The 288,358-nt window shown below is 48.5% G+C and overlaps 9 protein-coding genes across 12 annotated transcripts; 4 read left to right on the forward strand and 5 right to left on the reverse strand.

The window, feature by feature from the left end:
* Positions 1–18,531: 18,531 nt before the first annotated feature.
* On the reverse strand, positions 18,532–27,640 carry LOC142255223 (uncharacterized). The gene is made up of 2 exons (XM_075326737.1): positions 27,401–27,640; positions 18,532–24,668 (listed from the first exon to the last, which is right to left on the reverse strand). The coding sequence occupies exon 2, from the start codon at positions 24,656–24,658 to the stop codon at positions 21,104–21,106; it is 3,555 nt and encodes a 1,184-aa protein (XP_075182852.1). The 5' UTR covers positions 24,659–24,668; positions 27,401–27,640; the 3' UTR covers positions 18,532–21,103.
* Positions 27,641–36,932: 9,292 nt separating this feature from the next.
* LOC142255224 (uncharacterized) lies at positions 36,933–57,510 on the reverse strand. Its single transcript, XM_075326738.1, has 2 exons — positions 57,417–57,510; positions 36,933–40,549 (listed from the first exon to the last, which is right to left on the reverse strand). The coding sequence occupies exon 2, from the start codon at positions 40,537–40,539 to the stop codon at positions 36,997–36,999; it is 3,543 nt and encodes a 1,180-aa protein (XP_075182853.1). The 5' UTR covers positions 40,540–40,549; positions 57,417–57,510; the 3' UTR covers positions 36,933–36,996.
* On the forward strand, positions 57,466–142,754 carry LOC142255225 (pre-mRNA-processing factor 39-like). Its single transcript, XM_075326739.1, has 14 exons — positions 57,466–57,570; positions 69,912–70,117; positions 74,102–74,227; positions 85,702–85,820; positions 98,647–98,814; positions 98,916–99,060; positions 103,041–103,145; positions 106,165–106,329; positions 107,988–108,114; positions 108,249–108,517; positions 121,936–122,111; positions 123,588–123,659; positions 141,119–141,647; positions 141,743–142,754. The coding sequence occupies exons 1-14, from the start codon at positions 57,528–57,530 to the stop codon at positions 141,803–141,805; spliced, it is 2,313 nt and encodes a 770-aa protein (XP_075182854.1). The 5' UTR covers positions 57,466–57,527; the 3' UTR covers positions 141,806–142,754.
* LOC142255029 (uncharacterized) lies at positions 113,704–119,323 on the forward strand. The gene is made up of 4 exons (XM_075326454.1): positions 113,704–113,772; positions 113,862–115,662; positions 118,610–118,777; positions 119,256–119,323. The coding sequence occupies exons 2-4, from the start codon at positions 114,486–114,488 to the stop codon at positions 119,321–119,323; spliced, it is 1,413 nt and encodes a 470-aa protein (XP_075182569.1). The 5' UTR covers positions 113,704–113,772; positions 113,862–114,485.
* Positions 142,755–156,901: 14,147 nt separating the features above from the next.
* MRPL49 (mitochondrial ribosomal protein L49) lies at positions 156,902–192,140 on the reverse strand. The gene is given in 6 exon segments (XM_075326244.1): positions 156,902–157,229; positions 173,101–173,244; positions 179,037–179,075; positions 179,077–179,106; positions 179,109–179,210; positions 192,029–192,140. Coding segments are annotated over 6 exon segments (525 nt in total). The 5' UTR covers positions 192,092–192,140; the 3' UTR covers positions 156,902–157,082.
* Positions 192,141–192,200: 60 nt separating this feature from the next.
* FAU (FAU ubiquitin like and ribosomal protein S30 fusion) lies at positions 192,201–203,868 on the forward strand. The gene is made up of 5 exons (XM_075326246.1): positions 192,201–192,301; positions 195,146–195,228; positions 203,156–203,300; positions 203,445–203,500; positions 203,708–203,868. Exons 2-5 carry the CDS (start codon positions 195,154–195,156, stop codon positions 203,831–203,833), a joined length of 402 nt encoding a protein of 133 aa, XP_075182361.1. The 5' UTR covers positions 192,201–192,301; positions 195,146–195,153; the 3' UTR covers positions 203,834–203,868.
* Positions 203,869–214,019: 10,151 nt separating this feature from the next.
* Positions 214,020–215,903, forward strand: ZNHIT2 (zinc finger HIT-type containing 2). The gene has a single exon (XM_075326247.1). The coding sequence runs from the start codon at positions 214,028–214,030 to the stop codon at positions 215,429–215,431; it is 1,404 nt and encodes a 467-aa protein (XP_075182362.1). The 5' UTR covers positions 214,020–214,027; the 3' UTR covers positions 215,432–215,903.
* A 5,930-nt stretch (positions 215,904–221,833) lies between these two features.
* Positions 221,834–249,706, reverse strand: TM7SF2 (transmembrane 7 superfamily member 2). Of its 4 annotated transcripts, none has more exons than XM_075326748.1 (11): positions 249,502–249,706; positions 242,125–242,211; positions 241,850–242,046; positions 238,192–238,246; positions 235,992–236,186; positions 233,756–233,859; positions 231,755–231,874; positions 231,469–231,637; positions 229,644–229,724; positions 227,876–227,998; positions 221,834–224,761 (listed from the first exon to the last, which is right to left on the reverse strand). In XM_075326748.1, exons 1-11 carry the CDS (start codon positions 249,704–249,706, stop codon positions 224,601–224,603), a joined length of 1,497 nt encoding a protein of 498 aa, XP_075182863.1. In that variant the 3' UTR covers positions 221,834–224,600. The 4 variants fall into 4 exon arrangements, with proteins under 4 accessions (XP_075182863.1, XP_075182865.1, XP_075182864.1 ...); XM_075326750.1 differs by lacking the exon at positions 249,502–249,706 and adding an exon at positions 249,238–249,459; XM_075326749.1 differs by lacking the exon at positions 249,502–249,706 and adding an exon at positions 245,672–245,754.
* Positions 249,707–250,137: 431 nt separating this feature from the next.
* LOC142255230 (toll-like receptor 5) lies at positions 250,138–255,798 on the reverse strand. Its single transcript, XM_075326743.1, has 2 exons — positions 255,712–255,798; positions 250,138–252,067 (listed from the first exon to the last, which is right to left on the reverse strand). Exon 2 carries the CDS (start codon positions 252,060–252,062, stop codon positions 250,149–250,151), a length of 1,914 nt encoding a protein of 637 aa, XP_075182858.1. The 5' UTR covers positions 252,063–252,067; positions 255,712–255,798; the 3' UTR covers positions 250,138–250,148.
* Positions 255,799–288,358: the final 32,560 nt, after the last annotated feature.

Here is a 288,358-nt window from a genome sequence, read left to right on the forward strand (position 1 = left end):
ACTCTCAAGGTCACTCTGTGATCCCGTATTTGGACGATCTACTGGTCAAGGCACCCTCTCAAGAGGCATGCCAACACAGCCTGAACGTTGCGCTGGAGACTCTCCAGAGTTTCGGGTGGATCATCAACTTTTCAAAGTCAAATCTAACTCCGACCCAATCGCTAACATATCTTGGCATGGAGTTTCATACTCTCTCAGCGATAGTGAAGCTTCCGCTGGACAAACAGCATTCACTACAGACAGGGGTGCAATCTCTCCTTCAGGGCCAGTCGCACCCCTTGAGACGCCTCATGCACTTCTTGGGGAAGATGGTAGCTGCAATGGAGGCAGTCCCTTTCACGCAGTTTCATCTCCGTCCACTACAATGGGACATTCTCCGCCAATGGGACGGGAAGTCGACGTCCCTCGACAGGAACGTCTCCCTTTCTCAGGCGGCCAAGGAATCTCTTCGGTGGTGGCTTCTTCCCACCGCTTTGTCGAAAGGAAAGTCCTTTCTACCCCCATCCTGGGAGGTAGTCACGACAGACGCGAGTCTCTCAGGGTGGGGAGCAGTGTTTCGCCACCACAGGGCTCAAGGGACGTGGACTCAGGAAGAGTCCACCCTTCAGATCAATGTTCTAGAAATCAGAGCAGTGTATCTTGCCCTACAAGCCTTCCAACAGTGGCTGGAAGGCAAGCAGATCCGAATTCAGTCGGACAACTCCACAGCGGTAGCGTACATCAACCACCAGGGTGGAACACGCAGTCGGCAAGCCTTCCAGGAAGTCCGACGGATTCTGACGTGGGTGGAAGACACGGCTTCCACCATATCCGCAGTTCACATCCCAGGCGTGGAAAACTGGGAAGCAGACTTCCTCAGTCGCCAGGGTATGGACGCAGGGGAATGGTCCCTTCACCCGGACGTGTTTCAGGAGATCTGTCGCCGCTGGGGGATGCCGGACGTCGACCTGATGGCGTCACGGCACAACAACAAGGTCCCGGCTTTCATGGCACGGTCTCACGATCACCGAGCTTTGGCGGCAGACGCCTTAGTTCAAGATTGGTCGCAATTCCGGCTACCTTACGTGTTCCCGCCTCTGGCATTGTTGCCCAGAGTGCTGCGCAAGATCAGGGCCGACTGCCGTCGCGCCATCCTCGTCGCTCCAGACTGGCCGAGGAGATCGTGGTACCCAGATCTGTGGCACCTCACGGTAGGCCAACCATGGGCACTACCAGAACGACCAGACTTGCTATCTCAAGGGCCGTTTTTCCACCTGAATTCTGCGGCCCTGAACCTGACTGTGTGGCCATTGAGTCCTGGATCCTAGCATCTTCAGGATTATCTCGAGGGGTTATTACCACCATGAGACAGGCCAGAAAACCATCCTCCGCCAAGATCTACCACAGGACGTGGAAGATATTCTTATCTTGGTGCGCTGCTCAGGGAGTTTCTCCCTGGCCTTTTGCATTGCCTACTTTTCTTTCCTTTCTGCAATCCGGATTGGAAAAAGGTTTGTCGCTCAGCTCCCTTAAAGGACAAGTCTCAGCGCTATCTGTATTTTTTCAGAAACGCCTAGCACGACTTGCTCAGGTACGCACGTTCCTGCAAGGAGTTTGTCATATCGTCCCTCCTTACAAGCGGCCGTTAGAGCCCTGGGATCTGAACAAGGTTCTAATTGCTCTCCAGAAGCCGCCTTTCGAGCCTATGAAGGATGTTTCACTTTCCCGTCTTTCACAGAAAGTGGCCTTTCTAGTAGCGGTCACGTCTCTTCGGAGAGTGTCCGAGCTAGCTGCGCTCTCATGTAAATCTCCCTTCCTGGTGTTTCACCAGGACAAGGTGGTTCTACGTCCGATTCCTGAGTTTCTCCCTAAGGTGGTATCCCCCTTTCATCTCAATCAGGATGTCACATTACCTTCCTTGTGTCCTCATCCAGTTCATCAATTTGAGAAAGGTTTGCATTTGTTGGATCTGGTCAGAGCACTCAGGATCTACATTTCCCGCACGGCGCCCTTTCGCCGCTCGGATGCACTCTTTGTCCTTGTCGCTGGTCAGCGTAAAGGGTCGCAAGCTTCCAAATCCACTCTGGCTCGGTGGATCAAGGAACCAATTCTTGAAACCTACCGTTCTGCGGGGCTTCCGGTTCCTTCAGGGCTGAAGGCCCATTCTACCAGAGCCGTGGGTGCGTCCTGGGCATTACGGCACCAGGCTACGGCTCAGCAGGTGTGCCAGGCGGCTACCTGGTCGAGTCTGCACACCTTTACCAAGCATTATCAGGTGCATACCTACGCTTCGGCGGACGCCAGCCTAGGTAGACAAGTCCTTCAGGCGGCGATTGCCCACCTGTAGGACAGGGCTGTTTGACGGCCCTATCACGAGGTATTCTTTTACCCACCCAGGGACTGCTTTTGGACGTCCCAATTGTCTGGGTCTCCCAATGGAGCGACAAAGAAGAAGGGAATTTTGTTTACTTACCGTAAATTCCTTTTCTTCTAGCTCCAATTGGGAGACCCAGCACCCGCCCCGTTTTCTTAGAGATTTTTGGTTTTTTCGGGTACACATGTTGTTCATGTTGAACGGTTTCAGTTCTCCGATGTTCTTCGGATTGAATTTGTCTTTAAAACTGTTATTGGCTTTCCTCCTTCTTGCTTTTGCACTAAAACTGAGGAGCCCGTGATCCCACGGGAGGGTGTATAGCCAGAAGGGGAGGGGCCTTACACTTTTAAGTGTAATACTTTGTGTGGCCTCCGGAGGCAGTAGCTATACACCCAATTGTCTGGGTCTCCCAATTGGGCCTAGAAGAAAAGGAATTTACGGTAAGTAAACAAAATTCCCTTCTTTTCTAGGATAATCTTGTATGCGGCTTAATTCATACATTCTTCGCAAAGTTTAATCTGCCCAATTTTTAGAGTAAGGTAATCTCTGATGAGTCTAATTTTCAGCTTTGCCCAACACCTGGTCGTCTAATGGTTAGACGGAGATCTGGAGAGGCGTACAAGCCACAGTGCCTTGCACCCATAGTGAAATTTGGTGGAGGATCGGTGATGATCTGGGGATGGTTCAGAAAGGCTGGAATTGGTCAGATTAAACTTTGCAAAAGACATATGAATAAAGCCACATACAAGGTTATCATAAAAAAACAGTTGCTTCCTTCTGCTCAGGCAATGTTCCCCAACTCCGAGGACTGTTTTATGTCACACAGCTAGGTCAATCAATCTGTAGATGAAGGACCATCAGATCAAAACCCTGTCATGGCCAGCCCAATCTCCAGACCTCAACCCCACTCTGGAATGTAATCAAGAGGAAGATGGATAGTCACAAGCCATGAAACAAAGAAGAACTGCTTACATTTTTGCACCAGGTGTGGCATAAGGTCACCCAAAAGCAGTGTGAAAGACTGGTGGAAAGCATGCCAAGACGCATGAAAGCGGTGATTAAACATCATGGTTACTCCACAAAATATTGATTTCTGAACTCTTCCTGAGGTCAAATATTATTATAAAACATTTATTGCTTGGAAATTCGGAGACGTTGTCTGTAGTTTATAGAATAAAAAAACAATTTACATTTTACTCAAAAATATACCTATAAAGAGATAAATCTGAAAAACTGACAATTTTGCAGTGGCCTCTTAATTTTTGCCAGAGCTGTATATGTGTGTCTATATAAATGTCTGTGTATGTATATATATATATATATATATATATATATATATATGTGTGTGTATGTGTGTTTTAGTATATGTATCTATATACTGTATTTCCCCAGAAATGAAACACTCATTTTTTTGCTCTGAAAAATGCGCTAGTGCTTATTTTCGGGGTAGGGCTAGTTCCCAGGGAATGATCGGTTGTGTTACCTCCTAAAAAAAGGCAGAATTCCCCCCTCCAGGAGAGTCATACTTAACAGACCTCGAACGTCTGTGTATCGCTCCCAGATCCTCCTGCGATCCTCGGCGGGCGCTACCAGCAGATGTGTTCCACAGCGGTCCTACCCAGCTTCCAGCCGGAACTCACACTCACACACACACACACACACACACACACACACACACACACACACACACACACACACACGGATGCACACCCACCATCTGGTAATACCGTATTACTTCCAGCTGACAGGGGGACCTGGGACATAGTGCACTGGAGCATGAGGACCTCTAGTGGAAAACATAGAGGCAGTCCACCACAGGTCTTCATGTTCCACCGTGCCTATGGTCTCCGAAACAGTACCTTGTGTGTGTGTGTGTATGTGTGTGTGTCTTTGTGTGCCTGTGCGAGTGTCCACAACAGGTCCTCCTGTTCGGGGTCTGGTGAAGATGATTGTGTGGTCTTCTCTCTTCTTTCTTTTGTGGGTGTCTGGTGTCCCGCAGTATCTTTAACTTCTTTAGCTCCTTGGGACACTTCATTATTGAACCGTGGCTAGGGCTTATTTTTGGGGTAGAGCTTATATTTAATCTTAAGCCTTTATTCCGAAAAGGCTGAAAATTCCTGCTAGGGCTTAATTTCGAGGAAATACTGTTATTATCTATATACTGTGTGTATATACAGTGAAGGAAATCATTATTTGATCCCTTGCTGATTTTGTGGTGGGTTTGCGGGCCAGCGGGAGGGTAGACAGACATACAAACACATACCTGAGCGATCTTGAAGGCAGGAAATCGGGAGGACAACTTAGTACAGCACACCGATAGCAGAAGTGGAGCGGACTCACCTGCGCATGCGCAGTAGATTCAATAGGGAGTGAATGAACGCAGACTGAAGAACACTGTACTGTGCACATGCGAGATTTGCCAGCTGTGACTGTCACGCTGAGAGGAGGTGACAGGAAGGATAATGCAGCATGGAGGTGGGCATTTCTTACCTGGAAGCAAAACCCAGTAGCCGAAGCACAACGCCCAGTAGCCTGGTAGGCTAATTTGCCTATAGCGATCTAAGGTAATATTTGTGGAACAAGGCATGTACTATGAGGCATACAGGTAAGATTACTTTCACCACCCTATTACCTGTATGCTTATAGTAAGAGCTTAAACTGGTCAAAGGGGGTGACAGGTTCCCTTTAACAGTGTAAATTTGGTGTGCCCTTTAAATAACTCAACACACAGCCATTAATGTCAAAACTGCTAGCAATAAAAGTGAGTACACCCCAAAGTGAAAATGGCCAAATAGTGCCCAATTAGCCATTTTCCCTCCCTGGTGTCATGTGACTCATTAGTATTATAAGGTCTCAGGTGTGAATGGGGAGCAGGTGTAGTAAACATGGCCGGTGTCAGCACCCGGGCAAGCGCAGGTGCCCTGGACAGCCGGGGGGTGGTCCCCACTTACAGTCGAGAGGTCTCCTTCTTTTCAGCAGCCCCAGTGAAGATTATTATTTGACTGTAAATATATCACTGACAAGCCCCCTATTAGGCCCTGACTATGGCTGTGTTTTTTGGGTGTACAAAGTTGGTTGACCCGAGTCCTTCATTAGGCTCCTGGCTCCCATAATAATCTATTCACACCCAACCTTTACGTTGCAAGGTCTATAAGGGCTCTTTCACACGTTTGTGCAATTCGGTCCAATGTCAGATGGCAATGAATGGACAGATCACGGCTCTCTTTACCCGAGCATCCAACGGGGAACCAAAAGAACAATGTGGTTATCTTTGTGCTGCTGGAGAATGATGAAATAACCGAAATACTCAGTACATCATTTTTCTGGTTCCGGTTTGGTTTATCTCCAGCCTTAGGGCTTGTAGCTTCTACAGAGAGAAAAAAAGAGCAAAAGAGAAAACGCAAAAGAGAAAAAGCAAGAGAGAGAGCAAGAGAGAAAAAGCAAGAGAGATAAAGAGCACAGGAGAAAGAAAGAGCAAGAGAGAGAGAGCAAGAGAGAGAGAGAAAGGAGAGCAAGAGAGAAAAAGCAAGCGAGAGAGAGCACAAGAGAAAGAAAGAGCAAGAGAGAGAAAAAGCAAGAGAGAGAGCATGAGAGAAAAAGTAAGAGAGAAAGAGCAAAAGATAAAAAAAGCAAGAGAAAGAGAGTAAGAGAGAGAAAAAGAGCAAGAGAGAGAGCAAGAGAAAGAAAGCAAGAAACAGAGAGCGAGAGGAAGAGAGAGCAAGAGACGGCGATAAATAGCAAGCGAGAGAGCAAGAAAGAGAAAAGAAAACCCAAAAGAGAAAAAGAAAGAAAAAGAAGGAGGAAGGAAGGATGACAGCTGATGCAAGACATCTCTCGCAGCTGCTTAACTCAGAAAACAGGATTTGTAATCTCAGTGTATGCTGGAAGTTGTAGATTTACAACAGCAAGAGTGTCGAAGGATGGCGAACCCTGGTGAAAACCGTTCAATAATGATGGGATTATATAGTAGTAGTGATGGGCGATCCAAAACTGTACAGATCGGGGATCGTACCGATCACAGTGATCGTGTACAGGATCCCGATCACAAGCTTTCCTGGGAAGCTCATGTTACAGATCGGTTCCAGGAACTGTTAAATAAAAAAAAAAAGAAAAAAAAAGGCCATTATTAAAAAACACTATGATCATACTTACAGGTTCCGCGACACGTCCTGCAGACCCGCTATCTCCCAGTTGCTGCTTCCGATCATTGCTGTGCCTCCAGTAAACACCACTGCCTAAAGGACCTTGCATGACATCATAGCATTGTGACCAATCTGATGTGAATGTTGTACAGACTTTGGCTTACAGGCTGGTCACATGACTATGACATCATCGAAGGTCCTGGAATCAGGAAGGTGGAATCATCCCCTCTCTGTCGGCCTGCTTCTTGCTCTGTACAGAGCGATGTATCAGAGCTGACAATGCTTTCTCTGCTTCTCTCTCTCTAGAAACGCTTGTCTTTACAGAGTGAAGAAGCAGACTTGACATGGTTCTCCTTGTGGATTACGTTGGACTAAGAATTTAAGATGGAGTCTCTAAATTTTTTTTTTTCTATTGCTAATAAAAACATTTTCTGTGTTGTGTTTTTAGACATGGCCACCATGAATTTCTAGTAAACAGTAAAAAAACAAAACAAAACACAGAGGAGAAAATTTATTTTTATAAGAAATAAAACAAAAAATTTTTTAGAGATTCCATCTTAATTATAAAAAAAAAAAAAATCCTTAGTCAGACGTAATCCACAGGGACAGCAATGTCAACTCTGCTTCATCACTCTGTACAGACACCGTCTATACAAAGTGAGAAGCAGAGGAGCCATGTCAGCTCTGCTACATCGCTCTATACAGAGCAAGAAGCAGGCTGACAGTGAGGGTATGACTGCACTTGCGTCTCGCATTGCATCACCCCGCAAAGCCTGACGCTCTCAGGGCAGGAGCGGTCAGCTGCATGGAAATACATGCAGCTGACCGCTCCTGTCGTGTGATTGTGCGCTGTGTTGCGATGCGACACTCGCACAGTGACAATCAAGGTTCAGTTAACAGGACAGGACCTTTGATGACATCATAGTCATTTGACCAGTCTGTAAGCAACGAGGTAATACAACATTCACACCAGACTGGTCACATGGTCATGACATCACAGAAGGAAGGTCCTTTAGTCAGTGCTGGTTACCGGGAAGGCGCAGCAATGATCGGACTCAGAAGCAGCAGGAGACAGAGTCTGCAGGATGCGTCGCTGGACCTGTAAGTATAATGACAATGTTTATTATTAACTATATTCTTTATTTTACAGCCCCCCTGCCCCATCTCATAACTGTAAAGCCTGAGATCGGTGATCGGATGCAAGATCGTGTTATCCCGATTTTTAAAATCGCGCGGACGCGTCACACTACTTAGCTGCCTAGTGACGTCGCTGTGACCGGTTAACCGCCTCCTTTCTAAGGGGGAGGTTCATTCGGCGTCACAGCGTCGTCGCTAAGCGGCCGCCCAATAGAAGCGGAGGGGCGGAGATGAGCGGTACGTAACATCCCGCCCACCTCCTTCCTTCCTCATTGCCGGCGGCCGCAGGTAAGGTGAGGTTCCTCGTTCCTGCGGTGTCACACATAGCGATGTGTGCTGCCACAGGAACGATGAACAACATCGGACCTGCAGCAACAACGATAATTGGGAATAGGGGGGCATGTCACCGATTAGCGATTATGAACGTTTTTGCGACGATTCAAAATCGCTCATAGGTGTCACACACAACGACATCGCTAACGCGGCCGAATGTGCGTCACAAATTCCGTGACCCCAACGAGATCGCTTTAGCGATGTCGTAGCGTGTAAAGGGGCCTTAAGTTATACTCCATGGTGTTCATCAATCACACAAATATCTCTGTACATGCAATATCTTACTGCACTTATTAATGTCATCAGGAAGCATTTCTTAAAAAGTGCTTGATTTCTTTTTTATGATTCTTAAATTGTGGAATTTCAAGAGAAATAGTTAAAAAAGCAGTTTCCATTGAGATGATCTCATCAGGTTCACCTGCAGAAACTCCCACTTGTGATACACCCTCAGCTGTCCCCAGTATCTCCCGATTATTCTTCTCTCATAGAGTATTCTATTGAATATAAAATACAGTCATATGAAAAAGTTTGGGCACCCCTATTAATGTTAACCTTTTTTCTTTATAACGAATTGGGTTTTTGCAACAGCTATTTCAGTTTCATATATCTAATAACTGATGGACTGAGTAATATTTCTGGATTGAAATGAGGTTTATTGTACTAACGGAAAATGTGCAATCCGCATTTAAACAAAATTTGACCAGTGCAAAAGTATGGGCACCCTTATCAATTTCTTGATTTGAACACTCCTAACTACTTTTTACTGACTTACTGAAGCACTAAATTGGTTTTGTAACCTCATTGAGCTTTGACCTTCATAGCCATCCCAGTCCCCAGACCTGAATATCATTGAAAATCTGTGGGATGATGTGAAGCGGCTGTCCATGCTCGGTGACCATCAAACTTAACTGAACTGGAATTGTTTTGTAAACAGGAATGGACAAATATACCTTCATCCAGGATCCAAAAACTTATTAAAAGCTACAGTAAGCGACTAGAGGCTGTTATTTTTGCAAAAGGAGGATCTACAAAATATTAATGTCACTTTTATGTTGAGGTGCCCATACTTATGCACCTGTCAAATTTTGTTTAAATGCGGATTGCACATTTTCTGTTAGTACAATAAACCTCATTTCAATCCAGAAATATTACTCAGTCCATCAGTTATTAGATATATGAAACTGAAATAGCTGTTGCAAAAACCCAAATTGTTATAAAGAAAAAAGGTTAACATTAATAGGGGTGCCCAAACTTTTTCATATGACTGTATTAACTTTCTCTCGCATTTCCAGAGGAATCCAGCAGTGGAGAGATTATCAAGGATTACAGCTAGCACTTCAACAGAAGGTGTGCAAATCTTCAAAGACATAATAAGTAGAGTAAAAAATAAAGTCTATATATGAATTCTAATTGCACCCCTTTTCATCCAATAAAGAAATTTAAAAAAAAAATGTGGTACTGAGACGTCTATAAAATATAATATACGCTACTTTGTATCTCACATGACTTATATAGGTTCCCCAATATTACTACTTTGGGGTGTTTTCCTTTATGTCACAGGCAAACTTTACCACTGGTACATAGGTCAAGACCTAAAAGGTGAGACTTTACATGAAAGTCACTACTGAAGATAGAAAACATAAATAGTCAGAATTTTCTCTAGATTTTAGGACAGGTACGGGCCTCCAGAGGCAGATCTGTTTGCCTCCAATTAAAACTCAGGTATTAAAGGGAATCTGTCAGCAGGTTTTTGCTACCTAATGTGAGAGCAACATGATGCAGGCAAACAGATTCTGAATCCAACGATGTATCACTTAGATTACTGGCTGCATCATGAATTTTTAGATTTACCTTGTAGCAGAGCTGAGTGAGCGGTCCTGTCCACACAAAGCTCTTAACAGAGATTGACAGTGAGATGTCAATTAGAGCTGAGCGAGTAGTTAACTATTCGTACTCGCTATACTCATAAAGAGTACTGTCTAATACTCGCGTATTCGTTCCGCAGAGTGTGTGCAATGCAAGTCAATGGGGAATACTCACAATGTAACGAGTAACCTGAATTCCCCACTATTCGCTACTCACACAAATAGTACGGCCTTCGGGTTACTCGTTACATTGTGAGTATTCCCCATTAACTTGCATTGCACACGCTATTCAGAATGAATACGCAAGTATTAGACAGTGCTCGTTATGAGTATAGCAAGTACGGATAGTTAGGTACTCGCTCAACTCTAGTGTTAATCAAAAGAGGGGGCTACCGGACTGCCATGCGTGTGACATTACAGTCCAAGCAATGATAAGGGTCCTGCTGCTGAAACAAACATAGCAAGTAAAACAACAGATTGGACCTTGACAAGACAGGCATCCCTGAATTTTCTGTGTTAACCCTTGCAGCATGCTGGCTTCAGCTTACATAACAAAAACGTACAGACAGGATCCCTACGAAAAAGGATCCCTTTCTGTTGATTGATCCCTTCTTTCATCCCTGGAAGATGGGTCTTCTGCATGACTCTTAGGGGTACTTTGCACACTACGACATTGCAAGCTGGTGCTGCGATGCCGAGCGCGATAGTCCCCGCCCCTGTCGCAGCAGCGATATCTTGTGATTGCTGCCGTAGCGAGCATTATCGCTACGGCAGCTTCACATGCACTTACCTGCCACTGGTCGGCGACCCGCCTCCTTCCTAAGGGGGCGGGTCGTGCGGCGTCACAGCGACGTCACACGGCAGGCGGCCAATCGAAGAGGAGGGGCGGAGATGAGCAGGACGTAAACATCCCGCCCACCTCCTTCCTTCCTCATTGCAAGCAGGACGCAGGTAAGGAGATGTTCCTCGCTCCTGCGGCTTCACACACAGCGATGTATGCTGCCTGCTGGAACGAGGAACAACATCGTACCGTTGGTGCTGCAAAATTATGGAAATGTCGGACACTACACCGATCATACAATAACGACGCTTTTGCGTTCGTTAATCGTATGTAAAAGGATTCACATACTGCGATGTCGACAGTGACGCCGGATGTGCGTCACTTTCGATTTGACCCCACCAACATCGCACCTGCGAAGTCGCAACGTGCAAAGTGCCCCTTAAGATTCAAGAAGATATGAAGGAAATACCTCACTGAAGCCGGGAAGCTTACACCCAGCATCAATTTAGTGCGCATGATCGGAAGTCAAGGGGACTCCGGATCATGCGCATCCATCCTCCGCCGGCCGCCATGAAGAGTGAGGTATGTGCGCGTTCATTAACATGTTACTACGCCCACAGGGGCGTGCTAACATGCTATGTGGGCCGACTAACCAAGGGAACTCATGCCTTTGCGACTAGTCCCTGGCCTCATTAGCATATAATAAATGATCTTTAGAAACACTTTTTCTAAAGATCTCTTTATCTATACTAGTGTATACAGGGACTGCTAGGAAGGGATTAGAAATACAGTGGAACCTTGGATTAAGAGTAACTTGGTTTGAAAGCATTTTACAAGACAAGCAAAGCCTTTTACAAATTTGTAACTTGGTTTAAGAGCAATGCTTTGCAAGAAGAGCAAATACTCACCGTGCACACGTCCGGTTCTGTCCTTTCACCGCGCTCTGACCTGCTCTGGAGGTAACTTTCTGTACATATGTACTGTATACAGTATACCATTGCACAGTACAGTATATGCTATACAGCATGTCTATCAATTTGCATTTATGGATATAGTATTGTACTTTTTTCTAAGGCTATGTTCACACTTACGGACACTTGTGCCACTATCTGCAACGGATGCGTTGCAGATAGTGGCACAACTGATGTGACTGATGTTGCAAAACGACGATCAGTTATTTTTTTGTTTTTTTACTGTTTAACCGGCAGCCGGCTATTATGAATGATCAGCTGATCGCTCACAGTAGCCGGCCGCCGAGAGAGAGGCAATTATTTGAATAATTAAACACAAGAGCTGAGCATGCGCAGTGAAATCCAAAGGATTCCGCTGCTCAAAAAACGTTACAAGCTACATTCCTGCCGCCCGACGGTTAGTTATTCCACGACTGATCAGTCGCGCGGAGGATGCAACGCAAGGGCATCAGTCACAATCCGCCACTCATACAAGTCTATCCGCTAAACGGATTGTGTTGTTTATCAGAGCGGCGGATTGTGACTGATCCTAAACAACAGAAATGTGAACAATAGCCTAACCAGTGCAGAACATTGTTTATACTGTACCTCTCGCACACCAACAATTCTATTGTAAGCTAAAGTGCAGTTTCATTTGTTTTATGTTTTTTATTGTACTGTACAGTATTTTGCATTAAAAATACAACGCGCCTGACGCCGCTCGCATTTGCTAGTGAGATTGGTGCGGACTGCGCATGCGCCGCACAAACCATCACTGACTGGCCATTCTCATCCATGTGACACAGCATACGATGTATACATAAGGTCCTGGAGTAAAGGAGTCGTTAACCCCTCCTTGGTCGGATGAAGCGTTAGATACTAAACATGTGAAACGCGCGTTACCTTGCTTCTGGTCTCTTTGTCTTGCAGTATTGGCACTTTATGTAATCGCTGGTGATTCCTTTTGCCTTGTACAGCCACTGGTATGTAACATCACTGTGATATGCTGATCAGCTTAGGTGTGCTGTGTAATACTGTTATTTTATAACCAGCTATTACTCTCTGTTTTCACTTGGCTCGTAATTCTATTCATATGGGCTGACTGCCTTCTACATTGTATTTTTATGACTCCATTTGCCATGTGATCTCTTTTTATTGTGCCAATACACTCTATCTTTATATATACATGTACATCTATGTGCTATATGAATTCTTGGATTCTGTAATACGTTTTGATATATATTCTTTGCATCTTAACCACATTTTGTTCTCCTGTTTTTTTTGCATTTTCCTGAGTGGTTTGCATTTTTTTTGTGTATGGATGCCCATACAGGTCTTGCCATGCTTTATTAGCTAAGTTTTTTAGCATGATGTACCCTTGAATTGATCTTCCTACCTTTCTCATGGATATTTCTGCATATCTAGTATTTTGTATTAGTGCACTGTAATAATTGTATATGAATACAGTACATTATGTATTACTGTAATAAGTTTGTATAAATACAGTAAATATTTTCGGGTTGTGGAACGAATTGTCTGCGTTTCAATTATTTCTTATGAGAAAATTCGCTTTCATATAAGAGTAACTTGGTTTAACCCCTTCACGACCATGGACGGATATATCCGTCATGGAGCGTGTCCCGTTAAGCCCCGCCTCCTGCCGCGGGCAGGCGGCGGCGGTCGGCACACATATCAGCTGTTTTCAACAGCTTGACATGTGTGCCTGCTATCCGCGGGTAGAATCGCTTCCACCCGCGGCCATTAACCCCTTAAATCTTGCTGCCAAAGTCTGGCAGCAAGCTCTAAATGCGCGCGGCCATGTTTTTTACTTACCACCGCCCCCACCGGAAGTCACGTGCGTGATCACGTGACTATCGGTGGTTGCCATCGTAGCACAGGGTCATGTGATGACGCCTGCAGCTATGATGTTTCACTTTCGTTTTCCCTCGGCACGGAGCAGAGGGAAACAAAGTGACTGTATCTGCTGTTTACAGCTGTATAGCTGTGATCAGCAGATAGATAATAGCGATCGGATTGCTGATCGCTATAGCCCCCTAGGGGCACTAGTAAAATAAAAAAGTAAAAAAAAAAAGTTTTAAAAAATAAAAAAAAAACCTAAAAAGTTCAAATCACCCCCCTTTCCCCCCATTGAAAATTAAAGGGTTAAAAAATAAATAAATATACACATATTTGGTATCGCCGCGTTCAGAAATGCCCGATCTATCAAAATATAAAATTAATCTGATTGGTAAACGGCGTAGTGGCAAAAAAATTACAAATGCCAAAATTACGTTTTTTGGTCGCTGCAAGTTTTACGCAAAATGCAATAACAGGCGATCAAAATGTAGCATCAGCGCAAAAATGGTACCATTAGAAATGTCAGCTCGAGACGCAAAAAATAAGCCGTCACTGAGCCATAGATCCCAAAAAATAAGAACGCTACGTGTTTCAGAAAATGGCGCAAAACGTGCGCCACTTTTATTGGACAAACTTGTGAATTTTTTTTAACCCCTTAGATACAAGTAAACCTATACGTTTGGTGTCTACAAACTCGCACCGACCTCAGGCATCATACCCACACATCAGTTTTACCATATAGTGAACACCGTGAATAAAACATCCCAAAAACTATTGTGCCATCACACTTTTTTTGCAATTTTTCCGCATTTGGAATTTGTTTGCTGTTTTCCAGTACACCATATGGTAAAACTTATGGTTTCGTTTAAAAGTACAACTTGTCCCGCAAAAAACAAGCCCTCATATGGCAAGATTGACGGAAAAATAAAAAAGTTACGGCTCTCGGAAGAAGGGGAGCAAAAAACAAAAACGGAAAGTGCCCCGGGGCTGAAGGGGTTAAGAGCAGACTCCCGGAACCAATTATGCTCATAATCCAAGGTCCCACTGTATGCACCTAGAACTGCTTGTGGGTATGGGTGCATATTGCACCTGACTGGTTCACTTTAAAAAGCCCCTCATTTGCATTTAAAATTACAATTTCTCAAGCACTGTACCATAACAGGTAGCGTGATTGTATTATTTTTATAAGGGCTAAATCCCTTATATCAGACTATAGTGTAATATGCATTCTAATATCCAGAAAAACATGGAGTCAAAATCCATAATGTTAGAATATAAGTAGATTTTATTTAAACAAAAAATAAACACAGTGCAATACTCATACGGACATATATTAAATATATACCTCATTTGATCCATGCATATATACTGGTTCCTTACCATGTCCTTCGGGTCTTTGTGATCCACCCTTTTTCTGCACTTTAATCTTCGCTTTGTTATACATTGATCATATTTTATATGTGTGTTTCTTATTTGTTTAAATAAAATTTACTTATATTCTAACATTATGGATTTTGACTCCATGTTTTTCTGGATATCAATTGTTTAGGGGTTTTCCTATCAAATTGTCTTTTGTTATTATGCTTTCTCAGATGATATTCATTCTTTTAATATGCATTTTGCTGGCAATGAAGACTCCCTTTGAGGTCGGTTTCAGACGTCCGTGTTTCAGGTACGTGTGACATCAGTTTTTCACACGGATGCCTCATGTACCCATGTTATTCTGTGCAGTTATATGAAGTTGTTGAGGATAACAATTGAGTAACCAAAAATACTTAATTCAGCCATTTCATAGACTCAGGTATATAGTTTAGTAGATGTAAACTAACACATATTTATGCATGCTTTTGTTTCTTACTAACATGTATATTGCATATTTAGTAATTTTCCTTAACACAGTATATACCAGTATATGTAACTTGAAGATGGCTGCCACATCCTGTCTACACCCAAGATGATGAACAAAGGAGAAATTCCTAAAGCTTGGACTGACCAATCCAGAAGAGATTATGCTAATTTCTATACGTCTTGAAGCCCCGACCTGCGATACTTGATTGGACCATACTTTTGTATACACCCTTACTATAAAGGCTTTGTCTAAGATTAAAGTTTCAACAGTTGGCTTGCCAGTCGTGAGAGAGAGAGTCATAATTAATTTAATTAATTGTTATTTTCTCGCCGTGCACACACGACAATATAATTTGAAACAGCAGTCAGATCCCAAGAGACCGCTTGTGTCTAATCATCATCATTTTAACAAAGTGAAAGCTGCAAACCAAATTCAGAGAAATATGTACAAGCATAACTGCTTTCTAATACATCTCCCCTTCGATAGGGATGAGGACCGAAGCCACCAGCGGAGTGCGTACCTGACTGAAGGCGTCAGGTGAAGATGTCTGTCCAAGGAGAAGGGGCTCTTGTCCCAGGCCGCTAGAAGGGCTAGCTGTAGTGGGCAGAGGTGCAGTTGAGCAAAGGGTACTGCTTCCATAGCCGCCACCATCCTGCCGAGCACTTTCATGCTGAATCGAATGGAGCGAGACGGAGGACGTAGAAGGCAACGTACCGCTCGTTGAAGAGCGATCGCCTTGTCCTGAGGGAGAAGGATCAAGCTCCGACGGGTGTCCAGGGACATGCCCAGCAAGGTGATGGATCGTGATGGGACCGGGGATGATTGATTCTCTAGCCACCCCCTCCCCCCTGCCATGGTCCTGTGTCCCCCAATGAGGCGTCAGAGAAAAACACATGTCTGTGAAATAAAAAATCTATATTCACCTGTATCCAGCGCTGCTTTCTTCGGCTCTGCTGTCTCCCGCTCCTGACCGCTGCTCATTATGCTCACTGAATATTCACTGCACCTGGGACCTGGAAGAAGGAGCATCGCCGGTGACAGGTGAGTATCCAGCAAGCAGTGTGTGTGCAGTGACGTCCAGGAGGTCAAAGTTCCCAATGAATTCTGATGAACCCGTGAAGTCACCGTCGTGACACCCGCTGTAGCAAGGGTGTTGCGGGGGTGTCATCCGGAGGTCATCAGAGATCATTGGGAACTTTGATGACCTCCTGGACATCAGTGAACACACACTGCTTGCTGCATACTCACCTGTCACCGGCGATACTGTCCCGGTGATGCTGTGCTCGGCAATGCTGTCCCCGGCAATGCTCCTGCTTCCAGCCGAGGTGCAGTGAATATTCAATGAGTATAATTAGCGGGGGTCAGAAGCAGGAGGTAGCAGAGCCGGAGACAACAGCGCTGGATACAGGTGAATATAGAAAATTGTTTTGTTACAAAGACGCGTTTTCTCCGGTACCTGTCACACTGATGTCACACATATGTAAACACAGATGTCACATGTATAACACACGCATGACCATACCAATGCATGTGGCTTGTACCAGATTAAACACGGACGTCTGAAATCGGCCTTAAACTGTTTTGGCCTAAGCAGCAACAACTATTGATTGTATTTACCCAACCCATTCATCACATATGATTAGATGGAACCTTTACTAAACCAAAGAGAAAGATCTCATTTTGTGACTTCCAAATTTTCTATTTACCAAAAGGGAAAGTGATCTTAGAGCTGCATTCCCCTATCCGGTACAAACAGTGGGGACACAATCTTAGAATATCTATTTTAATATAAAATAGCAATTTACAAAATTAAAAAAAGTTTAACCAAAAATAATATTATTTAATACATTTTTAGGTACAAAAATTGCGAATAGTGATATGAAGAACTTTCTAACATAAATCATTGTGAATGTGCAGTGGAAATACACATTAGGCCGGTGTCACACTTGCGATTGCATCGCGTGTATCCCGCGGTGCATCACCCGGCACGGACTCACATTCTCCTCACAGGAGCGGGTCGGTGGCATGCATCTCTATGCAGCCGACCGGCTCCTGTGAGCAGAGTATGAGTCCGTGCTGGGTGATGCACCGCGAGACTCGCGCGAGATACACGTGAGGCAATCACAAGTGTGAAACCGGCCTTAAGGGTAGGATTCCACTTGCAAGAGACTCGTGCGAGTCTCGCATCACATCACCTAGCACGGCCACACGCTCTCCCGACGGGAGTATCTGAGCTGCATAGAAATACATGTAGCTGACCCCCTCCTGTCGGGAGAGAGGCAGGACGTTCCGGGTGATGCCATGTGAGACTCGCACGAGTCTCTCGCAAGTGGAATCCTATCCTAAAGGAAATGTCAGGTTAGGATCCATGCGCATGCTGCATTTTTTTGGTGCAGTTTATTGCCAAAATCTCCATGTCTTTCCTTCCCCCAGCAAAGTCTATGAGAAATCTAAAATTCTGTGAGCACGTTGCGTTTTTTTTTTTTGTCTGCAGTTTGGGGGTTGACAAAAAAAACCTGCAGCATGTCAATTCTTTGTGTGTTTTTGTCCAGTATTTTTTAGCTCTTCCATAAATTGATTTCACGCATGGAAAAAAACCACACTAAAAATGCATGCATTTTTCTGGCCCAATGTGCATTTTTCGTCCCCAAGGTGCAGTTTTGTTGTTAAAGGGAACCTGTCACCAGATTGGGGCCCTAGAAGCTCCGGCAACCACCAGTGGGTTCTTATATATGACATTCTAACATGGTGTATATAAGAGCCCAGGCCTCTGTGTAGAACATAACAATCACTTTATAATACTCACCTAGGGGGTCGGTGCGATGCAAACTAGTCAGATGGGTGCCGCCGTTCTCCAGGATCGGCACCTCCTCTTTCAGCCATCTTAGTCCTCCTTCTTCTGAAATCGGCTTGCATGACGCGTCCTACGTCATACACCCTTGCCGGCATTGAAGTCCCGCGCAGGCGCACTTTGATATGCCCTGAGCAGGGCAGATAAAAGTATTGTAGTGCGCCTGCGCAGAACCTCAATGCCGGCGCATGTACAAGACGTTGAACGTGGCATGCACATTGGCTTCAGAAGAAGGAGGACTAAAATGGCCGAAAGAGGAGGCGCCGGTCCCGGAGAACAGAGACACCCATCTGACCAGTTTGCACCACACCGACCCCCTAGGCGAGTATTATAAAGTGATTTTTATGTTCTACACAGCGGCCTGGGCTCTTATATACAGCATGATAGAATGCTGTATATAAGAGCTCACTGGTGGTGGCCGCAGCTTATAGTCACCAAATCTGGTGACAGGTTCCCTTTAACAAATATACTACAGAGTGTGGACACGGCCTTACGCTTTTCTCTGAGATATCAGCAGTCTGTCACTTATTTATATTTGCTCAGCAGTATTATTCCCATCGTGATGCAGCCAATTTTTGTTTTTGGTATTCGTTTATTTTCTCCCCTTCTTCCTAGGGACATAACTCTTTTATTTTTCAGTTGACAAATGAAAGAGGGCTTGTATTTATTTTTTTAGGGTAAGTTGTGGTTTTTAGTGATACCTTTAACCACTGGAAAATCCCCCAATTATTTTTTTCAGCATTCAGTGTGTAGGTAAATTGGCCTGATAATATAATTTACCATGTCAGTATGATAACGACCGTAGTAAACCTGTCAAATTTATTTTTTTTTATAATTTCAGTGAAATTTTTATTATTTTTATTTTGAAATTTGTAAAAAATAATTGTTTTGTCGCCATAATGTTTTCATTTTTCCATCTGCTGAAAGGCTTATTTTTTTGTGTGACGAGCTAACATTGGTATGAATGCCATTTTGGGGTTGATACAATGTTTTTTATCACTTCTTTACTAGAGATGGGAGAATCGATTGACAGGACGGACTACAGTCCACAGCCTGGCTAATAAAGAGGATCCAGGAATGCCAGGTGATAAGGAGATTTGCAGGCCTCATGTCCAGTAGTCACAGAGAACTGACCTAGCCAATGGACTTAAAGGGAATCTGTCACCAGGTTTTTGCCATCTAATCTGAGAGCAGCATAATTTAGAGTCAGAGACCCTGATTCCAGCAATGTGTCACTTACTGGGCTGCTTAGTGTAGGTTTGATAAAATCACTGTTTAATCAGCAGTAGATTATCATTAGAGGACTATTTGTTGTGCAGCAGGTAGTCCAGCATATTAATGAGCTCTGTATAACTGCTAGATCTGCAGCAAACAGCTCAGTAAAGTGACACATCACTGGAACCAGGGTCTCAGTCTCTACATTATGCTGCTCTCAGATGGAAGAGCAAAAACCTGGTGACATATTCCCTTTAAGGGCTGCAAGTCGATTCTACCATCTCGAATTCTTGACGCTTTTTTTTTTTTTTTTTTTGAGACGTTGCGGTGACTGAAAAAAAACCCTAAATTCTGACATTTTTATTTTCTGCCTTTACCGATCAGATTAATTAATATCATATTTTAAGAGTTCACACTTCTACAGACACAACGATCCTACCAATGTGTATTATTGAAATATATTTATTATCTAGGGAAAATTGGGATGATTACATTTTTCTTTTTACTTTTGTTACTCTCTTTGCAGGACTTGAACTTGCGATTGTCTGGGGGTTGTCCTATATAATGCAATACAACTGCATTGAAGTATATTGAAAAAGTCATAGTCTCCTTTGTAGCCGAGTCACAGGCTGGGTTTCGAAGAAGCACAGCCTAAAGAGGGCCGAGGGTCTTTAGCAGATTGTGTCTTGTGGGCAAACGAGGGGTGATGGGGGCGTAGAGCCCCTTAAATCCAGTTCACAAGCTTTCAATACCGCTGTTACAGATTGAGAGCGGCATTTAGGCCGGGGCCACACAGGGACTAATGCGATCCTCGCATGACACTCGGCTCGCGCTGGAAGCACAGCAGGAGCAGAGTGTCACTACGACTGAGGTCCGATCATGCGATTGGACCTCAGCTGCGGGGAGCGGGCCGACACTGTGGAGGGGAAGGAGGGATTTATCTCCCTCTCTCCTCCGTAGCCGGCTATTGCCATTCTCGCCCTGCACTTGCATTACACCAGTGTACCACGAGTGCAGTGCGATCTTTCTCTCACCCCATAGACTTGAATGGGTGCGAGAGAAAGAGCCTCGCATTACAATCGCAGCATGCTGCAATTGTTTTCTTGGTCCGATTGGGGCCGAGAAAATAATCACTCATGGGTACTGACACAGAGGAATATTGGTCTGAGTGGAATGCGATTTTTTATCGCACTCCACTCCGATTTTCATGCCGTGTGTCATAGGCCTTAGGAAATCATCAGCAATGGGTGGACCTCAGTTCTAATTGCTGTTAGAGGCAGATCATGTATTGTATAGCAGCCATTATCTTCTGGGAAAGGGGTGGGCTCAGCTCTTGAGCCTGCTCTATATACCCACTCCCAACTTGTGCTGTACATGTATAGATATAGGGTTAAAGTACTTATATCCTGAACTATGCAGTGCGTGCCCATCAAGGAGTATGCTGTGCAGGAAGGGAACAAGGATAGTCATGACATCTGGGCTCCAACTGTTGTCCAATCACCAAATGACGTATTGTAAAAATTGTGAAATCTGTTAATCAGCATGGTAGAAGAAGCCCACACATCATGAAGATCATCGCATTCTTATTGCACAGTGGATGTCTTGGTGGAGTAACACTGCTGCATAGATACACATTAGTGACAGACTGCTGACATCAGAGAGCCCGGCACTGCTTCATTCTGCGCTCCAGTCCTGACTACCTCACTTTAAAGAGCCACCAATCACCAATGACATTATGTTTGTGAGGCGCTGCTTTTCCACAGGTTGAGGTCACTGAAATGTTTTCTGCTCTCTGACAAGTGCTATAACATCATTCATAATGTCAAGAAGAATGTTTTGGCAAGTTGGCTCATACATTGCCTTAACAATCCAGGACTTTTGACCTTTGGAGACCTCTAATCTCTGTGTCCCAGACCCTAATGCATCTTCATGTGACGCATTTTTCACCACTTCCTTCACCCTATGGACATTCCTGTTATGGTCGAGGGCAGCAAGTTGTGTTCGTGCCACCATAGAGTCCATGAAGAAGTGTAATGTCTTTGGCCGATATTTCAGACAAGCGCTGTGGTAGATCTCTAACTCTCCCAGGTGACAGAGGAAGGAAAGTTGCTTTAAGTCTTTTAGTAGAGATTTATTCTCCACTATGTTTTTGAGTTGTTTGTAGGCGGGTGAATCTTTCTCCAGCCAGTTTGTGTTGCTCACCACTTCTTCTGGGAGAGGCGGATGATGACAGGCTTTGCAGTCACTATCACCTCCCCACTCATGGACATTGGTGACATGATGAAGGACAGATTTCCATTTTTTGATTAACATATCAGGGTTTTTACAACATGTGCAAGAGCTCCACCAAATATGGTTCCTGATGGCCTCCACCCATTCATAGAGGACTTCACAGTCTTTCTGCTTCGCTGCCAATAAAACCTCATTGCCTATGGATTTGGATAAATGCCACAGATCTATCTGATGTACGATACTCGGATAATTGTCCTTTAGGATTTCTTGTACAGCGACACTTCTGTCAGTAACAATCATTTTCACATCAGCATTCATAGTCTGGAGATCACCCATTGTCTTCTGGAATCCGATTTTTTCTGGGGTTTCCGATGTCACTTCTGGAGTAACCGGCTCCACTGAAAATGAACATATTTTTTTGCTTGCCACGTCCATCAGTGAGTACACAGAATACTTGGGAGAAAATCCAGGATTGTCTAATTGTTGGTCTCCTGCCAAGCAAAGTGCTCTTTCCCGGATACTTCGTATGACGGTTTTTTGCTCCTCCTTCCAGTGATGGTTAATGGCCGGGAACAGGAACATGGATTGGTTTTTGTAATAATTAGTTTTGTCTATTGATTTCACATTGAGTAATTTGAACATATGTTGGGATTTCAGGAAACTTGATCCGCTGAGCAGCACTGCTGCCGATAACAGGACATTCCCCAGTGGCTGATATCCATGTCTTGGCTGGCTTTCCCACAGTAATCTTGTATGACCGGACCGGCACCGAACCTCTACTGACAAATATGATCCAATCGTTTCCTTCCTGTAATGTGTAAGAGGCGACGTACATTTACTTTCGGACATACACGGTATCATCATGATCAGTTTTTTGAGACAGGACTCAAATACAAGATACTTTTCTTCTTCAACGGGATTTTCCACTGGTGAATCCAAGTCCTGGAAGACTCGTTTTACATCATCTTCATCATCACTTGGAGCCAAGAATAATTCATCTTCATCCTCACTCAATTCATTGATATGAAAGGAATAGTCGCTTGGGTCTACTTGCTCATCATCGGTTTGTAGGGCAGACGTTCCCCATAAGGTTGCATTTGTGGAAACAGGAGCGAGTGGTTCACTTGGAATGGGGGAAAGCCTTTCAATTTTCGGATTTTGAGATATAAAATTAGAGATATTTTGTGTAGGGATAGAAATTGGAAAGTGATCCTCTTCGGTTTTTATACCTGGTTCTATTTTCAGAGTAGGGTTATCATAATCTGGTATTGTAAAGTTAATTTTATGAGACTTTAAGGACAGAACTTCTTGCCTTGTTGAGGAATCATCTTCTTCTTTAATATGAATTGTATGTTTCTTACCTGAAGACGTAGGTACAGATGGGTCAACTTCCAAATCAGATAAGATTTCTACTTTAACAAGATCTAAATTAACAGTTTCCAAATCTTCACAAGCATCATTGTCACTTGAGCTGGAAGATCCGCAGTCACTAAACCCTATATCGTCTGGGCTGGCAAGAGATACGGTTGAGTCCGATTCGGAGTCTTGAATTTCTTTCTTTTTTTTGCTTTCACGTAATAAGGTGCACATAATTTTACGATGCTTTTTATATATTTTAGTTTGTGTGTGTATAGTTCTTCTCCTGTGGAATGGGTCAGTAGCAACACAGCAACTTCTTCTATTTGTGAAGGAATCAGTGTTGACACCTTTGTCGACCATTAAAGGCTTCTGAATCAGACAAGATGGTTGAACAAACGGTGCGCTGTGTGGTACGAAAATAAGTTTACCTGTGTTAACAGCTGCTTGGCTCATGTTTGACAGAACACTTGGACCTGAAGACGATACGGCTATAGGTTCCAATAAAACAACATTTTCATCCAGTTTTCTTTTCTTTGATGGCTGCACACAACCAGGGCTTACAGTTTGTGCAGTAGGAGGAGTATGTGCAATAGGTATAGAGGGCGGTTTCTGTGTCAAACTGGATGTTGGTGGTCTCTGCGTCACAGTGGACAATTTTCCAGAAACTGGAGGAATTGTCAAAGAGCATGGCTTTGTTTCACTAACAGTCATCAAAGGAACATTGATTGGTGGAGACGTCAGCGTTTTGCTGGAAGACTTGTCAAAACGTGAATCAGAGATGACGGGACTTGGTGAGGGAGATGAAGATATAATGGGGGAGGAAGATGTGGTGGATGACGAGGTATCACTGCTTAAAGACGTAATTTCACGACTGACCTTAGTATCCGAAGGCAAGCTTGTCTTTGTGAGAACAGAAGGGGAAATGTTTTGTAGAAATGTAACGGGGGCCAAAGTACTTTGCTGGAAGTTGACAGCTGTTATCTGTTCCAGTTGCTCACCATGGGATGACGCTTTAAATTGTGAAATTGCAGATGTAGTCAATTGAACGTACGATGATGACGCTGATACTTCCATAATGGATGAGGTAGAAGGTGTCGATACAGATGTCTGCTGATTTACACTAAACAATTCAGGAGGCATTTGTGTGGCCGTAGTGGTTGCAGATGATTGCATAGTTAATGGTAATGATTTGTCACTAACTACAGGATTCAAATTTTGACTAATTCCGCATGGTTGAAAAAAAACATGTTGCGGAACAACAGGAACTAAAGTCATGTTCTGAATGGTTGGTAGTGATGGCGTTTTTGGATGAATAACTGGAAGATCTCCCTGATATGTACGTACTATGTTAATGGCCTCTAGTTTTTGGCTATTGGCATCAAACTCCTTCTTTGTTACCTGCTGACCAGAAAAGCTTGGTAGCTCTGATATTGATAGAACTCTACGTGGTGCCAATACATTAAAGACAGTAGGAATGGCGTCCTTTTTTAAAATCCTTCGATAACCATCATAGTGGTAACAGTCATGTGTGAAGTGTAAGGAACACATTCGATGCGAGTCATGTACTTTTCCTAGATAAACTTTTATAACCATTTGGTCAATTTCGTCCCCATACTGTCCTGTCTGTAGCAGCCAGAGCTTCATTTTTTCTGGTTCTTTTGGAAAACTATGAAGAATTCGAGAAGGATCACGATTCTTCTTCGTGCGACAACCATGCACAATACAGGAGGGCATGATGAGATACCTAGATGAAAAAAGACAATCGAAAATTGAGATATATTGAATTATCTTTTGGGCCCTGTTAACACAATTTTTTGGTGCAATTTTTCTAAGGCATCTGCTTGTTCAAAAACCACAAGTGGTGTATAGGGAGGACATGTATTAAAGACATTCAAAATCCAAAGCTTAGCTGAAAAATTCACGTCCTGGCGTTTCTCTACACTAACCTAGGGGCTACGGTTACCCAAGTCAGTCAAACTGTGCAATATATCTTCAGCACTTATTTAGGCTGCACACTCTGCCTGGTAGGACCTGTGGACTCAGATCATGCAACCTGATGACATCACAAATTCCTTCAGCACTTCTATGTTGCTGCTGCCACCTGCGACCATATTTTTTGTTCCGAATGCTGTACATAAAAAATGGAACGTGCTCGGATCAATGTTGTTCAAAGGCGCAGTGCAGAATATATTTATTATGTTTTCCTCTTAGCCATTCTTGGGTGCTTTTAGCTGTGTGTTTTGGGTCATTATCATGTTGCAAGACCCATGACCTGCGACTGAGACCAAGCTTTCTGACACTGGGCAGCACATGTCTCTCTAGAATCCCTTGATAGTCTTGAGATTTCATTGTACCCTGCACAGATTCAAGACACCCGCCCACGGCAGCCTCTTCTGTCACCCTGGTGTCTGTTCCTCCCGTCGGCGATCACAGCACAGAGCAGTGAGGAGCTGCTAGGAGCGGAGGTCTGAGGTGAGCACACGCAGGGGAGGGTGGGTGAGAGGTGGAGTGTTTCGTGGTGGCGGGGTGGGGAGCAGCACACCAGGATCAGTTAGGGTGCAATCACTGCTGCACGGCACCACCGGTACTCACCTCATCCCGAGCGGGTGACAGAATAAAAGTGAAGTACACAGCATATGCTGTGGGCTCCACAAAGATGGTGGCAGTCTCCTCCCAGAGCTGTGATCTGGGCATGTCCAGCACACATTAGTAAGCAGTCTCAGTGTTAGGGTACTGTTCTACTTGCGCGTAGTTTTTGATGCGACAGCATCGGAAGTGATATGCTAATGACCCTCTGCTGCGAGTGTCAGACGTGGGACATGCAACTGTTAAGCGATCGTATCACAGGTGCGGAGAAGATGGAGCACTTTCTCCCCATCTCCTCCGCTTCCTGTCTCCGTGTACGTCGCACAGCAGTCGGATGTTACACGTGAGTGCAGTTCGAGGTTTCACATGCTCCCATAGACTTGTATGGGGATGCGTGAGCTAAAAATCACTGCTAAATGCAGCATGCTGCGATGCATTCCGCATGCTGATATGGCATGAGAAATCAATCGCAGATGGACACTGCCCCATAGTTCTGCACTGGAGAGGGTGCTGCACGATGTTTTATCACATTGCACTCGTCCGTGCAAAACGCAAGTGGAACCGTACTCTAAAATATAGGGTTGGACACTGACTATCAAACCCAATGCAGAGGGAGCTGCCGTATTTGGGGTAACTGTCGTTACTCCAAGATGGCAACCCCCAGTCTTTCAGTAAAAATAGAATAAAAACTAAATAAACAATGAATTTATTAATGTATTAGTAATAATTAATTCCATAATCACTATTAATACAAAAATTAAAAACGCAACACCTTCCCTTTAAAGGGAATCTGTCACCAGATTTGGGGCCTATAAGCTGCGGCCACCACCACCAGTGGGCTCTTATATACAGCATCCTAACATATGTTTGCGCTGTAGAACATAAAAAACATTTTATAATACTCACCTAGAAGGTCGCTCCGGTGCACAATATTGGGTGGCGCCATTCTCCGGTGCCTCCTCTTTCGGCCATCTTGCGCTTCCTTCTTCTGAAGCCTGTGTGCATGACGCGTCCTACGACATGCACACGCGCCGGCTTTGAGGTCCTGAGCAGGCACACTTTTATCTGCCCTGAGCGGGGCAGATCTAAGCATTGTAGTGCGTCTGCGTGGCACCGGCGAGTGTGTGACGTAGACGCGTCATGCACACAGGCTTCAGAAGGAAAACGAAGATGGCCGAAAGAGGAGGCGCCGGCATCGGAGAACAGAGACGCCCATCTGACTAGAATCCACCGCGGCGCGACTGTTAGGGGAGTATTATAAAGTGTTTTATGTTTTACACAGCGGCCTGGGCTCTTATATACTGCATTCTAACATGCTGTATATAAGAGCCCGGTGGTGGTGACCGCAGCTTATACGCCGAAAAAGTGGTGCCAGGTTCCCTTTAAGGATACAGCGCCTCTGGAGCTTAAACACAGGCACATGATACAGAATCCATTAGTAGAATTGGCGCGAATTGATTCGCAGGACCTGGTCCACAAATTTGTGGCTGCTGGACAAGAGCCCTGAGAATGGCCTCCTACCTCCCAGCATCTGCGGATCTTCTTGTGATGCGACGTCACACACGCGTAATGTGGCGTCAGGCCGGCAAATCAAAATCAGCTCCGCGGATGGTGGCAGGTGAGAGGCGGTTTTCGGGGCTCCTGCCCAGTGGCCACAGATTACTGCGGCGGCCTGTGGACTGAGTCCTGTGACGGACACCTAGGCCGACCATGACACTTGCTGGAGGTCTGTCAGACGCTAATGGTGACAGATCCTTCATTCCCACCTATGACAGAAACTGGGGAAAGTTTCCAGAAGTTTCTACAATACTAATATAACCATATAAAACATTAAACAAGACATGAGTCGCGCTGTGTTTGCCATAAACCAGGCCCCCACCCCATCATTACCTGTCTCTACCTTAGAAACACTTTTTGTTATCTGACGTCATCAACTTGAGACGCAGTGGCGCCGAGTCGGTGACGTCACGCAGTGGAAAAATGGGTATTTCTCGAACGTCGGCAGCTAGACTCGTGCACTGCCGGGGAGGGAACGCATGTCACACGGTTTCCCGCCTCCTGACGTCTCCTCCCGGGGCTTCTGTTTACAGGGCTGCGGTGATCATCTGCCGTACACAGCTCCCCACACGTCACGTGGCCACCCGCTGACGTCATGAGGGACAGGTCACGTGTCAGGACGGCCCCTCCTTACTGCGGCGATGTAAACTGAGGTCGGGAGATCAGTCTGCACAGTCCCTGGAGGCTGCACCGTGCATGACACTGTATCACTCATGTCAGGACGGAGGGAAACGTTCAATAGCAAAATGTTTTATTTTAATTTTTTTATTAAATTTTCATTTATTTTTTTTCCCACTGATCACAGCAATAAATACATTGCAATACTTCTGTATACCTGTGTGATATGCCTGGCAGGGGTTAATAAATGGACAGAGATCTGCCCAGATGAGGTCCCACCAATGCCCTGTCTCTATGGGGGGCGCTGCTGAGAGTGCAGGCCTCAAGACTTGCCCTGCTGTCTCTATGGGGGCGCTGATGAGGGTGCAATCCTCAAGACTTGCCCTGCTGTCTCTATGGGGGCGCTGATGAGGGTGCAGTCCTCAAGAATTGCCCTGCTGTCTCTATGGGGGCGCTGATGAGGGTGCAGGCCTCAAGACTTGCCCTGCTGTCTCTATGGGGGCGCTGATGAGGGTGCAGTCCTCAAGAATTGCCCTGCTGTCTCTATGGGGGGCTCTGATGAGGGTGCAGTCCTCAAGACTTGCCCTGCTGTCTCTATGGGGGCGCTGATGAGGGTGCAGGCCTCAAGACTTGCCCTGCTGTCTCTATGGGGGCGCTGATGAGGGTGCAGGCCTCAAGACTTGCCCTGCTGTCTCTATGGGGGCGCTGATGAGGGTGCAATCCTCAAGACTTGCCCTGCTGTCTCTATGGGGGCGCTGCTGAGGGTGCAATCCTCAAGACTTGCCCTGCTGTCTCTATGGGGGCGCTGATGAGGGTGCAATCCTCAAGACTTGCCCTGCTGTCTCTATGGGGGCGCTGATGAGGGTGCAGTCCTCAAGACTTGCCCTGCTGTCTCTATGGGGCACTGATGAGGGTGCAATCCTCAAGACTTGCCCTGCTGTCTCTATGGGGGCGCTGATGAGGGTGCAGGCCTCAAGACTTGCCCTGCTGTCTCTATGGGGGCGCTGATGAGGGTGCAATCCTCAAGACTTGCCCTGCTGTCTCTATGGGGGCGCTGATGAGGGTGCAATCCTCAAGACTTGCCCTGCTGTCTCTATGGGGGCGCTGATGAGGGTGCAGTCCTCAAGACTTGCCCTGCTGTGTCTATGGGGGCGCTGCTGAGGGTGCAATCCTCAAGACTTGCCCTGCTGTCTCTATGGGGGCGCTGATGAGGGTGCAGGCCTCAAGACTTGCCCTGCTGTCTCTATGGGGCGCTGATGAGGGTGCAGTCCTCAAGACTTGGCCTGCTGTCTCTATGGGGGGCGCTGATGAGGGTGCAGTCCTCAAGACTTGGTCTGCTGTCTCTATGGGGGCGCTGATGAGGGTGCAGTCCTCAAGACTTTCCCTGCTGTCTCTATGGGGGGGCGCTGATGAGGGGGCAGTCCTCAAGACATCCCCTGCTGTCTCTATGGGGGCGCTGATGAGGGTGCAGTCCTCAAGACATGCCCTGCTGTCTCTATGGGGGCGCTGATGAGGGTGCAGTCCTCAAGACTTGCCCTGTTGTCTCTATGGGGGCGCTTATGAGGGTGCAGTCCTCAAGAATTGCCCTGCTGTCTCTATGGGGGCGCTGATGAGGGTGCAGTCCTCAAGACTTGGCCTGCTGTGTCTATGGGGCGCTGATGAAGGTGCAGTCCTCAAGAATTGCCCTGCTGTCTATATGGGGGCTCTGATGAGGGTGCAGTCCTCAAGACTTGCCCTGCTGTCTCTATGGGGGCGCTGATGAGGGTGCAGTCCTCAAGACTTGCCCTGCTGTCTCTATGGGGGCGCTTATGAGGGTGCAGTCCTCAAGAATTGCCCTGCTGTCTCTATGGGGGCGCTGATGAGGGTGCAGTCCTCAAGACTTGGCCTGCTGTGTCTATGGGGCGCTGATGAAGGTGCAGTCCTCAAGAATTGCCCTGCTGTCTATATGGGGGCTCTGATGAGGGTGCAGTCCTCAAGACTTGCCCTCCTGTCTCTATGGGGGCGCTGATGAGGGTGCAGTCCTCAAGACTTGCCCTGCTGTCTCTATGGGGCGCTGATGAGGGTGCAGTCCTCAAGACTTACCCTGCTGTCTCTATGGGGGCGCTGATGAGGGTGCAGTCCTCAAGACTTGGCCTGCTGTGTCTATGGGGGCGCTGATGAAGGTGCAGTCCTCAAGACTTGCCCTGCTGTCTCTATGGGGGCGCTGATGAGGGTGCAGTCCTCAAGACATGGTCTGCTGTCTCTATGGGGGCGCTGATGAGGGTGCAGTCCTCAAGACTTTCCCTGCTGTCTCTATGGGGGGGCGCTGATGAGGGGGCAGTCCTCAAGACATCCCCTGCTGTCTCTATGAGGGCGCTGATGAGGGTGCAGTCCTCAAGACTTGCCCTGCTGTCTCTATGGGGGGGCGCTGATGAGGGGGCAGTCCTCAAGACATCCCCTGCTGTCTCTATGAGGGCGCTGATGAGGGTGCAGTCCTCAAGACTTGCCCTGCTGTCTCTATGGGGGGGCGCTGATGAGGGGGCAGTCCTCAAGACATCCCCTGCTGGCTCTATGAGGGCGCTGATGAGGGTGCAGTCCTCAAGACTTGCCCTGCTGTCTCTATGGGGGGGCGCTGATGAGGGGGCAGTCCTCAAGACATCCCCTGCTGTCTCTATGGGGGCGCTGATGAGGGTGCAGTTCTCAAGACATGCCCTGCTGTCTCTATGGGGCGCTGATGAGGGTGCAGTCCTCAAGACTTACCCTGCTGTCTCTATGGGGGCGCTGATGAGGGTGCAGTCAAGACTTGCCCTGCTGTCTCTATGGGGGGCGCTGATGAGGGTGCAGTCCTCAAGACTTGCCCTGCTGTCTCTATGGGGGCGCTGATGAGGGTGCAGTCCTCAAGACTTGCCCTGCTGTCTCTATGGGGGCGCTGATGGGGGTCCAGTCCTCAAGACATGCCTTGCTGTCTCTATGGGGGCGCTGATGGGGGTGCAGTCCTCAAAACTTGCCCTGCTGTCTCTATGGGGGCTCTGATGAGGGTGCAGTCCTCAAGACATGCCCTGCTGTCTCTATGGGGGCGCTGATGAGGGTGCAGTCCTCAAGAATTTCCCTGCTGTCTCTATGGGGGCGCTGATGAGGGTGCAGTCCTCAAGACTTGGCCTGCTGTGTCTATGGGGCGCTGATGAAGGTGCAGTCCTCAAGACTTGCCCTGCTGTCTCTATGGGGGGGCGCTGATGAGGGTGCAGTCCTCAAGACTTGCCCTGCTGTCTCTATGGGGGCTCTGATGAAGGTGCAATCCTCAAGACTTTCCCTGCTGTGTGTATGGGGGCGCTGATGAGGGTGCAGTCCTCAAGACTTGCCCTGCTGTCTCTATGGGGGCGCTGATGAGGGTGCAGACCTCAAGACTTGCCCTGCTGTCTTTATGGGGGGGCGCTGATGAGGGTGCAGTCAAGACTTGCGCTGCTGTCTCTATGGGGGGGCGCTGATGAGGGTGCAGTCCTCATACCTTAACCCCTAGATGACCATAACTGTAACGGGTACACGGCCATGATCTGCATAGTCCGTGGCTCCCCGTAGGAGCGTGGGGAGACTGAAAATGGCTGGATACATCAATCCCTGCTGCTTCAGATCAGCTCTAGCAAAGATCTTGAAGGTGCTGTACTCACTGGCCGCCAATGAAAGAATTGAGCAGTAAACAAAAATCTCTCCAGTCTTGAGAACAGAGATTTTTTTAATAACAGGTCAATTGCATGAGTAAGGACACTGAAAAACACGATGATGTTCTTTAAAACAACCACAAGATGTTCTAGTAGTACACTAATAATGTTGAAGATTTTTAAAGGGGTTGTCTACTACTCAGACGCCCCTTCTCAGTCCCCATGTTTGCCCACATTACAATAATACATACCCATCTCCAGTGCCGGCGCTGTTGGCTCTTGCTCTACAGGGGCTCATATAATGTTACATCACATGAGCCTGCGTTAAATCACCGCCATCTTCACTCTCGCCTTTGGAAGTATCAAATATCAATCAGCCGGAGTTCAGACTTCCTCTTGATGTTTGATTCATCTGAAGGCGAGGAGAGTGAAGACAGCGGTGATTGTTATGTCACAAGAGCCTCATGAGTCAGTGCCGAAACAGCTGGAACAGCGCCGCCACCGGAGGCAAGTGTAGGTATTGTTATTTTACTGGGGCCAAACATGGTGATTGAAAAGGAGTTGTCAGAGAAGTGGAAAACGCCTTTAAAGGGAACCTGTCACCTAGAATATGCGATCTGACATATTATCAGACACATATTTGCCATAATAGCAGCTCCCTACCCATCCCTGTGCTGTAAAATTGTGAAATATGAAAGTAATAAAAAAAAGTTTTATTACTTTCATATTTCCTATGTAAATTATAGAGCCGCTGGCCCCATGGGCGGCGCCTTACCCTGTGGGCGTCTGCATACTTTCCGTGGTACCACGCCCCTGTGGCCGTGATACCATGGAGTCACATGAGCGACGTCCCCGTTGCTCATTCTATCTTGCGCACGTTTATACTTACTATTGGGCAGGCTTCTTTTCCAAGTGTTCACTCACCGACTTCAGACGCGCACTGCGCATGCGCAGTGCGCGTCTGAAACTGACAAGGAGGACCAGGAAGAGAAGCCTGCCGCAATAGTAAGTGTAAACGTGTAGACCTCGGGGAGATCAACATCCAACACCGTGGAGACACCATCACGTATTTCTCAACGCAGTGACACTAGAACAAGGCCCCCTGGGAAAATATGCAAAAGAATAGGCGGTCTCCTTGACTGGAGGCTGCCCTTCCCGTGGTTGTTCCTTCCCGGTGAAAGACCTGGCTAGTTTCCTGCCAGCGTTGAGAAACATGTGATGGTGTCTCCGCGGTATTCTTGTTTTGCATATTTTCCCAGGGGGCGTTGTTCTATTGTCACTGCGTTGAGAAACACGTGATGGTGTCTCCGCGGTGTTGGATGTTGATCCCCCGAGGTCAACCATCCTTACCTATGTAGTCTTCTACTAGGCATTGCTCCCTCTAGCCAGTTTCCTACTCGACACTGATGAGGGGCAAATACCCTGAAACAGCTGTCTGTGGATGGATACCATGTTTTGGTATAGGCGGTTTCCTTGACTAGAGACTGCCCTTCCCGTGGTTTTTCCTTCCCGGTGAAAGACCTGGCTAGTTTCCTGCCAGCGTTGAGAAACGTGATGGTGTCTCCGCAGCATTCCTGTTTTGTCTCCTGCTATGTCTGGCTTTCTCCCTGGCTGGCTGTCTCTCTCTCTATCTCTGACTCACTCTATCCATCTCTCTCTGTGTCTGTCCGTCTTCCTCTCTGTCTGATTCTATGTCTGTCTCTCTCCCTGCCCGCCTGTCTCTCTAGCTCTCTCTGTCCATCTTTCTCTATGTCTGTCTGTTTCTCTGTCTCTCTATGGCTCTTTCAATCCATCTGTCTCTTTCCCTGTCTCTCTCTGTCTCTTTCCCTGTCTGTCTCTGTCTCTTTCTCTCTCTCTCTGTCTCCCCACCGACATCATATTACCTCACACATAAACTGATTTATACCAAGAGTGTCCTTCGTTGCCAGCTCCTATTAATGACCTGTAGCTTCCAGCTCCATTGACTTTAATGTAAGCAGGTTTTTTGGCAAATAACTGTAAAGCGCGGGGTTAAATTTTCTCCTTAAAACATAGTCTATGACATTCCCTGAGTCAAATGAGGTGTCTGTGCAAAATTTTGTGATTGTAAATTTGACGGTGCATAGTCCTTTAGTGGACAAAGATATATACACACACACACACACACCTTTAGATATTAGATTGGCTATAAATTAAAAAATTGGACTGCCAATTATCAACAGCAATATATACTATTTTCTCAAAAATTCATCACTTACCATTAGATGAAAGTGTCACTGATCCAGTTTCTAAGTTTTCAATGTAATATATTAGAGTCATCAAAAATATACAGCTTGCTCTCCAATGCAAACAGTGGGTACAATATTTTGTTATCTCTAATTAAGAAAAACATAGTATTACCAATTTGAAACCACAATTACTTAAAAAAAAGCAAGCATGAATTATAGACCAGCTTTATTATTGCAGAAAGGCAAGTTTTTCCTCTTAAAGGGAATCTGTCACCAGGTTTTTGCCACCTAATCTGAGAGTAGCATAAAGTAGATACAGAGACCCTGATTCCAGGGATGTATCACTTACTGGGCTGCTTAGTGTAGTTTTGATAAAATCACTGTTTAATCAGCAGGAGATTATTATTACAGGACTACTTGGCGTGCTGCAGGTAGTGCAGCATATTCATGAGCTCTGTATAAGGCCGGAGTCACAGTTGCTAGTGACTCGCGCGAGTCTCGCATCGCATCACCCGGCACGGCCTCACACTCTCCGGAGAGGAGCATCTCAGGTGCATAGAGATACATGCAACCGACCCGTTCCAGTCAGGAGAATGTGCGACCGTGCCGGGTGATGTGATGCGAGACTCGCGCGAGTTACTAGCAAGTGTGACTCTGGCCTAACTGCTACATCTGCAGCAGAGAAAACATTGATTTTATCAAAATGACAGCAAACAGCTCAGTAAGTGACACATGGCTGGAATCAGGGTCTCTGCCCCTATGTTATGCTGCTCTCAGATGGGGGAGCAAAAACTTGGTGAAAGATTCCCTTTAATCACGGCAGAGATTCAGAGAAGATATGCTTTTGAAATCTGTCTGGGGATAGTGTGGCATGAATGACTGGTCCAAGAGACAGGTTCCTGGTGGCTTTTCCTTGCTCTCCTTGAATGACAGGTCTCTATACACACAGAGAGACACCTGTCTGTATAGCATGGCAAAGTCATCGGGGTCCTGCATGAATCAGAGACCAGCTCTGTTATTGTAGCCATTTATGTTTTACTCTGAATCGCTGCAATGTTTCAAAGAAAATATACGGTACTTTCTAAAATGTTACCACTTATCTCAATTGACAAGTCACTCCTCAAATGTATATAGGAAGAGATCTATCAGTCAGATGGCAATATATCCCGGTGAAAAAACTCACATCCTAGTCATTGGACGCTAAGATATTTGTTATTATTAGGCTATGTGCGCACGTTGCGTTTTTTTTTTCGTTTCTGCAGCGTTTTAAGCTGCAGCGTCACATTGTCAAAATGCATGTGTTCTGCTTCCCCAGCAAAGTCTATGAGAATCTTGCAAAATCTGTGCGCACGATGCTTTTTTAAACGCGTTTTGATTGTCAAAAATTTGAAAAAATCTCTGCGTTTAAAAAAGCAGCATGTCAATTCTTTTGAGCGTTTTGGCAGCGTTCTACACCCATTGAAATCAATGATTTGTAGAAAAACGCTACCAAAATGCTAAGCAGTGCGTTTGCACTGCATTTTTATTGCGATCCGCATGTTTGACATAACAAACGCAGATCTTTTCTCTCTCTCTGTCGGTCTCTCCCTCCCACCCCCTCTCTCATACTCACCGATCCCCGATTACCGGCGCGGCGCTGCACGACGTTCACACTGTGGAGGCTTCTCCTCTTTTGAAAATGCCGACCGCTCATTATTCCATCACGTATTCCCTGTTTCCCCCACCCACCGATGCATATGATTGGTTGCAGTCAGACACGCCCCCACGCTGAGTGACAGCTGTCTCACTTCAGCCAATCACAGCCGCCAGTGGGCGTGTCTATATCGTGCAGTACAATAAATAATTAAAAAAAAAGGACGAGCGGTCCCCCCCAATTTGGATACCAGCCAGGGTAAAGCCACACGGCTGAAGGCTGGTATTCTCAGGATGGGGAGCTCCACGTTATGGGGAGCCCCCCAGCCTAACAATATTAGCTAGCAGCCGCCCGGAATTGCCGCATGCATTAGATACGACAGTCCCGGGACTCTACCCGGCTGATCCCGAATTGCCCTGGTGCGGTGGCAATCAGGGTAATAAGGTGTTAATGGCAGCAGCCCATAGCTGCCATTAAGTCCTAGGTTAATATTGACAGGCGTCTCCCCCAAGATACTTTCCATAATTAACCTGTAAGTTAAAGAAAATAAACACACACATCCAAAAAATCCTTTATTTGGAATAAATGACAAAAAAACACCCTCTTACACCACTTTATTAATCCCTCAAAAACACCTCCAGGTCCGCCGTAATCCACGCAAGGTCCCACAACGCTATCAGCTCTGCTACATCGGAAGCTGACAGGAGCGGCAGTAGAACACCGCCGCTCCTGTGAGCTTCATGCAGAAACTGAAGTTAGTTGCGCGATCAGCTGTGCTGTCACTGAGGTTACTCGCGGCCACCGCTCTCAGGTGGAGGACTCCAGCTGTGGCCGTGAGTAACCTGAGTGACAGCACAGCTGATCGCGCGGCTCACTGCAGTCACTCAGGGGATTTGCGATTACAGGTGAGTCCTTCATGTGTGACCGCAAATCAGGCTGCGACACAGACAGAGAGCAGCGCAATGTCAGTGAAATCAAGTGAAGCTCTGACGTCACTGCTGCGGACTCCTGTGTCCTGGCACTGACCTCAGAGGTTCATCTGAGTTCATGACAGCACACAGAGACAGAGCTGCGGGATGACAATGAAGTCGGGTGCAGTTCATCCGAGTTCATTCTTATTGCCTGGCTCTCTCTGTGTCTGCTGTCAGCGGGCATGTAGCAGAGCTGAATTGCCGGGGGACCGCACTGACAAAAATGCATCCAAAACGCACGTAAAATGCATCCAAAATACATGCGTTTTGGATGCATTCTTTTTGTCAAAACGCAGTGTCAAGTCTGCCAGCGGGTGCGCTTGTTTCTGCACTTATCTTGACGCAACGTGTGCGCACATAGCCTTGATATGCATTGCTTATATAATCATATTCTGCAGCACTTTACATACATTATCACTGTCCCCATTAGGGCTCATAGACTAAATTCCCTATCAGTATGTCTTTGGAGTGTAGGAGGAAACCGGAAAACCCGGAGGAAACCCACGCAAACATGAGGAGAACAGTCAAACTCCTTGCAGATATTGTCCTTAGTGGGATTTGAACTAGGGTCCCCGGTGCTACAAAGCAACCATGCTGCCCAATATAAAAGTATGTTTTCTGTGAAATATTGCAGCAGATCTGAGTAAAGTAAACAGGGCTGCAATAACCGACTCAGACTGCTAATGGTTCTGACAGATTCTCTTTAAGAAATATGTTGACACAAGAACAGGAAATAGAAATATTAACCACTTTATAACATTCAAAATGTAAACTTTTTATAGTTGTATAAATATAACTCAATATACACATAATATATCATATACATCACTATACAAAGGAAATGATTGTTTCCAGAAGTCTATGGTTATTGAAATGTTTTCTCCTCTCTGACAAGTGCTATAACATCATTCATAATGTCAAGAAGAAAGTTTTGGCAAGTTGGCTCATACATTGCCTTAACAATCCAGGACTTTTGACCTTTGGAGGCCTCTAATCTCTGTGTCCCAGACCCTAATGCATCTTCATGTGACGCATTTTTCACCACTTCCTTCACCCTATGGACATTTCTGTTATGGTCGAGGGCAGCAAGTTGTGTTCGCGCCACCATAGAGTCCATGAAGAAGTGGAACGTCTTTGGCCGATATTTCAGACAAGCGCTGTGGTAGATCTCTAACTCTCCCATGTGACAGAGGAAGGAAAGTTGCTTTAAGTCTTTTAGTAGTGATTTATTCTCCACTATGTTTTTCAGTTGTTCATAGGCGGGTGAATCTTTCTCCAGCCAGTTTGTGTTGTTCACCACTTCTTCTGGGAGAGGCGGATGATGACAGGCTTTGCAGTCACTATCACCTCCCCACTCATGGACATTGGTGACATGATGAAGGACAGATTTCCATTTTTGGATTAACATATCAGGGTTTTTACAACATGTGCAAGAGCTCCACCAAATATGGTTCCTGATGGCCTCCACCCATTCATAGAGGACTTCACAGTCTTTCTGCTTCGCTGCCAATAAAACCTCATTGCCTATGGATTTAGATAAATGCCACAGATCTATCTGATGTACGATACTCGGATAATTGTCCTTTAGGATTTCTTGTACAGCGACACTTCTGTCAGTAACAATCATTTTCACATCAGCATTCATAGTCTGGAGATCACCCATTGTCTTCTGGAATCCGATTTTTTCTGGGGTTTCTGATGTCACTTCTGGAGTAACCGGCTCCACAGAAAATGAACATATTTTTTTGCTTCGCACGTCCATCAGTGAGTACACAGAATACTTGGGAGAAAACCCAGGATTGTCTAATTGTTGGTCTCCTGCCAAGCAAAGTGCTCTTTCCCGGATACTTCGTATGACGGCTTTTTGCTCCTCCTTCCAGTGATGGTTAATGGCCGGGAACAGGTACATGGATTGGTTTTTATAATAAGTCGTTTTGTCTATTGATTTCACATTGAGCAATTTGAACATGTGTTGGGTTTTTAGAAAACTTGATCCGCTGAGCAGCACTGCTGCCGATAACAGGACATTCCCCAGTGGCTGATATCCATGTCTTGGCTGGCTTTCCCACAGTAATCTTGTATGACCGGACCGGCACCGAACCTCTACTGACAAATATGATCCAATCGTTTCCTTCCTGTAATGTGTAAGAGGCGACGTACATTTACTTTCGGACATACACGGTATCATCATGATCAGTTTTTTGAGGCAGGATTCAAATACAAGATACTTTTCTTCTTCAACGGGATTTTCCACTGGTGAATCCAAGTCCTGGAAGACTCGTTTTACGTCATCTTCATCATCACTTGGAGCCAAGAATAATTCATCTTCATCCTCACTCAATTCATTGATATGAAAGGAGGAGTTGCTCAGGTCTTTTTGTTCGTCATTGGTCTGTAGATCAGATGTTTCCCATAAAATAGAGTTTTTGCAAATTGGAGGGAACGTTTCACATGGAATGGTGGAAAGCCGTTCACTTTTGGGTTTTTGTAATCCAGAGTTAGTGATGTTCTGTGTAGGGATAGAAATTGGAAAATTATCTTCTTCTGTTTTAATATTGGGTTCTACTTTTAGTGTATTCATGTCAAAATCTGGTATTGTAAAGGTACTCTTAAAAGTTATTGCTGATAGAACTTCTTGCCCTGATGATGAATCATCTTCTTGTTTGATACTGATTGCTTGTTTTTCCTCTAAATTAGCACCAGATACATCGACTTCCGAATCCGATAACATTTCAACCTTAACAAGATCTAAATTAATGTTTTCCAAATCTTCACTCTGATCATTGTCACTGTCACTTGTGCTGGATGGACTGCAGCCATTAAATCCTATGTCTTCTGGGCTGGAAAGAGATGTGGTTGATTTTAACTTATTAGCAGTTTGGCTTTCACGTAATAAAGTGCACATAATTTTACGATGTTTTTTATATATCTTAGTTTGTGTGTGTATACTTCTTCTCCTATGGAATGAGCCTGTAGCAAAACAGCAACTTTTTGTATTTGTGCAGAAATCAGTGTTGACACCTTTGTCGACCATTAAAGGCTTCTGGATCAGGCAAGATGGCTGAATGATTGATGCGCTGTGTGGCAGGAAGATAAGCTTTCCTGTATTATCAGATATCATAGTGGACAGGACGGTTGGAGCACCAGATGATACATTTATAGGTTCCAAATAAACAATATTTTCCTCCAGTTTTCTTTTCTTTGATGGCGGCACACAGTCGGGGGTTGCAGATTGGGAAGAAGGTTGTTTTTGTACAACAGAAGGTGGTTTATTTGCCGAAGCAGATGCTGGTGGTGTCTGTGTCACAGAGGATGCATTCACAGAGACTGGAAGAACTGTCATGGGGGACGGCTTTGTTTCACTAACAATAGTTAAAGGATTATTATCTGATGGAGCTGTGAGAGTTTGGTAGGTAACTTGAGATGTAGAGATTGCCGGACTGGATGCTGTCGATAAGGATACTTTCGGAGAGGAAGAAGAGATAGATGATGAGGTTTCGGAGTTTGAAGACGTTGTTTCTGATCTAAGTTGGTTATCCAAAAGCAAGTTAGAATTTGTGGAAACAGAAAAAGGTGCCTCCAGAAATGTGATGGGGGCCATTGTACTTTGCTGCAAGTTAACTGGTGTTAACTGTTCCTGTTGACCACTTTGGGATGATACTTTCAATTGTGAAATTGTAGGTGTATTCTGATGAACAATTAATGGTGATGATGGTACTTCCGCAATGGATAAGGTAGATGGTTTTGCTATAGATAACTGGTCATTTACACAAGACACGGTAGAATTTTTTTTCGTGGTGGTTGCACTTAGTTGAATAGTTACTGTTGATGTTTTGTTGCCAACTACTCTTTTAGGCTTTTTATCAGTTCCACTTGATTGAAAAAAAACATGTTGAGGAACCACAGGAATTAAAGTCACGTTCTTAACGGTGGGTTGTGAGGATGCCTTAGGGGTAACAACAGGAACCTCAACTCGATACATACGTAGTGTCTCAGAACAAGTTGTTTTTTGGCCCTGAGCCGGTGGAGCAGAAGATGTGAGTGGTTCACAAGAAGAACCTGATGATCCCAATGCTGGTGGATTAGTTCCAGATACTAAAGATGGACCTTTGGATGGTCTTATTGTATTAAAAATGGTAGGAATGGCGTTCTTCTTCAATATTCTCCGACATCCGTCATAGCGGTAAGAGTCATGTGAGAAGTGTAAGGAACATAATCTATATGAGTCATTTACTTTTCCTAGATACACTTTTATAACCATTTGGTCAACAACGTCGGCATCATATTGTCCTGTCTGCATCAGCCATAGCTTGATTCTATCGGGTTCTCTTGGAAAACTATGAAGACTTATAGAACGATCATATTTCTTTCTTGTTGGAGTACAACCACGTACAACACAATTTGGCATGATGAAATACCTACATAGAAAAAAGTAAAAGATAGAAGTAAACCTTCAGAAAGCATTAGATATTAAAAGTGGAACGTTTGAAAAAGCAGAAACATTTTACCTTTCCATAAATGAAGGTAACAGTACATTCAGATTACAGGTGGTTTCCAGCAATTATGTGTACAGTTACATCTGATGGATGGTACGGGCACAGGAGTTCTGCTTATATTCCTTCCGAATAGGGATCAAGTTGTTATATACAGCTGAGCTCTTGTTGCTTGTGCTAGACCAAAACCCAGGTCCGATCTCAGCACTATAACCCAGCACTATAACGTGCTGGCTGCTTGGGGGTAACTCTACACTCTGCTCTCTATTTCAAGCCACACATCCAATCACCTACTGCCGCTTCCAACTCAAAAATAATTCCCAGATTCGTACATTCCTTCCCAAGAAGCTGCAAAAACACTAGTGCATGCCCTTATTATCTCCCACCTGGACTATTGCAACCTCCTGCTCTGTGGCCTCCCTTCTAAAAGTCTAGCACCCCTACAATCTATTCTAAACTATACTGCCTGACTAATCCACCTGTCTCCCCGCTACACCCTGGACTCTCCTCTCTGACAATCCCTTCACTGGCTTCCCACTGCCCAACGACTCCAGTTCAAAACCCCAACCATGACATACAAAGCCATCCACAACCTGTCTCCTTCATACATCTGTGACCTAGTCTCCCGGTACCTACCTGCACGCAACCTCAGATCCTCACAAGATCTCCTTCTCTACTCCCCTCTCATCTCCTCTTCCCACCATCGCATGCAAGATTTCCCCCGTTCATCCCCCATACTCTGGAACACTCTGCCCCAACACATCAGACTCTCATCTAGCTTGAAAAGCTTCAAAAGGAATATAAAGACCCACCTCTTCCGACAAACCTACAACCTGCCGTAGCCCTCAGTCCGCTATAGCACCGCACGACCATTTCCATCCTCACCTACTGTATCCTCACCCATCCCTTGTAGACTGTGAGCCCTCGTGGGAAGGGTCCTCTTTTATCCTGTACCTGTCTGTACCGTGTATTGTTTATGATTATTGTACTTGTCCCTATTATGTGCACCTCTTTTCACATGTTAATCGCCATGGAAGAAATGGCACTATAGTAATAAAAAATAATAATAATAACAACCCCTCAGAGGCCACTGTCAATAGTGAAAGCGGCATGTGAGGAGTTAGACAAAACGGACATTCATCAGTCAGTCCATTGGCAACTCTGCAGCATGACTGGTGCAGCACAGTGCAGGAGACACACAATGTAGTAGTGCATCTGCAGGAAACACAACGTCATCCTCCTGAGTGCTGAAAGGATACTAAATATCTTGTAGGGGAGTGAACACAGACCTAAGGAGTCTCCTCCTCGAACGACACATTTGATACTTAAAGTGCACATTATCAGAGTAGAGAAAAGCCAAGTAGACTAAGCAGTAAGCAGAGGTTCAAAAGCCACTTAATTAAACCAAATTATCCCAATAAAGCTATAGATTAATAAAAAGTTTCTTTATTGATGGCATATTAAAAACATAGACACAAACATTATTTAAAAATTACCATAATTAAAGGCAGGGGGAGCACGTACTATACCCACAATAACCAAGCATATACAGTAAATTTACTAAATCCTAGCAAGCCAAATAACAAGCTCAATGTATATACTGAAGTTTAAAAAGAGCATTTCAAAATATATATATATATGCAGTTTACAACATCCCTATATTGGTAAAATACCAGCAAAAACCTGCATTAGTGGCTGCCCATTATAACACTTTGCTCATATAAAATACCAGACCTGCTGCCATATTAATGGTATAATACTGCTCCCCTGCCAGCCACTCCAACACGTGTTTCACACCGCTTCCTCATGGAGTGATGTGGAGGTAGGCAGTAAGCATTCTTATATAGGACCGGCACATGTGTATAGTTAATCAACCTCCCCATACCTTCATATGTGGCGCCACCATGTCAGCGCCCCGACCGGAAGTCCAGGAGCGCGTCACTGTCGACCACGTCACACGCATGCGCAGAGGGCATAAATTATAAACCAATAAATGAATTGATATGAAGTGGTTTATAATTTATTGTTATATGGAGTGAGCTTATTTATCTAATAAAATTGATGGCGGGCGTCAGGTGTATTAACGTATGGGTATAATATGGTTTTATTATAAGGGGCTTGGTATGGATGGGTTGCTATTAATTTTAGTATAAATAAATTGGCTAATTTTTATGGTAGGTATATACTTGGTAGTAATGTGGTATAGTATTTATTGATATAATATAATGAATTGTATATTAAATGGTATATATTTTTTGTACAATTTTATTGTATTTAATTTTTACAATATATTTCATTTTTTCACTTTATTATTTTTTACCTTATTTTTTCACTTTATTATTTATTTATTTTATTTTTTCACCATTAAAATTTTTTTTTATGGATAAATTTTATCCTCGTTTTTTCACTTTTATATATAATATATATATTTTCACACTTTTTTCATGTGTTTTATCACTGGTCACTTGATTGTATATTATTAATTATCTCACGTAAATTTTTTCGTATCAATGATAATAATTTTGACACAATAATTAATTAAATTGCTCACGTGCACTTTTTAATTTTCTATATATAAATTTTTATTAATAGTTAAATTTATTTATTATTGTATATATATATATATGTAATTATACAATCATGTATCATTTTTATTATGTGAGCTTGTTATGATTGTGTGGATATATGGTGTGTTATGGCTGACTGTTTGGTTTATGAGTAATGTATGGTTCATGGTTTGCCCTTTTGAATATGTTATCTGCCCTATGTTATGTGCCTTTCATCTGACGTCCTGGGGTTTTGCTGGGGGACGTATACTTCCCCCATCCGCGTCATCATATGCCTGTGCATTGGTGGCGTGGGTTGGGGCGTTGCGCCCCTGGGCTTCCTGTTAGGGCGGTTTCACAATGCGGTCATGTGACCTGATTAAAACATGTGACATTCCTCATGCCGTGCGCCGCTTGTTTGCGTCCCGGCGGTTGCTAGGGGATGCGTCTCCCTCGCCCACGTCATCGCATGCCCTCTGCGCATGCGTGTGACGTGGTCGACAGTGACGCGCTCCTGGACTTCCGGTCGGGGCGCTGACATTGTGGCGCCACATATGAAGGTATGGGGAGGTTGATTTACTATACACATGTGCCGGTCCTATATAAGAATGCTCACTGCCTACCTCCACATCACTCCCTGAGGAAGCGGTGTGAAACACGTGTTGGAGTGGCTGGCAGGGGAGCAGTATTATACCATTAATATGGCAGCAGGTCTGGTATTTTATATGAGCAAAGTGTTATAATGGGCAGCCACTAATGCAGGTTTTTGCTGGTATTTTACCAATATAGGGATGTTGTAAACAGCACACATATATATATATATATATATATATATATATATATATATATATTTTGAAATGCTCGTTAAACTTCTGTATATACATTGAGTTTGTTATTTGGCCTGCTAGGATTTAGTAAATTTACTGTATATGCTTGGTTATTGTGGGTATAGTACGTGCTCCCCCTACCTTTAATTATGGTAATTTTTAAATAATGTTTGTGTCTATGTTTTTAATATGCCATCAATAAAGAAACTTTTTATTAATCTATAGCTTTATTGGGATAATTTGGTTTAATCAAGTTGTTGGTTTATCCCGGTAGGATATATATAATTTTGGTGATCTATGGTCAACTCTTCTAATTTTGGGTTTATTTATCAAAAGCCACTTAAGCTGCTTTCACACTACGTTTTATTAACATGCGTGCTGAACGTTTTTTTGCTGCAAAAGCGGATCCCGGGACCGGATCAGTGGGTAAGGAGCGGCGCCGGGGCCCCAGGAGCGTGACAGTAGACCCCCTCCCCACAACCTGGCCAGGAAACTGCGCAGAAGAGGAGCAGCGACATTCTCCTGAGGTTCCCAGGATCGTTCCTCAGGACCGAAACCCTCCCAATCAATGAGAAAGTACGACCTACCTCTCACCCTCTTCATGGCCAAGATGTCTCTTACCTCGTACACATCATCATCAGAAGCAAGCGGAGGACGAGAACTACCGGTATCAGGGAAGTAGGGCGAGAGGACCATCGGTTTGAGCAGGGATACGTGGAAGGAATTCGGAATGCGCATCGTGGCTGGAAGCTGCAGTTTGTACGAAACTTCGTTGATCCTTTTGAGACTCTTAAAAGGACCGATGTATCGAGGACCCAACTTGTACGATGGGATCTTCAGCCGGACGTATTTGGAGGACAGCCACACCTTATCTCCCAGGGAGAAGTGAGGAGGATCGAGGCGTCGTTTGTCGGCATGTTTCTTCATCCGAAGGGAGGCACATTCCAGGGATGTCTTGACGGCACTCCATATGTTGGAGAAGTCTGTGGAGAGTGCATCAGCAGCAGGAACACCAGAACTAGAGGTCACCGGCAGCGGCACAGTGTCAGGCTTCCGGGATTTCCAGTTCTCTTTTGAAAGAGCTTGCCCTCGGTTAACATGGAGTTTGCTGTTCTGTTGCCCTACTTCCTGTCCAGCTGCTTAAAAGGCCGCCTCTAAGCTTAGTCCAGTGCCTGAGTATACTGCTTGCTGTGTGCTCCTGCTTTGCTGCTCTTAGTTCCTGATTGACATTTGGATCCTCCTGAAAAACAACCGACACCGACTCTGGACTTTACCCGGTCTCATCAAGCTGTGCCCGGACTCCGTCTGCCGTCTTTGGTCAGCACTTCTGCCCGGTTCCTTCCGGTTCGTAACCACTCTGGACTCTCATCCCGTGTGGACATTTTTGGACTTTACCTATTGCCCCTTGTGTCCCGGCTGCTGCGCATTTAGGCCTTCTGGGGTGATTGCCAGACAGTCCCTGTATAGGGGTTCGCTCTTGGTGGTCTCCCTGGGGGAGTCCGGTGCGTGGCCCCGGGAATTCCCTTCGCTCCGATCCTGGAAGGTATTTCTTGTGTTTATTGTTCTACTGTGTTTTGTTCAGTTTGTGTACCTATCGTTGGTTACATATTATAAACATCTCTGCACCAAGAACTCGTCTCTGGTTGTCATTGCCCTAACGCTATCGAAATCCTCAGTACATACAATAGTATTACATTATACTCAGGCCATAAAAGGATTTCGCTGGGGCAATGACTGAGACACGAGTAGATCAGCTTTTTTCCATGATTAACTCCTTGCAGCAGGAGATGGAGGCGGTGCAGACTAAACTTAGAGATGTGGAGGCACAGCTGGGCCATGATCACCAGGTACTGGGTCCGGCTATTCAGGATTTGCAAGTCAGAGTGGAGGCTCAGGAAGCCGTCCCCACTACGTCCGTATCAGCTGCCGGTATGCCTAGGTTACCCCCATTTCGTTTCAGTGGTGATCGTAGTCAGTTTCGTGGATTTGTTAACCAGTGTATACTGTTTTTTGATGTACATGCCGATTATTACCGTTCTGACCGGTCAAAAGTGTTATGTATAATCATGTTGTTAACCTCACGAGCACTGGCTTGGGCTAATCCTATGATAGAGAATCGGGATATCCGTTTAAATCACCTGGATGACTTTCTAACCGCAATGGCGCAAATGTTTGATGATCCGAATCGCCGTGCTACCGCTGAATCGGCTCTCCTTTCCTTACGTCAGGGAAAGCGGTCTGTCGTTGAATACGCCACTGAGTTCAAGAGGTTAGTGGTAGACACCGACTGGGGAAACAATGCGTTATTGTCAGTTTTCAGAAAAGGTTTGTCCGGTACCATCAAGGACGAGTTAGCTCGTTCCGAATCTCCAGGGGATTTTGAACTGTTTCTCCAACACTGTGTGCGTATTGATACCCGCTTGACGGAACGTAGACAGGAAAAATGGGCAGCTGTAAACCGGGTAACCAACTTTGCGTTTCCTTCCAGAGAACCCGCTCTCAGGACGCCACGGGAGGCCGAGGACGTTCCTATGCAAGTGGACTCTCTGCAAAAGCGAGAGACCAACGAACGTCGTGAACACCGGCTCCGTGAGCGTTTGTGTTTCTATTGCGGTCAATCGGACCATTTCTTGATTGACTGCCCGAGACGTCCAAATCGCCCAAATAAGGTATTGGCAGCCATGGCAGAGTGTGACAACACGGACGCAGAGTCCGATATCTCTGAGGCAAGTGGACACCTGGATGCGGTATTTCCCTTGACTGTAATGTCAACATCACCTAAGGACTCAGAAGGGAAATACACCCATTGCTCGCTTCCCATTCAGATCCGGTGGGAGGGACAGTTAATACCTACATCTGCTATGATAGACTCTGGGGCAGGGGGTAATTTCATGGACTCTTCTTTTGCCAGGAAACACGGTATCCGGACTCAACAAAGATCCTCACCGGTTACCATGGAGACGGTAGACGGATCTCCGTTAGTTTCTGGACCAGTCGATCGGGAAACAGTACCCCTAGAATGTGTGATGAAGCCAGGTCAGCAGGAGACCCTTGTTTTCATGTTGATTTCTTCTCCCCATTTTCCGATTATTTTAGGAATTCCGTGGCTACGGTCTACAAATCCAGTCATCGATTGGGAGACTAAGGAAATATCCTTCCCACCGCAGAGTGGTCCGACCATTAGTCCAACTGTACCGGTTCCAGTAACACCGAATGCGGAGGGCACTGTACAGGTACCTGTTCTACCCCCGGTTTATCATGACTTCGCTGATATATGCGACAAAAGAAAAGCAGATCGGCTTCCCCCGCATAGACCGTATGATTGTCCCATAGACTTACTCCCAGGGGCGGAGATCCCGTTTGGTCATGTCTACCCGTTGGCGGCACCTGAGCTAGAAGCACTTAAGGAGTACATCGATGAAAGTCTAGCCAAGGGATTTATTCGCCCTTCTACCTCACCAGCAGGGGCACCCATCTTTTTCGTGAAAAAGAAAGAGGGGACTCTGAGACCTTGTATTGACTACCGGGAACTAAATAAGATAACCATCCGGAACCGGTATCCGTTACCGTTGATTCCTGAGCTATTGGAGAGAGTCCAACAGGCAAAGATATTCACTAAATTTGATCTCCGAGGGGCATATAATCTACTCCGCATACGTCCCGGAGATGAGTGGAAGACAGCGTTCAGATGTCGGTATGGACATTATGAGTACCTAGTGATGCCTTTTGGACTTTGTAACGCTTCTGCGGCTTTCCAACACCTAGTCAACGATATTTTTAGGGATATAATGGACCAATTCATGGTGATTTATCTGGATGATATCCTGATCTTTTCTTATTCCCTACAGGAACACCAGGAGCACGTCAAGACAGTACTTACCCGTCTGAGGGATAACCACCTGTACATTAAACTGGAGAAGTGCGAATTCCATTGCTCGCAAATACAATTTTTAGGATATGTCATCTCTCCTCAGGGACTGAACATGGAGTCTGGCAAGATACAAGCCATTCTAGACTGGCCGGAACCGGGAAACATCAAGGAGGTACAACGCTTTGTCGGTTTTGCCAACTTTTACCGACGCTTTATCCGTAACTTTTCAGAGATCGTCCGTCCCATCACTCTGTTAACCAAGAAAGGACAGAAGTTTGTGTGGTCCGCCCAGGCCCAGGAAGCTTTCAATCGTCTCAAGGTTTGTTTTACCTCAGCGCCAATACTAGTACACCCGAATCCCGCACTCCCCTTTATTGTGGAAGTCGACGCTTCCGATTATGCATTAGGGGCAATCCTTTCTCAAAGGACTGGGGACAAGAGTCTCTTGCATCCGTGTGCTTTCTTTTCTCGCCGGTTGTCCCCTGCAGAAAGGAACTATGACATTGCGGACAAGGAATTGTTGGCGATTATTTCAGCTTTTAAGGAATGGAGACACCACTTACAGGGAGCTGCGCAGCAAGTGATAGTACTCACAGATCATCGTAACCTGGAATTTCTTAAGTCTGCCAGGTGCCTGTCTCCACGGCAAGCCCGTTGGAGCTTATTCCTTAACCAGTTCAATTTTATCGTTACATACCGTCCAGGTTCACGTAATGGGAAAGCCGATGCCTTGTCCCGAATCCACGCCATGGACTCCGTGCCTGGAACCCCGTCTCAGACCGTGTTATCAGATGCCAATTTCGTTGGAGTAATCCAGGACCAGGACTTGTGGAAGGACATCAAGCTGGCCTATGATGGTGACGTATTTCTTGCTGCCCCCCCGAATGATGTGACTCTTGTTCTTCGGAATGGTGTGTGGTTGAGAGAGCGACGTATTTATGTCCCGGAGGCCGTAAGACTTCGGGTTCTCAAGTTGGTCCATGACTCCGTGTTGGCTGGTCATAGGGGGGTACAGAAGACGCAGGAATTTCTGAGCCGTTTTTTCTGGTGGCCTACCTGTTTAAAGGATGTAAAAGACTATGTCCACTCATGTGTGGTTTGTGCCCGGTGCAAGGTCCCTCGTGTGGCTCCTACGGGACTCCTCCAACCGTTACCCGTTCCATCTCGCCCTTGGGGATCCATCTCAATGGATTTTATTGTGGAGTTGCCAGTCTCAGGCGGTCACAATACCATTTTAGTGGTGGTGGATCGGTTGACAAAAGCTGCTCACTTTATTCCGTGTACCGGTCTTCCCTCAGCCGCAGAGACAGTGGATTTGGTTATCCAGAACATATTCCGTTTGCATGGGGTACCAGATGAGATCATCTCTGACCGGGGCGTGCAGTTCACGTCTAAGTTCTGGAAGGGGTTTTGTTCGGCACTCCAGATTGATGTCTGTTTATCTTCTGCATACCATCCTCAGACAAATGGGCAAACCGAACGGACTAATCAAACCCTGGAACAGTACCTCCGATGTTATGTCAGCCATCTGCAGGACGATTGGTTGAAGATGCTTCCTTTGGCGGAGTTCTCGTATAACAACACTCAGAGCAGCTCCACTAAGGTAACGCCCTTTTTCGCTAACTTGGGTTACCATCCGAATGTTTTGCCTAGGTCACCGGTTGCGGTTTCGGTGCCAGCGGTGGAGGACAGATTGACGGAGCTACGACAGAATCTGGAGGTTCTAAAGGACACTGTGGCTTCGGCTCAGGAGCGTTACAAGAGGTCGGCAGACACTCACCGGAAACAGGCACCCATGTATAAGGTAGGGGACTCGGTGTGGTTATCCACCAAAAACCTGAGATTGGGTGTTCCTTCGCAGAAGCTGGGACAGAAATTCATCGGTCCGTTTAAGATCACCAGGATCGTGAGCCCTGTGGCCTGTCGGCTGCGGTTGCCGCACCATTTAAAGGTACACCCGGTCTTTCATGTTTCTCTCCTCAAACCAGTTTCCCCTAATACGTTTCATGGTCGTGTCGTGCCTCCTCCTCCACCTGTGATGGTTGACGGCGAGGAGCAGTTCGTGGTTGAGGACATTATTGACTCCCGGCTCCATCGTCATCGGCTTCAGTATCTGGTGCGTTGGCAGGGGTACTCCCCCGAGGACGATTCCTGGGAACCGGTGGGTAACATTCGGGCGCCCCGGAAGATTGCTCAGTTTCATCGGCGGTACCCGGACAAGCCAGGCCCTGATCCGTCCTGAGGCCGTTTCTGGGGGGGGGGGAGTACTGTCAGGCTTCCGGGATTTCCAGTTCTCTTTTGAAAGAGCTTGCCCTCGGTTAACATGGAGTTTGCTGTTCTGTTGCCCTACTTCCTGTCCAGCTGCTTAAAAGGCCGCCTCTAAGCTTAGTCCAGTGCCTGAGTATACTGCTTGCTGTGTGCTCCTGCTTTGCTGCTCTTAGTTCCTGATTGACATTTGGATCCTCCTGAAAAACAACCGACACCGACTCTGGACTTTACCCGGTCTCATCAAGCTGTGCCCGGACTCCGTCTGCCGTCTTTGGTCAGCACTTCTGCCCGGTTCCTTCCGGTTCGTAACCACTATGGACTCTCATCCCGTGCGGACATTTTTGGACTTTACCTATTGCCCCTTGTGTCCCGGCTGCTGCGCATTTAGGCCTTCTGGGGTGATTGCCAGACAGTCCCTGTATAGGGGTTCGCTCTTGGTGGTCTCCCTGGGGGAGTCCGGTGCGTGGCCCCGGGAATTCCCTTCGCTCCGATCCTGGAAGGTATTTCTTGTGTTTATTGTTCTACTGTGTTTTGTTCAGTTTGTGTACCTATCGTTGGTTACATATTATAAACATCTCTGCACCAAGAACTCGTCTCTGGTTGTCATTGCCCTAACGCTATCGAAATCCTCAGTACATACAATAGTATTACACACAGAAGGCTGCAGACCATAAACAATACGGAAGGGAGAACTGGCGTAAAATTCACTGACATGATTGTAGGAGAACTCAGCCCACGGGAGCAGCTTGGACCAGTCGTCATGATGGGAATTGACGAAGTGCCGGAGAAAGGATGTCAGAACTTGGTTGACTCGTTCAACTTGGCCTTTTGACTGAAAATGGTATGCAGACGAGAAGTCCAGAGACACTCCTAGTTGTTTGCAGAGCGCCCTCCAGAAGCGCGAGGTGAATTGAGTTCCCCTGTCGGACACTATGTGCAGAGGAAAGCCGTGAAGTCAGAAAATGTGTTGAATGAAGTTCTCTGCAAGTTCCGGAGCAGAGGGCAGTCCAGGCAAGGGGACGAAATGAGCCGTTTTGGAGAAACGGTCCACCACGACCCAGATGGCTGAATAGCCAGAAGACGATGGCAAGTGCGTGATAAAATCCATAGCAATATGCTGCCATGGTATGGAAGGAATGGGCAGAGGCAAGAGACGACCAGAGGGCAGCTGCCTGGGAGTCTTGTTGCGGGCACAGGACGGACATGCCGACACAATAGAGATGACATCCTTGCGGAGAGACGGCCACCAGTAGTGACAGGCGATCAGGCACCAAGTCTTCTTATGGCCCGCATGTCCAGCCACCTTCGAGGAATGGCCCCATAGAAAAACTTTCCGTCTGTCGTTCTCTGCAACAAAGGTCTTCCCCGGGGGAATGTGTGACAAGGTGATCGGAGACACCGAGATGACCTTACTAGGACAAATGATGGACTGGTCCTTCTCGTCCTCTTGCTCTGCAGGTACAAAGGACCGGGTCAGGGCATCCGCCTGCACGTTCTTGTCAGCGGGCCGGAAATGGAGTTGAAAGTCAAACCGGGCAAAAAACAAGGACCACCGGGCTTGTCGCGGATTGAGTCTTCGGGGCGAGTGCAGGTATGCCAGGTTTTTATGGTCGGTGTAGATTATGACCGGATATACAGCCCCCTCCAGCAGGTATCGCCACTCCTCCAAGGCCAGATTTATAGCCAGGAGCTCCCGATCGCCGATGGTATAGTTGCGTTCCGGGACGGAGAAGACCTTAGGGAAGAAGCCGCAGGTAACCATTCTTCCGGAGGACGATTTCTGCATGAGTACGGCACCGGCACCCGAAGAGGAGGCATCCACTTCCAACGTGAACTGTCTATTCAGCTCGGGTCTATGGAGAACTGGAGCGGAAGCAAACGCCTGTTTCAAGGAATGGAAGGCGCCTACGGCCTCAGGAGACCATTCCTGTGGATTCACTCCTTTCCTAGTCATGGCGGAGAGGAGGGCCGTCCGGGCTGAGAAGTGGGGAATACATTGACGATAATAGTTCGCAAATCCGAGGAAGTGTTGAATGGCTTTCAGTCCGGAGGGAAGAGGCCATTTAAGGATGGAGAACGCTTTCTCCGGATCTATCTGTAGGTCTGTATCAGAAATAACGTATCCAAAAAAAGGAAGGGATGTCTGTTCAAACACGCACTTCTCATACTTGGCGTACAGGCGATTCTCTCTAAGCCTCTGCAGGACGAGACACATATGCCTCCTGTGGGTCGATATGTCCGAAGAAAAAAACAGGATGTCGTCCAGATAGACGACCACACAGACGTACAGCAGGTACCGAAAGCTTGGTGAAGATGCGGGCCCCTCTAAGCTGATCGAAGAGCTCTGGGATGAGAGGAAGAGTGTATTTGTTTTTCACGGTTATCTGGTTTAGACCCCTGTAGTCAATGCATGGCCGGAGGGATCCATCCTTCTTGTTCACAAAGAAAAAACCCGGCCCCTGCAGGGGATGCAGATCTCCAGATAAACCCCCTCGCCAGGTTCTCAGCAATGTATTCCGACATGGCCTGTGTCTCTGCTGGCGACAAGAGATACACGTGACCTCGGGGAGGAGTAGACCCTGGCTGCAGGTCTATGGCACAGTCATAGGGTCTATGCGGTGGCAATATCTCGGCTTCTTTTTTGTCAAAGATGTCCGCAAAGGACCAATAGGCGGACGGCAGTCTTGGTAGGGAGTCTGGTGTCGGAGGCTGATGGAGTGGACGAACTGGTTGCAGACAAGTCTCTTGGCAGGCCTGGCCCCATCTAGTGATCTCCCCGGAATGCCAACTGACGACAGGTTCATGTGCTCGAAACCAAGGTAGCCCCAGCAGGATTGGGTGAGCCAGCTTCGGCAGGACGTAGAAGGCGATCTGTTCAGTGTGCAATGCACCTATACGGAGTTCTATGGGTGTTGTGACGAAGAGCACGGCCTCGGAGAGGGGTCTCCCGTCCATAGAAGCGAACACCAGGGGTTCCGAGAGTGGCGTGACAGGAATGCGATATTTGTCCACCGTGGCCTGTTGTATGAAGTTGCCCGCTGAACCGGAGTCCAGATATGCCTCCGCAGTGAACCGGGAGCCCTCCACTGTCACTTGGACGGTCAGTGTGACCGGGGACGAGAGGGCCTTGGCGCCTAGGGTGGCCTCTCCTACCAACCCTAGGCTTTGGAGTTTCCCGGCCTTTCAGGACAAAAATGGATCAGGTGTGTGTTGTCTCCACAATAGAGGCATAGGCCCTTGGTGAGCCGCTCCGCCCGGCGTTGTGCCGCTTGACCCAGACGATCCACTTGCATAGGTTCGGAGGTAGAAGAACCGGACGACAGCAACTGTGGGGGAACGGACGTCTTCAGAGTAGGAACATGACGCACCGGTCTCCTCTCACGGATTGCTTCCTTGGTCCGTTCCTGGAAGCGGAGGTCAATCCGGGAGGCCAGAGAGATTAGACCATCCAAGGTAGTTGGTACTTCACGTCCCAGAAGGTGGCGGACAACGCTTCGTTGTTCCATCCTAATTCAGAGGCAAGCGTGCGAAAACGGATGGCGTACTGGCCAACCGTTAGAGCTCCTTGGCGTAACCGAAGGAGTGAAGAAGCCGCTGAGGTGGTGCGTCCGGGCTCGTCAAAGGTTCTGTGAAAGATCTCCAGAAAGTCCCGAATGTTGTGGGTCACCGGATCTTCTCACTCCCACAGGGGATTCATCCAGGCCAATGCCTCCCCCTCTAGATGAGACATCAGGAAGGACACCTTAGCTTGATCCGAGACAAAAAGATGTGGGAGTAACTTGAAATGCAGGGAGCATTGGTTCGGGAAGCCTCGGCAGGTCTTGGGGTCCCCAGCATAGCGAGGTGGAGCAGCGAGGCGGAGTTGCGAAGCTAAGGAGGAAACCGGTGCGGACGCTGCCGCTGTTTGTTGCGCCGACAGAGACGTGGCTGTTGCCTGTAGAGTGTTCAGACGGTTGTCCACTGACGACATGAAAGTCAGCATGCGGGTTTGGGTCTCACGCTGTCGTACCAATTCCTGTTGTAAACAAGCCAGCTGGGACGCCTGTATCTCGGCGGGATCCATGGCTTGTTCAAACTGAAGCGTTCAGTCCAAAAGTGGATCCACGGGACCATGCACCGGACTCCCCCAGGGAGGCCACCAAAAGTGAACCCCTATACAGGGACTGTCTGGGGACCACCCCAGAGGGCCTAGATGCACAGCAGCCGGAACACAGGCGGGATACGGGGAGTGTCCTTGGAAAGTCCGGGCATAATATGGGGACCGATCCCGCGGTGGCTTCGGACCGGAAGGAATTTAGACGGATGACCGAAGCCGGGCGAAGACAGCAGGCGAAGTCCGGAACCAGTATTAAATGAAGGCTGGAGACGTCGGATGTAATCCAGAGCCGGTGGCGGAGTGAAGCAGTGGGAAGATGGTGAGATCCACTGCTAACGGACACCGTGGAATCTCCAGGGAGCCGGAAGAGCTGAGGCATACACCGGGTGTCAGGTTCTGAGTGTAGAGACAGGGTTAATCCAGGAACAGAACACAGAGGGCTTGAACACTAGTACAAGAGACTAAACTGCAAGAACTCATTGAACAAGCACCGCCCATATGCAAAAGGAAGTCTATTATACCCTGCACCTGTAATCAACCATATCCTGTTCCAGGGATGCTGGCCCTTTAAGAAGAGGTGAATGAGGGTGCCCGCGCCCTAATGCGCATGCGCAAAGCCCGGGAGCCGGCGGAGACAAGCACAGGAGGCCGGGGACAGGACGCAGGGGGCAGAATCCCGAACTGCAGCAAGCCGGCGGGACCGCCGAGCAGGGAGCACGGGAGACGCAGGGGAACAGGAGCGGGAGCAGCGCCCGCGGTCGGTACGCACGTGGACTGTGTTAGGGTTAGTGGATAAGGAGCAGCGCCGTGATCCTGGGACCGGATCAGTGGGTAAGGAGCGACGCCGGGGCCCCGGGAGCGTGACAGCCAGAAATGACTGCGCAGACACGCGATTTAGCCCAGCTCCGTGGATGATGACGGAGGCATCAGACACGTCAATCACCAAAGGAGTACGGTAAACAGCGGCAGGAGGGGAGACAGGAGCCTAAAAAGAGCATGCCCATCCGACTATAACAGGTCATTTGCATATGTGGTGGCAGATTTTATATAGTTATTTCTGGTGTCTGCAAGGGGAGTCAGGGAACAAGGTGCACCTTCACAGAATGCAGCCCAGGAGCAGCAGATGGTGATACTTTTGGTTCAATACTGAAAAAACTGGTGACAGGTTCCCTTTAATAAAATGATTTGCAAAGTCAAATAACTTTCAATACTGCAAAGATTAGCAAACAAAAAATGGCAATGTACTCTTTAAAGGGGTTGTCAGATTGTTTTTGCCTCACTTTATGTAATTTCAGACTTATGAATCCTCACTGCATGCGTGTGGACTATTTGTCCACCTTTCAATGAAATGAAATGCTATGGAGGAGACCCAGGAGGACTTCAGTGCTGACATAGACATAAAAAAATCTAGAATGCAGTTTGCCAAAATGTACGTGAGTAAAGGGGGCTTTACACGCTACGACATCGCTAATGCGAACTCGTTGGGGTCACGAAATTGGTGACGCACATCCGGCCGCATTAGCGATGCCGTTGCGTGTGACACCGATGAGCGATTTTGCATCGTTGCAAAAACGTGCAAAATCGCTCATCGGTGACATGGGGTCCACTCTCAAAAATCGTTACTGCAGCAGTAACGAGGTAGTTTGTCGTTCCTGCGGCAGCACACATCGCTTTGTGTGACACCGCAGGAACGAGGAAGCTCTCCTTACCTGCCTCCCGGCCGCTATGCGGAAGGAAGGAGGTGGGCGGGATGTTACGTCCCGCTCATCTCCGGCCCTCCGCTGCTATTGGGCGGCCGCTCAGTGATGTCGCTGTGACGCTGCACGGACCGCCCCCTTAGAAAGGAGGTGTTTCGCCGGTCACAGCGACGTCGCCGGGCAGGTAAGTATGTGTGACGGGTCTGGGCGATGTTGTGCGGCACGGGCAGCGATTTGCCCGTGTCGTACAACAGATGGGGCGGGTACGCACACTAGCGATATCGGGACCGATATCGCAGTGTGTAAAGCCCGCTTTAGCCAAAATCCTACTGGGAAAGTAACTTGTGGACAGATGAGTCCAAAAGAGAGCTTTTTAGTAAAGCAAATGATTCTACTGTTTACCAAAAACGGAATGAGGCCTACAAAGACAAGAACATAGTACCTACAGTCAGATATGATGGAGGTTCAATAATGTTTTGATGTTGTTTTCCTGCCTCTGGCACTGGAGGCCTTGACTGTGTACAAGGCATCATGAAATCTGCATTGTAATGCCAAGTGTCAGAAAGCTGTGCTTGTATTCTAGGTCATGGGTCTTGCAGTAGGACAATTACCCCAAACATACTTCAAGAAGCCCCCAGAAATGGATGGAAACAAAGAGCTAGAAAGTTCTGAAGTGGCAGCAATGAGTCCAGATCTAAATTGCATTGAACAACTTTGGAGAGATCTTAAAATTGCTGCTGGGAAAAGACGTTTTCAAATATGAGAGACCTGGAAGTGTCCATAATTCCATTTGAGAGGTGTAAGAAGCTTGCTGATGGTTATAGGAAGCGATTGCAGCTATTTATACCAAAGAGTAAAGGGTGTGCAACCAAATATTAAGTTGAGTGTGCCAACAATGTTGTCCAGATCATCAATAATTTCAAGGGTGCTAACACTTTTGGCCATGACTATCACTTGGCCTTGACCTCCTCTAACTTTATAATAGTTGTTTTTGTTATAGTCTCTTCCAATTGCTCTTTACCGTAATTTGCTGCCAATTTCACGTGAAAATAAATTTTATATATATATAGTGTGTGTGTGTATATATATATATATATATATATATATATATATGCACAGTTTGTATATATATAGTGTGTGTGTGTGTGTGTGTGTATATATATATATATATATGCACAGTTTGTATATATATAGTGTGTGTGTGTGTGTGTGTATATATATGCACAGTTTGTATATATATAGTGTGTGTGTGTGTGTGTATATATATGCACAGCTTGTATATACAAAATATGTAATTATCCATATAGTGTATCTGCAATATATATATTCACACACAAGAGGCCAATACATTATTACTACTACAGACTGTAATTTACAAAATAAAATCCCCTTCATGCTCTCATAATACTGCACAGCCGCATGAATAGATGCTGATACGTGACAGATGTAGTTCAGACGATCACGTCACACCTTCTCCCGCCAGTTACCTCAGCACACTGCGCCGTCTCGACTTCTGCTAATCATGTCGTATTGTCTCTGACGTCATCAACTAGCGACCTAACGGCGCGGCGCTGTGACAGTGACATCAGGTACCGAAGATGGCGGAAACGAGTAGGCTTCAGTCGGGGGCCTGTACCGCAGGTGATTACAACATGAATTGCTGTTGAAAGAGGGTAACGCTGTGCAACCCCCGGAAGTCAGGAATGATGTGTATTACAGCGGCGTGTGTGAACTGAGAGGAGAGGAGGGGGAGGGTGCAGGGGGACTATTAGGATACGTGTGGATATGCAAACACTAAATATATGATGTACATATGTGTGGGTATGTATACAATATATACATATATGTGTGTGGGGGGTGTATTATATATATGTGTGTGTGTTGTATTATGTATATATATGTAAGTGGGTGTATGTGTGTCTGTATATATATATATATATATATATATATATATATATTACACACACTGTTATATATATATATATATATATATATATATATATATATTACCATATTACACACAGTGTGTGTCTGTATATAATGTGTTTATATATATATATATATATATATATAATTGTGTGTGTGTGTATATATTATTATTATTATTATTATTTATTTATGGAGCACCATTAATTCCATGGTGCTGTACATGAGAAGGGGGTTACATACAAAATACGTATACAAGTTACAGTAGACAGACTAGTACAGAGGGAAGAGGGCCCTACCCTTGCGGGCTTACATTCTATAGGATTATGGGGAGGAGACAATAGGTGGGGTGTAGGTCAGGCGGCAGCTCCGCACGGTGGTCGGGCGGCAGCTCCGCACGGTGGTCGGGCGGCAGCTCCGCACGGTGGTCGGGCGGCAGCTCCGCACGGTGGTCGGGCGGCAGCTCCGCACGGTGGTCGGGCGGCAGCGAGTTCATTGTAGATTGTAGGCATTTCGGAACAGGTGCGTTTTCAGGTTCCGTTTGAAGTTTGCAAGGGTAGGGGATAGTCTGACGTGTTGAGGCAGCGAGTTCCAGGAGACTGGGGATATATATATGTGTATGTGTGTATATATATATATATATATATATATATATACACACACATATATATGTACATACACATTATATATTATATATGTATATATAATACATAATGTGTGTATATATATATATATATATATATATATATATATATATATATATATATATATATATATATATATAATGTGTGTATGTATATATGTGTATATGTGTGTATGTATATATATCTGTGTGTGTGTGTGTGTGTATATATATACGGCACGGGGGCTCAGTGGTTAGCACTGCAGTCTTGCAGCGCTGAGGTCCTGGGTTCGAATCCCACCAAGGACAACATCTGCAAGGAGTTTGTATGTTCTCCCCGTGTTTGCGTGGGTTTCCTCCAGTTTCCTCCCACACTCCAAAGACATACAGATAGGGAATTTAGATTGTGAGCCCCAATGGGGACAGCGTTCTTGATGTATGTGAAACGCTGCGGAATATGTTAGCGCTATATAAAAAAAAATAAAGAAGAAGTATATACACATATTGCTGTTTTGCTGGAAGGAATCCTGCAGTGTTTGGGTCTTGTAGGCTGTGCACACATGGTGTATTTTTGCTGCATTTTTTTTCTTGCAGATTTTTAGAAATCTGCAAGGATATCTGGATCCAATAAAGTCTATGGGAATTCTGAAGAGCTGTGCACACATTCAGCATTTTTTCCTTGCAGGATATCAATTCTCTGCAGGATATCAATTCTATCTGCGTTTTCACCATTGAAAGCAATGGAAAAAAGTGCATAAAAAACCAAGGCAAATCACGGCAAAAAACATGGGGTTTTTTTTCTCAGCGGTTTTCCCTCCAGAATACGCAGATTTGGGTGCAGATTGTCTGCACTGTGTGCACATAGATCTTATCAGATTATTTGTTTTGCTTTGCTTCATTTTGCAGTTATCTTTTGGCCATCGTAACAATTAAGGACATGGGGATGAGATTACACACAGAATCCACACAGGTTCTACCGCAGTTTTGTGAAGCCTTTATTTACCGTGATGTTTTTATAGGTGAAAGAATTTTTCTTTATCACGTTTTACCTGTAACTACATCTATGTCCATTGATCACACATCATAGTGCTTTCATTTATGGTAAATAGTGCACAGTATTCCTGCACAGAAGTTATGCAGCCATAATTCCAACATGAAAATCCAGTCTTGCGTAGATCAGTTGGTTGTGCCATACCCCCTTGCTGAGTCCACTCCATGCCCAGTGGATGCCAGCTGTTTCACACAGAAGACACCGGCCAGTAACTCCTGTAGTCAGAGACGGCTTATGCCTTGTGCGCACAGTGCGTTTTTTTATGCATTTGTGGCCCAAATCTGCATGTCTATTCTTATGCCAGCAGTCAATGACAATTCTCAAATGCTGTGTGCACGTTGCTTATTTTTTACTTGCAGATTTGGTGTAGAAAATAATCTGCAGCGTGTCAATTGTTGGTGCTTTTTGCTTGCAGTTTTTAGCCCTTCCACCCATTGACTTCAGAAAAAAAAACACACGGCGCAAAAATGCAGTGGTGCGTTTTTCTGCCAGAAGCTGCAGATTTTATGCAGAAAATGTCTGCACCATATCTGCAGCATTTGCACATAGCCTTAGATTGCAGTAGTAGAAACCATTAGATGAGATTATGAGTGGCAAACATTACATCCAAGTGATTAGATTGACGGGATCCCTTCATCAACCCCATTAAGTACCATGATAGGATCGTAAGTACCTGATCGGTTGTTTAATGGCAGCTTGGGGCTCCAATTCAGACCTCAGCTACAGGCCCCCAAATAAGTATGTATGCCCTTGCCCCAAAATAACCCTAAATTATCACTATTTTTACTATTAAATGGACATTTGGCATTATAATACACTAGCTGTATTTTTATTGCCACTGTTGACAGTGGACACTGTTGTTGATTTCCAAGGTCCTGAGGAAGGGGACTTTATCCCAGAAACGCGTCGACCTATAAAATAAATTACTAATATTAATCAACACTTCTTCGCATTGGTGGTAGCGCGGTAATACATCCATTCTCTCTCCAGTACCTTCCACACCTTACTCGAGAGATCTCCTGTACATTATCCTTTACTGAAAAGCAGAATCTGATTACAGCCCAAATAAAGACATATTCTTAAAGAGAATCTGGCAGCTCTTCCGTTGATCCTGTTTTAGGCCATGTGTGCACTAGAAAATGAGTTTTTCTTAAGGAAAAACCGGACCCTGTGAAAAAATACCGCACCTGCGGTAAAAAAAAGCACCAAAACCGCAACGAAATCCGCATGCGGCATTGGTGCGGAATTTCTGCGGTTTTGCCGCAGGTTGGTCCCTGCAGGTTTTTACCAATGATTAATGGCAAAACCGCAGGGACCTGCAGAAAAGAAGTGACATGCACATTAATTCCGCAGCGGAAATTCCGCGGGTAAATCCGCAGGGACAAAAAAACGCAATGTGCGCATAGCATTTTTAAATCCCCATAGATTTTGCTGGAGAAGGACTGCAAAAATGTTATAAACATTTTCTTTGTCGCTCCATTGGGAGACCCAGACAATTGGGTGTATAGGCTATGCCTCCGGAGGCCGCACAAAGTACTACACTAAAAGTGTAAAGCCCCTCCCCTTCTGCCTATACACCCCCCGTGCTCCCACGGGCTCCTCAGTTTTTTTGCTTTGTGCGAAGGAGGCAGACATGCACGCACAGCTCCACAGATTAGTCAGCAGCAGCTGCTGACTATGTCGGATGGAAGAAAAGTGGGCCCATAGAGGGCCCCCAGCATGCTCCCTTCTCACCCCACTCTTGTCGGCGGTGTTGTTAAGGTTGAGGTATCCATTGCGGGTACGGAGGCTGGAGCCCACATGCTGTTTTCCTTCCCCATCCCCATTGGGGCTCTGGGTGAAGTGGGATCCTAACGGTCTTCAGGCACTGAGACCGTGCTCCATCCACAGCTCCTGAGGACTCTGCTGGATAGGAGCCGAGTATCGTTCAGGGACATGGCCCTGCTACTTGGAGGTACTCTGTGTCCCAGTGGGGACCGCGCACAGCAACACTCCAGCATTGCTGGGTGTGCTAGTGCACCGGGGACCGCGGCGCTGACCGGGTTAAATGTGCCATTACACACTGCAGCGTCGCTGAGTGTGTTTGTTTATGGGGGCTACCGCGCTGACCGCCGCTGCCATGGTTAACACTGCGGCGCGGCTGGGACTTGTAGTGCGCCGGGGACTTCCGCGCCGGCCGCGCTTTTACGGCGGCCGCGCTTATTACTCGAGTCCCCGGCTTTTGCGGCCTAGTCTCTTTTCCTCCCGCCCCCAGCCCTGACAGGCAGGGGAAGGGCGGGACGCTGTACAGGACGAGCAGCAATGAGGGCTGGAGCATGCTTTGCATACTCCACCCCCCTCACTGTGCACAGTGGGGCACCAGTTCCCGCACTTTCTAGGTCACGCCCACGGCTCCCTCCTCTCCTCAGGACGCCGACAGCCATTCCTGTCAGCTCCTCGGACGCTGCAGAGGGGGACAAATTCTGGGAGACCCAGGCAGGGATTCTGGTGGCCTCACAACCGCTTTAAGCGGGTGGTAAGCAGCACCTGTGGTGCTAGCCCCATTGTGCAGAAGTGTAATTATAAATTATATGTTTATGGTATATACTTTACACTGTATGGTGCACAGTTGATTTCTGGCTATATACCCTATTGTGTTACTCAGGGAAGACAATAGCATGGCGCCCACAAAAGGCAGGGGTGCCAAAACACAGGCTTACTATGCTGCCTGCGCCGCATGTACGACCCCGCTACCGGCAGGTTCCACTGACCCTCATTGTGTGCACTGCTCGGCCCCTGCAGCATTTACTCAGCCGGAGCCTCTGCTAAGGGGAGCCCAGGGGGAACCACCTGCTGACACTGTCCAGGTGACGGGGACGGAGTTTGCAGTCTTTACGGATAAACTCTCTGAGACTATGACTAAGATACTAGAAGCTTTGCAGTCCAGACCGGTATCTCAGCACAGGGACACTGTTGAATCATTGCTCCCTGGCCCCCCTCAGTTGGACCAACAATGTCCCCCCGGGGTGTCTCATAGATCCCAGGCTGAGGGCTCTGACACAGACCCCAGCCCCAGACCGACTAAGCGAGCTCGCTGGGAAATTCCCTCGACATCATATTGTTCAGGGTCTCAGCGGGGGGAATCTCTGGTTGATGAAGCGGAGACAGCTGATCAGGATTCTGATCCTGAGGCCGCTCTCAATCTTGATACTCCTGACGGGGACGCCATAGTGAACGATCTTATTGCGTCCATCAATCAAATGTTGGATATTTCTCCCTCAGCTCCTCCGGTGGAGGACTCAGCTTCTCAGCAGGAGAAATTCCGTTTCAGGTTTCCCAAGCGTACAACGAGTATGTTTCTGGACCACTCTGATTTCAGAGAGGCAGTCCAGAATCACCATGCTTGTCCAGATAAGCGTTTTTCTAAGCGCCTTAAGGATACACGTTATCCCTTCCCCCCTGACGTGGTCAAGGGTTGGACTCAGTGTCCCAAGGTGGATCCTCCAATCTCCAGACTGGCGGCTAGATCCATACTTGCAGTGGAAGATGGGGCTTCACTCAAAGATGCCACTGACAGGCAGATGGAGCTCTGGTTGAAATCCATCTATGAAGCGATCGGCGCTTCTTTTGCCCCAGCATTCGCAGCCGTATGGGCGCTACAAGCTATCTCAGCAGGTCAAGCGCAAATTGACGCAGCCACACGCACGTCCGCGCCACAGGTGGCGTCCATAACCTCTCAGACGGCGGCATTTGCGTCTTACGCTATTAATGCTATCCTGGACTCTGCGAGCCGTACGGCGGTTGCATCCGCCAATTCGGTGGTACTCCGCAGGGCCTTGTGGCTACGGGAATGGAAGGCAGATTCTGCTTCCAAAAAGCGCTTAACCAGTTTGCCAATTTCTGGCGACCGATTGTTTGGAGAGCGTTTGGATGAAATCATCAAACAATCCAAGGGAAAGGATACATCCTTACCCCAGCCCAAACCGAACATACCCCAACAGAGGAGGGGGCAGTCGAGGTTTCGGTCCTTTCGGGGCGCGGGCAGGTCCCAATTCTCCTCGTCCAAAAGGCCTCAGAAAGATCAAAGGAACTCTGATTCATGGCGGTCTAAGTCACGTCCTAAAAAGACCACCGGAGGTGTCGCTACCAAAGCGGCTTCCTCATGACTTTCGGCCTCCTCAATCCGCATCCTCAGTCGGTGGCAGGCTCTCCCGCTTTTGCGACACCTGGCTGCCACGGGTAAAAGACCGTTGGGTGAGAGACATTCTGTCTCACGGTTACAGGATAGAGTTCACCTCTCGTCCCCCGTCTCGATTCTTCAGGTCATCCCCGCCTCCCGAGCGAGCCGAGGCTCTTCTGCAGGCGCTGGGCACTCTGAAGGCAGAAGGAGTGGTGGTCCCGGTTCCTCTTCAGCAACAGGGTCACGGTTTTTACTCCAACCTGTTTGTGGTCCCAAAGAAGGACGGGTCTTTCCGTCCGGTCCTGGACCTGAAACTGCTCAACAAACACGTAAAGACCAGGCGGTTCCGGATGGAATCCCTCCGCTCCGTCATCGCCTCAATGTCCCAAGGAGATTTCCTTGCATCGATCGATATCAAAGATGCTTATCTCCACGTACCGATTGCTCCCGAGCACCAGCGCTTCTTGCGCTTCGCCATAGGAGACGATCACCTGCAGTTCGTGGCACTGCCGTTCGGCCTGGCAACAGCCCCACGGGTTTTCACCAAGGTTATGGCTACTGTAGTAGCGGTCCTCCACTCTCAGGGTCACTCGGTGATCCCTTACTTGGACGATCTGCTGATCAAGGCACCCTCTCAAGAGGCATGCCAACACAGCCTCGACGCTACTCTGGAGACTCTCCAGAGTTTCGGGTGGATCATCAATTTTCCAAAGTCAAGTCTGACACCGGCCCAATCGCTGACATATCTTGGCATGGAGTTTCATACCCTCTCAGCGATAGTAAAGCTTCCGCTGATCAAGCAGCGTTCACTACAGAAAGGGGTGCAATCTCTCCTTCAAGGTCAGGCACACCCCTTGAGGCGCCTCATGCACTTCCTGGGGAAGATGGTGGCAGCAATGGAGGCAGTCCCTTTCGCGCAGTTCCACCTGCGTCCTCTTCAATGGGACATCCTACGCAAATGGGACAGGAAGCCGACGTCCCTCGACAGGAACGTCTCCCTCTCTCAGGCGACCAAAGCTTCCCTTCGGTGGTGGCTTCTTCCCACTTCATTATCGAAGGGGAAATCCTTCCTACCCCCATCATGGGAGGTGGTCACGACGGACGCGAGTCTGTCAGGGTGGGGAGCGGTTTTTCTCCACCACAGGGCTCAGGGTACGTGGACCCAGCAAGAGTCCTCACTTCAGATCAATGTTCTGGAAATACGGGCAGTGTATCTGGCCCTGAAAGCGTTCCAGCAGTGGCTGGAAGGCAAGCAGATCCGAATTCAGTCGGACAATTCCACAGCGGTGGCATACATCAACCACCAAGGCGGCACACGCAGTCGGCAAGCCTTCCAGGAAGTCCGGCGAATTTTGATGTGGGTGGAAGCCACGGCCTCCACCATCTCTGCAGTTCACATCCCAGGCGTGGAAAACTGGGAAGCAGATTATCTCAGTCGCCAGGGCATGGACGCAGGGGAATGGTCCCTTCACCCGGACGTGTTTCAGGAGATCTGTTGCCGCTGGGGGGTGCCGGACGTGGACCTCATGGCGTCCCGGCACAACAACAAGGTACCGACGTTCATGGCACGGTCTCAAGATCCCAGAGCTATGGCGGCAGACGCCTTAGTTCAGGACTGGTCGCAGTTTCAGCTCCCTTATGTGTTTCCTCCGCTGGCGCTGTTGCCCAGAGTGTTACGCAAGATCAGGGCCGACTGCCGCCGCGTCATCCTCGGACTGGCCGAGGAGGTCGTGGTACCCGGATCTGTGGCATCTCACGGTCGGCCAACCGTGGGCACTACCAGACCGACCAGACTTGCTGTCTCAAGGGCCGTTTTTCCATCTGAATTCTGCGGCCCTCAACCTGACTGTGTGGCCATTGAGTCCTGGATCCTAGCGTCTTCAGGATTATCTCAAGAGGTCATTGCCACTATGAGACAGGCTAGGAAACCAACGTCCGCCAAGATCTACCACAGGACGTGGAAAATTTTCCTGTCGTGGTGCTCTGTTCAGGGTTTTTCTCCCTGGCCTTTTGCCTTGCCCACTTTTCTGTCCTTCCTTCAATCTGGACTGGAAAAGGGTTTGTCGCTCGGCTCCCTTAAGGGACAAGTCTCAGCGCTCTCTGTGTTTTTCCAGAAGCGCCTAGCCAGACTTCCACAGGTACGCACGTTCCTGCAGGGGGTTTGTCACATCGTTCCTCCTTACAAGCGGCCGTTAGAACCCTGGGATCTGAACAGGGTGCTGATGGTTCTTCAGAAACCACCATTCGAGCCAATGAGGGATATTTCTCTCTCACGCCTTTCGCAGAAAGTGGTTTTCCTAGTAGCAGTCACTTCTCTTCGGAGAGTGTCTGAGCTAGCAGCGTTGTCGTGCAAAGCCCCTTTCCTGGTGTTTCACCAGGACAAGGTGGTTCTGCGTCCGGTTCCGGAATTTCTCCCTAAGGTGGTATCCCCCTTTCATCTCAATCAGGATATCTCCTTACCCTCTTTTTGTCCTCATCCAGTTCACCAATGTGAAAAGGATTTGCACTTGTTAGATCTGGTGAGAGCACTCAGACTCTACATTTCTCGTACGGCGCCCCTGCGCCGCTCGGATGCACTCTTTGTCCTTGTCGCTGGCCAGCGTAAAGGGTCACAGGCTTCCAAATCAACCCTGGCTCGGTGGATCAAGGAGCCAATTCTTGAAGCCTACCGTTCTGCTGGGCTTCCGGTTCCCTCAGGGCTGAAGGCCCATTCTACCAGAGCCGTGGGCGCGTCCTGGGCTTTGAGGCACCAGGCTACGGCTCAGCAGGTGTGTCAGGCGGCTACCTGGTCGAGCCTGCACACTTTCACGAAACACTATCAGGTGCATACCTATGCTTCGGCGGATGCCAGCCTAGGTAGACGAGTCCTTCAGGCGGCGGTTGCCCACCTGTAGGAAGGGGCCGTTTTACGGCTCTATTATGAGGTATTATTTTACCCACCCAGGGACTGCTTTTGGACGTCCCAATTGTCTGGGTCTCCCAATGGAGCGACAAAGAAGAAGGGAATTTTGTTTACTTACCGTAAATTCCTTTTCTTCTAGCTCCAATTGGGAGACCCAGCACCCGCCCCTGTTTTTTTGTGTACACATGTTGTTCAGGTTGAATGGTTTCAGTTCTCCGATGTTCCTCCGGATTGAATTTACTTTAAACCAGTTTATAATTTTTTTCCTCCTTCTTGCTTTTGCACCAAAACTGAGGAGCCCGTGGGAGCACGGGGGGTGTATAGGCAGAAGGGGAGGGGCTTTACACTTTTAGTGTAGTACTTTGTGCGGCCTCCGGAGGCATAGCCTATACACCCAATTGTCTGGGTCTCCCAATTGGAGCTAGAAGAAAAGGAATTTACGGTAAGTAAACAAAATTCCCTTCTTCTGCAGCGAAATCTGCGGTAAATCCGCAGCGTGCGCACATGGCCGTAAGAAATATTTGTACGTCTCATAAAATATTTCTGGAACGTTTTTTCTTATAGCTGTGTGTGGTGTAATTTATCCTTTTATTCCCCTTGGATATGTATTTAAAAAAACCAAACAAACCCATAAGTGTGTGTTATCATCCCCTCTGGCACTAAGGTCTGTTCATTGCTGATAGTGTCAAATTGTGTAGGGACAGACCTCAAAATGTTGTTGGATAATGGATCACAGTCAATATCAGGTGTCTAAAACATTTGACCCATGAAGCAATGTCTAGCGGCTGCCACCAGGGGCAGGCTGGACCGGGAAGTGGGGATTACACAGAGGCATATACCCCCCTCACCCCCCCCCCCCATCCCGGACCGCTCCCACAGTAGCTATTCAGGGCAGCCTGAGAACTTTCTGCTTTATTGACTGGGCTGGCATTGCGTCTGCTATTCTGATTACATAAAATTTGATATATAATATAATATATTGGAAACTGGATTGTTCATCTCACTTGGACATGTCTGCTACTCTGTGCGTGGCCGCGACTGCTGAGTGATGTCATGCTGTCCATCTGGCGCTACCTGCACCCGTATGAGGTTATCTGCTAAGCAGTAGGGTCGGACAGGAGACAAGCTGCATGGGAAGAGGAGATGAGCACTGTGTATCTGCCTATATGGCCATGATACTGTATATAGGGAACTGTTGACCATCATGCTGTCTATATGAACCTTTGGGGCCTTCTTACTATGTATAGGGGGCTTTGGGGCAATGATACTGTACAGTCATGGTCGAAAGTGTTTGTACCGTTGATATTGTTCCAGAAAATGAAGTATTTCTCCCAGCAAATTATTGCAATTACACATTTTTTGTAATACATATGTTTATTTCCTTTTTGTGTATTGGAACAACACAAAAAAAACACAGGGAAAAAGGCAAATTGGACATAATTTCACACAAATCCCCAAAAATGGTCTCTACAAAATTGTTGGCACCTTGCTAAAATTGTGGGTAAACAACATTGTTTCAAGCATATGATGTTCGTTCAAACTCGCCTGTGGCAAGTAACAGGTGTGGGCAATAAGAAAATCACACCTGAAACCAGATAAAAAGGGGAGAAGTTGCCTCAATCTTGGCATAGTGTGTCTGTGTGTGTCACATTAAGGCTATGTGTCCACGGTAGAATGTACCTGCGGATTTTTCTGCCTGAAAATCCGCGACTTTCGCGGCAAATCCGCCGCGGATTTTGATGCGGATTTTTTTTTTCCCCATTCAAAACCAAAAATCCGCACCAAATCTGCACCAAACAATTGACATGCTGCAGATTTTTCCGGATCAAAATCCGCGGCAAATCCGCAGCGGAAAAATCCGCAGCATGGACACAGCATTTCCAAAATGCCATTGAAATGGCTTGGAAGTGCCGCTGCTGCAGATTTTCGGGAAATCCGCGGCAAAATCCGCAGCGTGGGCACATAGCCTAAGCATGGAGAACTGTCTGAGTACTTTAGAACCAAAATTGTTGCAAAATATCAAGTGATGAGGTTTCAAGTGCTTCTCCAGAGATCTTGATGTTCCTTTGTCCATGGTGCCCAACATGATCAAGAAGATTACAACCCATGGCACTGTAGCTAATCTCCCTGGACATGGACAGCAAAGAAAAATTGATGAAAGTTTGCAATGCAGGATAGTCCGGATAGTGGATAAGCAACCCCAATAAAAGTTCCAAAAAAAATCAAGCTGTCCTGCAGGCTCTGGGTGCATAAGTGTTAGTGCAAACTATCCGTCCACACTTGAATAAAATGAAACACTATGGCGGGAGACCCAGGAGAACCTCACTGCTGACACATAGACATTAAAAAGCTAGACTGCAGTTTGCTAAAATATATGTGAGTAAGCCAAAATCCTCCCGGAAAGCGTCTTGTGGACAGATGAGACCAAGGTAGAGCTTTTTGGGAAAGTACATCATTCTACTGTTTACCAAAAACTTAATGAGACCTACAAAGGAAAGAACACAGGGCCTACTGTCAAATATGGTGGAGGCTCAAAGATATTTTGGGGTTGTTTGGCTGCCTCTGACACTGGGGGCCTTGACTGTGTAGAAGGCATCATGAAATCCGAAGATTACCAAAGGATTTTGGGTGCAGTGTTGTGCCCAGTGTCCGAAAGCTGGGTTTGAAGCCATTTTGTTGCGTAATAAGGGTGTGGATCCATCATACTGTGTATAGGAGGGTGGCGAGGACATTATACTATATAAGGTGAACTGGCTATGGGGCCAACCAGCTGTGTATAAGGGCCTATGAGGCTATCATATTTCATACTTTAGCTAGCTATTGGGCCATCATACTGCATGTAGGGTTTTTACTTGTATGACACCATGATATAGACGCTACTCAAGCTCTGTTGCAATCAAAGTCACCGTGTAGCTACCGTGTACATTTTTTAATGTACGCAATGCACGAACAGGATTTTTCGAAGTGATCGAAACCCCCCGTTTTAGTTTGAGACCCTTGGTATACATTATCTTGTGATGACTGATGTGTTGATACTCTGAATCACTCTTGGGTTATGTTCCAATTGCTGCGGATTTGACATTCATTTGACCATTTGTTTTGCAAAATATAAAATAGTGAAATCTTTATAAATCTGCAGTACTGTGTAATTATGACTTATTAGGAGCGGCATGTGAATGAGAAAAATCAAATTTACAAAATGGGTACTGTAATTACACAGCATAATTCCATCCAGAAAATATGTATTGCAAAATCTGCTTATATGACCCATGTGCACACCAGTACTCCGCAGTTTGATATACATGCTCTACTTCTGTTATAGGGTCTCTGCCGAGCACTAGCCAGTCTTCCCAAGATTGTGATGTCCTCACCACCGAGGATTGCTCGGGCAGTGAGGATGAGGAGGACTCCAAAGGTCCAGATACAGTTGTAATGTCCCCAGACTTGAGCACTTACTGGAAAGCAGCTGTGAACAAACCCAATGATTTTAATGCATGGGGTAAGCTTATCGCGTTTGCAGAAAAAGAGGTAAGACTCCTTTTAAACTCACCCTCAATCCTCTGTTATTTAAAGGGGTTGTCCAGTCTTCTGATACGTCTGCAGTCACTTTATTTTCTCATGTTTTAAGATTCCCTGCTATTATTGTGTGAGAGTGAACGGTCATATAACGGCAAGTATACAGTTTGCATAAATGCGGTCACATGCCAACTAGACGTGCTATTCCTTTCTCAATTCACTTGTATTGAGAGAAACCAGGCACGTCTAGTCAGAATGTGGCCAGAAGTATGCTAACTTGCCTTCATGTGATTGCCCACTCCCATTGGTAATACCGGGAAATCCTGACAGTGTGCGCATGCTGTCAAGTTTGAGAAGCCTGCAGTCACTATATGTGACTGCAGACTATTATCCTGGGACTGGACAACCCCTTTAACACTAGAACTACTGAACTCGTGACACCTATATAGAAATACATGGTGCAAAGTAGTCAAAATGACTACCTCAGTAGTTCTAGTGTTAAATCATATCTTTCATTTCAGGTGAATTTTAAAGGGAACCTTTCACCACTTTTTCGGCCTATAAGCTGCGGCCACCACCACTACCGGGCTCTTATATACAGTATTCTAACATGCTGTATATAGGAAACCAGGCCGAGGGTATAACATAAAAAACACTTTATAATACTTGCCTAACGGTCGCCCGGTGGGCCTAATGGGCCTCTCCGTTGTCACCTCTTTTTGCCATCTTTGTTCTCCTTCTTTAGCCGCGGTGCATGACGGGTCTGACGTCATACACACTCACCGGCATTCCGGTCCTGAGCAGGGCAGATGAAAGTATTATAATGCGCCTGCGCAGGACCAGCGACTGTGTATGATGTAGACGCGCATGCACCCAGGCTTCAGAAAAAGGACGAAGATGGCCGAAAGACGAGGCGCCCATTAGGCCGACCGCGCGACCGTTAGGTAAGTATTAAAAAGTGTTTTTTATGTTATACCCCCAGCCTGGGCTCTTGTATACAGCATGTTAGAATGCTGTATATAAGAGCCCGGTGGTGGTGGCCGCAGCTTCTAGGTCAAAAAAGCGGTGACAGGTTCCCTTTAAGAATAACCCATCATGTGTGTGTATGTAAGGATTGACAACACTACTGTCCTTTATTTTAGTAGGTTCAGACTTGTTATTGTGGTGTCTCCAAAACACAGAGATACAAGCAATTTCTGCTCTCCTGTGTTTATATAGTAGCACGTGTTTATAAGAAGCAGAAACATGGAGGACATTATACAGCAGTACTGAGCAGTGTGGCAGAGAATCCACCTCTTGACAATTCCACCAAGAGAGAACTGCCGCACCAACCTCCTCACTTGTGCAAGCGTGAATCACTAATGCAGGATCAGGGCAGTGATCCTCCACCAAGCTGGCTGAGAGGTGCTCATCCAAAATACTTTAGAGTTCAATAATAGAGTCCATGTCAGAAAGAGGACGGCACTCACCAAAATCCAGTAGATTCTTTATTAGAAAAGGTGCAGTAAAAGCGGCAGGAGTAGAGCTGTCAGCAGGCCCCCTCACGGCTGACGCCCGTTTCGCATATGAATAGTCTTCCTTGGGTTCATGGACCCGAGGAAGACTATTCATACGCGAAACGGCCGTCAGCCGTGAGGGGGCCTGCTGACAGCTCTACTCCTGCCGCTTTTACTGCACCTTTTCTAATAAAGAATCTACTGGATTTTGGTGAGTGCCGTCCTCTTTCTGACATGAACTCTATTAGAGAATCCACCTCTAATGAACACTTATAGAAAGCGGCACAATCTGTCTCTCACTCTTAGGCGGGGTTTGCACACTACGACATCGCAGGCCGATGCTGCGATGCCGAGTGTGATAGTCCCCGCCCCCGTCGCAGCAGCGATATGTGGTGATAGCTGGCGTAGCGAAAATTATCGCTACGCCAGCTTCACACACACACTCACCTGCCGTGCGACGTCCCTGTGGCCGGCGACCCGCCTCCTTGTTAAGGGGGCGGGTCGTGCGGCGTCATTGTGACGTCACACGGCAGGCGGCCAATCAGAGCGGAGGGGCGGAGATGAGCAGGATGTAAACATCCTGCCCACCTCCTTCCTTCCGCATATCCTACGGAAGCCGCAGTGAGGCCGGTAGGAGACGTTCCTCGCTCCTGCGACTTCACACACAGCGATGTGTGCTGCCGCAGGAGCGAGGAACAACATCGGACCATTGCGTCAGCGTAATTATGGATTACGCCGACGCTGTACCGATGATACGATTACGACGCTTTTGCGCTCGTTAATCGTATCATCCAGCCTTTACACACTGCGATGTCGCATGCGATGCCGGAAGTGCGTCATTTTCAATTTGACCCCACCGACATCGCACCTGCGATGTCGCAGTGTGCAAAGTGCCCCTTAGGCCTCTTTTACACGTTTGGGAAAATCATGCACGTTTTTCACAGACGTGTCAAAGGTGCGTATTGCCCTCCGTGTGCCGTGTTTATTACACACGTGTGTTCTCTGTTTGCTGTCCGTGATAAGACTCGGAGAACGGGAACTTTCTACTCACCTGTCCCTGGTGTTGCTGTCCGTGGTGCTGATCTACCGTCTCCGGTCCTGCCGACTCCCCGCTGCTGCTGCTTCCGGCCCGCAGTAGAGTGAATATGCAGTGAGCATAATGAGCGGGGGTCGGAAGCAAGTGACAGCAGTAGCAGAGACAGCAGGGCTGGAGAAGAGAGTATATAAATTCCTTTTAATTCACACACGTGTGTTTTATTTGGTGCGTGTCACACGGATCACATCCGTGCGGTCCATGTGACACCCGTGATGCCAGAGAAAAATGGACATATCTACGTGTGGAGCACACGGGCACACATATGCTCCACATGGTCCATGGCAAAACACGCACATGCGTGCAGACCCATTGATTTTAATGAGTCTACGTGTGCCCGTGTCTCCGGCACGTGAGAAAACTGACCAAACACATACCGTAGACACGGACGTGTGAAGGAGGCCTTATGCCTCGGACACACGGAGAGTAAAACGGGCCAAGTGGAATGCGATAAAAAATTGCATTCCACCTGGACCCATGTTACTCTATGCGGCCGAAAACAGTTGCAACGTGCTGCAGGTGGAATCCAATCTGTATTCACTTTCCTTGCTTTTATAGATTAAAATAAGCAAGGAAAAACACAAAAATGCCACGTAGGCATATAGGCTAATGCGGACGTCACACGAGACGATCTATCGTGTGATCGCACCCGCCCCTGTCGTTTGTGCGTCACGGGCAAATAGTTGCCCGTGGCGCACAAAGTCGTTAAACCGCCGTCACACGTACTTACCCCCTGAGCGACCTCGCTGTGGGCGGCGAACATCCTCTTCCTGAAGGGGGTGGGACATTCGGCGTCACAGCGACGTCACACAGCGGCCGGCCAATAGGGGCGGAGGGGCGGAGATGAGCGGGACGTAAACATCCCGCCCACCTCCTTCCTTCCGCATTGCTGGCGGGACGCAGGTAAGCTGTGTTCGTTGTTCCCAGGGTGTCACACGGAGCGATGTGTGCTGCCCCGGGTACGATGAACAACCGGCGCAAAGAAGAAGAAATGACTTTTTGAAAATGAGCGACGTATCAACGAGCAACGATAAGGTAAGTATTTTTTGCTCGTTCACCGTCGCTCGTAGCTGTCACACACTACGATATATCAAACTATGCTGGATGTGCGTCACTTATGACGTGACCCTGCCGACATATCGCCCGATATATCGTACCGTGTGACGCCAGCATTATTGTTGCAGCAAAACCTCAGTGCTTCAGTATTCTGAACCTTTGTTGGCTCCTGTAAACTTTGCATCCTTGCTCTCACTTATTTGCAATCCTTCCCTTGATTGACTGATGATCCTGCTGTTCTTTTTCACTTGTTTTTTTTAGTTTGTTTTGATACAACATTATTACTTCTCAGTATTTTTGTGTTTTTATTTTTGCATTGTTTTACATAACCTTTCTCATTAACCTCCTCAGAAAAACCTGGAATCTTGTAGGAAATCCTATGACGCCTTCCTTACGTGTTTCCCACTTTCTCATATCTTTTGGAAGAAGTATGCAGACCTAGAGCAGAATCATGGCAACACAGAAGAGGCCGAAAAGGTACGTGTGTCTCCATTCGAGGAGCGGTTTGGGACTCAGGTAACACCCTACCATGACACAGATTGTTTAGAAAGGTCTCTGTGAATGTAGTAATTTCACAGAATTGTGCCTATTGGCAACTTTATTAGGTACACACTTAAATTTCTTCCATCGTTTCCTTCAGAAGAGGAGACATTTTTCAAGAGGTTGATTCAGGGAGATGTTTCATATTGACTTGATGAGGTGATGCAGTGGACATGGATTTCGGGCTGTGCATGTTCAGGATGATACTCATCACTTGAGCAGGTGTAATATGTACCAAACCAATGTTCTCCATGTCCGAACTACTTCTACGAGTGTGAACAGTTGACTCAAAGTACGATGGATCCATCATTTCTATCCATGGATCCATCATTTCTATCCATGCCCCCTGCATGGGTCAGAAATCGAAATTTTCACACAGTTTGAGGGTTTATTACATTTTTATTTTTTGCAATATGGAAAAATAAAAGCAAAAATGACAGTGCAAACCCAACAAATAAAGGGTCAAAGAAGCATAGAAAGTGGAGGGTCATTCTCCTCAAGTTACCCATATATTGGACAAGCAGAACAGAGACCTTATATTAAAGATAGTGGAAGATGGCTTGTGCAATCTAGATCAGCAGGGCAACTGAGGTCAATGATTGACTGCAGCGCCGTGGACATGACGTCATCAGTTTAGCCAATCAGTAAAGGCCAAAGCAATGGGAGCAATGCTGGACATCCGCAGGGTAAGTAAAAGCTTGTTTTTATTTACTCATTTATTTATTTTTTCCCCTTTTTCATGCTTTTGATCAATAATCTTTAAAAGAAGGACATTCCCTTGAAGCATTTCCATGTCACAATCCAGTTTTGCAAAATTCTGAATCTCAGGTGTAGTCAGCCCTATTTCAGATTTAAAGGGAACCTGTCAGCTGATTCATGTCATCCATTAACTAGTAATTACTGGTCCAAATTAATCTTAAGGTACGTGCCCATGACCAGGGTTCACAGCGTTTTGGATGTAGCATGTTTCAGCTGTGTCCAAAACGCTGTGATGTACAGTACAAGCACAGTGGATGGAATTTCTAGAAATCCCACACTCCCTGTGCGAGAAGTGTACACAGCGTAAACTGACCTGCGCTGCGGCTTTCCGAGCCGCAGCATGTCAATTCTTTGCCTCATAGAGATGCAAGTGTTTTCCGCAGGGAGAACACAGCGAGAAACCGCAACTACCCGAGCCCGGATTGTGGGTACGAGCAGCTGCGGTCTCCTGCGGAGGAGACTGCCGGCACAACATGTCAGGACCCTCCACATCCAGGACGCAGCGGGTCCTGATTGTGGGGACATACCTTACACTCTAAAGGACCTTATACATAGAGTTTTTCCTGTGGCTGCATTTTTGTGCTTTTTTTTGGGGCCATAAACGCTGCATCTTTGTGGTCAGAAAAAAAACCGCAGCGTGCACACATAGCTTAAGAAGTAATAAGGGTGAAAGCATGTGATTTGGAAAATTGTCCAGCCATCTTTTGTACAAAATAGGTCAAGCCAAAGTGATACGTCAGCCACCCTGCAAGTATTAAGGGCACTTTACACGCTGTGATATCGGTACCGATATCGCTAGCGAGCGTACTCGCCCCTGTCGGATGTGCGTCACGGGCAAATTGCTGCCCGTGGCGCACAACACCGCTTACACCCGTCACACGGACTTGCCTTCCCTGCGACGTCGCTAGGGCCGGCGATCCGCCTCCTTTCTAAGGGGGCGGTTTGTGCGGCGTCACAGCGACGTGACACGGCAGCCGTTCAATAGCAGAGGAGGGGCGGAGATGAGCGGCCGTAACATGCCGCCCACCTCCTTTCTTCCTCATTGCCGGTGGACGCAGGTAAGGAGATGTTCGTCTTTCCTGCGGTGTCACACATAGCGACGTGTGATGCCGCAGAAACGAGGAACAACCAGCGGCATGCACCACCAACGATATTATGAATAGGAGCGACGTGTCAACGTTCAACGATTTTTGACGTTTTTGCGATCGTTGATCGTCGCTCCTTGGTGTCACAAACTGCGATGTCGCTAACGGCGCCGGATGTGCGTCACTAACGACGTGACCCCGACGATATATCGTTAGCGATGTCGCAGCGTGTAAAGCACCCTTAAGAGGTAATAAGGGTGAAAGTATGTGATTTGGACAATTGTCCAGCCATCTTTTATATAAAATAGGTCAAGCCGTAGCGATACATCAGCCACCCTGCAAGTATTAGGCGGGCTTTGCACACTGCGACATCGCAGGTGCGATGTCGGTGGGGTCAAATTGAAAATGACGCACTTCCGGCATCGCATGCGACATCGCAGTGTGTAAAGCCTAGATGATACGATTAACGAGCGCAAAAGCGTCGTTATCGTATCATCGGTGCAGCGTAGGTGTAATCCATGATTACGCTGACGCGACGGTCCGATGTTGTTCCTCGCTCCTGCGGCAGCACACATCGCTGTGTGTGAAGTCGCAGGAGCGAGGAACGTCTCCTACCGGCCTCACTGCGGCTTCCGTAGGATATGCGGAAGGAAAGAGATGGGCAGGATGTTTACATCCTGCTCATCTCCGCCCCTCCGCTCCGATTGGCCGCCTGCCGTGTGACGTCACAGTGACGCCGCACGACCCGCCCCCTTAACAAGGAGGCGGGCCGCCGGCCACAGGGACGTCGCACGGCAGGTGAGTGTGTGTGTGAAGCTGGCGTAGCGATACTTTTCGCTACGCCAGCTATCACCACATATCGCTGCTGCGACGGGGGCGGGCACTATCGCACTCGGCATCGCAGCATCGGGCTGCGATGTCGCAGTGTGCAAAGCCCGCCTTAGTCTAAACACAGATAAGCGATGCACTAGGGTACATGAAGTGTAAGACATATTATTTAATTTAAGATTTGTCGATTAGGAAAATTGGAAAAGGAGTTAAATTCGGATATAAAATAGGCAACACTAAAAATGTGTGCACTGTAGATGTTGGGAATACATTTGATTTTCTCGGGTAGCGCATTCCAGAGAACTGGTGCAGCGCAAGAGAAATCCTGGAAACAGAAGTTCAGATCTATGTTAATGTTGAATTGGCAGCAGAACGAGGACTTCTGAATAATCATCCGCTTCTGGATGGGAAATCCAGTAAGTGTATTAAACATATTTATTATGGCAGAAGTTAGATGAAGATAAACTGAGAGGCTGTATCCACAGCAAGATTTTCTGCATCAAGATTGCTGCTGATGGCGAGATGTTAAAAGAAAATAATCTTTGCCTATATTAACCAAGTCACGTCTGTTACAGTCTGGAGCAATATGCCTAGAGAGGAAGAGCTGATATCTGGAAATCAGATCACTGCTATTCTCTCCCTGTAGCCTAAAATGGGGCCAAGATGGTTCCCTTCATTCGTTAACTTTGCTTCTTCATCTTATAGAGGCAGCAATTTGTCTAAAAATGCTAAAAACCACTTCCTTTCCTTTGAGCGGCCACAAGAAAATCGGCATTCATAAGATATCGGCACTCATCACCGGGTTATGTGTGAGCGAAAACTGCCGTGATACATTGTGTGATCATCACATAGATTCAGTCCTTGTATAGTTACTGTCTTATTGTAATTCCCCATTGTGTCTCACTTTTCAGAATCCTTAACAAAAAAAGAAATAAAAAGCCTCAAGACCATTATGTTTTCACTATATTGTTCAGGCTGAGAATATTCTCTCATAGATAGCAGTGCAGCCTGTGGTTGACACTTATTGTTTCTCCCTTCCATACTGCAGAAGTCCAAAGTTCAAAGCACTGACAAGTTTCAAGTATTAATTATTTACTTGGAGACATTCACTGTGCACAAAGGATCCCCTGTCTTCCCCTTCTGTCCTGTGTTAAGACAGGATTTGTCAATACAGGAGTTTCCCCTCTGCTTTAGATGCATATATATGGCTACAGGAAAGATGTTCCCCTGCCGGTGTTGGTTAGTGCACTTGCTGGAATGGTGAAATGAAAGGAGTGAGCTCAGAAGCCGCCCACCCACGCCACGTATTGGGGGCACTGGTTCAGATGACGTATTCGAAGAAGAGTTCATCAGTTTCATTGTAGTGGAAAACCCAATCAAGTGTCATCTGCCTCTGGATACTCACCTTTTTAACTATGGGATTCTCAAAGATTTCCTCCTGGAGCCTCGCCATCTGTGATCACACGCCACGCCAAAATTAATGTTACTGCTCAATTGTTATTTTGTATCATAACCTAAAAATAAGTAGAGAGTGGGTGGGAGGGGGAGGGGGAGATATGTGGGAGGGAAGGGAAGGAGGTATACGGAGGGGGAAGAAAGGAGGGGAAAAGTGGGAGAGAGGGGGAGGAAAGGTAGTGGGGGGAAGGAGGGGAAAAGTGGGTGGGGGAAAAGTGGGTGGGGGGGCAAGGTGGGGAAAAGTGGGTGAGAGGGGGAGGAAAGGGAGAGGGGGGAAGGTGGGGAAAAGTGGGTGAGAAGGGGCATGGTGGGGAAAAGGGGACAAGAGGGGGAGGAAAGGGAGTGGGGGGAAGGAGGGGAAAAGTGGGTGAGAGGGGGCAAGGTGGGGAAAAAGTGGGTGAGAGGGGAAGGAAAGGGAGATGGGGAAGTAGGGGGAAAGGGAGGGAAAAAGTGTGGGGGTGAGGGATGGTAAGGAAGAGAGCTGGGAGAGGGAGGGAAAGGGAGAGGGGGCTGGGGGTAGGGATGGAGAAAAACAAAAAAAGAATCAATTATGTTTCCAAACCCAAATTTGGAGAACTTTTGCAATTTGCAATCACCACTGTAATAACTGCCTCCTCATCTGTGCCCCACCCAACAACTAGAGGAGCCCCCCACAGTTTGAGAATCACTCCTCTAAACCATATGCATTTCGAGTCCCAGGGGATGCAGCTAGAAGAGGGTGCAATGCTTTCCCCAAGGTAATAAACAAGCAGCAGCACTTATGCTGAGTGACGTCTTAGCGGACACAAGAGCGGTCATCTGAATTTCCTGCGAGCACTGTACCGTCTTTCCCATTATTAAATGTTATAAGCTGTGTTTATACATATAGGGTCCGATTCATTATTTGCATTTTTTTAGGTTAATTCTCTTTTTTTTTGTAATTTTTTTATGTTTTATTTTTTGCCTTAATCGATCTTTCCTGCAAATTAAAAAATGCTCTTGTTTTTTTACCCTTTTTGTGCCATCTTCGTGCAAATGTTTGCATGTTTCATTAACCTATTATCTACCATTGATCTTTTTTTGGGACGCCTAATCTTTTGCTTAAAATTCATTAAATTAATCATTAATTCATTTAATTTATACATTAAATTCATTAATTTTACTTAAATTTCATTTTAATTTTAATTTTTTTTCCATTAAAAATCTGTCATTTAATAAAAAAAAATGAAAACTTCTAATTTGGCAAGTAATGGGTTAACAATTACACAACATTTCATGCACACATCACATTTGTACCAAAAAAAAATAAGCGACTTTTTAAAAGGTCCGCAACTGATCAATCAGGCGTAAAAGTTGGGAAGCCCGAATCCTCGCCCACAAAACGTCTAAAAGGCGCAGATGAAAAGAAGAATATGGCACAAAAAATAAACAAAAACCTGCTCAAGACAAACAAAAAGCTATATATATAAACCAGGCGCAAACACAGTAATGAATCAGGCCCGTAGTGTATACGTATATGTTTGTATGCTTTCATATCTCTTAAAAGTGATTTGTATATACAGCTGTATTTGCAATATATATATATTCATTGCTTATGTATTGGGAGATCAGTTTGCAAGATTGTTTGTTTTTTTTGCGTAAAAGAATATCGGAGAATGTATTCACCACGAGGGACTGGGTGAGCGAGTTGTATGTGTATGCGCTCATAGATTTCTCATGTGATGGGCGGCTTCTTAGCAGGAAATTGCCCACCCATAGATGTAGCCCTTGGGTATGGATTAGTAGTCTAGTCGTTGCCTATTTTTCCTGTACAGCCCACTACTAGGCACTGAATGTTGTTGTGTGGAATGTATGGGGTAGGTGGAGGGGGCGATCGGACCTGAAAGCTGAAATTGTTAATACTTGTACAAGGAGTGCATGGGGTGACTCCATCTTACGGGAGAGATCATTATTTTACTCCGACAACTACATTTGTCCAAAACTCTGCAAATTCTTTACGTGGACATGGAAGATGGCGTTTCAAAAGGACTCCGACAACTGGAATTGAAAAGGCAAGTTTCAAATGATATTTTTTAATCTAAAACCTAAAGCCCAAGACCACCCCAAGATAAGACCTTTCAGGTTTACCTCTTCTTGTCTATATCTTTGACGATGAGGTCCAGGGTACTTACATTTGGGAGTGGCTGAATGGTGATTTTTGCAAGGTTCATGGGGCAAAAGTAGTTATTTCACCTGAATAGAACTGCTGTTCTACTAAACAGGGAAAGACTCACACTAACTATCCTCCATATAATTTCTGCAGGCTTAGGGCCAACAGTTTATCGGTAGAGATGAGTGGACCTGTTGAAGTTTGGTTCGGTGGGTTCAATCGGACTTTATCTAAAGTTCTCTTCTGTACCCTAACCTCATTGGAAGTCACTGATTGGTCAATTTGACCCTCTGTCCACATGCAGCCAGCCATAAGTAGAACACTTCTAGGGCAGGGTGGTCCGGGTTTTATTTTGTATACAATACATCCAATAACACTGTTACCCCCCAATGCGAGCCGTTCAAACACCACAAGCGGCTCGCACTGTGCCGAGCAACGAGTGAACCAGAACACAGTGCTGCTCGTGTGAGTGGTTAGAAATAGAGATGAGTGGACCCGTGGACGTTCAATTCGGCAGGTGTCACGCTGTACTAAGCATTGTAGCTTCAGAGTGCAGTTAGCAGGCAAACCACCAGAGGGCAGTAGAGTAGTCAGTAAACCAGGTCAGCAGCAGGAGGTCTCGTCAATAGCATAGGGATAATCAAATCGTGGTCAGGTGATAGCCGAGGGTCGGAAGCTGGGAAGTCACGTATCCAACAGAAAGAAGAGATGGAGACGAATTTAGGAACGAGGATACAGGTCAGATTTTCGGAAGGGTACACAGTAGACAGGAGCGAGTAGTCAGGGATCGGGACAGACGGACGAACGAGGAGAGTACAGGTCAGAACAAGGTAGCTGGGAGGCAGGACAGATCAGGTAACTCACCAGAGCCATTAACACACGCTGTAGAGCATAAACTATCACTGGCACTGAACCAGAGGTGCAGAACCAGGATATAATGTCCCGGAAACAAGAGCGAGACAGGGAGGAGTTAACTCCTTCCATGATCAGTCCGGAGCTGGGTGAAATAATCAAACCACAGTGGCTAATACAGACCTGGATCATGACAGCAGGTACAACCAAACTTTAAATTAAGATCGGTTTGGAACCCAAACTTGACCTGAACCCCAATGGAAGTCAGTAATTAGCAGTTGGGGTCTCTGCCCACATATAGCCAGCCATAAACAGATCATTTCTTGGGGAAGGGAGGCAGGGTTTTTCAATTTTTTTTTTCTTTTTGTAAAGTCTGTGTTTCATACAAACATCAAACCTCGGGTTCGCTCATCTCTAGTTTGCATCTGTATACCACCCGAACTCCAAATTCGAACACTGATTTTTTTTCTTTTTGTAAAGTCTGATTTCGCTATGAACACTGAAGCTAAAAGTTTGGGTCCACTCATCTCTACTTTTTGGGTCAAGGAGTCCAGCTCCTTCTAGATCACTCATATGCCCGACCAGCACTAAAGGTCTCCATTCACATTGGGCTAAAGTTGGCTGAATGCAACATTTTAAGCTTCATTGGCAACAAAGGAAAATTCAGAATTTACATTGTGAAAAATCCTATTGCCCAAACTTGTTAGTGTCCGATCACTCTGTGTGTGACCCCACTAAATCTCTCGCACCCGATGTGAAGGCGACTATACACAGAGGCTACTGCACTCTGGGTGGTACATTTTCTATTGCTACCATACAATGCCTACAAATAATAGTGAGTGGGCACCATAGGATTACCCATAGGATAGTACTGGTCAGTGGGCAGGAACGTCTCTCCAGGCTTGTTAGATCTGAGAAATTTAGTGGAGGTAGACTTTAAAAATGACTTGTCAAAAGTCTTAAATGATGGGGGTCTGGGGGTTGAGTCCAATTGCTTAACCCAATCTTCCAAGTCATTCGCTTTCCAGGTTACGGACTCTGCGCCTCAACATTTTGGATCCCATTGCTTTATTTAATGTATTTATTTTTTAACGGGAAGCTAAATTATTGCAAGTCACATTTAAATATTTGTGTTTGGTTTTTTAATATAAAATGTTTCAGTTGTTTTGTTATTTTTAATCTAGGATGTTGTCTAAGATTTTTTTTTTTAACTTATTACTAATGTATATGTGTAACTGTCACCTCCATGTTATCCACAGTCTTTGAGCCATATAAAGAGATATGGACTTACTGTAGTATGCGACCATTAGGTTAAAGTAGTAGAAATTTTGTTAGACTATATCCAAAATCTTGCTATGTGTATACCGTATATACATTGTGTGTGTGTATATGTATTTGTGTGTGTGTATACAGTGTCACAAAAGTACGTACACCCCTTACGTTTTGTAAATATTTTAGATCTGGTCATAGGACAGCACTGTAGATCTGACTGTGTCATACAGTGTACAGTGTCAGTGTGCAGCTTGTATAACAGGGTAAAGTTGGTGTCCTCTAAATAACTCAGCACACAGCCATTAATGTATAAATCGCTGGCAACAAAGGTGAGTACACCCCTAAGTGAAAATGGCCAGATTGTGTCCAATTAGCCATTTTCCCTCCCCGGTTTCATGTGACTCATAAGTGTTACAAGGTCTCAGGTGTGAATGGGGAGCAGATGTGTTACATTTGGTGTTATCTCTCACACACACTCTCATACTGGTCACTGGAAGTTCAGCATGGCTCCTCATGGCAAAGAATTCACTGAGGAACTGAAAAAAAGAATTGTTCTACATAACGATGGCCGAGGCTATAAGAAGATTGCCAGCACCCTGACACTGAGCTTCAGCACGGTGGCCAAGACCATCCCACAGTTTAACAAGACAGGATCCACTCAGAACAGACCTCCCCACGGTCGACCACAGAAGTTGAGTGCATGAATGCCAACATGTATTGTGACATACTGAAGCAGAGCACAATCCCCTCCCTTCAGAAACTGGGCTGCAGGGCAGTATTCCAACATAACGACCCAAAACACCTCCAAGACGACGACTGCCTTGCTAAAGAACTGAGGGTAAAGGTCCTGGACTGGCCAGGCGTCCAAGACGATGACTGCCTTGCTAAATAACTGAGGGTAAATGTCCTGCACTGGCCAGGCGTCTCCACACCTAAACCCTATTGAGCATCTGTGGTGCTTCCTCCAACAGAAGGTCCCTAACATCCTCCATCTCCGTGATGTCGCCATGGAGGATGGAAGAGGATCCAGCGACTCTTGTCAAGCTCTAGTGAATTCCATGCCCAAGAGAGTTAATGGTGGCCACACAAAATATTCACAGTTTGGGAACAATTTGGACATATTCACCCAGGGGTGTATTCACGTTTGTTGACAGCAGTTTAGACGTTTAAGGGTTATTCCCATCTCCAAGGTCCTATCCCAATATTTAGTGTTAAGGAGAATTCCACAGTTTCAGGAAAGAGATCTCCTTAAAGCCTGCTTTACACGTTGCAATTTCGCATACAATATCGTATGCGATTTGCAACACCCCCATCGTATGTGCAGCACGTTCAATTTGTTGAACGTGCCGCACAGACGATTCACCCCCGTCACACGTACTTACCTACCATACAACCTCGATGTGGGCGGCGAACGTCCACTTCCTGGAGTGGGAGGGACTTTCGGCGTCACATCGACGTCACGCGGCAGCCGGCCAATAGAAGCGGAGGGGCGGAGATGAGCGGGACGTAAACATCCCGCCCACCTCCTTCCTTCCGCATTGTCGGCAGGAGCCGCAGACGGAGGTAAGCTGTCGTTCAATGTTCCCAGGGTGTCACACACTGTGATGTGTGCTGCCTCGGGAACATTGCACAACCTGACGTTCATTGTTTGAGGAATGAACGACGTGCATGCGGTGAACGGATTTTCGTTCAATCGTAATTGCACGAAGGTTTTACACGCTACAATCATACTTACGATGCCGGATGTGCGTCACTTACGACGTGACCCCGCCGACACATCGTAAGATTTATTGTAGCATGTGAAGCGGGCTTTACAGTGAATGTCTGCTAAATCTCAGTTTGAAGGTCACTGAATGCCAGCAAAGGAATTCAGACCACACGAGAATGTCTGGTATAAACTCCTCTCAGTAAGAGCAGGTGCACATGTGCCTTGCTTTATTTTTACAAGCATTTTTATAGAACCATAATAGGTTAATCTATTAGTAAAATTCCTAAGTATACCATTGGCTATATTAAAAGCATATGCAGAAAGCCTGTGCTTGTTATCCATTTAGCACTTCCTGTTTAGCCCCTCCTGTTTTCCGACTCCATAGCTTGCAAAGTCTTTGTTACGTAACTTACAGTAATAATTTTGGACTTGCGCAGATACAGCCGCTATTGTAATCACTATTTTCATTCTGTTCCCTTGTTTCACGATATCAGCTGCTGACCTTGGTGTAGACTATTTTACAGTCTCCAACTTCCTATAGAAAAGAAAACTTGGTTATAGAAAAAGCATGTAGAAAAATGAATTGTATTCTCACAGTAGAAAAGCACATAGAAAAATATATTATATTCTCACAGTAGCAGGTGTAATAATATTAGCAAATACCTCTCCCATTAGACATGTAGTATAGTTTTCCTAATATAGCCATGTCTCTTACCTCATGTGCAGGGCATTGCAGCTTAGATATCCATGGCTGCAACCACTCATATAGTGACAGTAAGTTAGTTGCTTGTGGCCGTAGCCATAGGTACCTAAGGTCCTGCAATGCCCTGCATATGAGGTAAGAGACATGGCTGTATCGGGAGATCTATACTACATTTCTAATGGGAGGTATTTACTAATATTATCATTACACCTACTACTTATTGGGATAGGATCTTGGAGATGGGAATAACCCTTTAATGGCTGTGTGTTGAGTTATTTAGAGGGCACCAAATTGAATCTGTTATACAAACTGCACACTGACACTGTACATTGTATCACAGGGGCAGATCTTCAGTGTTATCCCATAAATAGATATAATAAAATATTCAGAAAAATGTGATGAGTGTACTCACTTTTTTATATATAGGGTTTTTTGTATTTTTATTATTTTTATTTTTTTTTTTGATTTGCTTTTTGCATTTCTGACCTAAACTGCTCTTTCTTTTGCTATTTATAAGCATGAAGAAAAATGTGTTTTAAAGAAACCCTGGATATGACTGAACTTGTGAACTCACATTAGGTAATTCCAGTGCAGGATTACTGACGTTTCTGGTTTATGCAGATCTTTATTCGTGCTGTGAAGGCAAACCCCCTGAATGTGACTCTATGGACCAGCTACATCTTGTTTTTATTAAAGAACGTGAACGAGAATCTGCCAAATTCTGCTGAGGGGATACGACGGTAAGAGTGAAATTATTTTATTATTATTATTATTATTATATAATTATTTTTTCTCTTTTTAGCATGAATATTTTAATGTATTTTTATTCGGCATGGATGGTTGAATGACGATGACTGGATTATGGTTTTATATATCCGTGTGGGTGATTAAACTTTTTTTATTTAAAAGGGAGACTGTCGGAACAAAATCACTGTTCAAACCAAGCACAGGCGCTCGGTGCACCCTTGATGTGACCAACCAGGTCTGTGCATCTTTCCACCTACTTGTTTTTGTTTTTTTCCATCTATTTCCATCCCCTTATTCCTTTGACAACTCTGACTTTATAGGAGCCAAAGAATGCCATAGATACAAGTGCGTCTCAATAAATTAAAATATCATCAAAAAGTGAATTTATTTTAGTAATTCAATACAAAAAGTGAAACGCACATATTATATAGAGTCATTACACACAGAGGGATCTATTCCTATATATTATATAGAGTCATTACACACAGAGGGATCTATTCCTATATATTATATAGAGTCATTACACACAGAGGGATCTATTTCTATATATTATATAGAGTCATTACACACAGAGGAATCTATTCCTATATATTATATAGTCATTACACACAGAGGGATCTATTCCTATATATTATATAGAGTCATTACACACAGAGGGATCTATTTCTATATATTATATAGAGTCATTACACACAGAGGGATCTATTCCTATATATTATATAGTCATTACACACAGAGGGATCTATTCCTATATATTATATTGAGTCATTACACACAGAGGGATCTCTTCCTATATATTATATAGTCATTACACACAGAGGGATCTATTTCTATATATTATATAGAGTCATTACACACAGAGGGATCTATTCCTATATATTATATAGTCATTACACACAGAGGGATCTATTCCTATATATTATATTGAGTCATTACACACAGAGGGATCTATTCCTATATATTATATAGTCATTACACACAGAGGGATCTATTCCTATATATTATATTGAGTCATTACACACAGAGGGATCTATTCCTATATATTATATAGTCATTACACACAGAGGGATCTATTTCTATATATTATATAGAGTCATTACACACAGAGGGATCTATTCCTATATATTATATAGAGTCATTACACACAGAGGAATCTATTCCTATATATTATATAGTCATTACACACAGAGGGATCTATTTCTATATATTATATAGAGTCATTACACACAGAGGGATCTATTCCTATATATTATATAGTCATTACACACAGAGGGATCTATTTCTATATATTATATAGTTATTACACACAGAGGGATCTATTTCTATATATTATATAGAGTCATTACACACAGAGGGATCTATTTTAAGTCATTTCTGTTAATGTTGATGATTATGGCTTGCAGCCAATGAAAACCCAAAAGTCATTATCTCAGAAAATTAGAATATTATATAAGACCAACTAAAAAAATGATTTTAAACTCAAATGTTGGCGCCTACTGAAAAGTCTGTACAGTAAATGCCTCAATACTTGGTCAGGGCTCCTTTTGCATGAATTACTGCATCAATGTGGCGTGGCATGGTGACGATCAGCCTGTGGCACTGCTGAGGTGTTATGGAAGGTTGCTTTGATAGCAGCCTTCAGCTCGTCTGCATTATTGGCTCCGGTGTCTCTCATCCTCCTCTTGGCAATAACCCATAGATTCTCTATGGAGTTTAGGTCAGGCGAGTTTGCTGGCCAATCAAGCACAGTGATAATGTGGTTATTACACCAGGTATTGGTACTCTTGGCAGTGTGGACAGGTGCCAAGTCCTGCTGGAAAATGAAATTTCTTTGTCGCTCCATTGGGAGACCCAGACAATTGGGTGTATAGCTTCTGCCTCTGGAGGCCACACAAAGTATTACACTTTAAAAAGTGTAACCCCTCCCCTCTGCCTATACACCCTCCCGTGGACCACGGGCTCCTCAGTTTTATGCTTTGTGCGTTCCTGCAGGGGGTCTGCCACATAGTCCCACCTTACAAACGTCCGTTGGAACCTTGGGACCTTAACAGGGTCCTGATGGCTCTTCAAAAGCCGCCTTTTGAGCCGCTGCGGGATGTCTCTCTCTCCCGTCTTTCGCAGAAGGTGGCCTTCCTAGTGGCAGTCACGTCTCTTCGGAGAGTGTCTGAGCTTGCAGCGCTGTCATGCAAAGCTCCCTTCCTGGTTTTTCACCAGGATAAGGTGGTTCTGCGTCCTGTCCCGGAATTTCTCCCTAAGGTGGTATCTCCTTTTCATCTCAATCAGGATATCTCCTTGCCTTCCTTTTGCCCTAATCCAATTCACCAGTGTGAAAAGGATTTGCACTCTTTGGATCTAGTGAGAGCACTCCGGTTCTACGTGTCTCGCACGGCGCCCCTGCGCCGTTCAGATGCGCTCTTTGTCCTTGTCGCTGGCCAGCGTAAGGGCTCTCAGGCCTCCAAGTCAACCTTGGCTCGGTGGATCAAGGAACTGATTCTCGAGGCCTACCGTTCTTCTGGGCTTCCACTTCCTTCAGGGTTGAAAGCCCATTCTACCAGAGCGGTAGGTGCGTCCTGGGCTTTGCGGCACCGGGCGACGGCTCAGCAGGTGTGTCAGGCAGCTACGTGGTCTAGTCTGCACACTTTCACGAAGCACTATCAAGTGCATACCTATGCGTCGGCTGACGCCAGTCTAGGTAGGCGAGTCCTTCAGGCGGCGGTTGCCCACCTGTAAGAGGGGGCCGGTTTTCGGCTCTTTCGATTGAGGTATTCTTTTACCCACCCAGGGACTGCTCTTGGACGTCCCAATTGTCTGGGTCTCCCAATGGAGCGACAAAGAAGAAGGGAATTTTGTTTACTTACCGTAAATTCCTTTTCTTCTAGCTCCTATTGGGAGACCCAGCACCCGCCCCTGTTCCCTTCGGGCTGGTTGTTCTTTTGTGTACACATGTTGTTCATGTTGAATTGTTCTTATGGTTCATGGTCTTCAGTTCTAAGAACATCCTTTGGATTGAATTTACCCTAGACCAATTTATAAGTTTTCTCCTTCCTGCTTTTGCACCAAAACTGAGGAACCCGTGGTCCACGGGAGGGTGTATAGGCAGAGGGGAGGGGTTACACTTTTTAAAGTGTAATACTTTGTGTGGCCTCCAGAGGCAGAAGCTATACACCCAATTGTCTGGGTCTCCCAATAGGAGCTAGAAGAAAAGGAATTTACGGTAAGTAAACAAAATTCCCTTTTTCCATCTCCAAAAAGCTTGTCGGCAGAGGAAAGCATGAAGTGCTCTAAAATTTCCTGGTAGACGGCTGCACTGACTTTGGTCTTGATAAAACACAGTGTCTACACCAGCAGATGACATGGCTCCCCAAACCATCACTGATTGTGGAGACTTCACACTAGACCTCAGCAGCTTGGATTGTGGCCTCTCCACTCTTCCTCCAGACTCTGGGGCCGCGATTTCCAAATGAAATGCAAAACTTAATTTAATCTGAAAACACCTTGGACCACTGAGAACAGTCCAGTTCTTCTTCTCCTTGGCCCAGATAAGACGTTCTGGCGTTGTCTATTGGTTATGAGTGGTTTGACACAAGGAATGCGACACTTGTAGCCCATGTTCTGGATACTTCTGTGTGTGGTGACTCTTGAAGCACTGACTCCAGCAGCGTCCACTCCTTGTGACTCTCCCCCAAATTTTTGAATGGTCTTTTCTTAACAATCCTATCAAAGCTGCGGTTATCCCGGTTGCTTGTGCACCTTTTTCTACCACACTTTTTCCTTCCACTCAACTTTCCATTACTATGCTTGGATACAGCACTCTGTAAACAGCCAGCTTCTTTAGCAATGACCTTCTACAGCTTACCCTCCTTGTGGAGTGTGTCAATGACTGCCTTGTGGACATATGTCAAGTCAGCAGTCTTCCTCAGAATTGTCTAGCCTACTGAACCAGACTAAGGGACCATTTTAAGTGCTTAGGAGGCCTTTGCAGGTGTTTTGTGGCAATTATTCTAATTTTCTGAGATGTCCTTTTGGGTTTTGATGGATTGTAAGTCATAATCATCAACATTAACAGAAATAAACCCTTGAAATAGATCCCTTTGTGTGTAATGACTCTATATAATATATAGGAATAGAGCCCTCTGTGTGTAATGACTCTATATATAATATATAGGAATAGATCCCTCTGTGTGTAATGACTCTATATAATATATAGGAATAGATCCCTCTGTGTGTAATGACTATATAATATATATAGGAATAGATCCCTCTGTGTGTAATGACTATATAATATATAGGAATAGAGCCCTGTGTGTGTAATGACTCTATATAATTTACAGGAATAGATCCCTCTGTGTGTAATTGTGCCGCCCCCCACGTCGGCAGCCAAGCTGCTCGGATCCGCAGTGGCTCGAGGGGTCTCCGGACCCGGGGGTCGCGCGGACACTTAAATAAAAGGGGATGTAATGTGTACACGGGATTGTTCTAACAGTTCGTGACGCCACCCACGGTGTGTGGTAAGGTGGATTACCACCGCTGCTGTTGGGGAGCACCCGGGGGCGATGGAGCTGCAGCTGGGTGTTAACCCCTTTGTGGGTAGGGGTGGATGCCCCGGGGCTCAGTGTCCAGAACACGGGAGGCGATGATTGCCGGAGGTGGCGCGCCGGGCCGGAACGGTGGGTGTTGGTGTACTCATTAAATGATTGCACACAACTGTGCTGGTAAACCAAGGTGTCAGTGGCCGGCTGCCGCTTCTGGGTATATTCGGTTCCCACACCCTGCTGGTGTACCAATGTCCCTTCCTCGGGCACTATGTACTTTTCTTCTATTTTGGACAACCTCGTGTGGAACGGGGAAGTCCTCTCCCGGTTCTGTTTTTGGTTGGGAGATGTGCCCGCGAAAACTGACCCTTGGGATCTCAGTGGGTGTTTGCGGATACCCTATTCCCCGCCATGGGCTGCCGTTTCGCTCTCTCTGGGCTAACACACTGGAACAAAGTCTGGAACCTTGCTCCCGGCCTGGTTAATTAGAGAAGGGGCTTGCAACCGTCTTCTAACTAGGGTCCAAGTACCCCGCCTGTGCATGGTTTCCGGACCGGATCTCCGCTGTCGGTACCGGTGGGCTCCAACCCTATCCCGGTCCACTTTGGATTTCCCGCGACCAGACTCCCGTCGCCTTTGGACACTGTCCACTGCTTGCCTCCTAGCCAGTACACCAGGGCCACTACCCTGGCTACCCGTCACTAGGCTCAGCCTTGACTCTCTCCTCCTCATTTCGCTTCTCTTCCTCTACTTCACTTTCTCTCTTTGTTCCCGCCCACGGATCCTCAAGACCCCTAGATGGGCGCTCCCAATCCGCCTGGTCCTGCCCACTGTTGTGTCCTTCCTACCCTGAGGGGGGTGGCTAGGGTTTTGTGGCAGATGGTACCTGGTGTGGATGGTGTTGTGTGGGGTGTATTGTTTTTCTGTGACCACCTGGCGGCGCCAGGGCGTCACATTCTCCCTTGGTTGAATACAGCCCGTCCGCAGGCTGTCCGACCACTGACCTTTTTTTTTCTTCTTATTTTTCTAAAATAAACAGGAAAGAAAAGGTAAAACATTTTAAGAACATTTCTTCCCTGACGGGAGGCACATTAACGTTGCAAACATGATAACATTACTTTCCCCTCCTCCATTCGCCACCCAAACAACCTGGTTCCTTGGTGCCACCTCTAATCATGGTGGGCACCCCTTTTCCCCAGTCCTCAGCTGTACCGGGTGACGCCTGCACGGTCCGGGTAAAAAGTTCCTTACCCGGCAGTCCATCTCAAGGGTCCCAAAGTCCGGGAGCCCTCGGCCTGGAGGTTAGCTACCGGTTTTATTAGTGACTGGGCCTCGGCCTACTCCACCGCAGGCCTTTCCTCCAATCGACCTCTCCAGAGGCAGTGCAGTAGGTGAGGAGTAACAACAAATTAGTTAGGGGTATTTACAGCACCCAACAAGTTTTTGGGGTGACCTCACCAGTCCTGAGGTCTTGGTCCATTTTTTTAAACTGAAAACGGGGTAAACTTTAACAGGTTAACGGGTAGCCGAAAACCACTACCATTTACTTCTTATTCTCTTGCAGGGGTCTGTGAGGGGTTTTGGAGACATGGCTGCCCATCGACCACCATCCACTTTTTAACGTCCAGGGCGAACCACCCCCTTTCTCCACGTTGTCGTGTGTAACTCACTAGGTCCCCAGGTTTCCGATCTCGGTCTGGGTGGTCTGTTGGCAGATGCGGGGCCGCATCCCTCTGGGACACAAAAATTTCGGAGTCCAGTCCCGGCTCATAGATGAACCCCCATCCCTTTTGGGGGTTAAAGTGGCGGACCTGCCCTCGGTAGGTCGGGCCCCGCACCCGAAAGGTAGCCTGCCGCAGGTGGTCCTTTTCTTGGTAGGTGCGTGCCAGCACCTCGGCTTTACGCTTTTCTCGGGCAGTGATTTCCTGTTTCAGCTGCCGTTGCTGTCGCTCCCAGTACGGGGCACGGATTCTGTGCTCCTTCCCCGGCTCGCAAGCTTGGCCCACACGGATGCCCTCGGTGCTGGCTACGAGCAGCCTCTCTATCTACCGAGGGCCCCATCTTTCACTGGCCTTCTCTGCTTCCCGGCAGGTACATCCCGGCTGTACTACAGCCGGGACCAGGTACTGGGTAGCAACACACGCGGCCGCCGCGGGTGGCTTCTGGTTGGGTACAGCCTCCATTTCAGCCGTGCGTACTGCCGGAGCCGATGTCATCATTGTTGCGGCCGGAGCCGACGTCATCATTGTTGCGGCCGGGCTGACTGCCGGAGCCGATGTCATCATTGTTGCGGCTGGGCGGACTGCCGAAGACGGGGATGACGTCATTGGGGTTGCGGCCTGGTTCGGGGCCGGATGGGATGTTGTCAGGGTTGCGGCCTGGCTCGGGGCCGAGACTGGTGATGGTTCGGTGGTGCAGGTCAGGCCTGAGGTCCCCACTGCTGGGTCCTCTTCTTCAGACAAGACGGGTTCCGCCGATCGTGGCGTTGGCTGCGGACATAGGTGGCGAGGGAGGCGATGTGGCGGACGGTGGCATACCGGGCCCCTCAGCCGGGACGGCCAGTTCCTGGGGAACATAAAGGCGTGGGTCATTGCTTACCTGCTCCTCCGAGGCCATCTCCATCTCGCGCGCCCGGACAGCTGCAGCCAGACCCTTCATCTCGGTGGTCCACCGCATTATGATGAAATGTGCCTGGGCCTATATTCTCTAGCACATCTTCTCCGTCTGTACTTCAGTCCAGTCGGCGGTGCCGGGAACGTGCCTCTCCACTTGCTGGTTGTCGGACCCCTGAGACATCCTGCCGCTTGCTTGTCCAGGAACGGGATTCGGCAAAGTCCTGGTGTCCCTGCCTTTTTATCTTCTTGTGTCACATGCCGCTGTTTCTGCCCTCCCCCTTGGTTTTTCGACAGTGGTCTCGTGGGACCCACTGACCTTTGTGCTTCCTGTCTTGGGAGTCACCAGCTTCCACCCGCGTTCCCAGGGGGCGGGGCCTCAACTTCGCGCTTCGTGTAATGACTATATAATAATAATTAATTTTATTCATTTATATAGCGCTATTAATTGCACAGCGCTTTACATACATTGGCAACACTGTCCCCATTGGGGCTCACAATCCAGAGTCCCTATCTGTATGGCTTTGGAGTGTGGGAGGATACCAGAGAACCCGGAGGAAACCCACACAAACACGGGGAGAACATACAAACGTCTTGCAGATGGTGTTCTTGGTGGGATTTGAACCCAGGACCCCAGCGCTGCAAGACTGCAGTGCTCACCACTGATCCCTCTGTGTGTAATGACTATATAATATATAGGTATAGATCCCTCTGTGTGTAATGACTATATAATATATAGGAATAGATCCCTCTGTGTGTAATGACTATATAATATATAGGAATAGATCCCTCTGTGGGTAATGACTATATAATATATAGGAATAGATCCCTCTGTGTGTAATGCCTATAATGACTATATAATATATAGGAATAGATACATCTGTGTTTAATGACTATATAATATATAGGAATAGAGCCCTCTGTATTTAATGACTCTATATAATATATAGGAATAGATCCCTCTGTGTTTAATGACTCTATATAATATATAGGAATAGAGCCCTCTGTATTTAATGACTCTATATAATATATAGGAATAGATTCCTCTGTGTGTAATGACTCTATATAATATATAGGAATAGATCCCTCTGTGTGGAATGACTCTATATAATATATAGGAATAGATCCCTCTGTGTGTAATGACTCTATATAATATATAGGAATAGATCCCTCTGTGTGGAATGACTCTATATAATATATAGGAATAGATCCCTCTGTGTGTAATGACTCTATATAATATATAGGAATAGATCCCTCTGTGTTTAATGACTCTATATAATATATAGGAATAGAGCCCTCTGTATTTAATGACTCTATAATATATAGGAATAGATCCCTCTGTGTGTAATGACTCTATATAATATATAGGAATAGATCCCTCTGTGTGTAATGACTCTATATAATATATAGGAATAGATCCCTCTGTGTGTAATGACTCTATATAATATATAGGAAAAGATCACTCTGTGTGTAATGACGCTATATAATATATAGGAATAGAGCCCTCTGTGTGTAATGACTCTATATAATATATAGGAATAGATCCCTCTGTGTTTAATGACTCTATATAATATATAGGAATAGAGCCCTCTGTATTTAATGACTCTATAATATATAGGAATAGATCCCTCTGTGTGTAATGACTCTATATAATATATAGGAATAGATCCCTCTGTGTGTAATGACTCTATATAATATATAGGAATAGATCTCTCTGTGTGTAATGACTCTATATAATATATGCGTTTCCCTCTTTGTATTGAATTACTGAAATAAATTAACTTTTTGAAGGTATTCTAATTTATTGAGATGCACCTGTAGATAGAAAACAAAGTAAGCGGGAAGTTGCACAGAATTGTTTCGCCACACCAAGGGTGCACCAATCGTCTGTGCTTGGTTTGTACAGTAATTCTGTAATGACTGACTCCTTTTCAAAGGAATAACAATATTTAGACATGAACTAAACTTGCTGGGGGTTTAGTCCTATAAATATCAGTAAGGGTAGCCCCTACTCCTGCTCACCTTTTGCTTCTTGGTTAGCAGCAATAACTTGACCCAAAGTTGTATAAACTCCGTTTCATTACCATCTACTATTGCGGCAGCCTTGCCCTTACCTGGATTCTTCCTTCCTCTGATTTTGGGATATTCATGTACAATTCTCATTTGCATCCTGCTGAATTCTTTTTTTTAACAGGTAGCCCAGCAATAACCTTTTTTACACATTTAAAGAAGAGCTGAAGACCTTTTTTATCCCATCGCTCACTTGTACCCTGCGTCCATTTTTATTCCTATTGTTAAGTCATTATTGTAAATGAAATGCTCTGTTCGATATTGATGTATCCATTCTAATAAATGATATTTAGTGTAATCTTTTGCATTATTTATATACTCGAGTGCTGTATTTCATTTGACTCTTGAAAACATCAGACGGAAAGCCGTACGAAGTTTATAAGAAAATACCGCCGCTTTTTTCCCCTAAGAAAAGTGCAATTGAGTTACAATAGATGAGACTATTTGACTATTGTGCGGGACAGAATTGCACTTTATTTAGGGGTTGTTTACTATGTTTTTAGTTGCCATATAAGACCGTGAAATCATACACATATGTTGTGAATAGTTGATGCTGAAATCCGGACCTCAGCGGTGCAACAGCGATCAAAAGGATTGTCAATGAGTCGTTGAGTAAGAGTGCACTAAAAAAATGTAGCGGCTCCACAGATACATTGTCTGTCTAAAGATCACACTCTAGTAGAGATGAGCGAACCTAAGTTTCGGTGTTCGTACCCAGACTTACAAACCCCCACCACCCCCCAAATTCAAGTTTGGCTGCTTTACATATGCAAACCACTCGTGCAAGCATCGCTGTACTCTGGTACGCTCGGTGCTCGGCCCAGTGCGAGCCGCTTGCAGCTTTTGATCAGCTCGCACTGGGGGTAACAATGGTGTGATCACTTGTATTGTGCAACCAAACAAAACAATGGAAAAATCTTTGTTTATCGCTGGCTGGATGTGGGTCGAGACCCGGCGTGCCCAATTAGTGACTTCCACTAAGGTTCAGGTCAGGTCCGGAACCCAAACTGAATTTTTTCAGTAGTCCGGCTGCACCACCCAAACCAAACTTCCACGGGTCCGCTCATCTCTACTCTCTACCATTCTGTGACAGCGTGCAAGGAAAAGTTGCATACCCCGATATGGCATTGTCCACTTTTATTTTCCAGTAATGTCCTGGTGGTAATTCAGCTCCATATGATCTACAGCCATGGATCCATCTAAAGACCCTTGGTTCTTCTTCTTCTTCCGAGCATGTCCAGTATTTCATATTCACAAGATTTATATACATCCATTTCATGTCGTCAGGAACATATTGTACATCCCATATTGTAAACTGTCCAATTCGAGAAAAACTCCCTTGAAAAAGACTTTAGCCATTGAATAACAACAATGCATGACTTATAGAGGGGTCATAAAGCGTAAAAAACTTCATTATCCAGACACATCTGTAAGACGTATTTTAGGTTACTCTTTCGATAGCAGACATGCTTCTAGTTATATATTCGTAACTTTACATATCCATACATCATTCATCCAACACAGCATTGAGTTACCGGAGGATTGACTTGATGATGGAAAGATTGCCAATTTTGGGTATGCAATTCTTTCTTCGCGCACCAAAGCCCGGTGTGGAGGCGTTGGATGTTTTAAAAGGTTATTCGCAAAATCTTAAGTAAGAAATAAGTTATTGATCGCTGATATCTTCAAGGATCTCGCAAACAGGGCTCTAGATCTGGAAAGGAACGGAGGAGATCACGCTCCACTTTTCTTCCATTCATTGTCTATGGCACTGACGGTAAGCAGCCGAGCAATCTGCTCAATGTTCTCCAGCGGTCTCCTATACAAGGAATAGAGCGGAGGTCGAGCGTGAATACCTCTGCTCCTTTCAAGATGGATAGGTTATAACTTATGATTTTGGGGAATATCCCGTTAATGTACAATCCAAGAATTTGTTTTTCTTAAGAGTCTAATTTCTAATAAAAAAGAACATGATAAATTGATCAGTTTCCATAATATTTTTTCTAGTCATTATCTATTGACGTCAGAGACAATAAAAAAAAAAAAGTCAAAATGTATACAAAACACTAACGTAACAATACCTGTAAATACCGATGTCGTGACCATTTGATTTGAACAGTAATATGCTGAAAAAGAAACTCCGTTCAGAATTGTATTGATATGGATGTGTGCACATTTATGCATCTGTATATTTGTGGGTATACATATTGTGTGTACATGTTTTCTTAGGTGTCTATATTTGCATTGTATATCCAGATTTTTGTATGTGCGTGAAGTTTATTTTTTATTTTTCCCTACATTTGTGTGCAAATAATTGTAATAATACAGTTGTGTGCATATGTATGTGTCGAGTCTACAAAATTGCGTTAATATAATTGCGTACATAAGTGTGCATGTATGTATATCCATATTTTGTGTGTGTGCTGTTTGTTCATGTCTGTGCACTACAGTAGTTTTGTCTTGACCTATGGCCTCTGTGCGAGAGGACGGCAGCGGGGCCGGCCTCTGTGCGAGAGGACGGCAGCGGGGCCGGCCTCTGTGCGAGAGGACGGCAGCGGGGCCGGCCTCTGTGCGAGAGGACTGCAGCGGGGCCGGCCTCTGTGCGAGAGGACTGCAGCGGGGCCGGCCTCTGTGCGAGAGGACTGCAGCGGGGCCGGCCTCTGTGTGAGAGGACTGCAGCGGGGCCGGCCTCTGTGTGAGAGGACTGCAGCGGGGCCGGCCTCTGTGCGAGAGGACTGCAGCGGGGCCGGCCTCTGTGCGAGAGGACTGCAGCGGGGCCGGCCTCTGTGCGAGAGGACTGCAGCGGGGCCGGCCTCTGTGCGAGAGGACTGCAGCGGGGCCGGCCTCTGTGCGAGAGGACTTCCGCGGGGCCGGCCTCTGTGCGAGAGGACTTCCGCGGGGCCGGCCTCTGTGCGAGAGGACTTCCGCGGGGCCGGCCTCTGTGCGAGAGGACTGCAGCGGGGCCGGCCTCTGTGCGATAGGACTGCAGCGGGACCGGCCTCTGTGCGAGAGGAATGTATCGCTTTTATGTCTTTGTCTGGCCAAGAACTTTTAGGGTTTCTTTGGTAAGATATTGGACTATTTTAAACCGTATACAATCGGGTGACGGGTTGACAAGTTCTGTCCAGAAGAAGCAGATGTCGTTGTCCTCAAATTACATAAGTGTGAGCGGTAAGTAAATCGGTGGAAAACTGGGACCAGAATTGCTCTTATTAACATAATAAAGAGAATCGGCCACCAGGTTTATACTAACCAACAGGAGCATAAAGTAGTGACAAGAAGCCTGATTCTGCAGTGACACTTGTTTTCTTGCAGTAGTTGCATATCACTGCTGTTCTTGTGCAGCGCTGGGGTCTTCTTGATGATGGAGTCTCCAGTTCCCAGTGCTCACCTCGCACTGATTGGCTACTTTCCTCCTATGCAGGGCATGAGGGGGGAGGGACTGTCTGTTGCAAGGCCAGGAGATGAGGGCAGATCATTTATGAGGACTTGAAAAGAATACTTTACATTTTGCAAGTCCCAATTTATGCAGATTAATACATCACCTCCATCGCTGGGCATTAAATTCACGTAAGATGATGACTTTTTACGATACACTTTTGCAGGGTGTTTAATGAAGCTATCGAGTTGTGCGGCATGGAATACTACTCTGATGATCTCTGGAACCTGTACATAGACCATGAAGTAAAACACAATAACTTTAGAGAAGCCATGCAGCTCCTTAATCGAATCCTGAAGATCCCCACGCAGAGGTATCAGGTCCATTTTGAGAGGTGAGGACGCAGATGCAGAGTTTTGGGCAGTATTGCAAATGTTACTGTGATGCGGTTTATTGGGATAGTTCCTAAATTATTTTCTTGCCTTTGCTGTACAGGTTGAAATTGCTGATAACTTCGCACTCTCCTGTTGAACTCCTAAGTCTGGAAGAGCTCAGCGTGATGTGCTCAAAAGTACAGGTGGAAAATGATCAGGTTGCTGTGGAGGACTCGCCTCTAGAGGAGGTCGCAGTATCGCTATCGGTATGTGCGGTTTTCAGTCTCTTAATACCATGTTTCCCTGCAGGAATTTTCAGTATTTTTGGCGTAAGGCTTAAATATAAGCCCTGCCCTGAAAGTAAATCCTAGGTGCGGTGCAATAATGAAGTGTCCCTGCAGCTAAAAAGGTTAATGATACTGCAGGACACTTCATTATAGAAAGCAGACACCCCCAAAAGAGAGAAGTCATACTCACCAGACGCCAAATGGGAGGACCTGCAGCGATCCGCACACTCACACACCGGATCACACACCAACACACATCAGATTGCACACCAACACACATCAGATTGCACACCCACACACATCAGATTGCACACCCACACACATCAGATTGCACACCCACACACATCAGATTGCACACCCACACACATCAGATTGCACACCCACACACATCAGATTGCACACCCACACACATCAGATTGCACACCCACACACATCAGATTGCACACCCACACACATCAGATTGCACACCCACACACATCAGATTGCACACCCACACACATCAGATCGCACACCCACACACATCAGATCGCACACCCACACACATCAGATTGCACACACATCAGATTGCACACACATCAGATTGCACACACATCAGATTGCACACACATCAGATTGCATACACATCAGATTGCACACACACATCAGATTGCACACACACATCAGATTGCACACACACATCAGATTGCACACACACATCAGATTGCACACACACATCAGATTGCACACACACATCAGATTGCACACACACATCAGATTGCACACACACATCAGATTGCACACACACATCAGATTGCACACACACATCAGATTGCACACACACATCAGATTGCACACACACATCAGATTGCACACACACATCAGATTGCACACACACATCAGATTGCACACACACATCAGATTGCACACACACATCAGATTGCACACACACATCAGATTGCACACACACATCAGATTGCACACACACATCAGATTGCACACACACATCAGATTGCACACACACATCAGATTGCACACACACATCAGATTGCACACACACATCAGATTGCACACACACATCAGATTGCACACACACATCAGATCGCACACACACATCAGATCGCACACACACATCAGATCGCACACACACATCAGATCGCACACACACATCAGATCGCACACACACATCAGATCACACTCACACACATCAGATCACACTCACATACATCAGATCGCACACTCACACACAACAGATCGCACACTCACATCAGATTGCACACTCAAACACATGACATCATACACACACACTTCTGTTCCCACATCCACACAGATCATACACACACACACACACATCAGATCGCACAACCACACACATCATATCTCACACAAATTAGATTGCACACCCACACACATGACATCATACATATACACACACACACACACATCAGATCCCACATACACACACACACACACACACACACACACACACACATCAGATCTCTCACCCACACACATCAGATCACACACACATACTCACCACATCCGGCGATACCGATTGCTTCTGTCCGCAGACTATCTTGGGATGCAGTGCAGTGGCGTACTAGGACCTGCAGTGGAATGCATGGAGGACCCGGCGGTGGAAAGCATTGATGCATTCCACCACAGGTCCTCTGTGCGTTCCAACACAGGTCCTCTGTATGCGTTCCAACACAGGTCCTCTGTATGCGTTCCAACACAGGTCCTCTGTATGCGTTCCAACACAGGTCCTCTGTATGCGTTCCAACACAGGTCCTCTGTATGCGTTCCAACACAGGTCCTCTGTCATTCCCCACACTGCGTCCCAGAATTCTCTTCCAGCTGGAAGCAATCGGTATCACCAAATTTCCTGGGTCTGCATTTTATGGGGGCTAAACTTTCCCCCAACCATGTTTCCCCGAGAATAAGACCTACCCCGAAAATAAGCCCTAGCTTATAAGACAGTGTCTTATTTTCGGGGAAACACAGTACTTACATCTGCTGTTTTCCTTGGATTGTAGCACTGCATTAATGTGTTGAGGATTTGTATCTAAAAATACAATTACAATGCAAATTAAGCAAATCCAAGAATGGATAAATGAGTAGCTGATACTCAACTTGTGAAAAAATATAAGCAAAATTTTCAACACATCTTGATTTATTGAGCATGGAGTATGAGCGTCACATGAAAATGTCCACGCACTAATAGCCTTGGCTGCTATCAATGAGGTTATTAATGGTTGTCTGAGGAAGGATCTGCCGCACTGGATGCACTTGGGAAAATCATCAAGATCCACTGTTGGCAGCTTCCTGTGTAATTGCCGACCAATGATGTTTCAGATGTGTTCGATGGGAGACAAGTCTAGAGATTCTGCAGACAATGGTAGCACATTTAGATTATCCAGGGTGCTCACTGCCGTGAATGTCGTCTGTGTGGGTGCTGTTTTGGGGCTCCCTCTGGTGGCCAGGAATGGTAGTGGAGCTGAGCTTGTGACTCAGACAGGTGTCGGCGTTAATTGGGAATTAAGTCCTATTGCAGAAAAGCCTGGTGTATATAGGAGAGCACTTTTTGCCTTACTAGTGCCTTACTAGTGTTATAATTGAATTTTCCTCAGTCTCTTGTCCTGGCTTGGGTTCTGTCCTTCCCTGTTTCCCTGTGCAAGACTTCTGCAGATAAGTTTTAGATTTGTCTTTGCTTCCTGGTTTACACCTTTGGGTGTTTGTTTTTCTTGGTTTTGTTTTGTATCTGTTTGCTTGCAGGTGAAGATTTGCCTTTCTAATTTGGTGAGCATGGGGGTTCCCCCTTTGCTAGCTCTTCTGCAAGAAAAGGGAGTTTCTCCCTGTCTAACTTGATTATTTGCACTTTGTATTCTTTTTGTATTTTGTCTCTCCCATTATTTACAAGAGTACCTGATATAGTGGGGGTGAGGTCGTTCAACCTCAAGGGCCATTTTACTATCAGGAGATTGGTATTTTTTCTGCAGAATTTTTGTACTGACCACAATCAGTTTCCTTTCCTTTCCTTTGTATCTAGTTAGTTGGGCCTTGCCTTTGCTAAATCTATTTTTCTATCTGTGTATTGTGTTTTCCTATATCACCGTAATCTTTATATGTCGGGGGCTATCCACTCTTTTGAGGACTTCTATGAGGCAAGGTAGATTTCCTCATTTCTATCTGTGAGGCATAGCTAGTTTCTCAGGCTGTGACAAGGTGTCTAGGTGTTTAGGAATGCTCCACGGCTACTTCTAGTGTGGTCTGATAGTTAGGGGATTGCGGTCAGACCAGGTTCCAACTACTCTTGTTGTTCTTGGTGTTTTTCCACTAATGGGAGTTTTTTTGTAATCTTCCACAGTTACCATATCAGCTCACCATAGCAAGAGCAACAGTGGCTGGCGTTATCGCATTGACACATTGGTGAAATGGCCACACTACTGGTTCCGTGACCAAATCAATATAACGCAAAGCTGTTATTGTACCTATAATGAAGACTATAGGGTCCGGCTACAGTACATTATCCAACCCCCCGACATAATCTTGTGAGTAGGACCAGTTTGAAGATCCATCTGGATACCATAGGTAGAGATGTGATGACTCGGGTGCCGCCCCGTCTACCTTCTTTCTGCTACGCTCTAGTTCATTTGACAGGTCTTTCCCATGTATGTACATATGTAGAAACCAGTCAATCAGCTGGAGTGGAGCGGGAAAAAGTCGGCCAAGGACAGAGCCCGCGACATGATGTCTTCCAATAATGGTATTCAGCAGGCTGTTCACACTGTTTTCTCCAAAACCGGTCTTGCCCCCAGGGTTTATGGAGCATTTTAGAGATAACCATACCGGGCTGCAGTCGTACAGCCACGCTCTGATTCATGTTGTACTTAGCTTGGACGGCATAAATTGAGATACAGGTTCCCTTTAAAAGAAACTTGTGAGCTTCTAATTTTATTTATTTATTTTTGCCTTTTTGAAAGGAATCAGATGTTCAGAAGATTCGGCAACTTATGCTATATACAATGGAACAGACGCATCTCCTAAATAAAGTGCAAGTTCAGGAACGTTATGCATTTGAAGAGAACGTAAGTGTCCTTTACAAAAAAATCTCACAAAGAAATGATTGAACCTGACATTTGTTCACATCTAGATTTGCACGGTTAGAGGGAGTTGGCCACTTTCTGAATATATCTCTTCTGTAACCTCATAACCTGGTGCTCCTCGCCACCCACTGTGCAGGGGAAGAGAAAGTGAGGGCACAGCAGCTCTGCAGCCCCTTCATTCTTAGGAATAGTGGTGGTCCTAGAGCCTGGAATCCAATCACTTCTAAAGTGATGGTCTATCTAACCAGTAAAATGCACAACTTGACTCGAGCCCTCATACTGTCACGCTAGGTACAGGAAAGTAGCAAGTTAGCGGCGAAAGGTAGGGTAAGGTGACCCCTGTGTCTAGGGAAGGGGGAGATGGTGACCCCTGACTGAACCTACTGCTGGTCGCTGGGGTCCCTCACCACCCTAGATAGGTTCCACATCTATGTGCCAAGCTGGATACCTGACCCTAGCTATCCCTAGTGCTGGGCCCTAAATAGGGAACGGGTGGGATGAGCTCTTCTTAAACCCCACTAAACACTATAGATGACACAAAGGAGGACACATACGGGGAAAAAAGCATGAACTACTTATCCACAGATGACAGTGGAAGGAGTTCAGCAACGATACCACAGAGGAGCACAAGCGACATGCTTGCAACCAGAGGTACAGTGAACTGAATAATAGCACAAGTCCAGGGAAGGGAGCATTTAAGCACAGAGAGAATACTGATGATCAGCAGCTGGGTGGAAGGCGAGCTCCTGCGGGGCCCAAAAGGGGGAGAGATGAAAATCCAGCAGGAAAGCTACCTATACTAATGAATACTGACAGCAGGAACAATGGAAAGTCAGGGAGCATTTAGTGCAGCCAAACGCTGTGACCTTCTTTTGCCGGAAACCACAGGACTGTTTCTCACCCGTGACACACATGGCTTTGTCAACAGAAAAATTAAAAAAAAAAAAAAATTCTCTGTCTCTCCGAATGCCATGATGCAAAAGCAAGAAAATCGCTGTTACTTCAATGCCCCTCCATAAAATGGCATCTTTAAAGGCTTTGCCTGGACTAGATTATTAGATCATTGTCAATCTGACATCAAGCACTTTCACTGATCAGCTGTTACCTAGACCTGTAACCACTGGACATATACAGTATATATACACCGTATTTTCCGGCATATAAGACAACTGGGTGTAAGACGACCCCCAACTTTTCCAGTTAAAATATAGAGTTTGGGATATATCGTATATACTGGAGTGTAAGCCGACCTGAGTAATGTGCCCATTGTTTAGTGATGTCCCCTGCTGTAATGTTCCCATTGTATAGTAATGTCCCCTGCTGTAATGTCCCGTGCAGTAATGTCTCCATTGTTTATTAACATCCTCCTGCTGGTTCCATTCTGTCCCCTATGTGCCGTTGTTTACACACAATAAAAGATATTATCACCTCTCCTTCGTGCCCGCGGTGCCTCCAGCTGTTTCTTGCAGTCCGCACACAGACCCAGCGGCCGCTGCAGAATGTCGTCATGGCTTTACTACAGTTGAATGCTTTACGGCGCCACAAAGCATTCAACTGCAGTAAAGCATGTTCAATACACAGGGCCGCCGCTACTATCAGCGCTTTAATGCAGTTGAATGCTTTGTGGTGCCATAAAGCATTCAACTGTAGTAAAGCCATGACGACATCCTGCAGCGGCCGCTCCGTACACCGGACACTATCATGGAGGGGTCTATGTGCATGCAGACTGCAAGAAACAGCTGGAGGCACCGCGGGCACGGAGGAGAGGCGAGAATATCTTTTATTGTGTGTAAAGCCATGACGGCACCGTGCAGCGGCGTATAAGAAGACCTCCGACTTTTGAGAAGATTTTCAGGAGTTAAAAAATCGTCTTATACGCCGGAAAATACGGTAGATGAAAAAAACATTCCCGTGTACTGCTTTGTAGTGAATATTCTTTGGCACTAACTAAAGAATGTATGCCTGGAACACTAATGGTGTGAACATGGTGCAAGACTCAAAAACATAACTATACAATAGGATAAAGAGTTGCACACAAGTCACAATGTATATGGGAATGATGAAAAGCAGAACTGCTACGGGAATACTAGACTGAAAAATACAATGAACTATCTGATAAAGTGAAAAAACATGAAAAATGGAATATGCATAACTGCTATGAATAATAGAGATGAGACGTTTAGCCATTGTATTGATCAATGCAAAAGAGCCCCAAAACCAACGCCAAGGTAATTTTCAGTCTAGTATTCCTATAGCTGTTTTGCTTTTCATCATTCCCATATACGTTGTGACTTGTGTGCAACTCTTTATCCTATTGTATAGTTATGTTTTTTGAGTCTTGCACCATGTTCACACCATTGGTGTTCCAGACATACATTCTTTAGTTAGTATGCACTTTCTGTCTGAGAACCCTGCCCCACCTACAGCCATTTGTTTCACTTCACATATATAGCTTGGTCCTTTGCTTCCCATACAGAGCAAGTTTCTTAACTGCAGGTGAGGTTACATATAGGCTAGGGACCCCAAAAATAGAGATTACCTTGGCGTTGGTTTTGGGGCTCTTTTGCATTGATCAATAATAAACGTCTCTTATATTTCTATTATTCATAGCAGTTATGCATATTCCATTTTTCATGTTTTTCACTTTTTCAGATAGTTCATTGTATTTTTCAGTCTAGTATTCCCATATCAGTTTTGCTTTTCATCATTCCCCTATACATTGTGACTTGTGTGCAACTCTTTATCCTATTGTATTCTTGGACACTACCGCTCAGTTCCCATTCACTTCAATACAAGCTGAGCTGCAGTACCAAAAATGTGTTAACTTCAATAGGAGATGAGCTATGTACGTCCAGTGGTTGCAGGAGGAGGTCGGCGTCCTAGTCATTGACTTCTAGGATAGTTGTGACAATACTGCTGAATCTCCCTGGATGTGTGTCTTCCAAAAAAGATCTAAAGTAAAATAATGTATGAATAACTTTTGTATTTTTATTTCTTTTAGATCAAACGGTTATATTTCGTTCCCTTGCCGCTAAATGTTAAACAGCTGCAAAACTGGAAGAAATATCTGATGTTTGAGATGTCTCGGGGTCAGCACGATCGCATAGTTGTGCTGTTTGAGCGCTGTCTGATGCCATGTGTAATGTATGAAGAATTCTGGTTAATGGTGAGAATCAGTGTAACTATTGCTTGTGCTGGGCCTAGTCTTCACTAATGATCATATTAGACACTCAGAAGCAGGTGCTCCTGAGCCGTATATACGTACAAGTGGGAGATTAAAGCCATTTATTGCACAGAAAAGGAGAGTTCTCTTCTGACACCTCTTAAAATAGGCTCAAATTTACAAAAAAATTGTGTCCATAAACTGGTTATTACTTCACTTAATAAAATTTCACCAATTAGGCATAACATTAAATCCACTCACAGGTCAAGCAAATGACATTGGTTATCACAACGACACCTGTACGTGGATAGGAGATAGTAGGAAGCTTGTAAGTCTGTGTTCAGACTGCAGCAGGTCTGCACCACTGCGGTCTTTCCACTGTACAGTCACTTAATCAGCTGTTTCACCTGCAAAACTGTGGACCTGATTATAATGGTTCCACAGCTTTTTAGCTTAATGAAGTGATGACGTGATTGTGCAGAGAAGCAGTGGAAAGACCTCAGCAGCACAGGACTGCTTCGGTTTTCAGCCACCTCTGCATCTGAACGGTAAAAAGTCAGTAGTTGAGATTGTAGTGCAGAAAGCAGGGAAAATCTTGCAAGGTTCTGAAGGATTTTGATAACTTATGTTGTTAAAGGAGTTTTCCACTACTACTGTGACCCCCTTTTATTTGTCCTAACTCTTCCTAACTAACACTTTTGCACTACTGTCTGTGACCAGGAATCTGCATTTTGATGCTGATCAGTCAGGGGCCACACAGCCCCAGGCCAGGCAGGATGCACTATGACTCCTTAAAGAGATTTTCCACTACTAATGTGACCCCTTTCATTTGTCCTAACTCTTCCTAACTAACACTTTCCCATTATACTTCTACCTACCCTGCTTCTGTAAGCTTATCTCTCTGCGGCACCTATATTCCTATGTTGATGTTTTAGCTTTGATCCTTCCTGTCTGTAGACCGGAATCGGACCAACTGAGCAGGGCACGACATTAGTGGAGGCGGGGATGCCTGTCTCTGAGTGACAGCAGTCTGAGCGTGCATGCCCAGATCACACTGCACTCTCCTCTCAGCCTGCTTTACGGCACTTGTCACATCAAAGCACAGCACTGTAATGTGAAAATCATTAGACAGTATATTACAGTGCACCATCCGCACATTGCAGTACTTGTCATTTGAAAACACCACACTCTAAAGCAGGCTGAGAGGAGAGTAAAGTGTGATCTGGGCATGCGTACCCACCCTATTGTCACTCACAGAGAGGCAGCCCTATTCCCACCAGTGTCGGGCCGTGCTCAGTTTGTCCGATTCCGGTCTCCAAACAGGAAGGATCAAAGCCAAAACATCAACATAGGAATATACATGCCGCAGAGAGATAAGCTTAAGGAACAGGGTACGTAGCAGAAGTATATTGAGAAAGTGTTAGTTAGAAAGAGTTAGGACAAATGAAAGGGGGTCACATTAGTAGTTGAAAACCTCTTTAAGGAGTCATAGTGCATCCTACCTGGCCTGGGGCTGTGTGGCCCCTGACTGATCAGCATCAAAATGCAGATTCCTGTTCACAGACAGTAGTGCGTATAATGGACTTGTGAGTAGAGATGAGCGGACATTTGTATGTGGCTAGTATACAGTTTGGAATTATTTACCCTGTGCATCTCTGCAGTATACTCAGTATATGGAAGGACAGTCAGTGGAAGCCGCCCGTACAGTATTCGAGAGAGCTTGTCGGACCCATTTGCCGCTGAAATTCACTCTTCACCTCCAATGGGCTTTTTTCGAAGAAAAGCACGGTATGTCTCATAGTTTAGCTAGTAGACAGTTTTTTTGCATTGTCCTTCCATGTTCTGCAGTGGGTTTTTTTTCCCATCCAATAAATAAATACACAACTTTTGTTTCTATATGGTTTCTTTTTTTTGGTCCCTAGGAGAACTAGACTCTGCTCGGGCTATCTTGCGTAACCTAGAAAAGGTGTTACCTGGAGTTGTCCTGGTACGTCTGAGGCTCGTCAACTTTGAGCGACGCAATGGAAATCTGGACGAGGCAGAGAGATTGCTCCGAGAATCTGCACAAAACAGCAGTAGCCCAGATATGGCAGCATTTTATACTATCAAGCTTGCACGACTTCTGCTAAAGCTGAAAAATGATCCAGAAAAGGCCAGAGACCTATTGATGGAAGCTATCAAGAAGGAACCGGTGAGAAAGCATTAAGAGTTAAAGGAGTTCTTCAGCGCTGCTTGCTTCCTACCACAGCAGTAAGTGGGGAGATAGACAGATGCCTGCCAGGGACATGTGCATTATCTGCAGGCCTCATGCAACTCTCCTTTTCATTCGATTAGGATGTGTATCTGCCAGTACGTGGGCCGAACCATGCGTGTATGCTGGAAGTCATCTGTCTACCACAACGTCCACAGCTCTGTTCTCCTCCCATGGGCGGCACAGTGGCTCAGTGGTTAGCACTGCAGTCTTGCAGCGCTGGGGTCCTGGGTTCAAATCCCACCAAGGACACCATCTGCAAGGAGTTTGTATGTTCTCCCCGTGTTTGCGTGGGTTTCCTCCGGGTTCTCCGGTTTCCTCCCACACTCCAAAGACATACATGTATCTATCATACAGATAGGGACTCTAGATTGTGAGCCCCAATGTGGACAGTGTTGCAAATGTATGTAAAGTGCTGTGGAATTAATAGCGCTATATAAATGAATAAAATTATTAATAATTATAATTATTACAGAAGTGGGCAAAGCTAAAGAACACTTTTTAGTTATGGCTCTCGGAATGTGGTGCTAGAAAATTAAGCACTGCCTCCTTAGACCATATTCATACACCGAAATGTTTGGACAGTATTTGTAAGCCAAAATAAGAAGTGATTCTAAAGTACAGGACAGGTGTGCATCTTTAATAGTTCTACAGTTTAGAAGGACGGCGGGAAAGACCAGGAGATCAAAATGTGGTCTTGTCTTGTGAACTATCAAGGGAGTAGCCTATATATACATACAGTCATGGACGAAAGTGTTGGCAGCCTTGAAATTGTACCAGAAAGTGAAGTATTTCTGCCAGAAAATTATTTTAATTACATATATTTTGTTATACCCATGTTTTATTCCTCTCTGTGTATTGGAGCAGCACAAAAAAAGAAAAGAAAAAAAGTCAAATTGGACATAATTTCATACAAATCTCCAAAAATTGTTGGCACCTTTACAAAATTGTGAGTACACAACCTTGTTTAAAGCATTTGATGCTCATCCAAACCCACCTGTGGCAAGTAACAGATGTGGGCAATATGAAAATCACACTTAAAATCAGATAAAAAGGGGAGAAGTTGAACTAATCTTTGCATTGTGTGTCTGTGTGTGCCACACTAAGCATGGAGAACAGAAAGAGGAGAAAAAGAGAATTTTGTTTACTTACCGTAAATTCTTTTTCTTATAGTTCCGACATGGGAGACCCAAACCATGGGTGTATAGCTTCTGCCTCCGGAGGACACACAAAGTACTACACTCAAACGTGTAGCTCCTCCCTCCGGGCTATATACACCCCCTGGATGACAATCTAACCAGTTCAGTGCAAAAGCTGAAGGAGGACATCCACCCATAAGTAGAGATAGAGTAAAACTCGGAAAGACCGGAACTCTGTCTACTAACAGCCGGTGAAACACACGGAACAAAAAACTGCCAACAGGCAACAGGGAGGGTGCTGGGTCTCCCATGTCGGAACTATAAGAAAAAGAATTTACGGTAAGTAAACAAAATTCTCTTTTTCTTCATCGTTCCTTATGGGAGACCCAAACCATGGGACGTTCCAAAGCAGTCCATGGGTGGGAAATAAACCAAACTGAGAAGTAGGCAAAACCTAACTTCACAAATGGGCGACAGCCGCCTGAAGAATGCGTCTGCCCAAGCTCGCATCTGCCGAAGCATGAGCATGCACTTGGTAGTGCTTCGAAAAGGTGTGCAGACTGGACCACGTGGCAGCCTGACAAACCTGCTGAGCCGTAGCCTGGTGCCTGAAAGCCCAGGAGGCACCGACAGCTCTGGTCGAGTGCGCCTTAATCCCTGGCGGAGGAGGCACCTGAGAACACTGGTAGGCATCGGTGATAGCCGACCTGATCCAACGAGCTAGGGTCGGTTTAGAAGCAGCGAGACCCTTGCGCTGACCAGTGGTTAGCACAAAAAGTGAGGTGCACCGCCTAAAAACGGCGGTGCGTGACACATAGATTCGGAGCGCCCGCACCAAATCTAAGGAATGCAACGCCTTCTCAAAGCGATGCACAGGGGCCGGACAAAGAGAAGGCAATGAAATGTCCTGGTTAAGGTGGAAAGGAGACACCACCTTAGGGAGAAAGTCCGGAGTCGGACGAAGAACCACCTTGTCTTGGTGAAACACCAAAAAGGGGGATTCCGAAGAAAGCGCAGCCAAATCAGAAACTCTCCTGAGAGAAGTTATGGCTACTAGAAAAACAACTTTCTGTGAAAGTCTAAACAAAGGAACCTCCCTGAGAGGCTCAAAGGGGGGTTTCTGTAAGGCCGTGAGGACCAGATTAAGGTCCCAGGGATCCAAGGGCCGCCGGTAAGGAGGAATGATGTGAGATGCGCCCTGCATGAAGGTGCGCACCTGAGCCAGTCGGGCGATACGCCGCTGGAACAATACCGACAGAGCCGACACCTGTCCCTTGAGGGAATTGAGGGACAGTCCTAGCTGTAGACCGGACTGTAGAAAAGACAGGATGGTCGGCAAGGAGAACGGCCAAGGAGCATGGTCGGAAGAGCGACACCAGGACAGGAAAATCCTCCAAGTCCTGTGGTAAATCTTGGCCGAGGAAGACTTCCGAGCCTGAGTCATAGTGGAGATGACCTCAGAGGGAATGCCTGAAGCCGTCAGGATCCAGGACTCAAGAGCCACGCCGTCAATCTGAGAGCCGCAGAATTCTGGCGGAAGAACGGACCTTGAGAGAGAAGGTCTGGGCGGTCCGGGAGGTGCCACGGCACCCCTACGGACAGACGGAGCAGGTCTGGGTACCAAGCTCGCCTGGGCCAGTCCGGAGCAATGATTATGACTCGACGGCCCTCCATTCCGATCTTGCGCAGAACCCTGGGCAAGAGAGCTAGAGGGGGAAACACATAGGCCAGACGGAACTGAGACCAATCTTGAACCAGTGCGTCCGCTGCGAAGGCTTGAGGATCGTGGGAGCGAGCCACGTAAACCGGAACCTTGTTGTTGTGCCGGGAAGCCATTAGATCCACTTCCGGAGTGCCCCACTTGCGGCAGATTGATCTGAACACTGACGGATGCAGGGCCCACTCGCCGCTGTCCACGGTTTGACGGCTGAGATAATCGGCCTCCCAGTTTTCCACGCCTGGGATGTGGACTGCAGATATGGTGGACTTGGAGTCCTCCGTCCACTGGAGGATTCGTTGAACCTCCAACATCGCCAGACGGCTGTGAGTCCCGCCCTGGTGATTGATGTAGGCAACCGCTGTCGCGTTGTCCGACTGAACTCGAATGTGCCTGCCCGCCAACAGGTGGTGAAAGGCTTGGAGAGCTAGAAACACAGCTCTGATCTCCAGCACATTGATCGAGAGGGCTGATTCGGACGGAGTCCAAGTGCCCTGTGCTCGGTGATGGAGAAATACTGCTCCCCAACCGGAGAGGCTGGCATCCGTGGTGAGGATCACCCAGGACGGAGTCAGGAAGGAGCGTCCCTGTGACAGAGAGAGGGGCCGAAGCCACCACTGAAGGGAGCTCCTGGTCTGTGACGACAGAGCCACCAGCCTGTGCAAGGAAGAGATCCGCGTGTCCCAACAGCGGAGAATGTCCAGCTGCAGGGGACGCAGATGGAACTGGGCAAAGGGAACCGCTTCCATTGACGCCACCATCTGACCTAGCACCTGCATGAGGTGTCTGATGGAATGACGGCGGTGCCTCAGCAGAGAGCGCACCGCCAGACGAAGGGACTGCTGTTTGACTAAGGGCAACTTGACAAGTGCCGGCAGAGTCTCGAATTGCATCCCCAGGTAAAGAAGCACCTGGGTCGGGGTCAGAGTGGACTTGGGCAGGTTGACAAGCCACCCGAACTGAACGAGCGTGGCGAGAGTGAGTGAGACACTCCGCTGGCAGTCTGCACTGGATGAGGCCTTGACTAGAAGGTCGTCCAGGTAAGGAATCACTGCCAACCCCTGGAGGTGCAGAACCGCAACCACTGCTGCCATGACCTTGGTGAATACTCGAGGGGCCGTGGCTAAGCCGAAGGGGAGAGCCACGAATTGGAAATGTTCCTCTCCGATTGCAAAGCGTAGCCAACACTGGTGTGAAACCGCAATAGGCACATGCAGATAGGCATCTCTGATGTCGATGGATGCCAGAAAATCTCCTTGGGTCATTGAGGCAATGACCGATCTCAGAGATTCCATGCGAAAGTGCCGCACCTGAACATGCTTGTTGAGAAGCTTGAGATCCAGGATGGGCCGGAAGGAACCGTCCTTCTTGGGGACTAGAAAGAGGTTTGAGTAAAAACCGCTGAACCGTTCCCGGGCGGGAACCGGAACAATTACACCGTTGGCCTGCAGGGATGCCACGGCCTGAGAGAAGGCGGCGGCTTTGGAGCAGGGGGGGGTAGACAGAAAAAATCTGTTTGGCGGGCTGGAAGAAAATTCTATTCTGTAGCCGTGGGAGATGATATCTCGCACCCACTGATCGGAGACGTGTTGAAACCACACGTCGCCAAAGTGGGAGAGCCTGCCACCGACCAAGGACGTTGCTGGCGCAGCCAGACAGTCAAGAGGAGGCTGCCTTAGTGGCAGCGGCTCCTCCGGTCTTTTGAGGATGCGGCTTCGCGCGCCAGTTGGGTTTACGATCCTTGGCTGCGGTAGTGGACGAGGTCGAGGGCTTAGAGGATGACCAGTTAGAGGAACGAAAGGAACGAAACCTCGATTGGTTCCTGCCCTGGACAAGTTTCCTGGTTTTAGTCAGGGCTGTGGAGTCGGAGTCGGAGTCGTGGAGTCGGAGTCGGAGCTAGTTTTGGGTGGAGTCGGAGTCGGTAGAAATGTACCGACTCCGACTCCAGCTTTAAAGAAAATGTATTAATATTTCATAATTGAACTTTCATATGAATTTTATAAATGTTACTCAATTATTTATGTTCTATCAAACTATGAACAACAGTGATAAGCAGTTCTGCTGGAGATAGAGACATTTCTTATTTCTTGTGTGTCACTGTTCACTGCCCTTATCTATTCTTATACTTGGTTAACTTCATGCTGCCCCAACCCCCCTACTTACAATGTATGAAACTGAAAGTGAAAATGTGTTGCTAATTCTTAGTAGTAAAGCTCCTCCTCTAGACTAGATCATACTAGGTGTGCATCTTCTTCCAAGCATCTCACAGCTGCCTGCTACTCAGAAGAGGAAGACTGTAAGAAGTATTATCCTTTCAACAAACTTTGCATCAGTTAACTGTGAGTACATGAGGAATAATAATAACAGTATTACTGACCAGTATATCAGTTGTACGACCTGGCAATAATTTTGTATAATTGTTTTTTAGGAAAAACAATTGTCATTTGGATTGTGAATGCAGAATTAAAAACCTGAGAATGTCAAAGAAGCATCACATTAAATCAGCTGTATTTGAACATTTCACCATCACTCAAGATAGAAAACATTATGTCTGTCAGTGTATGACAAATGATCCAGACGAAAACAAATGCTGTGAAGCCAAGATAAGTGCATATTCAGGCAAAGATAAAAATGCTCCTACCAGAGCTTCTAATCTAAAGAGACATTTACAGCGCTTCCATCCAGAAGTACTGAAAGCAGTGGATGAGAAAGACTGCACCCAAACCAAAGAACCAGTGCCCAGCTCTTCCAGCCAAACAGAGGAGCAGAGAACTTTGCAGCCATCAGTTGCAAGATATTTTGTCAGTGACAAAGTTACTGTGACAATGACAGTAGATACATTTAAAAAACAGATCATAGAGCTTGTTGTAAAGGATAGTGTGCCTATTTCATTATTTTCACGACCAGCTTTTATGTGTTTGAATGGGGAAATGGCCGCAAGCTTGGTGTTTCTCTGGAGAGAGAGAGTATTAGAAAATTAGTAATCGAAGAAGCTTTTAAACAAAAGGAAGAACTTAAAAAAACTCTCAAGGGACGCTTTGTGTTTCTTAAAATGGATGCCTGCACACGTCACAGAGTGAACTATTTTGCCATCAATGTCCGGTTTGTTTGTGACAAAAATGAAATAATTACCAAAACATTGGCAGTAAAAGACACCAAAGCTCATCACACCAGTGAGTTTCTCCAGGTCTTGGTGGAAAAGGTTCTGCAAGACTATGAACTTAAAAAAGAGCAAGTTCTTTCTGTCGTAACTGACAATGCTTCAAATATGATAAGTGCTATTAAGCTAATGAATGAGAGTAATGATGGTGACCAGCAGCTAGAAGAACATTCTGGGTCCACTGACACAGAAATGTTTGAAATAGAGGAACACAGTATTGTAACTGAGGAGCAAACTGAAGTTGCTTCAGATGAACTGCAACATGATAGTTTAGATAATCTTGTTGAAACTGTGTCAATGCGATCTTTCATTCATCACATGCGCTGTGTTGTGCATACGCTACAGCTGGCTATAAGAGACAGTCTGCAAGAAGGACATGCTGCTGCACTGATTGGCAAGGTGAGAAAATTGGCTACTGTTGCCAGAACCCCTAAAGTTGACTCAATTTTGAAGAGACGTGCTGGAAAAGGGGCAATTATTGATCAAGCCACACGATGGGGCAGTACTTACTTAATGATTCAGCGCTTGGTTGAACTGAAAACCTTTCTTGTAGACATGGCTAATCCTCAACTGACGCTAAATGAAAGTCAGTGGAATCAGGTGACTGAGCTGGAAAAATTGCTAGAGCACCCATTTACAGTGACTAAAAAATTACAAGCAGAGGACTTAACTCCAGGTATTTTCTTAAAGGAGTGGAGGAACCTGATGTTTCGCCTGTCCCAAAGAGGAGGGTTAATTGCAAGTGGCATTGCTACATCAATGAAACGGAGAGAGGAGCTACTATTACAAAATAACATTCTTTTGGCAGCTGTTTATGTAGACCCAATGCATCGGATTCTTCTAGATGATCAACAGCTAAGTAAAGGGAAAGAAGCTCTGTTTGAAATAGCAGTAAGGATGAAAGGGTTGCAGAACAGTCAGGAGGAACAAGAAGAATTTGGTCGTCCTGCCACATCTTCAGCCTCATCATCAATTGATGAAGAATTTAATATCGAAAAATATTTGGATCACAAGGACCGTGCAAAGCGTTCCCGCATGGAAGAGTCATCCCCATCAAAGAACACAGCCAGTACATTTCAGCAGCATTTTTCATGTGCACTAAAAGAGATTGAGAAATTTGATCGTTCATCAAAAATAACAGTGCAACAAGCGATTCCCCTGTATCCTGACATTGTCAGAGATGTTGCCCGAGTGGTCACTGCTTTGCCACCAACCCAAGTTAGTGTAGAGAGGTTGTTCTCTGCTCTCAAAATAATTAGATCAGACTTGAGGGCATCCATGAAGGAGGATCTGACAGAGGCTATACTTTTTCTGAGGACAAATGTATAGATTTCTTATTAACAGCATAACAGTGTTTATTGAAATTTACTTACAGTTTTGAAAAGTTTATAACAGTTATTTGCTATATTCTAATTGTGTTCTAATAAATATAGTGTTTGCTCTAAGTGGTCTGATTATTTATCTGATGGTGAGAAACTGAATAAGCTCCATGTTAATATTTTACAACAGTAAATTTATTGTTACGAAGTGGCCATTTATGAAGGAGTCGGAGTCGGAGTCGGAGCCGGAGCCGGAGTCGGAACCTGATAAAATCCAGGAGTCGGAGTCGGAGTCGGAGTCGCAACTGTGTCTTACCGACTCCACAGCCCTGGTTTTAGTTTGTGGCAAGGAAGTACTCTTCCCGCCAGTAGCATCCTTAATTATTTCGTCCAGTTGTTCACCAAACAGCCGGGACCCAGTAAAAGGGAGACTCGCAAGGAACTTCTTAGAGGAAGCGTCTGCTTTCCACTCTCGAAGCCACAAGATCCTACGGATCGCGAGGGAGTTAGTGGAGGCCACCGCTGTGCGGTGAGAAGCCGCCAGGATGGCAGACATGGCGTAGGATGAAAAAGCCGAAGCTTGAGAAGTTAAGGCATCCATCTCAGGTATAGAGTTGGTGAGGGAATGCATCTCCGCCAGAGAGGCCGAGACTGCCTTAAGAGCCCACACTGCCGCAAAAGACGGGGAGAACGAGACTCCTGCCGCCTCATATACAGACTTGGCCAGAAGGTCAACCTGGCGGTCAGTGGGATCCTTAAGAGAAGTGCCATCAGCCACAGCTACGACTGTGCGGGCTGAGATTCTGGACACCGGAGGATCTACCTTTGGAGACTCGGCCCATTCCTTAACCACCTCTGGTGGAAAAGGAAAACGGTCATCAGAACTACGCTTGGGAAAACGTTTGTCAGGACAGGCCCTGGGCTTGGTAACAGTGGTCTGAAAACTGGAGTGGTTAAAAAACATACTCCTTGCTCTCTTAGGTGAGGTAAACTGGTGTATCTCTACCAGAGAGGCTTGTTCCTCTGACTCTGGTGGGTTGAGGTTCAGTACGGAGTTAATGGACGCAATCAAGTCACTAACATCCGCATCACCCTCAGACAAGTCAATGGGGTACATAGAGGTAGCGTCTGAGCCCACAGTAAACGAATCCTCCTCGCCCTGCACCTCGGCTCGTGAATCAGAGCCGTGGGACGAGGAAGGAGAAGGGTCCCTGCGTCTCCGTTTAGGGGGACGGGGTCCTAGAACATGCTCTGAGGGCTCTGCAGAGCTCGGAGCAGCAGAGGCACCCTGAGAAGAGGGCTGATGCATGGTCAGCAGTGTTCGGGACAGCTGCCCCATGGAGTCGGCAAAAGACTGGGAAATAGCTTTGGAAAAAGATGCTACCCAAGCCGGGGGTTCAGCCACCGGGGCCGGAGCAGCCGGAGGGACCCCTGAGGAGGCTCCAGGCTGAGACACAACCATGTTAGCACAGGCATCACAATGTGGGTATGTGCTTGGCTCTGGCAGAATGAGCTTACATGCAGTGCATATAGCGTACAGCTTAGCAGTCTTCTTGCTCCGGGTGACAGACATGCTGCTGAGGTGGAAGCTCTGCAGTAAGAATACACTCGTATAGAATGTCCTGAGAGTGTATAATAAAGCCCACAACCAGAGGTTGTGGCTTACCAGACCGCTCTCTGTGTGCCCTCCGGATTCCACAGCTCGGACCCCCAGTAAAGCGTCAGCCTTCCTAGAAAGCAGCAGGTTCTGCAGCCAGCGCCGATCAGTGTGATAAACGCTGAGAAAATGGCGCTGGGAGGAGGAGGGGGGGCGGAGATTAGCCCAGGAGCGGGAAACCGGAGGGCCAAGGAGAGATGCAGGGGAGGGAAACATCTCCTCAGAGAGGAGTGTCCTCCCCTCTGCTGGATGGCCGGTGGGCGGCGCCACTCTATTCCCCTGCATGAATGACATGCAGAGGAAGATGAAACCGAAACTAGGCCCAAACAGAAGCCGGGGCCTAGATTTTAACATGCGGCCGACGAGCAGGCACCCTCGGCGCGGTTCTCAGGGGAAACCCCCAGAACCGGCCGGAATTTACAGTAAAGATAAAAAACATACTTTCCCCCTATTAAAAGTACCCGGGACCCCTGAAAAACGTCTCAATACTTAGCTTTTGAGACGCAGGGCCAGTCCCTGAGGGGGGGTTAAACGCTCCTTCCAGCAGGAACCAGACAGGGCTGCGGATGGAGACCGGTCTCCTACAAGCAGAGAGAACCGTGATGGCTCCCACTTCAACCCAGAGCCTCTCAGAGGATGTGAAGGAGCGCGGCATGTGAAGGCTCCAGCCTTGTAAAGTCAACCTTAACAGCACCGCCGACACAGTGGGGTGAGAAGGGACATGCCGGGAGTCCAGACTGGACCCGCTTTTCTTCCAAATCTTTAAAATCAAAATAAAAATGAAAAAAATCAGAGAATGCATGTGTGTGTGACCTCCTGAACACAAAGCATTGAACTGGTTAGATTGTCATCCAGGGGGTGTATATAGCCCGGAGGGAGGAGCTACACGTTTGAGTGTAGTACTTTGTGTGTCCTCCGGAGGCAGAAGCTATACACCCATGGTTTGGGTCTCCCATAAGGAACGATGAAGAAAAGAAAATATCTACAATTTCAAGGCTACAAGTCCATCTCGTATGATGTTAATGTTCCTTTGTCTACAGTACGCAACATATTCAGGAAGTTTACAACCCATGGCACTGTAGCTAATCTCCTAGGACATGAACAGCAGAAAAAACTTGATGAAAGGTTACAACGAAGGATAGTCTGGGTGGTAGATAAACCGCCACAATCAAGTTCCACAGAAATTCAAGCTGTCCTGCAGGAACAGGGTACATCAGTGTCAACGCAAACTATCTGTCCATATTTGAATGAAATTAAATGCTATGGCAAGAGACCCAGGAGGACCCCACTGCTGTTACAGAGACATAAAAAGCTGGACTGCAACTTGTCAAAATGTACAGGAGTAAGGCAAAATCCCTCTGGGAAAGCGTCCCAGAGACCAAGATAGAGCTTATTGGTAAACCACATCATTCTACTGTTTACCGAAAAAGAATGAGGCCTACAAAGAAAAGAACATAGTACCTATAGTCACATATAGTAGTGGGGGGGGGGGAGGGGGTCACAGATTTTTTTTTTTTGGGTTGTCTTTCTTCCTCTGACTTTGTGCAAGGCATCATGAAATCTGAAGATTACCAAAGAATTTTGGGTGGCAATGTAGTACCCAGTGTCAGAAAGCTGGGTTTGTGTCCTAGGTCATTGGTCTTCCAGCAGGACAATGACCTCAAACATAATTCAAGAATTCCCCAGAAATGGATGGAAACAGCTCTGGAGAGTTCTGGAGTGGCAGCAATGAGTCCGGATCTAAAATCCATTGAACACCTGAGGAGAGAGCTTAAAATTCCTGTTGGGAGACGTCTTCAAATATGGGAGACCTGGAGCAGTTTGCAAAAGAAGAGTCCAAAATTCCAGCTGAGCGGTGGAAGAAGCTTGCTGATGGTTATAGGAAACGATTGATTGCACATATTTATTAAAAAGGGTGGGCAACAATCTTGCCCGGCTCATTTTTGTAGTTGTGTGAAATTATGTCCAATTTGCCTTTTTTTTTGTCATTTTTTTGTGTGTTCTTACAAACGAAATAAACGTGTATAACAAAACGTGTAATTTCAGGGGTTTTAACACTTTCATCCATGAGCGTGTTTAATATATGGATAGCCTTATATCTGATTGTATTGTGGACTATTGGGGGGGGGGGGCAGAAGGGACCCAATGATGGGTTGTCAGAGTGGAGACGCAAGGGGAGAGGTGGATTAATTGGACTGGTCCTATAAAGAAGGAAGTTGCAGTTGTCTAGGTGGGAGATGTCCTTCGAGAACACTGGATTGCCGAGGTCACATCTGGGCCAGACATGTAAACTTGAATTCCATCATCATGGAAGTGGTATTGAATGGTCGTGAAATTCTTTGAACTGTCTCAGGCCAAAGATTAGACACAATGCAAAAGGGGCCATACCAATGGAAATGATACTAAATAGTGGCCCCTAAGTGGGTATGTTCTTCAAAGTACATGTTATAAAAGGAAGAACAAAACCAAGAAAATGAAGGTGAAATATTAAATATTTTATTGAAGTGAAAAAAAAGTAAACTATAAAATACTTAGGATCAGATACAAGAACAATGAGAGCAAAGATGTAGATTGAGAAGAGTAGGGTTCTCAGGACAAAGCCATGGTGGACAACAAGAGATGAATCAAAATGAAGATGTGATGTGTGAGAGACACTAAATATACGGTTAAAGAGGTAAAAAGGGGTCTAGTCTCCAGAGGGGGGTCCAGTCTCCAGAGGGGGGTCCAGTCTCCAGAGGGGGTCCAGTCTCCAGAGGGGGGGTACAGTCTCCAGAGGTGGGGTCCAGTCTCCAGAGGGGGGTCCAGTCTCCAGAAGAGGGTCAAGTCTCCAGAAGAGGGTCAAGTCTATGATGCCAAAAAGGGTTTGGAATAGGAGGACGTGGTGATCTGTGTTGAACAAAGAGGACAAGTTTGGAAGGAAGAATACAGAATAATGTCTTGAGGCTTTGACAGTTATCAGATCAAGTGGTTTAGGCTAAGTTCACATTTCCGTTGTTTTGCATCAGTCACATGCGTCGCTTGACGGATGTGACTGAAGCGCTGTACAACGGATGACAAAGAACTGAATTCTTTGTCGGACTTCGTTGTGTGCGGGGGGCGGAGCGCGAGGGGGCGGAGTTCGGGGGGGGGGGTGAAGCCGAGCGGGGCCGTGGCACTGAGGACGTCAGTACCGCGGGGACTGCAGGGCTGGGGACAAGTGAGTGAGTGTGTGAGTACATGCTGAGTGCGGGAGGGGGCGGAGCCGAGCAGGGAAGTGTCAGGCTCCCTGCACAGCCAGGGTAAATATCGGGTATAAGCAAAACACTTTTTGCTTGGTTACCCGATATTTATCTTGATTACCAGCATACACCACTTAGCGCTGGCTCCCTGCACACATAAGCAGTGTAAATATCGGGTAACTAACCAAAGCGCATTGCTTGGTAACCTGATGTGTATCCTGGTTACGTGTGCAGGGAGCCAGAGAGCGCATGCACAGCAAAATCCTACGGATCGTGCTGCTCAAAAAACGGTACATGCTGCGTTTCACGACTGATCAGTCGGGCGGAGGGTGCAACGCAGCATCATCAGTCACAACCCGCCGCCGATACAAGTCTATGGGAACAACGGAATCCGTCAAACGGATTCCGTTGTTTACCAGAGCAGCGGATTGTGACTGATACAATTTAACGGAAGTGTAAACCTAGCCCTTAGTAAAGTGGAGGGGTCAGAAGCCAGAATGTAGCTGGTTTTTAAAAGATTTGGAATATATTTCCCTAAGGTGGATATGTTCCCTAAGAAGCTTACCTGTGGCCAATGGAATAGCCAAATAAAATGGATGAGCAATTGATGGCTTTCTAAAAATGGGTATGATGGTTGCATGTAAAACTTCACACAGACGTCCATGAAATATGGTGTATGCACAGACTGTTCCCGGGTCTCATGACTTGCACTTGACAGCTTTATAGGCTTAAGTCCTCAGTTTGCATTTGTAGACCCGCTGCCGGTCCGTACATAGACGTCTGAATTAGGCTTTAGGGACAGTGAAGATGCCCGTGGTAAGTGATGGGTTTAGGGGGTGGGATTGGCACAGTAGCATGGTTCTTCCATCCATGTCTTTTCTGTACTCTTCACTGGAAACTGTGCACATTAGATAAGATGCAGAACCCACAAACAGAAAACTGACGCACTTGGTCATCTGATTGCTTTAGTGGCCAAGTATGGTAGTGTCACCGCGTCCATTTGAGCCAAATGATTTGTGAGCTGTTTTCCTTATCCAGAAGTATATTATCTGTCTGCTATGAGATTATAACAGATGTAAATATTCATCATTTTCACTGTTATCTTAGGTAAAACTTTAAGTATATATAATTGTTACCTTTCCTTCCAGACTAGTCCTTACCTGCACCAGTGTCTGCTGGAAATTGAGATTTCCAGAGATTGTGTGGATGATGTGATAAAGTGTGTGCAAAGAGCGATGAATAGCAACATCGAGGATACTATAAAGGGAACCTTATCCTTGAAACGTCTTGAGTACCTGGAAGACAACGGCACCTGTGTTAAAAGGTACCGAGACCTCCTTTTTTTTTTTTTTTTTTTTTTTTTTTTATATAGTAACAAGTCTGAGATGAGCAAATGATTTTATCTACCAGATATTGAGGGGTCATGGTTCTGCTTTAGGGGAGATAATTCCTCTTCGTGATTCAGGATAAGTTTATGGGCCAGTTTGTGAAAAATCTTATTAAATAGAATCTATCAGAAAGTTTTTGCTACTCCATCTGAGAGTAGCATAATGTAGGAAAAGAGACCCTGATTCCAGCAATATATCACTTAGATAACTTGGTGAAACTGTTGTAACACAAGCAGAGTTCTTAGATTTAACATGAAGCAGAGCTGAGAAAGCTAACCCCGCCCTCACCACAGCTCCCTGTACATTGTCTATTGACAGTGAGCTGCTTATCACAGGATGTAGGAAAAGAGATCCTAATTTCAACAATGTATCACTTTGATTGTGCCCCAACTGCTGCACCCAGTAATCTGAGTTCTTAGATGTAACATGAAGCAGAGTTGATAAAACTAACCCAACCCTCACCACAGTTTTCTGTACATTATCTATTGACAGTGGGCTGCTGATCATAGGAGAGGGCATGGCAGACTACGTCTCACATGATGTAGTCCAAACGATGATAAGCTCCTGATGCTAAAACAATCAATGCTAGTAAACCACACACAGTCTGATGAAAGAAACATCACTGAATTCTCTGTATTAACCTCTACATCATGCTGTCTTCAGATTACATAGCAAAAACCTGCTGACAAATCCCCTTTAAAAGTGATGCTCAGTTGGATCTGGTGGCTTTTAACAATGCAAAGCTTGTTGGAAAGGTCACAGTGTATCATTTCATGTTTCCTAAACTTGAAAAAAAAAAAAATAAAAATATATATGTGGCAGGGATGAAAAAACTAAAAAGGCCACTTTCGGCAAGTTTAGGGCTGCACTTCAGGACGTAAACTGGGAGCAGGTATTGTCCAATAAATCTAAAATAGGAGAGCATTAAATCATTTGTACTAGGGATACTAATAACAGTAATAAAGAATGTCCAATAATTAAATTTACCCTTCAGCCAACTGGGTGTATAGGTTCTGTGGGCATTTGCATTTTCTCATCTATGACACCAGCCAATCAAAACACAGTTGTGACATTAGGGGAGAAAAAGTAAATGCCCCCATAAAAGGCCATGGCTGCAGCTCAGAACAGAAGTGAAGTCTAGATAGCACATAACTACATGTATGCAAATTGCAATTTCCTTGACCGATACTCATATGGGGAACAGCTAAAATTCAGCAAAATTCGGCTGTCATTTTATAGCTCTTCAAGTGATAAATGCTATAGGTTGCCTTTTTTTTCCCACTCGCTCTCTCATTTTGTTCCCTGTGTAATTGGGGCTTAGAAAAGAAAAATCTAAATTATATGCACAAATATGATTTAATGTTATCCATTATGTTGCAATGCAAATGTACTAGTTTTATTTTTACTTGCAGTTTACTTAATGCATACGATGAGCACCGAACTCTACTAAAACAGAAAGAACTGAAGAGAAAAGAAAATGCTGGGTAAGGGTTATCATTTATACACGATTAGCTAAATTGCTGCACAATGTTTGCTGCTAAAGACACCATTTATAAAACAAAGCCTTAAGGGTGCTTTACACACTGCGACATCGCTAACGATATATCGTCGGAGTCACGTTGTTAGCGACATTGCAGCATGTGACACCAAGGAGCGACAATCAACGATCGCAAAAACGTCAAAAATCGTTGATCGTTGACACGTCGCTCCTTTTCATAATATCGTTGGTGGTGCATGCCGCTGGTTGTTCGTCGTTCCTGCAGTATCACACATCGCTATGTGTGACACCGCAGGAACGACGAACATCTCCTTACCTGCGTCCACCGGCAATGAGGAAGGAAGGAGGTGGGCGGCATGTTCCGGCCGCTCATCTCTGCTCCTCCTTTGCTATTGGGCGGCCGCTTAGTGACGCCGAACGAATCGCCCCCTTAGAAAGGAGGCGGTTCGCCGGTCACAGCGACGTCGTTAGGCAAGTAAGTCCGTGTGACGGGTGTTAGCAATGTTGTGCGCCACGGGCAGCGATTTGCCCGTGACGCACAACCGACGGTTGCGGGTACGCTCGATATCGATAGTGATATTGCAGCGTGTAAAGTGCCCTTTAGGCTCTATTCACACCTCCATGTAATGCCCTACTTTTTTCTTTTGTACTAGACAGCACACAGACCCATTAAAGAGTTTATCCTCTACTTTTACATTGATGGCCTATCCATAGGATAGGTCATCAATGTCTGATTGGCCGGGTCCGACACCCGGGCCCTCCAGCTGATCAACTGTTCTTGGTGTCAATGATGGTAGTAGGCAGCCGGAAATGCTCAGTTCCGGAGCTGCCCCGTCTTCTGATAGCTGCCGCTGCTAGGTACTGCATGTCCGGCTCCTATTGATTTAAATAAGAGGAGGATGTGCAGTACCCGGCTGTGGATGCTATCTCAAGACTGGGCAGCTCCAGAACTGAGCATTGCCTTTTGCCGCCACTGGCACTGAGAACAGCTGATCGGTGGGGGTGCTGGGTATCGGACCCTGGCCGATCAGACATTGATGACTTATCCTAAGGATAGGTCATCAGTGTAAAAGTAGTGGACAACCCCTTTAAGATAAATAGATTTGAGAAATTCAGCAGTTCCAGTTCTTATCCCATTTTAAGGATCAGGATAGAATATATGGGACTGTGCGGACATGGTGGGTAGGTGGTGGCCCCGTGGTTTCTTCCTCTTTGCTCTCCCTTTCTTCCTCTCACTCTTTGATACTTTCTCTATTAGAAGCTTTTCTTTTGTAATAAGTTTCCTTTGTGCAGGGGGAGGGGTCTTCTTGCATAAGGATTTTTTGTGTTGGATACATTTGATAATTGTCCTAACGAAGTACAGTGGAACCTTGGATTACGAGCATAATTGGTTCCGGGACTCTGCTCTTAAACCAAGTTAATCTTATATCAAAGCGAATTTTCCCATAGGAAATAATTGAAACGCACAAAATGTGTTCCACAACCCAAAAATATTTACTGTATTTATACAAACTTATTGCATTAATACAAAATAATGCACTGTATTCATATAAAATTATTACAGTACAATAATACAACATTGTACAGTAAAAAACATAAAGCAAATTAACCTGCATGTTAGCTTAGAATAGAATTGTTGGTGTGCGGGAGGTACAATATGGAGAAAAATGATGTATAAATATGACAACCTTTATTCTAGCACAATACACAAAAAAACAAACCCCAAATCTATTCTCCCCAAAATAAGAGCAGAACTAAGCCAAATGTGGGGTAGGAATACTGCACAATCAATTACAGTACAAGCAATGTGCTGCACTGGTTAGCAGAAAGAGAGTACAGTACTGTATCCATAAAAGCAAATTGATAGACATGCTGTATATTATATACTGTATACAGTACATATGTACAGAAAGTTACCTCCAGAGCGGGTCAGAACGCGGTGAAAGGTTAGAACCAGAAATGTGCACGGTGAGTATTTGCTCTTCTTGCAAAAGCATTGCTCTTAAACCAAGTTACAAATTTTTTTAAAAAAAGTTGCTTGTCCTGCAAAACGCTCTCAAACCAAGTTACTCTTAAACCAAGGTTCTACTGTACAAGAGAAACATCCTTTTTCTTTGTCGCTCCATTGGGAGACCCAGACAATTGGGTGTATAGCTTCTGCCTCTGGAGGCCACACAAAGTATTACACTTTTAAAAAAGTGTAACCCCTCCCCTCTGCCTATACACCCTCCCGTGGACCACGGGCTCCTCAGTTTTATGCTTTGTGTGGAAGGAGGCACACATCCACTCATGCATTCTCATACATAGTTATGTCGGATGGAAGAAAAGAGGACCCCAATGGGGCCGCCGGCATGTTCCCTTCTCACCCCACTATGTCGGCGGTGTTGTTAAGGTTGAGGTACCCATTGCGGGTACGGAGGCTGGAGCCACATGCCGTCTCCTTCACCATCCCTTATGCGGCTCTGGGAGAAGTGGGATCCTACACGGTCATCCATGTGCTGGGACCGTGCTCCATCCGCAGCCCCTGGTGGAACCTGCCGGACCGTAGCTTCTTCACCCCCAGGGACCGGGCCCTGCATCTGGAAGGTACTCTGTGTCCCCATGTGGGGACTGTACAGTGAGGGAGGTCGCACCTTCTCCCCGGAAGCCGCGGTAGTTCCGTCCGTTGTTTTTTCGGCGGACTTCGGCGCCGACCATGCCTGCTTGTCGGGCGCGGCCTTAAATTTAGTCCCCGGCTTCGCCGCGGCCTAGTCGCGAAAAATCCCGCCCCCGAGCCTGCCTGTCAGGGGTAAGGGCGGGATTACTGACACATGACGTCGGCTGTGAGGGCTGGAGCATACTTGCATGTTTCCCCCCCCACCCCTCATTGACCACTTGGGGACTCCAGATTCCCGCTCTTTGCTAGCGCCGCCCCCGGCTCCACACCCCCCCTGAGAGCTCCGGCGGCCATTTTTAGCATTCTGCCGGTGGATGCTACTCAGCGGTGCAGCTCCGGGGGATCCACGACAGGGAATCTGGAGGACACACTCCGCTCGTTAGCGGTCGGTAAGCCACACCGGTCACCCGGTGCTGGTTCCCCTAGGGTGCCGGGATATATATATATATATATATATATATATAGATATAGATATAGATATAGATATAGATATATATATATATATATATATATATATATATATATATAGATATAGATATAGATATAGATATATATATATATATATATATATATATATATATATAGATATAGATATATATATATATATATATATAGATATATATATATATATAGATATAGATATATATATAGATATATATATAGATATATATATAGATAGATAGATAGATAGATATAGATATATAGATATAGATATATATCGGTTCGGAAACGCTGTATACCCTTTTCCCATATACCCTCAGTGGTCACTCTCCTAAGAGACAACAGCATGTCGTCCATAAGGAGCAAAGCTACTAAGGCACAGATTTTTTTCGCGGCCTGTACCTCTTGTGGGGCTATGTTGCCTGCGGGATCCACCTACCCTCACTGTGATCAATGCTCGACTCCTGCCACGCTTGCTCAGCCGGAGCCTCGGGCACTTGTGGACCCCTCGGCTCATGTAGATCCCCCTGCTCCCCCTGAGCAGTCTGCAGGGACAGAGTCACCGTCGTTGGCATCTTTTGCTGATAAACTCTCCCAGTCACTTTCTCAATCCATTGCACAGTCTATGGACAAATGGTCATCTAAGCTCCTTGAGGCATTGCAGTCCAGACCGGGCCCTTCACAGGCCCCGGCCCCTGTTAGTTTATCTCCTCCAGGCCCTTCTAGGTCCGCGCCGCAGCACGCTCCCAGGATAGTCCCTAGGTCACAGGCGGAGGATTCCTGCCCGGATCGCAGCCCCAGGCCGGCTAAACGGCCTCGCTGGGACTCTTCCCCGGCCTCCTCACGCTGCTCTAGATCCCAGCTTGAGGACTCTCAGGAAGACGAGGCGGACGTGGGAGCTCAGGGCTCTGACCCTGACTTCACCCTTAACCTTGATGTCCCTGAGGGGGACACCTTAGTAAATGATCTTATCTCGTCCATCAACCAGGTGTTGGATCTCTCACCCACACCTCCTCCTGCAGAGGAGCCGGCTTCTCAGCAGGAGAAACACCAATTTCGATTCCCCAAACGTACGCGCAATACGTTTTTTGATCACTCTAACTTCAGGGACGCTGTCCAGAAGCCCAGAGCGGTTCCGGACAAGCGCTTTGCTAAGCGGCTCACTGACACGTGTTACCCCTTTCCACCTGAAGTCGTTAGGGCTGGGCACACTCTCCCAAGGTGGATCCTCCAGTCTCTAGATTGGCTGCTAGGTCCGTTGTGTCTGTTGCCGATGGCTCATCCCTGAAGGATGCCACTGACAGACAGAGCTCTTGGTGAAGTCTATTTATGAGGCCACGGGCGCGTCTTTCGCCCCGGCCTTTGCGGCCGTGTGGGCTCTCCAAGCAATCTCGGCATGTCTGACTGAGATTAATGCCGTCACGCGGAATTCTGCTCCGCATGTTTCTTCATTGACCTCTCAGGCATCAGCATTTTCGTCCTACGCCATGAACGCCGTCCTGGACTCCGCTAGCCGTACGGCTGTGGCATCCGCTAACTCCGTGGCAGTCCGCAGGGCCATGTGGCTGCGCGAATGGAAAGCAGACTCTGCTTCCAAAAGGTTCTTAACTGGTTTGCCTTTTTCTGGCAACCGTTTGTTTGGCGAACGGTTGGATGAGATTATTAAGGAATCCTCGGGAAAGGACTCCTCCTTACCCCAGTCCAAACCTAAGAGACCTCAGCAGAGGAAAATCCAATCGAGGTTTCGGTCCTTTCGTCCCTCCGCCAAGAACCAATCCTCTTCGTCCAATCGGCCGGAGAAAGGCCAGAGGAACTCCTATGCGTGGCGGTCCAAGTCACGCCCCCAAAAGGCCGCGGGAGGCACTGCCTCCAAGACGGCCTCCACATGACTCTCGGCCTCCTCTAGCCACATCCTCGGTCGGTGGCAGGCTCTCCCGCTTTGGCGACGCCTGGTGGCCACATGTTCAAGACCGACGGGTGAGAGACATTCTGTCTCATGGTTACAGGATAGAGTTCAGCTCTCGACCTACGGCTCGTTTCTTCAGAACCTCCCCACCCCCCGCACAGGCCGACGCACTTTTTCAGGCAGTGGACGCTCTAAAGATAGAAGGTGTTGTGATTCCCGTTCCCCTTCAGGAACGTGGTCGTGGATTTTACTCCAACTTGTTCGTGGTGCCAAAAAAGGACGGGTCATTCCGTCCCGTTCTGGACCTCAAGCTGCTCAACAGACATGTGAGAACCAGACGGTTTCGGATGGAATCTGTCCGCTCGGTCATCGCCTCGATGTCACAAGGAGACTTCCTAGCTTCGATCGACATCAAAGATGCTTATCTCCATGTGCCGATCGCACCCGAACATCAACGTTTCCTGCGTTTCGCCATCGGGGACGAACACCTCCAGTTCGTGGCATTGCCTTTCGGCCTGGCGACAGCCCCACGGGTTTTCACCAAAGTCATGGCATCCGTCGTGGCGGTCCTGCACTCTCAGGGCCACTCGGTGATCCCTTACTTGGACGATCTCCTAGTCAGGGCCCCTTCTCGGGTGGCATGTCAACGAAGTCTTACCGTCACTCTGGAGACTCTCCAGCAGTTCGGGTGGATCATCAATTTCCCGAAATCCAACTTGACGCCGTCCCAATCACTGACTTACCTCGGGATGGAGTTTCATACCCAGCCAGCGTTAGTCAAGCTACCACGGGACAAACAGCTTTCTCTGCAGGCGGGGGTGCAGTCACTTCTTCGGAGTCAGTCACACCCCTTAAGGCGCCTCATGCAGTTCCTGGGGAAGATGGTTGCAGCCATGGAGGCAGTGCCGTTCGCGCAATTCCATCTACGGCCACTCCAATGGGACATTCTTCGCAAATGGGACAAGAGTTCGGCTTCCCTCGACAAGAACATCTCTCTTTCCCTCGCAACCAAAACATCACTTCAGTGGTGGCTCCTACCCACATCTCTGTCCCGGGGAAAATCCTTCCTACCCCCAACCTGGGCTGTGGTCACCACGGACGCGAGCCTATCAGGTTGGGGAGCGGTCTTTCTCCACCACAGGGCTCAAGGAACCTGGACTCCAATAGAATCGTCCCTTCAGATCAATATCCTGGAGATAAGGGCAGTATATCTAGCCCTATTGGCTTTCCATCGGTGGCTGGAGGGCAGGCAGATCCGAATCCAGTCAGACAACGCCACTGCCGTCGCCTACATCAACCACCAAGGCGGCACTCGCAGTCGTCAAGCCTTCCAGGAAGTCCGGCGGATTCTGCAGTGGGTGGAAGCCACAGACTCCACCATCTCCGCAGTTCACATCCCGGGCGTAGAAAACTGGGAAGCAGATTTTCTCAGTCGTCAGGGCATGGACGCGGGGGAATGGTCTCTACACCCAGACGTGTTTCGAGAGATCTGTCGCCGCTGGGGAACGCCGGACGTCGATCTCATGGCGCCACGACACAACAACAAGGTTCCGGCCTTCAAGACACGGTCTCAGGATCACAGAGCTCTGGCAGCGGACGCTTTGGTCCAGGATTGGTCGCAGTTTCGACTGCCATATGTGTTTCCCCCTCTGGCGATGCTGCCCAGGGTACTACGCAAGATCCGGTCCGACTGCCGTCGCGCCATTCTCGTCGCTCCAGACTGGCCGAGGCGGTCGTGGTATCCGGATCTGTGGCATCTCACGGTGGGTCAACCGTGGGCACTTCCAGACCGCCCAGACTTGCTGTCACAAGGCCCGTTTTTCCATCTGAATTCTGTGGCCCTCAACCTGACTGTGTGGCCATTGAGTCCTGGCTCCTAGCGTCTTCAGGGTTATCTCAGGATGTCATTGCCACCATGAGACAAGCCAGGAAGCCAACGTCCGCCAAGATCTATCACAGGTCTTGGCAAATCTTCTTGTCCTGGTGCTCTGATAACGGTTTTCCTCCATGGCCGTTTGCCTTACCCACATTTCTTTCATTCCTACAATCTGGAATGGACAAGGGTTTGTCCCTCGGCTCTCTCAAGGGCCAAGTGTCGGCGCTCTCCGTATTTTTTCAAACGCGTCTAGCCAGACTTCCGCAGGTCCGCACGTTCCTGCAGGGGGTTTGCCACATGGTTCCACCTTACAAACGTCCGTTGGAACCTTGGGATCTTAACAGGGTCCTGACGGCTCTTCAAAAGCCGCCTTTTGAGCCGCTGCGGGATGTCTCTCTCTCTCGTCTTTCTCAGAAGGTGGCATTCCTCGTGGCAGTCACATCACTTCGGAGAGTGTCTGAGCTTGCAGCGCTGTCATGCAAAGCCCCCTTCCTGGTGTTTCACCAGGATAAGGTGGTTCTGCGTCCTGTCCCGGAATTTCTCCCTAAGGTGGTATCCCCTTTTCATCTAAATCAGGATATCTCCTTGCCTTCCTTTTGCCCTAATCCAATTCACCAGTGTGAAAAGGATTTGCACTCTTTGGATCTAGTGAGAGCACTCCGGTTCTACGTGTCTCGCACGGCGCCCCTGCGCCGTTCAGACGCGCTCTTTGTCCTTGTCGCTGGCCAGCATAAGGGCTCTCAGGCCTCCAAGTCAACCTTGGCTCGGTGGATCAAGGAACCGATTCTCGAGGCCTACCGTACTTCTGGGCTTCCGCTCCCTTCAGGGTTGAAAGCCCATTCTACCAGAGCCGTAGGGGCGTCCTGGGCATTGCGGCACCGGGCGACGGCTCAGCAGGTGTGTCAGGCAGCTACGTGGTCTAGTCTGCACACTTTCACGAAGCACTATCAAGTGCATACCTATGCTTCGGCAGACGCCAGTCTAGGTAGGCGAGTCCTCCAGGCGGCGGTTGCCCACCTGTAAGAGGGGGCCGTTTTTCGGCTCTTTTTATTGAGGTATTGTTTTACCCACCCAGGGACTGCTCTTGGACGTCCCAATTGTCTGGGTCTCCCAATGGAGCGACAAAGAAAAAGGGAATTTTGTTTACTTACCGTAAATTCCTTTTCTTCTAGCTCCTATTGGGAGACCCAGCACCCGCCCCTGTGCCCTTCGGGCTGGTTGTTCTTTTGTGTACACATGTTGTTGATGTTGTTTTATTCTTTTGGTTCATGGTCTTCAGTTCTCCGAACATCCTTCGGATTGAATTTACCCTAGAACAATTTATAAGTTTTCTCCTTCCTGCTTTTGCACCAAACTGAGGAGCCCGTGGTCCACGGGAGGGTGTATAGGCAGAGGGGAGGGGTTACACTTTTTTAAAAGTGTAATACTTTGTGTGGCCTCCAGAGGCAGAAGCTATACACCCAATTGTCTGGGTCTCCCAATAGGAGCTAGAAGAAAAGGAATTTACGGTAAGTAAACAAAATTCCCTTTTTTTTTGGTTGAACTTCTTGGTCCCTATATTCTTAATTTGGTATGTAAAATGTAATTACGTGTTGTGACTTGTTCTGCTTTTCATGAAAACCAATAAAATATTTAACATTTCTTCATCGTTCCTATGGGAGACCCAGACCATGGGTGTATAGCTTCTGCCTCCGGAGGACACACAAAGTACTACACTAAAAAGTGTAGCCCCTCCCTCCGAGCATATACACCCCCTGGATAACCAAATATAGCCAGTTCAATGCTTTGTGTTCAGGAGGCACACATCCACACATGCATTCTCATCTGATTTTGATTTTTGGAAAGAGTTTGAAGAAAAGCGGGTCCAAGCCTGGACTCCCGGCATGTCCCTTCTCACCCCACTGTGTCGGCGGTGTTGTTAAGGTTGATTTCAGGGCTGGAGCCTTACATGCCGCGCTCCTTCACCATCCCTCGGGCTCTGGCTTGAAGTGGGAGCCAGCACGGTTCTCCCTGCCTTGCAGGAGACCGGTCTCCATCCGCAGCCCTTTCAGGATCCTGCCGGACGGAGCACTCATCCCTCAGGGACCTGGCCCTGCGTGTCACAAGCTAAGTATCTGAGACGTTATTATCCGGGGGTCCCTTGTACTTTATTGTTGGGGAGAGTGTGCTGTGTATGTATTCTGTAGAAAGATGGATTATCGGTCTGGCGAGCGCTGATAATACACAGGTTCCGTTGAAGGTTAAATTATTTTATTGTTAAAATATTTTTTAGAATGCTCCTGTTAGTTAGATACAATACAACGCGTTTCAGCAATATATCAATGCTTTCCTCAGGTATCCTGATATATTGCTGAAACGCGTTGTATTGTATCTAACTATCTAATTTAACCTTCAACGGAACCTGTGTATTATCAGCGCTCGCCAGACCGATAATCCATCTTTCTACTACATGCTCACTCCCTTTGAGGGAATCGGTCAGAGCTGCAGAAAGACACAGGCATCTCCACTCCAAAGTGAAACTTTCAGCTGGAGAACGGTGGATCGTTGTAACACTCCAAGACCCAGAGTGCCGGGGATCCCAGGAGGAACCAGCGGTCCCGAATCCGGATATCTCCATTAAAGACTACGACCTAACAGCATTGATACCAAGGATCCAAACCCCCGTTCATCCGGAGGATCTATTCAACTAATACCGGGGTTGTGCGAGGGCGCACAACCTCACCAGGTGAGCAAATTCAAACTCTTCTAAATCTAATCTCAGACCATCGGGTACTCCTCATATGCGCTACTTTTTCTTTTTTTCTGTGTATGTATTCTGACATTTCCGGACGGTTTTCTGGTTTTCACCAGAGAACCGCGCCGATGGTGCCTGCGCGCCGGCCGCATCGTTAAATTTAGGCCCCGGCTTCGCCTGAGGCCTAGTTTTGTTTTCACTGCCCCTGCATGCCAATCATGCAGAGGGACAGTGCGGCTCCGCCCAGCGGCCGTTCGGCTCAGGAGAGGGACACTCCTCTCTGAGGAAATGTTTCCCTCCCCTGTATATCTCCTTGGCCCTCGGGATCCCGCTCTTAGAGTAGGCCCCGCCCCCTCTCCTCGCTCCGGCTTGGGCAGAAGCGCCATTTTATCAGCGTTCTTATGTCAGCACAGCAATCGGCGCTGGCTGCAGTATCTCTCTGGGGGTCCGGGCTGTGGGATCTGGAGGGCACAGAGAGGGGTTGGCAGAATGTCAGACGGTATGGCAAGCCACAACCTCCAGTTGTGGACCTGCTTATATTATATACTCTGCTTATATACTCTGCTGGGGGTCATTCTGACTCAGAGCCCCCACTTCAGCAGCATGTCTCACACGAGCAGCAAGACTGCAAGGCTGTACTCAATATGCACTGCATGTAGGCTCCTACTGCCTGTACCGAGCACATAACCACATTGTGATGCCTGCTCTAACATGGTGGTGCCTCAGCTTGGAGTCTCATCCCCAGTGGTTCCTCCGGCTGCTCCGGCTCTGGTGGCTGAACCCCCGGCTTGGGCAGAATCCTTCTCTCCATGGGACACCTGTCCCGGACTCTGCTGAGCATGCATCAGCCCCCTTCTCAGGGCGCTTCTGCTGCTACGGCTTGCTCAGCAAAGCTCACAGAGGATTCTCCATCTGGTCTCAGACCCCGTCCTCCTAAAAGGAGACGCAGGGTCCCCTCTCCTTCCTCGTCCCGCGGCTCTGATTCACGAGCTGACTCGCAGGACGAGGAGGATGCCTTTACTGGGGGCTTGGACGCTACCTCCATGTACCCCATTGATCTGCCTGAAAGTGACGCAGATGCTAGTGATTTGATTGCGTCCATTAATTTTGTACTGGACCTCAATCCGCCTGTATCAGAGGAGCAACCCTCTCTGGCAAGAAAGCACCAGTTTACCTCGCCCAAGAGAACAAGGAGTGTGTTCCTTAACCACTCCAGTTTTCAGGCCACTGTGACCAAGCCTAGGGCCTGTCCTGACAGACGCTGCCCAAAGCGTGGTTCTGATGACCGTTTTCCGTTTCGACCAGAGGTGGTCAAGGAGTGGGCTCATTCACCAAAGGTAGACCCTCCGGTGTCTAGACTCTCAGCCCGGACAGTTGTATCAGTGGCTGATGACACCTCTCTTAAGGATTCCCTGGCGGGAAGAGTAACTGACCGCCAGGTTGACCTTCTGGCCAAATCTGTATCTGAGGCGGCAGGGGTCTCGTTCTCCCCATCTTTTGCAGCAGTGTGGGCTCTCATAGCCATCTCTGCTTCTATAGAGGAGATGCATTCCCTCACCAGGGACTCTATGCCCGAAATGGTTGCCTTAACTTCCAGGTTTCAGCCTTTTCATCCTATGCCATGTCTGCCATGCTGGAGGCTTCTCACCGCACTGCGGTGGCTTCGGCTAATTCTCTCGCTATGCGCAGGATCTTGTGGCTTCGAGAGTGGAAGGCAGACGCTTCTTCAATGAAGTACCTTGCTGGGCTCCCATTTGCTGGGCCCAGGCTGTTCGGTGAACAACTGGATGAAATTATTCAGGAAGCTACTGGCGGGAAGAGTACTTCCATGCCACAAACAAAACCAGGAAACCTGTCCAGGGCAGGATCCAGTCGAGGTTTCGTTCCTTTCGTTCCTCCAACTGGTCGTCCTCTAAGCCCTCGGCCTCATCCACTAACTCAGCCAAGGACCAAAAACCCATATGACGCACGAAGCCGCGTCCTCAGAGCAGGACCTGCTGCCACTAAGGCAGCCTCCTCTTGACTATCTGGCTGCGCCAGCAATGTCCTTGGTCTGTGGCAGGCTCTCCCGCTTTTGGCGACGTGTGGTTTCAACACATCTCCGATCAGTGGGTGCGGGATATCACCTCCCACGGCTACAGGATAGAATTCTATCCAGCCCGCCAAACAGATTTTTTCTGTCAACTCCCCCCTGCTCCAAGGCCGCCGCCTTCTCACAGGCCGTGGCACCCTTGCAGGCCAACGGAGTAATTGTACCGGTTCCCGCCTGGGAACGGTTCAGAGGTTTCTACTCAAATCTCTTCCTAGTCCCCGAAAGGGACGGTTCCTTCCGGCCCATCCTGGATCTCAAGCTTCTCAAAAAGCATGTTCAGGTGCGGCATTTTCGCATGGAGTCTCTGCGATCAGTCATTGCCTCAATGACCCAAGGAGATTTCCTAGCATCCTCGACATCAGAGATGCTTATCTGCATGTGCCAATTGCAGTTTCACTCCAGCGTTGGCTACGTTTTGCAATCGGAGAGGAACATTTCCAATTCGTGGCTCTTCTCTTCGGGTTAGCCACAGCCCCTCGAGTATTCATCAGGGTCATGGCAGCAGTGGTTGCGGTTCTGCACCTCCGGGGGTTGACAGTAATCCCTTTTCCTGGACGGCCTTCTAGTCAAGGCTTCATCCAGTGCAGACTGTCAGCGGAGTGCCTCGCTCACTCTCGCCACTCTAGTCCAATTCGGGTGGCTTGTCCTTTTCCCAAGTCCACTCTGACTCCGACCCAGAAGCTCATGTACCTAGGGATGCAATTCGAGACTCTGCCGGCACTGGTGAACCTGCCCTTAGTCAAACAGTAGTCCCTCCACTGGCGGTGCGCCCTTTGCTGAGGCCCCGCCGTCATTCCATCAGGCACCTAATGCAGGTGCTGGGTCAGATGGTGGTGTCAATGGAAGCGGTTCCTTTGCCCAGTTCCATCTGCGTCCTCTGCAGCTGGACATTCTCCGCTGTTGGGACAAGCGACCTTGCTCCTTGCACAGGTTAGTGGCTCTGTCGCCACAGACCAGGGGCTCCCTTCAGTGGTGGCTTCGGCCCCTCTCTCTTCAGGGACGCTCCTTCCTGGCCCCGTCCCGGGTGATCCTCACCACGGATGCCAGTCTATCCGGCTGATAACAGAGAGAGGTAGTGGAACGGGGCTTTAAAAACCGTGCCAAAGATCCCAGATGTAATCTTGAATTAATGTATTTTTATTTTGGCATAGGTCTACGCGTTTCAGGAGGCTCAGCTCCCTTCCTCAGGACCAGCAAGCACAAGATACATCAAATCTCAATCTCAGGGATCTTTGGCGCGGTTTTTAAAGCCCCGTTCCACTACCTCTCTCTGTTATCTGCCGCTTGGGGTACTGCTGCCGCGATCCACACACATGCTGCTACAGGACTTGTGCCTGTCACAACCCTGATTGATGAGTAGGATTACTCTTCTTTACCCCCTGTTTGTCAGGGTAAGACCCTATGCGCTTTTTTTCCACAGGTTCTTTTTGCCTTTGTAGTCTATCCGGCTGGGGAGCAGTATATCTCCACCACAGAGCGCAGGGCACTCGGACCCCGTCCGAATCAGCCCTCTCGATCAATGTGCTGGAAATCAGAGCTGTGCTTCTAGATCTCTTAGCCTTTCACCACCTTTTGGCGGGCAAGCACATTCGAGTCCGGTCAGACAACGCAACAGCGGTTGCCTACATCAACTGCCAGGGCGGAACACTCGGCCGCCTGGCAATGTTGGAGGTTCAACGCATCCTTCAGTGGACGGAGGACTCCAAGTCCACCATATCCGCAGTCCACATCCCAGGCGTGGAAAACTGGGAGGCAGATTATCTCAGCCGTCAAACCGTGGACAGCGGCGTGTGGGCTCTGCATTCGGCAGTGTTTCGGTCACTCTGCCGCAAGGGGGGCACTCCGGAAGTGGATCTTCGCTCCTACGTTCCTCAGGCCTTTGCAGCGGACGCGCTGGTTCAAGATTTGTCCCAGTTTCGTCTGTCTTACGTGTTTCCCTCTCTAGCTCTTGCTCAGAGTCCTGCGCAAGCTCAGAATGGAGGGCGTCCCTCAAGGCTCTGTCCTAGGACCCCTACTTTTCTCTATCTACACATTTGGCCTGGGACAACTCATAAAGTCCCATGGCTTCCAATACCACCTATATGCCGACGACACCCAGATCTACCTCTCTGGCCCAGATGCCACATCTCTGCTGTCCAAAATCCCGAAATGTCTATCTGCTATATCCTCCTTCTTCTCCTCTCGCTTCCTAAAGCTCAATGTGGCCAAAACTGAACTAATCATCTTTCCTCCGTCTCACCTACACTCTCCACCTAATCTATCTATTACAATAAATAACACCACGCTCTCGCCAGTACCCAAAGTTCGCTGCCTCGGAGTGACCTTTGACTCTGCCTTATCCTTCATACCACACATCCAATCCCTCACCACCTCCTGCCGTCTTCAACTCAAAAATATTTCCAGAATCCGCCCTTTCCTCAATTTGCAATCAACTAAAATGCTAGTGCATGCCCTCATAATCTCCCGCCTCGACTACTGTAACATCCTCCTCTGTGGCCTCCCTGCCAACACGCTTGCCCCTCTCCAGTCCATCCTTAACTCTGCTGCCCGACTGATCCACCTCTCTCCTCAATACCACCCCGCTTCTCCTCTCTGCATGTCCCTCCACTGGCTTCCAATCTTCCACCGTATCCAATTCAAACTTCTAACACTGACCTACAAAGCTGTGCATAATCTTTCCCCTCCGTACATCTCCGAACTACTCTCCCACTACACTCCAACACGTCACCTCCGGTCCTCCCAAGATCTCCTCCTCTCCTCCTCTCTCATTCGCTCCTCACACAACCGACTCCAAGACTTCTCCCGAGCATCCCCAGTCTCCTGGAACTCGCTGCCTCAACACGTCAGACTATCCCCTACCCTTGCAAACTTCAAACGGAACCTGAAAACGCACCTGTTCCGAAATGCCTACAATCTACAATGAACTCGCTGCCGCCCGACCACCGTGCGGAGCTGCCGCCCGACCACCGTGCGGAGCTGCCACCCGACCACCGTGCGGAGCTGCCGCCCGACCACCGTGCGGAGCTGCCGCCCGACCACCGTGCGGAGCTGCCGCCCGACCACCGTGCGGAGCTGCCGCCTGACCTACACCCCACCTATTGTCTCCTCCCCATAATCCTATAGAATGTAAGCCCGCAAGGGTAGGGCCCTCTTCCCTCTGTACTAGTCTGTCTACTGTAACTTGTATACGTATTTTGTATGTAACCCCCTTCTCATGTACAGCACCATGGAATTAATGGTGCTCTATAAATAAATAATAATAATAATAATAATAATTCTCATTGCTCCAGACTGGCCCAGGCGAGCTTGGTACCCAGACCTGCTCCATCTGTCCGTAGAGGTGCCGTGGCATCTTCCGGACCGTTCAGACCTTCTCTCACAAGGTCCGTTTTTCCGCCTGAAATCTGCGGCTCTCAGATTGACGGCGTGGCTCTTGAGTCCTGGATCTTGACGACTTCTGGTATCTCTCCTGAAGTCATCTCCACTATGACTCGGGCTCGGAAGTATTCCTTGGCCAAAATCTATCACAGGACCTGGAGAATTTTCCTGTCCTGGTGTCGCTCTTCCGGCCATGCTTCTTGGCCTTTTTTCCTTGCCGACCCTTCTGTCCTTTCTGCAGTCCGTCCGCAGCTAGGACTATCCCTCAATTCCCTCAAGGGACAGGTCTCGGCTCTGTCAGTGTTGTGCCAGTGGCGTATCGCTCGGCTGGCTCAGGTGCGCTCTTTCATGCAGGGCGCATCTCACAGCATTCCGCCTTACCGGCGGCCCTTGGATCCCTGGGACCTTAATCTGGTCCTCACGGCTTTCCAGAAACCCCCCTTTTGAGCCTCTTAGGGAGGTTTCTTTGTCTCGTCTTTCACAGAAAGTGGTCTTTCTAGTGGCCATAACTTCCCTCAGGAGAGTCTCTGATTTGACTGCGCTCTCTTCGGAGTCACCTTTTTTGTTTTTTCATCAAGACAAGGTGGTTCTCCATCCGACTCCGGACTTTCTCCCTAAGGTGGTTTCTCCTTTCCACCTTAACCAGGACATTTCCCTGCCTTCCTTTTGTCCTGCTCCTGTTCATCGCTTTGAAAAAGCGTTGCATACTCTGGATCTGGTGCGGGCGCTCCGGATCTATGTGTTTAGCACCGCTGTTGTTAGGCGGCGCACCTCTCTTTTTGTGCTGACCACCGGTCGGCGTGAGGGCCTCTCGGTTTCTAAGCCGACCCTAGCTCGTTGGATTAGGTCGGCCATTTCCGATGCCTACCAGTGTACTCAAGTGCCTCCCCCGCCGGGGATCAAGGCACACTCGACCAGAGCTGTCGGTGCCTCTTGGTTTCTCAGGCACCAGGCCACGGCTCAGCAGGTCGGTCAGGCTGCCACTTGGGCTAGTCTGCATACCTTTTCGAAGCACTACCAAGTGCATGCTCATGCTTCGGCAGATGCGAGCTTGGGCAGACGCATCCTTCAGGCGGCTGTCGCCCATTGGTGAAGTTAGGTTTCGCCTACTTCTCAGTTTTCTGTTTATTCCCAACCATGGACTGCTTTGAGACGTCCCATGGTCTGGGTCTCCCATAGGAACGATGAAGAAAAAGAGAATTTTGTTTACTTACCGTAAATTCTTTTTCTTATAGTTCCGTAATGGGAGACCCAGCACCCTCCCTGTTGCCTTTTGGCAGTTTCTTGCTCCGCGTGTTATCACCGGCTGTTGTTGTAGACAGAGGCTCCGGTTGTTTCGGTTCTTGCTCTATCTCTACTTGTGGGTGGCTACTCTCCTTCAGCTTTTGCACTAAACTGGCTAAATTTGGTTATCCAGGGGGTGTATATGCTCGGAGGGAGGGGCTACACTTTTTAGTGTAGTACTTTGTGTGTCCTCCGGAGGCAGAAGCTATACACCCATGGTCTGGGTCTCCCATTACGGAACTATAAGAAAAAGAATTTACGGTAAGTAAACAAAATTCTCTTTTTTATATGGGACTGTGCACTCTCAGATTAAAAAAAAAAAAAAAAAAAACTCCGTCAGCACACCGACACTTCACATAGATGTGTTAATGCAGCCTTAGGGTGCTTTTGCATTAGCTAATATGTAGGAACGCACCACCAATTTCACAACTGATACCGCGTATTTCCAGGGACTCCAGTCGTGAAAGCCACGACCATGGAAGGAACAATGCGAGATCAGGAGAATCCGAAAAATAAAATCTTCATACTTTATTTGTACATGGAATAAGAAAACTCTATGATGGCAGAGATATACAATCATGAAGTTTTATTATGCCATGTACAAATAAAGTATGAAGATTTTATTCATCGGATTCATCTGATTTTCTTGCATTGTTCAGAGATTTTTTCATCTCTCTTTCTTTGTGCTGATTTTGGTGCTGAAAATCTAAATATTTTAAAATGTTCCAAATTGTTTTCCAAATGCTTTTCAACTTTGTGAACGTGGTTTTCTCGTAACTTATCGAACTGCTTTCCAGATGGATTTTCCAGATGGATTTAAGTGAAGTTCCAGATGGATTTAAGTGAAGTGTAACAATTCCAGATGGTTTTAAGTGGTGGAATTCCAGATGGATTTAAGTGAAGTGGAATTCCAGATGGATTTAAGTGACATTTTCACATCACTTATCAAACTGCTTTCCATATGGATTCCAACCAAAATTCACGATGGGTAGTGGTGCTCAGAATATCCCCATTGATCCCAGCCCAAATGCACAGTATTTTACAACATGTATTTTTTTCTATTTGTTCTCCCATGCAGGGGTGAAGGAGATGAAAGCAATAAAAAAGCCAAAACTGAATCCAGTGACCCCTCTGTAAAGGTCAATATTTCAACCCCAGAAGTTCCAAAACCTGCAGTTTCACCTGTAGCATCTTCTACAACAAATACAAGTACAACTGAATCCGCTACACAAAAAACTGAGGGGCTAACATTCACTAAACCAGTCCAAAGTAAGCCTCAACAAACCCCTACAGCAAAGGATTATGCACCAAGACCTTTAATACAACCAGATTTCCCTCCTCAAGCACCACAACCTGTATCTCTAGCAAATAACATGTTCAGGGGGACAAATCACCAACAAAGAATGCATTTTAATCCACAACAAAGAATGCATTTTAATCCACAACAAAGAATGCATTTTAATCCACAACAAAGAATGCATTTTAATCCACAACAAAGAATGCATTTTAATCCATATCCAGGAATGCCGTTTAATCCACATCAAGGAATGCCTTTTAATCCACATTATATGAGCGGGCCTCCTCAGAATTATGGACCATGGTTTCAGGTAAGTACAAACTAAATTACCCAAATTGTGGCCCCTTTTAGTTTTCACATTGTCCATCTTTTTCAGTCCTGATGTGTTATTTCTTCTTTTTTTAGAACTTTGGAGGCTATAACAACCCACCACCTTGGAATTACAACAGATTTAACTCGCCCTTTTAATCTCCTGTTGGAATTTTGCTAATTGTTGCAAACCGTTTAAAGCCCCAAACCAAGAAGGGGGTATATTTTCTTTTATTTCACCCTATTTTTTTGGAGGGACCTGACTAAAAGTTAACATTTTATATCTCCGTGCACTGTGGAAAAAGCAATGGCTCTCCCTGGAACGTAAAAAGGCAAAGCGTGGACGGCTTGTTGCCCGGAACATATAACGGATGATTAACCACGGTTAAAGCTCATATTCAAGCTATGTTTGTACAGACGGGTTTGCATCTGTTTTTTTTTTTTTTCCTAGGGAACAGCAGGAATGGATCCCACAGAGACATGCAAATCGAGATACAGCCTCAGGGTTCGCCAACATCTGCGTATAAATACGCCAAGTACACGCCAATAAAAAAAATCACATTGCACTCACGTCAATGTTAAACAGTGATGCAGTACTGATCTGCAAGTTATTCCTCCGCTGTTATCGGCCTGCGAAAAAGAAATCGCATCCGTATGCTGTTCGTTTACGGATACATTACCATTCTGTAGCACAGAACACTGCAAATGGTTCTGTATGAATGCAGAATAATAGCAGTTAAGAAAAAAAACAGATGGCATACAGACGCTAGGCGAGAAAATAATCGCACACTCACCTGACATAAAGAATACCAAACTGAATTCACTCTTCCAACTTTTCTGGATCAAAATCTAACAGATTTTTTCCCTCACCCCATGACTGCACCACGATATAAGGGTGCTGTCATGGGTTCAGAAAAAACATACAACCGGTAAGCAGTTACGTATTTTTTTTATACTCAGATGTGAGCGAACCCTTAGTGTGTGAACCGAGCCTTATCATTTCAGTTTGTTTTTTCAAAGTTCTCTTTTACTTTTTCAGTAGAAAAGTAGACAGCCTAGAAAATGTAATGCCACTTCTGTAATTCATTTTTTTTTTTAAATAAAGTTTAGTACAAAAACAGAAGTGTCACTTATCGTAAACCTGTCACAGACACTCGTCAAAAGGATTGATCTTTTAGTGAAAGCTTCCTTTTATAGGGCCATAGTTGTTGTGGAGGTAGAATAATAAACCTTTAGGTCACCAGTATAACCTCAATTACCTTGTAAGCCTGACATATGACTATCTGTTGGCCAAATGCATTTTTTTAACACATTTAGTCATCTGTAATTTTGAGAATATTGAGAGACAAGCACACTGTCCTCCCAAGTCAAATAGTGCTGCCACCACCTGCTTATGACACCTCATTCCAGAGAGGCTCTACATGGCGAATTGTCAACAATGCACATTGCACTGTTAAAGATTGTGTTGCATCACAAGGGAAGGGCTTATGACTACTTAGCATCTGGCCACTTGTGTGAGGGGTGAACTGTTCTTAATTAGGCCAGATATATTGTTCCTTTGTTTGGTAAATCAAGAGAAGTTCGCCATTGTTTCATGTCAGACTGACCAGAGCCATATTCTCTGTTAAGTGTGGATTGCCTCAGCTCCTTTCACTACATTAATCAAAGGAAAATTATGCAGCTGTATTGAACTAGCTACCAGTGAGAGAACCACCATCTCCCACTAATCCTGTAAGACACAATAACCTGAATTGAGAACTGAGGGGTATAAAAAAGGTCCTTGCTGCTGTCATTCCTTCATTCTACAGGACTTCAGCATAGGATCTATGGTTCCAGCTGGAGGATCACAACTGCTTCACTGCTAAACGCTGAGCTCACAAATTCACTTAAAGAACCCAGGCTGGAACAATTCGGCCATCTGGCTAAATATCTTGCTGTGCTCGACCAGCTTCTTAAGCTTGCCGCTATCTCCTAAATCACGACTCTGTTATACATATGGACAAAGATTGTCTCCATATCCACGGCCCCATGCTTGGAGCCCATTTGTTAGGCCCAGCTGGTCAATGTCTGCCTAATCGAGCCATCGAAGTCTGAGGATTGCTACCCCTGAGATATGTCAACAGTGTAGGAAGTGATATACCCCGTCCACACCCTACAATGGGTCCAGCCTGTCAAGGTCAGTGACATTCAGGCCCAGGGACTTCAAGATGCTGGATCGTCCATCAACCCTGGTCAGCCCAGATATTGTTTCCCCCAAAACACCATTTGCAAGGTCACCAAGTGACCATCTCTCTGGCTGGAAGCCAACGAATGGACATCCCTTTAGCACGTGTGCGGTTCGACTCAGGTACCGACCAGGAAGAGTTTTAAGTGGGGCTCATGGATGGCCTTACCACACCTATTATTTTGGGGAATGACCTATGCCAAGGACTTTCCAGCCAGTTTGTCACAGCCATCACATGCAACCAAGCTAAGCAGCTCCCTGATGCGGATCCTTCTGCCACCTCTTCCGAGGATGACGCACATCCCCATGCTTCCAGCATCCTTCTCTGAGCCAGCGATAACCAGACTGTGGCCATTGACTGGGAGGAGATAAATCATAAGGAGTTTAGGGAAGCCCAACTCACGGATCCCACTTCAGAGCTTGTCAGCAGTGCGGCTGCCAGATCTGTGGGAGGAAATCGGGGGGTGTATAGATGGGAGAAGAATCTTCTTTATCAGGAAAAGTCTGCATCCTACCCAGGAAAACCCTGGACCCATGTCCATCACCTCGTGGTACCCCAGCAGTACAGACTTCAACTTCTGCGCTTGGCTCACGACATCTCTGCAGCTGGGCACTTGGGAGTCAAAGACACATGCCTGTCTACTACGTAGTTTTGTGTGTATGAAGGGGGAGGGGTTGAAGGGGGCAAGGGTCACACAAGAAGTGCATAAATAGTCTCTTGTCCAGTGTGTCGACTGATAAGGGGAGCCCCTGTCATACCCCGCTCCAATCCATGCCTTTGATAGGAGAACCGTTCCAGAGAGTTACCATTGATTTAGTAGGCCCCTCAGCCATCCCCAGCGGAAAAAAGTTCAATCTGACCCTAGTAGACTTTGCTACCCGCTACGCAGAAGCCATTGCCTTGTCATCCATTAATGCAGCGCACATGGCTCAAGCTTTACTGGACATCTTTAGTCTAGTAGGGTTTGGCAGTAAGTATTGACCAACCAGGGGGCCCAGTTCCAAAGCAAGTTAATTTAGACCCTCTGGGAGAAACATGCACACTACCCCCTACTACGCTGAAACTAACTGGTTGTGTGAGCACTTCAACAGAACGCTCAAACAGCTAGCTGCTATGTAGCGTGTGAGGGGGGAAATTGGGAGAAAAACTTGCAGCAGCTTTACGTCTCCTACCGGGAGGTGCCACATGATTCTACCGGGTTCTTCCTGTTTGAATTGCTGTATGGCCGAAAAGTACGACGACCTTTAGAGTTGGGAGGGCACCTTCCCACATAAGAGGTTCCCATACTGGATTATCTTTTAAAATTTTCGGGAAAAAATAGGATGCTTCATGGTCTTAATCCACAAAAATGTAGAAGTAGCTCAGGAAGGGCGGCAACGATGTTACAACCATACTGCCAGACTCTGAGAATTTGCCTGTGGACAGAAGGTTCTAGTATTAGTACTGGTATGCAAAAATAAGCTGTAAGCCATGTGGGTGGGTCTATTCACCATTCCAGGAAATTTGTGATTACTGACTACACCGTGGCCTTGGATCAAGTAGGTGTTTGTGAATGGACCTACCATGTCAACAGGCTAAAAGCCTATGAGGAACAAAAGGTCACCAAATCAGCAGTTTGTTGTCCCCCTTTAGATGACCCAGATCCAGGACTTATTGGTGCACTCCAAAATGAGAATGAGGGTAATGGCTTGATCCATCCTAGAAGCAACAGTTAAACATTCTCGGAACATATGCTTTCCTGTTCACGAGTCAGCCTGGGTGAACACCCCAGATCAATCATTATGTCAACACAGGGGCAGCCACTCCACTCAGACAACTTGACTATTGGGTGATACCTCCGGTGTTGGCAATGATGAAGGTTGAGGGGGTTGACATGTTAAATATGGCGGTCATAGTTACTGCCCATAGCCTGTGGGTTGCCACTGTATTATTGGTGCCCAATAAGGAAAAGAGCACTTGTTTCTGTGTGGACTATAGACTACTTAATGAGATCACAATTACAAACCCCTACCCCATGCCTAGGGTGGATGAACTAATAGACAGTTTAGGGAGGTCTCGGTTCACATCTAGCCTTGATCTGAGTAAGGGATACTGGCAGATCCCACTCATGAAAGAGGCTCAAGAAAAAGAAGGATTTTTGTGTACTCACCGTAAAATCTCTTTCTCTGAGTCTTCATTGGGGGACACAGGACCATGGGTTATGCTGCTGTCACTAGGAGGCTGACACTAAGTAGACATGAAAAGTTAGCTCCTCCCTAGCAGTATACACCCCGAGCCGGAGGCGGGCTCAGATCAGTTTGTGCAGAAGCAGTAGGAGGAGTACCCGAATCACCATACATAAAACAAAGTTATAACTAAATTAATGCAGCCATGCGAACAGGTGGTCTATGAACCTAAGACCCTGAAAATGGCAGGCAAATGCAATGAAAAACAACAACAACCAAGCAGGGTGGGTGCTGTGTCCCCCAATGAAGACTCAGAGAAAGAGATTTTACGGTGAGTACACAAAAATCCTTCTTTCTCTATCGTTTCATTGGGGGACACAGGACCATGGGACGTCCAAAAGCAGTCCCTGGGTGGGAATATCGAAGCACCGCCGCAGGGAGAATAAACAACGACCTCCCCCGGCGGGCATACATTACGACTGAATGTTGTCACCCTATTACAGGTGTGCAACTGCCGCCTGCAAAACCTTTCTCCCAAAAGCCGCATCTGCCGATGCTTGAGTGTGAACTTGGTAGAATCTGGTAAAGGTGTGCAGACTAGACCAGGTGGCGGCCTTGCAGACCTGATCGGCCGACGCCTGATGCCTAATCGCCCAAGAGGCTCCCACCGCTCGGGTAGAGTGAGCCCTTACCCCCCGAGGCGGAGACTTGTCCCGAATCCGATAGGCCTCAGATATGGCGGAACGGATCCATCTGGCAATTGTGGCCTTGGATGCCGCCTCACCCCTCTTGGGGCCCGAAGGAAGAACAAACAGACCATCCGACTTACGGAACGGCGCGGTCCTGGAGATGTAGATCCTAAGGGCGCGCACTAGGTCCAGGGTGTGCAGGGACCTCTCCAAGCTGTGGGAAGGTCCAGGACAAAAGGACGGAAGGACAATTTCTTCGTTTAGATGAAACGAGGAGACCACCTTCGGAAGGAAGGAGGGATCTGGCCGGAGAACCACTTTATCCTGGTGAAAAACCAGAAAGGGTGCACGACAAGAAAGAGCTGCCAGTTCTGACGTCCTTCGAATAGAAGTGACGGCAACGAGGAACACTACCTTCCAAGATAGGTGAGAAAGGGAAGAATCTCGCAGAGGCTCGAAGGGAGGACCCTGAAGGGACCCTAGGACTAGATTAAGGTCCCATGGTTCTAGAGGGCGACGATAAGGCGGGGCTAGGTGGGCAACTCCTTGGATGAAGGTCTTAACCTGCGGGCGAGAGGCTAGTGGCTTCTGAAAAAGAATTGTCAAAGCCGAAACCTGGCCTTTTAGTGTGGCTAGCGAGAGACCCGCATCTAGGCCGGACTGTAAGAATGCCAATAGCGAAGGAAGAGAGAAGGCGAGGGGAGAAGAAACTTTGTTCTCTTCGCACCACCTGAAGAAGACTTTCCACGTGCGGTAATAAATCTTTGAAGAAGAAGGTTTCCTGGCCTTAATCATTGTTTGTATCACTCTTGGAGCGAAACCAGCCTGAGCTAGAACCCAGGATTCAATGGCCAGGCCGTCAAACTTAGAACCCTTGAATTCTGATGGAAAAGGGGTCCCTGCTGAAGAAGATCGTGACGGTCTGGAAGACGCCAAGGGGTGTCTGCGAGGAGCTGAGTGAGTTCTGCGAACCATGCTCGCCTGGGCCAGTCCGGAGCCACTAGGATTACTGGTATTCCTTCCGCCTTGATCTTCTTGAGGACCCTCGGGATTAGAGGAAGTGGAGGGAAGATGTACGGGAGACTGAACTGGCCCCATGGCAGGGTGAGTGCGTCGACTCCTAACGCCAAGCTGTCGCGGCACCGTGCTACGAATTGCGGTACCTGACGGTTGAACCTGGAGGCCATTAGGTCTACATCTGGCACGCCCCATCTGCCGCAGATCTGGTTGAAGACTTCCTGATTGAGAGACCATTCGCCGGACGCGAGGCCTTCCCTGCTGAGGAAGTCCGCCGCCCAATTGTCCACGCCCGGGATGTGGACCGCTGAGATCAGAGAGTGATGACGCTCTGCCCAATGCAAAATCTTCCTGACTTCTCGCATCGCCCCGGCACTTCTTGTGCCTCCTTGGTGGTTGATGTACGCCACCGCCGTCGCATTGTCCGACTGGATCCTGATCGGGCAACCCTGAACTAGGTGCCGAAACTGCTGCAAGGCTAGCCGAATGGCCCTTATCTCCAGAATGTTGATCGGGAGAGAGCTCTCCCGCGGCGTCCAACGGCCCTGAGCTGTGTGATGGCGGAACACGGCTCCCCAGCCCTGGAGACTGGCATCGGTGGTCACTATTTTCCAGTGGAGCGGGAGGAATGACCTTCCTGATGTGAGATTGCGTTGATTGCTCCACCAGCTGAGTGAGTGGCGGGTCTCTGGCGAAAGAAGGATCCTGCGGTCCAGGGAAAAGGGAGATCTGTCCCATTCCTTCAGCAAGGCTAGTTGGAGGGGCCGGAGGTGGAACTGCGCAAAGGGAACGGCTTCCATTGCCGCTACCATACGCCCCAGGACTCGCATGCCGAACCTGATGGAAACTTGGCGCTGGCGCTGGAGAACGCGGATGCCTTGTTGCAGAGAGGAAATCTTTTCCTGTGTGAGGAAAACCCGACCTTGGGTGGTATCGAATACCATGCCTAAAAAGGTGATCCGCCGGCCCGGGGTCAGAAAGGACTTCTTTCGGTTGATCAGCCACCCTAACCGGGAGAGGGTGTCGATCGTGACCTGAACCCCCAGACGACAATCCTTGAACGACGAGCCTTTGATGAGCATATCGTCCAAGTACGGGATGACCATGACACCCCTGGAATGGAGGACGGACATGGCCGCCGCCATGATTTTCGTGAAGACCCTGGGAGCGGATGCGAGGCCGAAAGGAAGAGCCGTGAACTGGAAGTGATCCTCCGCTATCGCGAAGCGGAGGAACTGTTGGTGAGAGGTGGCTATAGGTATGTGAAGATAGGCGTCCCGAATATCCAGCGATGCCAGGAACTCGCCGATCTCCATGGACGCGATCACGGAGCGGAGTGACTCCATCCGAAACGGCCGCGACCTCACCGACCTGTTTAGCAGCTTTAGGTCGAGGACGGGGCGGGCGGACCCATCTTTCTTGGGGACCACGAAAATGTTGGAATAGAACCCTCTGAAACGTTCTGCGGGGGGAACTGGCACCACGACCCCGGCTTGGAGGAGGGAGTCTATGGCGTGAAAAAACGCACGCGCTCGTGCGGGAGCTTCGGGAGGACGGGAAAGGAAAAACCGATTCGGCGGCCTTGAGTCGAATTCGATTTTGTAGCCAGATGTGATGATCTCCCTGACCCAGGCATCCGCGGTCAGGGGGATCCACACATGCTGGAAGCGCAACAGACGTCCTCCCACTAGTCCGGCGCTGGAGCGCGCCGACCGCGAGTCACTTGGAGGAACGTCGGTGGTAACCGGAAGAGGATCTCGTGGGCTGGCGGGGGCGTGAACGCCAGGCGGGATTGGTCTTGAATGACGGGGTCTTCCTGTCTCTCGGAGGAGAGCGGCTTTTCCGCGGCTGGGGATTGGAGTTGAAGCTGCGAAAGGGGCGAAAACGAGCGGCGGGGCGCCGATTTAGGATGCGCTTGGGGCGCAATTGGGGGAGAGATGTACTCTTTCCCCCCGTTGCATCGGAGATCAACTTGTCCAGTCTCTCTCCAAAAAGACGTTCCCCTAGGAAAGGCAGAGAAGTCAGCGACTTCTTAGAGGCCGCGTCCGCGTTCCAGGAACGGAGCCAGAGTGCTCGGCGGATGGCCACGTTGTTGCTGGCGGCCTGGGCCGCGCAATTGGCAGATGCTAGGGCTGCGTTGAGCAGATACTCACCCGCGAGGGTAATCTGCGAGGAGATGAGGACCAGATCTGGATTGGCAGAAACTGCTCGGAGTCCGCCGCGTAGCGTGTCTGCCCAGGACATCAGTGCCTTCGCGACCCAAACCGAGGCAAAGGCTGGTGAGAGGGAAGTGCCCGCCGCCTCGAAGGCGGAACGGGCCAACCTGTCAATAGTACGGTCCGTGGGATCTCTGAGGGACGTACCGTCAGTGAGTGGAAGGACTGTGTGAGAGGATAGGCGGGAGATTGGGGGGTCGACCACAGGAGAGCCCGCCCAGTCCTTTTTAAGATCCTCTGGAAAAGGATAGTGTAGATTAATGTACCTGCTGCTGGTAAATACCTTGTCTGGCTGCTGCCTGTGGGTGCGCAGCAAGTCGGCAAATTCCGGATGTCCGCTGAAAGTGCTCTGTGGCCGCCTCAATCGCTTAAACGAGACTTGGGTGCTCTGAGAGGAGACAGGGTCCACTTGTACCTTTAGGGTCTGGTTCACTGCCTCCACCAGGCTATTCACCATACGCCGAATATCAGCCGCCTGCTCAGCGTCCAGCACGGGTGCTGCATCGTCTTCATCATCGGAGCAGTCAGAATGTTCCCGGGAGGAATGATGGGACGGCCCTGGTGGTGAAGGTGAAACCTGCGAAGAGTCTGAAGAAGATACCTTACGGGTACGCTTCTGCGCAGCCGAGGAGGTCCCTGCAACGGGGCTTACTTGCTCCGGCGGCGGTAGCGTCGGGTCTGCAGGCGTCTGGGTAAGCGACGGCAGCAGGCGCAGTGCTTGCGCGATGGTCCGAGAAGCCTCAGAGAGGGACTCTACGGACTGGGACAGTGACGCTAGCCATGCGGGGGAGGGCGGGACGCAGGGGCCTGTAGCATCTGGCGCTGCGGTCTCAGAAGCGTCGGCCGAGGGGTCCTGCAGGTGCTGCGCGTTATCAGAACAGACGGAGCATAGTGGCTCGTCCTGGCCTTGGGAAAACTTGGTTTTGCAGGAGGAGCATGCAAAGAATAAGGCAAAGGGGGCCTGCTTGGGACGGGTGGACTTAGTATTAGGCATGGTGAAAGGATAACTCTCCCTGGTGCTGCTAGGAAGGAGACAGGAGAGGGTTAACTCGTCCCTATTAAGGGAAAAACGCTGTCTAGTGAGGGCTACTCCTGAGGAGCAGAGCTTACCCCGGTCCTGTGTGCCGCCCACCAGCCCAGCAGAGTGATCCTGGAGGAAGGAGCTACCAGAGATGCGGTGCAATATGGAAACGCCGGCGCTGCAGCTTCAGAGAAACAGCAATATGGCGCGGGGACGCTGGAGCAGGCTGGGGGAGGAGCGCCGAATCGGCGCGAAGAAAACGAAAGTAACCGCCCCCACTCTCAGCCAGGGGGCTGCAGGGTGGGGGGAAGCTGGGCCAGACAAGCGGCGGTCACAGCGCTGCGGCGGGGGGCGTGGCTAAGGTGCAAGCGCGGCTAGGCCGAGACCGGGGACTAAAGTTAGGAGCCGGCCGAGGAGGAGGGCAGGGAGCAGGGAACGATCCTACCTGACTCGGCGGCGGAGGTCCAGCGATGAAAGCGGTGCAGGCAGGGCACCCAGCCCCTGCCTGTGAACAGTGCCCTCGCCCTGGGAGACAGCATACTCCGGGAGAGAGCGTGTAAAAGGCAGGGAAGTGGACGTCATGATGGGGGAAGGAGCCCCCAGCAGCAGAGAGCAGCGGTGAGGGCCCATCAAAACACAGCGCGCTGCCATAATCCATCCCTGCTGAATGCCCCTGTAGGCCCATTGGGGTGATACCTCCGGGCGAATCAGGGGTGCCCACGACAAACCTGCCCACACGAACACCCCCGGGAGTGGTACCAGCGGGGGCGAACGGGGGAGAGGGCCCAAGATCTCAAACCCCTGCGACCCTGGGGAGTGGTACCGACAGGGCTGCGAAGTAAGAGTGACGAAAATACCTGCATAGAGAAAAAGACAGGTATGAGAGCGCTGAGCGGCGCCGAAATAGTAGAAAAAACGCAAAAAAGCAATTGGCTGAGGGGGGCCGAGACGGCCCACATCAGCCTCCTACGACACTAAGCTAAAAACTGATCTGAGCCCGCCTCCGGCTCGGGGTGTATACTGCTAGGGAGGAGCTAACTTTTCATGTCTACTTAGTGTCAGCCTCCTAGTGACAGCAGCATAACCCATGGTCCTGTGTCCCCCAATGAAACGATAGAGAAATATGCATTCATCACCCCTTTTGGCCTGTACGAGTTCACCAGCATGCCATTTGGGATGAATAATGCGCTGGCTACATTTCAAAAGATGGTGGACCAGTTATTAGAGGGATGTCTATTGTAGGCCAAGGCTTAGGCTTACCTGAATGACATCGCTATCTTCAGCGACATGTTACGTGTTATGATCCGGAACCATGGAAGACCACCACAAATCATTGGCAAAAGGTGACAAGAGCATTGGCAACTAATCTGGCCGCCATCCCCTCACTAACCATCACAACTAGAAGTAGCCGAGGGGTGAACTAACATCCTGTGCACCGCGAACCCAGCCGGAGAACTAACTATCCTAAAGGTAGGAAAGATGAATAACTCTCTGCCTCAGAAAATAGACAAGAATAGCAAGCCCCCCACATTCAAAGACTGCGGTAATATAGGAAAAACACAATACACAGGTAGAGGACAGGATTAGCAAAAGGTGAGGCCCCCGCTGACTAAAATAGGAAAGGACAGGAAAGGAACTGATGGTGGCCAGAGAAAAACCCTGCAAAATACCAACTTCCTGATAGTACAAAAAGGCCCTCAGATTGCACGATCTGAACTCCGTCCTATACCAGGTGCCCTTGTCATACCAATGAACAGAAAACAAGAATTAACAAATTCAACAAGCCACAAACACATGGACCCAAAGGAGCTATACTCCACACAGAACTGCAGGGAGTTCCTCAACAATCCACTGAGGGGGAAAATCCCTGGAAGGAAATAAACTGAAACCAACCACAACAAATGACAAACCCAGATAAGCAAAAGAGCCAGACAATAAATAAAGAGCAAGCACTTATCTGGAGTAGATGTGGTGTAAAGCAGGATTAAGCAGGCTGGAGATACAACGAACAACTGACATCCGGCAACAGCCTGCAATCAGACCAGGACTTAAATAAGCAGAGAGTTAGGAAAGGAAACACCCACTGCACAACACACCTGATCTCTGTCCAAACCCTTCCTGGCCACCAGAGGGAGCCTCCCAGCAGCCAAAACATAACTAACATTCACAACAGTTACGGTCGCCAAAGGGTGACAAGCTTCCGGTGGTGGACCCACTGAGCCATACACCGGACTCCACTGGTGGATCTAACCTGGAGCTAATTCCTATACAGGGATTGTCAGTTACAGCCCCAGGGGGCCTAAATGCACGACTGCCAGGACCAGTGGGGTCAGCTCTGCCGGACTGGTTAGTCTCTTAATGTCAGATGCGGCTGTGCTCACATGTGGCAGCACAAAGGTGGTAACTCTGACTTGTCAGCACAGAGGTGGTGACTCAGACTTGACACCACAGAGGTGATGTAAGAAGTAAGAAGGCTCTAGAATGAGACCCAGGTTAAGGACACGAGACTGTTACCAGGACACAACAAGCTGAAATAGACACAGTAGCATAATGGGACCTGAGAAGTAGCAACGCACTAACGAATAGGCAACGTTGCTCAGGCACCTCCCCTAAGGGGAGGAAGTCTTAAATACTTTTAGGGTAATAGGTAACCTCAGGATCACTTTTGTGTAATGGGACGGCGTGGCCGTGCGCACCATTCAGGCATTCCCAGAAGGCCTGCACGGGGCCTGGAAGCCTGAGGCGGCCGCGGCAGACCCCGGGGCAGGAATGGGATGCATGGGACTGCCGGGCAGGTGAGGAGAGTGGTGACCACGCCGATGCCTGGGAGCGGGAGCATGCAGGGGTTTTGTACCGGGACCATGCGCTACTCGAATCCTCGGAAGGTGCTGCAGAGGGTACCAAAAGCCCAGCTCACCATACGACCCGACATGTGCAAAATGGGGATAGCTGAGGTGCTATAACTGGGATTACAGGTGTTAAGTGGGTACATTCGTCCAGAACCAGCAAAAGTAGAAGCCATTACTCAGTCACCCCGACCAGTCAACCAAAAACAGGTCCATGCATTTCTAGGGACCACAAATTATTATTGAAAGTTTATCCCCAATTACAGTACAGTAGCAAAGCCCATCACTGACTTCACCATCAAAAGGTATGCCCGTAACCTGATCTGGACCCCAGAATGTGAGTCCACATTCCTCCAGTTGAAAGCCCAGCTAGACCGGAGATCAGTCCTGACTGCTCCTGACGTCCGCTGCCAGTTCATTGTCCAAACAGGCACATCGGATATCGGACTGGAAGCTGTACTTGGCAAAGTGGTGACCAATGGTCAGGAGCATCCAAAAGCCTAGCTCTCCCGGAAACTGTTGGACTGAAACAGGGCCTAAACCACAATAGAAAAAGAATGCCTGGCCATGGTATGGGCTCTGAAAGAAATGCAGCCATACCTCTGCGGCAAGGAATTCAAGGTCCTGATCAACCACAATCCCTTAAGTTGGCCAAATCGGACTGTCGGGGACAACGGACAATTACTCGGATGGACATAGAAAATGGTCAAGGGCACTTCCTTTTGGAGATGACTGTAAAGATTGGGGTGCACTTAGTAGGTTCCAAGGCCACAAGCTTCAAGATTGAAACAAGGCACTCTCAGATTGACTGTAACGTGTATTTAATTGAGTGGTCTCAAACAATGTGCATGAAAAACATGTTTTCGGTCCAACTGGACATTCTTCAGTTGCACATTAAGGAGGTTGGGATGCCTGTGAAATGAAAGTACGGTATCCACCGCCACATGGTGGTCGCGGTGGATACCTAGGTTGGGACAATTCGATCACCTGGCTGAATATCGTAGTGTGCTCGGTCAGCTTCCTAAGCTTGCCGTTTTCTCCTCTCAGTGGGTGCCCACCAAAAGCGGGGTGCTGCTGGCTAGGATAGTTAGCCCTGGAAGCCCCGAAGATTGTAATCCTTACCCAGCCAGCGGAAGGGTGAGACTGTTGCTAGTACCATCTTGTGTTTTTTGCCTGTTAGTGAACTAACAAAGTCTTACCAATGTGTGATTCCCTTACTCTGTGTTGTCAGAATAGTGTTCCGCCCACGGGGCAGGAGTATGGGCAGTCAGTGGGATGAGCCCTGATCCATGTGGTCTTTATAAATTAAGCCAGGCCAGCGACCAAGAGCACCCACTGACTCGTGTCTCCACATGACTTATTCAGACTATTTTTTTTTTTTCCCCACATGAGAAAATCGATCCTAGTTTCATCAGTGATTTCTTGTTTTCCCAGAAGATCCTAACTCCATATTGGATCATTATAAGATTGATGTTTCATATACTAATCTTAAGTGGTTGGTCGATGCAGGTCTTCAGTCACTCTGTCCCTCACATCACATGCTTCAGGATCAGGCGGTCAAGTGACTGCAAGTATACAATTTGCATACTTGTAGCCACATTCCGATTAGACTTATCTGGCCTAATCGCATACTTGCAGTTATGTGCCCGCCAGCTTGCAATATAGGAAAATCCTGACTGTGTGCATATCGCACCCTGTCAGGGTCCTCAAGTCTGCAGTCACACCGAGGCTGGACACAACCCTTTAAAGCTGGCTTCCACAAGAGGTGGTGAGTTCTCCTTCAATGAAAGTCTTTAAAAAGAGGTTGGACAGACATCTGTCTGGGATAATTTAGTGAATCCTGCTTTGAGCAGGGGGTTGGACTAGATGACCCAGGAGGTCCATTCCAACTCTACCATTCTATGATAAGCTGATTAACATTGCAGTTAAGTATACCAGATGCATTAAGCTATTTATTTTTTTATTTTATTTTTATTTCTACAGTAACCTTGTATAAAAGGAAAGAACAATCTACATTTTCTATACAGTTTAATAAAATGTGTGCCGACACAAACACTCACTAGTGGCCGCCATCTGGTGGCTAGAGCCTAGAGAAACATATAGGCCTGAAATGGCTCTTCCCTGCATAGACACTAGACTAAGGCCGCGCACACATCAACGGTATTCTGCCGCAAAACCGAATCTGTCACAAATGCTTTTCAGTTCAATTCATTTCCAATGGAATTGCGGCAAGATGTGGTCATATGTGGTTGTGTGCGTCATACACAACCGCATCTTGCTGCGATTCCATTAGAAATAAGCTGAGCTAAAACGCATTTGTGACGGATCCGGTTTTGCGGCAAAATACCGCTGAAGTGAGGTGAGTCTAACAGCCATACTATTAGACATCTGGTGCCTAAAGCCAGCGTCACACGCGCCGATATGTCATGTAATCGCATGAGCGATCGCACCCACCCCCATCGTTTGTGCGTCATGGGCAATTTGTTGCCCGTGGCGCACAAAGTCGTTAACCCCCGTCACACGTACTTACCTCCCGAACGACCTCGCTGTGGGCGGCGAACATCCTCTTCCTGAAGGGGGAGGGACGTTCGGCATCACAGCGACGTCACACGGCGGCTGCCCAATAGAAGCGGAGGGGCGGAGATGAGCGGGACGTAACATCCCGCCCACCTCCTTCCTTCCGCATTGCCGGCAGCCACAGGTAAGCTGCAGTTCATCGTTCCCGAGGTGTCACACGGAGCGACGCGTGCTGCCTCGTGAACGATGAACAACTGGCGCGCAGAAGGAGGAACGAGTTTTTGAAAATGAGCGACGTGTCAATGAGCAACGATAAGGTGAGTATTTTTGCTCGTTATCAGTCGCTCGTAGCTGTCACACGCTACTATATATCAAACTATGCCGGATGTGCGTCACTACCGACGTGACCCCGACGACATATCGCCCGATATACTGTACCATGTGACGGGGTCTTAAGAAAGCCAATAAAAACGTATAGGCCTGAATTGGCTCCTACCTGCTTAGGCACTAAAGTACTAGCCATACAATAATCCATATAGTACACACAAAGAACACAATATTTAAAAATGTGTTTTTCTTTTATATAGGTGTATGAATGGGTACTCCACAAATCAACAAATGTTATTTTATTCCACAAGTATTCACAAATTCCTTATTTTGTGACCAGTCTTTCCTTGTGGAGAGTTGTGCCCAAAGTCTGTGATTTGCACTTTCCATTACAATTGGTGATTCCAATAGTGTCAAAAGCCCTTCTCAGCCAGCCAGGTCTGTAATTCCTTATCAAAATAGCCTTTAATCCGGATTGAGTGGTTGATCTCGTTAACTTGAGTTGCTGGTGTCCTTCCTGTTAAACTAGTTAAGAATTCCTTAACTTCTGCTTCCAAAGCCTTAAGATGGAGAAGTAAATATGAAAAGTTAGTCAAGATGAATGGACAAATAAAACCTGATAGCAAATTATGGAATTGAGAATAGAAAGAGGATATCAAAAGTTCCAGGTTGTAGGGGTTGTCTATTACTACTCTATAACTTAAAGATACATGGCTATGCAATTATGTAAAAGCAAAACACAGAGACTCCTTGACCGTCACGTCATGGTCAAGGGATTTGATCTTCTTCTTAGGGGTACTTCTCACATAGCGAGATCGCTGCTGAGTCACGTTTTTTGTGACGCACCAGTGACCTCATTAGCGATCTCGCTGTGTGTGACACTGAGCAGCGATCTGGCCCCTGCTGTGAGATCGCTGCTCGTTACACACAGTGCTGGTTCATTTTTTGGACGTTGCTCTCCCGCTGTGAAGCGCACATCGCTGTGTGTGACAGCGAGAGAGCAACGATCTGAATGTGCAGGGAGCAGGGAGCTGGCGTCTGGCAGCCTGCGGTAAGCTGTAACCAAGGTAAATATCGGGTAACCAAGCAAAGCCCTTTGCTGGGTTACCCGATATTTACCTTGGATACTAGCGTCCGCCGCTGTCAGTGCCAGCTCCCTGCTCCCTGCACACGTAGCCGGACTACACATCGGGTAAATAAGCACAGCGGTTTGCTTATTAACCCGATGTGTACTCTGGCTAGAGTGCAGGGAGAGAGGATAGAATAAAGCAACTGGATATGGATATACCGTATGAACAATTGATATAACAGCTTGGTATCCACCAATATTAATTACGCCTAAAATATAACTTTTAATAAAAATTAATAAAATGGAGGACCAGACATACATATATAGCGCATTTGCGCCTAAAAATTGTCAGTTGTGATATCCTATATCTTAAGTATTAGGAGAAATACTATCACAGACAATAACTAATAGGCAATAGAATAGTCGGCATTAAATAACCCTCATTAGGTAGTGGATGGAGGGAAATAAAAGGCAACAATCTCACCCGTCTTCACTTCATTAGGGGTGAGTGTTCCTCAGCCGCAAAAAGGTGTAGGACACGGAGTTGCCACGTCAATGAGATCCTGTGGCTTCCACGTGTGTTCCACGGGTTCTCTTTACCAACAACTCCGATGTAATATCATAGAAACTTTTTTCCTCTTCTCAACGCGTTTCAATAAATCAATAAATCATCAGGAGAATTAGAAAGGAAAAGTGGTGTCTTTTAGTGAAACCGGCATATCCGCCATAAGGTTCAGACACCCATCCGATGCCACATTGCTATGTCACTCCTAGGACCGGCACATCAGCCACAAAGTCCTGACACGTGGCGCTTACTGGTACTATGCCACTAAAAGACACAACTCCGTGTCCTACACCTTTTTGCGGCTGAGGAACACTCACCCCTAATGAAGTGAAGACGGGTGAGATTGTTGCCTTTTATTTCCCTCCATCCACTACCTAATGAGGGTTATTTAATGCCGACTATTCTATTGCCTATTAGTTATTGTCTGTGATAGTATTTCTCCTAATACTTAAGATATAGGATATCACAACTGACAATTTTTAGGCGCAAATGCGCTATATATGTATGTCTGGTCCTCCATTTTATTAATTTTTATTAAAAGTTATATTTTAGGCGTAATTAATATTGGTGGATACCAAGCTGTTATATCAATAGAGTGCAGGGAGCCAGCGCTAAGCGGTGTGCGATGGTAACAAAGGTAAATATCGGGTAACCAAGCGCTTGGTTACCCGATATTTACCTTAGTTACCAAGTGCAGCATCGCTTCCACGCGTCTCTGCTGGCTGGGGGCTGGTCGCTGGTGAGATCTGCCTGATTGACAGCTCACCAGCGACCATGTAGCGTGGCACCAGCAATCCTGACCAGGTCATATCGCTGGTGGGATCGCTGGAGCGTCGCTAAAGTGTGACGGTACCCTTACTGTGGGATCCTATTGCAACAAGGACCCTCGCTTCCTTTTTGGGATCGTGCTTCTCATGTGTGGATTCTCACTGTAGCCCAGGAGGACTACCACCTTAACTGTAAAGCACCCCAAAACTGTGTATTATTTTGAATTAACTACATGTTTTCAAGTTACCGGTACTAGGGCTAATCTAACTATTATCGGTCACTTGATTGTATATAACTCATCAAGGAGGGATATATATTTTATACAAAAATCCTTCTCTGATGTGTATGTGTCTGTGTGTCAGAATTATGGCACTTCGCACTTTATGGAGGTTGGTGGTGGTTATCTTATAAGATAGCTAGGGATAAAAGGGACAGCCATTGTGGAATGGGGGCACCACACATCTAGGGTGCTTAAAGCCCCATTGTTAGGTAGGACAAAGCAGAGGGAGAGTTAGTACCCCCCGGAGGTCCTACTGTATGTAATACATACTCTTTATATTCCATCACAGCACATCTTACCACTAAAGAACCGATCCCTAACACCTTACCACCTCGTGTGTATCAATCACACTTCACACGCTCATTGTGTGCTTCTGTGTATGTCTGTTATTATTTTAAATTAATTATAATAAAAGGTTAAATAATTTTATGGGTAGACTTACTCTGAATGGTCTAAATACTAAGAGCATCCATGCACATCTAATTCTGGTCTGTACAGGACATAGCCCAACTACCGTATTTTTCGGACCATAAAGACGCACCCTGGTTTTAGAGAAGGAAAATAGGAAAATAAAATTTTAAGCAAAAAATGTGGTCATGACACACTGTTATGGGGCGAGGATCTGCTGCTGACACTTATGGGGGTAATATCCCCAAATTCTCTACTAAGGTACCCCATAATGGTAATGATCCTCCTGCCTTGTGTATATATTTATGTCCCTCATCCTGGTATAGCCCCATCGTGCTATATACTGCATCCTGGTATGTGCTCCCATCCTGCTCATATACCCCCATCATCCTGCTCATATACCCCCATCATCCTGCTCATATACCCCCATCATCCTGCTATATGGCCCCATCATCCTGCTATATGGCCCCATCATCCTGTTCATATACTCCCATTATCCTGGTATATGGCCCCATCATCCTGCTATATGGCCCCATCATCCTGCTATATGCCATCATCCTGTTCATATACTCCCATTATCCTGGTATATGGCCCCATCATCCTCCTATATGCCATCATCCTGGTATATGCCCCCATCATCCTGCTATATGCCATCATCCTGTTCATATACCCCCATCATCCTGGTATATGGCCCCATCCTGCTCATATACCCCCATCATCCTGCTATATGCCATCATCCTGTTCATATACCCCCATCATCCTGCTCATATACCCCATCATCCTGCGGCACACACAAAAAGAAGGGAATTTTGTTTACTTACCGTAAATTCCTTTTCTTCTAGCTCCTATTGGGAGACCCAGACAATTGGGTGTATAGCTTCTGCCTCCGGAGGCCACACAAAGTATTACACTGAAAAAAGTGTAACCCCTCCCCTCTGCCTATACACCCTCCCGTGCATCACGGGCTCCTCAGTTTTGGTGCAAAAGCAGGAAGGAGAAAACTTATAAATTGGTTTAAGGTAAATTCAATCCGAAGGATGTTCGGAGAACTGAAAACCATGAAACAATTGAACATGAACAACATGTGTACACAAAAGAACAACTAGCCCGAAGGGAACAGGGGCGGGTGCTGGGTCTCCCAATAGGAGCTAGAAGAAAAGGAATTTACGGTAAGTAAACAAAATTCCCTTCTTCTTTGTCGCTCCATTGGGAGACCCAGACAATTGGGACGTCCAAAAGCAGTCCCTGGGTGGGTAAAAGAATACCTCGATAAATAGAGCCGACACGACTCCCTCTTACAGGTGGGCAACCGCCGCCTGAAGGACTCGCCTACCTAGACTGGCATCTGCCGAAGCATAGGTATGCACCTGATAGTGTTTTGTGAAAGTGTGCAGGCTAGACCAGGTAGCTGCCTGACACACCTGCTGAGCCGTCGCCCGGTGCCGCAATGCCCAGGACGCACCCACGGCTCTGGTAGAATGGGCTTTCAGCCCCGAAGGAAGCGGAAGCCCCGAAGAACGGTAAGCTTCAAGAATCGGTTCCTTGATCCACCGAGCCAAGGTTGACTTGGAAGCCTGCGAACCCTTACGCTGACCGGCGACAAAGTACAAAGAGTGCATCTGAACGGCGCAGGGGCGCTGTGCGAGACACGTAGTACCGGAGTGCTCTCACTAGATCTAATGAGTGCAAATCCTTTTCAAAGCGGTGAATTGGATTAGGGCAAAATGAAGGTAAGGTGATATCCTGATTGAGATGAAAAGGCGATACCACCTTAGGGAGAAATTCCGGAACAGGACGGAGAACCACCTTATCCTGGTGAAAAACCAGGAAGGGGGCTTTGCATGACAGTGCTGCAAGCTCCGACACTCTACGGAGTGAAGTAACTGCTACTAGAAATGCCACTTTCTGCGAAAGACGTGATAAGGAGACATCCCGCAGCGGCTCAAAAGGCGGTTTCTGAAAAGCCGTTAGCACCCTGTTAAGGTCCCAGGGTTCAAGCGGGCGCTTGTAAGGTGGGACTATGTGGCAAACTCCCTGCAGGAACGTGCGGACCTGTGGAAGCTTGGCCAGGCGCTTTTGAAAGAATATTGAGAGTGCCGATACTTGCCCTTTGAGAGAACTAAGTGACAACCCCTTATCCATTCCGGATTGAAGGAAGGAAAGAAAAGTGGGTAAGGCAAAAGGCCAGGGAGTAAAACCTTTATCAGAACACCAGGACAAGAAAATCCGCCAAGACCTGTAATATATCTTGGCGGACGTCGGTTTCCTGGCCTGTCTCATAGTGGCAATGACATCCTGAGACAACCCTGAAGACGCTAGGAGCCAGGACTCAATGGCCACACAGGTTGAGGGCCGCAGAATTCAGATGGAAAAACGGCCCTTGCGACAGCAAGTCTGGGCGGTCTGGCAGCGCCCACGGCTGACCCACAGTGAGATGCCACAGATCCGGGTACCATGACCTCCTCGGCCAGTCTGGAGCGACGAGAATGGCGCGACGGCAGTCGGACCTGATCTTGCGTAGTACTCTGGGCAGCATCGCCAGAGGAGGAAATACACAAGGCAGTCGAAACTGCGACCAATCCTGAACTAATGCGTCCGCCGCCAGAGCTCTGTGATCTTGAGATCGTGCCATGAAGGCCGGGACCTTGTTGTTGTGCCGTGACGCCATGAGATCGACGTCCGGCGTTCCCCAGCGGCGACAGATCTCTCGAAACACTTCTGGGTGCAGGGACCATTCCCCCGTATCCATGCCCTGACGACTGAGAAAATCTGCTTCCCAGTTTTCTACGCCCGGTATGTGAACTGCGGAGATGGTGGATGCTGTGGCTTCCACCCACTGCAGAATTCGCCGGACTTCCTGGAAGGCTTGACGACTCCGCGTGCCGCCTTGGTGGTTGATGTATGCGACGGCAGTGGCGTTGTCCGACTGGATACGGATCTGCCTGCCCTCCAGCAACTGCTGGAAAGCCAATAGGGCCAGATACACTGCCCTTATCTCCAGGACATTGATCTGAAGGGAAGACTCCATCGGAGTCCAGGTTCCCTGAGCCCTGTGATGGAGGAACACCGCTCCCCACCCTGACAGGCTCGCGTCCGTGGTGACCACAGCCCAGGTTGGGGGCAGGAAGGATTTTCCCTGTGATAGAGAAGTGGGAAGAAGCCACCACTGAAGAGACGTCTTTGTTGCAAGGGAAAGAGAGACGTTCCTGTCGAGAGAGTTCGACCTCCTGTCCCATTTGTGGAGAATGTCCCACTGGAGCGGGCGCAGATGGAATTGCGCGAAAGGCACTGCTTCCATTGCTGCCACCATCTTCCCCAGGAAGTGCATGAGGCGTCTCAAGGGGTGTGACTGAGTCTGAATCAGAGATTGCACCCCTGCCTGCAGTGACAGCTGTTTGTCTAGTGGTAGCTTGACTACCGCTGACTGTGTATGAAACTCCATCCCTAGATAAGTCAGAGATTGGGTCGGTGTCAACTTGGATTTTGGGAAGTTGATGAGCCACCCGAACTGCTGGAGGGTCTCCAGAGCGACGGTAAGGCTGTGTTGACACGCCGCCCGAGAAGGTGCCCTGACTAAGAGATCGTCTAAGTAGGGAATCACCGAGTGCCCCTGAGAATGCAGGACCGCCACAACGGATGCCATGACTTTGGTGAAAACCCGTGGGGCTGACGCCAGGCCGAAGGGCAATGCCACGAACTGAAGGTGTTCGTCCCCGATGGCGAAACGCAAAAAGCGTTGATGTTCTGGTGCGATCGGCACATGGAGATAAGCATCCTTGATGTCGATCGATGCGAGGAAGTCTCCTTGTGACATCGAGGCGATGACCGAGCGGAGAGATTCCATCCGGAATCGTCTGGTGCTCACGTGTTTGTTGAGCAATTCGAGGTCCAGAACAGGACGGAATGATCAGTCTTTCTTTGGCACCACGAATAAGTTGGAGTAAAAACCGCGACCCTGTTCCTGAGTGGGAACGGGGGTCACAACTCCTTTTTTCAGAGCGTCCACTGCTTGAAAAAGTGCGTCTGCCCGCGCGGGGGGCGGGGAGGTTCTGAAGAAACGAGTCGGAGGACGAGAGCTGAACTCTATCCTGTAACCGTGAGACAGGATGTCTCTCACCCATCGGTCTTGAACATGTGGCCACCAGGCGTCGCAAAAGCGGGAGAGCCTGCCACCGACCGAGGATGCGGTTCGGGGATGCCGTGAGTCATGAGGAGGCCGCCTTGGGGGCAGTGCCTCCGGCGGTCTTTTGGGGGCGTGACTTAGACCGCCACGCATAGGAGTTCCTCTGGCCTTTGTCCTGTCTATTGGACGAAGAGGACTGTGGCTTGGCGGAGGGACGAAAGGACCGAAACCTCGATTGTATCTTTCGTTGCTGAGGTCTCTTGGGTTTGGACTGGGGTAAGGAGGAGTCCTTTCCCTTGGATTCCTTAATAATCTCATCCAATCGTTCGCCAAACAATCTCTCGCCAGAAAACGGCAAACCGGTTAAGAACCTCTTGGAAGCCGAGTCTGCCTTCCATTCGCGCAGTCACATGGCCCTGCGGACTGCAACAGAATTAGCGGATGCCACCACTGTACGGCTAGTAGAGTCTAGGACTGCGTTCATGGCGTAGGAAGAAAACGCCGACGCCTGCGAGGTTAAAGATGCAACCTGCGGGGCAGACATACGTGTGACCGCATTAATCTCAGCCAGACAAGCTGAGATAGCTTGGAGTGCCCACATGGCTGCAAAAGCCGGGGCAAAAGACGCTCCCGTGGCCTCATAGATGGATTTCATCAGGAGTTCTATCTGCCTGTCAGTGGCATCTTTTAGTGATGAGCCATCTGCAACCACAACCACAGATCTAGCCGCCAATCTGGAGACTGGGGGATCCACCTTGGGACATTGAGCCCAACCCTTAACTACGTCAGCGGGGAAGGGGTAACGTGTGTCAGTAAGGCGCTTAGTAAAGCGCTTGTCCGGAACCGTTCTGGGCTTCTGGATGGCATCCCTGAAGTTAGAGTGATCAAAAAATGCACTCCGTGTACGTTTGGGAAACCGAAACTGGTGTTTCTCCTGCTGAGAGGCCGACTCCTCTATAGGTGGAGGCGGGGGAGATAGATCCAACACCTGATTGATGGACGAGATAAGATCATTTACTAAGGCGTCCCCTTCAGGTGTATCAAGATTGAGAGCAACATCAGGGTCCGAGCCCCGAGCTGCAACCTCCGCCTCGTCCTCCAGAGAGTCCTCAAGCTGGGAACCCGAGCAGCGTGAGGAAGTCGGGGAAGATTCCAAGCGAGCCCGCTTAGCTGGTCTGGGACTGTGGTCCGTGGAGGAGTCCTCCACGTGAGACCTAGGGCCCACCCCGGCTGGGGTGAACCGAGAGGGACCTGGAGGCGCCGATCTAACAGGGTCCGGGGCCTGTGTAAGGACCGGTCTGGACTGCAGGGCTTCCAGCAACTTGGCAGACCATTTGTCCATAGACTGAGCCATGGATTGTGAGAGTGACTCAGAGCTTTTCAGCAAAAACTGCAAACTCTGTCGCTGCCACCTGGACAGTGGAAGCAGGGGGGTCTGCCTGAGCCGAGGGGCCCACTAGTGACCGAGGCTCCGGCTGAGCAAGCGTAACAGGGGCCGAGCATTGCTCACAGTGAGGGTAGGTGGAACCCGCAGGTAACATAGCCCTACAAGAGGTACATGTCGCAAAAAAACCCTGTGCTTTAGTGCCCTTGCTCCTTGTGGACGACATGCTGTAGTGTCCTAGGAGCGTGATCACTAAGGGTATATAGAAAAAAGGGTATACAGCCCGGCCGAACAGAAATAAGTATATATATATACGTATCTATACCGGCACCCAGGGGGACCAACACCGAGTGACCGGTGCGGCTTACCGACCGCTAAAAAGCGGGGTGTGTGTGCTCCAGATTCCCTGCCTTGGTCTCCCAGAGCTGCAGAGCTGTTCTCTGTGATTCTCCACCGGCAGAATGTCCGAAAAATGGCTGCCGGAGCTCTCAGGGGAGGAGTGAAGCCGTGGGCGGCGTTAGGAAAAGTGCGGGAATCTGGGGTCCCCACAGTGATCAGTGAGAGGGGAGGGAGCATACAGGATGCCCCGGCCCTCACATCCGACATCAGGTCGGCTGTCCCGCCCCTATCTCTGATAGACAGGCCCGGGGGCGGGAGTTTTGCCACTAGGCCGCGATGAAGCCGGGGACTAAATTTAATACCGCGGCCGACAAGCAGGCGTGGTCGGCGCGGTAGTCCCCGGTCTTCACAATTCAGCAGCCAGTTGCGGCGACCGGGAACCAGGCGCTCCATACACATTCCCCATGGGGACACAGAGTACCTCGTGGATGCAGGGCCCTGTCCCTGAGGATAGATACGCTCCTGTCCAGCAGATTCCCTCAGGGGCTGCGGAGGGAGCACGGTCCCAGAACCTGGATGACCGCTTCGGATCCCACTTCTACCAGAGCCCTAAGGGATGGAGAAGGAAACACGGCATGAGGCTCCGGCCGTCGTACCCGCAATGGGTACCTCAACCTTAACAGCACCGCCGACTTAGTGGGGTGAGAAGGGAGCATGCCGGGGGCCCCGTGGGGGCCCTCTTTTCTTCCAACCGATACAATCAGCAGCTGCTGCTGACTAAAATGGAGATGTGTGAGTGGATGTGTGCCTCCTTCCACACAAAGCATAAAACTGAGGAGCCCGTGATGCACGGGAGGGTGTATAGGCAGAGGGGAGGGGTTACACTTTTGAGTGTAATACTTTGTGTGGCCTCCGGAGGCAGAAGCTATACACCCAATTGTCTGGGTCTCCCAATGGAGCGACAAAGAAAAGAAGGGAATTTTGTTTACTTACCGTAAATTCCTTTTCTTCTAGCTCCAATTGGGAGACCCAGACAATTGGGTGTATAGGCTATGCCTCCGGAGGCCGCACAAAGTATTACACTAAAAGTGTAAAGCCCCTCCCCTTCTGCGTATACACCCCCCCGTGCTCCCACGGGCTCCTCAGTTTTGGTGCAAAAGCAAGAAGGAGGAAAAAAAATTATAAACTGGTTTAAAGTAAATTCAATCCGAAGGAATATCGGAGAACTGAAACCATTCAACATGAACAACATGTGTACACAAAAAAACAGGGGCGGGTGCTGGGTCTCCCAATTGGAGCTAGAAGAAAAGGAATTTACGGTAAGTAAACAAAATTCCCTTCTTCTTTGGCGCTCCATTGGGAGACCCAGACAATTGGGACGTCCAAAAGCAGTCCCTGGGTGGGTAAATAATACCTCATAATAGAGCCGTAACGGCTCCGTCCTACAGGTGGGCAACCGCCGCCTGAAGGACTCGCCTACCTAGGCTGGCATCCGCCGAAGCATAGGTATGCACCTGATAGTGTTTCGTGAAAGTGTGCAGGCTCGACCAGGTAGCCGCCTGACACACCTGTTGAGCCGTAGCCTGGTGCCTCAAAGCCCAGGATGCACCCACGGCTCTGGTAGAATGGGCTTTCAGCCCTGAGGGAACCGGAAACCCAGCAGAACGGTAAGCTTCAAGAATTGGTTCCTTGATCCACCGAGCCAGGGTTGATTTGGAAGCCTGTGACCCTTTACGCTGGCCAGCGACAAGGACAAAGAGTGCATCCGAGCGGCGCAGGGGCGCCGTACGAGAAATGTAGAGTCTGAGTGCTCTCACCAGATCTAACAAGTGCAAATCCTTTTCACATTGGTGAATTGGATGAGGGCAAAAAGAGGGTAAGGAGATATCCTGATTGAGATGAAAAGGGGATACCACCTTAGGTAAAAATTCCGGAACCGGACGCAGAACCACCTTGTCCTGGTGACACACCAGGAAAGGGGATTTGCATGACAATGCTGCTAGCTCAGACACTCTCCGAAGTGAAGTGACTGCTACTAGGAAAACCACTTTCTGCGAAAGGCGTGCGAGAGAAAAATCCCTTATTGGCTCGAACGGTGGTTTCTGAAGAACCATCAGCACCCTGTTCAGATCCCAGGGTTCCAACTGTAAGGAGGGACGATGTGACAAACCCCCTGCAGGAACGTGCGTACCTGTGGAAGTCTGGCCAAGCGCTTCTGAAAAAAAACCACAGAGAGCGCAGAGACTTGTCCCTTAAGGGAGCCAAGCGACAAACCCTTTTCCAATCCGGACTGAAGAAAGGACAGAAAAGTGGGCAAGGCAAATGGCTAGGGAGAAAGCCCCTGATCAGAGCACCATGACAGGAATATTTTCCACGTCCTGTGGTAGATGGAAAAACGGCCCTTGAGACAGCAAGTCTGGTCGGTCTGGTAGAGCCCACGGTTGGCCGACCGTGAGATGCCACCGATCCGAGTACCACGACCTCCTCGGCCAGTCTGGAGCGACGAGGATGGCGCGGCGGCAGTCGGTCCTGATCTTGCGTAACACTCTGGGCAACAGTGCCAGCGGAGGAAACACATAAGGGAGTTGAAACTGCGACCAATCCTGAACTAAGGCGTCTGCCGCCAGAGCTCTGTGATCGTGAGAACGTGCCATGAATGCCGTGACCTTGTTGTTGTGCCGGGACGCCATTAGGTCGACGTCCGGCATCCCCCAGCGGCAACAGATCTCCTGAAACACGTCCGGGTGAAGGGACCATTCCCCTGCGTCCATGCCCTGGCGACTGAGAAAATCTGCTTCCCAGTTTTCCACGCCCGGGATGTGAACTGCGGAGATGGTGGAGGCCGTGGCTTCCACCCACATCAAAATCCGCCGGACCTACTGGAAGGCTTGCCGACTGCGTGTTCCTCATTGGTGGTTGATGTAAGCCACCGCTGTGGAGTTGTCCGACTGAATTCGGATCTGCTTGCCTTCCAGCCACTGCTGGAACGCTTTTAGGGCTAGATACACTGCCCTGATCTCCAGAACATTGATCTGAAGTGAGGACTCTTGCCGAGTCCACGTACCCTGAGCCCTGTGGTGGAGAAAACTGCTCCCCACCCTGACAGACTCGCGTCCGTCGTGACCACCGCCCAGGATGGGGTAGGAAGGATTTCCCCTTCGATAATGAAGTGGGATGAAGCCACCACCGAAGGGAAGCTTTGGTTGCCTGAGAGAGGGAGACGTTCCTGTCGAGGGACGTCGGCTTCCTGTCCCATTTGCGTAGGATGTCCCATTGAAGAGGACGCAGGTGAAAGTGCGCGAACGGGACTGCCTCCATTGCTACCACCATCTTCCCCAGGAAGTGCATGAGGCGCCTCAAGGGGTGTGATTGACCTTGAAGGAGAGATTGCACCCCCGTCTGCAGTGAGCGCTGCTTGTTCAGCGGAAGCTTCACTATCGCTGAGAGGGTATGAAACTCCATGCCAGGATATGCCAGCGATTGGGCCGGTGTCAGATTTGACTTTGGAAAATTGATGATCCACCCGAAACTCTGGAGAGTCTCCAGAGTCGCGGTGAGGCTGTGCTGGCATGCCTCTTGAGAGGGAGCCTTGACCAGCAGATCGTCTAAGTAAGGGATCACCGAGTGACCCTGAGAGTGGAGGACCGCAACTACTGCGGCCATGGCCTTGGTGAAAACCCGTGGGGCTGTCGCCAGGCCGAACGGCAGTGCCACGAACTGCAGGTGTTCGTCTCCTATGGCGAAGCGCAGGAAGCGCTGATACCCTGGAGCAATCGGTACGTGGAGATAAGCATCTTTGATATCGATCGATGCAAGGAAAACTCCTTGGGACATTGAGGCGATGACGGAGCGGAGGGATTCCATCCGGAACCGCCTGGTCTTTACGTGTTTGTTGAGCAGTTTTAGGTCCAGGACAGGACGGAAAGACCCGTCCTTCTTTGGAACCACAAACCGGTTGGAGTAAAAACCGTGACCCTGTTGCTGAAAAGGAACAGGGACCACCACTCCTTCTGTCTTCAGAGTGCCCAGCGCCTGCAGAAGAGCATCGGCTCGCTCGGGAGACGGAGATGTTCTGAAAAATCGAGTCGGAGGACGAGAGCCGAACTCTATCCTGTAACCGTGAGACAGAATGTCTCTGACTTAGACCGCCATGGATCGGAGTTCCTCTGATCCTTCTGAGGCCTATTGTACGAGGAGAATTGGGACCTGCCCGCACCCCGAAAGGACCGAAACCTCGACTGTCCCCTCCTCTGTTGGGATAATTTTGGTTTGGCCTGGGGTAAGGATGTTTCCTTTCCCATGGATTGTTGGATGATTTCATCCAGCCTCTCACCAAACAAACGGTCGCCAGAAAATGGCAAACCGGTTAAGCACTTTTTGGAAGCCGAATCTGCCTTCCATTCCCGTAGCCACAAGGCTCTGCGTATTGCCACCGAATTGTCGGCTGCAACCGCCGTAGGCTCGCAGAGTCCAGGACAGCATTAATAGCGTAGGACGCAAATGCCGTTGAGAGGTTATGGACGCCACCTGCGGCGCAGACGTACGTGTGAGTGCGTCAATTTGCGCTTGACCCGCTGCAATAGCTTGGAGTGCCCATACGGCTGCGAATGCTGGAGCAAAAGACGCGCCGATAGCTTCATAGATGGATTTCAACCAGAGCTCCATCTGTCTGTCAGTGGCATCTTTGAGTGAAGCCCCATCTTCAACAGCAACTATGGATCTAGCCCCCAGTATGGAGATTGGAGGATCCACCTTGGGACACTGAGTCCCGCCCTTGACCACATCCGGGGGGAAGGGATAACGTGTATCCTTAAGGCGCTTGGAAAAAACGCTTATCTGGACAAACTCGGTGTTTCTGGACTGTCTCTCTGAAGTCGGAGTGATCCAGAAACATACTCGTTGTACGCTTGGGGAACCTGAAACGGAATTTCTCCTGCTGAGAGGCTGACTCCTCCACTGGAGGAGCCGAGGGAGAAATATCCAACATTTGATGTATGGACGCGATAAGATCATTCACTATGGCGTCACCATCAGGAGTATCAAGGTTGAGAGCGGCCTCAGGATCCGAATCCTGATCAGCTACCTCCGCTTCATCATACAGAGAGTCCTCCTTCTGAGACCCTGAACTGATGAGGTCGAGGGGATTTCCCAGCGAGCTCGCTTAGGCGGTCTGGGGCTGCGGTCCGTGTTAGAGACCTCACCCTGGGATCTATGAGACACCCCTGGGGAACATTGTTGTTCCAACTGAGGGGAACCAGGGGGCAATGATTCCACAGTGCCCATGGTCTGAGATACCGGTCTGGACTGCAAAGCTTCTAGAATCTTAGCTATAGTTTCAGAAAGTCTGTCAGTAAAAACTGCAAACTCCGTCCCTGTCACCTGGACAGTGTTAGCTGGTGGTTCCCCCTGGGCCCCCCTTAGCAGAGGCTCTGGCTGAGCAAGTGCCACAGGGGCCGAGCAGTGCACACAATGAGAGTCATTGGAACCTGCCGGTAGCGAGGTCGTACATGTGGCGCAGGCAGCATAGTAAGCCTGTGTTTTGGCACCCCTGCCTCTTGTGGGTGCCATGCTGTTGTCTCCCCTGAGCAACACCATAGGGTATAACAGAAATCCACCGTGCACCATACAGTGTAAAGTATAGCCTATAGACATATAACTATAATTACACTTCTGCACAAGTGGGGCCAGCCCTTCAGGTGCTGATTACCGCCCGCTTAAAGCGGTTGTGTGGCCACCAGCATCCCTGCCTGGGTCCCCCAGAGCTTGTCCCCCCTCTGCAGCGTCAGGGGAGCTGACAGGAATGGCTGCCGGCGTCCTGAGGAGAGGAGGGAGCCGTGGGCGTGACCCAGAAAGTGCGGGAACTGGTGCCCCACTGTGCACAGTGAGGGGGGTGGAGTATGCAAAGCATGCTCCAGCCCTCAGTTCTGCCGTCCTGTACAGCGTCCCGCCCTTCACCTGACTGGCAGGGCTGGGGGCGGGAAGAAAAAGAGACTAGGCCGCAAAAGCCGGGGACTCGAGTTATAAGCGCGGCCGCCGTATAAGCGCGGTCGGCGCGGAAGTCCCCGGCGCACTAACAGTCCCAGCCGCGCCGCAGTGATAACAATGGCAGCGGCGGTCAGCGCGGCAGTCCCCATACACTAACACACTCAGCGACGCTGCAGTGTGTAATGGCACAAACGCAGTCAGCGCCGCGGTCCCCGGTGCACTAGCACACCCAGCAATGCTGGAGTGTTGCTGTGCGCGGTCCCCACGGGGACACAGAGTACCTCAAAGTAGCAGGGCCATGTCCCTGAACGATACTTGGCTCCTATCCAGCAGAGTCCTCAGGAGCTGTGGATGGAGCACGGTCTCATGTGCCTGGAGACCGATAGGATCCCACTTCACCCAGAGCCCTAAGGGGGATGGGGAAGGAAAACAGCATGTGGGCTCCAGCCTCCGTACCCGCAATGGATACCTCAACCTTAACAACACCGCCGACAAGAGTGGGGTGAGAAGGGAGCATGCTGGGGGCCCTGTTATGGGCCCTCTTTTCTTCCATCCGACATAGTCAGCAGCTGCTGCTGACTAAGCTGTGGAGCTATGCGTGCATGTCTGCCTCCTTCGCACAAAGCATAAAAACTGAGGAGCCCGTGGGAGCACGGGGGGTGTATACGCAGAAGGGAAGGGGCTTTACACTTTTAGTGTAATACTTTGTGCGGCCTCCGGAGGCATAGCCTATACACCCAATTGTCTGGGTCTCCCAATGGAGCGCCAAAGAAATAAACGTTTACACTCACCTTTCCTCGTTCCATGCAGCGTCGCTCCTCCTCCTGTCTGTGCCGGCAGCGCTGTGTTGAGCCAGCAGTGCTGTGTTGAGCCGGCCACGTTCCCTGCAGCACTGCGATGTATTGTCCTCAGTCTGCTGGCGCGGCTGTGAAGACACACGTGCATGACGTCATCGCTGTGAGCACCGCTAGTCTCCAGTCCACACAGCGCGGCAGGCAGACTGGAGGACATTGCGATGCTGCAGGGGAATGTCGAGTACATTGATTCACTGCACCCCGCGCTGATGATGATGCACGGGGAGCAGTGAATACAGCCGCGCATGATCACTCCAGGCTGTAGTTGCCAGGGGTGATCACGGCCGGCTGTTAATTATGCGCGCGTCCCCGCCCATCATCCCGCCCACCTATCAGCCCCGGCTTCAGCGCTGAGAGATGGGCAGGAGGATGGGCGTGCATATGTAATGAGCGGGCCCACGTGGTCACGGCAGGCTGCTGCAGCCTGCTCGTGCCCCCGATGACCCGCTCCACCGCAGCACCCTCATTCCCAGCAGCCCTACATTCAGACCATTAGACGCACCCCCAACTTTTCCCCAACATTTGGGGGGGAAAAAAAGTGTGTCTTATGGTTCGAAAAATACGGTAAATGCAATAATGTTGCGTCCAGAAAAAAAAAAAAGTAAAGGTTTTCTAATGTACAAGAACAGGACACGAGTTCCGGCAGCGTCACTCACCCATATGTCACCTTCAATCTTGCGGATAATTGTCATGTGTCGATTCCCATGAGTAATGTCTGTGTACACTGGAACATTGTGCAACCGGGAGCGTCTCACCACATAAGGAAGATCGGGCAGCGTTTCTAGTAAGGAAACAAGATGCTAAGGCATTAGTAGTGACAAGGACCATACGGATGACCAACACAGAAGAAGGAAGCCCCTTCAGGACCACAGGAAATTAGGTCCGTGAAGTTATGAAAAGCAGACTATATTAGTATATTGACTTACTTACATACCACAAAGCCCATTTTTGGTGTCAGACAACTCTTTAACCCATTTACCATCACATCTGGTTTTGTGATTGGGGTTTCAAATTTTTTTTTTTCATTATGCCTTCCGAGAGTTATAACTTTTCTTTTTGTAAAGTTGAAGTTTTCTCTTTGGGAATAGAGGGGAAAAATAACAGCTGAAGTATCCCTTAATTATAAAGATGCTACGGTTGCGATTGACCATAACATCGAAGACATTAAATAGCTAAAATGCGAGTTATCTCCTATCTTGCAGCTTGGATGAGTTTTCTTCCTGGATCTTTGCAGCAATGCACTTATATGGTGATTTGATGTTAGAGGTAATGATGAGTGAGCACTACCATGCTCAGGTGCTCAGTATTCGTAACTAGTGATGAGTGGGCACTACCATGCTCAGTATTCGTAACTAGTGATGAGCGGGCACCACCATGCTCGGGTGCTCAGTACTGGTAACTAGTGATGAGCGGGCACTACCATGCTCAGTACTCGTAACTAGTGATGAGCGGGCACTACTATATTCGGTACTCGTAACTAATGATGAGCGAGCACAACCATGCATAGTAGTGCTCACTCATCACTAGTTAAGAGTACTGAACACCTGAGCATGGTAGTGCCCGCTCATCACTAGTTACCAGTACTGAGCACCAGAGCATGGTAGTGCCCGCTCATCACTAGTTACGAGTACTGAGCACCCGAGCATGGCAGTGCCCGCTCATCACTAGTTACGAGTACTGAGCACCCGAGCATGGTAGTGCCCGCTCATCACTAGTTACGAGTACTGGGCACCCGAGCATGGTAGTGCCCGCTCATCACTAGTTACGAGTGCTGAGTACCCGAGCATGGTAGTGCTCGCTCATCACTAGTTACGAGTACTGAGCACCCGAGCATGGTAGTGCCCGCTCATCACTAGTTACCAGTACTGAGCACCAGAGCATGGTAGTGCACGCTCATCACTAGTTACGAGTACCGAGCACCCGAGCATGGTAGTGCCCGCTCATCACTAGTTACCAGTACTGAGCACCAGAGCATGGTAGTGCCCGCTCATCACTAGTTACGAGTACCGAGCACCCGAGCATGGTAGTGCCCGCTCATCACTAGTTACGAGTACCGAGCACCCGAGCATGGTAGCAGTTAGATGCTCGGATGGGCACGACTCAAGCACCCAAGTATAATGGAAGTCCCGCTGCTACTCCCAGGGTCTGTTATTGTCTGCAGCCGATCAATGAGCTCAGTGGCTTGTACGTTTTATTTAGGGACAGTTATGCAAACAATAATAAAGCAGAAGCGGAGGTGAACACTCAACACTAGACACAGGGAGGATGAGAAAGAACAGTTTTGTTTGGGGGGGGAGCAACTGCGGACAGGGTTCTTTTGAAACCAGAAAATCCCTTTAAATAGGCAGTCTCCTCACAGTATTTATTTTTTTTTTAGCCTGGTCACTGGAAAAAGAGGTAAAACTCAATCTTTATTAATAATACTAAAAAGAACCTACATACAGTGCTGGCCAAAAGTATTGGCACCCCTGCAATTCTGTCAGATAATACTCAGTTTCTTCCGGAAAATGATTGCAATCACATGTTCTTTGGTATTATTATCTTCATTTATTTTGCTTGCAATGAAAAAACACAAAAGAGAATGAAACAAAAATCAAATCATTGATCATTTCACACAAAACTCCAAAAATGGCCAGGACAAAAGTATTGGCACCCTTAGCCTAATACTTGGTTGCACAACCTTTAGCCAAAATAACTGCGAACAACCGCTTCCGGTAACCATCAATGAGTTTCTTACAATGCTCTGCTGGAATTTTAGACCATTCCTCTTTGGCAAACTGCTCCAGGTCCCTGAGATTTGAAGGTGCCTTCTCCAATCTGCCATTTTGAGATCTCTCCACAGGTGTTCTATGGGGTTCAGGTCTGGACTCATTGCTGGCCACTTTAGTAGTCTCCAGTGCTTTCTCTCAAACCATTTTCTAGTGCTTTTTGAAGTGTGTTTTGGGTCATTGTCCTGCTGGAAGACCCATGACCTCTGAGGGAGACCCAGCTTTCTCACACTGGGCCCTACATTATGCTGCAAAATTTGTTGGTAGTCTTCAGACTTCATAATGCCATTCACACGGTCAAGCAGTCCAGTGCCAGAGGCAGCAAAGAAACCCCAAAACATCAGGGAACCTCCACCATGTTTGACTGTAGGGACCATGTTCTTTTCTTTGAATGCCTCTTTTTTTTTTTTTCCCTGTAAACTCTATGTTGATGGCTTTTCCCAAAAAGCTCTACTTTTGTCTCATCAGACCAGAGAACATTCTTCCAAAACGTTTTAGGCTTTCTCAAGTAAATTTTGGCAAACTCCAGCCTGGCTTTTTTATGTCTCGGGGTAAGAAGTGGGGTCTTCCTGGGTATCCTACCATACAGTCCCTTTTCATTCAGACGCCAACGCATAGTACGGGTTGACACTGTTGTACCCTCGGACTGCAGGGCAGCTTGAACTTGTTTGGATGTTAGTCAAGGTTCTTTATCCACCATCCGCACAATCTTGTGTTGAAATCTCTCGTCAATTTTTCTTTTCCTTCCACATCTAGGGAGGTTGGCCACAGTGCCATGGGCTTTACACTTCTTGATGACACTGCGCACTGTAGACACAGGAACTTTCAGGTCTTTGGAGATGGACTTGTAGCCTTGAGATTGCTCATGCTTCCTCACAATTTGGATTCTCAAGTCCTCAGACAGTTCTTTGGTCTTCTTTCTTTTCTCCATGCTCAATGTGGTGCACACAAGGACACAGGACAGAGGTTGAGTCAACTTTAATCCATGTCAACTGGCTGCAAGTGTGAGTTAGTTATTGCCAGCACCTGTTAGGTGCCACAGGTAAGTTACAGGGGCTGTTAATTACACAAATTACAGAAGCATCACAGGATTTTTCAAACAGTGCCAATACTTTTGTCCACCTCCTTTTTTACGTTTAGTGTGGAATTATATCCAATTTGGATTTATGACAATTTTTTTTCATTTAAGACAAATTAAATGAAGATAATAATACCAAAGAATTTGTGATTGCAATCATTTTCAATAAGAAACTGAGTATTATCTGACAGAATTGCAGGGGTGCCAATACTTTTAGCCAGCACTGTACGTGCACTTATTAATTCACCCATATGAGTGGCTAGTAATATTAAAATTGTCTCAATAGTCTTGATGCGTTTGTTTTTTTTTTTGTCTCTATACTTAGACAATTCTTTAGGAGACTTTAATAAGTTGGTAAAACTTTTATCCGAATGTCACTAATAGAATGTACTTCACCAATAGTTCTTAAAAAGCGGCTCTCTGGGGATACAGTCAATCATTGTAGCTGTTAATTTAAAGGGATATTATAACCCCGCACATTTAATATTAGGATCACCTTCCTATATTAGCATCCTTAAATATCCGTTTTTATTGTACTATTTTTTTTTTGCACTAAAATTATCCACTGTAGGAAATAAGCAGATTAGTTGCTCTTTTATTTAAATATCTCAGCTGACACACACAACGACTTACCAGCGATCCCGAAAACGATGCGACCTGATAGGGATCGCTGGTAAGTCGCTGGGAGGTTGCAGGTGAGATGTCACACAGTCACACCTTACCAACGATGCAGTAGCGACCTGTATAGCGATCTCGGCAGTCACTGTGACCCTGTCACACAGTGTCAAACACAGCGATGTGTCCTGCCCAGCAGGACATCGTCTTTGAAGAAAATGGCCTGGACCATTCTGCAACGACTAGCGATCTCACAGCAGGGGCCTGATCGCTGGTAAGTGTCACACATAAGATCGCTAACGGGATCGCTACTGCGTCACGGAAACCGTGACGCAGCTGCGATCTCGCTAGCGATCTCGTTATGCGTGACGGTACCTTTAGAAAGACATTAACATAGATAATCCCATTAGCCATATGGGGACATTCATTCCCAAGGGCTACCATTATGTGTCAATTCCTCTCTGCACTAGCAAGGAGATAACATAGTGCATTGTGCTGGAATCAGTTTACTGATACATTTAGAAGGCTGTGCATTACGATAATGTTCCCTATCCAGAATTCAATACATTCTTGATCCTCCCTGATATATTATGAGCTCCTATCACACAGGACACAGAGCAGCGACCTTGTCAGTGCATCAATGCAATCATGTGCTCTGTTTTACACAGGACGCTGTGCACCTGTCCTATCTCTGCACAAAGTATTCATCCAAATGGCGTTTAACAGACGCCGTTCAGACTTTTTGAAGGTTCAGTCCTTGCTCCTAGCAGTACAGGGCTCGCAACACGGCACAGGGCTTGCAACGCGATCAGCTGACTGTCATGGGGCCGATTTCAGAAATCTCCAGCAATTGGCTTATATCATTGAGCTGAGCTATGTTAGCAGGTGCGGCCCATTAAAGTGAACCTGTCATCAGATTTGGCTCCTATAAGCTGCAGCCTCCACTGAGCCTTTATATACAATATTCTGGAATGCTGTATATAAGAGCCCAGGCTGTGCTGTATAACGTAAAAAACACTTTTATAATACTCACCTGCAGGGCAATCCAGTCCGATGAGTGTCGCTGCTCTCCAGCCTGGCGCCCCCCTCTGTGCGATCTCCGTCCTCCTTGTTAGCCCCAGGTGGATGACGTGTCCTACATCATTTACACAGGCAGACATTGCAGTCCTGCGCAGGTGCACTTTGATTTACCCTGCTGAGGGAAGATCAAAGAACTATAATACGCAGGCGCTAGGAAAAAAATCAAAGACCGCCCGTGCATGCGCACTACAATACTTTGATCTGCTGTGAGCAGGGCAGATCAAAGTGCGCATGCGCAGGAATGCAATGCTGGCCGGTGTGGGATGATGTAGGACGCGTCATTCACAAGGGGATCAGAAGAAGGAGGAAGGAGATCGCCGCAGAGAGGAGGCGCCGGACCGGAGAGCAGAGACACCCACAGGACCAGACCACCCCTTAAGTATTTTTTACATTCTATACAGCGGCCTGGGCTCTTATATACAGTATTCTGGAATTCTGTATATAAGGGCTCAGTGGTGGTGGCCGCAGCTTATAGGAGCCAAATACGGTGACAGGTTCCTTTTAAGTATAATGCCAATGAGTCCAGAAATAAATAAAAAAGCACTTAGGCTATGTGCCCACGCTGCGGATTTACCGCGGATTTTGCCGCGGATTTTCCGAAAATCTGCAGCAGCGGCACTTCCAAGCCATTTCAATGGCATTTTGGAAATGCTGTGTCCATGCTGCGGATTTTTCCACGGCGGATTTGCCGCGGATTTTGATCCGGAAAAATCTGCAGCATGTCAATTATTGTTGCGGATTTTGGTGCGGATTTTGGCTATAGAATGGGAAAAAAAAAAAAAAAAAATCCGCATCAAAATCCGCGGCAAATTCGCGGTAATCCGCGGCAAAAATAAGGTGCGGATTTGCTGCGAAAGTCGCGGATTTTCATGCAGAAAAATCCGCAGGTACATTCTACCGTGGACACATAGCCTTAGACACTATTTTGCCAGTCTCAGAAATTCCCTTTAAATGCAGATGCTTTGATGTAGCTGAAGGTAGATGGATTGTCAGGAGAGGAATCACTGTCTAGTTACTGATACAACATCAATGTACGAAGATTTCTGTATACAAACCTTTAGGGGGGGATCCATCCAGATGGGGTAACCCCCTGTATGCTTTGGCGGTTTGGGCACTTGGGGTCGGTGGGATGGAGACGCTCCACAAAGTGATACTCTTCATGGGATTCTATTATTCCCTGGATACTGAGGAGCTCGACGCCGGCAGCCGACCCACTACATGGCCGCTTGAAAAAGAGATAATAGAAAAAAAAATTATATAAAATTTACTAGCTGTACTACCCGGCTTCGCCCGAGTTAATAACTGCTGTTAAAGTAGAATGTATTAACAAAAATGTATTCTGCACACAAAAACCACAAAAACAAATAGATATAAATGTAATTATTAAAAGGCAAAAACTAAGCTAATAGAAGCATTTCACAACATATATTTCATCACCACAGATATTCCACACAGATTTAACTAAATTGGCCAAGTAATGTGCTCCGTCTGTCTCTTTCCCAGTCCTGTCTGTCTCTTTCCCCCGTCTGTCTGTCTGTCTCTTTCCCGTCTGTCTGTCTGTCTCTTTTCCCCGTCTGTCTGTCTGTCTCTTTCCCCGTCTGTCTGTCTGTCTCTTTCCCCGTCTGTCTGTCTGTCTCTTTCCCCGTCTGTCTGTCTGTCCTGTCTTTTCCCCGTCTGTCTGTCTGTCTCTTCCCCGTCTGTCTGTCTGTCTCTTTCCCCGTCTGTCTGTCTGTCTCTTTCCCCGTCTGTCTGTCTCTTTCCCCGTCTGTCTGTCTCTTTCCCGTCTGTCTGTCTCTTTCCCCGTCTGTCTGTCTCTTTCCCCCGTCTGTCTGTCTCTCTCTATCCATCTCCCTCACTGACATCTTATTACCTCATATATAAGCTTCTTATACTATGAATGTCTTTGTTTCCCTATAGCAACCAATCACAGCTCCTACTAATAACCTGTAGTTCCAGGCTTCCATTTACTTTTAATGGAGGCATGTTTTTTTGGAAAATAACTGTAAAGCGCGGGGGTTAAATTTTCCTGTCAAAACATAGTCCTACGACGTTCCCTGGGTCACATGAGGTGTCCTTCTGCAAAATTTTTGTGATGTGTAAATGCGATGGTGCAGATGCCAATCCCTGGACACACACACACACACACACACACACACACACACACACACACACACACACACACCTTTATATATTAGATGAGTGAATGGAGCAAAAAAAAAAGTATTCCTAGGTGACACTGTATTTGGGGTGTATGTGCAGGGAGATACAGACCAGTTACCAATTGTGGACCATAAGGTTCTGTTCTAAGCTCTATTCATTAAAGGGAACCTGTCACTTAAATCTGGAATTAGTAATATTTAATAAGCATTTTTTTTTTTTAGTGATCAGATGTGCCAGTCATATGCAAACTCAATCTGGAGGAGAATTTGGGGTGTGTCTGTGGATTGCTTCTAAGTGCAATGACACGCCCCTGTGCACTCCCAGCCTGTATTTGCATATGACTGGCATATCAGATCACTACAAAATAAAAAAAATTGTTTTCTATTTGGGGGCCAAGTGACTAAACAATGATACCACTTCTTCCGTATGTGCAAACTTTCTGATTTATACCACCCCAGGTTCAGCAATTCAGTACCCCAAATAAAATAAAAACAATGTAAACTCCCCTCCTGCAGTACAAATGAGCTGTATACATCGTTACATAAACCTTCGTTAACCTGATGAGGCTGGTGTACTTTGAAGTTTCAGGTCAGAATATCTGTAGGAGGCGGATAATTAAGGAATCACTTCCAGGGAAATGTCCATCCCCTATGTGTAGTGTAGTATTAGAATGCAATTGTTGACCGTTGTTTCCTACCGTTTCCAGCGCGGCGCCGCTGCCCTCTCTGTATTACACGACACGCCGGCTGACACAGGGTTTGTGTGTGAACCGTACATCGCTTTCACAATGGAGTCTCGTTCTGAGGCTTCACAACTTTACAGTGGTGGACATAGCATTGCTCTACTCAGCGGTCCTTGCGTGAGCCGACACAGGAGAGAAGCAATGCTGAAAACTGGAGAAAATTACAATCTGTAACGGACATCTTTAGAAAGGATTAGGCATAAGAATTTTGGAGGAAGAGCTTCTATAAATCCAGATATAGGATGAAATAGCTTATGAGTCCAATTCTAATAAGTCTCTGCTCACCCAACCTGATGAACAGCTGCAGCTTGTACTGAGCAGTGTGAGATCTCAGCAGAGAGGAGGCACATTGGAGGATGATGCCATTCAGGGTATGTAGGTGAAGATCGATACAGCCACTGGTGACACCTATTTTCAAAGGATACACACCAGCCTCATCAGGTCTAAGTTACTCAATTTAGTTATATATGCATGGTGGAACTGAGCTGCTTAAAAAGCTGAAGCTTTGTGTGACTAAACTAAATTCGATGAATGTCCTGCCTCATAAGATTTTAATTACTTAAATCTCTGAAGAGTAGACAGTTTGAGTAATACTTATTGAATCCCAGACAGTGGCTGCAACTAGGCCCTCAGAAGTGAGTGAGACATGTGACAGCCGCTGTAGGGACGTCACGTGATTGGCTGCAGCGGTCTCACGCTGGTGTTGAAAATGTAATTCCTGGAGGTTAGGACACAGAGAGCAGGGCATTGGGCAGTATTAGGCCCAATTCAAACATGTATCACAGTACGCACACTGACGGCCGTGCGTCTTCCCTAACAGTCTCAAGCACTATGTGAAACAGTCACGTTTGGGTCAGGAGCCCCTTGGCCGCTCCGTGCAGCGTGGGTCTGTACACTGTCTGAATTCAGCCTTACATTAAATTCTACTATTCTATATGCTAAGACTTTGGCTAATATTTTAAGACTAATGTGCAACCCTTTTAAGTGGTCCCTAGCATTAACCAAGGGGATGTGCTAAGAAGAATGAAGAAAAAGGAATAACTAAAAAGAATGAACATAAGTTATTGGTCCAAAATTATAGAGATGAATAATAGGTTTCTTAGACATCATAAACATGGAATGAACAAGGTATGTATATACAGTGCCTTGCTTAAGTATTTGTATTTAAACTTTTCAACCTTTTCCCCACATTTCAAGCTTCAAACCTAAAGATAAAAATGTTAATGTTCTGGTGAAGAATCAACAACAAGTGGGACACAATTGTGAAGGTGAACGATATTTATTGCTTATTTTAAACTTTTGTAAAAAATAATAAACTGAAAATTGGGGAGTGCAATATTATTCATCCCCTTTACTTTCAGTGCAGCAAACTCACTCTAGAAGATCATTGAGGATCTCTGAATGATCCAATGTTGTCCTAAATGACTGATGATGATAAATATAAGCCACTCTGTGTGTAATCAAGTCTCCGTATCAATGCACCTGCTCTGTGATAGTCTCAGGGTTCTGTTTAAATCACAGAGGTGCATCATGAAGACCAAGGAACACAACAGGCAGGTCCGTGATACTGTTGTGGAGAAGTTTAAAAGCCGAATTTGGTTACAAAAAGATTTCCAAAACTTTAAACATCCCAAGAAGCACTGTGCAAGCGCTCATATTGAAATGGAAGGAGTATTATACCACTGCAAATCTACCAAGACCCCGGGTCGTCCCTCTAAACTTTCATCTCAAACAAGGAGAAGACTGATCAGAAATGCAGCCAAGAGGCCCATGATCCCTCTGGATGAACTGCAGAGATCTACAGCTGAGGTGGGGAGAGTCTGTCCATAGGACAACAATCAGTCGTACACTGCACAAATCTGACCTTTATGGAAGAGTGGCAAGAAGAAAGCCATTTCTCAAAGATATCCATAAAAAGTGTAGTCTACAGTTTGCCACAAGCCACCTGGGAGACACCAAACATGTGGAAGAAGGGGCTCTGGTCAGATGAAACCAAAATCAAACTATTTGGGCACAATGTCAAACGATATGTTTGGTGTAAAAGCAACACAGCTCATCACCCTGAACACACCATCCCCACTGTCAAACATGGTGGTGGCAGCATCATGGTTTGGGCCTACTTTTCTTCAGCAAGGACAAGGAAGATGGTTAAAATTGATGCGAAGATGGATGGAGCCAAATACAGGACCATTTTTGAAGAAAATCTGTTGGAGTCTACAAAAGACCTGAGACTGGGATGGAGATTTGTCTTCCAACAAGACAATGATCCCAAACATAAAGCAAAATCTACAATGGAATGGTTCACAAATAAACGTATCCAGGTGTTAGAATGGCCATGTCACAGTCCAGACCTGAACCCAATCGAGAATCTGTGGAAAGAGCTGAAAACTGCTGTTCACAAACGCTCTCCATCCAACCTCACTCAGCTCCAGCTGTTTGCAAAGGAAGAATGGGCAAGAATTTCAGTCTCTCTCGATGTGCAAAACTGATAGAGACATTCCCCAAGAGACTGCAGCTGTAATCGCAGCAAAAGGGGGCGCTACAAAGTATTAACTTAAAGGGAAGAATAATATTGCACGACCCAATTTTAAATTTGTTTTTTTTTTTTTTTAAAATTAGCAATAAATTTAATTCACCTTCACAATTGTGTCCCACTTGTTGTTGATTCTTCACCAGAACATTAACATTTTTATCTTTATGTCTGAAGCCTGAAATGTGGGAAAAGGTTGAAAAATTCAAGGAGCCGAATACTTTCGCAAGGCACTGTATGTAGATTACAAGGGATTAAATACATATCCCATATTAACATGTGAATAGTTTATTCCCCTGTGTTAGGTGGGGAATGAACATACAAAATATGTAGATAATAGGGAAGTGAATATATATCCCCTATAAACAGGTGTATATTATATAAATGTGTCCTTTCTCCCTGCCTTTAGGGGTCAGACACCTTGTTTGGTGGAGGAGATCACACCCCACCTCTTTAACCACTTAGTACTTTCAATTTAAAGTGTGGAGAACTGGAGACTGTCTATACATTGTAAACCAGTAAGACCCCCTGCAAAGAGGAACAAAGCCCCACAGGTCAGGGAATGCTAATGATATCAATGTCTATGGAGGCCTAATCATATTATGCTCCATAATAAAAGAACAACATCTAATAAAACATTAAATCTGCTATTGGGCAAAGTCCATGTGTCCTATACTAAATGGAGAGAGCATATTCCGTGTCCGAAGTCACAATTGTTGTAACATCAGGTAATGTTGTTATGTATACTTTAGGCTGCTTTCACACATCCCGGTTTTTCCTGTGCGGCACAATCCGGCTCTTTGCAGAAAAATCGCAACCCTTTTTTTTGCCGCCGGTTGCGTTTTTTTCCGCATAGACTTTCATTAGTGCCGGATTGTGCCGCATGGGCTTGCGTTCGAGGTCCGGTTTTTGCCGGATGCGGCATATTTAGCCCATGCGGCGGCCCGGATGGAATGTTGCCTGGCAACGTTTTTTTTGGCCGGCAAAAAAAAAAAAAAACGTATCACGCCGCATCCTGCCGATGCGCCGCTTTTTTCCATTGCAAGGGCTATGGACGCCGGATGCGGCAAAAAACGCATCCGGCCGCCGCATGCGGTTTTTTTTGCATTGCGCATGCTCAGTAGCGTGCCGCAACCGCCAAAAAACGGACGGGCCGCATGTAAAAACTTATGCAAAGGATGCGTTTTTTTCGCCGCATCCGTTGCATAGGTTTTAGAGCCGGATTTAGCCGTGCTGCTAAAACCGGAAGTGTGAAAGCAGCCCCCGGTCAAATGAGATTAAAGAAGTTGTCCGACAAACTCAAAAAATTTTTGTTAAGCTAATCTGTGCTGTATTGTCATATAAAACATCCCTACATTGTTATTTTTTTGTTTTCTGACTTTTGTTCCTCTGAATTATGTCTTTATTCTCTACAGCTCTTTGTTTACATTCAGCATCCAGCAAACAGACCTGCACTTCCTGTGCAAAACCTCCCAGTCACAGCTGGCACCCGCCCGACCCCAGTGTCCAGCCCCACCTCTGCCCACCCTCACTGTCCAGCCCCACCCCAGTCTCCAGCCTTGCCCCCGCCCCTGCCCCCTGCACACACAGTCCCTGTCAGTATTCTGCCCAGCACTGGACCTGTTATTTCCAATGCTGTAGTGATAACAGACCCACATCGGGCTCTGCACCCCCCACCCACATCGGGCTCTGCACCCCCCCACCCACATCGGGCTCTGCACATCACACCCACCCACTACGGGCTCTGCACACCACACCCACCCACATCGGGCTCTGCACCCAACACCCACCCACATCGGGCTCTGCACACCACACACACATGGAGCTCTGCAACCCTCCCACCTCCACACCACACACATGGAGCTCTGCACCCCACACATGGAGCTCTGCACCCCACACATGGAGCTCTGCACCCCAACACACACGGAGCTCTGCAACACACACACACATACACACATGGATCTCTGCAACACCACACACTACACACACATGGAGCTCTGCAACCACACACCCACACCCACACTCCCCCACACACACCCACACGGAGCTCTGCACCCCACACACACACCCACACGGAGCTCTGCACCCCACACACACACCCACACGGAGCTCTGCACCCCACACACACACACCACACCGGAGCTCTGCACCCCACACACACACACACACCACACGGAGCTCTGCACCCCACACACACACACACACACACGGAGCTCTGCACCCCACACACACACACCCACACGGAGCTCTGCACCCCACACACCCACCCACACGGAGCTCTGCACCCCACACACCCACCCACACGGAGCTCTGCACCCCACCCACCCCACCCACCCCACACGAGCTCTGCACCCCCCCCCCCCCCCCCCCCCCCCCACCCCCCCCCCCCACCCGCCCCCCCCCGCCCCCCTCAGCCCCCCCCCCCCCCCCCCCCCCCCCCCCCCCCCCACCCCCCCCCCCCCCCCCCCCCCCCCGGCCAGCCCCCCCACACACCCACCCACACGGAGCTCTGCACCCCACACACCCACCCACACGGAGCCTCTGCACCCCACACACCCACCCACACGGAGCTCTGCACCCCCACACACACACACCCACACGGAGCTCCTGCACCCCACACACACACCCACACGGAGCTCTGCACCCCACACACACACCCACACGGAGCTCTGCACCCCACACACACACACGGAGCTCTGCACCCCACACACACACCCACACGGAGCTCTGCACCCCACACACACACACGGAGCTCTGCACCACACACACACACACACACGGAGCTCTGCACCCCACACACACACACACACACACACACATTGAGCTCTGCACCACACACACACACACACACACATTGAGCTCTGCACCACACACACACACACACACACACACACACATTGAGCTCTGCACCACACACACACACACACACACACACACGGCGCTCTGTACCGACCCCTCCCACCATTGATCTGCACCAACCCCCCAACCCCCATAGGGGACCACATGTAGGGAATACATACTCACCCCTCCTCTCTGCACGTTCGTCCGCTGTCTGGTCTGGACATATCAGCACAGTAGTGATGTCAACGCTGCACTGAACTGTCAGACACAGACTGCACGGGCAGTGATAAGAAGCAGCGCTCCCTCTCATCAGTGCTTTCAAATGTATCGGCATCTGTGATCTGTGATGCCGGTACATTTGAAATGTGCGATCCTGAGCAGGGGCCCGGTGCTGGCGGTGACACCGTGTGCAGCCGCAGGCAGGCCCCCTCCCCTCAGCTCACGGGTCCCACAGCAGTGCGGGGAGAGTATGGGGTGCGGGGGAATGTGTGGGAGGGGACTCACGCACTGTATCCACACAGCAGGGCGGCAACATGTTGTTCATAGATTTGCATGTCAACATGGTCCTGCCCATGTTGACATGAAATGATTGGAAGCAGCAAAATCGTGGCAGGAGCGGTCAAATGACCACTCTGAGCCGGGCGAGAGGGTCTGACTGCAGGGCAGGTAAGTGGTCACCATCTACTTACCTGCCCCAATGTAGCCCAATAGGGTAATAATAAAAAAAAAGCAAATTAAGCCGGATAACCCCTTTAAGCACTTGGAAAAGTTTTAATTATTTTATACAAAACGAGTTTTACACAAAGAATTACCTGATCTCCATCACATTTTTTGAAGTAAATGTAATGTATAAACAAAATGTGATAAAGTCTCGTATTCCAGTTTAAGGCTAACTTCAGAGAGTCCCAGTACTGTTAGTGCTTCAGGCATCTGCTTTTGCGCTTGTGGGCGATCATATTTGCCCATTGCAAAACCAACTGTAGTCTCCCCATAATCTTGGGATTACAGCAGCCTATTTGTTCTCGATTGTGGAAATATCTTTGACGAACATGGAGAGTTAAGGTACTGTCACACTTAGTGACGCTCCCGCGATCCCACCAGCGATCTGACCTGGCAGGGATCGCTGGAGCGTCACTACATGGTCGCTGGTGAGCTGTCAATTAGGCAGATCTCCACAGCGATCAGAGATGAGCCACCAGCGACCCTGTGTAACAACGCTGTGCTTAGTAACCATGGTACACATCGGGTTACTAAGCAAAGCGCTTTGCTTATAGTTACCCCGATGTGCACCTTGGCTACGTGAGCAGGGAGCTGGCTTCTAGAAGCTGCGGACGCTGGTAACCAAGGTAAATATCGGGTAACCAAGCAAAGCGCTTTTTCTTGGTTACCTGATGTGTACCTTGGTTACCAGCGTCCGCAGAAGCCGGCTCCCTGCACATTCAGGTCATTGCTCTCTCACTGTCAAACACAGCGATGCGTGCTTCACAGCGGGAGAGCAACGACCAAAAAAAATGGTCCAGGACATTCAGCAACGACTGGCGACCTCACAGCAGGGGCCAGGTCGTTGCTGGATGTCACACACAGCGACATCACTAGCAAGATCGCTGTTGCGTCACAAAAACCGTGACTCAGGAGCGATGTCGCTTAGTGAGACGTGGCCTTTACGTGTAAAAAAAAAACAAACAAAAAAAAAAATCTGCGCAGCGCCGATACTTCTTATAGTCTTCACCGCACCGTGTTCAGTAAAAATGGCGCCAGAGATCGCGGTATGCGCATGCACGGACTCCAGCGCCATTTTAATGAAGACCGAATTATTGTGGCAATGCGCACATGCCATCAACAGCGGCATGATATTCAAATAAAGAAAAGAGGGCAAGCCAAGAGGATGCCGGAGGAGGAGGAATAAATGCGAGGACCCGACCCATGAAGACCTGCCCATGTTGCACCCATCAATCAAAGTGCAGGGCATTTCTGCAACTTTGATTAAAGCCATTTCTGTAAGCAAGCATCGGATCTTTCTATAACAGGTATGCCTGGATTCAGCGTCTTACTGCCTGTATGGCACTGCCCTTAGTTCATATCGCAAAATCCTGCTGGTTGGTCCTCTTCAAATGGGGGTGCGGCGTCCAGGCAGATGTTCGGTTCAAGTCCGATCCCAAATCAGATTCGCCCATCTGTAATTCAGAGCAGAACTGCCTTGGCAAGAGACACGCTGAAGACTATGCTGAACATAATAGACAACATGCTTAAAAGCATATGAACAATATGGCTGCCAATTGTCACTAAAAATGTACTATATTTTTCGGTTTATAAAGACACACCGGATTATAAGATGCACTCCAAATTTAGAGGGGAAAACAAAGGGGTCCGTCTTAACAATCCAGTGGTATCTAACCGGGGGGAAGGGGGGGCGGCAGCAATGGTGGAGAGGGGGGGGGGGTCACAGGAGGCCGGGGCGGTGATGGAACAGGGCATTGCTACAGGTGTCCCAGATGCTCGCTGCGGGCGCTGCGAGGTTGAAAGCGTCCCAGAAACTGTCAGCAGTGCGGACTTCAAAGAAATGGCGTCTGGAGTCGGCGCGTATGCAGATTGAGCTACCGGCTCAATGATAAGCAGAGATCTCATCTGCGCACACGCCACTTCCGAACGCCATTTTTTCTTAAATCCGCTGCTGGGAGATCAATGGATAGAGGTGGCGCGTGCGCCGATGAGATCTTGAGCCGAGAGCTCCATCTGTGCACACGCCGACTCCGGGCACCATTATTTGAACCCCGCACCCGCTGACATTTTCAGGATGACCCCTGCCTCACCGCCTGCAGCACAGCAACTTTTCTCCTACCTCCTCATACCTCCCGGTAAGCTCTCAATTGAATGATAAGACGCACCCCTTAATTTCCGCCAAAGTTTTTGAGAGCAAAATGCATCTTATAATCTAAAAAAATACGGTATTTCTTACTGTTCCATCTTGACTTTTTTCCACCCAATTTGAGACACGTAAGTGACGAACATGGACAGAGGTTCCAGAAAGACATTTCCACAATGGAGAACAGATATCAAGGCCTCTGTAATCCCAAGATTATGGGGGGACTACAGCTGTTTTTTTGCAACAGGCAAATAAGATCGCTCACAAGCGCAAAAGACGGTGCCTGAAGCACTAACAGTACTGGGACTCACTGAAGTAAGACTTTTAAAGTGGAATACAAGACAATTTGTTCTTACATTACATTTCCATATACTGTTTACTATGAAAACGTTGATGTAGATCAGGTAATTGTTTGTGTAAAATATTCAAGGCTTACCAAGTGCTTCATTCATTGGCCAAAATATACATAACACCATTACCTGATGTGTCACAACAATTCGAATATGCTCTCTCCATTTAGTATAGGACACATGGACTTTGCCCAATAGCAGATTAAATGTTTTAGATGTTGTTCTTTTATTATGGTGCATAATATAATTAGGCCTCCATAGACATTGATATAATTAGCATTCCCTGACCTGTGGGGCTTTGTTCCTCTCTGCAGGGGTCTTACTTGTTATACAATGTACAGGCAGTCTCCAGTTCTCCACACTTTGCATTGAATATACTGTTTAAAGAGGTGGGGTGTGATCTCCTCTGCCCAACCAGGAATCTGCCCCCTAGAGGCAGTATAAAAACACATGTTGGTGCTGTGTCTTGGAAGCCTTCAGATCTGCCACTACTTGAGCTATTGGAGAACGTGGACCCTCTTCTATGTGATCCTGTGTCTTCTGGCCACTGCTGTATTTGGAGAGCAATTCTAAGGACCAGCGTCTTATTTTCCTTGACGTCGGATTACCGGATAGAGCCCTGTGGTTTGTTACACACCATTCATTACTTTTTGCCGTCTACATCTCCGGACAGACTTTCACAAACAGGGATCAGTAAGTACACAATATAATGTAAAAATTATTAAATATTTTTCACATATTTCATGTTTATTCCCCACCTGTCAAACACAGAAAATACAACATACACCTGCCAAGCATAGAAAATATAATATACACCTGTTTGTATGGGATGTGTGTTCATTTCCCTGTAACCTACACATATTTCATGTTCATTTCCCACCTAAGGCTATGTGCCCACGCTGCGGATTTTGCCGCGGATTTTCCGAAAATCTGCAGCAGCGGCACTTCCAAGTCATTTCAATGGCATTTTGGAAATGCTGTGTCCATGCTGCGGATTTTTCCACTGCGGATTTGCCGCAGATTTTGATCCGGAAAAATCTGCAGCATGTCAATTATTGTTGCGGATTTTGGTGCGGATTTTGGGTATAGAATGGGGGAAAAAAAAAAAAATCCGCATCAAATCCGCACCTTTGTAAAGGTGCGGATTTTGCGGGAAAGCTGCGGATTTTGATGCAGAAAAATCCGCAGCTACATTCTCCCGTGGACACATAGCCTAAGAAGCACAGGGACTATAACCAAAAAACTGTTTATATAGGATATATGTTCATGCCCCTGTAATCTCCATATATTCCTTGGTTATTCCCCACCTAAGAAGCAAAGAGAATATAATATACACCTGTTTATATTGGGTATGTGTTCATTCCCTTGTAATTACATATTTCATAAGAAGCACAGGGAATATTATTTACACCCATGTATATGGGCTATGTGTTAATTTCCCTATTATCTACATATATTGTATGTTCATTCCTCACCAAATTCCTCATTAAACAGTGAATATAATATTATAATATTTACCTAGTTATGTGGCATACATGTTCATATATATATATATATATATATATATATATATATTCATTCATTCATTACCCACCTATTTTAACACTGGAATAAAATATTCACATGTTAATATGGGATATATGTTGGTTCCCCTGTAATCTAAATGTATTACTTGTTAATTCCACCTAACATAGGGAATATCCCATATAAATGTGTATATTATATTCCCTATGTTAGGTGGGAATTAACAAGGAATAAATGTAGATTACAGGGGAACTAACATATATCCCATATTAACATGTGAATATTTTATTCCCTGTTAAATGGATGGGTAATGAACATAGAATATATGTAGCTAATAGGGAAATAAACCCATTCCCATATAAGCAGGTGTATATTACATTCCCTGTTCTTATTAGGTAGGGAATGAACATGGAATATTTGTAGATAATAGGGAAATTAACATGTATTGCACATAACTAGGTAAATATTATATTCACTGGGCATGATAGGTGAGGAATGAGCATGGAATATATGTAGATAATAGGGAAATTAACACATAGCCAATATAAATGCGTGTATAATATGTGTTAATTCCCTTTTAATGTAAATATATTCCAAGTTCATTCCCCACCTAAGAAGCACAGGTAAAATAATATACACCTGTTTATATGGGAAATGTGTTCAATTCCTTATTATCTACATATATACCTTGTTAATCCCCCCCCCTACGAAACACAGGAAATATACTGACATGTTTATAAGGGATATAGGTTAATTTCCCTTTTATCTACATATATTCCATGTTCATTTCCCCCCTATCAGGCAAAGGGAATATAATATGCACCTATTTATATGGGAAATGGGTTCATTCCCCTGTAATCTACATATTAAATATATATATATATATATATATATATAATGCTCCTTTTTAGTATGGTGTAACATACGCCCATCGATGCTCAGCTCAATGACTGTATTCTGAGCCCCCTAATGTAACACTAATGTAACAGATAATACACTGCCCCAATGTATATACAATGTAACCACCCGGTACCTGCAGCCTGAGAGCCGCACTCAGGGCGCCCAGCGTTGTCCTTCTCAACACGGGGGCCGCCATCTTTCCTCTACTGTCACCATGGGTGGCTTCCTATTATGTGGGTGTACCAAGATGGCCGCCTGACCGCTTCCTAATGAGAGTACCTGTATGACTGACAACGAGTTACGTCATGACGTCTCGCGTGCGCGTACGTGTCCTGGTAGAAAATACGTGCGCGCTCCTGTCTCCTCCTCTTTCCTTTCCTCCATTTTGCGAGACGCGGATCGGCCGGTGAGAAATTCGGGGAGTGTGGCGGGAGTATGTGGCGGCGGCTGCGCGTAGCCGGTGTATGACGTGTGCGGGCGGAGGCGGCGTGTAGCCGGGCTGTGATGTGTGATCTGAAGGGCGGCTCCTGAGCGTGTGCTGCTCTGCTCCGGCCCATGTGTGCGCTCCCCCGGCGTGGAGTAACGTGCGTGGGGGAGGGCACAGCCGGGTACAGGGGCCTGTATAGTGTGTATATCAGTATATGAGGCCCTCTGTGTCAGCCAGGGGGCTGCAGTCACACGGCGCGATATGTATGGACACTGCGCTTCCCAGAAGTCAGGGAGGTGAGGAGCTACCCCCCCCCCCCCTTTCCTGCCTGGTGGGGGAGGGAGGTGGGGAGCTTCCTCCCCCCCCTCCCCCCCCCTTTTTCCTGCCTGGTGGGGGAGGGAGGTGAGGAGCTTTCCCCCCCCCTTTTCCTGCCTGGTGGGGGAGGGAGGTGAGGAGCCCCCTTCCCCCCCTTCCCCCTCCCCCCCTTCCCCCCCTTTCCCCTTCCCCTTTCCCCTTCCCCTTCCCCCCTTTTCCCCTTCCCCCCCTTTTCCCTTCCCCCCCTTTTCCCCTTCCCCCCCTTTTCCCCTTCCCCCCCTTTTCCCCTTCCCCCCCCCTTTTCCCCTTCCCCCCCTTTTCCCCCTTCCCCCCCTTTCCCCTTCCCCCCCTTTTCCCCTTCCCCCCCCTTTTCCCCTTCCCCCCCTTTTCCCCTTCCCCCCCTTTTCCCCTTCCCCCCCTTTTCCCCTTCCCCCCCCCTTTTCCCCTTCCCCCCCCTTTTCCCCTTCCCCCCCCTTTTCCCCTTTCCCCCCTTTTCCCCTTTCCCCCCCTTTTCCCCTTCCCCCCCCTTTTCCCCTTTCCCCCCCCTTTTCCCCTTTCCCCCCCCTTTTCCCCTTTCCCCCCCTTTTCCCTTTCCCCCCCTTTTCCCCTTTCCCCCCCCTTTTCCCCTTTCCCCCCCCTTTTCCCCCTTCCCCCCCCCCCTTTTCCCCTTCCCCCCCCTTTTCCCCTTCCCCCCCTTTTCCCCTTCCCCCCCCTTTTCCCCTTCCCCCCCCTTTTCCCCTTCCCCCCCCTTTTCCCCTTCCCCCCCCTTTTCCCCTTCCCCCCCCCCCTTTTCCCCTTCCCCCCCCCCCTTTTCCCCTTCCCCCCCCCCTTTTCCCCTTCCCCCCCCCCCTTTTCCCCTTCCCCCCCCCTTTTCCCCTTCCCCCCCCCCTTTTCCCCTCCCCCCCCCCTTTTCCCCTCCCCCCCCCTTTTCCCCTCCCCCCCCCTTTTCCCCTTCCCCCCCCTTTTCCCCTTCCCCCCCCTTTTCCCCTTCCCCCCCCTTTTCCCCTTCCCCCCCCTTTTCCCCCTTCCCCCCCTTTTCCCCTTCCCTCCCCCTTTTCCCCTTCCCTCCCCCTTTTCCCCTCTCCCCCCCCCTTTTCCCCTTCCCTCCCCCTTTTCCCCTCTCCCCCCCCCCTTTTCCCCTCTCCCCCCCCCTTTTCCCCTCTCCCCCCCCCTTTTCCCTCTCCCCCCCCCTTTTCCCCCTCTCCCCCCCCCTTTTCCCCTCTCCCCCCCCCTTTTCCCCTCTCCCCCCCCTTTTCCCCTCTCCCCCCCCCTTTTCCCCTCTCCCCCCCCTTTTCCCCTCTCCCCCCCCTTTTCCCCTCTCCCCCCCCTTTTCCCCTCTCCCCCCCCTTTTCCCCCTCTCCCCCCCCCTTTTCCCCTCTCCCCCCCTTTTCCCTCTCCCCCCCCTTTTCCCCTCTCCCCCCCCCTTTTCCCCTCTCCCCCCCCTTTTCCCCTCTCCCCCCCCTTTTCCCCTCTCCCCCCCCCTTTTCCCCTCTCCCCCCCCTTTTCCCCTCTCCCCCCCCCTTTTCCCCTCTCCCCCCCCTTTTCCCCTCTCCCCCCCCTTTTCCCCTCTCCCCCCCCTTTTCCCCTCTCCCCCCCCCTTTTCCCCTCTCCCCCCCCTTTTCCCCTCTCCCCCCCCTTTTCCCCTCTCCCCCCCTTTTCCCCTCTCCCCCCCCTTTTCCCCTCTCCCCCCCCTTTTCCCCTCTCCCCCCCCTTTTCCCCTCTCCCCCCCCTTTTCCCCTCTCCCCCCCCTTTTCCCCTCTCCCCCCCCTTTTCCCCTCTCCCCCCCCCTTTTCCCCTCTCCCCCCCCTTTTCCCCTCTCCCCCCCCTTTTCCCCTCTCCCCCCCCTTTTCCCCTCTCCCCCCCCTTTTCCCCTCTCCCCCCCCTTTTCCCCTCTCCCCCCCCTTTTCCCCTCTCCCCCCCCTTTTCCCCCTCTCCCCCCCCTTTTCCCCTCTCCCCCCCCTTTTCCCCTCTCCCCCCCTTTTCCCCTCTCCCCCCCCTTTGCCTGGTGGGGGGGGAGGTGAGGAGGTCTCCCCCCCCCTTCCTGCCTGGTGGGGGGGAGGTGAGGAGGTCTCCCCCCCCCTTCCTGCCTGGTGGGGGGGGAAGGTGAGGAGCTCCCACCCCCCCCCCTTGCCTGGTGGGGGTGGGGGGAGGTGAGGAGCTCCCCCCCCCGCCTGGTGAGGGAGGTGAGGAGCTCATCCCCCCCGGCTGGTGAGTGAGGAGGGTTGCTCCTTTTGGCTAGATAATACAGCTGTACAGACTATGGACTATCCATTGATAGCAGAGTGCTATTCCTGATCAGGGTATATACACATTATGAGTGATTCCCGGTTGGCACACATTATGTACATCTTACATGTAACTGTATATTTGCAGGATCATGTGCAGAGTTGCGGGGTCTCTTGCACAGGGGCTGCAGATATCTGTAGTGTATGAGCAGGCTCCTGGGCTATCTTGTGGCTTCTCGCTGCCGTGTGTCTGACACTGATGTTCCCTTTTTCCTCTTTGCAGCTGACGCCATGCAGCTGTTTGTGAGAGCGCAGAGTCTGCACACCCTCGAGGTGTCGGGGCAGGAGACGGTTTCCCAGATCAAGGTAAGAACCTGGGGGTAAAAATAAAGCTGCCATTACCCGCCTCCGCTGCTGCTGCCATTACTTACCCGCTGCCGCCACACGTGCCAGCACAACTTCTGCCTCCTGTGACCCCACTTCACCACCACTGCTGCCCCCTCCGGTAAGACAACACCGGAGTATAAGACGGACCCCCATTTTTCTTCGGCGCTCCATTGGGAGACCCAGACGATTGGGTGTATAGCTACTGCCTCCGGAGGCCACACAAAGCATTACACTAAAAAGTGTAAGGCCCCTCCCCTTCTGGCCTATACACTCCCCGTGGGATCACGGGCTGCTCAGTTTTCAAGCTTTGTGCGAAGGAGGTCAGACATCCACGCATAGCTCCACTGTTTTAGTCAGCAGCAGCTGCTGACTAGGTCGGATGGAAGAAAAGAGGGCCCATACTTGGGCCTCAGCATGCTCCCTTCTCACCCCACCTCTGTGTCGGCGGTGTTTAAGGTTGAGGTACCCATTGCGGGTACGGAGGCTGGAGCCCACATGCTGCTTTCCTTCCCCATCCCCCTGAAGGGCTCTGGGGAAGTGGGATCTTACCGGCCTCCAGACTCTGAGGCCGGGCTCCATCCACAGCCCCGGAGATCCTGCTGGATACGGAGCTGAGTGCCGTCAGGGACAAGGCCCTGCAACATTCAGGTACTCTGTGTCCCCGAGCAGACAGGCACAGACACACGTCAGAGTTGCTGGGTGTTCTAGTGCGCCGGGGACAGTAGCGCTGCGCGCCTGGGTCTTATTCACTACAGCTTAGCTGAGTGATTTTCTGTGTTGGGAACTACCGCGCCGACCGCCCCTGGAGCGGCGGCGCGGCTGAGACTTGTAGTGCGCCGGGGACTCGCGCTGACCGCGCTTTTACGACGGCAGCGCTCATAAATCTAGTCCCCGGTTTTTGCGGCCTAGCTCCGTTTCGTTCCCCGCCCCCAACTCTGTCAATCACGGAAGGGGAGAGACGCTGTTCAATCAGTCAGCGCCGAGGGCTGGAGTCTTATTTACATACTCCAGCCCCCTCACTGGGCACAGTGGGACGCCAGTTTCCCGCTCTTGTCTGCAGCACGCCCACGGCCCGCCCCTCTTCACAGGACGCTGGCAGCCATTCCTGCATGCAGTCTAAGCTGGAGAACGGACATAGCCCTGGGAGACCCAGACAAGGGATTCTGGCGACCACACACCCGCTGTTTAGCGGGCGGTAAGCAGCAGTGCTGACCCCACTAGTGCCACAGTGTTATTTAGTGTACTTTTTGTCTGTACCTATATATATATTGCACTGTACGGTCGCTTCTTGGCTTATACCCCATTGCTCTGAGGAGACAACAGCATGTCATCCGCAAAAAGCAAGGGTGCCAAGGCACAGGCTTTATATGCTTGTACCGCATGTGGGGCTGATCTACCGGCAGGCTCCACTGACCCCCATTGTGTGCAATGTTCGGTCCCTGTGCCACTTCGTCAGCCGGAGTCTATGCTAGTAGTGGCCCAGGCAGAGACGCCTGTGAACCCTGCCCCGGTGACGGGGACAGAGTTTGCAGTTTTTGCTGATAAGATGTCTGTGACTATGACAAAAATCCTTGAAACTTTGCAGTCCAGGCCGGTCACTCAGACCATGGACACTGTTGATGCAATGTTCCCCGGTCCCCCTCAGTTGGAGCTAGTCCAGGCTACAAGGGGGTCTCAGGCATCACAGGCTGAAGGCTCTGACTCGGACGACAGTCCCAGGCAGCCTAAGCGAGCTCGCTGGGAAAGACCCTCGACGTCATCACACTGGTCAGGGTCTCAGCGAGAGGCTTCTCTCTATGATGAGGCAGAGGTAGCTGATCAGGAGTCCAATCCTGAGACCGCTCTCAATCTGGATACTCCTGATGGTGACGCTATGGTAAATGATCTTATAGCGGCCATCAATAGACTGTTGGATATTTCTCCCCCAGCCCCTTCAGCAGAGGAGGCAGCTGCACAGCAGGAGAAATTCCATTTCAGGTATCCCAAGCGTAAATTGAGTACTTTTCTGGACCACTCTGACTTCAGAGAAGCAGTCCAGAAACACCATACTTGTCCAGACAAGCGTTTCTCCAAACGTCTTAAGGATACACGTTATCCCTTTCCCCCTGACGTGGTCAAACGCTGGACCCAGTGTCCAAAAGTGGACCCCCCAATCTCCAGGCTTGCGGCTAGGTCCATAGTTGCAGTGGAAGATGGGGCTTCACTAAAAGATGCCAATGACAGACAGATGGACCTTTGGTTGAAATCTGTCTATGAAGCTATCGGCGCGTCGTTTGCTCCAGCATTCGCGGCCGTGTGGGCACTCCAAGCTATTTCAGCTGGTCTGGAGCAGGTGGACTCTCTCATACGTCCATCAGTGCCGCAAGTGGCGTCCTTAACCTCGCAAATGTCTGCGTTTGCGACTTACGCTATCAATGCGGTCCTAGACTCCACGAGCCGTACCTCAATGGCGTCCGCCAACTCTGTGGTTTTGCGCAGAGCCTTGTGGTTAAAGGAATGGAAAGCAGATTCTGCTTCCAAAAAATGCTTAACCAGTTTGCCATTGTCTAGTGACAGACTGTTTGGTGAGCAATTGGCTGAAATCATTAAACAGTCCAAGGGTAAGGATTCGTCCTTACCCCAGCCCAGATCAAGCAAACCTCAACAGAGGAGAGGACAGTCGAGGTTTCGGTCCTTTCGAGGCTCGGGCAGGGCCCAATTCTCCTCGTCCAAGAGGACTCAGAAGGAGCAGAGGAGCTCAGATTCCTGGCGGGCTCACTCACGCCCAAAGAAAGCAACAGGAGGAACCGCTTCCAAGGCGGCTGCCTCATGACTTTCGGCCTCCTCCCTCCGCATCATCGGTCGGTGGCAGACTCTCCCGCTTTTGCGACATTTGGCTGCCACAGGTCAAGGACCGGTGGGTAACAGACGTTTTGTCTCACGGGTACAGGATAGAGTTCAGTTCTCGTCCTCCGCCTCGGTTCTTCAGAACTTCCCCACATCCCGACCGAACCGATGCCCTTCTGCAGGCGGTATGCTCTCTAAGGGCAGAAGGAGTGGTGATCCCTGTTCCTCTTCAGGAACGAGGTCAAGGTTTTTACTCCAATCTGTTTGTGGTGCCAAAAAAGGACGGCTCGTTCCGTCCTGTTCTGGACCTAAAACTGCTCAACAAGCACGTAAAAACCAGGCGGTTCCGGATGGAATCCCTCCGCTCCGTCATTGCCTCAATGTCTCAAGGAGATTTTCTAGCATCAATAGACATCAAAGATGCTTATCTCCACGTGCCGATTGCTCCAGAGCACCAGCGCTTTCTACGCTTCGTGATAGAAGACGACCATCTTCAGTTCGTAGCCCTGCCCTTCGGTCTGGCGACAGCCCCACGGGTTTTCACCAAGGTCATGGCAGCAGTGGTAGCAGTCTTGCACTCTCAGGGACACTCGGTGATCCCTTACTTAGACGATCTCCTTGTCAAGGCACCCTCTCAAGAGGCATGTGAAGCCCCACCGGTGTTGTGTCGGTGCATACCTTCAGGGACTCCACGTAGCTGGTGCTGGTCACAGGTAGGGAATCTTCGGTTTTGATCGTGACGCCACTCTCAGTATTGCGGTCAGTGGGGACCGCCACTGCAGGTTAGGGGTGCCTGGGGCTGATGATATGTGCAGTCAGATGTAGTAGCCTCCTGAGAGTGAGGCAAGCCCCAGGGCCCGGTGTAGATGCGTAGTACTACAAGTCGCAGAATGACCACACAGGCAGAGTGTCTTTCAGGGTTTTTTACTCACATTTGATGGCAGGGTGAGTAACCCGGGCGTAGCTGGGACGAACCAGGTGGAACCAGGTATCCTTCAGGCTGACTTTATGAGGGTGACTACTGACTCGCCTTCCTTAGCCCTTGGTGGTTTGGGGTAACCCCGACTTTGAGTCCCTATGGGGGTCACCCAGGGAAGATGCTCCAAGCCTCTCTCCCCTTCTTGTTTTGCCGTGTGCTTGTTCCCCGGACCAGGCCACTCCAGCCTCTTGCCTCCTATGACCTATGGGCCCTAACTTGCGGTTACGTGGCTGCGGCTTTTGTAGTGTTGTGGTGTGGGCTTTAAGAGCCCCACACCGGCAGGTTTAGCAGAAGAAAGCTGGATCTATCTTCGCTTCGGGATCTGCCGCCCGGTTGGGCCTGGTGCTCTCTAGCAGTCTCCTTACTTCCCACTCCGTTGCACTCCCTAGCTGAAGCTGGCTTTCAGGCAGCACTCCTAGTTGACCGTTCTCCCCCGTCAATAGCCACTGCGCGGACGCTGTCAGATTGCACAGCTCCAGGGGTCTGCTCCTCACTTGAGCTCCCTGGACTCTACACTGCACTGGCTCACTGCTCCTCCTCTCCTGTTCTTGCCTACGCCACCTAGCAACCAGACTCTCTTACCACACCCCTTGAGAGGAGATGGAGGCTCTACCCCCTCCACTATTCCAGTGAAGGTGAAGGCTTGCCCCCTCCTGGGATCCCCAGGGGTCCTCTCATGGGTACATGTGTGAGACCTGGTCACTATGCGCCTGTGTTCCACACCCCTGTCAGCCATCTGGATTACCTGTATTGTACTGTCCCCAGCATGGGTGCAGTACTCAGTGGTGCCTGACCAGGTCAGGGGCGCCACAGCATGCCAACACAGCCTAAACGTTGCGCTGGAGACTCTCCAGACTTTTGGGTGGATCATCAACTTTTCAAAGTCAAACCTGGCACCGACCCAATCACTGACATACCTTGGCATGGAGTTTCATACTCTCTCAGCGGTAGTGAAGCTTCCGCTGGACAAGCAGCAGTCACTACAGACAGGGGTGCAGTTTCTCCTTCAAGGTCAATCGCACCCCTTAAGACGCCTCATGCACTTCCTGGGGAAGATGGTGGCAGCAATGGAAGCAGTTCCGTTTGCCCAGTTTCATCTGCGCCCACTTCAATGGGACATTCTCCGCCAATGGGACGGGAGGTCGACGTCCTTAGACAAGAAAGTCCTCCTCTCCCAGACGGCCAAGGACTCGCTTCAGTGGTGGCTTCTTCCCACCTCATTATCTCAGGGAAGGTCCTTCCTACCCCCCTCCTGGGAAGTGGTCACGACAGACGCGAGTCTGTCAGGGTGGGGAGCAGTTTTTCTCCACCACAGGGCTCAGGGTACGTGGACTCAGCAGGAGTCCACTCTTCAGATCAATGTTCTGGAAATCAGGGCAGTGTATCTGGCCCTACTGGCCTTCCAACAGTGGCTGGAAGGAAAGCAGATCCGAATTCAGTCGGACAACTCAACAGCGGTGGCATACATCAACCACCAAGGCGGGACACGCAGTCGGCAAGCCTTCCAGGAAGTCCGGCGGATTCTGCTGTGGGTGGAAGCCACGGCCTCCACCATATCCGCAGTTCACATCCCGGGCGTAGAAAACTGGGAAGCAGACTTTCTCAGTCGCCAGGGTATGGATGCAGGGGAATGGTCCCTTCACCCGGACGTGTTTCAGGAAATCGGTCGCCGCTGGGGAATGCCGGACGTCGACCTAATGGCGTCTCGGCACAACAACAAGGTTCCGGCCTTCATAGCGCGGTCTCGCGATCAAAGAGCTCTGGCGGCAGACGCCTTAGTGCAGGATTGGTCGCAGTTCCAGCTGCCCTATGTGTTTCCACCTCTGGCACTCTTGCCCAGAGTGCTACGCAAGATCAGGTCCGATTGCCGCCGCGTCATACTCGTCGCCCCAGACTGGCCGAGGAGGTCGTGGTACCCGGATCTGTGGCATCTCACGGTCGGACAACCGTGGGCGCTGCCAGATCGACCAGACTTGCTGTCACAAGGGCCGTTTTTCCATCGGAATTCTTCGGCCCTGAACCTGACTGTGTGGCCATTGAGTCCTGGATCCTAGCGTCTTCAGGATTATCTCAAGGTGTTGTTGCCACCATGAGACAAGCCAGGAAGCCCACGTCTGCTAAGATCTACCACAGAACGTGGAAGATATTCTTATCCTGGTGCTCTGCTCAGGGAGTTTCTCCCTGGCCATTTGCATTGCCTACGTTTCTTTCCTTCCTGCAGTCCGGGTTGGAAAAAGGTTTGTCGCTCGGCTCCCTTAAAGGGCAAGTCTCAGCGCTATCTGTATTTTTTCAAAAGCGTCTAGCAAGACTTCCTCAGGTACGCACGTTCCTGCAGGGGGTTCGTCACATCGTCCCTCCGTACAAACGGCCGTTAGACCCATGGGATCTGAACAGGGTACTAGTTGCTCTCCAGAAGCCGCCCTTCGAGCCTCTGAAGGATGTTTCACTTTCTCGACTCTCACAGAAAGTGGCCTTTCTGGTAGCGGTCACGTCTCTTCGGAGGGTGTCCGAACTGGCAGCGCTGTCATCTAAAGCCCCCTTCCTGGTGTTTCACCAGGACAAGGTAGTGCTGCGCCCGATCCCGGAGTTTCTCCCTAAGGTGGTATCCTCCTTTCACCTCAATCAGGATATCTCCTTACCTTCTCTTTGTACTCATCCAGTTCATCGGTATGAAAAGGATTTGCATTTGTTAGATCTGGTTAGAGCACTCAGAATCTACATTTCCCGCACGGCGCCCCTGCGCCGCTCGGATGCACTCTTTGTCCTTGTCGCTGGTCAGCGCAAAGGGTCGCAGGCTTCCAAATCCACCCTGGCTCGATGGATCAAGGAACCAATCCTTGAAGCCTACCGTTCTGCCGGGCTTCCGGTTCCTTCAGGGCTGAAGGCCCATTCTACCAGAGCCGTGGGTGCATCCTGGGCATTACGACACCAGGCTACGGCTCAACAGGTGTGCCAGGCAGCTACCTGGTCGAGTCTGCACACTTTCACCAAACATTATCAGGTGCATACCTATGCTTCGGCGGACGCCAGCCTAGGTAGAAGAGTCCTGCAGGCGGCGGTTGCCTCCTCGTAGGGAAGGGCTGTTTTTGCAGCTCTAACATGAGGTATTAATTTACCCACCCAGGGACTGCTTTTGGACGTCCCAATCGTCTGGGTCTCCCAATGGAGCGCCGAAGAAGAAGGGAATTTTGTTACTTACCGTAAATTCCTTTTCTTCTAGCTCCAATTGGGAGACCCAGCACCCGCCCTGTTTCCTTCGGGATTGTTGGTTTTTTCGGGTACACATGTTGTTCATGTTGAACGGTTTTCAGTTCTCCGATGTTCTTCGGATTGAATTTGTTTAAACCAGTTATTGGCTTTCCTCCTTCTTGCTTTGGCACTAAAACTGAGCAGCCCGTGATCCCACGGGGAGTGTATAGCCAGAAGGGGAGGGGCCTTACACTTTTTAGTGTAATGCTTTGTGTGGCCTCCGGAGGCAGTAGCTATACACCCAATCGTCTGGGTCTCCCAATTGGAGCTAGAAGAAAAGGAATTTACGGTAAGTAACAAAATTCCCTTCTTTTTTTTCCTTATCTCTAAATTTGGGGTGCGTCTTATAATCCTGTGTGTCTTATAAAACGGTACAGTATATTATTCTGAGAACTATGCTGGCTACAATTGCTTGGCTGTAGCATTGATATTTTTAGATAACATATTTAAGGTTCAGTTCTTAATATATCCATATTTGTCTACTTTACTAGGCTATGTCTCCCTCCCTGTCTCCCTCCCTGTCTCCCTCCCTGTCTCCCTCCCTGTCTCCCTCCCTGTCTCCCTCCCTGTCTCCCTCCCTGTCTCCCTCCCTGTCTCCCTCCCTGTCTCCCTCCCTGTCTCCCTCCCTGTCTCCCTCCCTGTCTCCCTCCCTGTCTCCCTCCCTGTCTCCCTCCCTGTCTCCCTCCCTGTCTCCCTCCCTGTCTCCCTCCCTGTCTCCCTCCCTGTCTCCCTCCCATCAAGAAGTTCTGTCATCTTCTGTGAGAATAATCTAATCTGTCCATTCTTGCCTGCATTTTATATTCAGCTGTATTTAAAGAGTCTAAAATTCCTTCTTAATATTTATCTGTTCAGGAACACATCTCATCCCTAGAGGGCATTTCCTCTGAAGACCAGATTATTCTCCTGTCTGGTACCCCCCTCACCGATGAAGCCACCCTAGTCCAAAGTGGAGTTTGTGAACTCAGCACCTTGGATGTAGCTGCTCGTCTTTTAGGAGGTTTGTGCTTTTCACTTTTTTTTTTTTTTTACTTGCTTATTAGTATGGATCTTAATATTTACTATTAATAAAGCTACCACCCCTCTTATTTCTCTGCTGTGTAATATATGTATATACTAAACAGGTAATGTTTTTTATCAACAGGTAAAGTCCATGGTTCTCTAGCTCGTGCCGGAAAAGTACGAGGTCAGACTCCAAAAGTACGTAGTGTATATATAATTTATATAATTCAACAATAGCCATTTATTGAAGTGGTGCAGGGCTGTTTGTGCGCCTGGGGTGGATGATACAGCAGGCATGAGTGCATCAGCACGGTTTAGGATTTGGGGAACACACTACCTGTGTTTTAGTCTCTGTTCCTTCACCACAAATGGTGTCATTATAACTTATTTTACTTTTTGTTGCAGGTCGCCAAGCAGGAGAAGAAGAAAAAGAAGACTGGCAGGGCAAAAAGGCGCATGCAGTACAACAGGCGTTTTGTCAATGTGGTGCCCACCTTTGGCAAGAAGAAGGGACCAAATGCCAACTCTTAATTTGTCTTAGAGTTAATAAAAAATCTTGAACTTTATCTTCCTGTGTGGAGTTGTCAGTCCGTGATATGTAAGGTTTTCTGCAATGGTCAGACCACAATACAAATATAAGGCTCTGTGCGCACTAGAAAGTGCCTTTTTCTTAAGAAAAAAACGGACCCTCTGAAAGAATCCTGCACCCGCAGTAAAATCGCACCCGCGGATTTTCTGCAAGTTGGTCCCCGTGGTTTTTACCATTATCTATGGCAAAAACCACAGGTACCTGCGGAAAAGAAGTGACATGCTCATTAATTCCGCAGGGGAAAATCCGCGGGTATAAAAAACGCAGTGTGCGCACAGCATTTTTTCAAACCCATAAGATTTGCTGGGGAATGACTGCAGCAATGTTAGACACATTTTCTGCAGGAAATCCGGAGCAAAATCCATGGTAAATCCGCAGTGTGTGCACAGGGCCTTAGTTGGGAAAATGAAAATTGGGCAGTCACCTACTATTCCCAAGTGTTTATAGATGGTGAGATCATGTAGCTGCAAGGCCTCTGGTGGTCTGAGATCCACCTCCTGTCTCTGTTGGTTTAGCCTATCGGAGGGAAGTCTGTATGAAGGGTTGTCTTTTATTATATAAAAAACACAGAAGGGTCATAAAGTACAGATTACTAATGGACGAAAGCTCTTCCGGTACTGAGATTATTGGCCCAGGTCCTTGTACTAAGCATTAGTAGGGATCTCGCATCCAGCGATCTATATTGGTGGTGTGAACACAATGGTGACAGAGGTGCGTAAACAGTGTGCCATACACCTGTATAAAAGCAGATTTGTAGGTTTTCTGTCTGATTCTGATCAGTTTCACAGGAAATGCCTAAGGGTACCTTCACACTTTAGTGATGCAGCAGCTATCCGACCAGCGATCTGACCTGGTCAGGATCGCTGCTGCATTGCTACATGGTCGCTAGTGAGCTGTCAAACAGGCAGATCTCTCCAGTGACCAGCCCACAGCCAGCAGCGACGTGCAAGCGACGCTGCACTTGCATGGAGCCGGCGTCTGGAAGCTGCGGACACTGGTAACTAAGGTAAACATCGGGTATGGTTACCCGATGTTTACCTTAGTTACCAGCTCACACCGCTTGACTTGGCGTGTGCAGGGAGCAGGAGCCGGCACTGGCAGCGTGAGAGCTGCGGAGGCTGGTAACGAAGGTAAATATCGGGTAACCACCTTGGTTACCCGATGTTTACCTTGGTTACAGCTTACCGCAGGCTGTCAGACGCCGGCTCCTGCTCCCTGCACATTCAGGATTGTTGCTCTCTCGCTGTCACACACAGCGATGTGTGCTTATCAGCGGGAGAGCAACAATAAAAAAACGAACCAGGGCTGTGTGTCACGAGCAGCGATCTCACAGCAGGGGCCAGATCGCTGCTCAGTGTCACACAGCGAGATCGCTAATGAGGTCACAAAAAACGTGACTCGGCAGCGATCTCGCTGTGTGTGAAGTACCCCTAAATGTCACGTAGAGGTGGGATCTAATCTGCATCATTCTCCTTAATGGACATCACACCTTGCTCCACAATTCAATTTCTAAACACTGCCGCATGTGATAATTTATTAAACCTGGTAAAGCAAATCTCATTTGTAGACTGCAGAGTCCTGCATTTGACCTATCTGCAGGGCTCCCCATTGAGGAGTTTATCATCACCCATTCTTGCTATATCCCTACATCTATGATCAACATATTGGAACACAAAGGAGCTCTTATAACTCATTCTAAATTGGTCAGTCCCTTTCCACAAGATTTTGGAGTGCCTAGTAACCCTGATGTTGGAGGAGAGGCCGGACCTTGCTTTCTTTGTCGCTCCATTGGGAGACCCAGACAATTGGGTGTATAGCTTCTGCCTCGGGAGGCCACACAAAGTATTACACTTTAAAAGTGTAACCCCTCCCCTCTGCCTATACACCCTCCCGTGCATCATGGGCTCCTCAGTTTTATGCTTTGTGTGGAAGGAGGCACACATCCACTCATGCATTCTCATTTTAGTTATTTCGGTTGGAAGAAAAGCGGGCCCCCGGCATGTTCCCTTCTCACCCCACTACATCGGCGGTGCTGTTAAGGTTGAGGTACCCATTGCGGGTACAAAGGCCGGAGTCTCATGCCGTTTTCCTTCATCCCTTAGCGGCTCTGGGAGAAGTGGGATCCTGACCGGTCATCCAGTTACTGGGACCGGGCTCCCTCCGCAGCCCCTGTGGGAATCTGCCGGACAGGAGTCTATTCATCCTCAGGGACCGGGCCCTGCATCTAAAAGGTACTCTGTGTTCCCATGGGGACTGTGCATGGAGCACCTCTTTCCCGGACGCTGCAGCAGCTGCGGATTTGTGAAGACCGGCGGACCACCGCGCCTGCTTGTCGGCCGCGGTCTTAACTTTAGTCCCCGGCTTCATCGCGGCCTAGTAGCAAAACTCCCGCCCCCGGGCCTGTCTGTCAGGGGTAAGGGCAGGACGGCCGACCTGACGTCGGATGTGAGGGCCGGAGCATCCTGTATGTTTCCTCCCCCCTCACTGATCACTGTGGGGACCCCAGATTCCCGCACTTTCCTAGCGCCGCCCACGGCTCCACTCCTCCCCTGAGAGCTCCGGCAGCCATTTTTTGACATTCTGCCGGTGGAGGATTATCAGGGAAGAGCTCTGCAGCTCTAGGAGACCTAAGGCAGGGAATCTGGAGGACACACACTCCGCTTTTTAGCGGTCGGTAAGCCACACCGGTCACCCGGTGCTGGTCCCCCTAGGGTGCCGGAATAGATACGTATTTTGTATATATATATGTCTGTTCAGCCGGGCTGTATACCCTTTCCCATATACCCTCAGTGATCACTCTCCTAGGAGACAACAGCATGTCGTCCACAAGGAGCAAGGGCGCTAAGGCACAGGGTTTTTTTGCGTCCTGTACCTCGTGTGCGGCTATGTTACCTGCGGGTTCCACCTACCCTCACTGTGAGCAATGCTCGACCCCTGTTTCGCTTGCTCAGCCGGAGCCTCGGTCACTAGTGGGCCCCTCGGCTCAGGTTGACCACCCTGCTCCCCCGGTCCAGGCGGCAGGAACAGAGTTTGCAGTTTTTGCTGAGAAACTCTGAGTCACTTTCACAATCCATGGCTCAGTCTATGGACAAATGGTCTGCCAAGCTGCTAGAAGCCTTGCAGTCCAGACCGGCCCTTACACAGGCCCCGGGCCCTGCTGGTTTGTCGCCTCCAGGTACCTCTCGGTCCGCGTCGCAGCACGCTCCCGGGGGGGACCCTAGGCCTCACGTGGAGGACTCCTGCACGGACCACAGTCCCAGACCGGCTAAGCGGGCTCGCTGGGAATCTTCCCCGACTTCTTCACGCTGCTCGGGGTCCCACCTTGATGACTCTCTGGAGGACGAGGCGGACGGCGCAGCTCAGGGCTCTGACCCTGACGTTGCCCTCAACCTTGATACACCTGAAGGGGACGCCTTAGTAAATGATCTTATCTCGTCCATCAATCAGGTGTTAGATCTATCTCCCCCGCCTCCACCTGTAGAGGAGTCTGCTTCTCAGCAGGAGAAACACCAGTTTCGGTTCCCCAAACGTACACGGAGTGCGTTTTTCGATCACTCTAACTTCAGAGATGCTGTCCAGAAGCCCAGAGCGGTTCCGGACAAGCGCTTTACTAAGCGCCTTACTGACACACGTTACCCCTTCCCCTCTGACGTTGTTAAGGGTTGGGCTCAATGTCCCAAGGTGGATCCTCCAGTCTCTAGATTGGCGGCTAGATCTGTGGTATCGGTTGCAGATGGCTCATCGCTAAAAGATGCCACTGACAGGCAGATAGAGCTACTGGTGAAATCCATCTATGAAGCCACGGGCGCGTCTTTTGCCCCGGCTTTTGCAGCCGTATGGGCACTCCAAGCTATCTCAGCTTGTCTGGCTGAGATTAATGCGGTCACACGTACTTCTGCTCCGCAGGTTGCGTCTTTGACTTCTCAGGCGACGGCATTTTCTTCATACGCCATGAACGTATTCCTAGACTCTGCTAGCCGTACAGCGGTGGCATCCGCTAATTCAGTGGCAGTCCGCAGGGCCATGTGGCTGCGAGAATGGAAGGCAGACTCGGCTTCCAAGAGGTTCTTAACCGGTTTGCCGTTTGCTGGCGACCGATTGTTTGGCGAACGATTGGATGAGATTATTAAGGAATCCAAGGGAAAGGACTCCTCCTTACCCCAGTCCAAACCGAAGAGACCGCAGCAACGGAAAATACAATCGAGGTTTCGGTCCTTTCGTCCCTCAGCCAAGTCCCAATCCTCTTCGTCCAACAGGCCGGAGAAGGGCCAGAGGAACTCCTATGCGTGGCGGTCTAAGTCACGACCCCAAAAAGCCGCAGGAGGCACTGCCTCCAAGGCGGCCTCCTCATGACTCTCGGCATCCCCGAACCGCATCCTCGGTCGGTGGCAGGCTCTCCCGCTTTTGCGACGCCTGGTGGCCACATGTTCAAGACCGATGGGTGAGAGACATTCTGTCTCACGGTTACAGGATAGAGTTCAGCTCTCGTCCTCCGACTCGTTTCTTCAGAACATCTCCGCCCCCCGCTCGGGCCGACGCACTTGTTCAGGCAGTGGACGCTCTGAAGGCAGAAGGAGTTGTGATTCCCGTTCCCCCTCAGGAACTTGGTCGCGGCTTTTACTCCAACTTGTTCGTGGTGCCAAAGAAGGACGGATCATTCCGTCCCGTTCTGGACCTCAAACTACTAAACAGACATGTGAGCACCAGACGGTTTCGGATGGAATCTCTCCGCTCGGTCATCGCATCGATGTCACAAGGAGACTTCCTAGCATCGATCGACATCAAGGATGCTTATCTCCACGTGCCGATCGCACCCGAACATCAACGCTTCTTGCGTTTCGCCATCGGGGACGAACACCTTCAGTTCGTGGCATTGCCTTTCGGCCTGGCGACAGCCCCACGGGTTTTCACCAAAGTCATGGCATCCGTCGTGGCGGTCCTACACTCTCAGGGCCACTCAGTGATTCCCTACTTAGACGATCTCCTAGTCAGGGCACCTTCTCGGGTGGCGTGTCAACACAGCCTTACCATCGCTCTGGAGACTCTCCAGCAGTTCGGGTGGATCATCAACTTCCCAAAATCCAAGTTGACACCGACCCAGTCACTGACTTACCTCGGGATGGAGTTTCATACACAATCAGCGGTAGTCAAGCTACCGCTGGACAAACAGCTGTCTCTGCAGGCAGGGGTGCAATCTCTTCTTCGGGGACAGTCACAGCCCTTGAGGCGCCTCATGCACTTCCTGGGGAAGATGGTGGCAGCGATGGAGGCAGTGCCCTTCGCGCAATTCCATCTGCGCCCACTCCAATGGGACATTCTCCGCAAATGGGACAGGAAGTCGACTTCCCTCGACAGGAATGTCTCTCTTTCCCTTGCAACCAAGACGTCTCTTCAGTGGTGGCTTCTTCCCAATTCTCTATCGCAGGGAAAATCCTTCCTGCCCCCAACCTGCGCTGTGGTCACCAGGGACGCGAGCCTGTCAGGGTGGGGAGCGGTTTTCCTCCATCACAGGGCTCAGGGAACCTGGACTCCGATGGAGTCTTCCCTTCAGATCAATGTTTTGGAGATAAGGGCAGTGTATCTAGCCCTATTGGCCTTCCAGCGGTGACTGGAGGGCAGACAGATCCGTATACAGTCGGACAACGCCACTGCCGTCGCATACATCAACCACCAGGGCGGCACGCGCAGTCGTCATGCCTTCCAGGAAGTCCGGCGGATTCTGCAGTGGGTGGAAGCCACAGCCTCCACGATCTCCGCAGTTCAGATCCCGGGCGTAGAAAACTGGGAAGCAGATTTTCTCAGTCGTCAGGGCATGGACGCGGGGGAATGGTCTCTTCACCCAGACGTGTTTCGAGAGATCTGTCGCCGCTGGGGAACGCCGGACGTCGATCTCATGGCGTCACGGCACAACAACAAAGTCCCGGCATTCATGGCTCGGTCTCAAGATCACAGAGCTCTGGCGGCGGACGCGTTAGTTCAGGATTGGTCGCAGTTTCGACTGCCTTATGTGTTTCCTCCTCTGGCGATGCTACCCAGAGTGTTACGCAAGATCAGGTCCGACTGCCGTCACGCTATCCTCGTCGCTCCAGACTGGCCGAGGCGGTCGTGGTACCCGGATCTGTGGCATCTCACGGTGGGTCAGCCGTGGGCGCTTCCAGACCGCCCAGACTTGCTGTCACAAGGGCCGTTTATCCATCTGAATTCTGCGGCCCTCAACCTGACTGTGTGGCCATTGAGTCCTGGCTCCTAGCGTCTTCAGGGTTATCTCAGGATGTCATTGCCACTATGAGACAAGCCAGGAAACCAACATCCGCCAAGATCTATTACAGGTCTTGGCGGATCTTCTTGTCCTGGTGCTCTGATCAGGGTTTTACCCCCTGGCCGTTTGCCTTACCCACTTTTCTTTCATTCCTTCAATCCGGAATGGACAAGGGTTTGTCACTCGGCTCTCTCAAGGGACAAGTATCGGCGCTCTCAGTATTTTTTCAAAAGCGTCTGGCCAAGCTTCCGCAGGTCCGCACGTTCCTGCAGGGAGTTTGCCACATAGTCCCACCTTACAAGCGCCCGCTGGAACCCTGGGACCTTAACAGGGTGCTAACGGCTCTTCAGAAGCCACCTTTCGAGCCGCTGCGGGATGTCTCTTTATCACGTCTTTCGCAAAAGGTGGCATTTCTAGTGGCAGTTACATCACTCCGAAGAGTGTCGGATCTTGCAGCGCTGTCATGCAAAGCCCCCTTCCTAGTGTTTCACCAGAATAAGGTGGTTCTGCGTCCTGTCCCGGAATTTCTCCCTAAGGTGGTATCTCCGTTTCATCTCAATCAGGATATCTCCTTACCTTCATTTTGCCCTAATCCAATTCACCAATGTGAAAAGGACTTGCACTCATTAGATCTAGTGAGAGCACTCCGGTTCTACGTGTCTCGCACGGCGCCCCTGCGCCGTTCAGATGCGCTCTTTGTCCTTGTCGCTGGCCGGCGTAAGGGATCGCAGGCTTCCAAGTCAACCTTGGCTCGGTGGATCAAGGAACCGATTCTTGAAGCCTACCGTTCTGCGGGGCTTCCGCTTCCTTCGGGGCTGAAAGCCCATTCTACCAGAGCCGTGGGTGCGTCCTGGGCATTGCGGCACCGGGCTACGGCTCAGCAGGTGTGTCAGGCAGCTACCTGGTCTAGTCTGCACACTTTCACGAAACACTATCAGGTGCATACCTTTGCTTCGGCAGACGCCAGTCTAGGTAGGCAAGTCCTTCAGGCGGCAGTTGCCCACCTGTAAGAGGGAGTCGTGTCGGCTCTTTTTATCGAGGTATTCTTTTACCCACCCAGGGACTGCTTTTGGACGTCCCAATTGTCTGGGTCTCCCAATGGAGCGACAAAGAAGAAGGGAATTTTGTTTACTTAGCGTAAATTCCTTTTCTTCTAGCTCCTATTGGGAGACCCAGCTCTCGCCCCTGTACACTTCGGGCTGGTTGTTCTTTTGTGTACACATGTTCATGTTGAATTGTTCTTTTGGTTCATGGTTTTCAGTTCTCCGAACATCCTTCGGTTTGAATTTACCTTAGACCAATTTATAAGTTTTCTCCTTCCTGCTTTTGCACCAAAACTGAGGAGCCCGTGATGCACGGGAGGGTGTATAGGCAGAGGGGAGGGGTTACACTTTTAAAGTGTAATACTTTTTGTGGCCTCCGGAGGCAGAAGCTATACACCCAATTGTCTGGGTCTCCCAATAGGAGCTAGAAGAAAAGGAATTTACGGTAAGTAAACAAAATTCCCTTCTTTTCCTCTGGTCAGAGTTACAGGGAGCAGAGAATGGCCTTCCCAAACTGTTCCCACAAAGTTGAAGGTAAAATTGTCCAAAATGTCTTGTGCTGAAGCTTCAAGATTTCCCTTCAGTGGAACTAAGAAGCCGATCGCTGAAAAACAAGGCCATAGTATTATCTCCACTGTACAATGGGCACAGTGCAGTCAGAGGAGTACCAGTCACCAGACCCAGAATATCAGACTTCAGATAGGTGTGTGTGATCCGTCACTGCACAGAACACGTATCCTACAGAGTCCAGTGCTGCTGGCTTTACACCACTCCATCAGACACTCGGCATTGTGCTTGGTGATGTACGGTTACAGTTGCTTCTCTATGCTGATTGCTTCATCTATTATTCTAGTAGATGTATGAAAATATACATCTACCTTTTATAGATTGAGGGGTTTTTTTTTTTTTATTCCTCAACAAAAGTTAAATGCTTTATCTTGGGCTGAACAACCCCTTATTAATGGCTCCAGAGTGGAGCTTAAACTAAAAGAAAAAATTCCCACTTCCCACACTGCTGAGTCCTGCAACAACTTTGACAATGACTGTTCTTCCGTTGGTCACAAGTCTTCTGCTCAGAAAGAAACGTGAAGGCAGCAGAGTCAGCCAGTTTAGCGTTAAAGTAAATCGGTCATCAGGTTTTTGCTTCCCCCATCTGAGAGCAGCAGGGTGCTGGTACAGAGACTATGATTCCAGCGATGTGTCACTTACTGAGGTACGTGCTGTAGTTTTGCTAAAATCAGTTTTATCAGTAGGAGATTATCACTAGAGGACTAGTAAAACTGCCGCTAGATAGTCCATCCACTCCTCTAGTGATTGGCAGCATTCCGCCTATGCACAGTGTGTACACAAATCTGCCAATCAGTGGTGTGGGTATGATTATACAAAGCTCAACATTCACAGAACTGGTACATCTGTAGGAGATAAACCTGTGATTCTATCAAAACTACAACAAACTGCCCATTAAAGGGAACCTGTCACCAGTTTTTTTCCTATTAAACTAAAAGTATCCCCTTCTGCAGCTCCTGGGCTGCATTCTATGAAGGTGCACCTTGGCCCTGACTCCCCTTGCAGACCCCCAAAATAACTTTATAAAACATGACCCCCACTTATGCTAATGACCTGTGTTGGCCAGATCGCAGGCTCATTTTCTGCTCCTGTCCCCCTCCTGCTGCTGTTCGCCGTCCTCCTTCCTTGATTGACGTGATGCCGCCTCAGTCATCATCCTCGTTGAATTTTCAAATCTCGCGCCTGTGCAGCTATGTCGGCTCATGCAGGCGCAGTTCACTCTGAAACATGCCAATGTATGTAAAGCGCTGTGGCATTAATAGCACTATATAAATGAATAAAATTATTATTAAATATCGCGGCCAGAGCAGAAAACAGCTGCTCTGGCGCACGCTGGTGAGCTAAATGTGCAGGGGCCAGATTATAGGTGGTGCTGTGCATGACCTCACCAGCGTCATCCTCGTATCCGACCATAATCTCGCACCTGCGCATTTAGCTCACCAGCGTGCGCGAGGGCAGCTGTTTTCTGCTCTGGCCGCGATGTGGCAGAGCGAACTGCGCCTGCGTGAGCCGACCTAATTGCACAAGCGCGAGATTTGAAAATGCGACGAGGATGACTGAGGCGTCCTCACGTCAATCAATAAAGGAGGATGGCGATCAGCGGCAGGATTGGGGACAGAAGCAGAAAATGAGCCCACCTATCTGGTCAACACAGGTAATTAGCATACGTAGGGCTCATGTTTTATACAGTTATTTTTGGGGTCTGTAAGGGAAGTCAGGGCACAAGGTGCACCTTCATAGAACGCAGCCCAGGAGCTGCAGAAGGGGACTCTTAGTTTAATAGGGAAAAAACTGGTGACAGGTTCCCTTTAAGAGACATTGCTGGAATCAGGGTCTCTGTCCCTACATCCTGCTGCTCTCAGATCCTTATTGCTTGGAGATTAAACCCCTTTAAGATGACAATTTGTAGTTGGCACCATGTGCTCCAGTTATAGATCATGTTACCCATAGTGATGGCACAGAGGCAGTGTATGATTTTTTTTTTCCATCTTTATAGTCTATCTACCATCTATGAAAACTATAGTGCACATTTCTGTAGACGTCTCCACGCACACATGCGGCTACAGAGAGGCCGCCCACAGCTGTTGGTCACGTGACCGCTATATGACGTTCGAGCGCTGTGTACGGACAGTGAGAAGGGCCAATCCGTGCTGCATCACGTGGTCGCGAGCGACTTCCTGTTCCGGGGTCACGCGAAGACATACTTCTCCCCTGATTGGTAGATACCAGGGAAAGCGTGGGTCGTCGTCACGGTAACTCTGAAAGTGATGGAGTCGCCTGAAGGCCGCATTGTGATTCCAGGCCGCAGTTCTCCCACCCCGGCCCCCGCTGTGTGCGCCCTCTGCCTGTCCGCTCCCGGGAAATACACGTGTCCGCGGTGCAATGCTCCGTACTGCAGCCTGGCTTGTTACAAGGGAGGCCGGCACTCCGCCTGCTCCGAGCTCTTCTACAAGGAGGCCGTGCTGCAGGCCCTGCGGGAGGAAGAAGCCGGCTGTGATGGGAGGAGGCGGGTAGAGGAGATGCTGGTGAAGCTGAGGGAGGAGGAGGACGGTGGAGGCAGGGAGGAGGAGGACGGCGGCCTGTGGAGCAGCCTCTCCCGCCAGGAGAAGGAGCACTTCCTCGGCTTGTTACAAAGTGGGCACATTGGGGTGCTGGTCCCTGAGTGGAGGCCATGGTGGGACCGGCAATCACAGGGAGACAAGATCCTGGAGCTGCCGGAGAGCAGACCTGTGCCAGAGCGCTGCCCGGGAGCCGCGCTGCCAACACGCGGGCAAGAGCAGGGTGCCAAGGGGGCAACACATCCCACCAGCAGCGAATCACCACCGACTAATGGTCAGACAAGTAAACATGTCACCACCGTCGCTCCTGAGACTGTGGATGGCCAGAAGATAGCATCTCAGGACTCTACTAAGAAAAATGCCAATGGTGGGCACCGTGTGACCACCCCGCAGGACGACGGCAGGACAGAGGACCAGCAGAAGAAAGATGGCGGAGACCCAAGTCTAGAGGAGGACTCCATAATATCGGGGGTCCCGCCCCTGCTCGGGTGTATCCCGCCCCTGTGCTCGCTCACTCGTAGCCCCTCTCCGTTGGTCCGCTTCACTTTGGTGAATGTCATTTACGGCTATTCCTTCTCCCTGTTACGCCATAACGGTGACCTGAGTGATGACGAGATGATGTCGGGCTTCATGGGGACCCTCCTGTCCGTCTCTGGCGCTCTCAGCACGACCATCGTGTACAACTCTGCCGCCCACGCTTTGAAGAGCGGCGTACGAGCCGCCTCCGACCCCCTGCTGGGTGGGGATGAAGGTGCAGCAGTTCTGGCCATGGAGGCTACCGCTAAAATCCTTCTGGGTGATGGCGGTAAGAGGTATGCGCTGGCCGCCCTCTCCCACTTGCACTATTTGCTGGGAAAAATCCGTAAAGTTGTGACAGAAGAAAAGGACGCGAAGAAAAGAGCATTTATTGCCAAGAAAAAGTGCTTGTTCCTGGCGGCGTGGGTGAACGAGAACGGAGGCTGTCTGCCCGTACTCTCTGCCGAGGTCACGATGGAGTATGAACAGCATTGTAAAGACCTGAAGGAAATGGCAGAGATATCCACAGGACTCCAGAGGGTCTGGGGTGGAAAAAGACCTCCTGCCAAGAAGCTGCTCATCCAGGAGGTTAACTGAAAGATTACAGGGACACATTTATAATATGTCCTAATGGTGGTTATATTGACCACGGCCATAGTGATTCCTTATTGTACAATGCCATTATTTTTATATTTGTATCCCTTTGCGTTTCGCCAGATTAATAAATTCTTCAGCGAGCTCCCGGCGTCCGGCTGTAAACGCTGCCATCATGTCTGTATAAGCACGAGAACTCTCAGTAATCCGTTCTCTATTGGACATGATTGCAGATGAACGATGTGAAGGCTCTGGAATTGGCACCGTCTTTTCACATGAATGTATTTGTATGAATTAAATCAAAAACCTATTTTTCTATGTAAAGGATACTGTGATGTTACAGAAATGAGTACACGCAGGGGCATGGAGATAACGAGAGACTTATGTAGTACATGGTGGAAGCATATATTTAACCAAACACCGAAAACGATATCAAGGTAATTATATTAAACCAGAAACCAAAATACTCAAAATTACCTAAAAACAATTTGTATTACATATATGCCACAAACAAGGTACACATATTAAAATAAGTGATGAGAAGAAAGGTGAGAATCAATACACTCTACTCCTCACCCTTCCTGTCATACAGGGGTCGGCGTCCTAAAGTTTACTGACGCCCCCGTTCCTCGTCGGCTTGAGCCCTATACAGGCCCTCCGCTCACACTAAAAGAACACCGTGTGCCCTAGTTTAGAAGTGGGTAAGGTGAAGCACCCAAGAACAGACCCATATGGACAGTATGTGACATTCAATTTCAGTCAACAATAACTTTCTGTCAATAGATGTCATAAATTTATGTATGGGGGAGGTTCTGACTCAGTCGACTATTCGTCAAGAGGAAAAACAAAGGATCATAAAAACTATTGTTGCATTTGTCCAGGATGCACCCTACGCGTTTCGCCTTTAAGTCAAATAGGGCTCATCAGGGGTATGGCAGCATAGATCCTTGACATTTATAGCACAGCTACAACCAGTAGTAGTGGATCAATACCAAAGAATTTTACTGTCAGTAAAAAACCTCCTCCAGGAAAAAGACCAGGATGAATTATCTGTTTTAAATAGGACCGAGGGTGTATGTATATCCCTCACCATATCTGAGGGCAATCCAGAGGTCCAAGCACAGTCATATATGCAGCTGAAGTCTGGTCTGAATCAGGGTAGATATCTTCATACCTGAGGACACATCCCGCAGTGCAGGCTCATTTGCATGTGTGATAATACTTATGTCCACAGGAACAATATCCCTCAAGAAAATCCTGATCCTGGAAGAAGCACAACACCTCCGCAATGCCTGGTCAGTTGGTATCACCTGGGTAGCGATGTGTATCCAGTACGGGTGTCTGCTATCAGATAATTCATCCTGGTCTTTTTCCTGGAGGAGGTTTTTTACTGACAGTAAAATTCTTTGGTATTGATCCACTACTACTGGTTGTAGCTGTGCTATAAATGTCAAGGATCTATGCTGCCATACCCCTGATGAGCCCTATTTGACTTAAAGGGCGAAACGCGTAGGGTGCATCCTGGACAAATGCAACAATAGTTTTTATGATCCTTTGTTTTTCCTCTTGACGAATAGTCGACTGAGTCAGAACCTCCCCCATACATAAATTTATGACATCTATTGACAGAAAGTTATTGTTGACTGAAATTGAATGTCACATACTGTCCATATGGGTCTGTTCTTGGGTGCTTCACCTTACCCACTTCTAAACTAGGGCACACGGTGTTCTTTTAGTGTGAGTGGAGGGCCTGTATAGGGCTCAAGCCGACGAGGAACGGGGGCGTCAGTAAACTTTAGGACGCCGACCCCTGTATGACAGGAAGGGTGAGGAGTAGAGTGTATTGATTCTCACCTTTCTTCTCATCACTTATTTTAATATGTGTACCTTGTTTGTGGCATATATGTAATAAAAATTGTTTTTAGGTAATTTTGAGTATTTTGGTTTCTGGAAGCATATATTTACATGTCTCACATACTATTTATTTCTAAAGCATCATTAGTTCAATAGTGCTGTATAGTTTTTCTCCCAGAAATGCGTCGCTCTTGTGTAGGAGCAATGTCTGGTATTGCAGCTATCTGCAGAGGATTTTCATTTAGGCTACTTTCACACTTGCGTTGGACGGCTTCTGTAGCATTGCGTTGTGTAACAGATGTGTTGCATATAGTGGCACAACAGATGCTACGGATCGTACAAAACAACGGAAAGCTTTTTTTTTGTTTTTATTTTTTTTTATTCTTTACAGTTTTATCAGCAGCAGACTATTGTGAACGATCAGCTGATCGCTCTCAATAGCCGGCGGCCGGTCGCTCAGCTGAGCGCTGTCACTTGCAGGCGGCCGGGCGCTCAGCTGAGCGCTGTCACTTGCAGGCGGCCGGGCGCTCAGCTGAGCGCTGTCACTTGCAGGCGGCCGGGCGCTCAGCTGAGCGCTGTCACTCGCCGGAGGGCGGGCGCTCAGCTGAGCGCTGTCACTTGCCGGCGGCCGGGCATGTCGGCGGGCGGGCGCTCAGCTGAACGTTCGGCCATCGCGAGACAAAATAAAATTGTTTTTTTGGGTTTTTTTGTTTTTTTTTTTAATTAAATCAACGAGCATGCGCAGTGAAATCCTACGGATTGCGCTGCTCAAAAAAACATTACATGCTGCGTTTCTTCCGCCCGGTGCAGCGTCAAAATAACGACGCTGCGTCGTCCAGCGGATGCAACGCAGACACTTGCGTTACTGTGCGTTGTCCATACAAGTCTATGGAGAATAGCACAGTGCGTTAACGGACTGCGCTATTCTCCATAGTGACAGACTCCGCTGAACGTAAGTGTGAAAGTACCCTTACAGAATGCAGCAAAAATACAAGCCAAAAAAGTGCCGCATGCTACACCCCTTTGTCATTCAAAACACTGGACACCTTAGGGCCGTTTCACATCTCCGGTATTTTGCCGGAAGCCGGATCTGGTACACATGCAGTACAGTTACATTCATTTACAGTGGAAGCGCGACACCATGCGGACACATGTTGTTGTGTATAAAGCACACACCCCGCATGGTGTCGCGCTTCCACTGTAACTGAATGTAACTGTACTGCATGTGTGCCGGATCCGGCTTCCGACAAAATACCGGAGATGTGAAACCAGCCTTAAGGCCCTGTCACACAGAGATAAATCTTTGGCAGATCTGTGGTTGCAGTGAAATTGTGGACAATCAGTGGCAGGTTTGTGGCTGTGTACAAATGGAACAATATGTCCATGATATCACTGCAACCACAGATCTGCCAAAGATTTATCTGTGTGTGACGGGGCCTTTAGTCACTCTAGTGCATCTGGCAGGATATCCTTTTCTCTTGTAATTTTGTTCCTTTAATAGAACAGAAATATGAAAATAATGGACTTGAATAAAGCCTTACATTACAAAACCTAAAGCAGTCGCTCCACAGTGGTGTGTTTATTTTATCATTAAGAAAATGGACCCTTTTCCCTAATGAGGCCACGCATTAGCCAGTTCCCAACAGACATATTTGTTTTGTTTTTTTATATTACTTTCTTTGCCGTTTCATTTTTATGGCATTATTTCACTTAGAAAAACAAAACAAGGCCAGCTTGCAGGTAGTAGAGATCCCTCATGTAGCATCTATGTCTTGTGGACCCGCACGGAGCAGGGTGGATACTCTTCCAGGAGCAAATAGTGAAGCAGTTTCAAAATTTCCAGCGAATCCAAGTGGACAAAAACATTTTTTTTTCTAATAAAAATTTTTAAATTTTGTTAATTTGATTAAAAAACACTAAAATGACTGGTAGAAAACTAACAGGATGTCCCAGACCACGCACTTGCTACGCCTTCATCATGGTCTGTATGACCATGATGAAGGCGTAGCATATTGCTGAAATGCGTAGTCTGGGACATCCTATTAGTTTTCTATCGGTCATTTAAATGTAGTGTTTAATCAAATTAACGAATAAAATTTAGAATTTTTTTTATAAGAAAAAATACAAAACATTTTTTGTCCACTTGGATTCACTGGAAATTTTGAAACTGTCTCACTATTATTTCACATGCTATACAATGTTTTGCCAAAACTTAGAAATAGCAGAATAGGACAGATGTGTGTGTGTGTATATATATACAGTTAGGTCCAGAAATATTTGGACAGTGACACAATTTTCGCGAGTTGGGCTCTGCATGCCACCACATTGGATTTGAAATGAAACCTCTACAACAGAATTCAAGTGCAGATTGTAACGTTTAATTTGAAGGTTTGAACAAAAATATCTGATAGAAATTGTAGGAATTGTACACATTTCTTTACAAACACTCCACATTTTAGGAGGTCAAAAGTAATTGGACAAATAAACCAAACCCAAACAAAATATTTTTATTTTCAATATTTTGTTGCGAATCCTTTGGAGGCAATCACTGCCTTAAGTCTGGAACCCATTGACATCACCAAACGCTGGGTTTCCTCCTTCTTAATGCTTTGCCAGGCCTTTACAGCCGCAGCCTTCATGTCTTGCTTGTTTGTGGGTCTTTCCGTCTTAAGTCTGGATTTGAGCAAGTGAAATGCATGCTCAATTGGGTTAAGATCTGGTGATTGACTTGGCCATTGCAAAATGTTCCACTCTTTTGCACTCATGAACTCCTGGGTAGCTTTGGCTGTATGCTTGGGGTCATTGTCCATCTGTACTATGAAGCGCCGTCCGATCAACTTTGCGGCATTTGGCTGAATCTGGGCTGAAAGTATATTCCGGTACACTTAAGAATTCATCCGGCTACTCTTGTCTGCTGTTATGTCATCAATAAACACAAGTGACCCAGTGCCATTGAAAGCCATGCATGCCCATGCCATCACGTTGCCTCCACCATGTTTTACAGAGGATGTGGTGTGCCTTGGATCATGTGCCGTTCCCTTTCTTCTCCAAACTTTTTTCTTCCCATCATTCTGGTACAGGTTGATCTTTGTCTCATCTGTCCATAGAATACTTTTCCAGAACTGAGCTGGCTTCATGAGGTGTTTTTCAGCAAATGTAACTCTGGCCTGTCTATTTTTGGAATTGATGAATGGTTTGCATCTAGATGTGAACCCTTTGTATTTACTTTCATGGAGTCTTCTCTTTACTGTTGACTTAGAGACAGATACACCTACTTCACTGAGAGTGTTCTGGACTTCAGTTGATGTTGTGAACGGGTTCTTCTTCACCAAAGAAAGTATGCGGCGATCATCCACCACTGTTGTCATCCGTGGACGCCCAGGCCTTTTTGAGTTCCCAAGCTCACCAGTCAATTCCTTTTTTCTCAGAATGTACCCGACTGTTGATTTTGCTACTCCAAGCATGTCTGCTATCTCTCTGATGGATTTTTTCAGCCTCAGGATGTTCTGCTTCACCTCAATTGAGAGTTCCTTAGACCGCATGTTGTCTGGTCACAGCAACAGCTTCCAAATGCAAAACCACACACCTGTAATCAACCCCAGACCTTTTAACTACTTCATTGATTACAGGTTAACGAGGGAGACGCCTTCAGAGTTAATTGCAGCCCTTAGAGTCCCTTGTCCAATTATTTTGGTCCCTTGAAAAAGAGGAGGCTATGCATTACAGAGCTATGATTCCTAAACCCTTTCTCTGATTTGGATGTGAAAACTCTCATATTGCAGCTGGGAGTGTGCACTTTCAGCCCATATTATATATATAATTGTATTTCTGAACATGTTTTTGTAAACAGCTAAAATAACAAAACTTGTGTCACTGTCCAAATATTTCTGGCCCTGACTGTATATATATATATATATATATATATATATATATATATATATATATATATACACACACTAGCTGTACTACCCGGCTTCTCCTGGGTTAATAACTGTTGTTAACAAAATAGGATGTATTAACAAAAATGTATTCTGCACACAAAAACCACAAAACAAATAGATAGAAGTGTAATTATTAAAAGGCAAAAACTAAGCTAATAGAAGCATTTCACAACATATATTTCATCACCACAGATATTCCACACAGATTTAACGAAATTGGTCAAGTAATGTGCTCCGTCTGTCTCTTTCCCCGTCTGCCTATCTCTGTCTGTCTCTTTTTTTTGTCTGTCTCTAGCTCTCTGTTTCTTTCTAGGTCTGTCTCTTTCCCTGTGTGTGTATATATATATATATATATATATATATATATATATATATATATATATATAATATATATATATATATATATATTTTGGCAAGAATTACAAAGTCTACACAATGTTCTTAGGAAGGAAGGACTGGAGCCTTAGGAACAAGTGTAGGGGACATCCTGTACTACGATACCAAGCTATTCTTGGCTGATGAATTCTCCGAGGATGCAGCGTGGTGACTGTGGTTTTGTCTTGTGAATCACAATGCCAGTTACTTTACAAAAAAAAAAGACAACCAACAATTTTCTTTGTTAAAAAAACCTTGATTTTAATACATTTTTTTGAAATACAAATATTCTTCAGTAAAATGTTTTATAGGTTAGATCAACAATCGGATATCACATGTTTTAGGCAGCATTTAGATGGCCCTAGTACAGTTTTGTGTAGGAACCGAATATTTAGGGCTGGAAATGGATCAGGACAAGGCAGAGAAAAGGGTTGTCGAATTAGTCCTGATTCAATTGTATTCTTAGTTCTTGATATACAGGTCCTGCTTAAAAATGTTTTACAGGGATTTTCCTATCTCTGTCTTTCATGGCTGAGATGTGGATGGCTGCTTCTAAGTCTCAGCAACAAAGAAGCAAAGCCCTGAAAACAGATGAGCGCAGATGGTCTACACGGATTGTGTAACTCCTATTCACTTCTATGGGAGTTATGCAAACAGTAGCAGAGCTGCGCTCATCTGTTTTCAGGACTTTGCTTCTGGTGTCCGGGACTTAGAAGTAGTAATCTACCTCTTACCCATGAAAGACAGAGACAGGAATAATCCTATTACTGAGTTTTTGCTACACTGAGATCAGCATGATGTAGTGGCAGACACCCTGATTCCAGCAATGTCACTGTGATGCTTGCTGCAGTTTTTATATAATCAGTTTTTTTTTGCTGCCGATCTAGCAGAGATTTGAATGCTAAGCTCTGTATAAACCCACATCACTAATTGGCAGCTTTCTGTGTAAACCGTGCATAGGCAGAAAGCTGCCAATTATTGGTTGGAGTGTGGTTTTGCCGAGCTTATGAATATGGGACAGGCAGCAGGTTTACAAGTACTCTAGTGATTTTATCCTGCTGATAAAATAATGATTTTATAAAATCTACACTAAGCAGTCTAGTAAGTGATAAATCGCTGGAATCAGGGTCTCTGCCCTACATTTTCTGTTTTCAGATAAGGTAGCAAAAACCTTGTGAGAGATTCCCTTTTATTGGGTTGTCCTGGCCATGTAGACAATGGGAGGGTGTGTAAGATGCTGAACAACGTATAATGTACACACTGTTAGGATCCCGCTCTGTTTCACAATTCCGGAGAGCAAAGTTACTTCCAATCACATGCTGATTTATTTTTTTTTCTCTTCCACTTCTCATAATTCCGAGCATTGATACAAGCTGAATAAAGAGCGGTAATCGCAAGTATGTAAATCACCTACAAGTGATCATGTGACATTCACCGGAAGTGTGAGACACACTGTCAGGATTCAGCATGTTACGCACCCTCCCTACTTTTATTTATGGCCCGGATAGCCCCATTAGGACCATATTACTGTAGCGTTAAAGCAACCACATGAGAAGTCACTTTTTTTTGCTTAAATTAAATAAATTATCTGTATAGGAGATTCTAAACCTTAACATGGATGGTCGGGATTGATGCTGGTAACACTTCTAGAAAATCGGCTCATTTTTGGGTTCCAATATTCACATTATAATTATTATTATCAGTATGGAATATTTTTAAGAGTTTTCCCGCTACACTTAAGATGTGCTTCCATAACTTTCACCTTTCCCCATCCCCGGCGGCTCCAGTTCCATCACTCCCCGTGTCCTTTCCTGGTCTCACTACTCCTTGTTCCCTCCATTGCTGCATTTTTTGGACTAAATAAGAAGTATAGAGACCGGCGGGGGACCTGGGCAGCACTGAATTAGTAAGGTGGGCATTATATTATCTTACAGCAGTTTTTAATTAAAAAAATAATTGTCTAGACAACCCACAATACTGATGTTGTGTTCCAGGTGGCCCACCGGCATATTTGTGCCATCATTTGGCTTTCCAGTCTGTTCCCGGCTTCAGTTTATTTGATACTATCCTTTGTTTGCCCTCCTCAGGTCCAGTGCTGAGTCTCCTCTGATGATCCAGATGTCATGCTGACAGCACTAGAGCCAATCAGTGAGCTCAGCAGCTTGTAATGTAATCTCAGACTCAATCGAGTGATTTAATCAAGACTAAGGAAGTCAGAGCAGCCCCCCTGCTCTCAAGAGTATTCGGCCACGGAGATGGGCGGGCAACTACAAGTTTTATAACCAGCTTCAAACAAAAATCCTAGACTTTGGGGTTCCTGTGTAAGAGTTACAATATTAGGGAGCAAACACATAGGGCAGGTATATTTCCAGCTTTAGCCATGTCCCATCCCACCTTGTGACCTAAGACTGGGCATGTCATGCGTTATGCCTTTTGTTTCCAGAAAGTTATGAATTGGCAGTTTTCTCCGTATCTCTGCCCCTGAGTGTCAAACATGGAAGATATGACCATCATATTTCTAGTTATGATTTGATCTATCAATAGCTATGAAACATGATAGGTCTGTGTGCTTCCCTTGGTGAGTTATTAATTTTGAGCTGATCCGCATGTCGCACTATTAATCGAAAATATGTGTGACGTGCGTCTCGTCATCGAGAAGCTGGAAATATACCTGCCCTATATGTGGGAGCGAAGTGCTCCCTAATACTGTAAATCTTACACAGGAGCCTCAAAGTCTAGCATTTTTGTTTGAAGCTGGTTGTAAGCTCAGTGATTGGCTGCAGCGTGGGTTAGCACTGCAGAAAATCATAAACACCTGGAGCAAACTGCACCCGGGGGATAGGGATTTTTCGAAAGAGAAGCCATTTTTTATTCACCCCATTTAGTTTTCCATAATAAATTTTGCACCACACTTTACATCTTTGCAAATAGTGCTCCATGTTTTTTTTCTGCTTCCTTTGTCATAATCGAGGCGCTGAAATACTAATTGATGGATGGAGGAATTAGTAGATGTATGGAAATATCCTGTAAGGCACTCGTCTGCAGTATTCCTGCCAGGCTAGTCCATACTTCTTCAAACACTGGTGCTCGTCTCTTGCCTCTCGATGAATCAGGAGAACAGTGAAATAAATAACATAGAAGTAGGGTAAGATGTGGCCAAGACCTGCGGGAGACAATTAAACACATTGGTTCTTCTCCGGCTCATGGTGAACTCTGGTAATGCACATGGCTGCCCTCAAAGTGCATTTGTAACAAAGTCGCATCAATATTTTTGTATAGCCCTTCATTGGTTTAAAGGGAAATTGGTCCGTCCTGGCCAGGGATAGAAGCTATACTGGCCGTATAGTACAATACAAAGGGAAGGGGAAAGGAATGCCCTATCGCTGGGGAAAGGGGGTAGTGGTGACCCCTGACAACAACCTGCAGCTCACCCTCACAAACCCTATACAGGTTCCACACCTGTCGCCGAGCCGGATACCTCACCCTAGGCAAACCCTGATCTGGGCCCTAAGTAAGGATGGCAGGTATGAGCACTTGTCAACACCACTAACGCTAAGGGAGACAAAAGGAAACAATACAGGGGAAATACAAATGCTACCACCTTAGCCCAGGTAGATAGCAAAAGTCAAACACTTATCTTAGTAATCACTACCACAGAAGTCTCTGGAACGATAAGAGGAGACGACCGCGGCAGACCACAGCCAGGAACAACTATAAAATGCACCCAAATCCCCCAGGGTGAGGTTTATAAAGGAAGTCAGAGGCTGGCAACTGAGAGGAAAAACTAACAGTTTCCCAGGGTCATGGAGTCCGCTGCGGCAGAAACAGGGAACTGTCAGATAACAACACGTGCTGCCAATCTCTGGGATTTTCTAACGCTCCCTGCCACTGGATTGTCAGCCAGCTGTGACACCTTCATGACAGGCCGTGACACATCCATGGCATGGTCACTAGGTACACCATGAAGTAGTGACTGACACTCCTGATTAAAGGAGGTCCACTTTTGGAAAAAAAATTGTATTCAAGAGCGATGACTGCACCCCGGGGAGAAATCTGTTAATCTGCAGCAGGTGGACAGGACAACCAGCAGCTCATGAATAGAGGACTCCACAGCACATACACATCACTAAGGGGACTCCTAAGCTCGCCGTCTGTTATTTTATGAAAACTGCTCCATATAGGTAACTAACTGGAATCCATATCTGTCACTATTTTATTCTCCCCTCATCTAGTGTCGCATAAACCTAGTGACAAGACTCCCTAACACTATAGATCAGCCACATTCATATTAAGGGGGTTATATAATGCCGACTGTGACATTTACACAGCTGTGATCAAAGGATAGAGATATAAAGTTAATTAAGAGCTTACTGAATATGGACAAAACAGAATTAATCATCTTTCCTCCTCACTCTGCCACCTGACCTATCCATCAAAGTCGATGGCTGCTCACTCTCCCCAGTCATACTCGCTAACTGGGGATAACCCTTGACTCCGCTCACCTTCAAACCACATATTAAAGACCTTTCCACCTCCTGCCGACTTCAACTCAATAATATTTCCCGGATCCGTACATTTCTTGACAAGGAATCTGCAAGTACACTAGTTCATGCCCTCATCATCTCCCGCCTTGACTACTGCAACCTCCTGCTCTGTGGCTTCCCTTCTAACACTCTCTCCCCCCTACAATCTATCCTAAACTCTGCTGCCTGACTAATCCACCTCTCCCCCCGCTATGTCCCGGCCTCTCCTGTCTGTCAATCTCTTCATAGACTTCCCATTGCCCAAAGACTCCGTTTCAAAACCCTAAACATGACATACAAACCCACCCACAACCTGTCTTCTCTATACATCTGTGACCTAGTCTCCCGGTACTTACCTGCACGCAACCTCCAATCTTCAAAGATCTCCTTCTCAACTCTCCTCTGATCTCCTCTTCCCACAATCGCATCCAAGATTTCTCCCGTGCCTCCCCCATAGTCTGGAATGCTCTGCCCCAACACATCAGATTCTATCCTACTCTGGAAAGCTTCAAAATAGAACCTGAAGTCCCATCTCTTCCAGCAAGCCTACAACCTGCAGTAACCCTCAGTTGACTTTACTGCTGCATGACCAGCACTACCCTCACCTACTGTATCCTCACCCATCCCCTGTAGACTGTGATCCCTCACGGCAGAGACCTCTCTCCTCCTGTACCAGTCTGTGCCTTGTATTGTTCATGATTATTGTACTTGTCTATGTATGCCCCCCTTTTTCACTTGTAAAGCGCCATGGAATAAATCGTGCTGTAATAATAAGTAATAATAATAGTGTAGCGGCTGATTTTGGCGATGGTTGTAATAATTAACCTGGGCTACGCTGCAACTTTCTGTAACGCTACTCATTGATTATTAACTATTAAGTGGCAGCTACAGTCCAATCAATTGCATACAACTCAATGTATAGCTCTGAAATGTAGCAGTAAATAATAGTTAAAAATCAATCCGTAGTGTTATAAAAAAAAAAAGTCAAGTATAGCCCAGGCCTAAATAGAACTGCGTAATATTTTCTAAAGAATGATAACAGTACTAAAAAGTTATGCGGGTGACTATTAGGACACATGGAAGGTGACTGTGCCAGTAAGAACATTAGTCATGTGTACAGAATAGGCTCCACTGCTGTGACCCCCCCCGCCCCCTCAGGCTCCACTGCTGTGATCCCCCTCCTCAGGCTCCACTGCTGTGATCCCCCTCCTCAGGTTCCACTGCTGGGACACCCCCCTTCCTTAGGCTCCACTGCTGGGACCCCCCCCCCTCAGGCTCCACTGCTGGGACACCCCCCCCCTCAGGCTCCACTGCTGGGACCCCCCCTCCTCAGGCTCCATTGCTGGGACCCCCCGTCCTCAGGCTCCACTGCTGGGACCCCCCTTCCCCTCAGGCTCCACTGCTGGGACCCCCCCTTAAGGCTCCACTGCTGGGACACCCCCTCCCTCAGGCTCGACTGCTGGGACACCCCCCACCTCAGGCTCGACTGCCGGGACACCCCCCCTCAGGCTCCACTGCTGGGACCCTCAGGCTCCACTGCTGGGACAGCCCCCTCAGGCTCCACTGCTGGGACAGCCCCCTCAGGCTCCACTGCTGGGACAGCCCCCTCAGGCTCCACTGCTGGGACACCCCCCCCTCAGGCTTCACTGCTGGGACCCCCCCCCTCAGGCTTCACTGCTGGGACACCCCCCAATTACTAGTATCTTTCTCTGCGGATTATGTGACATTCACTTTTCCTCACCGCAGTGACTTACCACATGGTAGCGACCAGGCCAGAGCCATAATTAAATCCCCAAGGTAATTGGGGTGACGAACAAGACCCCACCATCCAGATACTAGAAGACGCTTTCCTGTGGCTGTTGGGATGGTTTCCAGACCTACAATTGGCAGAAGATGTGGTTTACATGTGCAATGAAAGACATTTATCCCAATGGAGTAAGTGGTGATCGTTGGGGGTCTGACTGCCAGGAGCCCCCACACATCCCTGAGATTAAAGAGTTAAGCTGTTTGGCACCTTCACTTGAATGGGGCAGTGAATCAATTCCCTAGGGGGCTCTGCAGATTAGCAAAAACGATTCTAAAAAGACACTAGTCTCTTTGGAGACACCTATCAATCCATGTTATGGCATATCTAATGAAATTATGGTCCATGCAAGTTTTCCACCAGAGATATCAGCGCTGGGTCTCCCAAGGCTCCCGTAACATTATTTTGCCACATAAGCACTGCAACTAATCAGCGGTTGCTGAGGGGATGTAGTTCTCACATGTACTTTGGACAGGGATGGTTGAGAACTGCAGCTCATTAGTGGATACTGGTTGGTTGCAACACTGATGTGGCATAATAATGTCACGGGAGCCCCGGGAGACCCATCACTGATATCTCTGGTGTAAAACTTGGCAGTGATTGCGTCATGTCAGCTTTGTATTTTTTCACTAAAGGGTAAGACTACAATCACACAGAGGTTTATGGGGCCTTCATAAACCAAACCACAAGTTTTTCAAGTGGAAAAAAGTGTTTGGGAAGTGAGGTTTAGATTAGATTTAATTTTACGAAAATAATTTTGGAAGATTTATTTATCCATGAAGTTTTTTTTAAGCCCTCTGATTAGACAATGGATAGTTTGGAGAGTATTACTTCACTATCCTGAGTGATGTTCACTTTCTTCTCCCCCCAAATGAGATGTTTTTCAAAACCTCTTCAAGAAAAAAAAAAGAGAAAAAAAAAGCTCAAAATATATGAACGGGAAGTGTAAAACCATTATTAAAGCGCACCAATCACCCGGATTTTCCTATATAACCTAAAGTCAGTGCTATACTGGCACTATCAGGCTGATTCTATACATACCTTTAGTTGTCAGCTCAGATGTATAGGTTTTGAAACACAAGCAAGTAAAGTTTGTAAAATGAGCAGCTTTTTGAATGACAGCAGCTGCCGATAAGCTCATAGCTGGGGTGGATATTCATAGTCATTCCCGCCTCCTGCCTGTCCGTCCTCCCCATTATTTATGCTAATTCTAATATAGAATCATTTTACTAAGTGACTAGAAGGACCTGTGCGGATGTCATACCCATGTGACCTGAAGGGCGGGGCCTCAGCCAACAGAAAAATGTTGCTTCCTGATATCAGCTATGTTGGCTGGGGCCCTGCCCCTTCTGGTCACATGGGTATGACATCAGTACTGGTCCTTCTAGTCACTTAGAAATAGCATAAATAAAAGGGGGAGGAAGAACAGGCAGGGGGGGGGGATCACTATGAATACCCCTCCCGGCTATCACCTGCTGTCATTCAAAAAGCTGCTCATTTTACAATCTTTACTTGCTTGTGTTTCAAAACCTATACATCCGATCTGACCACTATAGGTATGTATAGAATCAGCATGATAGCGCCAGTATAGCACTGGCTTTAGGTTATATAGGAAAATCCTGGTGATTGGTGCTCTTTAAACCAGTTTTTGGAGGAAGAAACTCTCAAAAAGATAAAAAATCTGAGTGTGAACATCACCTTAGAACATATTTCCTTACCAGACACACTTGGATCTGAAGGATTTCTTCGGAAGGCATTTTTCTGTGAGTTAGACCCTCGGAAAATAATGTACCCCACAGCTGTCAAAATGGAAGGAATTTCTTATCAATTTTAGAAATGTATAAAACAGAATTTTGTTTGGAAATAAACTGTATCAAAAAATGAAGCCTGAAGAAATATGCAGAAATGTAATAGTTGTTACTGCACGTTCACCTTTGAACACCATGACACAGCGTATACAACTATTATATACATACAACAGGGCGTAAGTATTCGCATTACTTATCTTGTGCGGATCAGGACTTACACCTTGTGTTACAGTCTAGAGTTAGAGTTTCTTATATAACATTACTGGTCAATGTCTGATATCATTGCTTTTTTTCACAAATTCACCTGGCAGACAATTCCTGTAAGTTGAAATCGTAATAAAATTTGGAGTCTACGCTTACAAGAATATAGATTTTATACAGTTAAAAAAGGAGTCTAAAGGCCACTTTATACTCTGCGATATCGGTGCCGATATCCCTAGTGTGGGTACCCGCCCCCATCGGTTATGCGACAGGGGCAAATCGCTGCCCGTGGCGCACAACATCGCCCGATACCCGTCACACTACTTACCTGCTCTTCGACGTCGCTGTGACCGGCGAACCGCCTCCTTTCTAAGGGGGTGGTCCGTGCGGTGTCACAGCGGCGTCACTAAGCGGCCGCCCAATCAAAGCGGAGGGGCGGAGATGAGCGGGACTTAACATCCCGCTCACCTCATTCCTTCCGCATTGTGGGCGGCAGCAGGTAACACGAGGTTCCTCGCTCCTGCGGCGTCACACGGAGCAATGTGTGCTGCCGCAGGAGCGACGAACTACATCGTACACGCTGCAGCAGCGATATTTGAGAAGTGACCCCCATGTCAACGAGAAGCGATTTTGGACGTTTTTGTAACGCGAGAGCGACGTCACAGGGTAGGTAAGTGCGTGTGAAGCTGCCGTAGCGATAATGTTCGCTACGGCAGCTATCACAAGATATCGCATGTGCGACGTGGGCGGGGACTATCGCGCTCGACATCGCAGCATCGGCTTGCGATGTCGCAGCGTGCAAAGTACCCCTTAGGGTCCCGTTACACATAGCGACGTTCCAGCGATAACGACAATGATACAACCTGGTCATGATCACTGGTACGTCGCTACATGGTCGCTAGTGAGCTGGCAAACAGGCAGATCTAATTAACGACGCAGTAACGATACGGCAATCTGTATAACGACCTCGGCGGTCGTTGGGACCTTGTCACACAGCAGCGATTCTGGCGACTCAGACCTCGACAGAGGCGTAGACACGCCCGTGTCGCTGAGTTCTGAGTTGCCAATGAGGTTGCTCGTCGTTATGGCGTCAAACACAGCGATGCATGCTGCCCAGCGGGACACCAACAATCAAAAAATGAACCAGGACGTTCAGGTACAATCGGCGATATCGCAGCGGGAGGCCGGTCACTGCTATGTATCACACGTAGTGAGATCACTAGTGAGGTGGCTGTTGCGTCACAAAACCCATGACGTTTCAGTGATCTCGCTAACGACATCGCTGTTTGTAACGGGGGCTTTAGACCATTTCTACTAGTGATCAGAACAGAGCAGACTGATTGATGCCCTTTACTTTTTTTGCTAAATTTTATGATCTTCAAACGTCAATGTAGCCACTTGTGACACCACATCTAACCACAATTTCCATCATGGAGCTGTGAGCCTAATCTCGTTCACACATATGATGACTGATTGGGACTAACTTGATATTTCCACAACAATGAAAAATTAAGACCAACTAAAGTTCTCCTACCATTAAGAAAGACAATGCCAACGGCAGCCAAAGTGCTCAGATCCTGTGGGTGACGGACTAAGAAGTACGCCTGCAGTGTGTATGTGAATGGGACCCAGCACAAGTCCCCAAACGCCAGCATGAAACCAAATCCGTCGTGTACAATGTCCATGGTTGTGAGGATCGCCTCCTATCAACAAACAAAGCAGATAAAATATAATTTGGATTCACACACATTGGGTTTTCAACTCCCCGTATATCAGGAACATTCTGCGCTCTTATACATAATCGTGATAGACATGCTTACCTCATGCCACATGGCGTCCATGACATACAGAGCTTGGAAACCGCAGACCAAAATCATGGAGAGGGAAGCGAAGCCGCGGAGCTCGATGTCCTTCATCAGGAAGCACAGGTTTATCACACACTGGAAGGGAATGTGTAATGTCAGAGGGGTAAAGAGCTATTGGTAGATATGTTAGTTATGGTGTAAAAAACAAATTGGCACCAGTGACAAAACGAGCAGCCTAATATAATAAGGTTCACACGTAGGCTCCAGAAGATGAGAGCAAAGACTTATATATCATAGAGGCAGCCCCTGTAGCCACTACTGAACCCTTGGAGCCATGGGGCACCGGTCTGGTTGCCCGAATTATCTACTTTATTGACGGAGCACAATGTTAGAACACAGAGAGGGGACTTGGCTTGAGTAATAGTGGCAACTCACATATCTGGAGGTTTATTTGGTAAAATTCATACCCTGTGTCCATCGGCAATTACAGAAAAGTCTGACCTGAATCTGCTGGACCACATCAAAGTCCACGCTGACAATGATGCCGACCTGCCACGAGTGGTGGACAAACACGACCAACATCACAGCCTTTTCCCTGATCACTTGGAGCAGGGCTGATCTTGTACTAAAGGGAATCGTGTTTAAAGACCTTTCCTTAAGACATCTCATATCAAGAAGAAAAGCCGTCCATTGCCACCAACCTCAGGGGCAGTCATTCACTTCCGACTTGTTCCATCCTCCACCTCTCAATTTACACTACTTGTCACCTCTTTTTGTAACCCAGGAAGAAGAAGAATTATATTTATTCATCGGTTCTCATCCACAATAAGACATTTTCTAATAGATCTACATGACTTCAGATGCTTGGCACTCACAAAATGCCCCTCCTATGAGAAGTACCAGCTTACTCCACGGTCAGATGTTTCCCGCTGGACCCTACAATGCACGATCCTCTAGCCCCTATCCTCACATAACCCATCTACCTTCCAAGCTGAGGATCCCAGGACTCCATCCCCCATCTCTTGTCCTTCAGCATAACCTGAACTCTGCGGCCTGCTTAATCCACTTCTCCCCTCGCTACTCCCCAGCCTCACCACTCTGCCAATCCCTTCACTGGCTTCCCATTGCCCAAAGACTCCAGTTCAAAACATTAACCATGATCTACAAAGCCATCCACAACCTGTCTCCTCCTTACATCTGTGACCTAGTCTCCCGGTATCTGCACGTATCCTCCGATCCTCACAAGATCTCCTTCTCTACTCCTCTCTTATCTCCTCTTCCCACAATCGGATACAAGATTTCTCCCGTGCTTCCCCCATACTCTGGAACTCTCTACCCCAGCATATCAGACTCTCTCCTACCGTGAAAATCTTCAAGAGGAACCTGAGGACCCACCTCTCCCGACAAGCCTACAACCTACAATAGCCCTCAGTCCAGTAGACCACTGCGCAACCAGCTCTGTCCTCACCTATTGTACCCTCACCCATTCCCTGTAGACTGTTAGCCCTCGCGGGCAGAGTCCTCTCTCCTCCTATACCAGTCTGTTTTGTACTGTTAATGATTGTTGTACTAGTTTTTATGTATACCCTTTTTCACTTGTAAAGCGCCATGGAATTAATGGAGCTATAATAATAAATAATAATAATAACAACCTTGTTTCCTTGCAACGTTGGGTCTTGCACAAGGACTAGTTTGGACTGTTAACTACTCAACCTTTGGTCCCTCACCGGCTGGATTCTCACAACCTGGAGTTATCCCAGACAGCTAAATTTAATTGATCCCAATTTTTCCCCAAATACACTTTTTCGGGACTACGTGGCCACCTTTGCTGCTTTCTGACTATATGGCGACCCTTCCACGATTTCCTTTTTCTTGCAAGTGTGGTGCGTCCCAGTTGTAAATCTGGCCTTGCCTTTCTTCTGGCCACTGGCAATACCTCCTGATTGCTTTAATGTACAATATACCTTATATATAGACTTGTTCATTCTAATCAAATCTAGAATCAAAAATGCTCACCCAACCCATGAGTCCAGGCCGAAGTTCACAGAAATACTTCAGGTCAAAGGAACCAATACGGGGGTTCAGTTCGTGACCGATGAAGAAGTCATATAGGGGATTTCCTTTAATAAAAAATATCAATATAAGAATTAAGTTACTCCAGGATATTTTTAATTATTATAATTAGTGCATTTTTTAATTTAGTGGATTATTTTTGCACTGGCGCACACAGGAAGAAAAAGGTGCCCTGTGCAAGAACAATATATGGGCCCGTTGTATTCAAAAAGCTCATTAAAATGCACAATTCTACCGATTTTAGAGATGGAACTAGGCCCCTTTACCTTTTGGGACCCTATGCGGCTGCACAGGTTGCACCAATGATATATCTGCCCCTGATTATTTAACCTCTTCCTGGCCTGCACTGGCACCATGCAGTTCTCACCAGTCGCCTTAGTGTTACTGCCAAAGGAGCTCTGTTCTCGGTACCATGTGCGGGTGCCAGCTGTATTATGCAGAAGACACTCTGCCCTAACGGTTAGCCATTTAACCTCTTGGGTGTCGTGTTGACCCACAGAGTAAAGTCACATATACTACAGAATGAACATATTAAAAAATAATCCAAGGCAAAATTGCAGTTTTCCATCATCTCCCCCCATAAAAGCAGTTAAAGGGATTGTCCTGCTATTAAAAGTTAACTTTAATGGGCCTAGGGTAGTGTAAAAAGTAAATAAATTAACTATATTCATGTCCCAGATCAAAGTCACTCTTATTCCTGCAATCAACTTCCAGAGAGGGACTTCAAATCACCGCTGCAGCCAATCAGCAGGTGTTGATCATCTAAATGCCTGCTGTCTTCACATTCCATCCAAAAAAGGAAGAGAGATTGGCTGCAGCGGTCAGAAGATATGATTCCCTGATTCCCACTGTATGATGAAGTCAGGAGACTGGCGGGTGACAAACTACCAAGCACGGAGAAGTGGTACCTGACCAGGTTGGGAGCGGGAACATTTTTTTACACCACCCTAGGCCTAATTAACTGAAGAAGAGCAGTGCATAAATTAAAGTCTCATCTGCTCTGGTTATCCGTAATGGGACTAGAACTGATGAACTTGTGAGCTCTTTGTCCATAGGCAGCAGCAGCCCTACCACCCTGCTCCTATTAAAGTTATCCTTTAAGGGTGCAGTCACACAGTGGTATGAATCATCCGAGGACTGGCCTGCGGCTCTCCTGACCCGAGCGTGACAGCGTGTATTTCTAAACTGACAAAACTGATGGCACTTCCTAAAACACAATGTGAACAGGTGCAAACAGAACATGCGACATATTCTAACAAACAAACAGCTGCATTTGTGATGGGTTGTCCTGATGAAGATACCAGTGGGTTTCGAAACGCGTAGACTTTAATAAACCGCATGTTCTTCCCTCCCAGATCTGAACTCCATTGAATCGCCAGCATCATGGGCTACATCCATTGCCTCCTATCTATCCTTTGATCATTGATAAATACTGTGCATCCCTCAAAAAGTAAGCTCATGTTGAGCAAAAAGTTGAGGCTTTCAAAATGTAGGGATGAAATCCCAAAAATTGTTTCTGTAAGGCCGGGTCCACACGGGGCACTAGTGCGATCCTCGCATGACACTCGGCTCATGCTGGCAGCACAGCATGCGATCGGACCACAACTGCAGTGGGCGGGCCGGCACTGAGGAGGGCGGTCAGGCACTGCGGAGGAGAGGGAGGGATTTATCTCCCTCTCTCCTGCATTGCCAGCTATTGCCATTCTTACGCTGCACTCGCAGTACACCGGTGTACTGCGAGTACAGTGTGATTTTTCTCTCGCCCCATAGACTTGAATGGGTGCGAGAGAATCTAGGATCGCATTACACCCGCAGCGTGCTGCGATGGGAGCTGGCACATAGGGTAATATTAGTCCGAGTGGAATGCGATGTTTTATCGCATTCCACTCGCTCCGATTTTCATGCCATGTGTCTTAGGCCTAATCACCCAACTATGCCCCGTGCCTACATACATCATCACACTATTAGGTGGGTAACCCTACAGCACAGTCATTTGTCAGCCTTATGCTGATTAGTAGACGTTCTATGTGCCACCATTCCTGTATGGACCACAAAGCTGCCCAGCATTGAGGACACTTTGGGATCTGCTCCCCTACAGCAGACCATGAGGCATTAATGTGCTCTAGCTGAGTGCAGGACGTCTGTGCGATCATGTCCTTTAGGATTACTGCCATATTACCTGAGTTACCACCTGGTGCAAGTGCAGATTCTGGTGCTGCCAAGGACTTGATATAAAGAAAGATACTGAGAGCCAAAGCTACGATTGCTGAGGCCACAGCAAACTCCAAGAAGTGGTCATAGACATAAGAGATGGGTAATTGTGCCATCACCGCCGCCCCTGCCACGAGGGCGCTTACCAGGAAGGCCGAAAAAGCTGCCGAGAGACAAAGATCACACAAACTATATTAGATATAAACATCAGTTCATCTTACAAATGTAATAGCTTATATTATCTATAAATTGAGCAGAATGTCTAAAGAATCATTTTTCATTTCTGTTAAAGATGAGGCTCAGAACATGTCTACTTTAGGAAAATGCATGAATTTTAATAGTAAATAACAACACTGGAGCGTCTTTTCTCAGAACTCTGGAATGTTCTTCTTGAATATTTATAAATACATTGACGACTTGGCATTACCGTTCCTTTGGTCCAAGACTTGTGTCCCTACACAGCCCAGCACTGCCAGCACTAACTGGACTGTTACATTGTAGTGACGCAGCCTCAACAGGTAACACCCAGGTGTCAGGTTATTAGGAAATATTCAGGAAAAATAACAGAGGGACAATGCAGTTATGAAAAAGAGGTTTTACAATTGCCATTTCATTAGGATAAAATTATTTACTACTACACACATAAGGTGAGGGTGCAGATCCTCTTTAATCTGATTATTAGTACATTTTGTGGACTAGAAGATGCACTTTTTAGCAAGAACAAAATCTTGCTAGAAAGAAAGTGTGTGTGTGTCTTATAGTCCGGAGGCAGCTTCCTATGATTGATAATAATGCAGACACTCTGTTATTCCCGATCACTGAGAGAACTATACCGAGGCACAGATCTCCTCCTCCTCCTTCCCGACACATATATATCTGATTGGTGCAGGGTAGGAAAGAAATGCTACCAGGACCTGTACATCATTGCTAGCTGCACATATGCTGCAAGTTCCAACTAGCTGAAGGACCTTTCAGATCACTGATGTAGCTGAGCTATAGGTGTGTACTGTGTATGAGTCAGAGTGGGGTGTGAGTTTGTAGCAGAATGTGTGCACATGTGGTAGAGCTGTGTGTGTGTGTGTGTGTGTGTGTGTGTGTGTGCTTGTAGCAGAGCTGTGTGTTTGCAGCAGAGTGTGCATGCATTTGGTAGAGCTGTGTGTGTTTGTAGCAGAGGTATGTGCACAGGTGGCAGAACTGTTTGTGTGTGCTTGTAGCAGAGTGTGCACGCACATGTGGCAGAGCTGTGCGCGCATGTGGCAGAGTTGTGTGTTTGTAGCAGAGTGTGTGCGCACATGTGGCAGTGCTGTGTGTGTTTATAGCAGAGTGTGTGCGCACATGTGGCAGAGCTGTGTTTATAACAGTGTGTGCGCGCATGTGGAAGAACTGTGTGTGCTTGTAGCAGAGTGTGTGCACGCATGTGGTAGAGCTGTGTGTGTTTATAGCAGAGTGTGTGCACACATGTGTCAGAGCTGTGTGTGTTTATAGCAGAGTATGTGTGCACATGTGGAAGAGCTGTTTGTGTTTATAGCAGTGTGTGCGCGCATGTGGCAGAACTGTGTGTGCTTGTAGCAGAGTGTGTGCGCGCATGTGGCAGAGCTGTGTGTGTTTATAGCAGCGTGTGTGCACACATGTGGCAGAGCTGTGTGTGTTTATAGCAGAGTGTGTGCACACATGTGGCAGAGCTGTGTGTGTTTATAGCAGAGTATGTGTGCACATGTGGAAGAGCTGTTTGTGTTTGTAGCAGAGTGTGTGTGCGCGCATGTGGCAGTGCTGTGTGTGTTTGTAGCAGAGTGTGTGCGTACATTTGGCAGAGCTGTGTGTTGTGCTTGTAGCAGAGCTGTGTATGTATGCTCTGCAGAAAATATACATTAGGTGTGAGCTGTAAAATTATATTTGCATACTACACCCGCTGCACATGACACTAACAATAAATCTACCTCCTCATGCATCAAGTTTTAATTAATAGTAATATGTTTTTCTTATTTTCTGTTCTCTAAACCTGGGGGGATTCAGAGAACAGGAAATAGAAAAATGTGAAAAATATTACTGAAAAATATGGTATTTATCTGTAATCTTATTGATTCAGATCCCAAAAAAGTCCTGTACATGAGTCTGGAAATGCTGCCCACCATGAAATTAAAGGAGCCCACCCCCATTTTATAACTCACCATTTATTTTATACCTCAGACGAGTGTTATTTCTCAGAGGGATCCCTTCAGCCGTCTGCAATGAAATTATTTCCTTGTTATATATTACATGATTAGAAATGATAGGACAAATCCAGACATTGCTGTGCGCATATGTATGAACACAATTGCTGGCCAGATCTTGTGATAGGACAAGTCACAATCATACGTGATATGGGCCACTGGTCTCGTCTATTCAAAATACTCGCAGATATGGCGGAGGACGGATTTACCCCTATACTGACAACTGACACTTTAGGAGGGGGGTACAGCCTGTGGTCCGAGGCTTGTAGGAATCATAGGGGCAGTGCAGTCTGTGATCGGAGGCTTGTAGGCATTGTAGGGGCAGTGCAGCCTGTGATCCGAGGCTTGTAGGAATCGTAGGGGCAGTGCAGCCTGTGATCCGAGGCTTGTAGGAATCGTAGGGGCAGTGCAGCCTGTGATCCGAGGCTTGTAGGAATCGTAGGGGCAGTGCAGCCTGTCATCCGAGGCTTGTAGGAATCGTAGGGGCACTGCAGCCTGTGATCCGAAGCTTGTAGGAATCGTAGGGGCAGTGCAGCCTGTGATCCTAGGCTTGTAGGAATCATAGGGGCAGTGCAGCCTGCGATCCGAGGCTTGTAGGAATCATAGGGGCAGTGCAGCCTGTGATCCGAGGCTTGTAGGAATCGTAGGGGCAGTGCAGTCTGTGATCGGAGGCTTGTAGGCATTGTAGGGGCAGTGCAGCCTGTGATCCGAGGCTTGTAGGAATCGTAGGGGCAGTGCAGCCTGTGATCCGAGGCTTGTAGGAATCGTAGGGGCAGTGCAGCCTGTGATCCGAGGCTTGTAGGAATCGTAGGGGCAATGCAGCCTGTCATCCGAGGCTTGTAGGAATCGTAGGGGCAGTGCAGCCTGTGATCCGAAGCTTGTAGGAATCGTAGGGGCAGTGCAGCCTGTGATCCTAGGCTTGTAGGAATCATAGGGGCAGTGCAGCCTGCGATCCGAGGCTTGTAGGAATCATAGGGGCAGTGCAGCCAGTGATCCGAGGCTTGTAGGAATCGTAGGGGCAGTGCAGCCTGTGATCCGAGGCTTGTAGGAATTGTAGGGGCAGTGCAGCCTGTGATCCGAGGCTTGTAGGAATTGTAGGGGCAGTGCAGCCAGTGATCCAAGGCTTGTAGGAATCGTAGGGGCAGTGCAGCCTGTGATCCGAGGCTTGTAGGAATCGTAGGGGCAGTGCAGCCTGTGATCCGAGGCTTGTAGGAATCGTAGGGGCAGTACAGCCTGTGATCCAAGGATTGTAGGAATCGTAGGGGCAGTGCAGCCTGTGATCCTAGGCTTAGAGGAATCGTAGGGGCAGTGCAGCCTGTGATTCGAGGCTTGTAGGAATCGTAAGGGTAGTGCAGCCTGTGATCCGAGGCTTGTAGGAATCGTAAGGGCAGTGCAGCCTGTGATCCTAGGCTTAGAGGAATCGTAGGGGCAGTGCAGCCTGTGATTCGAGGCTTGTCGGAATCGTAGGGGCAGTGCAGCCTGTGATTCGAGGCTTGTAGGAATCGTAGGGGCAGTGCAGCCTGTGATCCTAGGCTTAGAGGAATCGTAGGGACAGTGCAGCCTGTGATCCGAGGCTTGTAGGAATCATAGGGGCAGTGCAGCCTGTGATCCGAGGCTTGTAGGAATTGTAGGGGCAGTGCAGCCTGTGATCCGAGGCTTGTAGGAATCGTAGGGGCAATGCAGCCTGTGATCCGAGGCTTGTAGGAATCATAGGGGCAGTGCAGCCTGTGATCCGAGGCTTGTAGGAATCGTAGGGGCAGTGCAGCCTGTGATCCTAGGCTTAGAGGAATCGTAGGGGCAGTGCAGCCTGTGATCCGAGGCTTGTAGGAATCATAGGGGCAGTGCAGCCTGTGATCCGAGGCTTGTAGGAATCGTAGGGGCAATGCAGCCTGTGATCCGAGGCTTGTAGGAATCATAGGGGCAGTGCAGCCTGTGATCAGAGGCTTGTAGGAATCGTAGGGGCAGTGCAGCCTGTGATCTGAGGCTTGTAGGAATCGTAGGGGCAGTGCAGCCTGTGATCTGAGGCTTGAAGGAATCGTAGGGGCAGTGCAGCCTGTGATCCGAGGCTTGTAAGAATCGTAGGGGCAGTACAGCCTGTGATCCGAGGCTTGTAGGAATCGTAGGGGCAGTGCAGCCTGTGATCCGAGTCTTGTAGGGATCGTAGGGGCAGTGCAGCCTGTGATCCGAGGCTTGAAGAAATCGTAGGGGCAGTGCAGCCTGTGATCCGAGTCTTGTAGGAATCGTAGGGGCAGTGCAGCCTGTGATCCGAGTCTTGTAGGGATCGTAGGGGCAGTGCAGCCTGTGATCCGAGGCTTGAAGGAATCGTCGGGGCAGTGCAGCCTGTGATCCGAGTCTTGTAGGGATCGTAGGGGCAGTGCAGCCTGTGATCCGAGTCTTGTAGGGATCGTAGGGGCAGTGCAGCCTGTGATCCGAGGCTTGTAGGGATCGTAGGGGCAGTGCAGCCTGTGATCCGAGGCTTGTAGGGATCGTAGGGGCAGTGCAGCCTGTGATCCGAGTCTTGTAGGAATCGTAGGGGCAGTGCAGCCTGTGATCCGAGTCTTGTAGGGATCGTAGGGGCAGTGCAGCCTGTGATCCGAGTCTTGTAGGGATCGTAGGGGCAGTGCAGCCTGTGATCCGAGGCTTGAAGGAATCGTAGGGGCAGTGCAGCCTGTGATCCGAGTCTTGTAGGAATCGTAGGGGCAGTGCAGCCTGTGATCCGAGTCTTGTAGGGATCGTAGGGGCAGTGCAGCCTGTGATCCGAGGCTTGAAGGAATCGTCGGGGCAGTGCAGCCTGTGATCCGAGTCTTGTAGGGATCGTAGGGGCAGTGCAGCCTGTGATCCGAGTCTTGTAGGGATCGTAGGGGCAGTGCAGCCTGTGATCCGAGGCTTGTAGGGATCGTAGGGGCGGTGCAGCCTGTGATCCGAGGCTTGTAGGAATCGTAGGGGCAATGCAGCCTGTGATCCGAGTCTTGTAGGAATCGTAGGGGCAGTGCAGCCTGTGATCCGAGTCTTGTAGGGATCGTAGGGGCAGTGCAGCCTGTGATCCGAGGCTTGAAGGAATCGTCGGAGCAGTGCAGCCTGTGATCCGAGTCTTGTAGGGATCGTAGGGGCAGTGCAGCCTGTGATCCGAGTCTTGTAGGGATCGTAGGGGCAGTGCAGCCTGTGATCCGAGGCTTGTAGGGATCGTAGGGGCAGTGCAGCCTGTGATCCGAGGCTTGTAGGGATCGTAGGGGCAGTGCAGCCTGTGATCCGAGGCTTGTAGGGATCGTAGGGGCAGTGCAGCCTGTGATCCGAGGCTTGTAGGGATCGTAGGGGCAGTGCAGCCTGTGATCCGAGGCTTGTAGGGATCGTAGGGGCAGTGCAGCCTGTGATCCGAAGCTTGAAGGAATCGTCGGGGCAGTACAGCCTGTGATCCGAGGCTTGAAGGAATCGTAAGGGCAGTACAGCCTGTGATCCGAGGCTTGAAGGAATCGTAAGGGCAGTACAGCCTGTGATCCGAGGCTTGTAGGGATCGTAGGGGCAGTGCAGCCTGTGATCCGAAGCTTGTAGGGATCAGAGGGGATATTATTCTATCTATACAAAACAGTAAGTGTGAAAAAATAATAAGTTGACGTACTGTTCCCATAGGTGACATATACAGCGCGGCCTGCAGTGTGATCCAGCCCAGCAGCAGCGCCAGGGCATATGGGTTCCACAAAGACTGCAGCGGGGGAAGAGGCCCGGGCACCCGGAGCACACTGGCATCGTCTGTGTTACATGTGAGAAGGAGGTAAAGGACTGTCCCTGGCAGCACGAACAACAGCAGAAAGGCCCCTATAAAGGGAAAAAAATATAAGTATGCGTGTAATTCTGCAACGCTATGCATGCCCCCCTCCACAGAGCCATACACACCGATGGAACCCCCAAACTCAAGCTCTTTTGTACGTGGAGTTTTTATCTTGTCCGCCATCTTTCTTCTTATGGAAAAGTTCTTATTCACTAAAAGAAAAAAAAAAAAGAAAATAATAATAATAAAAAAATCTATATTTATATGTGTTTTAGAAGAAAGATACTGGAATTTGGAGATGGAATCAGTATTGTTTTCATTTTACGCATCACATCACAATCAGAAGGGACTTTGTTCTATAGATACCAAGGACTCATGACCTTCGTGCTATCTTCAGTGAGTGGGCTGAAGGCCATGGCCGTGATGATCACATAGGAAAGGGGGGGGGGGATCCCAAACCCAAGTTGTAAAGTTTTGTAGAACTCGGATGAACTTCCTCCAAAGCAATTCTCAGATCCCACAGCCCCCTCCCACCACATCATGTCTGTGGATAAGTCGATATTAAAGGGTTAATCCCAAGATATATTAGGTTATTCTTTATTTGGCCGGTAGTGGATAACTTACTGGTCACCGGGGGTCCGAAGATTGGGACCCCCACAAGTGATCACAAAAACGGCCTCTGAATTCCAGGAACGTGGCTGCACCGACTTGAATGGAGCTGAACTCCGCGTGGTTGGTTTCCATTACTCAGATTGAGTCTCTTCTTTCCTGTATATAAATTTAGTCTTTTTAGCCAAGTGGGCGTTCTCCCAACTCTTCTCTGTGAGCATCTTCATGAGGACCCCGCCTCTTTGGCTAACAAGACATTTGTATATGGGAAAAAAAGGAGCATCTCAGTACCGGAAAGGGGCAGAAAGAAAAGTAAAAAACCCTCCAGATTCAGAACAGCGGCATTTACAGTTAGGTCCAGAAATATTTGGACAGTGACACAATTTTGGCGAGTTGGGCTCTGCATGCCACCACATTGGATTTGAAATGAAACCTCTACAACAGAATTCAAGTGCAGATTGTAACGTTTAATTTGAAGGTTTGAACAAAAATATCTGATAGAAATTGTAGGAATTGTGCACATTTCTTTACAAACACTCCACATTTTAGGAGGTTAAAAGTAATTGGACAAATAAACCAAACCCAAACAAAATATTTTTTTTTTCAATATTTTGTTGCGAATCCTTTGGAGGCAATCACTGCCTTAAGTCTGGAACCCATGGACATCACCAAACACTGTGTTTCCTCCTTCTTAATGCTTTGCCAGGCCTTTACAGCCGCAGCCTTCAGGTCTTGCTTGTTTGTGGGTCTTTCCGTCTTAAGTCTGGATTTGAGCTAGTGAAATGCATGCTCAATTGGGTTAAGATCTGGTGATTGACTGTACTATGAAGCGCCGTCCGATCAACTTTGCGGCATTTGGCTGAATCTGGGCTGAAATTATATCCCGGTACACTTCTGAATTCATCCGGCTACTCTTGTCTGCTGTTATGTCATCAATAAACACAAGTGACCCAGTGCCATTGAAAGCCATGCATGCCCATGCCATCACGTTGCCTCCACCATGTTTTACAGAGGATGTGGTGTGCCTTGGATCATGTGCCGTTCCCTTTCTTCTCCAAACTTTTTTCTTCCCATCATTCTGGTACAGGTTGATCTTGGTCTCATCTGTCCATAGAATACTTTTCCAGAACTGAGCTGGCTTCATGAGGTGTTTTTCAGCAAATGTAACTCTGGCCTGTCTATTTTTGGAATTGATGAATGATTTGCACCTAGATGTGAACCCTTTGTATTTACTTTCATGGAGTCTTCTCTTTACTGTTGACTTAGAGACAGATACACCTACTTCACTGAGAGTGTTCTGGACTTCAGTTGATGTTGTGAACGGGTTCTTCTTCACCAAAGAAAGTATGCGGCGATCATCCACCACTGTTGTCATCCGTGGACGCCCAGGCCTTTTTGAGTTCCCAAGCTCACCAGTCAATTCCTTTTTTCTCAGAATGTACCCGACTGTTGATTTTGCTACTCCAAGCATGTCTGCTATCTCTCTGATGGATTTTTTCTTTTTTTTCAGCCTCAGGATGTTCTGCTTCACCTCAATTGAGAGTTCCTTAGACCGCATGTTGTCTGGTCACAGCAACAGCTTCCAAATGCAAAACCACACACCTGTAATCAACCCCAGACCTTTTAACTACTTCATTGATTACAGGTTAACGAGGGAGACACCTTCAGAGTTAATTGCAGCCCTTAGAGTCCCTTGTCCAATTACTTTTGGTCCCTTTAAAAAGAGGAGGCTATGCATTACAGAGCTATGATTCCTAAACCCTTTCTCCGATTTGGATGTGAAAACTCTCATATTGCAGCTGGGAGTGTGCACTTTCAGCCCATATTATATATATAATTGTATTTCTGAACATGTTTTTGTAAACAGCTAAAATAACAAAACTTGTGTCACTGTCCAATTATTTCTGGACCTAACTGTACATCAGGTAGAATATATATCTATGATAAGGGAGAGGTCCTCAGTAAGTACTTACATTGTGCTACTCTTGTGTTAACTCCAGCCTGGTCCCTGCCAGTCTCGGTTTCCGCCAGTGATGACTGCAGCTTGTGATCCATTGTTGGGTCCTGGCAGGTACCAGGCTGGCTCAAGTATGGGAGCAGCACAAATCGAGTATGGTCACTTTTTCTATTCTATACTACATTGTAAGATTGTCCAGATCTGGACCCCCCCCCTTCCCCCAGACGATCCACACCAATAGTTGGATTGTGTATTTGACGTCAATGGGGTAAAGCCAGAATAAGACCCCACTGAAGGGTTGACTCCCTGCAGGCACGTTCTGCAGCATGTGGGGGAGATTGTTCTCCTTTCTGGTATCCCGCTGCCGGATTTTTTTACCTGAAAATCCCCTCAGACCTGTAAGGTGGTCGGGAGAGAACAGGGGATTCCCTACTGCCACCTACATCACAGGATGTAACAGAAAGGGTTAACATGGGATACCCCGGCCCTGTAGTGCAGGATTTAGCAGAAAGGGGTAACATGGGATCCCCTACTGCCCCCCCTATAGTGCAGGATTTAACAGAAAGGGGTAACATGGTATCCCCTACTGCCTTCCATAGTGCAGAATTTAACAGAAAGAGTTAATATGGGATCCCCTACTGCCCCCCCTCCTCCCTCCAGTGCTGGATTTAACAGAAATGGATAACCATTGATCCCCTACAGCCCACCATAGTGCATGATTTAATAGAAAGGGTTAACATTGGATCCCCTATTACCCCCCCCCAATAGTGCAGGATTTAACAGTAAGGGTTAACATGGAATACCCTATTAGCCCCTCCCCCATAGTGCAGAATTGAATGGAAAGGGTTAAAAGGGAACCCTTACTGCCCCCCATAGTGCAGGATTTAACAGAGAGGGAGGGTTAACATGGAATCGTTAACATGGGATCCCTACTGCCCCCATGCAGGATTTAACATAAAGGGTTAACATGAGCCTATAGTGTAGGATTTAACAAGAAGGGATTTCAATGAGAAAGCTCCCCAGCTATATACTCAGCAGTGACAATAAAGTATCCAGCACATGTCCTGCACATTTATACACTTACATCTATACACACAAGCTCCTACCTGCAGCTCTTATCCCTGTGACTCCAATGTCAGGTCGCTGTCCCTTTAATTCCCATCGCCTCCCTCTTCCTATAGTGTCACTAGAAGTACGGACCAATCAAAAAGCCGGATTGACAAAACCACGCCTTTCCACGACCAATCGCGTGCAGCTAACACTCGAGCCACGCTTGCGCTCTGAGAGTGATTGGCTGCAGTGATTGCCATGGCAACTAGCCGCTCCTCCTGTAGGCGGGAACACTGTTACAGAAAGATAATAATTTGAAAACATTCGATGACGTCACACGTTCTACTGTATCAGCGCGCAGCGAGCACGTTCTCTTCTTAAAGGCACAGTAAACCTAAAACTGGCAAATTTCTCCTACTTTCTTACCTTTGATTTATATAATCGGTGAGGGTTGGTTGTATTGGGTATCTTCTATATTTATTAATCACAACTCATTATTCCATATATACACCTTATGTAGCAGTGTCTATTGACTGGACCGTCTTACAATCACACTTGGTTCAGCTAAGCTCACATGTGTGCTAAATAGTAAGAGGTCAGTGATAACCATTTTGATAGGCTGATTTTGGATGGGTAACCTCAATAGACAATATATAAGTCAATTGGGGCTCGCTTACAGGACTGTGTACACAGAATGATTGTAACCGGACAGTACCGCCTCCGTACAGTGCATGTAATTATCGTTTATGCCAGCATGAATGATCCAATCACAAACCAAGCGAGCAATTTACTTATTCGTTGGGTGATCAACAACATCTTTACACAAGTTATCAGAAATCAATGAACCCAGTTCGCTCTCTAGGCTAATCTGTCAGCAGGTTTTTGCTATGTAATCTGAGAGCAGCATAATGCTGGGGCAGAGATCCTGACTCCTGTGATGTGTCCCCGTGTGTGTGATTCAGTCAGTTCTCTCTGGGGGAACCTAGTATTGTCAAAACGGCATCCGATTCCCCAAACTGGCAAGAAGCAGTGCCGCTATCCAGTGCTCGGTACCCACCGGTTTCAACTGAATGTGTCTTGCAGTGTAGGAAACCATTCCAGCAACGCAATAGTTAAAATAGCCGCCAGCCTATCAGAGGCTGGCACCTGACGTCGGCAAGCACGTCATCGGCGCATGATGTTACTGCCATGCACCACCTTGTCCACGCCGCATGTGGAGCAGGAGGAGGATGCAGCTAGGTTGTGGACAGGTAAAGAGAATCTTTTTTTCTTTTTTTTAATACAAAAGGGCAACCACATGGGGTGGCATATGGGGAGCAGGATGGAGCACTTATGGGGACCAGTATGACATATGGGGACAAGGATGGGGCACATAGGAGGCCAGGATAGAGCACATAGGGGGACCAGGATAACATTTTGTAACTAGGATGGAGCACATATGTGGACTAGGAAGGAAGACATATGGGGATCAGGATGGATCACACATACAGGGACAAGAATGGGAGACATATGGGGACTAGGATAGAGCACATAAATGGACTAGGATGGAGTACATACTGTATATGGACGAGGATGGAGCGCATATGGTGATGAAGATAGGGCACATATGGGGATCCGGATGGGAGAGATATGCCGATTAGAAAGGGAGGAATATGAGGGAAAAGGATTGATCATATATGGGACAAGGATGAGAGACATGGGGACTAGGATGGGAGACATGGAGATAAGGATGGATTACATATGAGGACAAGGATGAGACATATAGAGTCTAGGATGGAGCACATATGGGGACCAGGATATTATTATTTATTATTATAGCACCATTTATTCCATGACACTTTACAAGTGAAAGGGTATACATAAAAACAAGTGCAACAATCATTAACAATACAAAACAGACTGGTATAGGAGGGTTCACAGTCTACAGGGGATAGGTGAGGGTACAATAGGTGAGGACAGAGCTGGTTGCGCAGTGGTCTACTGGACTGAGGGTTATTGTAGGTTGTAGGCTTGATTGAAGAGGACAAGGATGAGATACATATAGAGTCTAGGATAGACCACATATGTGTACTAGGATGGTAGACATGGGGACTTGAATGCAACACATGTGGGGCCAAGATGAAGCACATATGAGGACCAGGATGAAGCACATGTGGCGACCAGGATGGGAGCTATATGGGGACCAGCATGGGGGACATATGGGGACCAGGATGGAAGATATATGGCGACCAGGATGGAGGCAAATGGGGACCAGGATGAGGGACTTTACAGTAAGGGCCCAGGATGGGGACATTATTACAAGAAGGGACCTATGATGGAGGAAAATTTTCAGGACAGAGGAATTAGAGGTCCTGGATGTGGACATTATTAGAGGAAGGGGTCAGGATGGGTAACATTAATTACTGTCTTAAATAGGGGAGGGAAGGGAGGTCCTGTTACTGTGCACAGCCGCCCTATGTCACTTTTATTTTTCATCTGGTGAAGTATAGAAGTTGGGATAAAAGTGGGGAATGCGATCTAGAAACGATCAGCTTTAGATGTCTCTGTGTTCTTTTCTGCACAGACAAATGCTGGCTGGAAAAAGTGATAGTGATCTGGAAGAAGGTGAGCAAAGATGAATAACTTCCCATAGAGATGTCACTGGTATTCATCCATTCGATCTGATGGTAAAAACGGACACACTGATGACTCTGGTACCATTTTTTTTCACATGTGTTTAAAGCAGCACTCCCATCAATTTTTATTTTTTTTTATTATTTTTTTGTATATATGCATGCAATGTAGTGTGAGTGCAATAATATACTACCCTACCACCGCTCTCTTCGGTACCCAGCGCCGTTCTTCTCTGATTCTCCCTCTGCAGACTCTGGGTTTGGGTGACCCAGAAGTGGCTTTTACAATGTAAGTCTATGGAGCATGAGAATGAGGCATTGGATTGTAAAAGAGACTTCCAGCCCATGCATAGAGCATTGAGTGAGCCGGGCAATCACAGTGACGTCAAGAAGAAATGTCGAAGAGTGGCACTGGACAATGGAGAGAGCAGCGGTACGTAAGTATATTAAAGAGGACCAACCACCAGGATTTTCCTATATAAACTAAAGCCAGTGCTATACTGGTGCTATCATGCTGATTCTATACATACCTTTAGTTGTGAGATCGGATGTATAGTTTTTGCAATACAGGCAAGTAAAGTTTGGGAAATGCACAGTTATTTGATTGATAGCAGCTACAGAATATCTAATAGATGGGTTGGGTTTTACTAGTTATTCCCGCCCCTGTCTGCTGCCTGTGCTTCCTCCCCCCCCCTCCGTCTCTGTTAGTACAGGGGGAGAAAAGGACAGGGGAGGAAGGATAGGCAGCAGACAGGGGCTTGAATAAATTACAAAACCTGACCCACCTATTAGATATTCTGTAGCTGCTATCAATCAAATAACAGTGAATTTCACAAGCTTTACTTGCCTGTATTTCAGAAACTATACATCCGATCTCACAACTAAAGGTATGTAAAGAATCTGGCTTCCCATTGCCCAACGAGTCCAGTTCAAAACACTAACCATGACCTACAAAGCAATCCAAAATCTGTCTCCTCCATACATCTATGATCTTGTCTCCCAGTACTTACCTGCACTTAACCTCCGATCCTCACAAGATCTCCTTCTCTACTCCCCTCTCATCTCCTCTTCCCACCATCGTATCCACGATTTCTCCCGTGCCTCCCCCATACTCTGGAATGCTCTGCCACAACACATCAGACTCTCGCCTACCATAACAAGCTTCAAAAGGAACTTGAAGACCCACCTCTTCCAACAAGCCTACAACCTGCCGTAACCCTCAGTCTGATATAGCGCCGCACAATCAGCTCTACCCTCACCTACTGTATACTCACCTATCCCTTGTAGTCTGTGAGCCCTTGCGGGCAGGGTCCTCCGTCCTCCTGTACCAGTCTGTGCCTTGTATTGTTTATGATTATTGTACTTGTCCCTATTATGTATACCCCTTTCACATGTAAAGCGCCATGGAATTGATGGCGCAATAATAATAATAAATAATATAAATAATCCAGTTTCTATTTTCTGCCATCTAGTGGACATTTAAAATATTACAATACATTGTTTCTTTACCGCCATCTGGTGGCCAATAAGTGATACAAATTGCTAATTCAAGATAGTTTATTCAGTAAATGATAAGCCGTACTGTACATACCAAATGTTATTCTTGCATTAATAGAATAACATTATGAAACACTTCCATGGCATCTTTGACCACCCCTTCATTGATGATACATGTGATTGAAAAGGATTGATTGTATATTAAAATGGGCAAACAGATCTGATTCATGTGATAGGGCTATCGGAGATAAGTTAGGCGGCTGTACATGTGTTAAAGATCCTAGTTCACATATGATCATTGGTTTCTAGAGACAGTATATATTGTATATTATTGGGTCACACGAGGATCACATGGATGACGGCCAAACCCATTGGCGTAATGTAAATGATAAAGGTTTTGTGTCCATATATATGAGAGAAATCATTAACATTCATTAAAGTAAATGTCCATAGGTATTTCTCGCTCTGGTGCAGACAGGCTGAGGCATGAAATCTCATTGCTATTGTTGACTTTCACGGTCACATTAGTTGATATCATCCATTGCCAAAATTCATTAAGCGCACAGGTACATATGGGTGTTATATCTGATAAGTCAAGGCTTTGTAAGGACACCAGAGGAGTAAGACTTGAAGGAGACAGGGTTACAAGGTTGTTGCCCCCTAGATTTAGGGACTTAAGTGTCTTTAGGCCAGTGAATAAACCTTGAGGGATAAGTCTAAGATTGTTTCTTGACAAGTCCAAAGTTTGAAGACTTTTTATCTTGCCAAATAAACTTTCCGGCAAAGAGAAAATTTGGTTCTTCGCAAGAATGATGGTTTCCAACGAGGCTAAAGGTGTAAAAATGTCTGGACATTGGCCGGCATTGAAGACCTTTCCTAGGTCATTATCGGATAGATCCAGATAAAGAAGGTTGCTGGTACCCACATGTTTAGTGATGTTAGGTGAACACGTCGAGAGCTCGTTACTGCCGAGGAAAAGGACTTTCAGAGACCGTAACTCAAGGATTTGCCACAAGCTTCGTAGATCGGTCAGTCGATTACTGGAAAGATCCACAAGTTTACAGTTCGGGCAGAAGGACGTAAGGCCAGCAGGGCTGGAGATGCGATTTTGCTTTAAAAAGACTAAATGTAAACCTGGCAGCTCAACAAACGGGATTTCCTTAAGGGCATTATCCCTTAAACTCAATGAATCCAAGGAGACGAGGCCATTCAAGGCTTGATATTGAATTGCTCCAATATGGTTGGAACTGAGATCTAAGGTGGCAAGAGGGGAAGATGACAAACTTGAAAAACTGCTGGACCTAATGTCTCCGATGAGATTTCCAGACATATTGAGGCTTATGAGTTCTGTTAATCCCGAGAATGCTCCAGGGCTGATGTGGTTGATTTGACTGGAGGACAAATCGAGAGACAGTAATTTGGGGAAAACGGAAAAAATGTCAGGTGACAACTCAGACGTGTAGCTTTGTGATATATCAAGACTGTATACGTTACTTAAGCGAAGACCTGAAAATGTGCTTTTCTCGAGATTCTTAAAGTTACTGAAGCCATATCCACTTCCCAACGCAGCAGTATACCTCATCCGAACGTGAGCCACTTGAGTGCCAGAAATAATTTTAAAGAAGTTTTCCACCTTTTCTGCGTTCCAGGCCATTGATGATACATCTAGAGTGCCCAATGTTATGTTTCTGAATGGGTTTTGGCACATGGAGGTGTTATAAACCTGGAGGGGATTCGATGACAGGTCAAGGAGCTCCACTCTTCTTCCTCGTAGATTTTGGAGAGTGTCTCCACATAGCTCTCTGATCTTGTTGAGCTTCAACTTAATGTAGGAAAGTGAATGCAACCCCAGGAAGCTGGAATCCGGCTGCAACCTGCGGAGATTATTATAGGACAGGTCCAGCATCTTCAGAGAGGTCAACTCGTCAAACAATCCAGATTCCAGGACGGACTCATTCAGTCCACAATTATCAAGAAGAAGCGTTTCTAGTTTGGACAGTCCTCGGAATGAATCTAGATGTAACCTGAGGTTGTGGTTGCTGCCAAGATCCAGGCTGGTGATGTTCGGAACATTTTGAAAAGCATCTTTACCAACCAAGAAGGATCCATTAGTATTTTGCATACCAAGAGTGAGAACCTGGAGCTGGGGAAGGTTCTGGAAAGAGTCCGAGGATATAGATGAGATCTTATTGAAGGATAATAAAAGGACTTGGGTTTCAGGAGGGACAGATGGAATTGACATTAAACCTTCACCAAAGCTGGAATAAACTTTGGCAGCTTGGAGGGAATGTGAAGGGAACGTAGCTACGATCAGAAGCACAACGGATGGAAGAATCATGGTGCCTGCAACAAAGTAAAGAGATATTGTTACATTTTATATCTTATTTTCTTCTCCAAAATCCGTTTTAGTATGCCTGTGAAGAATAAATCGGTTTGAACTTAAAGGGAACCTGTGACCAGATTTTGGCCTTCTAAACTAAAACTAGCACCTGAAGCAGCGCCTGTGCTGCACGTTACCCCTTGATTTTCCCCCTGTAGACCCCAAAAATACCTTTATAAAAACTCCCACCCGGTATGTAAGTTGTCCGGTCCGATAGGCATCCTAATCTGCGCCTCCTGTCCCTCCTTTTGCTGCCCTCCTTTGCTGATTGATATGGATGACACCTTGTACGCCATCCACGTAGGCGAGCAAAATCTTCATATTCCCAGCTTGCGCAGGCGCACTTCATTCTGCCCTATTGCGGGCAGAGGCGAAAACATCGGTGCACCTGCGCGAACTGGCGATATGGATGAAGCGGTGATGTCATCCACATTGCCGGGCAAAATCTTGTGCCTGCGCAGAGAACTCACAGGTTCGCGCAGGTGCGCCTATGTTTTCAGGTCTGCCCACAATAAGGCAGAACAAAGTGCGTCTGCGCGTGCTGGGAATATGTTTGAGCAGTCAAGAGATTTTGCCCGATTACGTAGATGGCGTCCGAGGCGTCATCCATGTCAATCAGCACGGGAGGAGGACGAAGGGACAGGAAACGCAGATTAGGACAACCATCGGACCGGACCGGACAATTTACATACAGGATGGGTGATTTTATAAAGGTATTTGTGGGGTCTACAGGGGGTTCAAGCACCTTTATAGAATGCAGCACAGGTGCTGCTTAAGGTGCTAGTTTTAGTTTAGAAGGCCAAAATCCAGTGACAGGTTCCCTTTAAGACAAAAGATAAGACATTACCAAAGGTGTCTTCAGTGAATTCTTCTCTTCTCTCCATTCAGAACACAAGGTCTCTTGATGGAACCCAAGTTGGCCAAGAGAAAGCTATCACCTGTCTTATGCGTCTGGCCACCTTTTTTTAGGGATGGAGGAATTTTGACACTACTACTTAGATGGGAGGTTCTACAGCCAATAGAAAAAAGTAAAAAGATACTTAGCACTGTGCCCAGGTCACCCAGCAGCAATCCGTGTCTGATGAAGGGACCGAAATGTCACAGCTTTGGTTGGATTGCCTGAAAATAATATCTGAACATCATTTTCATTTTGGAATGCCAAGTAACTTTTTATTTTTTGACATTTATTTTAGACTTGAAGGGGTGAAAAGAAGACACCCAGGTAAAGAGAAGAGCAAGGATACAAAGGGTGCTAGATACTAAAAATATTGTCAGGAGAGTGCACCCCAATGCTCCACTGCACAGTGGCCCCACAGGAAAAGGGGATCGTCTTAGACCTCGCTATTCTGGATTGGCATTTAACCTAAGTCATATTGCAAAGGATCGTTAAAAGGTTGATAATAGGATTTTAGGATTCCTACTTCCAATAGGTGTCGCTAGAGTTCATGTTATCTTCCTCTCTGAAGAGACTATGGGCATATTTAAATGTCCAGAGGAGCATTGCGTGGTTTATAAGCCTCCTTACACTGGCATGCTAGACATGTCATCCTCCACAAGGAGAAAAGCTACCCCGTGGATTTAATCATAGAATGAAAGCCAAAGCACCAAGCACTGCAAAATGCTCATATAACATGCAGATTTTGATGTGGAATTCATCTGGATTTACAGCAAAACCTGTGCAGAAAAGTGATTATAGCTGCTATTGTATCCAGCCAAAAAATACTTCTGCACCATCATGGGGATTTTAGCATTAGCGTGACATCTATAGCATTATGGATTCTACATTCAGGTATATAGAAAATGGAAGCAATAAAGACAGGAGTGCGCTGGACCCGGGGAGGCTGCGTTTATTATTCTCACCTACCTAAAAGGGATAAACATTTGGAGTATAGCACAAGAAAGGCTGATGAATGCTGAACTGCAATGTTTCAACAGTAACATTATACTTTTTTTTTTGGCCACCCTTGGTAACAATTATTTTTTACTGAAATACATGAATGCATTGGGTTTCATTAATAATGTTACACGCTTTTCCTTCTATAATCTCTGTATTGCATGGTCTATTTATAGATGCTAAACGAGTTTACTGAGAATCCATCAGTGAGCTCATTCTAGCTGTATGACGGGAACATTTTTTCATCTATTTTTTTCAGAGCTCTTCTCAGCTGATTTATGACCACAGATCACATAAAAAAACAATGTGCATGAAAAAAAGAAAAGCCTGTATGTTACAATTCCTCCTACCAGTGTGTTTGGATACAGTGAGTGACAGTTAAGCTGCCCAATCTTGGGCAGGGGTGCGCTGTTGAGCTGTCAGTATGGTGATGTACAGCTCAGCCATCCAATCAGAGGAGGGGTCATACTAAGCTATAGTATGGAGATGGACAGCTCAGCCATCCAATCAGAGGAGGGGGCATACTAAGCTATAGTATGGTGATGGACAGCTCAGCCATCCAATCAGAGGAGGGGGCATACTAAGCTATAGTATGGAGATGGACAGCTCAGTCATCCAATCAGAGGAGGGGACATGCTGAGTTATAGTATTGTGATGTACAGCTCAGCCATCCGATCAGAGGCGGGGGCATACTAAGCTAAAGTATGGTGATGGACAGCTCAGCCATCCAATCAGAGGAGGGGGCATACTAAGCTATAGTATGGTGATGGACAGCTCAGCCAGCCAATCAGAGGAGGGGGTATGCTAAGCTATAGTATGGTGATACACAGTTCAGCCATCCAATCAGAGGAGGGGGCATGCTGAGCTGTCAGTATGGTGATGGACAGTTCAGCCATCCAATCAGATGAGGGGGTATGCTAAGCTATAGTATTGTAAATGGACAGCTCCGCCATCCAATCAGAGGCGGGGGCATGCTGAGCTGTCGGTATGGTGATGAACAGCTCAGCCATCCAATGAGGGCTGGGGTGTGCAAATTTTTGTCCATGGGTCTCCTGTTTGGAGTGATTACCTTACTATTCAACTGCCTTTAATTACTGCCAGTTGTAGCTTTGGCTCAGTGGTGTTTATGCTTCTGTGCTCGGTTTGATCTATTGTTACCTCTTACCTCGCTTCTGACAATCTGTCTGTTTAGCCCCTTGGTCTTTCCCTTCCTGGAATTTTGATCTCGGACCGTGATCTGACTACGCCTTTGTCTCAACCCTTTGATTATTACGATCCCTCTTAGTATCTGACCCCGGACCTCTTGACTACCTCGCCTCATCACTAACCCGTGAGAAGTGACTAGCATCATACTATAAAAGACAAACTTTGCAACATTTTTAAAGAAACCCAATTACAAAATGTATTTGTAATCTCAAATTCATGCATTTAAGTAAAAAAAGAAAAAGTGTCCAGAAAGCCCCTTTAAGAGGATTGTGATAGCAGGGACTCTTCAGATCCATATTATGCTTTCACAAAATGTACACAGTTACAGAGAAAGCGTAACTATAAGGTGCAGAGGATGCCCAAAAAGTCCCTTTGGTCTATAAGAGAAGACCTATGCTATTAAATACTTGCAATAATTGGGGGTCCCTGAGCTTGAAGGACCATATGTGATAACCATAGGGGCTCCAGCCATACCAGACTCCCACAATATAAGAGCACAGTACTCACCAGTCACCGCAGAGCTCTTACTGGGACGTGTGCTCCTCAGATGACGGCAATCTCCTTCTGTTTACCTCTGCTGTTCCTGTATTTAAGTCCTTGGCACATGAAGCTTCTCAATGAGGAAACACTCGGATGACGTCAGACAATGTTTGGTAACAATGAGAATGGAATTTTCAAGGCGATTCCCATGTTCTTCTGCATCGAAGACGACATCCTGCCTATACCCCCCGATATTACACAAATCCAGGATGTACCTGGTCCATACATCTTCCTACGACAAAGGGGGACGCTTATTGATTACACCACTTTAAGGGGTTTTCCCCAAAATATTTTTTTTCTGTTACAACATATGATGCCACGAATCACAGTCCCACGAAATATTGGTGGCATATATACAGTCACTTTAGTGGAATATCAGGAGAGGACACATAAGAAGCCGTGTGTCTGGGATACATAAAGGGAACCCCAGTCTTAGGCCGGCGTCACACGGAACGATATGTCAAACGATGCCGGATGTGCGTCACTAACGACGTGACCCCGACGACATATATCGTACCATGTGACGCTCGCATTAGGATTGTCAGGCGTCGGAATGATCAAACTTCCACTAATCACGCTTTTATATCACATTTTAAAAGTGTTTCATATGATTAAAAAATAACTGGAATTTTCATTTTTAATTCATAAATCAAAAATACACCTAAAAATTAACAACTTTGTAATATATCTTATCAGAGAAATCTGCTTCTTTCTCCTCCAGGACTGATCTTTTACTCTCAGCGAAGACAAATTTTCCCATTACCGAGATATGAGATGGCAGTTGGTGCTCATAAAGTTCTATGGAGATTGGAGGAGTAAAAGCCCCGTCACACACAGAGATAAATCTTTGGCAGATCTGTGGTTGCAGTGAAATCATGGACATATTGTTCCATTTGTACACAGCCACAAACCTGGCACTGATTGTCCACAATTTCACGGCAGCCACAGATCTGCCACAGATCTGCCACAGATCTGCCACAGATCTGCCACAGATCTGCCACAGATCTGCCACAGATCTGCCACAGATTTATCTCTGTGTGTGACAGGGCCTTAAGAGGCAGACACACACAATCTACTCCAAACAACAGTTACAGTTCTTCATGGAACTTTACGAGCACCAACTGTCATCTCCGATCTCAGTAATGGGAAAATGTGTATTCACTGAAGACAGTTTTTATCTGTAAATTGAGAATTTCTAGTCCTGAAGGAGAATGAAGCAGATTTTTCTGATAAGATTACATATAATACAAAGTTTCCTATTTTCACTTGAAAGAAAAAAAGTAAGTTTAAACTGTTTAAAGGTATTTTCCCATGAGCAAGGTTAATTTGAAAGTTCATTTTAATCCATAGATCTTGGAATAATAATAATTTCCACAATTGGATGTGTTTAATATAAATGTTCCTGAGCTGAGATAATCTTATATATGTGTCCTGTTACAACCCATTTGTTAAACCCTTTAGATGGTTTGGTCAGTATTGACTGCGGTATCTAAAGATCGAAATGGTAACTAGTGATGAGCGAGCACTACCATGCTCAGGTGCCCAGTACTCGTAACTAGTAATGAGCGGGCACTACCATGCTCAGGTGCCCAGTACTCGTAACTAGTAATGAGCGGGCACTACCATGCTCAGGTGCCCAGTACTCGTAACTAGTAATGAGCGGGCACTACCATGCTCAGGTGCCCAGTACTCGTAACTAGTGATGAGCGGGCACTACCATGCTCAGGTGCTCGGTACTCGTAACTAGTGATGAGTGAGCACTACCATGCTCAGGTGCTCAGTACTCATAATGATGAGCGGGCACAACCATGCTCCGGTGTTCAGTACTCGTAATGATGAGCGGGCACTACCATGCTCCGGTGTTCAGTACTCGTAACTAGTGATGAGCGGGCACTACCATGCTCAGGTGCTCAGTACTCGTAACTAGTGATGAGCGGGCACTACCATGCTCAGGTGCCCAGTACTCGTAACTAGTGATGAGTGAGCACCACCATGCTCAGGTGCTCGGTACTCGGAACTAGTGATGAGCGGGCACTACCATGCTCAGGTGCCCAGTACTCGTAACTAGTAATGAGCGGGCACTACCATGCTCAGGTGCCCAGTACTCGAAACTAGTAATGAGCGGGCACTACCATGCTCAGGTGCCCAGTACTCGTAACTAGTAATGAGCGGGCACTACCATGCTCAGGTGCCCAGTACTCGTAACTAGTGATGAGCGGGCACTACCATGCTCAGGTGCTCGGTACTCGTAACTAGTGATGAGTGAGCACTACCATGCTCAGGTGCTCAGTACTCGTAATGATGAGCGGGCACTACCATGCTCCGGTGTTCAGTACTCGAAATGATGAGCGGGCACTACCATGCTCCGGTGTTCAGTACTCATAACTAGTGATGAGCGAGCACTACCATGCTCAGGTGCCCAGTACTCGTAACTAGTAATGAGCGGGCACTACCATGCTCAGGTGCCCAGTACTCGTAACTAGTAATGAGCGGGCACTACCATGCTCAGGTGCCCAGTACTCGTAACTAGTAATGAGCGGGCACTACCATGCTCAGGTGCCCAGTACTCGTAACTAGTGATGAGCGGGCACTACCATGCTCAGGTGCTCGGTACTCGTAACTAGTGATGAGTGAGCACTACCATGCTCAGGTGCTCAGTACTCATAATGATGAGCGGGCACTACCATGCTCCGGTGTTCAGTACTCGTAATGATGAGCGGGCACTACCATGCTCCGGTGTTCAGTACTCGTAACTAGTGATGAGCGGGCACTACCATGCTCAGGTGCTCAGTACTCGTAACTAGTGATGAGCGGGCACTACCATGCTCAGGTGCCCAGTACTCGTAACTAGTGATGAGTGAGCACCACCATGCTCAGGTGCTCGGTACTCGGAACTAGTGATGAGCGGGCACTACCATGCTCAGGTGCCCAGTACTCGTAACTAGTGATGAGCGGGCACTACCATGCTCAGGTGCCCAGTACTCGTAACTAGTAATGAGCGGGCACTACCATGCTCAGGTGCCCAGTACTCGTAACTAGTAATGAGCGGGCACTACCATGCTCAGGTGCCCAGTACTCGTAACTAGTGATGAGCGGGCACTACCATGGTCAGGTGCTCGGTACTCGTAACTAGTGATGAGTGAGCACTACCATGCTCAGGTGCTCAGTACTCGTAATGATGAGCGGGCACTACCATGCTCCGGTGTTCAGTACTCGTAATGATGAGCGGGCACTACCATGCTCCGGTGTTCAGTACTCATAACTAGTGATGAGCGGGCACTACCATGCTCAGGTACTCAGTACTCGTAACTAGTGATGAGCGGGCACTACCATGCTCGGGTGCCCAGTACTCGTAACTAGTGATGAGTGAGCACCACCATGATCAGGTGCTCGGTGCTCGGAACTAGTGATGAGTGGGCACTACCATGCTCGGGTGCTCCGTACTCGTAACTAGTGATGAGCGGGCACTACCATGCTCGGGTGCTCGGTACTCGGAACTAGTGATGAGCGGGCACTACCATACTCGGGTGCTCTGTACTCGTAACTAGTGATGAGTGAGCACTACTATACTCGGGTGCCCAGTACTCGTAACTAGTGATGAGCGAGCACTACCATGCTCAGGTGCCCAGTACTCGTAACTAGTGATGAGTGAGCACCACCATGCTCAGGTGCTCGGTACTCGGAACTAGTGATGAGCGGGCACTACCATGCTCAGGTGCCCAGTACTCGTAACTAGTGATGAGCGGGCACTACCATGCTCAGGTGCCCAGTACTCGTAACTAGTAATGAGCGGGCACTACCATGCTCAGGTGCCCAGTACTCGTAACTAGTAATGAGCGGGCACTACCATGCTCAGGTGCCCAGTACTCGTAACTAGTGATGAGCGGGCACTACCATGGTCAGGTGCTCGGTACTCGTAACTAGTGATGAGTGAGCACTACCATGCTCAGGTGCTCAGTACTCGTAATGATGAGCGGGCACTACCATGCTCCGGTGTTCAGTACTCGTAATGATGAGCGGGCACTACCATGCTCCGGTGTTCAGTACTCATAACTAGTGATGAGCGGGCACTACCATGCTCAGGTACTCAGTACTCGTAACTAGTGATGAGCGGGCACTACCATGCTCGGGTGCCCAGTACTCGTAACTAGTGATGAGTGAGCACCACCATGATCAGGTGCTCGGTGCTCGGAACTAGTGATGAGTGGGCACTACCATGCTCGGGTGCTCCGTACTCGTAACTAGTGATGAGCGGGCACTACCATGCTCGGGTGCTCGGTACTCGGAACTAGTGATGAGCGGGCACTACCATACTCGGGTGCTCTGTACTCGTAACTAGTGATGAGTGAGCACTACTATACTCGGGTGCCCAGTACTCGTAACTAGTGATGAGCGAGCACTACCATGCTCAGGTGCCCAGTACTCGTAACTAGTGATGAGTGAGCACCACCATGATCAGGTGCTCGGTGCTCGGAACTAGTGATAAGCAAGCACTACCATGCTCGGGTGCTCGGTGCTCGGAACTAGTGATGAGCAGGCACTACCATGCTCGGGTGCTCGATACTCGTAACTAGTGATGAGCGGGCACTACCATACTCGGGTGCTCTGTACTCGTAACTAGTGATGAGTGAGCACTACCATGCTCGGGTGCTCTGTAGTCGTAACTAGTGATGAGTGAGCACCACCATGCTCAGGTGCCCAGTACTCGTAACTAGTGATGAGCGGGCACTACCATACTCGAGTGCTCTGTACTCGTAACTAGTGATGAGTGAGCACTACCATGCTCAGGTGCTCGGTGCTCGGAACTAGTGATGAGTGGGCACTACCATGCTCGGGTGCTCGGTACTCGGAACTAGTGATGAGCGGGCACTACCATACTTGGGTGCTCTGTACTCGTAACTAGTGATGAGTGAGCACTACCATACTCGGGTGCTCTGTACTCATAACTAGTGATGAGCGGGCACTACCATGCTCAGGTGCTCGGTACTCGGAACTAGTGATGAACGGGCACTACCATGCTCGGGTGCTCAGTACTCGGAACTAGTGATGAGTGAGCACTACCATGCTCAGGTGCTCAGTACTCGTAACTAGTGATGAGCGGGCACTACCATGCTCAGGTGCCCAGTACTCGTAACTAGTAATGAGCAGGCACTACCATGCTCAGGTGCCCAGTACTCGTAACTAGTGATGAGCGAGCACTACCATGCTCGGATCCTCAGTACTCGTAACTAGTGATGAGCGGGCACTACCATGCTCAGGTGCTCAGTACTCGTAACTAGTGATGAGCGAGCACTACCATGCTCAGGTGCTCTGTACTCGTAACTAGTGATGAGTGAGCACCACCATGCTCAGGTGCTCGGTACTCTGAACTAGTGATGAGCGGGCACTACCATGCTCGGGTTCTCAGTACTGGTAATTAGTGATGAGCAGGCACTACCATGCTCGGGTGCTCTGTACTCATAATGAGCAATTGGATGCTTGGATGGGCGCAATTTGAGTACCCGAGCACAATGGAAGTCAGTGGGGGACTGAGCATGGGGGAGGGAGATCTTACAGACAAAATGCTTTAGTTCCCATTGACTTCCATTATACTCGATGCAGGAGTCGCGCCCATCCAAGCCTCCAACTGCTCTTTACGAGCACCTACTCATGGTAGTCCTCGCTCATCACTGAGACATCTCCGATCCCGGCCATTGCAGGAAGGTGTCAGCTCTATGTTACAACAACAAAACTGAGAATGCCATTGAAAAGCTCAGGATTATTGACTTTTGGAAAGAGTTTGTGTGGCGCCCCAGCATCTGGTTGCCACAACAGTGTTGCCCCCTCAAAAGGGTTAACACTGAGCCTGGAGGTAATTGGGGAAATCATTGGCCAGTAAGTACCAACATCCAACGCAGTTTCTCCCCCAGGCCAGCAGAGGGAGCTCTGAACCTGGAGTTCCAGGGAGCATTCCTCAAGTCTGACCTGAGGGAGGAGTTAGTGTTCAGTCTGTCAGGAGAGTTTGGAAAGTGAAGACAGAGAGTAGTGCTGTCCTGTGGACTGGGGCCTGGAGCTGAAATAGCTTGGCCCAGTGAAGCAGGATTGGCAGAGAGGCACAGAGGAGAATCAGACATCAGAGTCTGTGGTTGCCAGGGTGTAAAACCCTTCCCTGGCAGCCGAATCCGAAGGGCAGGAGGACTACAGGTCTCCTGGCCCCCCAAAGCAACCTGAGGTACAGCTGCATCACCAAGGCCCGGTGTGGACTCCAGCAGAGAAGCATCGGAGAGGGCCTGCGCAGCCTACCACACAGGGAGAGGGACGTACCACTGGTCCCAGCAGCAAGAGGGCCATTGCTAATTCAGAGTGCAGGGTCCTATGGGAACAAAGGAAGAACAGGGAGTAGGCCTCATACTCATCTGGCCAAAAAGAGCACCCCAATTACTTCCAGGCCGGCCGGAGCCTTCTACCACCTGTAACGGTCTCCCAGGACTAACCGTTTGCACAGTAAAAGAGAAGGTAAAGAGACTGTTGTTTGTGTCCGGTCCTTTCACCGCCCTGTTGGCCCTGCACTACACCGCAACTACATCGACACTTACAAGCACCAACTGTTGCCCTGGGGCACCGCTCCACCTGTGGGGAGCAGTAACACCATTGCTGCCGTTCCATCACCCCGGAGGCCTCATACAGCAGCGGCGGCTTGATAGCCGCAAACCACAGGTGGCGTCACGAAAACTATAAACTTTAACCCCCCAACACTGCAGCCATATTAAATGACCCCACCAGGGTCATGGAGTCGGGCCCCGCCACCACTGACGACCCCCAGACTAGTCCGGCCCGGCACCGGGTGTCCCATAGCCCTGGGGTGGGCGAGTCATTTGCATTAACCCTTGATTAGTTTGCAGCCAGGTCACTGGCATTTTCCCACCAGAGTGTGCACTGTAGGCTGTAATACACCCACTGGGGAAGGTGCTGATTAATGGAAGACCTATGATGACACTATACAACGCTGAGCCATTATATGCTCAAATGTATTGGGTAATAAATAATCTTTAATGAAGATGTAAAGCTATGACCTGACCTACATATGGTAAATGTCACTCTCTAGTATTTCATCATTGTAAAATGCCCCAAATACTCAGCAGCGTTCCTCAGATAATGACGTTCCCTGCATAATGCTGATGATTTCTAGAACTTGGGGGAGAGATGAGCTCACTGACTGTTCTGGTATCTCCAGTGGACTCCGCTTTCCCATTGTACTGCCCCTACTAGATGCAGTCATATGAAAAAGTTTGGGCACCCCTATTAACGGTAACCTTTTTTCTTTATAACAATTTGTTTTTTTGCAACAGCTATTTCAGTTTCATATCATTGAACATCTGTGGGATGATGGGAAGCGTGCGGCCCATGCTCGGCGACCAACAAACTTAGCTGAACTGGAATTGTTTTGTAAACAGGAATGGTCAAGTATACCTTCATCCAGGATCCAGGAACTCATTAAAAGCTGCAGGAAGCGACTAGAGGCTGTTATTTTTGCAAAAGGAGGATCTACAAAATATTAATGTCACTTTTATGTAGAGGTGCCCATACTTATGCACCGGTCAAATTTTGTTTAAATGCGGATTGCACATTTTCTGTTAGTACAATAAACCTCATTTCAATCCAGAAATATTACTCAGTCCATCAGTTATTAGATATATGAAACTGAAATAGCTGTTGCAAAAACCCAAATTGTTATAAAGAAAAAAGGTTAACATTAATAGGGGTGTCCAAACTTTTTCATATGACTGTATAATAAATCTCTACTTTTCAATATTATTATTATTATTTATCATTATTATAGCGCCATTTATTCCATGGCACTTTACATGTGAAAGGGGAATTCATAATAGGGGCAAGTACAATTATCATAAACAATACAAAGCACAGACTGGTACAGGTATCAGACTGACATTTGACAGGTGATGTGTTACGTTTAGAGATGAGCGAACCGGTCCCGGTTCGGCTCGAGCTTGGTTCGTCGAACGGAGGTCAGGTTCGAGTTCGGTTCGGCGAGCCGTTCGACGAACCACTCAAACCCCATGGGAAAACATGGGAGGCAAACACAAACACATAAAAACACATTATAAATGTACACATACAGTTAATAAACATTGCCATAACACTTACCTGTCCCCGGGATGCGTCCTGCACGCTGTCTCCTGCTGCTTTTCCATCGGTAATCGCTGCGTCCTCCTGGTAACCAGCAGTGATGCAGGACCTATCGTGATGTCAAAATAGCCATGTGACCAGTCACGTGTCTATTATCTCATTGGCTACAGACTGGTCACATGACTATGACGCGTCATGCTAGCACCTGTCAGTGCATCTCTCCGGTACATGGTGCACGTTTGTGTATCACCGTGTACCGGCGACATGCTCTAGCACACGGTCGACTCCCCGTTCTGCTTCCCCGTTCCCTTAAGGTACCGTCAAACTAAGCAACGCTCCAGCGATCCCACCAGGCACCTGACCTGGCAGGGATCACTGGAGCGTCGCTACATGGGTTGCTGGTGAGCTGTCAAACAGGCAGATCTCACCAGCAACCAGTGACCAGCCCCCAGCCAGCAGCGACGCGTGGAAGTGACTCGCCCACCCCAGGGCTATGGGACACCCGGTGCCGGGCCGGACTAGCCCGGGGGTTGTCAGTGGTGGCGGGGCCCGACTCCGTGACCCTGGCGGGGTCAACTAAAATGGCTTCAGTTGGGGGTGATTAAAGTTTATAATATTCGTGACGCCACCTGTGGTTTGCGGCTATTAAGCCGCCGCTACTGTATGGGGCCTCCGGGGCTGGTGGAATGGCAGCTTGGATGGACCTGCTCCCCACAGGTGGAGCGGTGCCCCGGGGACACTGTTGGTGCTTGTAAGTGTCGATGTAGTGATGGAAGTCTATGCAATGATGGAAGTCTATGCAGTGGTGATATAGTGCAATGCAGACGAAATAACAGAGGCAACACCAGGGGGTGCAGTTTCAAGTTGTTTACTCACGATGGTTGTTCAACACGGCAGCTGTCCGGTTGCCCACTGGTGTGCTGGAATCCCCTGTCGGGGACCTCCGCTGATCCTGGGTAGATCTGGGAATAAAAGCCGGTGCACCCCTCTCTATTGTGTTCCTTTCTTCAGCTGACTTCTAAGCCTTGCCTTTGCTGGATGAACCTGGCTTGGCCTCCACTACAGCCTCCGGGCCAGGGGCTTGCCTAGTGGGTATTCTACCCCCTTTCCAGAGGTTCTGCAGTGGGCTGTGGCCCTGGGCACTTGAAGCCATCCTGGACCTCGGTTTTCACTTTTGGAAATGACTTCTCTTCCTCCAGTTTCTAGGGACCGTCCCCTGTGTGCAGCTTGATCCCTCCACCGAATGACTTTGTGGAACAGGCCACCAGCTTGGAAGCGCTGCAGTGGCCCTGGAATCCCTTCTGTTGTTCTGCTGTGGTGTCACCTGGGCCTAGCCGGGCCACAGGGTCTTCACCAGGAACTCAGCTCTCTTCAGACTTTTCTTGAGGTAACTACCTCCTTCTCCTTTGCCTCACAGTCTTCACTCTCTCACTCCCTGAGGTAAACTGAAACTAACTGATTCCTGCTTCTACTCTAACACTAGCTGTTGGCTCCTCCCACCTCCCTGTTGCTAAGCTCCCACCCTATGGGAGCAGGGATGGGTCTTACAGCCCCCCAGCATGCAGCCTGGGGGGTTGCTGCCACTGTCCCTGGTCCCTGTGTGTGCCTAGCAATGGGTGTAGTGCAGATTTGCTTGTGGACCGGCGTTTACTCCCTTCCTTACCCAAGATGGGACATCACACCGCTGGCTGGGGTGCAATGTTCCTGTGGCGACGGAAGCCTCAGGGGCGCCACAGAAGCATGCTGCGCTTGGTAACTAAGGTAAATATCGGGTAACTAACCCGATATTTACCTTGGTTACCAGCGCACACCGCTTAGCGCTGGCTCCCTGCACTCCTAGCCACAGTACACATCGGGTTAATTTTACCCGATGTGTAGTCTGGCTATGTGTGCAGGGAGCAGGGAGCCGGCACTGACAGCGTGAGAGCGGGGACGCTGGTAATGAAGGTAAATATCGGGTAACCAAGGTAAGGGCTTCTTGGTTACCCGATGTTTACCGTAGTTACCAGCGTCCGCAGAAGCCGGCTCCTGCTCCCTGCACATTCAGTTGTTGCTCTCTCGCTGTCACACACAGCGATCTGTGCTTCACAGCGGGAGAGCAACAACTAAAAAACGGTCCAGCACATTCAGCAACAACCGGCAACCTCACAGCAGGGGCCAGGTTGTTGCTGGATGTCACACACAGCAACATCGCTAGCAAGGTCGCTGCTATGTCACAAAAGTTGTGCCACAGCAGCTATGTTGCTAGCGATGTTGCTTAGTGAGACGTGGCCTTTATTGACCAGCTGACACAGCCGGTCAACAACGGAGATCACCGTTGCCATAGCAACGCGCTTGGTAGCGGTGACTGTGACGTCACCGCTACCAGCACGCAGCGGCACTGGAATCACGTGATCGGAGCAGCGTTGCTATGGCAACCCCGTGCCACCGCTTACAGCCGGGAGCCTGTGGTCACTCTCACAGAGTGATTTGTGCACGGAGTACGGCGTCCTTTCTCACATGCTGTGCTGTCTGATATAGCAGAGCTGCATGTGTTGAAGGAGAAAGAAGACAAAAGAGCAGGATCGTGGAGTGGTGACAGGGGGTAATAAAGATGGAGTCTCTAAGTGTGTCTGTGTATTTATTTCTATTAAAGTATTTTTTCTCTGTGTGGTGTTTTTTTTTAACCCTTTATTGGAGATTCTTAATGGCCGGGTCAAACGTGCCTGACATTAAGAATCTTTGGCTTAATACTAGCTAGTAAAACAAAGCTAGTATTAACTCATGATTACCCAGCAAGCCACCCGGCTCCAGGGCTGTTGGAAGAGTTGGATACAGCGCCAGTTGATGGTGCTTCTATGAGAGCGCCATTTTCTGGGGCGACTGCGGACTGAAATTCGCAGCAGAGGTGCCCACAAACCTCGGGCTAACCTGTGCTGCGGATCCAATCCCCAGCTGCCTAGTTGTACTCGGCTGGACACAAAAATGGGGCGAAGCCTACGGCGTTTTTTTTTTTTTTTTAATTATTTCATAAAATTCATGAATTAAGTAAAAAAAAAGGGTTTCCCTATATTTTTAGTTCCCAGCCGGGTACAAATAGGCAGCTGGGAGTTGGGGGCAGCCATACCTGCCTGCTGTACCTGGCTAGCATACAAAAACATGGCGAAGCTCACGTCATTTTTTTTGTAGTTTTTTGGCAAAAAAAAAATAAAAATGCTTCCCTGAATTTTCCATTGCCAGTGAAAGTAACACCAAGCAGTCCGGGTTAGCAGCCAGTAGCTGCTTGGATTACCCTTAGCTACCAATACAAAAAATGCAGCGGGAGCCCATATATTTTTTTTTTAATTATTTATTTAAATAACTAAAAACAAAAAGGGCTTCCCTGTATTTTGTATTTTGATTGCCTGACATCACAGTGCTGTAAAAATAAATCTTTAAAAAAAATGACGTAGCGCTCCATGTATTTTTGATTCTCAGCGCAGATAAGGCAGACAGCTATGGGTTGCCACCCCCATCTGCCTGGCGTTACCTTGGCTGGCAATCAAAATACAGGGAAGCCCATTAATTTAATTTTTTTTATTTAAAAAAATAGTTAAAAAAAAATGACGTTGGGTCCCCCCATTTTTGATAGCCAGCTAGAGTAAAGCAGACGGCTGTAGCCTGAAAACCACAGCTGGCAGCTTTACCGTGGTTGGTGATCCAGGCTCTTAATTTATAATTATTTTATAAATATTAATAATTACAAAAAAAAGTAGGGTCCCCCCCAAATTGGATCACCAGCCAAGGTAAAGCGGACAGCTGTGGTTTGGTATTCTCAGGGTGGGAAGGTCCATAGTTATTGGGCCTTCCACAGCCTAACAATAGGAGGCTGCATGCACCCCAGAAGTGGCGCATCCACCAGGATCCCCAATCCTGGTGCTTCACCCCAGCTCATCCCGTGCCCTGGTGCAGTGGCAAACGGGGTAATAAATGGGGTTGATACTAGCTGTAAAGTCACCTGACATCAAGCCCAGCAGTTTGTGATATCATGGCGTCTATCAGATACCCGACATCACAAACTGTCAGTACTAACAAAAAAAATAGACAAAAAAAATGTATTTGAAAAAACACTCCCCAAAACATTCCCTCTTTCACCAATTTTTTGTAAGGAAAAAAAATAAGGGGGTCCCACGATGACTCTGGACCGTCTAGAATATGGGGGGACACGCTCAGGGAACGTATCCCCCATTTTCTAGGAGTGCAGACCCTCCATGTGAGGAGTGTGGGTGCAATGAATCTGCACCCACTCTCCCCGGGTCCACAGCAGCAGAGTCCATGTCGTAACTGTTGCTACCAAAGCTGCAATGCTCTGCTCATGAGGTAAGGGCATGCCTAATCAGGAGAACTATTCTACATTTCCAAATATTGGTATTTGCTGATATTATTGCTATTCCACCTACTATATATTGGGGATAGGATCTTGGAGATGGAATACCCCTTTAAGTCCAGTTATCCAGCTGAATGAATACTAAACAACAGAGCTCGCTATTTAGACATGTTTTCTTGTGGCGTATAACGGACTCTCATGTTTGGTAGTCGTTCAGCAGGGCAATAGAAAAAGCAAATCCCTCCATTTGTAAATGTACGATAAGAAAAATCTGTGGAAAAAGAAGCGCAATAGGGTCTTACCCCGGTATATAGGGGTCTGAAATGAGCAATCCTACTCACCAAAGATGGTTGTGAAAGTCACAACTCCTATGTAAGCATGTAGCTCCAATCACGGCAGCGGTCCATTTGTAAATGTAGTATAGCTCTCCTGATCAACTATGTTCCTTACCTCATGAGCAGAGCATTGCAGTAGCTTACAGATGCATGGTTACCACCACTCACAGTGTCTGAACACAGGAAGCTGAGCTGACAGCCGCTCTGTGCATGCGGCAGCGTCTATTGTGAAGGAAGGGGCCGCGGGGGATCAACGCTGCACAGGTACCGTGGGACACCGGGGAACACCGGTGGGGTTATATGGGGTGACCTGTCAGGGCCTGGGGAGGAGTTTTCTGTCGCATGTGTCATAGCACATGCGACAGAAATCAGAGAAGTAGGGTGAATGCGGCTGGCGCGTTGCTGTGCGCGCGGCCATCTTGGATTTCCGGGAAGGGGTTGGGGGGGCACTTTGGCGACACCGGGGGACCGGAGGGGACCAGGGAGGAGATTTATCTCCCATCTGACATGTTTGTTCATGCTAGATGGGAGATAAATAATTTATTACCGGCGCTGTCATTTACTGTAACATGATCACCGGTATACGGTGTATATCGGTGATCACGTGAGCGGGGAATCGGAAAAACCGGCCTGAATCATGATCTCCAGGGTCTCAGCTGCCCCTGAAACCCCGGAGATTTTCTGACACTGGGGGGTGCTATTCACTTATTTCTGCCTGCTGTTTATAAACGGCAGATTAGAATAGGGTTACATTCACACGACCGATCCGTTTTTGCAGTCCGCAAAAAACGGTCCTTTTTTCACGGGTGCATCCGTGTAGCATCCGTTTCCATTCCGTATTGTTAGGTCCGGGTGGTGGATCCACTGGGCTGTGCACCCCACCGGAGGCCTGGGTGCATGGTAGCCGGAGCACTGCGTCCCACAGGGGACGGGTAGAACAGTCACTGGGGCTTCAGAGTTCCTGGAGACAGTGCAGGAATCTGGCACAGGTGCCGGGTAGGAATGTAAGGCAATAGTATTGATCACAGGACACGGCACAAGGGGACCTGAGCACCTAGCTTTCAAGACAAGGCTTACAAGACACGTTGATCAGGCCCCATCCACATGGAAAGGCTAGTCTTATATACCCAGCACAGCCTCATGTCATATCCTGCTGCAGCAGTGCTGGGCCTATAAGACCAGGTGAGTGGGCGCGGCCCGACACTAAACTGAAGCATGAGTCAGACACGAGACTGGGGACAGGACACAGGAGAGCACAAGCGGGAGCGGCAGCCGTGACCGGTGGACACGTGGACCGGATCAGTGGGTAAGGAGCGGTGCCATGCAGGTGCGACCGGATCAGTGGGTAAGGAGCGGTGCCATGCAGGTGCGACCGGATCAGTGGGTAAGGAACTGTGCCGAGGCATCAGGAGCGTGACAGTACCCCCCTTTATGCCCTCCCCTCTGAGCAAAGGACCCCCGGGGCACCCCGGACCGAGCCTCTGGACCGTAACCCAGCGCAAAGGCAAGAAAGGACTGCGGACCCCGTACCACCTTCTTGACCACAACCCGCTTAACCGAAGAACCCTTGGCAGGGGCAACGGAAAGAGGAGAACAGGCAGAAGCAGAGCGGGAATCGTGGACGACCGGCTCGGATGTACAGGCGGTACAAAAGAGGGAATCGAGGACGACCGGTTCGGGTGTCTCAGACCGGGCACAGGACGGACAAGCAGAGACAAAGGAGGCGACATCCTGAGGAAGAGGCGGCCACCATTGGGCCTGAGCAATAGCACTCAGGGTGTCCTCCTGACTGGCGTGTTCGGTCGTCTCCGACGAATGCCCCCACTGAAGGACCTTGGGTCTGTCAGACTCTGCGACAAAGGACTTCCCAGGAGGAATCTGTGTCAGGGGGAACGTAGTCACCGGAACAACTTCATTGTGACCAACGCCAGACTGGTTTGTCTCATTTTCTGGATTCGGCGGTATCAAAGACTCTAATGCCAGGGACTGTGGAACGACGCTGGACTGCGTCGTCTCTTCTTCTTCTTCCTGCGGCTTGACAGACTCAGGTGCCAGGGGCTGAGGTGTGACGCCCTGGGCAAGCCAGGGGTCACAGGTCATTACACCACCACACCCTACACCCCAGTTAGGAACATTGAGGCTACCAAAATCCTTGTTGCCTTCCTCCAGGGGCTGATGTTCACACCAGGGGGTGGGCCAGGCAGTTGGCTCCGCCCACCGAGGAGTACACAGCCCTGGAGGCGGGAGGAACCAGGCAGATAGAGTTTGGAGGAGGAAGTGGAAGGAGAGGAGTGTTAGAGTTAGCTCAGGGGGAGCTTGAGTGAGGAGCTAAGTGAAGGAGTAAACAGTGGAGTTCAAGTTTAGGGAAGTGACAGTAGTAAAGCCTGAAGTTGGTCCGGCTGTGTGCCAGGACAGTGTCAGCAAGGTCAGCAGACGGCGGTGACAGTCTGCAGGGGAGACTGCTCGGAGGTTGCTGGAAGGACCGCGGACGGGTAGTGGCCCGGCGGTCTGGAGCAGTATACGAAGAACAGTCAGCACCAGGGCAGGGGCCTCTCGGACCCCGGCAAGGCTAGGAGTCACCATAATTTGCCAAATCCGTCAGTGAAGGGGACGTCTGTCTCCAAGCAACCAAGTCCCGATTGAAGGCAACAGTCCAACCATTGAAGAGAGACACCGCCACCGCCAGGGCACCAGTTTCTCAGTTCCAGCGCCTGCGGGCAAAGTAGGGCTCCTCCGGCCCATATCCAAGCCGGGGAGCGGGTTACCGGTGGGAACCCATCGCTACCAACACAGGAACATAAGGTGCAGGAAAAGGGACATCACCGTCACATACTGGGGAAAGCAAGTGCAGCCGTCCGTGGGAACCGTCTTTCCAGCCATGTGTTTTACCGAGAACTGTGTCAACGTCTCAGGCTGAGTGAGTACCACAGTGCCGCAAGGCACAGCGCTGCCCCCGCGTCCCTGCACCCCACCAAGCCCTGCATCACCCACCTCATCACTGGGCCCCGGGATCACCAACCCCTACCCACAGAGGGGCAACACAACAACTGGCTGCTCCATACCATCCTTCCCGGGATCCCCATACAGAGCAGCGGTGGTGTCAACAAATCACCACAACCGTGGGTGGCGTCACGGACAATAAACAATCCCCACACCCAAAAACCCCCTTTCACTCATGGGCGAGGAGCGCCGCTAGAGTCCCCGGGATCCGGCCCATCGATCGCGCTACCGAGCAGCAGCAGGCCGCGGCAGCCGGACCCGAGCAGCAGTGGGAGAGCGCGGCGTCCCCTCCTCCGCCCGCGACAACTTGGCGTCACGAACAGGATCTTACCGCTCTGCCGTTGGGTAGAGGTGCGCCTTGGGACCGCCAGAGGTATCCGGCTGAAAAATTTCAGAAGTCGCCATCTTTGGCGCGAAAAGTTCCCGCTCGAGCGTCTTCTCGAGTAGCAGAGGCGCGAAGGCCAAAACTCCGCCCCAATAGAGGAGGGGCCGGAAAGAAGCTAAGGGGGATGCGATGGCGGCTGGCTGCATGTGAGAGCAGCTATAAAAGCAGGGACGCCAGGACTCTGCAGACATACTGTTCCTGGGAAAAGCCGCCAGCAGCATGTGGATGCCGTCCCGCAACACCGTAGCCCCCGCGCCTGGAACCGCGGTGTGGGTGGAGATCCGGACCGCGCAGCTCTACCAACGGTTGCAGGTTAAGATGCAGCTCCTCATGGAGGAGTGGGAGACCGACATGGCGGACGTTATAGCGACCGCGCGGAGACGCGAGGAGGAAGCGGAGAAAGGGAGGGTGAGTGACCCACGCCCCGATGCCCTTGAAGGGTCGGTCATCGCGGCTGCGGGACCCGATCCAAGCCCTCTCCCCCCGCTGCCTCCCTCGCCACCCGTCTCGGAAGCTGTGACCCCGCCACTAGGCCTGCTACCACCGCAACCGGTAGCATCACCCAGCATGCCCGCCCAGGCGGGCCGACCTGCAGCCGGAGCCCGTAGTCGACCGGAGGTGCTGCCTTGGAAGGCTCTGAAAACCGCACCGGAGGCGTCTCCAGATAAAATCCCTGAGCTGGAGCCGATGACCCGCTCCCAGCCGGAGGCCCAGCTGCGGAAAGCCCCTGTGCCCATCCCCCACACCTCGGCTCAGGTATCGCCGGGTTGTCGCTGCAAGGTGGCGCCCAAGGCCAAGACACCGCGGGACTTGTCGCCCAGATCCCTGACAGTGGGCAACGTCCAGAATGTCCCGCGGGGCCCGACCCATGCGCCGGAGCTCGCAGCAGCACCGTATTGGGACAGGGAGCCGGTACCGCTGGGCCTGGAGATCGGTGAGAGAGAGAGGAAAAAGGCGGAGCTGGTGGCCCGAGCAATTAGAGAAAAGGAGAACCTCCGGCAAGCAACATTCCGTGTCCGGGGACCGCTGTATGAAGGACAGGTGAGGCGGTTTGATGTCCGCCGGGGCTATGGGTTTATATACGAACCGGGCCTGGAGGCCGAAGTGTTTATAGCCCGGCGGGATGTGAATGCCCACCTGCCCGAGGAGCACCCCGGCCGTAACCTGATGCCGGGTGACATAGTGCAGTATACCCGGCACTGTGGAGAGAGGGGGTGGTTCGCCCTAGATGCCAAACTGAGGGGCAGCCAGGAGAGCCGAGTGAGTCCTGCACCCTCTCCCTCAGATGAAGCTGAAAGTCCGGAGTAGGGCAGCGGATGCCAGCTGCAGCAGTCCCCGTTGGGACCACCACTGAGTTGTGTTTGTGTTGAAAAAGAATGATAAGCAAAAATGATTACCGAAGTTTCATCAGATTGTCTACAACTGTGATTGAGGAAACCGGCCGTTGCCGGCACCGTTGTCCCCGTGGGGACCGTTTAAAAAGTTTGCATGAGGAACTGCTCATGGACAAGCCCGTGAACTTGCAGGGCAACCACAAACGTTAGTGGCTTGTAAATAAGTTGTTTTACCGTTACCGTTTCCACATTGCCGCCTCCGGAGAGGCAGGTTGGAGGGAGGGCCCTCAGCAGAGCAGGCTGGGGCCCAGCCACCACAGGAACCGGTGGCTACCCTCTGGAGGGGAAGGACAGATCCCGCTCGGGTGACTTGTGCTGGACTTGGGTCAAGGGGTGCTGCCTGGGTTTTAGGGGCAGCATCAGGGCCAGGTTGCTTGGGTGGGAGAGAGCGGAAACCGTAACCGTAAACCGTTTTGCAACGTTTAAGAAATGTGCCTCCCGTTGTGGGATGATGTTATGCTTTATATGTTACCTTTTTTTTTTTACCTTTTTCAGAAAATAAAACTGGTGTTGGACGGGCAGCCCGCAGACGGTCTGCATTTTGCTAAGGGGGAATGTGACGCCCTGGGCAAGCCAGGGGTCACAGGTTATTACACCACCACACCCTACACCCCAGTTAGGAACATTGAGGCTACCAAAATCCTTGTTGCCGTCTTCCAGGGGCTGATGTTCACACCAGGGGGTGGGCCAGGCGGTTGGCTCTGCCCACCGAGGAGTACACAGCCCTGGAGGCGGGAGGAACCAGGCAGATAGAGTTTGGAGGAGGAAGTGGAAGGAGAGGAGTGTTAGAGTCAGCTCAGGGGGAGCTTGAGTGAGGAGCTAAGTGAAGGAGTAAACAGTGGAGTTCAAGTTTAGGGAAGTGACAGTAGTAAAGCCTGAAGTTGGTCCGGCTGTGTGCCAGGACAGTGTCAGCAAGGTCAGCAGACGGTGGTGACAGTCTGCAGGGGAGTCTGCTCGGAGGTTGCTGGAAGGACCGCGGACGGGTAGTGGCCCGGCGGTCTGGAGCAGTATACGAAGAACAGTCAGCACCAGGGCAGGGGCCTCTCGGACCCCGGCAAGGCTAGGAGTCGCCATAATTTGCCAAATCCGTCAGTGAAGGGGACGTCTGTCTCCAAGCAACCAAGTCCCGATTGAAGGCAACAGTCCAACCATTGAGGAAAGACACCGCCACCGCCAGGGCACCAGTTTCTCAGGGCCAGCGCCTGCGGGCAAAGTAGGGCTCCTCCAGCCCATATCCAAGCCGGGGAGCGGGTTACCGGTGGGAACCCATCGCTACCAACACAGGAACATTAGGTGTAGGAAAAGGGACAACACCGTCACCTACTGGGGAAAGCAAGTGCAGCCGTCCGTGGGAACCGTCTTTCCAGCCGTGTGTTTTACCGAGAACTGTGTCAACGTCTCAGGCTGAGTGAGTACCACAGTGCCGCAAGGCACAGCGCTGCCCCCGCGTCCCTGCACCCCACCAAGCCCTGCATCACCCACCTCATCACTGGGCCCCGGGATCACCAACCCCTACCCACGGAGGGGCAACACAACAACTGGCTGCTCCATACCATCCTTCCCGGGATCCCCATACAGAGCAGCGGTGGTGTCAACAAATCAGCACAACCGTGGGTGGCGTCACGGACAATAAACAATCCCCACACCCAAAAACCCCCTTTCACTCACGGGCGAGGAGCGCCGCTAGAGTCCCCGGGATCGGGCCCATCGCTCGAGCCACCGAGCAGCAGCAGGGCGCGTCAGCCGGACCCGAGCAGCAGTGGGAGAGCGCGGCATCCGCTCCTCCGCCCGCGACAGAGGAACAGGCTGCAGACAGGTGTCGTGGCGCAACGGACCCCAGCGAGTGATTGCGCCAGAGCGCCAACTGATGTCAGGGTCATGGAGTTGTAACCATGGCAGACCCAGCAGGAGAGCGGGGGCCATTCTCGGGATGACATACAAAGCAATAGTCTCAGTGTGCAGAGCACCAACACGGAGTCTCACGGGTTCTGTTGTATACAAGACGGGTTCGTATAAGGGTTTACCATCCACGGAGGTGAACCAGTGGGGTTTAGCAAGCAGCATGACAGGTATCCGATAAAGGTCCACTGTAGCTTTTAGGATGAAATTACCCGCTGCCCTCGAATCAATGTGAGCCTCTGCCGTGAACCGGGTCTTCTCATTCGTTACCTGGACAGTCTGTAACTGGGACTGAGGGAATTCCGGTACCAAGTATGGCGGTTCCCACCATCCCTTGGACTTGGGGTCTTCCTGGTCTCTCAGGGCAAGAGCGAAGCAGGTGTGTACCGCTTCCACAATAGAAACACAGGCCCCGGGCAAGCCGCTCTGCTCAGCGTTGCTCAGCTTGGCTCAGTCAGTCAATTTGCATGGGCTCGGGAGTAGAATCGCAGGATGGCAGTGGCAGGGGAACGGTAGACCTCTGCGGAATGGAGATGTGACGGATTGGTCGTGTGACGCCCTGGGCAAGCCAGGGGTCACAGGTCATCACACCACCACACCCTACACCCCAGTTAGGAACACCAAAGCTAACCCAAAATCCTTGTTGCCTTCCTCCAGGGGCTGATGTTCACACCAGGGGGTGGGCCAGGCGGTTGGCTCCGCCCACCGAGGAGTTCACAGCCCTGGAGGCAGGAAGAACCAGGCAGATAGAGTTTGGAGGAGGAAGTGGAAGGAGTGGAAGTTTAGCCCAGGCAGGGCTTGAGTGAGGAGTAAACAAGTAGACAAGTGAAAGTAGAAGGAAGTGAAGTGGTAGAGGAGCAAAGAAAGAAAACTGGAGAAAAGGAGGAACGTAAGAGCGGTGACAGTAAGAAAGCCTGAAGTGGTCCAGCTGTGTGCAGGACAGAGTCAGCAAGGTCAGCAGCGGCGGTGATTGTCCGGAGGGGTGACCGTTTGGAAGTTCCTGGAAGGACCTCGGACGGGTAGTGGCCCGGCGGTCTGGAGCAGTGTACAAAGGACAGTCAGCACCAGGGCAGGGGCCTCTCGGACCCCGGCAAGGCTAGGAGTCGCCATAATTTGCCAAATCCGTCAGTGAAGGGGACATAGATCCCCCAACAACTAAGTCCCGATTGAAGGCAACAGCCCGACCATTACAGTAGAGACACCGCCACCGCCAGGGCACCAGTTTCTAAGGGCCAGCGCCTGCGGGCAAAGAGTAGAGCTCCTCCGGTCCAGCTTGAAGCCGGGGAGCGGGTTACCGGTGGGAACCCATCGAGACCATCAGCAACATCAGGTGCAGGGAAAAGGGACATCACCGTCACCTACTGGGGAAAGCAAGTGCAGCCGTCCGTGGGAACCGTCTTTCCAGCCGTGTGTTTTACCGAGAACTGTGTCAACGTCTCAGGCTGAGTGAGTACCACAGTACCGCAAGGCACAGCGCTGCCCCCGCGTCCCTGCGCCCACCAGGCCCTGCATCTTCCCACCTCAACACTGGGCCCCGGGATCACCAACCCCTACCCACGGAGGGGCAACACAACAACTTGCTGCTTCACACCATCACTCCTGGGATCCCCACACCGAGCAGCGGTGGTGCTAACAAATCACCACAACCGTGGGTGGCGTCACGGACAATAGACTTTATCCCAACAACCCCAATCCCCTTTCACTCACGGGCGAGGAGCGCCGCTCGAGAACCCCCGGGATCCGGCCCCCCGCTCGAGCCACCACTGAGCAGCAGCAGCCGGACCCGAGCAGAGGGGTGAGCGCGGTGCTGACACCCTCCTCCCCGCCCGCGACAGTCGCTTCTCCCGGGATACTTCCTTGGTTCGTTCCTGAAAACAAAGATCAATCCGGGTGGCTAGCGATACCAGAGCGTCCTAGGTACGAGGAACATCACGACTGGCTAATTCATCCTTGATGCGGCCAGAGAGGCCCTCCCAAAAGGCCGCCATCAATGCCTCGTTGTTCCAGACTAGCTCAGAGGCAACCGTACAGAACTGGATGGCATACTGGCCAACCGTTAGGGTCCCTTGGCGTAGCCGGAGGAGCGAAGAGGTAACCGCGGTAGTGCGACCCGGTTCATCGAAGGTACTTCGAAAGGCCTAAAGAAATTCCGGGATGTTGGTAGTCACAGGTGTGTCGCCCTGGGCAAGCCAGGGGACACAGGTCACACACCACCACACCCTACATCCCAGTTAGGAACACCAAAGCTAACCAAAAATCCTTGTTGCCTTCCTCCAGAGGCTGATGATACACACCAGGGGGTGGGCCAGGCGGTTGGCTCCGCCCACTGAGGAGTTCACAGCTCTGGAGGCAGGAAGAACCAGGCAGTCCAGTGAGGGACATGAGAGAGTAAACAACAAGTTTAGCCCAGGCAGGGCTTGAGTAAACAGCTAAGAGGAGTTAAGGAAGTGAAAGTAGAAGGAAGAAAAGTGGTAAAGGAGGAAAGCAAGAGTGGTGACAGAGAGCAAGCCTGAAGTAGTCCAGCTGTGTGCAGGACAGGTCAGCAAGGTCAGCAGACGGCGGAGATTGTCTGGAGGGGGACCGTTTGGAAGTTCCTGGAAGGACCACGGAGGCTGTGTGCCCGGCGGTCTGGAGCAGTGTTCCGAAGGACAGTCAGCACCAGGGCAGGGGCCTCTCGGACCCCGGCAAGGCTTGGAGTCGCCAGAATTTGCCAAATCCGTCAGTGAAGGGGACGTAGATCCCCCAACAACCAAGTCCCGATTGAAGGCAACAGCCCAACCAGAGTAGGAGAGACACCGCCACCGCCAAGGCACCAGTTTCTCAGGGCCAGCGCCTGCGGGCAAAGAGTAGAGCTCCTCCGGTCCAGCTTGAAGCCGGGGAGCGGGTTACCGGTGGGGACCCATCGCAACCAACAAGTACACAAAGGTGCAAGGAAGAGGGACATCACCGTCACCTACTGGGAGAGCAAGTGCAGCCGTCCGTGGGACCGTCTTACCAGCCGTTTGGTTTACCGTAAAAACTGTGTCCACGTCTCAGGCTGAGTGAGTACCACAGTGCCGCAAGGCACAGCGCTGCCCCCGCGTCCCTGCGCCCACCAGGCCCTGCACCTCCCAAGCCATCAGCGGGCCCCGGGATCACCAACCCCTACCAACGAAGGGGCAACACAACACCTGGCTGCTCCGCATCACCATCCCCGGGATCCCCATATTGAGCAGCGGTGATGAAATCACCACAACCGTGGGTGGCGTCACGGACAATAAACAATTCCCACACCCAACAAACCCCTTTCACTCACGGGCGAGGAGTGCCGCTCGAGAAACCCCCGGGATCCGGCCCTTCGCTTGAGCCACCACTGAGCAGCAGCAGCCGGACCCGAGCAGTGGGGGTGAGCGTAGTGTGCTCACCCTCCTCCCCGCCCGCGACAACTTGGCGTCACGAACAGGATCTTACCGCTCTGCCGTCTGGTAGAGGTGCGCCTTGTTACCGCCGGAGGTATCCGGCAGAAAAATTTCAGAAGCCGCCATCTTTGGCGCGAAAAGTTCCCGCTCGAGCGTCTTCTCGAGTAGTAGAGGCGCGAAGGCCAAGACCCCGCCCCGAGAGAGGAGGGGCCGGAAAGAGCTAAGGGGGACGGAAACAAGATGTCTGCGCCCGACGGAGCCGCTGGAGGAGCGGTGGTCGCAGCCGCAGCGGCACCCGCGGATGGGAATGGACCTGCCCAGGTCCCGGCCGTACCGGCGGGAGGTGCCGCGGCCCCCGCGCTCGCTTAGATCATGCCGTTCTCCTTGCCCTATGCGCCCGGAGCTGCCTGGCTACCGCAGTATGACGGGAAACCGGATGCCCTACAGGCCTTCCGGAAAAAGCTTAACCCGTTGCTAGAGCTGTACCCCCTGACTGATAAGCAACGTGCAGCGATAGTGCTAGGCCAGTTAACCGGTGCGGCGGAGCAGGAAGCGGAGACCTGGGCCGAGGGGGACCGGCTCTCTGTAGCCACCATCTTTGAGAAGCTACAGACTGCCTTCGAGACCCGGGCTGAAGCTGAGCTGAGGATGCAGTTTTACCAGTGCCGGCAACGAGCTGGGGATAGCATTCGAGACTATGCTCTACGTCTGCAGACCGCCCTCCGCACGCTGAAGCGGGTGAACCCTATTAATGAGGCGGATAGCAACAAGATGTTAGTGGAGCAATTTGCGCAGGGGATGAGATCCCCTGAGGATCGTAAACAACTCCGGCTGTGGGCCCTGGAACACCCTGATGTGGACTTTGCTGTGTTAAAGGAGCGGGCCATTAAAGCACTACAGCCCCCAGCTGCAGAAGTTCTGGAACCCGCCCCGTGGCCCGTCGAGACGGCTCCCGTTGTGGCGGCCTCAGCCAAACCAACCTCTCCAATACCTGCAGCCCCGAGCAGCACAGTGGAAGAACTGGCAGCCCAGGTTCGTCGCATGGACGGAGACCTTGCCAAAATCCTTGCTGCACTACAACCTCTGACCAGATCTCAGCCTCCAGCACAGATACAGCTTGCTGACAGTCCCGAGGATGTTCCCTGGATGCAGCGGAAAAGTGCTAACAACCCGCGGAGCAGACCTCCAATCTGCTACAAGTGCCATAAGCCGGGTCATTACTTCCGACAGTGCCCGTTAAACGAGCAACCCCTGGGGCCCCGGGCCAATCCTCAGGAGTAGAACATCGTGGCCCCCCGGACTGGCGGGACCGATATATCGGGGCCCGCCCCATCATCCCCGTGGCTGTGGACAGCATACCGGTGATGGCTCTCTTGGACACTGGATCACAGGTAACTACCATACCGTACATGTTGTACCAGCGGTATTGGGCCATAGACGAGCTGGCGCCCCCAGACAATAGTATAACGTTGATTGCCGCTAATGGACTTCCATTGACCGAGGTGGGGTATAAACAAGTGGCTATGACAGTGGGGCAAGCTGAACTGCAACACCAGGGTATGATTGTGATCATGAATGAACCCAGTGATCATAACCCGAAAATAGTGCTGGGAACCAATGTGATGGAGCACTGCATGGCTGATGTGTTAACCCTATTACAACAGCTAGCCGCCACAGCGGCAGGGAGCCGGCAGAGGGCTGTGCAGCGTGAGATCCGAGCCCTGATGTACCGCCAGCATGTAAGCTCAACAGGAGGGGAGATTGGTGGAGTGAGAGTGATGGATGTTGCTCCATTGACTGTGCCCCCTAGGAGTGAGATGATGATCTGGTGCAGGGCAGCAGTAGGGCCTCAGGGGCGTGACTACCCTGCGATGAGGGAGCCCATGCCTTCCGAGCACTGGCCCACTGTAATGGCCGCCCGAGGGGTGGTGGATGTGAAGAAAGGGAGAGTGCCTGTGAGAGTGTTGAACTGTGGAGAGGAAGAAGTCAGGCTTCCCCGGTATGCCACCATTGCCAAGCTGCTCACCCTGGACCCTCACACTATCCATGAAACCAGTCCACCCACACTCCCACCTACCACCAGCACTTCCCCACCCCAGCGGGAGACAAAGGAGTGGCATCAACAGCTACATGTAGGCACTGATGATACCCCTACACATCACAGGGCAGGGGTATACAGGGTGGTGCAGGAGTACGAACAGGTTTTCAGTAAGCACCCCCTAGACTTTGGGCAGATCAAGGGGGTCCAACACCACATCCCCACCGGTGAACATCCCCCTATCAAAGAGAGGTATAGACCTATCCCCCCTGCGCATTACCAGTGTGCCAAAGATATGTTGAGGAATATGAAGGAGGCAGGGGTTATTCAGGACAGCTGTAGTCCCTGGGCCGCTCCGTTGGTACTGGTCAAGAAGAAGGATGGTACCATGCGGATGTGTGTGGACTACCGGAAGATCAACCAGATAACCCATAAAGATGCCTATCCATTACCTCGTATTGAAGAGTCTTTGGCTGCACTGAGAACTGCAAACTACTTCTCGACCCTTGACCTCACCAGCGGATACTGGCAAGTGGCCGTGGCCCCAGAGGACCGGGAGAAGACCGCCTTCACCACCCCGATGGGGCTCTGCGAATTCAATAGCATGCCGTTTGGGCTGTGCAATGCCCCCGGAACCTTCCAACGGCTGATGGAGTGCTGTCTGGGACATTTAAACTTCGAGACCGTCCTGTTGTACTTGGATGATGTGATTGTTTATTCCCAGACATATGAGGCCCATCTGGAGCACCTGGCCGAGGTGTTCGCGTCCCTTGCCAAGTACGGGATGAAATTGAAGCCCTCTAAATGCCACCTGCTGAAACCCAGGGTGCAGTATCTAGGGCATGTGGTGAGTGCGGATGGTGTCGCCCCTGACCCTGAGAAGATTACTGCCATCCAGAGCTGGCCGAGACCAACTACAGTGAGGGAAGTAAGGCAGTTTCTGGGTCTGGTGGGGTACTACCGGCGCTTTATAAAGGGGTACACGAAGATGGCTGCCCCCATGCAGGACCTCCTCGTGGGACAGACCAAAGGTGGTAGACCCATTGGAGCCCCACTGTCGTGGGAGGACAAGCATGAGGAGTCATTTTGCCAGTTGAAGGCGGCCTTGACCGGAGAAGAGGTCCTGGCGTACCCTGATTATGGGCGCCCGTTCATCCTCCACACGGACGCCAGTAACGTGGGGCTAGGAGCGGTCCTATCCCAGGTCCAGGATGGAAAGGAGAAGGTGATTGCCTATGCTAGCCGAAAACTCCGGCCGACCGAAAGGAACCCTGAGAACTACAGCTCCTTCAAGCTCGAGCTATTGGCGTTGGTGTGGGCTATCACGGAGCGGTTCCGCCACTACTTGGCGGCAGCAACATTCACCGCGTTTACGGACAACAATCCGCTGACTCACCTGAACACAGCCAAGCTGGGCGCGCTGGAGCAGCGGTGGGTAGCCCGGCTAGCCAACTATGATTTCACCATAAAGTACCGAGCCGGTCGTGTCAACATAAATGCTGATGCACTCTCCCGAATGCCCCATTTGTCAGAAGAGGGGTGCGAGGATGACGACCTCGAGGAGATCGAGTTGCCTGCGTTTCACCAGCCGCCTACTGAGAGGGTACAAGTACATCAGCAACGGGTGGATCTGGACCCACGGCCCAGTCAAGAGTGGCAGGAAGCTCAGGACCAAGCACCGGCTGTTCGCCTTGTCAAGACTCTGGTGGAACAAGGTGCTACGGGAATAGACCCTGCCGCTCCAGCCGAAGCCCAACGCTTGTGGAAAGAACGGAAACGGCTTTACCTACACCAAGGGAGGCTGTACCGCGAGCTGATCAACCCGAAGACCCATGAGAAAATATGCCAGTTGGTCGTTCCTCAAGCTGACGTCGCTACTGTCCTGCGGGCATACCATGATGGTGCTGGCCACTTCGGGTGGAAGAAGCTGGAGATGCTGTTGAGGGAGCGGTTCTATTGGAGTGGGATGCGTGAATCGGTGGAAGCCTGGTGCCGAGAGTGCGGTCCTTGTACGCTGAGGAGAAAGGACGAGACTAGCCAGAGGGCACCCTTACATCCAATAGTCACCCATCAGCCGCTGGAGCTGGTCGCCCTAGACCATGTCAAGCTCACCCCTAGCCGAAGTGGGTACACCTACGCATTGACCATTGTAGACCACTACTCAAGATTTATGGTGGTAGTCCCCGTTAAGGACCTGACTGGTCGAACTGCTGCTCGAGCGTTCCAGGCTTATTTTTGCCGACCCCATGGGTACCGTGAAAAGGTGCTGACTGACCAAGGCCCGGCCTTTGAAGCAGAGGTGTTCCACGAATTCTGCCAGTTGTACGGCTGCAAGAAAATCCGGACCACTCCGTACCAAGCCCAAACCAACGGCATGTGCGAGAAAATGAACCACTTGGTCCTGGGGCTTCTCAAGACGCTACCGCTGGAAGAACGGAACCTGTGGCCGGAAAAGTTACCCGACTTGGTCGACATGTACAATAATATCCCCTCTAGCTCGACGAAGTGCACCCCAGCGTATCTGATGAGGGCTCGGCCTGGCCGCCTGCCGGTGGATCTGGAGATGGGGTTGGAGGCCCCAGAAGCACTCCCTTCGACGGCGGAGTGGGAGAGTCGGAGGAGAGCACAATACCGGCAAATCCAGGAGTATGTGGAGAAAAACCTCAGTCGAAGTCGAGAACAGCAGGAGCACCGGTTCAATCAGAAGGCGTCCACGGGTCCTTTCCAGCCAGGAGATGTAGTGCTGAAACGGAAGAGGAAGGCCCACAAGCTGGATGATCAGTGGGAGCAAGTCCCTTACGTCATACAACCCACAGAATGGGGAAATGGGAAGGCCTACCAGATCAGTCGTGACCAAGGGGGCACCCTGGCCACAGTTTCCCGAGACCATCTAAAAAGGTGCCCCCCAGCGTTGAAGGCAGAGGCTGAAGTACCGGTTCCTCCACCAGCAGAGAAGGCAGCAAAGGTAATCCACACTGTAATGGGTGACTTCCCAGCAAACTGGCCTACACAGAACGGCGCGGTGATTCTTCCAGTGATACTGTTCCCACAACCCGTGGATGAAGAAGTAGTGGAAGCGGTTAACCGTGAGCCAGAACCAGTGCCAGTGCCCAGGGATGAACCTGTACTCAGCTCCCCTACACCTCCGCCTGCTCCACACTATAGCAGGGAGGAGGAACCGAGTGTTTCCTCTACCCCACTGTCTAGCACCACTGACACCGGGCCCCGAAGGTCCACCCGTTCCAACCTAGGTAGACCCCCACTTAGGTACAGGGAGACCGTTCTGTGAGTAAAAGGGGTCAGGGGATGTAAAGAGTGGTTGGTTGTTTGTTGAAAAGTTTGAAAAGTTTGAAAGAATGATGAAAATGATACCGAGACCTCACCTGATTATTGTTGTGATTTGCAACCGGCTGAGCCGGCACCGTTGTCCCCGTAGGGACCGTTCAAAATGTTTTGCATGGGAACTATCCATGGACAAGCCCGTGAACTTGCAGGGCAACCACAAACGTTAAGTGGCTTGTAAATATGTTGTTTGCCGTTACCGTTTCCGCAATGCCGCCTCCGGAGAGGCAGGTTGGAGGGAGGGCCCTGAGCAGAGCAGGCTAGGGCCCAGCCACCAAAGGAACCGGTGGCTACCCTCTGGAGGGAAGGACAGATCCCGCTCGGGTACCGTGTGCTGGACTGTGGGTCAAGGGGTGCTGCCTGGGCTTTAGGGGCAGCATCAGGGCCAGGTTGCTTGGGTAGGAGAGAGCGGAAACCGTAACCGTAAACCGTTATGCAACGTTTAAGAAATGTGCCTCCCGTTAAGGGAAGAGTTATTAAAAATGTACATATGTTATTTTACCATGTTATATTTTACAGAAAAATAAAACCGGTATTGGACGGCAGCCCGCGGACGGTCTGCATTTTGCTAAGGGGGAATGTGTCTCCCTGGGCAAGCCAGGGGACACAGGTCACACACCACCACACCCTACATCCCAGTTAGGAACACCAAAGCTAACCAAAAATCCTTGTTGCCTTCCTCCAGAGGCTGATGATACACACCAGGGGGTGGGCCAGGCGGTTGGCTCCGCCCACCGAGGAGTTCACAGCTCTGGAGGCAGGAAGAACCAGGCAGTCCAGTGAGGGACATGAGAGAGTAAACAACAAGTTTAGCCCAGGCAGGGCTTGAGTAAACAGCTAAGAGGAGTTAAGGAAGTGAAAGTAGAAGGAAGAAAAGTGGTAAAGGAGGAAAGCAAGAGTGGTGACAGAGAGCAAGCCTGAAGTAGTCCAGCTGTGTGCAGGACAGGTCAGCAAGGTCAGCAGACGGCGGAGATTGTCTGGAGGGGGACCGTTTGGAAGTTCCTGGAAGGACCACGGAGGCTGTGTGCCCGGCGGTCTGGAGCAGTGTTCCGAAGGACAGTCAGCACCAGGGCAGGGGCCTCTCGGACCCCGGCAAGGCTTGGAGTCGCCAGAATTTGCCAAATCCGTCAGTGAAGGGGACGTAGATCCCCCAACAACCAAGTCCCGATTGAAGGCAACAGCCCAACCAGAGTAGGAGAGACACCGCCACCGCCAAGGCACCAGTTTCTCAGGGCCAGCGCCTGCGGGCAAAGAGTAGAGCTCCTCCGGTCCAGCTTGAAGCCAGGAAGCGGGTTACCGGTGGGGACCCATCGCAACCAACAAGTACACAAAGGTTCAAGGAAGAGGGACATCACCGTCACCTACTGGGAGAGCAAGTGCAGCCGTCCGTGGGACCGTCTTACCAGCCGTTTGGTTTACCGTAAAAACTGTGTCCACGTCTCAGGCTGAGTGAGTACCACAGTGCCGCAAGGCACAGCGCTGCCCCCGCGTCCCTGCGCCAACCAGGCCCTGCACCTCCCAAGCCATCACCGGGCCCCGGGATCACCAACCCCTACCCACGGAGGGGCAACACAACACCTGGCTGCTCCGCATCACCATCCCCGGGATCCCCATATTGAGCAGCGGTGATGAAATCACCACAACCGTGGGTGGCGTCACGGACAATAAACAATTCCCACACCCAACAAACCCCTTTCACTCACGGGCGAGGAGTGCCGATCGAGAAACCCCCGGGATCCGGCCCACCGCTCGAGCCACCACTGAGCAGCAGCAGCCGGACCCGAGCAGTGGGGGTGAGCGTAGTGTGCTGACACCCTCCTCCCCGCCAGCGACACAGGGTCCTCATTCTCCCACAAAGGATTTATCCAGGCCAATGCTTCGCCTTCCAGGTGGGACATCAGAAAGGCCACTTTTGCTCAGTCAGAGGCGAAGAGGTGTGGCAGTAACTCGAAATGCAGGGAGCACTGATTCAGAAAACCTCTACAAGTCTTGGGGACCCCGGCGAGGCTAGGTGGAGATTCAAAGGTGCTGGAGTCACCTCTACGGAAACTGCTGCCATGTTCTGATCCGACAGGGACATGACCGTTGTCTGGAGAGCCTGCAGACGGGCATCCATTGAAGACATGAAGGCCAGCATTCGAGTTTGCGTCTCGCATAGCCGCATCAGCTCTTGCTGTACTTTGGCCAGCTGGGTCACTTGTGTACCGGCGGAATCCATGGCCTGATCAAACTGTTAGGTCCGGGTGGTGGATCCACTGGGCCGTGCACCCCACCGGAGGCCTGGGTGCACAGTAGCCGGAGCACTAGCATGGCAGGGACTGCGTCCCACAGGGGACGGGTAGAACAGAGTCACTGGGGCTTCAGAGTTCCTGGAGACAGTGCAGGAATTTGGCACAGGTGCCGTGTAGGAATGTCAGGCAATAGTATTGATCACAGGACACGGCACAAGGGGACCTGAACACCTAGTTTTCAAGACAAGGCTTACAAGACACGTTGATCAGGCCCCGCCCACATGGAAAGGCTAGTCTTATATACCCAGCACAGCCTCATGTCATATCCTGCTGCAGCAGTGCTGGGCCCATAAGACCAGGTGAGTGGGTGCAGCCCGACCCTATACAGAAGCATGAGTCAGACACATGAGACTGGGGACAGGACACAGGAAAGTACGAGCAGGAGCGGCAGCCGTGACTGGTGGACACATGGACCGGATCAGTGGGTAAGGAGTGGTGCCGTGCAGGTGCGACCGGACCGGATCAGTGGGTAAGGAGCGGTGCCGAGGCATCGGGAGCGTGACACGTATACGGTCCGTATGTCATCTGTTTGTCATCCGTATGCCTTCCGTTTTTTTGGCGTACTGCCAAAAAACTGAAGGGGGAAAATACAAATGTGACGCCCTGGACCCCAGGGGGTCACAGGTAACAACACCAACAACACACACACACACCCCCATCCCTTGTGAGGACACACCCGTCACCCGAAAGGGAGACCTGATGCCTCCCTCAGGGCGAGTAGAGCACACCAGGTGGGCAGAGTCAGGCGGAAAGGCACGCCCACCGAGGAGACTACTGTCCTTAGGCAGGAAATACAAACAGTCTAGTTTTTAGTGTGACAGTGACAGGAGGTGTAGAGGAGTGAAGCTGTCAGGGTCCCAGGTTGGAGCCTGGGATCCCCCAACGTCAGGCAGGCAGACGGTGGTGGCCGCCTGCAGGAGTACCGGTATAGCAACCGGCGGAACCATAGGGACCGGGTCAGGGTTGGAACCCGCCGGACCTGAACCGGGGAGTCAACCATTTACCGGAGCACCAGAAACCGGGTACTCAGACCCCGTCCTAGCTTAGAAACCACTGAGTTTAGGCAAATTAACTGATTGCAATCTGGACCTCACGGGTTCATTCTCACCCAAAGTCCCGAAAGAAGGCAACAGCCCACCGATACCGGGTGAGTGCCACCGCCAAGGGCCAAACATCCGACGGGCCAGCGCCTGCGGGCAACCGAGGGCTCCTCCGGCAGCTAAACGCCGGGGAGCGGGCTACCACTGTCCAGGCAGGGGAGCCAAAAGTCACAACAAAAGGTGCAAGGGAAAGGGACCACCATCAGCCTCACAAGGGACACAAGCAGCCGGCTGCCGGACCCGACCATACCCGAACTTTGGTTTACCAGTGACTCTGAAGGCCCCTTCACACACAGAGATAAATCTTTGGCAGATCTGTGGTTGCAGTGAAATCATGGACATATTGTTCCATTTGTACACAGCCACAAACCTAGCACTGATTGTCCACAATTTCACTGCAACCATAGATCTGCCGCAGATTTATCTCTTTGTGTGACAGGGCCTTGAGTGTGAATTAATCGTGAGTACTGCAGTGCCATCCGGGCACGGCACGGCACCTTGCACCACGACCCCGTCATCTGCACTACCGGGCCCCGGGACACACCGCCCCTACCCATGGAGGGGCTAACATCCAGGCTGTGTCGCGGGCGGGGGGTGCGCCGCTGCTCGACCACGCTCGCGGCTCGGGTCCGGCTGCTGCTTGGTGGCTCGAGCGGTGGGCCGAATCCGGGGACTCGAGCGGCGCTCCTCGCCCGTGAGTGAAAGGGGGATTGATTGTTGGGATGTAGACCGTGACGCCACCCACAGTTTGTGGTGATAGTGGGACACCACCGCTGCTCTAGACGGGGATCCCGGGAGCGATGACAGGGAGCAGCTGAGATGTTTCTCTCCCCTCCGTGGGTAGGGGGATTTGGTGGTCCCGGGGCCCGGTGAGGTGGACTGAAAGGTAGATGGCGGGAGTTGGGGAGGTGCAGGGTCGCGGGGCAGCGCGGTGCCAGACGGCACGGTGGTACTCACTCA

Source organism: Anomaloglossus baeobatrachus, chromosome 10 (assembly GCF_048569485.1).
Source record: "Anomaloglossus baeobatrachus isolate aAnoBae1 chromosome 10, aAnoBae1.hap1, whole genome shotgun sequence".
In the NCBI taxonomy this organism is placed as follows: Eukaryota; Metazoa; Chordata; class Amphibia; order Anura; family Aromobatidae; genus Anomaloglossus; species Anomaloglossus baeobatrachus.

Bases quoted from the DNA above. Each gene is read 5' to 3' on its own strand.
- LOC142255223 (XM_075326737.1), bottom strand. From the start codon at position 24,658: ATGCCCTCCTGTATTGTGCATGGTTGTCGCACGAAGAAGAATCGTGAT.
- LOC142255230 (XM_075326743.1), bottom strand. From the start codon at position 252,062: ATGATTCTTCCATCCGTTGTGCTTCTGATCGTAGCTACGTTCCCTTCA.
- LOC142255029 (XM_075326454.1), top strand. From the start codon at position 114,486: ATGGATGCCTGCACACGTCACAGAGTGAACTATTTTGCCATCAATGTC. The intron at 115,663-118,609 runs GTACATTTCAGC...CTTTGTCTACAG, and splicing joins CCCATCAAAGAACACAGCCA to TACGCAACATATTCAGGAAG. The intron at 118,778-119,255 runs GTACATCAGTGT...AGAATTCCCCAG, and splicing joins AGCTGTCCTGCAGGAACAGG to AAATGGATGGAAACAGCTCT.
- ZNHIT2 (XM_075326247.1), top strand. From the start codon at position 214,028: ATGGAGTCGCCTGAAGGCCGCATTGTGATTCCAGGCCGCAGTTCTCCC.
- TM7SF2 (XM_075326748.1), bottom strand. From the start codon at position 249,706: ATGTCCACTAGATGGCAGAAAATAGAAACTGGATTATTTATATTATTT. The intron at 231,875-233,755 runs GTGAGCATTTTT...ATTCCCTTCCAG, and splicing joins GGCCTGGACTCATGGGTTGG to TGTGTGATAAACCTGTGCTT. The intron at 229,725-231,468 runs GTAGGAGAACTT...CCATTTTGACAG, and splicing joins TGGCATTGTCTTTCTTAATG to CTGTGGGGTACATTATTTTC.
- LOC142255225 (XM_075326739.1), top strand. From the start codon at position 57,528: ATGGCGGAAACGAGTAGGCTTCAGTCGGGGGCCTGTACCGCAG. The intron at 57,571-69,911 runs GTGATTACAACA...CTTCTGTTATAG, and splicing joins GTCGGGGGCCTGTACCGCAG to GGTCTCTGCCGAGCACTAGC. The intron at 85,821-98,646 runs GTAAGAGTGAAA...ACACTTTTGCAG, and splicing joins TCTGCTGAGGGGATACGACG to GGTGTTTAATGAAGCTATCG.
- FAU (XM_075326246.1), top strand. From the start codon at position 195,154: ATGCAGCTGTTTGTGAGAGCGCAGAGTCTGCACACCCTCGAGGTGTCG. The intron at 195,229-203,155 runs GTAAGAACCTGG...TTATCTGTTCAG, and splicing joins AGACGGTTTCCCAGATCAAG to GAACACATCTCATCCCTAGA. The intron at 203,301-203,444 runs GTTTGTGCTTTT...TTTTATCAACAG, and splicing joins AGCTGCTCGTCTTTTAGGAG to GTAAAGTCCATGGTTCTCTA.
- LOC142255224 (XM_075326738.1), bottom strand. From the start codon at position 40,539: ATGCCAAATTGTGTTGTACGTGGTTGTACTCCAACAAGAAAGAAATAT.